Genomic DNA, 288,358 nt, shown 5'->3' with positions numbered 1-288,358 from the left:
GAAACGAGCCCCCGCCCGCAGTGACACCGGGCCTTTGTCTTCTTTCCTGAAGCCCCCATGACTGCTGACCGCGCTGAGATAAAGGCCCGGTCAGAGCCCTGTGGAATCCCCAGGGAGGAGGCAGCGGGGGCTGTCGCTTCCAACTGGCCGATCTTGCCCTAACGGGGCCACAAGGCCAGGGGCTGCTCCCCACCCCCAGGCCCAACTGAGGCACAGATCTGTGTTTCCTGACTTTCCCTGAGTCTTCTGTCACTAAATTTCCTGGACCCAGTGCCCACCAGCATTACCATTTTCCTATTTAATGGCTCCTGGAAGGGTGAGGGGCCATGGCCCACAACAGACATCGGCTGACTTGGTCCTCCAGAATGGAATCGTGAACAACTGTCTCTAGCGTTCGGTTCGCGGCTGCTGGGCTCGTTGGCCAACAGGATCCGAACCCGTGCAGAGTCTGTCGCCGCTGCGCTTTGTGCCTTCTCGCGGCCCGGACACTCCTTAAACTCTTGGCCTCAAATTCTCTGCCTAACGCCCGTTGGTCACTGTCGGTAGAACGGATCTGCGGAGGGGGAGGGAGAAGGTTTGTGCCCCTATCCTACCGCTTTATGTGAATTAGAAATGCGGGTCTCCACGGAGCTCACGCCTCCGCGGTGCTGCCTTTGCACTGCTGAGGCCTTGGGGTTTCCAGGATACTCGCGGAATCGGTTTCTCCACAGAGACACGCAGGTGATGCGAATGAATACAGCTCAGAATTCTTCCGAAGGAAGAAAAGGACGACGAACCCGGCGACCTGCAGTGCGGAGATGGAGAGATCCGGCAGCCACCGTTGCGCACTTCCCAGACATACCAGGTTGTGCCCTGGGGCCCCCCGGTCAGCGCTGCAGGGCACATTTCCCCAACCAGAGGGAGCCGGGAGAATCCTCGGTTCTCCTCCCTTCCTGACGGCTTGTGAGGCCCCGGGCCCCTTCCCTGAGCCTAATGGAAGTTCAGGATCCCTCTTTTATTTTCAGGGGGGAGGAAAAGGAAAGGCGACGGACCTGGAATTAAGGCTCTGCAGCCTCACGTGCCAGGAGCATTCTCCATCTCTTCCTTCTCTCACCCCTTGTCTCCACTGAAACTGGAGCTGCCCACAGGCTGTCAGATGAGAGATAAAGGAGCCTGGCGGCACCCAGGCGCTGACCGGATCTGGGCTTTCCCAAACTGTGGAGCAGCACCTGAGACCCTACTTCCCCAGGTAGCACTGACCCAGTTCGAGAGAAACGGGTCGAGTGAACAGTATGCATATTCTCCCTCCGGGAAAAACAGCCGCGTCTGTATGTGGAGTGTGCATAGATACATCCTGTACCCGTGTGTCTGTACACACATACGTGTGCATTTGTCATGCATCTAGAAGACAGGCAGACACATTTACGCACGTGAGATATACCTGTGCACTATCAGACCACTGTTCTTGTGTCTGTCCTGTTTGTCTGCTGCGCAGACACTGATGGGGCTGGCTGCTCATGAGTAGTAATTATGCCTCAGTTACACAGACCTTTATAGTTTTTAATCACTATTTTTTACAACTACCCTGGGAAATGCTGTCCTTGGCGAATTTTAAATGGGGAAAGAAGAAGTCTTTTGCACACAGACTGTGGGAGACCGGGGCCAAAGACCTCGCCCGCTGTTGAATGTAGATGTTTGCTAGACGCGCTCCGAGGTTGGCCTATTCAGCGCCACAAGCGACCCCCAGTAACAGCGGGCCTTGGCCCTTCGCCAGGCTTCTCGAGAAACCCACCGCGCCGGTGTCTGGCCTCAATTCGTTCGCTGATAAGTGCGTTCTACCGGAGCTCGATGACCAGGGTTACTAGGGCGGAGGAGCTCGGGGCTTGCGGGAGTGCGGCGAAAGATCGCCTGAAGATTCCAGGGCCGTGGCCGCCCACGCGCAGCTCATTCCCGAAGCTCAGCGGGCCTGTGTCCCCAAGGCAGCGACAACAGGCAAATGCGAGCCATTCTTTTACCCCAGCCGCAAGCCCGGTTGCCCTGTAGGAGCAGCGACGAACGAATTCTGCACTCGCGAATCTCTAATGACCCCACAAGACCTGGAGCCCACCAAGCCCATTTTTACCTAGGTGATTAGTCGGAAGCTAGAGAGGTACAGTAAGTTCTGCCAAATTTAACAGCCGGGAAGTGGCCAGAATCGGGGTTGCAATTCCCAGTTAGCTGTGTCTGGATCTTTAGACTGCATTCCTCTGCCCCTAGCCAGGATTGCCAGGTCCCTGCTTGTGCCATGTCTCCTGCACGCAGCTCGTAGCCACCGTGGCTCTTAGCCTCCGACTTTGCTCGCCAAGGACGCAAATACCATTCTAATTCTCACCAAGGCATCATTTAAAAGATTCTTACACACTTGGAACCTGTGTGTATATCTACACCCTGTGTATATTGGTTTTGCTTCTTGCTTCTTCTGGGGCATTTGGTTCTCCCCAGCCCCCACCCCCACGCCATCCCTGCCCCAAGCCTTCGCCCTCTGAGACTGAGGTTGCCCGAGGGCTGCAGCTTGACCACATCTCGCCAGGTGCCCTTGGGCCTCGGCACCCGGCTTCTGCAGACTGAGGTCGCTGGTCTCCGGGCTTCAAGGCCACCCCCACCCGCAGGGACAGGGCTCTGGAAGGGAAACTGCGGCGTGGCGAAGTCTCCTTGAGGCCTCACAGCCTCGAGGCTGCCATCTGCTGGCACCAAGCGACTTCATCGCCGCCTCCCTCAGCGGCCCAGGAGCTGAGCGAACGAGAGAAGCGCGCTCAAAGCAAGGCGACCGGACAGCGCAGAGCTGGCGACTCCACTCTCGCTGGATCCCAGGAGTGGCCGCCGCACCTTCAACCACAGCAGATATCCTCCTATATTTCTCACTTTCTGGCCCCTGCTCCCACGGGCACCAGAGACTCCACCAGGGAGATGTTCAGGGAGCCCAAGCTCTACTCTTGCAGTCCAGCTGCTCTGGAGCTTTCACCGGGATCCTGAAGCCACCGCCCTGGGGCAGCGAGGTGAGGCCTGGTAAGCCATAACCTGCAGACACCCACCAGGAGCGTCCCCGCAGGCCATTGGTGGACTCTGGGAACCCTGGGGAGAGCTGGGCTCAGGCCACTTTACACTCAGCACCGTGGCATTGATTGGCACCCCTGGGTCAAGCCCTGAAAACTCTGACCTCCCACCTTGAACACTTTCCAACTCCACTTAATAGTTGTCTTGGCCTTGGCGCTTGGCTGCTTCTATTTCTCACAGTGCACTTGTCTCCTCATTCAAATTAAGAAGGCTCAAGTTTGGGAAGAAACCCGGTTCCCAATCCGCACAGCGCATAGCCTCACTCAGAGTGTGCCCAGTGGTGAAAGAACTGGTTCAAGATGCCTCAGATGGTCACTCTTGAAATAAGCCTTAGGCAGTGAGATGGGTAGACACTTCTGCCTGCTGAAATCCACAGTGAGATAAAAATTATTCAGTACTCATACCTGTGCACTTAGAATGCTGTATATTAGGAATGCTGTATATTAGGACTTTGCACGTTTTCACGTTCCCCCCATTTACAAAGATAACTCAAATAGAAGAAAACTGGGAAAATAGAATATTAAGATGCACAAATAAAACAAAAGTTTTCCCACCCCCCTCCACAAGGTAATAGCAGTTAACATTTTGGTGACTTTCTGCTGATCTTTTATTTATATATGTTAACAAGTATAATTTCCATAATTAAAAGAATGTATTATATAGAATTTGCCATTTTGTATTCTACTTCTTTTAATCTTTCACCATGGGGTTTCTCCATATATTCTTTGAAAGACTGACTTTCAATGACTGCTTAATAATCCATCATATAGGTGAGCCATAATTTTTTTATATAACAACACTAATCCGCTTTGTTTCAGGTCTAGGAAAGAGACACTCTTGGTCACTAAATATATACTCAGTAGTCAATCAATAAATCTTGAATCCCTTGCTAGCCCAAAAAAGGAGTGTTGTGGTCCCACTCTTAGGGCACAAATAATCCACCCAGAAATTTGCCTGGAACTGAGAGAGGGCCTTCCAGACCCTGCTGACAGCTCTTTCTCTTTGCTGGAGACCAGTGGAGCTGGGGTGCTGGAGTTAATGTTCTGAAAGAAAGCAGGCCCTAGCAATGTGCCTGAAGAGCTGCCCTGGCTGCCTCTAGGACCAAAGCCCTATATCCATAGTTGGCACTCAAGATGGTATCTGTGTTTCTGTGTCCAGCATCTTATAAAAGGAGTCAAACATGAATTTATTTGGATCCTGGGTCTTCCCTTAGAGGCTGTGTGACCTCAGAAAAGCTGTTCAACCTCTCTGAACGTCATTCTAAAAATTAGAATAATAATGCAACCACACTGAGCTTTTTTAAAGCATGCAAACAAATGATTACATAGCTTAGCCTGGTGCCTTAACAGGCTATCCTCAATACATGGTAGCTACTGCTCCTACTGCCTCTGCAGCTGCTCCTGCTATTGCTTCTGGCATTAGCTTTGGTCTTGGGGATCGCTGCAGTTGCCCTCTCCCTCAACTCCTGACCCTGTTGCTACTGTTAAACACAAGCCTGAATCCTGGCACTAAGCCGGGTCCAGGTTCTCAGGGCTGAAGGAGTCATTTCCAGCACTCTGGTTGGGCTGCTCAGGACCTACTGACAATCAGGCCTGGGCTTGGACTGTTTATACTAGAACCGTTAAAACAGGAAAATATGCAAACCCTTCATTCACAGGGATCCGGCTATTGTTGGGTCAGAAATGATATTTTTGTTTCTAAAATAAAAAGTACATTTGCTGCTTTACTCACACACATAGAGACACATTTGGGGTTGAGGGGGAGTTGTGTCTACAGACAAAGTAAACGATCTGGTTCATTTGACCAGCTCGACAAGACTGAACTTCACCGGGCTCTGTTTTATATGTCCACAGACGGAGCTCTTATCCACCTCCTGAACAAAATGCCTTTAAAATCCATCTCCCAGACATGGGGGGGAGAGAGAGGAATACCACCTCCATCTAGAAAAGAGGCCATGGGGGAATTTCATAAATCACATTAATTCAGCCAGCCTGATCCCCATAGGCTCAACTTCACATCAAAATCTCACAGAGAAAGTTTTATTATTTTTAATTTTTTGCTTTTTAGGGCTGCAGGTACTGCATATGGAAGTTCCCAGGCTAGGGGTTGAATCAGAGCTGCATCTGCCAGCCTATGCCACAGTCACAGCAATGTGAGATCCGAGCCGTGTCTACGACTTACACCACAGCTCAGGGTGACACCAGATCCTTAACCTACTGAGCGAGGCCAGGGATCAAACCCACATCCTCATGGATACTAGTGGGTTCATAACCTTCTGAACCACAACAGGAACGCCCTCACAGAGAAAGTTTTAAAGGAAAGATGACATGATCCTCTTCAAACTGGATAGCTTTTGCTTCTCTGGGGCTGGTGCTTGGCAATCTGTATGTGTCAGTCAATTCCTCCAGGTGATTCTGATGAAACCCATGGAGCCACATTAAGGAACCACTGCTGTTCCCAATTGAATTGAAAGCTGGGGTTTCTCCAAGTGGACTCCGGAAAATACAGATTCCAAAGAATCTTCCATTGGGACCACATGGAGTTACAAAAAGCCTGGTTCAAACACCGGATGTGTGTGAGAGTGTATGTGTGTTTGTGTGTGTGAGTGTATGTGTGTAAGCGTGTGGGGCGAGGGGGTGAGCGCATGTTTGTTTTTGTGTGCTTTTGTTGTACTGTTGCCTGTGCATGTGTCAGGCCTCTTTGGTCACAAGTAACATAAACCGACTAGAGCTGGCTTAAACCAAACAGTAGGAGTGGGGCGGGGTGTGGGGGGGGTTGTTCTAAGGATTTGTAGGTGACCTCTGGAGACCCTGGCAGGGTGGCAGCCAGACTTTCTGAAGGGCTAAGACAAGGACTGTGGTGATGGCAGGAAGCCAGGTAGCTTCTCTCTACAGATCAACTTTTCTTGCTGCTCTGACCAGACCTCTGCTCTGTTCAAGGGAGAAGCCCCGTTCTAGGTAAAATCTGAGTCCCAATTCCATTTTCCTGTGAGAGAGAAACTGTCTCACCTGGGTTGGGTCCTGTCTACTGGAGCTGAAGGGGAGGATCTGATGGGAGTTTCTGCTTGCTGGGGAGAGAGTGGTCATGGCCCTCATGAAAGGCTAAGCAGATACCACCCCCCAGAAAATCTGATTTGCTTCAGTGGGGCCCCTCCAATCACTCAGTTGGTAGCTCAGGGGTTCTTGATGCTAGCCACACTCCAAAAATCTCCTGGGGAGCCTTAAAAAGCATTGTGCCCAGGGGTGTACACGTGGGGTGTACCCAGGGCATCAGCATTTTTCAAAGCAACGCTGGTGATTCCAGCATGCAATAGCAATAACTAAATAGGGAACCTAGAGCCAATTTAGCCATTTCCTAAATATACGGTCTCAAAGTACAACCAATTAGGAGGAAAAATATGAAAACCTAATGGGTTGCACATGGGTTATTTTCATTTAATTGGAGACTGACATCCTAATCCCAAAGTTAAATGCCATGATTATTCACATTTGACATTTTCTAAACCTCTTGGTGTAAATGTTCAGTTACATTCCTAAAGAAACTTGCCTTTTCTGGAGATCCTGAGGTACCAAAAACAAAGGCTGTCTCCCCATGGCTTTGGTTGACCTGCCCCTCCTTTTCCAAGGTCTCCAGCTTGGCTCAGGCAGTCCCAAAGCTCCCAACCCTGAAGCACACTGACCTTGCTGGCTCCCATCCCAGGCCCATGCTTCAGGGTTCCCACCCAGGAGCCTCTGACACAGGAGACCAAAGAGGAGCGACACTGCCTCCTCAGCCAAGCTGGCAAATGCTGATCAAAACCTTGGCCAAGTCCATGGTGGCCTTGAGGAGGGTCTTCATTTTGTTTTATTTCCCCTCCCGGTAAGTTTCCCCAAACAGTTGTTCAGCCTATCAGCATATATCCCATGAATTGCTATAATAGACAAAGCGGGTGGGGGTGAGGGGAGCCTCACTCCCAGGACATCCTGTCGCTGGCAGAAGTGCAACAGCGACCCCTCTAGGCCTAGCTTTTGTATGGATCCTAAGGAGCACATTAAAGGGATCCCTTCCTCAGGTCCTTTCCATCCTGGAGCAGGGCTAGGACTCAAGCACACCTGTAGGGTGAGGGATGGTAAGGAGAAGGAGCTGTCATGCCTGGTTGTGTGCAAGAATGAGGGTGGGGGATGCTGCTGTCCTCATGCCTGAACCATCCTGAAAGCTGTTATCTGCCCCAAGAACTAAATGGCACAGACGGTGAGACCAAATTGCCTCTGAAAGCTGGGAAAGGCGGTCAACACAAAGGTCAGTGACTGATGGGGGATGTATAGAGGGTGGAGGTGGGAACACATACCAGGACCATCTTACGGCCACAGTAAAGGCTTGGAGATGCCAAATAAAGCCTAAGGTAGTGGTTTTCATTTTGTCTTTTTATTTTACTTTTTTTCAGTGGCATCCATGGCATGCAGAAGTGTTGGGACCAGGAATCAAACTCAGATCACAGCAATGACAGCACCTTAACCCGCTGTGGCACCAGGGAACTCCGAGGGTAGTGGGTTTTTAAAGTGTGGAACCTGGATCATCAGCATTATCTGGGACCTTACTGAAATGCAAATTCTCAGATGATTCAAAGCCACTGAACCAGCAACTCCAGGGGTGGGGACAGCAATTCTCATCCTCCAGGTGATTCTTACACACAATCAAGTTGAAGAAACAATGGACTGCTCCAGGGAATGCAGGAAGGGGAGGGGCTCTTTCCAGACACTGTAAGTCTAATAACTCTTCCAGATTCTTTGATCCCTAAATGGATTCCATGACACCAGGCAGGATCTCAGAGATGTCACCCCAGCAATAATTACTGCCCCTGTCCTCCTCAGTACCCACTCACTCACCCCTATACACACACACACACACACACACTGCCAGGAACTTCTGGCCCAGGCAGGGTGACACAGAGCCAGGGGCCTAAGAGGCAGGAAAGCTGGAACAGAAGCTTCACCCGGATTGGACTTCCTAGAGTCTAGAGCTGTTGCCAGTTTTGGCGGGTTTTTTGTTTTGTTTTGTTTTGTTTTCAAAGGCCTTTGGTAGTTGCCCACTTACCAGCACAGGCCAGGCACAGGCGGCTGAGAAATTCCAATCCATGAGCTTTGGAGTGGGAGTTAGCTGGTTCACTTTTGGATGGAGGTGATCCATCAAAAACAGGCACTTCCGCCCCCCCAAAAAACCTGTGAAGCTAGGAACATTCATTAGCCAGTGGGTCCTTTAAGCAGTAACTGGATAGCTGACTCCCTGTAGACCTCTCCAGAACCCAGCAATCTGAATTCCAGGGCAGGGAGGCCAAGCTCCTGCCTCCATATTTGTCAGGTGGTTCTCAAAGTGGTGTCCTGGACCAGCAGCAACAAGCATTACCTAGAAAGTGCAAATTCTCAGACCCCACCCCACCCCACCCACCGAATCTGAAATTCTGGGGCTGGGGTTTAGCAATGTGTGCTTTAACAAGGCCTCCAGAAGATTCTGAGGCTCCCTCGCCCAAGTTTGAGAGCCACTGGCCTGGGAGTGATTTCGGCTCCACCGGGAGCCAGCCCAAAAGCAGGGAACTCCAAAGACTTAAAAGTTTCGGGACCCTCGCCGGCCAGGGGCTCCACCCTCCCCGACGCCGTGTAGTGGGCAAGCAGCCCATCAGTGCACGGTCCCTGCCAAGCTGCGCGGGGTCGGCAGGCCCGGGGCCGCTGGCAGTGGCCTTGCGGGCGGGAATGACGGCCATGAGACTCCACTCTGACTTGTTTTGTTCTATTCCGGGAGGAATAATTTGTTTCGTATTGAAATCAAAGTGCCTCTTGCGGCGCTTCCGTTTTATCTCGGCGGCTCTCGGGCAGGGGCTCGGCGGCTGCTTCCCATTAGGGCGGGCATGGTCTCCATTACGCGCTGAGCCCGTCCCTGCAGCTGACCCGCCTCTGTGCTGCGACACCCAGAAACCCACCCTTCCCCCTGTTACAGATGGCCCAAGGGAGAAGCGGGACCCGTGGCCGGAGCTGGCAGCTGCTTGGCTGCCCCATGCCTGCCATACAGGATTAGGACGCTCCTTGGGATCAGGCACTGCCCCTTGGGATTCACGTATAGGCCCACTCATCTCTTGAGTGGAAGTAAGTTCAAAGGGATCTCCGATTTAGCACCTGGGCCTAAAAAGGAGCCTCTGAGGAGGAAAGCATCACAGGGATTCCCTAGACAGAGAGGAAAATGTCTCCAGTTTACCTGTTTACATAGCACCTGAGCCCAGGTCCTTCACAGCTGCTCAGGGAAACCAGGTCCACCTGGTTTTCGCCTACTTTGGTATCCATTTTACAAACAGTTTAGAACATCAGTGAAGAGAAGATTTTTTTCTCTGTATTTATTTATTACCTAATGAATTTTATTACATTTATAGGGTACAACAATCATCACAACCAAATTTTACAGCATTTCCATCCCAAACCCTCAGTGCATCCCTCCACCCCCCAATCTGTCTCTTTTGGAAACCATAAGTTTTTCAAAGTCTGTGAGTCAGTATCTGTTCTGCAAAGAAGTTCATTGTGTCCTTTTTTTAGATCCCACATGTCAGTGATAGCATTTAATGTTGGTGTCGCATTGTCTGACCGACTAATGAAGAGAAGATTTAAAAAAGAAAAGCCACACTCAGTCCCCCAGCCTTAATATCCATTGCAGCTAAGGGGGATGCTGAAGGCTTACCACCACCTACTGGAGAAAGGATGGTCTCCACACGCCCTGGCCAAATCAAGGAGCTGTGCCTGCCACATCCTGGCTTCCCCAGGGTGCAAAATGTCCCTGCTGGGGACTTGCCAGGGCTTGAGGAAAGAACCAGACAACCATGCAACCACCAGAGCAAAATGCAACAAATAGCCCTAATGTTTCCAACAAACATCATGCTTATTTTCTTTGATTTCATTCATTTTTTAAAAATTGCACAAATAATATTCTATTTTGGGGGGGTGAAGGAGAAAAAGATAGCTTTATTTATTTTAATTTTTTTATTACTCAAATGAATTTATCACATCTGTAGTTGTATAATGATCATAACAATCTGATTTCACAGGATTTCCATCCCACAGCCCAAGCACAAATAATATTCTATTAATCACGACAACTTTAAAATAGGATGGAAAGGAGTTCCTACTGTGGTACAATGGGATGTGTGGCGTCTCTGCAGCACCAGGATACAAGTTTGATTCCCAGCCCCTGGCCTTGGGAGCTCCATATGCCTCGGAAACAGAATGGAAGAAAAAAAAAAAAGCATGGAAAGTCAACAATCATCCAAAGTCTGATCACTAACAAAGCAGGTATTTTCATTTTTCCATTTTGCTACACAGTTCACAACTATTTAAAAAATGCACAATATTCAGCCATGTGGATATAGCCTAATTTATTTAACTCTGCCATTTAGGATGATCTCAAGTTTTTCATCATAACTAAGTGGAAAAATTTGTTGAGGAATGTATGCTATACTATATCTTAATAACCTTTATGGGATTAGGCAATCGATATTCTTTGCAGAGAATTTGAAAAATTCAGAACATTATAAAAGTCAACCTGATTAGAGTTCCCTGGTGGTCTAGCAGGTTAAAGATCTGGCATTGTCACTGCTGTGGCACAGGTTCCATTCCTGGCCTGGAACTTCCACATGCTGCAGGCATGGCAAAAAGTAATAATAATAATTATTTAATCAACTATGATCCCAACTCCTCCTTTTTTGAAAAGGCTGTTCTCACCTCTGAATTCTTACATTCCTACAACTTCACCTCCTGTCAGTTCTTGCTTTGTATTTAATGGCTGTTTGTCTTTTCTATACTCTTTCATTGTAGTATTATTGAAACAAAGACCATACCCTTTTCATCTTGATAATAACCATAAAAGCTACTTTTTATTGGGTGCCTGGTCTGTACTAGGCATAATACAATATTATCTCACTGAATTCCCACAGGCTGTGTTTTATTTCCTTTTACTATATGAGTAAAGTGAGACTAAACTAAAAATAAAAAATAGAGTGAGGGTGAATTAGATTAAATAACTTGCGCAGGGTCACTCAGCTTGTAAATAGCAGACTGGAACAGAAACTGATACACACACACACACACACACACATATATATATGTTCTTTTCCCTTATAGGCTATTATAAAATATTGAGTATATTTCCCTGTGCTATTAAGTATGTCCTTTTTAGTTATCCACTTTATATATAGCAGTGTGTATATGTTAATCCCAAACTCCTAATTTATCCCTCCCCCCCACCCCAGCTTCCCCTTTGGTAACCATAATTTTGTTTTGTTTTCTTTTTTAAAAAAATTTTTATAGCCACACCTGTAGCACATGGAAGTTCCTACGCTAAGGGGTGAATCAGAGCTGTGGTCACCAGCCTATACCACAGCCACAGCAATGCTGGATCCCAACCACATCTGTGACCTACACCGCAGCTTGCAGCCAAATACCAGATACTTAACCCACTGAGCGAGGCCAGGGATCAAACCCACATCTTCATGGATACTAACCAGGTTCATAACCCACTGAGCCACAATGGGAACCCCACCATAAGCTTGTTTTCTATGTCTGTGGGTCTATTTCTGTTTTGTACATAAGTTCATTTATATCATTTTTTTTAACCTTCCACATGTAAATGATACCATATATGTCTTCCACTGTTTGACTTACTTCACTTAGTATAATAATCTCTAGGTGCATCCATCTTGCTGCAAATGGCATTATTTCATTCTTTTTTATGGCTGAGTAGTGTTCCATAGTGTGTATGTGTGTGTGTGTGTGTGTGTGTGTGTGCACGTACACATACATACCACATCTTCTTTACTCCTCTGTTGATGGACATTTAGGTTGCTGCAATGAACATTGAGGTACATGTATCATTTTCAATTATGGTTTTCTCCAAATATATGCCCAAGAGTTAGGATTGCTGAATCATATAATAGCATTATTTTTAGTTTCTTAAGGAACCTCCATGCTGTTCTCCATAGTTGTTGTACCAATTTACATTTCCACCAACAGTCCTTTTTCCCCACACCTTCTCTAACATTTATTATTTGTAGACTTTTTCATGCTGGCCATTCTGATGATATGAGATGATGGATAACTCATTGTAGTTTTGACTTGCGTTTCCCTAATAATTAGTGATGTTGAGCATCTTTTCAGGTGACTTTTGGCCATCTGTATGTCTTCTTTGGAGAAATGTCTATTTAGATCTGCTTTCCTTTTTTTTTTTTTTTCTTCTTAGGGCCATGCCTGTGGCATATGGAAGTTCCCAGGCTAGGGGTTGAATCGGAGATGTAGCTGTGGGCCTGCACCACAGCCACAGCCACACGGGATCCAAGCAGTGTCTTCAACCTATACCACAGCTCATGACAATGCCAGATCCTTAACCCAATAAGTGAGGCCAGAGATCAAACCCGCATCCTCATGGATACTAGTCAGTTTTGTTACTGCTGAGCCATGATGGGAACTCCCCCCATTTTTTAATTGGACTGTTTTGTTTTGTTGTGGGTTTGTTTTTTGTTTTTGTTTTTGTTTTTGCTTTATAGGGCCATGCTCTCCGCATATGGAAGTTCCTAGGCTAGGGGTCGAATTGGAGCTACAGCTGCAGGCCTACACCACAGCCACAGCAATGCCAGATCCAAGCTATGTCTGCGACCTACACCACAGCTCGTGGCAATGCCAGATCCTTAACCTAATGAGAAAGGCCAGGGATCGGACCCCCATCCTTACTAGTGGGGTTCTTAACCTGCTGAGCCACAACAGGAACTCGACTGTTTTTTTGATATTGAGCTGTATGAACTGTTTGTATATTTTGGAAATTAATCCTTTGTCACATTTTTTGCAAATATTTTCACCTGTTCCGTAGGCTGATTTTTGTTTTCTTTATGGTTTCCTTGGCTGTGCAAGAGCTTTTGATTAGTTGCCATTTGTTTATTTTCATTTTTATTTCCATTACTCTAGGAGATGGATCCATAAATATATTACTGTGATTTATGTAAGAGAGTGTTCTGCCTATGTTTTCCTCTAGGAGTTTTATAGTGTCCAGTTTTATGTTTAGGTCTTTAATCCTTTTTGAGTTTATTTTTGTGTATGGTGTTAGAACATGTTCTTATTTTATTCTTTTACATGTAGCTGCCCAATTTTCCCCACACCGCTTATTGAAGAGACTATCCTTTTCTCCATTGTATATTCTTGCCTCTTTTGTCATAGATTAATTGACCATAGGTGTGTGGATTTATTTCTGGACTTTCTATCCTGTTCCATTGATTTATATGTCTGTTTTTGTGCCAGTACCAGTTTTTATGACTATAGCTTTGTAGTATAGTACACATTCATATATTTATTTATTTATTTATTTAGCCTTTTTTTTTTTTTTAGGGCTGCACCCATGGCCTATGGAAGTTCCCAGGCTGGGGTCAAATTGAAGCTACAGCTGCTAACATTCACCACAGCCATAGCAACGTGAGATCTGAGTTGTCTCTGTGACCTATACCATGGCTCACAGTAATGCCAGATCGCTGACCCACTGAGCAAGGCCAGGGATCGAACCCAAATCCTCATGGATTCTAGTTGGATTCATTTCCAGGCACCGTGAAGGGAACTCCCACATTCAGATTTTTGGATGTCCGATAGGAAAAGGAAATATCTCTTTCGGGCTCTTTCTTAGGAAACTGGACCACTTGGACCCCTCTCCAGAAGCTCTTGGCAGACCTCTCCATTCATCTCATGGGCCAGGACCAAGCCATAAGTTTGTCCCTATTTGCTGGCAAAAAAAATGAGACCATCATGGCTGGCTCAGACTAACTGGGGTCTGCCCAGGATTGGGGTCAGGGTCTCTGCAGTATTTGAGTTACTTGCATCGCTGAAGAAAATTAAGGTTCTCTGAAGAAGGAAGGCTGGGGGAAATGGCAGCTAACATGATCATCTTAGAGGGAAAGGTACCCAAAAATTAATGTATGTGAGCTAAAGTGAAAGCAATTTGGAGATCCGCCCCCCCCCCCGCGCCGGACTTGGAATATTATTATTTGTCTTTAAGTCTGTCAATAGTTGGTAAGTAAATCAGTTAAATGTAAACTGTCAAATGTGTTTTAGTTAGACGATGAAGTGACTTTAGGGAAAGAAAAGAGGTTCAAATGTATGGCCTTGAGACTGGGCTGCTGTCAGGAGCAGAGGTTAATTCGCTGTCTGGTCCCTTCTCTCTCTTCAACTTCCTGGTCTCCCTAGGACCTCCCTGCCTCCCTTGCATGTCTCCCTGGTGCTGCTCTATCAACTGCTCCCTCAGGCACTGGCCCCCTCCAGGATTTGGTGGTCACCAGGGCCCCTCCGACCCCTACTCCTGCTGTAAATTAACAACCTCTCTTGGAAATCCCTAATTCCAAGCTCCAAGAGAGGTGACTCTGGGGCCACTAATCCTGTCATGACAGCCATCTCTGAGGTTGCTGGCCTGACCAGCATCTGGAAGAGATGCCCTGGGTTCATGAGCTACCCTGGGTCCAATCAGCTCTGACCAAGGAAGGGAGTAGGGTCATTTGTTACAAAAATTTCCTGTTGAGATCTGGCCCTTGAAGGCTGTGGCAGGGGCAGGGGAGAGGGAGTGAAACTGGGCATGTCCCATTAGAAGGTTTGACGCTTGGAGTTCATGTTGCTTTTCTTTTTTTTCTTTCTTTTTTTCCCTTAATTTATTTTATTGAAGTATAGGTGATTTACAATGTTGTGTTAATTTCTGCTGTACAGCAAAGTGATTTAGTTATACATATATATATATATATATTCTTTTCATATTTGTTTCCATTATGGTTTATCATAGGATATTGAATATAGTTCTCTGTGCTGTATAACAAGGAAGACCTTGTTATTATCCATTTCTACATGTAATAGTTTGCATCTGCTAATCCCAAACTCCCACTCCATCCCTCCCCCACCCCACCCCACTTGGCAACCACAAGTCTGTTCATTTTGCTTTTCTATAGCCAAACTTATACTCCAGGTATGTCAGCTCCTTATCTCATTCAAATATGCAAGCTGGTTGGTCTAATCATCCTCAGGGGCGGTTATCCTCCAGGGTTTATCCAACTTTAATGAGCATGCAAGTCACCTGTGTCTGGTTAAAAATGCAGATGTGGGAGTTCCCTTGTGGCTCAGTGGATTAAGGATCCTGCATTGTCCCTGCTGCAGCTTGGATTGCTGCTATGGCGCTGGTTTGATCCCTGACTGGGGAAATTTGACATGCCACAGACTCAGCCAAAAAAAAAAAAGAAAAAGAAAAAGAAAAAGATGAAGAGCTTGCATCAGAACCTACATTTTAACAGGGCCCCAGTTGATTCACCTGCATATTAAAATTTGAGAATCGGCGTTCCCGTCGTGGCACAGCAGAAACGAATCTGACTAGGAACAATAAGGTTGCAGGTTTGATTCCTGGTCTCGCTCAGTGGGTTAAGGATCTGGCGTTGCTGTGAGCTGTGGTGTACGTTGAAGACACGGCTGTGGCTCTGGTGTAGGCTGGCAGCTACAGCTCTGATTAGACCCCTAGCCTGGGAACCTCCATATGCTACAGGTGAGGCCCTAAAAAGACAAAAGACCAAAAAAAAAAAAAAAATGAGAAGCATTGCTTATGATACAGCTCCAGTGCAGAACATCTCCCCTCTCCCCTGACCTCTCAAAGCCCTTACACTCTGTTCCTCTCATCACATGATCCTCACTCCTCTTCCGTACTATTATTTAATACTAGCTGGGTTCCCAGCTTGAGCCTTACTTGCTCTCCATGCTGGGATGCAGATGGGCCTGGATGTAGAACACACCAGAAATTTTGGTCCTGTGTGGCATCTATTCTCCTTCCTTCTTCTAAGAGAACCTTGATTTTCTTTGGGGGAACTACCTTCTCCCCCTCATTCCAGTAGTTCATATAGAGCCATACACACTCCTACCTCTGCTCTCATGGGAGGGATGTATGTTTCATCCCCATTTTCTGCAGGGATCGCTTCAATGGCAGACAAGTCACTGAAGCCAAGGAGACCAAATTCCAGAATTTTGTGGAGACTGAGGGCAAGGAGAAACTCTCTTTCCACCAAGACTGATAGCTCTAGAGAAGACATAAGCCTGGAACTCTTGAGGGCACCCAAGTGGAGAAATTCTGCCTGAGAGTGAAGTCAGTGCAAAGGAAAGCAGAACAGACAGGAGAGATTGAGTTCCAACCACATTGTTTGAGCTCCTGGTTCCAGCCATACCTGAAGACTTGCCATGGGTTTTCAGTGATATAAACCAACTAATTCCCTTAAATAAAAAAAATTGTGGGAGTTCCTGCTGTGGTACAGTGGGTAAATGATCCAGATTGTCTCTGTGGAGTTTCTGGTTCAATCTCTAGCACAGTGGGTTAAGGATCTGGTTCAGCCAGTCCTAGCTCTGACCCAGGAACTTCTGTATCCCAAAGTGGCGGCCAAAAAAGATATTTATATATCTTAAATTGTGGAGTTCCTGCTGTGATGAAACAGGATCTCTGAAGTGTCAGGACACAGGTTCAATCCCTGGCCTGGCACGTGGATTAAAGGATCTGCCGTTGTCACAGCTTCAGCATAAGTCGCCACTGTGGCTCGGATCTGATCCCTGGCCCGGGAACTCCATATGCCGTGGGGCAGCCAAAAGAGAAAAAAAATGTAAGCAACTCGAGTTGCGTTTCCTTCGCTTGCAAACAGTAGACTCATGACCAATATGTGGGGCCTTTCTGAGGAGTAGGTTTTCAGATGTATGGCAGGGTCCAATGAAGCCATAGGATGACGCAGAAGAGACCTCATCAGGAGGGTCCCAAGAGCCCCAGGAACACAGGTAACTCTACATCCATGCCCAGGTCAACCCTGAACACCTCTGCCGAGGTCACAGCCTAGCTGCAGGGAGAACACAACTGTGTGGCCCCTTGGACCCTCAAAGACTACAGATTTGAGAGGCGGACAGATGTCCCCGCTCCCCCCGACAGAGAAGAGACTCAGCCCTGGGCAGTAATGGCAGTAAAGCATCCCCACCCACAAGTGGCTTCACAAGCAGCCAAATTCCACCAGGGGGCGGGGCAGACCAGAGTAGAGGAAGGTGAGAGGAATGTGTTTGAGGCTCCCCCAAAAAACTTCCCTGGCAACTCTGGAAGCAAGGAAGGTGGCTGGTTTTGCAGCAAGTTGAGGTCTTGCATCCTGCAGATGGAGAACAGAGTCATCCAAGTCGGGCTTAGCCCCCACACCCAGAACATTTTCCCTGGCTCTAAATTTCAATGTTGTTCTGAAGATGCCCTGTGGTGGCAACAGATGCTCAGAGGGTGACCATGGGCTACACTGCAACCTGGTCACCGGGGTTCCCAGCTTTACCAGCATTGCACTGAAACAGTAGAGATGCCCAAAGGGACCGCAAACAACTTGGCAGTAATGTCTGAAGACTGATGTCCCCAGGCCCCTAACATCAGGCAGGATGAGGCATAAGTCAGAATTAGAATCGTTTGACGAGGACCACAGCTAGGCTTTTGTTTGTTTTATTTTGTCTGGCCATGCCCATGGTGTGCAAAGTTCCTGGGCCAGGGCTCAAACCTATGCAGGGACAGTGCCACATCCTTAACCCACTGAGCCGCCAGGGAACACCTGTGCTGTTTCTTTTTCACCAAAGTTTGTGAAACAGCATTCAGTCCTCTGTATGTGGCCTCTGCCCTCTTTGAAGCAAGTTTTCAGGGAAGGGAATGTCTCCAAGGACCTGAGCAGACTTGGAAGAGCATTCCGGCAGCAGAGACCAGTAGGAGCCCAGCTTTCTCAGGTCCCAGGGCCTCCATCCCTAGGAGCCTGGGTGTGAGGTCCGAAGCATCCTTTCCAACCAGGATGGGGCAGCCATGATTCAGCCAGGTGGCCTCTCCCTTGAGCATAAATACAAATGCCCCAACCCGCAACCATTTAGGAAGCAGAAACCAGATGCCAACAAGTAAATAAAGAGCATGAAGTGGATACTGGCCCTTGCCATCTTCCTCTACACATATTCAATCATGAGCCACTGCAACTGCTGACCCTCCTGAAAGGAGCTGAGGGTGGGAATCAGGAGTGAGGTACTCTGTGCTCTGGAAAAACTGGCAGAACAGGTCTTCAGATAGATATTTTCAGGAGAAGATTTTATGAGCCCAATTCTTGCATCTCCTCATACATATCTAGAAAAGCACTAAAATCCTTCCTGGTGACATCTGCTTCTCTCAACTACCAGTAACCTTCATGAAACTAGCAGCAACCTTCTGTAAAAATATGTGCTTGGTTTCATGTGCCCTCCCCCTTCACCAAAATCACATATGCACTGACCTTCCCCTGCTGCCTCTTTGGACCAGTACTTCAGAGCTATCTGAAATGCTGCCTCCGGGGATATAGGCCTCATGTTGCCCAGAATAAAACTTAACTCTCAACTTTTAGGTTGTGCATAGTTTTCCTGTTGACAGCAGACTGGTAGGAAACCTGCTTTGCAAGTGGATGCATCAAAGGAAACTCTAGACCCAGAGGCTCCGGGATGGATACCTCCTCACACATCACCCAGCCCAACCTGCTCAGGAAGACACCAAAGGCAGGGGACGTTCCTAAGGTCACACAATGAGTTGACGGCACAGCTAGGAGCCAAAACCAGGGCTCCCAACCCCAGGTCGGGGGCTCTGTGCCCTATGCTTCATGACACTACTCCCTCCAGGGAATTTCTACATCTCAGAGGAAGAAAGGGGTAAGGACATTCTGGGCCATGTGTTCATCTTGGCATCTGGACTTCACTCTGGAATTTTATAATGGGAGCGCATCGCTATCACTTTCTTGGGATAATGCACTTTGTCCTGCCCCATAAAGCTGCAGCCTTACTTACTGCCCCAAAGCAGCCTCAGGCGGTATTGAGTTAGATGGTAACAACAGTAGCCATCACTGATTGAGCACTGCGCTAGCCAGGCTTCTCCAGGGAAACAGAACCAATAGGGAGAGAGAAGAGGGAGAGAGAGACTGGTTGATCTTAAGAAATTAGGGGCTGGCGAATCTAAAATCCTGAAATCTGCAAGGCACGACAGCAGGCTGGAAATTTCAGCAGAAGTACACGTTGCTGTCTTGAATCCAAAGGGAGTCTAGAACAAAAACAAAAATAGAAACATAAAACAAAAAAGGAGGTGTTCCCTGGTGCTCAGGGGGTTAAGGATCTTGCATGGTCACTGCTGTGGCACAGGTTCCATTTCTGGCCTGAGAACTTCTGCAGGCCACAGGCACAACCACAAAAGAAAAAGAAAAGAGAGAAAGAGAAAGAAAGAAGGAATAAAGGAAGGAAGGGAAGGAGAGAAGAAGGGAGAAAAGAAAAAGAAAGAAAGAGAAAGAAAGAAAGAAAGAAAGAAAGAAAGAAAGAAAGAAAGAAAGAAAGAAAGAAAGAAAGAAAGAAAGGAAAGAAAGGAAAGAAAGAAAGAAAGAAAGAAAGAAAGAAAGAAAGTTCCCGTCGTGGCGCAGTGGTTAACAAATCTGACTAGGAACCATGAGGTTGTGGGTTCGGTCCCTGCCCTTGCTCAGTGGGTTAACGATCCGGCGTTGCCGTGAGCTGTGGTGTAGGTCGCAGACGCGGCTCAGATCCCGCGTTGCTGTGGCTCTGGCGTAGGCCGGTGGCTACAGCTCGGATTAGACCCCTAGCCTGGGAACCTCCATATGCCGCGGGAGCGGCCCAAAGAAATAGCAAAAAGACAAAAAAAAAAAAAAAAAAAAAAAAAGAAAGAAAGAAAGAGGAAAAGAAAGAAAAAGGCAAAAGGCAGTCTAAAGGCAGAATTGAATCCCTTTTCTAGACCTCAGTCTTTTTCCCTAAAGCCTGCAACCATTTCAAGGCCCACTTATACTATAGAAGGTAATTTGCTTTACTCAGAATCTCCTGATTTAAATATTAATCACATCTAGTACGTCTACTGATGATTTTGTAAGTATGTTTTCAGGAAACTAAAACCAACAATAGCATCCATGTCAGGAAAATTGAAGATTAAAGGAAACAATGCCCTAGCAGTCAAATTGGAGAAGCTAACAAATCATATGAATGCCAGGCCATGAGGAAAGAGACAAAAAAATATGTGGACCACTAAGCTCAAAAAGTAAAAGGGCTCGGAGTTCCCATCATGGCTCAGCCAGTTAAGAATCCAGATAGTGGGTTAAGGAATTGCCACCAACTGCAGTCTAGGTGTCAGACTCGGTTTGGATCCTACGTTGCTGTGGCCATGGCATAGGCTGACAGCTGCAGCTCCGATTCGACCCCTAGCCTGGGAACCTCCATATGCCACAGGTACGGCCGTAAAAAGACAAAAAAAAAAAAAAAAAAAGGAAAAGGGCTCAACAGTTAACATTGAATGTTCATTTTCCTTCCTATTATAAGGATATACAGCTTTGTTCTGTAAAAAAAAATTTCTGTAAGATTGGAAATTGTAATTAAAACCAATGGCCAACCAAACATAAGCATCACTAAGTGGAATTCTAAGACTTTTTTTTTTTTTTTGGCCTTTTAGGCCCACAACCACGGCATATGGAGGTTCCCAGGCTAGGGGTTGAATTGGAGTTGCAGCGGCCAGCCGGCCTATACCACAGCCACAGCAACCCCAGATCTGAGCCTCGTCTGCGAACTACACCACAGCTCACAGCAATGCCAGATCCTTAACCCACTGGGCAAGGTCAGGGATTGAACCTGCATCCTCATGGGTCCTAGCCAGGTTCATTAACCACTGAACTACGACAGAAACTCCTAAGACATTCTGATTTTTTATATTTTGTAAGTTTTGCCCTCTAATTGCTGTGTCTCATTCATCATTATCTTTTGGGAAAAGTATTAAGAGCAATTGGAGTCAAGAAGTAATATTAACTCTTTTCAAATCTTCTTCCCATGTAATATGAGGCTACTATGTTTTAAAAGTTTCAATTTGAAATTGGGTTGTGATGATCATTGCACAACTATAAATGTAACAAATTCATTGAGTAATTAAAAATAAAATGAAAATAAAATTTTCAATTTGAGGGTTCTCTTGTGGCACTGCAGGTTAAGTATCTAGCATGGTCACTGCAGCAGTTCAGATTTGATCCATGGCCTGGGGAGCATTTACATGCTGCAGGGGCAGCCAAAAAAATATTTCCAGTTTGGAATTGTATTCTTGTATACTAATGAAATCTTAATGATATTTTAGATTTTTTTTTTTTTTTTTGGCTGGGCCTGTGGCATGTGGAAGTTTCCAGGCCAGGGACTGAACCCACACCGCTGCAGCAACATGAGCTGCTGCAGAGACAATGCCATACCCTTAACTGTGCCAGAGTGAGAACTCCCCAATATTTTAGATTTCTATAGATTTGTTTCAAAGAGGGGTCTATAGTGCATTTTCACAGAACTCACATAATAAACTACTTAATAAATACCATTTGTGAAAATAGGTTAAACAAAAACAGTTTTTCACTTTGTTAACTATATTACCAGGTGTACGTTACCTATAGGAAAATACTATTAATGTAATTAACTAATTATAGTATATACTCTTCTTTTGATTATGTAAAAATATCCTAAAATAAAATAATTTCTCCTCTGGAGTTCCTGTCATGGCACAGTGGTTAATGAATCCGACTAGGAACCATGAGCTTGCGGGTTCAATCCCTGGCCTTGCTCAGCGGGTTAAGGATCTGGTGTTGCCGTGCCTGTGGTGTAGGTTGCAGACGCGGCTCGGATCCTGTGTTGCTGTGGCTCTGGCGTAGGCCAGCGGCTACAGCTCCGATTGGACCCCTAGCCTGGGAACCTCCATATGCTGCAGGAGCGGCCCTAGAAAAGGCAAAAAGACCAAAAATATATATATATATTTTTTCTCCTCAAAGAAATTGAGGTTTTTTTTTGTTTGTTTGTTTGTTTGTTTGTTTTTTAAGGACCACAGGTGCAGCATATGGAAGTTCCCAGGCTAGGGGTTGAATCAGAGATACAGCTGCCAGCCTACATCACAGCCACAGCAACATGTGATCTGAGCCACCTTTGTGACCCATACCACACCTCCTGGCAATGCCAGATCCTTAACTGCCAAAAAACTGTTAATCACATCTTAAAAATAACTTTATATCAGAGCTTCCAATGTGGCCCAATGGGATCAGCAGTGTTTCCACAGTGCCAGGACGCAAGTTCAAGCCCGGCACAGTGGGTTAAAAGATCTAGTACTGCTACAGCTGTGGCACAGGTCACAACTGTGGCTCAGATCTGAGCTCTGGTATGGGAATTCCAATGCTTTGGGAGGCCAAAAAAGAAAAAAAAAAGGAGTTCCCTGGTGGCTCATTGGGTTAAGGATCTAGTGTTGCCACTGCTGCGGTGCAGGTTGGTTCCCTGGCCTGGGAACTTCCACATGCTGTGGTCGTGGCCAAATAAATAAATAAATAAAAATTGAAAAACAAAGATACACCCTACTATATATAAAATAGATAACAACAAGCACCTCCTATAAGCACAGGAAAATATATTCAATGTCTTGTAATAACCTGTAATGGAAAATAATCTGAAAAAGCATACATATGTATATGCATATACATATATATAATTGAGTCACTTTGCTGTACAGCTGAAACATTGTAAATCAACTATACTTCAATAAAAAAGAAAGCAAAAAATAATACGAAAACCACGAGAAAACAATGCTCAGACTCCATCCTCGGAAATTCTGATTCCGTTGGTCTGAGGTGGAGCCCTATGCATCGGTTTTTTTGTTTTTACCATTGTTTGTTTTTTGCTTTTTTAGGACCCCACCTGCAGCATATGGAAGTTCCCAGGCTAGGGGTCAAATTGGACCTACAGCTGCTGGCCTACACCGCAGCCATAGCAACACAGGATCCGAGCCGAGTCTGCGACCTACACCACAGCTCATAGCAACACCAGATCCCGACCCACTGAGCAAGGCCAGAGATTGAACCCGCATCCTCATGGATACTAGTTGGATTTGTTTTCACTGCGCCACAATAGGAACTCCCTGAGCATCAGTATTTCAACCTCCCCCAATTGATTCTAATGTGCAGTGAGGCTGAGAACCCCTGTTCTAGAAGGTGGGGCAGCGAAAGGCATGAGTTCCTCTCTTTTGTGGAGGGTAGGTTGCCCAGTAGAAAATACACAACCTAAAAGGAAATCAAGTAGCTATAAAATAGCCTTGGGAAAAGGTAGCAAATATATTTCCTCTCTCAGCATGAAATTAGCCATTTCCCCTTTCATTTGAAGTAGCTTACAGTGAGTACTTCCTTAATTATTTAATTGGAAATACAAAAGAGTGAAATTGAGTATAATTCATTCAGGCAATAAGCATTCGGTCAGCACCTGCTGAGTGCTGGGCACTGTGCCGGGCAGCCAGCAGCCAGATCTAACGCAGTTCCTGTCTTTAGCCAGCAAGCCATTGAGTGAGGCAGTCAGAACCACGGAACAATGTGTGAAGTGCAATGTCAGACACCTGTCCCGTAGGTCCCAGAGTCCAAAGATGGAGACCTGCCACAGACTTGGCAGGTGAAACACTGGATTTGATACAGTGGAGTCTGTGTTTTCAGAGGCTTACATCCTGAATGGATGTCTGCTATTGGTCCACAAGACCTCAGATGCGCAGGCAGCCAGCCTCCTATAAAGGGACTCGTCCAGGGATCCCAGATGCCCAAAGAGGCCCATTATGCTCTGTTCTGTTCTTTGGTAAAACAAGAATAACTTCATTTTTTGAGTATTCTCAAAACTTTCGGTGTTAAAATATCCCTTCTTTTCTAAACTGATCATAGAATTTGGTTTTACTAATATCCTGATGTGCCAAAGCAACAACAGATAGGTCTATGTTGTTTCTCCAATAACTACCCCCATAATTCACAAGTTTCCAAAACCTGGGAACCACCACACTAGACAATGACCCAGGGTCTCATATGAGAAGGAATCTCTGGAAAACTTGGCTTCTGCACCAGATTTGCCCTACCCTGTCCACCCACAGGCTCCTGGATAAACCACAAGACATACATGAGCAGCCCTTTAAAAGAGGACACCGAGGTTTTGGAGCATTATGTGAGCAGAATTGTGGGGGGTTTTTTTGTTTGTTTTTTTACTATGAGCAGAATTGTTGAACTGGGTATTTGCAGGTATTTATTAGGAAAAAATAAATATAATGTTGTACTATGTGAGGTAGAAATGAGTATAACTTTTCTACTACTGGAACTGGCCTTCTGGTATAGACACCCCTAACTCAGAGTGGGAGAGTGGACCACAAACTTGACCTCTGCCTCTCCATAACTAGGACACTGGCCCATCATGGATGTGGCCCTTTGTGAGCAGCTCAGATCGGCTGAAATGTAGGCTCACCCATGGTGTGAGTGGCTACTTATATACCAAGGTATACCTACCTCGATAAAATAAAATTGTCTTAGCCTATGGAATGGGAGAAAACAGTTGCAAATGATACAACTGACAAGGGCTTAATCTCCAAAATACACAAAAAACTCCCACAACTCAACAACAAAACAACAAACAACCCAATCAAAAAATGGGCAGAAGACCTAAATAGATATTTCTCCAAAGAAGACATATGTTTGGCTAGTAGGCACATGAAAAAAAATGCTCAACATCACTAATTATTAGAGAAATGCAAATCAAAACTATAATGAGGTACCACTTCACCCTAGTCATAATGGCCATCACTAAAAAATTTACAAATAACAAATGCTGGAGAGGGTGTGGAAAAAAGGGAACACTTCTACACTCTTAGTGGGAATGTGAATTGGTGCAACCACTATGGAAAACAATATGGAGGTACCTTAGAAAACTAAATATAGAACTGCCTGGAGTTCCCGTCGTGGCGCAGTGGTTAACGAATCCGACTAGGAACCATGAGGTTGCGAGTTCGGTCCCTGCCCTTGCTCAGTGGGTTAAAGATCCGGCGTTGCCGTGAGCTGTGGTGTAGGTTGCAGACGCGGCTCGGATCCTGCGTTGCTGTGGCTCTGGCGTAGGCCGGTGGCTACAGCTCCGATTAGACCCCTAGCCTGGGAACCTCCATATGCCGCGGAAGCGGCCCAAAGAAATAGCAAAAAAGACAAAAAAAAAAAAAAAAAAAAAAAAAGAACTGCCATATGACCCAGCAATCCCACTTTTGGGTATATATCTGCTCAAAACTTTCAGTGAAAAAGATTTGTGCATCCCTATGTTCACAATAGCCAAGACATGGAAACAACCTAAATGTCCATCAACCGATGAATGGATTAAGAAGATGTGGCACAGGGAGTTCTCTGATGGCCTAGCAGGTTGAGGCTCCTGAGTTCTCACCACTGTGGCTCTGGTTGCTGCTGTGCAGCATAGGTTCAGTGCTTGGCCCAGGAATTCCCACGTACTGCCTGTGTGGCAAAAAAGAAAAAAAAAAAATACAAAAAAAAAAAGACACCCCAAAACACAAGAGAGAATCTGAAATAAACGTTGCAACTCTCATTAAAAGAGAAGATGTGGTACATATACACAATGGAATAATACTCAGCCATAAAAAAGAACAAAATAATACCATTTGCAGCAACATGGATGCAACTAGAGATTCACACAAGTAAGTCAGAAAGACAAATACCTTATGATATCACTTATATGTGGAATCTAAAATACGGCACAAATGAACCTATCTACCAATCAGAAACAGACTCACAGACATGGAGAACAGACTCATGGTTGCCAAGGAGAAGGGGGGGAGGGAGTAGGATGAACAGGGAGTTTGGGGTTAGTAGATGCAAACTATTACATTTAGAATGGATAAGCAATGAGGTCCTACTGTACAGCACAGGGAATTATATCCACTCTCTTGGGATTGACCATGATGGAAGATAACACAGAAAAGGAATGTATCCAAATGTGTATGACTGGGTCATTTGCTGTATAGCCAAAATTGGCACAACACTGTAAATCGATACTTTAATAAAAACAAATGAATTCATTTTTTAAAAAACAAAACAAAAACAAATAAAATTGTCTTTGAGAGAGCAAGAATCTGACAAGGACAGAGTTCCCTTGTGGTGCAGTGGATTAAGGATCAAGCACTGAAGCGGCTTGGGTCACTGCTGTGGCACTGGTTGGATCCCTGGCTGGGGAACTTCTTCATGCCCTGGGTACGGCCAAAAAACCAAAAACTGACAAGAACAACAACAACAGCAAAACTGTAATCATGTTATGCAAAAAGAGAACAATGAGAAAATTTGGGAACTGCCCCTTGCCTCTCCCCTGACTGCACCCCAGACTCCTCCAGCTGCCTCCAGTGTGGTTTCCAGCCCTAGAGGTGGATGGGTGAGCCCTACCAACAGCAGGAAGGGAAGGCTGACCCTAGGTTAACAGTCCTACCAAGAACTAGGAAAGAGAACAAGCAAACCTGCACTTCCAGGGAATACACACCTATGTTCCAGTGAAGGGGAGGACTTCTAACAGAAACCGTGAGGTATTTTCTCCGTGTTTTTTTTTTAAAAACAATAACTATGCATTCCCTTTATAATCATACATGCCTTGTCAAAACTAGAATAAAAAGAACAGTATAGATAAGTGGCGGGGATAGAGTACAGAGGAGGGAGCCCTCCCACTTGGAGCCCTCACACCATCCGTGAAGGCAGGAAACGAAACTTGAGTGCCAACATCAACAGGAACCATCCTGTTTTTGTCATTCCTCAGCAATTCAAACCCCGTCCCACCTTAATGTGCCTATTTCCAACGATCCAGGGCCCCAACCACTAAGTGAAATGGACCCGGGTATTCTAGGTTAAGGGCAGGGCCTGGAGGAGACACCCACACCAGGTTCCCTTGGGCCAAGCAGGCCCTAAAGGCGCGCTTGGGTTGCGGGGTGAGGGCCGCGGCCACCAGGTGGCGCCCTGATATCTGCTCGGGCGGCAGGCGGCTCTTTCCTACCAAAAGGGAGCGGGACAGGGGGTCCATCACATCGTGCCCGAGGGGACGCGCTTGGGGAGCGGGACAGGGGGTCCACCACATCGTGCCCGAGGGGACGCGCTTAGTGCCCGCGGACCGTGGAAGCTCGATCCCAAACCCAGGACAGGGTCGAGGGACGTCAAGTCCCACCGAGGACTGGAGGGCCACCGCCTCTGCCTTCTGACCTCGCAGCCCCTCGCCTTCCGGGAAGGCGAAGGAAGATGAGACCGGAGCTGGGACGAGGTAAAGCCAGGCTGTCCCCAAATAAGGGGACCTGGCACTTGAAAAAAGCAAATCTTGCGGATGACGCCATGGAAGAAGGCACCAGAATCTCGACCTTCCTCCCCCTTCCCCGCCGGCCCCGCCCCGAGCTTCGCCCTTCCCTAGCCCTCCTTCCTCTTCCCGTCCCGGGCAAAAGCAGAAGTGTCTGCAAGTCCGGAGGAAACGAGCCCGGGAGCTCCTGTGGTTTCCAGCGCGCTGGCAGGAGGGAGGCCCCTCTGCAGCCCCGCGCGGCGCCGACTCTGGCTGAGGGTGGCCGCCAGAGGGCGCTGTGGTGCGGAAGGGCCGCGCCCCTGAGATCAGTCGCTGTCCATTTTGGGTGCCAAGTGACCTTGAGCCCAGCGGCAGAGAGTCTCTCTTGGCCCCTAGATCCTGGTAGGATTCCTGTCGAGCCCTGAGGGCAGGCCCTCTGTCCCACTGGCTGCTGCACCTCCTACTCCTGGAACAGAAAAGAATAAGCACCATATTCACCAAGCATTGGTGAATGCTCCCGGGCTCTTGTGAGGTTTATGTTTTGTTGTTGGGGGGGAGGGGGGAACTGGAAGATTGACAGTAAAAAGTAGTAAATAGGAGTTCCTGCTCCGGTGCAGTGGGTTAAAAACCCAACAGCAGCGGCTTGGGTCACCGTAGAGGTGCAGTTTGGATCCCCAGCCCATCGCAGTGGGTTAAAGGATCCAGCGTTGATGCAGCTGTAAGCCTAGGTCTCAGCTGTGGCTTGCATTCAGTTCCTGACCTGGGTACTTCCACAAGCTGTGGGTGCGGCCATTAAAAAAAAAAAAAAAAAAAAAGTAGTAAATAGATGTCAGAAGGAGAGAGATGCTATGGAAAAAAACAAAGGAGAGGAAGAGGGATATGGAGTTGTAGAGTGAGGTGGGAATTCTTATTTTATCCAGGGTGGTCACAGAAAGCCTCTCTTATCAAAGGGAGACACTTGAGCAAATACCTAAAGGAGGGGCTGAGGGCAGCCAAGCAACTCTCTGAGATAAGAACAGAAAAATAAAGAGTTTCCTGGTGGCTCAGCAGGTTAAGGATCCCGTGATGTTACTGCTGTGGCTCTGGTTAGTGCTGTGAGGCCAGTTCCATCCCTGGCACAGGAACTTCTGCCTGACGTCTTGACAAAAAAAATTAAAAAGTAAAAATAACAGAAAAATAAGGAACACTTCACACTTGTGTTAAAAGAATTTTCAAGGCAGGATGCCACACTAGGCAACAGCCCCTCTGATGTGACACCTGTCTGCCCCACTTCAGCCAGCCATGTATCCATCCAACCATTTCTTTAGTCAGCTGTCCAGATCCCAAGTGGCTGTGGCTATGGCGTAGGCTGGCAGCTATGGCTCCAGTTCAACCCTTAGCCTGGGAAGTTCCATATGCTGCAAGTGCAGCCCTAAAAAGCCAAAGGAAAAAAAAAAAAAAAAGAAAGAAAAAGCCCTAACTTGACTTGTTACTTTAATAGTCAGTCAATATCTATCAAAATTTCAAAATGCACATATCTTTTGACCCAGCAATTCTACTTCTAGGAGCTTATCCTAAAGATATACTTGCACATAGACTCATAAGCAAGAAAGTTTGTGCCAGCATTGTCAAAGCTGGAAACAACCTTATTGTCCATCAACCCAGGATTAGTTAAATAAATTATGATGCATCCATCCCGTGAAAGATTGAGCAACCACTAGAATTAATGAAGCAGATCTATATGTGCTGATGTGGAAAAATCTCCAAGATGCATTGTTAAAAATACACAGTGATAACAATAAGATACCACTTCGTGCACATTAAAATGGCTAATATTAGAAAGATTGACAGCACCGAATATTTGTAAAAATGTGCAGCTGGAATCTATACACTCTGCCAGTGTTTGTATAAAATTGTACAACCTAATAGATGAAAACTATTGCCCTTGGAATGGATAAACAATGAGATCCTGCTGTATAACACTGGGAACGATATCTAGTCACTTATGATGGAAAACGATAATGTGAGAAATAAATGTGTACATGTATGTGTGACTGGGTCACCTTGTACAGTAGAAAATTGACTGAACACTGTAAACCAGCTATAATGGAAAAAATAAAAATCATTATAAAAAAATTAAAAAGGAGCATAAAAAATTTGTACAACCATTTTGAAAACAGTTTGACAGGTTGCGTTTGTTTGATTGTTTGTTTTTATTTTTTGTTTTTGTCTTTTTAGGGCCACACTCTTGGCATATGGATGTTCCCAGGCTAGGGGTTCAATCAGAGCTGTAGCTGCTGGTCTACACCACAGCCACAGCAAAGCCAGATCCGAGCTGCGTGTGCAACCTACACCGTAGCTCACAGCAACACCGGATCCTTAACCCACTGAGCGAGGTCAGGTATCGAACTTGCGTCCTCATGGACACTAGTCAGATTCTTTTCCACTGAGCCTTGACGAGAACTCTGCGTTTGTTTGTTTGTTTGTTTGTTTTTGTCTTTTTTGCCATTTCTTGGGCCGCTGCCAAGGCATATGGAGGTTCCCAGGCTAGGGGTCGAATCGGAGCTGTAGCCACCAGCCTATGCCAGAGCCACAGCAACGCAGGATCCGAGTCGAGCCTGCAACCTACACCACAGCTCACGGCAACGCCGGATCGTTAACCCACTGAGCAAGGGCAGGGACCGAACCCGCAACCTCATGGTTCCTAGTTGGATTCGTTAACCACTGAGCCACGACGGGAACTCCTGTGTTTGTTTTTTTTTTTTTTTTTTTTTTTTTGTCTTTTTGCCATTTCTTGGGCCGATCCCGAGGCATATGGAGGTTCCCAGGCTAGGAATCTAATCGGAGCTGTAGCTGCCAGCCTACGCCAGAGCCATAGCAACGTGGGATCCGAGCCATGTCTGCGGCCCACACCACAGCTCATGGCAATGCCGGATCATTAACCCACTGAGCAAGGCCAGGGATCGAACCCGAAACCTCATGGTTCCTAGTCGGATTCGTTAACCACTGCACCATGACAGGAACTCCCTGTGTTTGTTTTTAAACAAAGTTAAGCATACAGGTAGGTGAAGACCTAGCAAATCCACTCCTAGATATTACCTAAGAGAAATAAAAATATATGCCCTCATACATTTTACATAAATGTTGATAGCAACTGTATTTATAATAGCCTGAAACTAGAAACAACTCAAATATGCATTAACAGATAAGTGGATAAATGGATTGTGGTGTAACTATTCAATTACATACATGGTATTCTGCTTCCAGGAATTCACTGCTATGAACTTACATTTTCCAGTCAAAAATAAAAATGAATGAATTGCTCATATGCAACAACACGAATGAATCTCAAAATTATTATTCTGCGTGAAAGAAGCTGACACAAAAACAGTTCTATTTTTTTGAGGTTCTGTAACAGGCAAAATTAAGCCGATATCTGACCGATGGATTGGGGGTCAGGGTGGGGTTAGCTTGAAGGGTCAACCAGGAACTTGAAGAGTCAACAAGATTGAAAGCTTCCATATCTTGATTGGGATTTGGGTTATAAGAATGTATGCATTATCAGAGTTCCCGTTGTGGTTCAGCAGGTTACAAACCTCACTAGTATCCATGAGGATGTGGGTTCAATCCCTGGCCTCCCTCAGTGGGTTAAGGATCTGGCATTGCAGTGAGCTGTGGTGTAGGTCACAGATGTGATTTGGATCTGGCACTGCTGTGGCTGTGGCGTAGGCTAGCAGCTGCAGCTCTGATTTGCCCCCTAGCCTGGGAACTTCCATATGCTACAGGTTCAGCCCTAAAAGGAAAAAAAAAAAAAGAAAAGAAAAGAAAACCTAGGCCCTCACAGTAAGAGTTGTGAAGAATTTGAGAGGGGAGGGGGCTTCCCCAGGGACCCCAGGAAGAGATGCACCCTCCAAGTGGTTAGCTCCTGGGGGCCGAACCCCATCCGATTCTGTGCCAATCTTTGCTCCACCCTTAGTACCCAGGACAGGACAGGGCATGACAAGTATTACTGAGCATCTGAGGGAAGGAGGAGACAATGAGACAGGGCCTGGGTCCTCTGAGGCTCACAAGAAGCAGAAAGGGCAGAATGTGATGGGGGAGCCCTTGGAGGGATGTCAAGTCAGAGCTCAGGAGGGTGCCTTCCCTGGGCCAGCAAACAGCTGGATGTGCAGACCCTGAGGCTTCCATCAGCTGTCCCTGCTGGTGCTCAGCCTGGGCTACAGCAGCTTGTTCTGGGAGATTTGAAACAAACACAAGAGCTTGGAGGTAGCCTCATAAGACGTATTGATCCTCCCCTGGCTGGCCGAGCCAAAGGGCTCCCTGGCTTTCTCACCACACATACCTTCTGAGGCTTCTTATCTTGTTCCTTTAAGTCTCGGCCCCCAGCCTATCTCCTGGCAGGGGGTCATGTTAATCCCAAACACCCAGAAACTCCCACCCTTGATATCCCAAAGTCCATGGACTTTAAATGATGTGAGGCAGGTTTCCAGTCCCAGAGCAGCAATTACTGAATGGCTGACTTCACTCAGCACATCTGCCCCAGTACGGGACGAAAACACAACAAAATTACACAATCTTGAAGGGGAAAAAAAAGCCATTTCTTACTATGACTTAAATCCAAAATTCATAAAATAAAAGACTGATAGATTCAACTAAATTGTTTTTTTTTTTTTTTTTCTTTTTAGGGCCATACCCACAGCATAGGGAAGTTCCCAGGCTAGAGGTTGAATCAGAGCTGCAGCTGCCAGCCTACACCACAGCCACAGCAATGCTGGATCCTTTAACCCACTGAGCAAGGCCAGGGAACAAACCTGCATCCTCATGGACACTAGTTGGGTTTGTTACCACTGAGCCACAATGTGAACTCCTAAACTAAATTTTAAAAAAATAACTATTAATTTTAAAACTTCTGTAAACAAATTCAGAAGACAAATAACAAAATTTTAAATTTACATAACAGAAGAATAGCATAATTTCTCTAATATAAAAAGAGATAATCTTGGATACTGAAGCTGTGGCATAGGTCGAAACCATGGTGTGGGTTTGATCCCTGGCCTGGGAACTTCAACTTGCCATGGGCATGGCCAAAAAAAAAAAAGATTAAAATATTCTCTATCTCACAATGAGAGAAATAAAACCACATAAAATTGCTGACAGTCAACAATTCCTTTTACCTAAAAAACCTCAGCAATTTTATATGGCTAATATTAATACAAATGAAAACAACATTGAGATTCTACTTTTATTCTTTCATATTGGCAAAGATAAAAAAAGTTTGGTTAACACCTTCCATTGGCAGAACTCTGGAGAAACCTGGATACTGAAGGCAGAAGGCTAACTTATACAAGCTCGATGGAAAGTGATTCAGGAATTACCTCTCAAGTAACAAATGTAAATACCCTATGACCTGGATATTCCTCCACTAGGAAATTATTCTACAGATTTACATACCTGAAATGTAGAGTTACCACATTATTTGTAATCTCAAACTGTTAGGAAAAAATGAAATGCCCCATCAATTTGTAGACTGATTAAATTATGGTAACTTAATTTAACGCACACACGCACACACACACACACACCCCCACAGCATCGGTAAAAATAAAATGAGAATTTCTTTAGGTACTGATTTGAAATGACCCTCAAGATACACTGTTAGATTTTGTGTGTGTGTGTGTGTGTGTGTGTGTGTGTGTGTGTGTGTGTGCTTTTTGGGCCGCATCCACAGCATATGGAGGTTCCCAGGCTAGGGGTCGAATTGGAGCTACAGCTGCTGGCCTATGCCACAGCCACAGCCACAGTGACCTGGAATCTGAGCTGCATCTGTGACCTACAGCACAGCTCATGGCAGCACTGGATCCCTGACCCACTGAGTGAGGCAGGGGATAGAACCCAACTCCTCGTGGATACTAGTCAGATTCATTTCCGCTTCACTGCAACGGGAATTCTGCACTGTTAGATTTTTAAAAGCCTTATGCACAAAGTTCGGAGCAATGTGTATAGTATGTTACCATCTGGGTAAATAAATATAAATATGTGTGTTACAGGGTATCTGGAAAAACTGAAGACATCTGTTCTGCTTAGAAAGAGGAACTAGGGTGGCTGAAAAATAGAGGTAGTAGGGAAACATTTCACTGAATACTGTTTTGTGCCTTTTGGATTTTGAACCCTGTAAATAATTACCCATTCAAAATAAACAACGAACAAAACAACCAGCCCTGGCAGAGCTCGCAATATATCCCATCAAATACCTCACTCTAACCAAGGCATTAGCATAACAAGAATAAGGCAGATATGGAGTTCCTGCTGTAGCACAATGGGATTAGCAGTGTCTCTGGAGTGTCAGAAGGCAGGTTTGATCCCCAGCCTGGCACAGTGGGTTAAAGGATACAACTTTGCTGCTGCCGTGGCTCATTTCTGATCCCTGGCCTGGGAACTCCACATGCCTCGGGCTAGCCAAAAAAGAAAAAAATAGTAATAAGGTAGGAGTTCCTATCATGGCTCAGCAGAAACGAATCTGACTAGTATCTATGAGGACGCAAATTCAATCCGTGGCCTCGCTCAGTGGGTTAAGGATCTGGTGTAGCCGTGAAATGTGGTATAAATTGAAGATGAGGCTTGGATCTGGCGTTGTTGTGGCTGTGGTATAGGCTGGCAGCTACAGCTCCAATTGGACCCCAATTGCCTCAGGTGCGGCCCTAAAAAGACAAAAAAGAAAAAGAAAGGAAGGAAGGAAGGAAGGAAGGAAGAAAGAAGGAAAGAAAGAAAGGAAGGAAGGAAGGAAGGAGGAAAGGAAGAAAAGAAAGAAAGAAGGAAAGAAGGAAGAAAGAAGGAAAGAAAGAAAGAAAGAAAGAAAGAAAGAAAGAAAGAAAGAAACTGACAGATAATCCCGGCTATTGGTGGGGAGGGGGTCATTCCTCCAAAAATCTGCTTTATTCTTTTTTTTTCTTTTTTTCTTTTTTTCTGTCTTTTTGTCTTTTCAGGGCCGAACCCACGGCATATGGACATTCCCAGGCTAGGGAGGGGTCCAATCGGAGCTGTTGCTGCCAGCTTATGCCAGAGCCACAGCAACACAGGATCCAAGCCACGTCTGCAGCCTGCATCACAGCTCACAGCAACACTGGATCCTTAACCCACTGAGCAAGGCCAGGGATCGAACCCACAACGTCATGGTTCCTAGTTGGATTCATTTCTGTTGTGCCACGATGGGAACTCCTGCTCTATTCTTGATATGTATATTGTCCCAGGAAATTTTGCCTGGGCAAAGGTCTATGGAGCCATTTGCTAACTCTAGACTTAAGACCTTAGCAGGTGCTAGTCTGAACTTCTTGAGTTCCTGCTGAGCTGGCCCTGGCCCTGAGCAATCAAGAGGCAGGAAGCCAGGGTCCTGGGGGCAGCACCTTAGAGGGATCTGAGCAGTCAGAACTAATCCAAGTGGGAGACCAAGAGACCAGGCAGGAGAGCCGCAAAGGGAGACTGGGGTGCAGGCTGCCAAAGGACAGAGGTCACCTAAGCCAGAGAAGGCCAAAAGGGCCCCCTGGGTCTCGTAATGAAAGGGAGTGGCTCCGTTAACCATCACTCCATGACCCACTTTTGGACTTCTCATGGCTGTGATCCTGGGCTCTACAAGGTTGGAGGTTCTGGTCCCCAAAGGGGACACGACAAGGGTCCCAGTGAATGATAAGCTGCAGCTCCTCTTCAGGTTCCGCTGACAAGAGGATTCACCATACTGGCAAGGCAAATTGACACTGATGGGCAGGAGAAGGTAGAACTGCTTTAATGCAATGGACTGGATGCTGGAAGGGGGGAGGGGGCGGGAGGACATTTTCAGAACCCATGTGAGCCACATAGGGCCCCCTGACACTCCCTGTGAATGGATACTTGTAGCAAACCCAGGCTGAGACAGTTGCGACTCCCAGGAGTCATACCACTGAGTAAGCTACAACCTGCAGAGGTGTGAGTGTGAGGGGAATTTAGAGTGAACAGCAGAGCAGAGAGAGGATAATATCAGTTGCAATCCAGAGGTCGGCTGCCTCAGTGGAGGCTGTAGTTGTCCAATAAGCTCCCTTTACTATTTCCCCTCAGAGCCCCCCGGAAGCCACACAGGAGATGATCACTGGATGTGTGGAAGGTCACATTTGGGAGTTCCCATTGTAGCTCAGTGGTAACAAACCCGACTAGAATCCTCCAGGATGTGGGTTTGATCCCTGGCCTTACTCAATGGGTTAAGGATCTGGCGTTGCCGTGGCTGTGGCATAGGCCAGCAGCTATAGCTCCAATTTGACCTGGGCAAGCCTGGGAACTTCCATATGCCTCAGGTGTGGCCATAAAAAGCAAAGAAAAAGAAAATCACACTTGTGCAGTGCAAGGGGGTGGACTGAAAACAGCCATGAGAACGTGCCTCTCAGATCTCTATCTGGAGGAGTGTGTCTGACCATCACGATTCCCCCACAGGCCACTTACAATCAATGACTGAGCACCGCAGGGACCCCAAAACAGGCCTGTACCCAAGAGACGTGGGATTCCTCTGACACGTGACTTTGGCTTAAGAACTCCTCATGGGAGTTTTTAAATTTATTTTAATTTTATTTATTTATTTATGTATTTGTCTTTTTAGGGCCACATCTATGGCACAGGGAAGTTTCCAGGCTAGGGGCTGAATCAGAGCTACAGTTGCTGGCCTACGCCACAGTCACAGCAACGCCGGAAACCCAGAACTTTTTTAGATGTGCACTGCTCTCTAAAGACTTCACATCTATTTCTTCCTCCCCTTGGCTCTACATGTCCTGATTCTCACCCAACCTCCTCCAGCTTCCTCAGTCCTTTTCCCTGTAAATATCTTGGGATCTAACCCTATCCTGACAGCTACTTCTTGGAAGACCTGAACTAACACACATGCTATTGCTATGGTTTATAAAACAGTTCTGAGCTTCTTGGCAACCAAAGGAAAAAAGATTATTATTGTAAGGTAGTCTTTAGTGCTCTTCATCAAATAATTCTGTTTCCCTCTTTTCAGGACATATTGGCAAGATTGTTTCCTTGAACTAATTTGCTCCAAGCCAATTAAGACTTTGAGAATCTGTTTTATAACTCTAACCTAGCCTCTCCTAATATCACTGATTCCTTTTTATCTATGTCAGTGCTTGCCAATAGCAGCACAATTGCTTTTTTTTTTTTTTTATCAGATCATTCTTTGCAGTGGGAGACAGAACTTTGCATCATAGAATGTTTAGCAGCATCAGTGGCCGCCACCTTCTAGATACCAGTAACCTTCCCACAATTGTGACAACCAAAAATGTCTCCAAACACTGTCAGATGTCACCTAGGGAGCAAAATCACTGTCAATTGAGAATCACTAATGTAACTAACAGCAGCAAACTTTTCTTCAAAGAGAGATAAAGTGTAAAGTGGAACTATATTAAAATGCTCAATAAAAACCAGAGGAGGTAGAAAGGGGGAGAGAGAAAATAAGGAACAGGTACAACAGAGAAAACAGTGACCAGCATGGAGGATATTAATTCAACGATATCAATAATCACACATGTAAACTGTAGCAAGAGAATGAGAAGGCAAGTCACAAACTGGAAGGAAATACTGGAATTCTCTGCTTTCTGCTCAATTTTTGTGATTAGCCTAAAACTACCCTAAAAAATATTTTTAAAATAGTTTAAAAATGTGAATGAGCTAAATATACAGATTAAAAGACAAAGAAACAAAACAAACAAACCCTTCAGCTAACATCAGACTTAACAGAGAGAAGCTGGATGCTTTTCCCTGTCAAATTGGGTACAAAGCAAGGATGTCTTCTCTCAATGTTTTTTTGGGCTTTTTTTGGCCATACTCCTGGCATGTGGAAGTTCCTGGGGCAGGGATTAAACCTGCACCACGGCAGTAACCACCGTCACAGCTGTGACAACACCAGATCCTTAACCTGCTACCACCAGGGAACTCCTTTTAAAAAATTTTTATGTGTTTATTTTTCACCACTCTTAATCAGTATTGTACTCAAAGTCCTAGCTACTACAATAACACAAGAAAAGGATATAGGAGTTCCCATCGTGGCTCAGTGGTTAACAAACCCGACTAGCATCCATGGACGAGAGTTTGATCCCTGGCCTTGCTCAGTGGGTCAAGGATCCGGCATTGCCGTGAGCTGTGGTAAGTTGCAGACGCAGCTCGCTTACTGCATTGCTGTGGCTCTGGCATAGGCTGGCCACAGCTCTGAATGGACCCCCTAGCCTGGGAACCTCCATATGATGTAGGGGTGGCCCTGAAAAAGACAAAAAGACGAAAAAAACAAAGAAAGAAAAAGAAAAGAAAAGGAAATAAAAGGTCTGGAGACAGGAAAGGAATTACAAAGGACATGGTTGTTCATGTAGAAAATCCCAAAAGAACTTTTGAAGCTAATGAACAGGTATAGGAAGGTAGCAGTTCATACTGTTATAAATAAATGATTAAATAAATAAATAAACATGGATGGATCTAGAGATTATCACATTAAGTGAAGTAAGTCAGGGAAAAACAAATATAGTATGATATCATTTATATGTAGAATCTAAAACATGAGGAGTTACCTTGCGGCACAGCAGATTAAGGATCCAGCATTTCCACTGAGGTGGCTTGGATCACTGCAGTGGCATGGGTTTGATCCCTGACCCAGGAAATTCCACATGCTACGGGCATGGCAAAAAAACAAAAAAAACAAAACAATAAAAAACCAAAAAAAAACTATTAAGAAATAAATTAATTAAATAGAAGAAAATATGGTACAAGTGAATTTACAAAACAGAAACATGGAGTTCCCATTGTGGCTCGGTAAGTGATGTCAGTGAGGATGAGGGTTCAATCTCTGGCTTTGCTCAGTGGATCCAGGGTTGTCATGAGCTGTGGTGTAGGTTACAGATGCCGCTCGGATCCTGTGTTGTTGCGGCTGTGGTGTAGGCCTGCAGCTGCAGCTCCAATTCTGTCCCTAGCCTGGGAACTTCTAAATGCCACAGGTACAGACCTAAAAAGAAAAAAAAAAAAGTACAGACAGAAAACAAACTTATGATCATCAAAGGAGAAAGGCTTGGGAGAAGGGATAAATTAGGAGTTTAGGATTAGCTGATACAAACAATTATATATAAAATAGATTAATAACCAAGTCCTGCTGTATAACAGAGAGAACCATATGCAATATCCTATAATACACCAAAATGGAAAAGAATAAAAATAAAAACATATGTAATATAAACACATATATTATATAGATCTTATATATCTGTATATAAAACTGAATTACTTTGCTATACACCTGAAACTAACATGACATTGTAAACCAGCTATACTTCAATAAAAAATTTTTAAAAAGGAGTTCCCGTTGTGGCTCAGTGGGTTAAAAACCTGACTAGTATCCATGAGGATGTGAGTTCAACCCCTAGCCTTGCTCAGTGGGTTAAGGATCCGGCGTTGCCGTGACCTGTGGTGTAGGTTGCAGACGTGGCTGTGGCTGTGACGTAGGCCAGTGGCTACAGGTCTGATTAGACCGCTAGCCTAGGAACTTCCATATACTGTGGGAGCAGCCCTAGAAAAGGCCAAAAAAAAAAAAAAAAAAAAAAAAAGACAAATACATACATATATACATACACACATAGGGAAGAAGAGATAATGCAGAAAAATTCCAGATAATTTATATAGATTTCCTCCTGTTGTTGTGAGTTGAGTTGCGTCCCTCAAAAAGGTATTTTAGTCCTAAACCCCAGGACTTGTGACTGTGATCTTCTTTGAAAACAGTGTTGCAGACAGAATCAAGTTAAGATGGGGTCAGCAGGGTGAGCCCCAATCCAGTATAATTGGTGTTCTTAGAAGAAGAGGAAAAGGACACAGAAACACTGGAGGAGAACACTGTGTGCCAACAGAGGTAGATGCTGGAGTGATGCATCTACAAGTGGAGCAATAGCAGCAGGGGCTGGCGGGAGCACCAGAAGCCAGAATAGAGGCAAGAAACAAATTCTCCCCTAGAACCTTCGGAGAGAGCATGGCCTTGCCAACACCTTGATTTCAGACCTCTAGCCTGTAGCCCCATGGGAGAATAAACTGCTATCATTTTAAACCACCCATCTGTGGTACTTTATTACACAGCCTTAGAAAACCAAGTCATTCTTTAAGAGTGTGTTGAGCATAGTGATTTACTTCTAAGAAGCCCATTGTGGAAAAGGGGAAAAAAAGTAACTTGATAACAGAGAAACCTGACAATGCAACCTCAGCCATGTGATCATGGTCAATATCAACAGTGACAGCTCAGGAGTTCCCGTTGTGGCTCAGCAGATTATGATCCCGATGAGTAGAGTATCCATGAGGATGGGAGTTTGATTCCTGACCTCGTTCAGTGGGTTAAGGATCCGGCATTGCCGTGAGCTTCTGTGTAGGTCACAGACACAGCGGGGATCCCAAGTTGCTATGGCTGTGGTGTAGCTCCAAACTGACCCCTAACCTGGGAACTTCCATATACCCTGAGAGCAGGGATCAAACCCACATCCTCAGGGACACCATGTTGGGTTCTAAACACACTGAGCAATTTTGGGAACTCCTTAAACTTTTTTAAAAAGCCAATGCTGCAAATATGTCAATATCCAAAACTGTAAAAGGTGATAGATTTAAAAAAAAAAAAAGAGAGATTGAATTTACTCCAGCATCACACAAAGAAAATTTGACATTGGCTCTTTATACCAGCACCGGTGTTTGCTGTAATAGGCATTTGTCTTCTACTGAGGTTTTATATTCCTTATGACAGGATTATTCCTGGTGTGGACTGCTTCACTTGATGACTCTAGATAAAAGATGAGGGCCAGAAACCCAATCTGGCCGGTGATCTCTTAGGAATATACAGAAATAATAAACTATCCTGGCTAATACATAGCCCTTACTATGTAAGAATTTTATTATAATGACATTTTTATTCTCACAATGTTTTTATGGAATAAATACCATTAATTCCCCAACTTAAATTATGGAAACTGGGGTACAGAGAGCTTTAATAACTTGCCCAAATCATATAGCAAGTCAATGACCTAGCCTGGATTTGAACCCAAGCCAGCTGGCTCCGAAGTCTGGATTTTGACACTATATGTAGCCTACTCTGGGAAGCCAATTATAATAGAGAGTGTCATGATAACTTATGAAATCAGGAGAAGAGGGAGGCTGGAGAGATTACACAAGTCATAATAAACTATTCTAACCCCGATACTAGTACATTTGTAGAGGAAGAATAACATAGAGATCAAAGATGTAGGCACTGGAACCAGGCTTCCGGAGCCCAGATACCAGCTTTGCTGCTCACTTGCTGTGTGATAAGCAGGGTATTCATCTTTTGTGGTAGGAGGAATAACAGCCCCTCCAAAGATGTCCATATCCTAATCCCCAGAAAACGTGACTGTATTAGGTTACAGAGCAAAAGAGGATTAAAGTTGCAGATGGAGTTTTTTTTTTTTTTTTTTGTATCCTGCATCCTCATGGATGCCAGTCAGATTCATTTCCATTGAGCCACGATGGGAACTCTGCAGATGGAATTTAAGGTGACTGATCATCTGACCTTAAGACAGGGAGGTCATTCTGGGTTATCCTGATAAGCCCAGTGAATTCACAGTGTCCTTCAAAGTGGATGAGGAATGCAGAAGAGAAATTCAGTCAGTCAGAGAAGGGGAATTGACCACAGAAACAAGGTCAGAGTGATGCTATATGAGAAAAGCTTGGAGTTCCCACGAGGCTCAGTGGTTAACGAACCCAACAACTACTATCAATGAAGACGAGGGTTCGATCCCTGGCCTTGCTCATTGGGTTAAGGATCTGGCATTGCCGTGAGCTGTGGTGTAGGTCACAGATGAGGCTCGGATCCTTCATTGCTGTGGCTATGGTGTAGGCTGGCAGCTGCAGCTCCAATTTGACCCCTAGCCTGGGAACTTCCATATGCCACTGGTGCAGCTCTAAAAAGACAAAAAAAAAAAAAAAAAAGGGAGAGAGAGAAGAGCTCAACCCACCATTGCTGGCTTTGAAGCTGGAAGGGGACCGTGAGCCAAGGAATGCAAGCAGCCACGAAAAGCTGGACAAGCCCGGAAACAGATTTTTCCCTAGAGCCTCTGGAAGGAAAATAGCCCTGTCCACACCTCTATTTCTATCCCCTGATACCCATTTCAAACTTCTGACCTGTTGAAATCTAAGATAATAAATACATGTTGTCTTAAGCCACTGAATTTTTGACATTTTGTTACAGTGACAATGGGAAACTAACATACCTCTCTATGCCTCCTTTTCCTCATTTATAAAATGGAGAAAATAAAATTATCTTATAAGGTTATTGTGATGATTAAAGAAAAAAAATACAGATAAAATCCTTAGAAGAGGGCCCGGTACATAGTAAGTTGCTCAATAAATGCCAGAAAAAATACTAAATATAAACTGTTGAGGGAAGAAACCACAATGGATGCTAAAAATATTGGGTGAAATGTTGATCAGAAACAGGATGTCAGAATGGTGACCAAGGGTTACCCCATAGTTTACATACTCATTGCAAAAGGGGGAAGTGTCTTTACAATGGGGAAATCTGCAACCCCCATCTGAACTCAGTCTTCAAACAGAAAAAACATCACCAAAGGAGGACAGCTGGGTGTTGATGGCCCTCCTGATAGGATGCAATATAAAGAACAACATCACCTTTGAAATGCTTCTTCCCAAAGAAAGGTTAACCTGAATTGAATCAAGCTACAGAATTGGCTTTCTGTTGCAGGAAATATAAGGAATAGAGGAGGAAGTTAAATAAACATGAAGAAACATTTAGACAAATCCTGAATGTGGGGACATCCTAGAACTGTTCTGTCTCTTCAGGAATTTTGTGTCATGAGGAGTTCCCTGGTGGCTTAGAGGTTAAGGATTCCAGATTGTCACTGCTGTGGCTTGTGTTCAATTCCTGGCCCAGGAAATTCCCCATGCTGTGGACATGGAAAAAAAAAAATCGTTGGGTCATGAAATAAAAAAGTTGTGAAAGAGTAGTTCTTTACACTGTCATGCAGGGACCCGGGTCTCTCCCATCTCTGGTACTGCCGTGGTTCGGGCTCTCCTAGAAGGAAAGGAAAGGGAGACTACGGGATCTTGTGGGAAGTCTTTTTTTTTTTTTTTTTTTCCACAGCATTCAGAAGTTCCCCAGGCCAGGGATCAAACCTGGGCCACAGCAGTGACAACACCAGATCCCTAACCTGCTGAGCCATGAGAGAATTACATGGGATGGCTTACAATACCATACCTGAAACTGGCCCACTTCAGCTGCCACTTACATTTCTTTGGCCGTAATGTCACTGGGCCCTGACCTAACTGCAAGAGAGCTGGGAGATGGGAGTTCTCTTGTGGTGCAACATGTTAAGGATCCAGCATTGTCACTGAGGTGGCTCTGGTCACTGCTGTGGTTGGGGTTTGATCCTTAGCCTGGGAACTTCCACATGCCATCGGTGCAGCCAAAAAAAGAGAGAGATGGGATATGTGCCTGGAAGCTTGGGAAGGAGAGGAGAGAAGAGTGGTGAGCATCCAATCTAACTCTCCATCCACGTAACACCACCTACCCCTCCCCCCGAGCAGTGCCGGGCACAGCATGGCCTTGGCAGGCACTTCCGAGCCATGCATATCCCCAGGCCCATGTTAGTCCTTGCTCTGAGATGGACCAGCAACCCAGTATCCTCTCTTCTCCCCTCATGCTCCACAACCAGACAATCAACAAACAGCAGTGTCTCCAACTTTCCACATCCCTAAACAGCTTTCACCTCTCCAATTGCAACTGCTAGAGCTTAGTACAACAGCCCAGCTGGCCTCCCTTCATGCAAGTCTCCTGATCTTGGAGGACTATGTTCTTCAAATAGGCTGCAAGTGAGCAAATAAATAAATCAACAAGATAACTTAATGTGCTATGAAGTAACCAGAAACTGAAACAGTAAAGAATGGCTTTGGGGTGAGAAGGAGGAGCTAATTTGTATAAGGGCTGTCAGGGAAGGCTGCTCAGAGGAGGTAGCTATGGCAAACAGACTTATCTAGAATCATCCAGAAAAGCAGTATTTCTATTTCTGTGTGTTGTTGCAAAACCCTGCCACTCCTCCTTCCAGTGGTGGAGTCCATATTTCCTCCACTTGAACTTGGACAGTGGTTTCAACTTGCAAAATTAATAAAGTACAACAGAAGTGATGCTATGTGACTTCTTCTTAGACTGGGTCATAAAAGACAATACACAATACCATATACGCGGAATCTAAAATATGACACAAATGGATTTCCACTGTGGTGTAACAGGTTAAAGATTTTTCTTTTCTTTTTTTCTTTTGCCATACCTGTGGCATATGGAAATTCCCAAGTCAGGAATTGAACCCGCACCACAGCAGCAACCTGAGCCACTGCAGTGACAATGCCGGATCCTTAATACTATGCCACGAGGGAACTCCCAACAGGCCCTGATGATAGATAGAATGAGGAATGAGGGATATGAAAGAGTGAAGTTATATTTCTAGGTTTTTCTCTCAAGTAGTCAGATGAATAACAGTGCAACTTGCCTGAAGGGGAAGGCTTGGAAGGAGCAGGATTGGGATGGGGAAATTTCCCTTTCCCTCAGGATATTCGATTTCATTGTGGTTGTAGAAAGAATTTCAAGCTACTTAAATAACGTTCACCAAGGATAGGCAAGAACAGAGTTTCTGGGTCTCATGGGGTTGGAGATTCCAGTAACTACTTGGCTTTCCGTAAGAATTCCTATTTGTTTAATTTTAAGTTCACGGATTTATGTTATGCCAAAAAAAGTACAGAAACAAAATTGTATTTACACAAGTTAAATAATAAAATATGAAAAAGGCAAGACAAGTGATAGAAGAATGACCATATAGAAATAGCATGTAGGAGTTCCCATTGTGGTGTAGAGGAAAAGAATCTGACTAGGAACCATGAGGTTGCGGGTTCAATCCCTGGCCTTGCTGAGTGGGTTAAGGATCTGGTGTTGCCATGAGCTGTGGTGTAGGTCACAGATGTGGCTGCGATCTGGTGTCTGTGGCTATGGCATAGGGCGGGCAGCTGTAGCTCCGATTAGATCCCTAGCCTGGTAACCTCCATGTGCTGCAGGTACGGCCCTAAAAAGACCCCCCCCCAAAAAAGAAAGAAAGAAAGAAATAGCATATAATTATTAAATGGAGAACGAACCAGATCTAACAAGTCCTTAGCATAGACCATTCTTTAATCAGGCTTCCTCTATCCGAAAATTTTAGTGCACAATACAGCCGACTCACTCATTTCACACATACTCCAGCATAAACTCATCAGAGAAATCCTTCATGTCGAAATCCTCTAATCTATACAGAATTCCTCAGATATAATTACAGTTTCAATGTGTTCCATAAATGCATATCAACGCACAAGGTGGTGCAGATGAAGAGGTTCTATACAAAGCCATTCTCCAGGAAGACTCTATTCCCAGGTTAAGCCAGTTTATGCCAAATGCTGGATTAAAAAATTCTGTAAAGAGAAAAGGAGGAAAATTCCAAAATTAAAGCCCTTAGGCAGATCTGACTTCAGATAACCTAGCACTTAGTGCAAACCAATCTCTGAAAGCAGAGCACCAGCTGTAGTTAAAATGGTATAAAACCACCATGAACTTTATTTTCTGCTTCTAACAGCAGTCTTTTATCTTGCAATCAGAAACCAAAGTTCCAGAAGAAGAGAATATGTTTTTCCCATTTGACTGCCTGTATAGCTTTAAGACCCTCCGTGCAGGTTGCTGTAATTTCTATGGCAAAGATCCCAGTTGGAAGCTAAAGCACACTCGAAGGAGGAAATCGAACTCAACATGGAGGGGCCCAGCCAAGCACTTTCCCCAAATCATAGTCCATTAGCCAGGCTGGAGAAGAGCCACCCAGCGACCAAGAGGAGGGAACAAGGTGCTTCCTGGAAGAATGGCTAAGAAGAGTCAGGGGGAAGAACCATGAACTTCTGGAATGACTCTCAGTAGAGGCAGAAGATCTAGACTGTTGAAAGCAGCTGCTGGATCTCTCACAGGGAGAGAGGGAAGAAGGGGACAAGGAATGGTCCAGGAAGAGAGGAAGGATCCTACACCAGGCCACGACTAGATGCCCTCCTTATCTTTTCCTCTCCTGTCCCAGTTCCAGGAACTTGCCTGATCCTCTCAGTTGTCTCCCTCTACAGGATACATCTCTGAAGCTCAGAAGGAAACTCCCCTTCATCTGGTCTTCAGTGTCATTCACCTGTCCAGGCTTCATGGAGACTACCTCACAAGACTTCGGGTTAGACAGGTCAGCAGTGGAAAGCAGGGTATCCAGCTAGGCTCTCAATACAGGCAAAAGATAGGTAATCCCAGCAGCAGGGACAGGGACACTAGGTGACCTGGCTTGTCTTTGCAGATGCCCACTCGGAGTCCCAAAACTACTGACTCCTCTATCCTGTATTTTTCAGGTTTGCTTCATGTTTTCTCCCTATTGCCTCCTCCCTGGACCCGCAGTACATGCTGCCCAAATACTACTTCTTTCTAATCTTTCTCCAAAATTGGCAAGGGAGAAGTTCCTACTGTGGCTCCATGGATTAAGAATCTGACAAGTATCAATGAGGATGCGGGTTTGATCCCTGCCTTCACTTAGTTGTTTAAGGATCAGGCATTGCCGCAAGCTGCAGTGTAGATCACAGATGTAGCTCAGAGCCTGTGTTGCTGTGCTGTGGCTGTGGCTGTGGCCGGCAGCTGCAGCTCCAATTTGACCACCAGCCTGGGAACTTCCATATGCCACAGGTGTGGCCTTAAAAAGAAAACAAATAAAATTGGCAAAGGATCTCAAAATTAACAATGAACCACCAAACGACTAAAGAAAATCCTTACCTGGGAACTGCATCATTTATTCGTTGTTTATTGAGCTCCTACTATTATGGTTGTTAAGGAGGTTATTGCAGTAATCCAAGTGATTGATGATGGAGACTTGGAGACTTGGACAAATATGGTAGCAGTGGAGGTGGTTGGATTGTGCTTATATTTTGAAAGATAGAGCCAATAGATGGATCAGGTGGACTGTATCACAGCAGAAAGAGAAAGATGCTTCTAAGTTTTTGGCCTAAGCATCTGAAAGGGAGGTGTTGCCATTTTCTGAGAAAGGAAAAATAACAAGATGCCCAAGTAGAAAGAACGAAATCAAAAGCTTGATTTTTGGACATATTAAATTTGAGTTGCTTATTTAGACATCCCAGTGACAATATTCAGTTAGCAGCCTGGAGTTCATGGGAAAATTCTAGGCTAGAGATAAATTTTTTCAAAACTTTATCCTACCTTAAACTTCTCATAAGCAAAAAGAAATGTTGGAATCAGAGGTAACCTGCAAAATTTCAGCCAACAAATGTCAGGAAGCATAAGACCAAGTAAGATATTTAGAAATGTTTTGGTTGGCATTGTCTGACAGGGTTGGGGTGCGACTTCTCGCAGAGAATAAATGAGATCAGATATCTAGAGTTCTAAGCTCCTGTGCAATGGGCACCATCATTTGAAGTGTCTGCAGTGGTCCCCTGCCCCAGAGAGACTGATGCAGGAATAATCTTACCCCCTAAAATAAAAGTGGACCAATGGCTTTTCCAGATTCATTCTCTCCTAAGGCCAATATCACTATTTAAAACCAAACGCTTTTTTCTCCTTCAATAAACTTTCTCCTCCCTTCTTTTACCTTGGCCTATCCCTTCTCCTACTTACCAGATAAAAGCTACCATCCACATTAATGAAGATAGAGTAGGAGGAAGAGAGTGGGTAATAGTGCATCACCATAACTAGCAACAGCAAAACTTCAATCCTTGTTATGTGTATTTTTTAATTTTAATTTTATTTTTTAATACTTTGAAGTACTACCTTCTTTTTCATTGTTTTGTTTTGTTTGTTTGTTTGTTTGCCACACCAGAGACATGTGGAAATTCTCCAGCCAGGGATTGAACGCTTGCCACAGTTATAGCCTGCACCACGGCTGCAGTAACACAGGATCCTTAACCTGCTACTCCACAAGGGAACTTCCTAAATTCTTTTTTAAAATGTTGTTTAAATTGTTGTTTTGTTTTAAGATGTTTGTTAGTGATATAATTATTATGCTTTGTTGTTGTCAGTTATTTGTCTTTTCTTTCTGGATGCTTGGGTGTTTGGGTTTTGTTTTTTTTTTTTTCTATTTTCTTTGTAAATGCTTGGGTTTTTTTCTTTTTTCGCTTTTGGATTTTTTTTTTTTTTTAAATAGCCTTTAGGAGCTCCCTTGTGGCTCAGCAGTTAAGGATCAGGGTTGTCACTGTTGTGGTGCTGGTTACTATCCCTGTACCAGGAATTCTGTATGCCTTAGATGCAGCCATATGCCTTGGGTGTATGTTATACATGCATAATTTCTGTATGCCTTGGGTGCCTTGTGTTTACAAAAACAGTATTATTTGCAGAAAAAAATTTATTTAAAAAAGACGTTACTTTTCAGAGTAGTTTTAGATACACAGCGAAAATTGAATGGAAAGTAAGAGAGTTCCTATTCACCCCCAGTTCTTACACACATACAGACTGTCTCCACTATCAGCATCTCTTACCAGAGTGATATATGTGTTACAATCAATGAACCTTCATTAACACATCATTATCACTCCAAGTTTATAGTTTGCTTCGGGGTTCACTCTTATTATATATTTTATGGATTTGGACAAATGTATAATGCTTATGTATCCATAGTTTTGTGTCTGTAGACTTTTTTTTTTTTCTTTTTTGGTTACCCTGAGGCACATGGAGTTCCTTGGCCAGGGATAAGATCCAAGCCACAGTTGCAACCTAAGCCGCAGCTGCAGCAATGCCAGATCCTTAACCCACTGTGCCGGGCCAGGGATCAAACCTGTGTCTCAAAGCTCCCAAGACACCACTGATCCCATTTTGCCACAGTGGGAACTCCTGTGTCTCTAGACTTTTGGATGATAACCATTCTGACCCACATAAGATGATGCCTCATTGTAGTTTTGATTCATATTTCTCTAATAATTAGTGATGTCGAGCATCTTTTCATGTGCTTTTTAGTCATCTATATGTCTTCTTTGGAGAAATGTCTATTTCTCCATTTTTTTTTTTTATTGGGTTGTTTGTTTAGTGTTTTTGTTGGTGGTGGTGCTTTTTTTTTTTTTTTTTTTGTCTTTTTAGGGCAGCCCCCATGACATGTGGAGGTTCCTGGGCTAGGAGTTGAATTGAAGATGCAGCTGCTGGCCTACACCACAGCCATGGCAACTTAGGATCCGAGCCACCCTCTTTGACCTACACTGCAGCTTGCAGCAATGTTGGATCCTTAACCCACTGATCGGGGCCAGGGATCAAACCCTCATGCTCATGAATACTAGTCAGGTTCTTAATTCTGAGCTGCCACAGACACTTCTCATCCATTTTAAAGCATAACTTCAGTAATATTTATTTACATTGTTGTGCAACCAATCTCTAGAACTTTCTCAGCTTGCAAAACTGAAACTCTATACCCATCAAACAACTCCCTGTTGTCCCCCTCCCCGGAGCAACCACCATTCACCTTTCTGCCTCTATAAATTTGGCTAATTTAGATACTTCATATAGCTGGAATCATATATACAGTATTTGTCTTTTCATGACTGGCTTATTCCACAAAGCATGATGTCCTCAAAATTAATCCATGTTGTAGCATGTAACAGGATTTCTTCCTTTTCTCTTTCTTTTTACCACTACATCTGCAGCATATGGAAGTTCCCAAGCCAGGGGTCAAATCTGAGCTGTAGCTTCCAACCTATGCCACAGCAAGACAGGATCTGAGCCACATCTGAAAACTACACTGCATTTTGTGGCAATGCTGGATACTTAACCCACTGAGAGAGGCCAGGGATCTCACCAACATCCTCAGGAACACTATGTCAGGTTCTTAATCTGCTGAGGCATAATGGGAACTCCAGAATTTCTTCCTTTTTAAGGCTGAATAATATTCATATATATATGTGTGTGTGTGTGCACATATAAATGTATATTTATGTATATACAACTCATTCACCTGCTCTGGACCCAAAGCTGAGACAATGGTTCTCAGAATTCTCTGAATGCTTGTTCTGCTTCAATTGTGCCTTGCTCTTTTATCATTTTTATGAAGCAGTGAAGAATGCACATTCATGAAAAACCTGCCTTGCTGTGTGGTTCTTTCCATCACAGCCAGCCAGGCAAAAATATGACGGTGTGTGATCCTCATTCAGGGAAGTACATAGAAATGAAATGACTGTTGCTATGGTAGTGGGAAGGGGTGGGGAGGGGTAAAAGTGTGAGGGACATAAGTGTTTCTTTTTTAAAAGTTAGCGCAAGATCATTGTTACATTTCTATTTAATGTTAATATTTAAACACAAATTTAATAGTATATAGTAGAGTCATATAAATAAATTAATCCAGTTTATGTAAGAGAGAAAATGTGAAAAACACACCCACCTTTCCTCCATCACTCAATAATTTATTGCCTATCATTGTAAGCTGGATACCCCAGTTTGTGAGGCAAACGTGTGCAGGGGGGTTGTTGAGACGCACTCTCAGAAATATCTGTGAGGGAATGAAAGAGGCGAGATAGATGAGGCTGGAAGAAGTTCGGTTGCTAAGTAGTTGCAGTTGCCAGAGACTGTAGCAATCCTGGGGGAGCTCTGAAGCTGGGAATGCCCTGCAAAACTGTCCCAAACGAAGCAAATGGGATATGCATTTACACTGCATAATAATAACCATTGGATGCAATCTGTCTTGAGGGAGGTGCTTAAATTTGGCAAAGCTGCTCCTTGCAGCTGAAGGCAATGCCTGGAGAGGCATTCTGCATAAGCTGTCAGCCAGTAACATTCCTGACAAGTGGATGACGTGACTCGACTCGGTCCTAAAGAGGGGCATTTGGATAACACCCCATAGTATCCAGGTCAACCCTACCTTCCTATTCTCCTCCCCAGAAACAAAAGCCATGACATTGAAGAGTATATACTTCCAGATCTTTGTTTTTGAATTCATGTATATTTTCATATACAGGCATATATCTACATACATTTTCTTTTTTCAATTCAAGAGACTCACAAGACATGTATTGTTTTATTAATTTCTTCCTTGTGTTGGAGATCTTTCCACTAGGGCACAAATACTCTTTTTCTTTCTGTCTCTCTTTTTAAATAACTGCATAATATTCCATATCGTGAAGGTTTAATTTCATCAAACGCTTTTTTGACATCTATGGGAATAATCACATGGTCATCCTCAAGCTTATCTGAGTCTCAAGATTGTTCAAATTGAAAATTCACAAGCAAGAGTTCCCATTGTGGCGCAGTGGAAATGAATCCACCTAGGCACCATGAGGTTGCGGGTTTGATCCCTGGCCTTGTTCAGTGGGTTAAGAAGCCAGCATTTCCGTGAGCTGTGGTGTAGGTCACAGACGTGACTCGGATCTGGCGTTGCTGTGGCTCTGGCATAGGCTGGCAGCTGTAGCTTCAATTAGACCCCTAGTCTGGGAAACTCTATATGCCCTGGGTGTGGCCCTTAAATGACAAAAGACAAAAAAAAGAAAAGAAAAGAAAATTCACAAGCACAGAAAAGAACATTTTAAAAATGAGGACAACTGCCTTATCAGAGACAAAATCATGGTAAAAGGCAACAGTAATTAACACAATATGGTGTCACAGAAAATCCAAAAGCAGATTCTGTGTGTTACTGAGCAGGACCCCATGGGCAGGGTCAGGCCCTACCCCCATATCCTCTGTTTTAGCTCCTCTCTGAAGTACCTAGATAACAGTATCTGTTGCACATTTCCTGAGTTGTTTTACAGATATGAAAGCCCCCCACCAAAGGGAAGATGTTAACTACTTGATGACCATAAGCTCACAGTCTCCAGGCCTTCTGGAGCCTAAGGACTGATAATGTTAACCATGTGACATGGCTCTGCTCCCTCACCATCAACCAGTCTGAGAATTGTGCTTCAGCTGATCATATACCCTGTGACCCTCTTTCCTCACTTGGCCTTTAAAAATGCTTTGCTGAGGGAATTCCTGACCTGGCTCAGGGGAAACAAATCTGACTAGCAGCCGTAAGGATGCAGGTTTGATCCCTGGCCTTGCTCAGTGGGTTAAAGGATCTGGTGTGGCCATGAGCTGTGGTGTAGGTTGCAGATGCAGCCCAGATCTTCCATTGCTGTGGCTGTGGTGTAGGCCGGTGGCTACAGCTCCTGATTCGACCCTAGCCTGGGAACTTCCATATGCCTTGGGTATGGCCCTAAAAAGACAAAAAAAATTCTTTGCTAAAACTCTTTGGGGAGTTAGGGGGTTTAGGGGCATGAGCCACCTGTTCTCCTTGTATGGCCTGCAGTAAACCTTTCTCTGCTCCACACTCAGATGTTTCCATTTGCTTGGCCTCACTGTGTGTTGGGCATGGGAACTTGCATTCCCTAGCATGTATATATATGAAAATACCTTGGATTTCCTGTTGTGGCTCAAAGGTTTAAGAACTCAACTAGTCCCCATGAGAATGAGGGTTCCATCTCTGAACTTGCTCAGTGGGTTAAGGATCCAGTGTTGCTGCAAGCTGCAGCATAGGTCGCAGATGTGGCTCAGATCCTGCATTGGTGTGGCTGTGGTGTACACCAGCAGTTGCAGCTCCGATTCGACCCTGGGAACTTCTATACGATGCAAGGGCAGCCCAAAAAAAAGGAAAAAAAAGTAATACAATTTGGGAGGAGGAGGGCAAAATTATTAGCAATTTAAACATCCAACTTCCCTGGTGGTTCAGCAAGTTAAATATCTGATATTGTCACTGCTATAGTGCAGGTTTGGTCCCAGGTCTGAGAATTTCTGCATGCCATAGGCATGGAGAAAAAAACCACTAAGCCACTAAAATAAATTTGTATTTTGGAGTTCCTGCTACGGAACAGTGGGCTAAGAATCTAACTTCAACAGAGGTTCGGGTTCAGTCCCCTACTCAGTGCAGTGGGTTAAAGGATCCAGCATTGCCGTAACTGTGGTGTACGTCTCAGCTGTGTCTAGGATTCAATCCCTGGACCAGAAACTTCCGTATACAGTGGGGGCAGCCATTAAAAAAAAAAACAAAAACAAAAATCTAGTAGTATCTAATACTGTCAAGCTATGGAAAAAGGGGTGTTCTGTTTTATTGTTGAACAGAAACTATATTGGTAGTCTTTTGAAAGGGCAGTTTAGGAGGTCCCTATTGGCTCAGGGGGCTGTGGATCTGGTGCTGTCACTACTGTAGCTCTGGTTCAATCCCTGGACTGTGGACTTCCAAATGCTACAGGCATGGCAAAAAAAAAAAAAAAAAAAAAAAAAAAAGGCAGTTTAGCAAGTTCTATCCAGAATTTCAGTGGATAGATATTTAGCTCATAAATTATACTTCTCTAAATTGATTCTAAAGAAATACACAGGTATATAGGTTAGTATAAGCAATAATATTGAATACAGTAAAATTGTACTGCATTTTTAATATTTTCAGCTCCCTTTCTTTGTACAACTAATTTTTTAACCTAGGTGACAGACTGAAAGATATTCAAATTTTGTTTATCCTTTTTTCTTTAACTTTCCCTAGAAGTTATCTCTTGTCCTGAATTCTCCCCCTTCCTTTGAAGTCTCTATTTTCATTTGGCCTCTGCCTTGCTCTTGAAGAACTCTCCCCTGCTGACACCTTGAAACTCCAGACTTTAGCCCCAGGGCACAGAAATGGCCCAACAGGAGCCACTATTACCTGGTGCCTTGAGCTTCAGACTACTCTGGGACACGTGGGAAGTAAAGGCATTCCAAGGTGCAGACCTGACTGGGCTTGGGGACCAGAATAGGGGACCAAAGACACCCTGGCTGAGGGTGACCTTGATTACTGAAAAGAACTACTCCAGGAGTTCCCGTCGTGGCGCAGTGGTTAACGAATCCGACTAGGAACCATGAGGTTGTGGGTTCAGTCCCTGCCCTTGCTCAGTGGGTTAAGGATCCAGCGTTGCTGTGAGCTGTGGTGTAGGTTGCAGACGCGGCTCGGATCCTGCGTTGCTGTGGCTCTGGCGTAGGCCAGTGGCTACAGCTCCGATTAGACCCCTATCCTGGGAACCTCCATATGCCGTGGGAGCGGCCCAAAGAAATGACCAAAAAAAAAAAAAAAAAGAATTAATTTAAAAAAAAAAAAAAAAAAAGAACTACTCCAAAAATAAGTTAGTGAAAGAAGTATCCCCAGGTGAGACTGCACACAGCTTTGGCAGAATCAGAACCCCACACAGGCTGAACTTTGCTCCCTTTTTTTGGGTTGCCAGGCAGTGTGAACCAGAAAAAAGAGAGTTATTGCACCATGTGACCTGGCAGTCAGGGACTCAACACTTGAGCCTAATTCAGTGGGGAAAGTGTTTACTTAGACAACAAGAGCAAATCTACACTTCTGGCTGAGAAGTGTAGATTTGGAAATGTTCCTTTAGACCTAACTACAGGAAGGGCAGGCCAAGCTTGGGTGTGGGTCTTAGCCAGAGAAATACCCCCAGCATCCTCCAGGGTCCTACCTGCAGAAATGCATCAGCCAGCAGTGAGAAGACCCAGCACCAGGGTGTGCCAGGGAAGGACCCACCAGCTTTATTCAAGTCTGAACTCTGATTGTGATCTTGTATAGTAAGGGATAAAAATCTATGGATAAATTTATAAACAGAGGAAATAAATATTGAGTATACGAGTTAATAAGAAGATGGAAATCAATTACAGAACCCAAAATAAAAATTACAGAGATTGTTTCAAATTCCCTTTCCATTAATCACTGTGCAATATATACATATCTCAAATCATGTATACCTCAAACTAATACAACATTATGTCAATTACAGCTCAGTAAAACTGGGTAAAAATAAAATCCCTTGCTCCTTTGCTCTCTCAGCCTAGACCCTAGAAGATTTTAGAAGTTCTTTTAGCAAACATACTTGCTGATTTATAAATGAACACTAGTGCAGTAATCTCATCTTTGGAATGGCCAAGTTTTCATGATTAAGGTCTGGACCTGCCCACCTTATTACATCCCCTACTCTCTACCATAGTGAGAAGCTTCATAAATGTTTTCGGTTGACGATAAAGCTATTGAGTTTCAGTAGTCAAATCTGATTATGCCTTCAAAGGAATAGAGAAAAGGCACAAATAACTGACTCCAAGAATATATTTGATTTTTGGAGTTCCTGTCATGGTTCAGTGGTTAACGAACCCAACTAGCATCCATGAGGACACGGGTTCGATCCCTGGCCTCGCTCAGTGGGTTAAGGATCCAGTGTTGCCCTGAGCTGTGGTGTAGGTCGCAGACATGGCTTGGATCCCAAGTTGCTGTGGCTCTGGTGTAGGTCGGCAGCTACAGCTCCGATTTGACCCCTAGCCTGGGAACCTCCATATGCTGCGGGTGCGGCCCTAGAAAGACACCAAAAAAAAAAGAGAATATATTTGATTTTGAAGTACATTATGATAAATTTACGGTAAATTTGCCTTCATATTTACTTTATTGTAGTTCCTGATCATGAATTAATTCGTTAATCCAGGAAGTTGCCCACTCACTAAGGAAGCTTCAGGTGTTCCTGGAAAATCCTTCCAATAGGAAGCTCCTCACACTTGCCTCTTGGGGCCTGTGACAGAAGCTCTGCCAATCAAATGCTCTCTCCGGGGCTTTGATATTTGAACAAACAGGAGAGGAGGAGTATGACCTTTACTCTCAGTAGACTAAGAATAGGGTAGAGCTCTAAAGACCAAAAGGTATTTATTGTCCATAGAGTAAACTCAAAAAGGGACACTAGGATTCAGTTCCCTTACTTTTTTTTCCATGCCTGCGGCATGAGGAAGTTCCAGAGCCGGGGATCCAATCCATGTCACAGGACCCTGACCAAATTTCTTGAAAGTTTTTTTTTGTGGGTTTTTTCAGTCACACCTAGGGCATTTAATGAGGGAATTGATGGAGTTCCTTTGTCACTACAGCGGCTCCAGTTTTGCATCTGTGGTACAGAAGATTTGATCCCTGACCCAGGAACTTCCATATGCCCCTGGGCATGCCAAAAAAAAAAAAAAAAAAGAAAGAAAGAAATTTGCTCAAAGTCAAACAGCCAGGCATTCAGGACCCTGAGTCCTTAATCTAGTTATCATTCCACAGTTCACTCTAAGACTTGCTCACATCCAGTTTTTAGGAGTAAAATGAAAGAAAAAAAAAAACTTCTTTATAAACAGATGATGTTGGCTTAAAAAGTAGAATTAACTTTATTTCAGAGTTCCCTCATGGCTCAGCAGGTTAGGATCCGGTGTTGTTACTGCTGTGGCTCTGGTTACTGCTGCAGCTTGGGTTTGATTCCTGGCCCAGGAACTTCTACATGCTGCAAGAGCAGCAACCACCCCCACCCCCCCAAAAAAAAGAATTAATTTTATTTCAATAAGTGTGTATTAAAACTTACAGTCCCTGAGAACATATTGCTGGTATGGACAGAGACTGGAAGGAAGATTTCTCAGGAGAGAATGGGTGGGGTCTTATGCACACACACAACAGACACAAAACAGGATTCTCCAGGGACAAACATCAAACCACCCATAAAAAGCTGATGGTTGAGGTGATTGGAATGCATAGGTAAAGCCTCTGGGCTTCCAGTGAAAGAAACCCAACTCTACTGGCTTAGGCGACCACAGAAAGAGCCTCAAGGGCAAAGGCAGCTAAAACTGGCTCTCTCTCTTTCTCCCCTTCCTTATCTCGTCTGTGCATTTCTCTGAATGTCAACCACTGTCTCCTGGGCAAGTTCCTACAAGCACATGGAAGAATAGCTCTGCAGTTTTCAGACTACACCTCCCAACTACCCCACCCAAGGAGAACTTTACTCCTTCCTCTGGTGCCAATTCAAACATCCTGCTGTAGGACCTGGGGGGCTAGCAGGGGGGAGGAGGCACCCAGTGTTGATGATTATCCAGAAAAAATGGGGAGATATGATCCTGTGATGAAAACATTCAATGTCCTCCACATGGAGTTATAATTTCAATTGTTCTCTCTTCTTGCTGGTTAAAATTACATCGTCTCCAAAAATTTTGAAACCGAAGGTTAGCAAACTCATCTGTATCCCTCATCCACATTAACGGCATCATTATTTTCATTTATGGATATGTTCTGTTGATCTGTTGATTAGCTCTTATGCCTATTAGCTTTTTTTTTTTTTTTTTAAGGGCTGCATATGCGGCATATGGAGGTTCTCAGGCTAGGGGTCCCGTCAGAGCTACAGCTACTGGCCTATGCCACAGCCTCAGCAACATCAGATCCAAGCTGGGTCTGTGACCTACACCACAGCTCATGGGGCAACATCGGATCCTTTACCCACTGAGCAAGGCCAGGGATTGAACCTGCAACCTCATGGTTCCTAGTCAGATTTGTTTTTGCTGCGCCATAAAGGAAACTCCATATCCCTATTAGTTTTGTTTTTTTTTTTTTGTTTTTTTTTTTTTGTCTTTTGCTTTTTAGGGCTGCACCCATGACATATGGAGGTTCCCAGGCTAGGGGTCAGATCAGAGCTGTAGCTGCCAGCCTACGCCACAGCCAGAGAAACTCCAGATCCAAGACGCATCTGCGACCTATACCACAGCTCACGACAACACCGGATCCTTAACCCACTGAGAAAAAGCCAGGGATCTAACCTGCAACCTCATGGTTCCCAGTCGGATTCGTTTCTGCCGCCCCATGTTGGGAACTCCCCTATTAGCTTTTATTATTATTTTATTTTATTTTATTTTATTTTTTGTTGTTGTTGTTGTTGTTGTTGCTATTTCTTGGGCCGCTCCCGCGGCATATGGAGGTTCCCAGGCTAGGGGTTGAATCGGAGCTGTAGCCACCGGCCTACGCCAGAGCCACAGCAACGCGGCATCCGAGCCGCGTCTGCAACCTACACCACAGCTCACGGCAACGCCGGATCGTTAACCCACTGAGCAAGGGCAGGGACCGAACCCGCAACCTCATGGTTCCTAGTCGGATTCGTTAACCACTGTGCCATGACAGGAACTCCCCCCTATTAGCTTTTGATAGACTGTAACATATGGAAATTTGAGTGTGCCGATCATCTCTGAAAACCACCCTGGATTTTTCAGTAGATTTTCTTTCTGTAATGACTCTTCTCTTCTATTTGTGTATGTGGCCCATTAACAAGAATAATTCCAGAGTTCCTTTGAGTCACCAGTTAAGGATCCAGCATTGTTATTGCTCTGGCTGTAGTTATTGCTGTGGCACAGGTTTGATCCTTGGACCAGGAATTTCTGCATGCTACAGGCATGGCCAAAAAAAAAAAAGAAGAAGAAGGACTCCAAGGACTTAAATATAACATTTCAGAATATATTAAACATTGTGTACCCCAGTAGATAGATTCAAACCCATGTTTGCTTGCAAAATAATTCATTACAGTGGCATGTGTGGGCTGGACTGACTCTCTGCCTTTTTTTTAATTGCCTTTTTTCCCCTTTTTACAGCCATACCTGCTGCATATGGAATTTCCCAGGCTCACAGTGGAATCAGACCTGCAGCTGCAGGCCTGTGCCACAGCTGCAGCAACACTGGATCTGAGCCTCATCTGTGACCTAACATTAACCTTGTGGCAATGCAGGATCCTTAACCCACTGAGAAAGGTCAGAGATTGAATTCATATCAGGTTCTTAACCTGCAGAGCCACAATATGAACCCCAATTCCCTGCCTTTTCATGCTGAAATGGTTAATGTTACCTACTCAGGGATATTGGGAAGAGTGGAGATACCAGATAGCTAATACAGAGTATGGGAGGCTTAATAAATGGTGCTTACTGATTTTGACCAAAGCCATTTTCCTACAATGCTCTGAGAGTTTTATCCCAGGCTGGGAAGACTCAGCAGTGCTCTACTGCACACTCACTTAGCTCCCCAAGGTACACAGAGAACCATCAATCACCAGTTGACCTGGATCTTCCCTCTCTGAGCCCAAACTGCCCTGCGTGGCTCATAGTCCATTTGATCTTCCTATGGCACTGCTGCAGGATGTGTCATGCATTGTTAACTGAGACTATTAACTCCCACATTGTTCGATGTTTCAGCATCAGTTGCCAAACTGACCTCATTTCCTGCCAAGTTAACCTCATTTCCGTTTTCTGATAGGGTTACTAAACTGAATGGATTCCGAGAATACTGCAGACACAGTATATCTGTGTTCTGCAAGGAGGATGATAAGGTCCTGTGGTGTCTTTGTGGCCAGGGTGGCCAGAAAAAGGGGGAGACAGTGTAGACAGCCCTGAGTTATAACTGGACAATTCCTACAGAAGCCCTTTGATCAGACCGAGAAGCTTGGTTGTGGGAAGATGGTAAATGCAGAGAAGTTAACCTGAAGAAAAAATAATGTAGTCAGGAAAAATATCCTCCAAGATCTAGAGTAGGAAGCCCATTTATTCATTCACATAGCAAATATTTCCTGAATGCCTGTGCAGGCACTGTATTAGGCCCTGGGGTTAGAAGAGAACAAAATAGACATGATTTTTGCTTTTTGTTTGTTTGTCTGTTTTTTGCTTTTTAGGGCCCCAGCTTCGGCATATGGAGGTTCCCAGGCTAGGGGTTGAATCGGAGCTGCAGCTGCTGGCCTACATCACAGCCACAGCAACCTGGGATCTGAGCCTCGTCTGTGACCTACACCACAGCTCAAGGTAACACTGGATCCTTAACCCACTGAGTGAGGCCAGGGATAGAACCTGCAACCTCATGGATAATAATTGGGTTTGTTTCCACTGAGCCACAACAGAAACTTCCAACTTCTGCCTTTTGAAGCTTACATTCTAGTGGTGGAAAGAGAGAGATAATAAACACTCAATTATCAGAGTTCCCTTGTGGCTCAGTGGGTTAAGAACCTAACTAGTATCCATGAGGAGGTAGGTTAGATCCCTGGTGGGTTAAGGATCCAGAGTTGCCACAGCTGCGGCATAGTTTACAACTGTGGCTGTGGCTCGGATCTGATCCCTAGCCTAGAAACACCATATGCTGTGGGGCAGCCAAAAAAGAAAAAAATAAGAAAGAAAATAAGTAGCCAGCTGTGTGAATTTTGGAGCCATAGCAGACTAGTCACTAGGAAGAGCAAATGCAAAGGCCTTAAAAAGAGAATGTGGAGTTCCCATTGTGGTGCAGCGGAAACAAATTCTACTAGGAACCATGAGGTTCAATCCTTGGCCTCACTCAGTGGGTCAGGAGGATCTGGCGTAGCTGTGAGCTGTAGTGTAGGTCACAGACAGGGCTAGGATCCTGCATTGCTGTGGCTGTGGCTAGGGCTGCAGCCATAGCTCCGATTGGACCCCTCGCCTGGGAACCTCCATATGCCTCGGTTTCGGCCCTACAAAGCAAAATAATATAAATAAATTAAATTAAAAATCATTGCAATTCTCACTTAAAAAGAGAGAGAGAGAATGTGCTTGGTATATTAAGGTCTAGAAAGAAAAGCAAGTCTGGGAGCAGAAATAAGGTGGAGAGGGTTAAGGGATTGATCTTCTAGCGAAGAGCCTCTCAGGTGTTATGCCGCAGGGTTTCCCATGGACCAGCTGTAGCCTGTAGCTCCCTGAGCCCCCCAAGTCAGCAGAAGTAGGGCCTGGAGCAGCCTGATTCCCTCTCTACCACTGCCATTACCTTAGACTGCACAAATTTCATCTACTTACCCCAGTGTTCTGTGCACATATTATAATTTCCTCAGTGTTCCATAATATGAAATGTTGGGAAGGGCTGATGTAGCTTTTTGTAAATTGTGTTTAACGCTTTAAATGTTAACTCCTGAATAGTTTCAAAGGATAAAATTAAAGTATTGTCTAGAAAACAGAGAGGGGGACTTCGCCTCCCGCCTGGGGTCTGCTTTCGTCTCCAGCTTCCATGACTCACCCCCGAATACCGGCCTCATTCTGTGGCTGGACCAGCCATCTCTCCATCTAGGTGAGGGCCAGGCATACATGTTGAGAGAACTCAGCAAGGATTCTGAGTTGAAGAAATTTCAGTAAAGTCATGGATTACATATAAATCATCTATCCTATCAATGATATTTCTTCTAGACCATGGGTTGATAAACTATGGCTCACAGGTCACATCTGGTTCACCATCTGTAGAGTTAAGAATTAAATTGTTTAAATTCAAAAAATGTCACTGTTGGAATGGGATTAAGATGGCGGAATAGAAGGACTGGAGCTCAACTTCTCTCCTAAAAACAGCAAAATTCACAACTAAAGGCTGAGCGCTCTTCACCCAAATGGACCGGAAACCTTAAAAAAGATACCCTACTCCAGAAGAAAAAGAGGAGGACACATCAAGAGGTAGGAGGGGCGATTGTGCAATATAAACAACCCCATACCTCCTGGGTGGGAAGCTCCACAGGCTGGAAACTAACTGGTTCCCAGAGACTCACCTACAGGAGTGAGAGTTCTGAGCCACACATCAAACCCTCATGTGTAGGGATCCGGCACTGGGAGAAGGAGCCCCCGGAGCATCTGGCATTGAAGGCCAGTGGAGCTTGTGTGCAGGAGCTCCACGGGACTGGGGGAAACAGAGACCCCATTCTTAAAAGGCGCACACAGACTTTCACATGCACTGGGTCCCAGGGCAAAGCAAAGTCTCCCTAGGACTCTGGGTCAAACCTGACTGCAGTTCTTGGAGGACATCCTGGGAAAACAGGGGTGAAGGTGACTTGTTGTGAGGGAAGGACATTGAAAGCAAAGCTCATGGGAATATTCAGAGGCCATGCCTTGCTCTGGAGGTGGCCATTTTGGGAAAACCTGGCCCCACCCGTCAGTCAGCTGCTGAGAAGCCCCAGGGCAAACAATAATCCAGGTGGGATCAGAGCCCCACCCCTCAGTAAACAGGCTACCTAAAGACCCCTCAGGCACACAGCTGCCTCTAATCCCATCCAGAGACTAGAAAACAGAGAGAAACAGATGTACTTCAAAACCAGGGGAACTTTATAAACTATCAGAATCACCCAGTGAGGAATGGGTTGCCTCAAAAAATAGTCTTAGGACTATTAGGAGGAAAACTCAATATTATAAATATGTCAATTCACAATAAATTAAGCTACACATTTAATATAACCAAGATGAAGACATCGCGCGTGCGTGCGTGCATGCGTGTGTGTGTCTGTGTGTTTTCTGACTAGGCCCTCGTTCGGCATGTGGAAGTTCCCAGGTCAAGGATTGAATCTGTGCCACAGCAGGGACCCCAGCTGCTGGAGTGACAATGCCAAATCCTTAACCTGCTGTGCTACAGAACTCCTGAAGTTTTGTTTTGTTTTTAACTACACAATTTTAAATTTTATATTCCATGACTATCTGGAGAAATTATGAAAAATAATCCTGGGGGTGGGGGGAGACTTCCTCTTCTAAGTATTAAATATGTTAAACAGAGAATAATAAAAACAGCACAGTAAGGGACGTGACTAGTGTTAAAAGGAAAACCACAGTATCAAAATGGCATCACTTATGTTAAAAGTCCATGATACCAGACCTCAATTAAACACCTGATCTAATTGCAGTTTTAAACCTTCCCAGAAATGTAATCTTAACCAGCCAGTCAGTAATTTCTGAGTCAAGCACCAGTAAGATAGCCTGCCACTTGGGCCCTCTCCATTTCTACCTGCCACCCCCATTCCCAAAAAAAAGAGTTGATCTGCATGATCTCTTGTTCATTTCCTCCTAAGAAAGAAGCCCTGGGAGTTCTCCTATGGTGCAGCAGTTAAGGATCCAGCATTATCACTGTAGCTGCTCAGGGCACTGCTGTGGCTCAGATTTGATCCCTGGCCCAGGAACTTACTCATGTCAAACTCCCCAATTTTGTTTTTTAACACGAGGCAGATAGATCAATGAAGCAAAATTAAAAGCCCAGGAGTTCCAGTCATGGCTCATTGGTGACGAGTCGGACTAGTATCCATGAGGACTCTAGTTTGATCCCTGGACTCACTCAGTGGGTTAAGGATGTGGTATTGCTATGGCATGGTGTAGGCCAGCAACTGCAGCTCCAATTCAGCCCCTAGCCTGGGAACTTCCATATGCCTTGGATGTGGCCCTAAAAAGACAATAAATAAATAAATAAAAGCCCAGAAATGTATACATGTAAAATTCTAAATATAATTTATGTATGTATTAGTTTATTATAAAAATGGTATTCTAAATCAGATTGGGGAAAATGGGTGATTCAATAAAAGGTGTTAGGAAACCGAAGAGCAATCTGAGAAACAATTAAATCGAAACACTGGAGTTCCCGTCGTGGTGCAGTGGTTAACAAATCCGACTAGGAACCATGAGGTTGCGGGTTCGGTCCCTGCCCTTGCTCAGTGGGTTAACGATCCGGCGTTGCCGTGAGCTGTGGTGTAGGTTGCAGACGCGGCTCGGATCCCGCGTTGCTGTGGCTCTGGCATAGGCTGGTGGCTACAGCTCCAATTAGACCCCTAGCCTGGGAACCACCATATGCCGTGGGAGCGGCCCAAAGAAATAGCAAAAAACAAAAAAAAAATCGAAACACTACTTTATAGTTTAGAGCAAAATAAATTCCAGATGGAGGAAAGTTTGGAATGTGATAAGTCAAGGAACAAAAGTGGAGTGACCGTTGTAGCTTAATAGCTTATGAACCTGACTAGTAACCATGAGGATGTGGGTTTGATCCCTGGCCTCCATCAGTGGGTTAAATGATCTGGTGCAGGTTGTAGATGCAGCTTGGATCCCGCATTGCTATGACTGTGGCATAGGCTAGCAGTTGTAGCTCCGATTTGAGCCCTAGCCTGGGAACTTTCACATGCTGAAGGTGCAGCACTAAAAAGCTTACTAAAAGGCTTAAAAAAAAAAAAAAAATGGACAAAATACTAGAGGAGAGAACATGGTAGAATTTTTTTTTTTTTTTGGCCTTGTCTAAGGTATGTGGAAGTTCCTAAGCCAGGGATCTAAACTGAGCTGTAGCAATGACCTGAGCCACAGCAGTGACAATGTTGTATCCTTAACTGTTAGGTCAACAGGGAGCTCTAATATTTGTCTTTCTTTGTCTGGCTTACTTTATTTAAATTCACTGAATTCAGCACGTAAAAAACTTTTTTTTTTTTTAATGTCTTTTTGCCTTTTCTAGGGCCGCACCTGTGGCATATGGAGGTTCCCAGGCTAGGGGTCGAATCAGAGCTGTAGCCACCGGCCTACGCCAGAGCCACAGCAACGCGGGATCCGAGCCGCGTCTGCAACCTACACCACAGCTCACGGCAACGCCGGATCCTTAACCCACTGAGCAAGGCCAGGGATCAAACCCGAAACCTCATGGTTCCTAGTCAGATTCGCTAACCACCGAGCCACAACAGGAACTCCCAAAAAGTAAAAAACTTTTAAGTTCCTGCATAACAAACTGGAAATATTTTCAATTTAATTGTTCTAATTAAAAAATGTGTATATTAGAGTTTCCGTCTAGGCTCAGTGGAAACAAATCTAACATCCATGAGGATGCAGGTTCTATCCCTGGCCTCACTCAGTGGGTTAAGGATCTGGCATCGCCATGAATTCTGATGTCAGTCTCAGACACAGCTCCGATCTGGCATTGCTGTGGCTGTGGTGTAGGCCGTAGGCCGGCAGCTACAGCTCTGATTTGACCCCTAGCCTGAGAACCTCCATATGCCCCAGGCTCGGCCCTAAAAAGACAAAAAAAAGAAAAAAGAAAAAGTGTATATACAACATTGTAGGTCAACTATAGTCCAATAAAATTTAAAATACATATGTACATATGAAGTCTAGATAGTGACAAGAAAAGTAACAAAGAGACCCAGCAATCCCACTCTTGGGCATATATTCGGACAAAAGTTTCCTTAAAAAAGACAAATGCACCCACATGTTCATTGCAGCACCATTCACAATAGCCAAGACATGGAAGCAACCCAAATGTCCATCGACAGATGATTGGATTAGGAAGATGTGATATATATACACAACGGAATACCACTCAGCCATAAGAAAGAACGGCATAATGCCATTCACAGCAACATGGTTGGAACTAGAGACTCTCATACTAAGTCAGATAGAGAAACACAAATACCATATGATATCACTTATAACTGGAATGTAATATACAGCAAAATGAACATTCCACAGAAAAGAAAATCACGGACTTGGAGAATAGACTTGTAGCTGCCTGGGGGGAGAGGGAGGGAGTAGGAAGGATCGGGAGCATAGGGTTATCGGATGCAAACTATTGCTCTTGGAATGGATTTACAATGAGATCCTGCTATGTAGCATTGAAAACTATGTCTAGATACTTATAGCGCAACAGAACAATGGGAGGAAAAAAAATGTATACATGCAAGTGTAACTTGGTCCCCACACTATACAGCAGAAAAAATAAAGAAAAGAAAAGTAACAAAGAGAAGAATAGAAAAACAAGTAATGGATATGAACAGACTGACTGCACACAGAAAATAAACACAATGATTCTCATAGCTACAAAAGGATGCTCAACTTCATTCATAAGAAAAGTGCAAATGAAAATAGCTACAGGAACTATTTACGACCTACCAAATTGGCAAAAGTTAAAGTCATTAATATTCTGGTAAGAGCATGGGGAAAAAGTACTCTCCTAACTGATTAATATAAGACAAATTGATACAACACCTACTGAGAACAACTGACAAAATCTATCAAAACAACAAATATTATCTGCCCTTTGGTCCAGCAATTCTGCTTTTAGATATTTGTTCTACAAGTGTGTGTGCACATGAAAAATTTGTAGTATTCATTCAGTATTCAGTATTCTGAGTTATTCATTGCAACCTGGTTGCAATAACAAAATGGCAGGAATACCAAAATATTCATAAATAGATTGATTTAATAAATTATAATGTATGTGCACAGTGAAATGCCATGTAACCATTAAAAGAAATAAAGCAGCTCACTCTAAGTAATGGTATGGAATAACTTCTAAGATGTTATTAGGGGAAAATATTGCATTTAATCTGCTAACACTAGTGTTTCAAAAAAAAGAATAATAGCATACGCTTATAAAATGCACAGACTATCTCTGGAAGAAGAAAAGAAGAAAGAGTTTCTTTTCATTGTATATTCTATTACTTTTTTTCCCCTTTTTTTAGGGCCATACCTGCAGCACATGGAGATTCCCAGGACAGGGGTTGAATTGGTGCTGCAGCCACAGGCCTACACAACTGCCACAGCAAAGCCAGATCTGAGCCACATCTGCGAACTACACCATAGCTCACCACAACCCTGGATTGCTAACCCACTGAGCAAGGCGAGGGATTGAACTAGCATCCATAGTATATGGAAGTTCTCAAGCTAGGGGTCCAGTGCAGCTGCAGGCCTAAGCCACATCCACAGTAGCACCAGATCCAAGCTGCGTCTTCAAACTACAGCACAGCTCATGGCAACGCTGCATTCTTAACCAACTGAGTAGGGCCAGAAATTGAACCCATGTCCCTCTGGATACTAGTTGGGTTCAATACTGCTGAGCCACAACAGGAACTCCTAGCTTTTCTTTCTTTGAAATTTATTTTATTGAAGTATAGTTAACTTACCATGTATTCATTTCTACTCTACAGCAAAGTGATTTATTTATACATACATACATCCTTTTTTATGTTATTTTCCTTTATAGTTTAACACAGGATATTGAATATAGTTCCCTGTACTGTATATTTGGACCTTGTTGTTTATCTATTCTAGCATATATTGCTTTTCTAATTAAAAAAAAATTAACAGTAGGAAGTTGCCTGGTGGCCTAGTGGTTAAGGATCTGGCCTTGTCACTGCTCTGGCCCAGGTTCAATCCCTGGCTGGGGAACTTCTCTGCATGCCATGGGCACAACCAAAAGAAAAAAAAAATTAATTGTCATTTCTTCATCAGAGAAGTATTGGCACAAAACTGAAAAAAAGCTATTTGCAGAATATTTTATAGTTCTACCTTGGTAGGGAATTTCAGATCAGATGGTCTTTAAGCAGCTTTTTTTTTTTTTTAATGTTTTATTTAATGATTTTTATTTTTTTCCATTATAGCTGGTTTATAAAGTTCCATCAATTTTCTACTGTACAGCAAGGTGACCCAGTCACACATACACATATACATTCCCTTTTCTCACATTATTATGCTCCATCATAAGTGACTAGATATAGTTCCCTGTGCTATACAGCAGGATCTCATTTCTTTTTTTTTTTGTCTTTTTGTCTTTTGTCTTTTTTTGTTGTTGTTGTTGCTATTTCTTGGGCCGCTCCCGCGGCATATGGAGGTTCCCAGGCTAGGGGTCGAATCGGAGCTGCAGCCACCGGCCTACGCCAGAGCCACAGCAACGCGGGATCCGAGCCGCGTCTGCAACCTACACCACAGCTCACGGCAACGCCGGATCGTTAACCCACTGAGCAAGGGCAGGGACCGAACTGCAACCTCATGGTTCCTAGTCGGATTCGTTAACCACTGTGCCACGATGGGAACTCCCAGGATCTCATTTCTTATCCACTCCAAAGGCAATAGTTTGCATCCATTAACCCCAAATGCCCAGTCAAACCCACTCCCCCACCCCTTGGCAACCACAAGTCTGTTCTCCATGTCCATGATTTTCTTTTCTGTGGAAGGGTTCCTTTGTGCCCTATATTAGATTCCAGTTATAAGTTATATCATATGGTATATGTCTTTCTCTTTCTGACTTACTTCACTTAGTATGAGAGTCTCTAGTTCCATCCATGTTGCTGTGAATGGCATTATTTCGTTCTTTTTTATGGCTGAGTAGTATTCCATTGTGTACATATACAATATCTTCTTAATCCAGTCATTTGTCGATGGACATTTGGGTTGTTTCCATGTCTTGGCTATTGTGTATAGTGCTCAAATGAACATATGGGTGCATGTGTATCTTTCAAGGAAACTTTTGTCCAGATATATGCCCAAGAGTGGGATTGCTGGGTCATATGGTAGTTCTATATATAGTTTTCTAAGGTACCTTCATACTGTTCTCCAAAGTGGCTGAACCAGCTTACATTCCCACCAACAGTGCAGGAGGGTTCCCTTTTCTCCACAACCCCTCCAGCACTTGTTATTTGTGGGCTTATTAGTGATGGCCCTTCTGACTGGTGTGAAGTGGTATCTCATGGTAGTTTTGATTTGCATTTCTCTAATAATCAGGGATGTTGAGCATTTTTTCATGTGCTTGTTGGCCATCTGTATATCTTCCTTGGACAAATGTCTATTCAGGTCTTTCGCCCATTTTTCCATTGATTGATTGGCTTTTTTGCCATTGAGTTGTATAAGTTGCTTGTATACCCTAGAGATTAAGCCCTTGTCCGTTGCATCTTTTGAAACTATTTTCTCCCATTCTGTAAGTTGTCTTTTTGTTTTACTTTGCTGTGCAAAATCTTGTCAGTTTGATTACGTCCCATTGGTTTATTTTTGCTCTTGTTTCTGTTGCCTTGGGAGAATGACCTGAGAAAATATTCATGAGGTTGATGTCAGAGAATGTTTTGCCTATGTTCTCTTCTAGGAGTTTGATGGTCTCTTGTCTTATATTTAAGTCTTTCAGCCATTTTGAGTTTATTTTCATGCATGGTATGAGGGTGTGTTCTAGTTTCATTGATTTGCATGTAGCTGTCCAGTTTTCCCAGCAATTCTTGCTGAATAGTCTTTCTTTTTCCCATTTTATGCTCTTGTTTAAGCAGCTTTCAACATAAAACATTCAGTTCTATAATTTATAACTCTAGGTGGACTGGCCTTCTTCTTCTTCTTCTTTTTTTTTTTTTTTTTTTGTCTTTTTGCCTTTTCTGGGGCCGCTTCTGTGGCATATGGAGATTCCCAGGCTAGGGGTCTAATCGGAGCTGTAGCCACCAGCCTACACCAGAGCCACAGCAACGCTGGATCCGAGCCGCGTCTGCAACCTATACCACAGCTCACGGCAACGCCAGATCTTTAACCCACTGAGCAGGCCAGGGATGGAACCCACAACCTCATGGTTCCTTGTCGGATTCGTTAACCACTGCACCACGACGGGAACTCCCGGCCTTCTTTTTTTTTTTTCGTTTTTCTTTTTTGGCCACCCCTTGGCATATGGGATTCCCTGGCCAGGGATCAGATCCAAGCTGCAGTTGCTACCTACACCACAGCAACACTGGATGCTTTAACCCACTGTGCCAGGCTGGGGATCGAACCTGTGTCCTGGCATTGCAGAGACACCATTGATCATATTGTGCCACAGCGGGAACTTCTGGACTGGCTTTCTTTCTCTAACTGGGTTATAAACTCCTTAAGTGCCGGTAATCTCAATTTTCTTTTTCTTTCTTTCTTTCTTTCTTTCTTTCTTTCTTTCTTTCTTTCTTTCTTTCTTTCTTTCTTTCTTTCTTTCTGTCTTGTTAGGGCCACACCCTCAGCATATGGAGGTTCCCAGGCTAGGGGTTGAATTGGAGCTGTAGCTGCAGGCCTATACCACAGCCACAGCAATGCAGGATCTGAGCCACATCTTTGACCTACACCACAGCTCATGGCAATGCTAGATCCTTAACCCACTGAGCAAAGCCAGGGATTGAACCTGCGTCCTCATGGATACTAGTCAGATTCATTTCTGCTGAACCATGACAGGTACTCCTCAATTTTCTTTAAAATAAAATGTTCTTCACCCTTTAGCACAAAGGTACATAAACTTACCAAGTAAAGCCTGTTACTTGATTGCAGGGACATCTGTTTTTTCACAGCTGACATAGTGCAGATTCAGTGCCCAGAGCTCTTAGGGTCACATATTGTTTTTCTACACTCTGCTATCACAAAGAGAAATGTAACACAATTTTCCTGGTAAAGAAAGCTTAGTCAGCACATTTTGCTTTGGGTCTGGTAAAACAAGAATTTATTTGTTCAAGTCAGTGGAGCAAAAAGAGTTGGACAGCACATTTCCACGATCTTAATTTATTTTTCACTTTATTTTTTTAATTGAAGTATAGTTGATTTACAATGTTCTGTCAATTTCTGCTGTACAGCAAAGTGACACAGTCATACATAACACATATATGCATATATATTCTTTTTCTCATATGATCTTCCATCTTGTTTTATCACAAGTGATTGGATATAGTGCTCTGTGTTGCACAGTAGGACCTCATTGTTTATCCATTCTAAATGTAATAGTTTGTATCTAATAACCCCAAACTCCCAGTCCATCCCATTCTCTCCCCCTCCCTGCCATAATCTCAACTTATACAATACCAATAACAGGGCTATAGGTCTAAAGCCTGGGACCACTCCTTAGGCACTCACTTGAGTCTCTAATTATCATCAATCCCCCTGGCATAAATCTTGGACTTAACGTGCACTAAATGAATGACTGCACTAATGTGCAAATATGTGTCCAAATGAATAGATAGATAAATTATTGGAGGAAGAAATGCATATACACATAGTTGCGTTAATTAATGAACGAAACACTTCCTCACAGGGCAGACAGATATACTATGTACAGGTCATGGACATTGAGACTGCTGGTACTAATGGACCTAGAAAGTAGAAATAGACACAAAGAGCCCAAGACTGGGGCCTTCCTCTTAGGACAAAAGTGACCCTTCTTCTAGGTCAGTGCCCAAGAGTACGCCCAGCCAAGCAGAGCACATAGCACAGGGTTAAAGCAATACATGCCCAGATGGGCCATGACCAAGGAATATTTTGTCCCTCCCAAGGACCAAGATTCAGCTGCTACTTCAAGAAATAACCTACCTAGGAGTTTGTCTTGAATTTCAGTGGTAACGAACCCGACTAGTATCTGTGAATATGCAGGTTCAATACCTGACCTTGTTCAGTAGATTAAAGATGCAGTGTTGGCTTTCCCGCCATGGCACAGTGGAAACGAATCTAACTAGAAACCATGAGGTTGTGGGTTCAATCCCTGGCCTCGATCAGTGGGTTAAGGATCCAGCGTTGCTGTGAGTTGTGGTGTAGGTCAAAAACACAGCTTGGATCTGGCATTACTGTAGCTGTGGTGTAGGCTGGCAGCTGTAGCTCTGATTAGACCCCTAGACCGGGAACCTCCATGTGCCATGGGTGTGGCCCTAAAAAGACAAAAAAAAAAAAAAAAAAAAAAAGAAAGAAAGAAAAAAGAAAGAAAAAGAAAAAAAGATAGATTCAGTGTTACTGTGGCTGTGGTGTAGGCCGGCCAGCCGGCAGCTACAGCTCCAATTCCAGCCCTAGCCTGGGAACTTCCATATGCCAAAGGTTCATCCCTAAAAAGCAAAAAAATAAAAATAAATAAATGAAGGAAAGAAAGAAAAGAAATACTTACCTAAAGCCTCTGATTAAAAATACTTGGTTTTGGAGTTCCCGTCATGGCTCAGTAGTTAACGAATCCAACTAGGAACCATGAGGCTGTGGGTTTGATCTCTGGCCTTGCTCAGTGGGTTAAGGATCAGGCGTTGCCGCGAACTGTGGTGTAGTTTGTAGACGCGGCTCCGATTCTGAGTTGCTGTGGCTGTGGCTGTGGCCGGCAGCTAGAGCTCCGATTAGACCCCTAACCTGGGATAGACCCCTAGTCTGGGAACCTCCATATGCTGTGGGTGCAGCCCTAGAAAAGACAAAAAAAAAGCAAAACAAAACTTGGTTTCAGGGAGTTCCTGTTGTGGCCCAGCAGAAACTAATTCAGCTAGTATCTGTGAGGATATGAGTTCAATCCCTGGCCCCACTCAGTGGGTTAAGGATCCAGCTTTGCTGTGAGCTGTAGTGTAGGTTGCAGACGAGGCTTGGATTTGGTGCTGTTGTGTCTGTGGCGTAGGCCAGAAGCTACAGCTCGGATTCAGCCCCTAGCCTGGGAACTTCCATATGCAGCACTGGCCATAAAAACAAACAAACCCCTTGGTTTCAGGAGTTCCTGTTGTGCAACAGGATAGGCATCGTCTCTGCAGTGCCAGGACACAGCATCTCTATCCCAGGCCTGGCGTATCGGGTTAAGAATCCAGTGTTGCTACAGCTAAGGTTCTGATTCAGTCCCTAGCCCAGGAACTTCCATATGCTGCTACTCCAGCCAAAAAAGACCAAACTAAAAGTGGGGCGGGGGGGTAGTTTCCGTCATGGTGAAGCAGAAACAAACCCCACTATCATCCATGAGGACATGGGTTCGATTCTGGCCTCATGAATTAAAGGATCTGCGTTGCATTGAGCTGTGGTATAGGTCACAGACATGGCTTGGATCCCACATTCCTGTGGCTGTGGCTATGGCTGTGGTGTAGGCCGGCAGCTACAGCTCCAATTAGACCCCTAGCCTGGGAACTTCTATATGCCGAGAGTGCGGCCCTAACAACAACAACAAAAATGGTTCGGTGTGTTTCCTACCCACTCCTCACAAAAAATCTACATAAGCTCTGTACCTAGCACCCTTAAATAACTGCTTACATATAGTGTCATAAACATTTGTTTAATTATCAAATTATTAATAGTGAAAATTAAAACATGCAAAAAACAGTGATTAAGTAAATTTTGGTACAGTTCTTTGATTGGCTGTTGTGTAGTCATTACAAATGACAAATCTATCAACTTGGAAAATAGATGTATTATTAAGGAGGAAATCAAAATGCAAAATAGTTTGGAGACGTGGTAGATTGTTACAGTAATGACCCTAATAAACCATGTCTGCCTGTATCTAGACTTTTATTAAGTCCTCTCTCACACTGGCTCTGGGCTTCACCATGTGACTTGTTTTGGATAATGGAACAGTAGCAGAGACAATTCCAGGGGTAGCTTGAAAACTGTCTGCACGGTGGAACTTGACCTTTTTCTTGCTGCTTTTTGGCACCTAGCTGCCCACGTAGCAGGCTGGAAATATACCACCCAGCCCATAGCCAGCGTCAGAAATGGAATGTCTCATTCATAGCATGAGGCCATATTAGACAGCATCTAGCTCCAGTTGAGCCTCCAGAAATCTGCAGTGGCTTGAATAACTCTGGTTGATAATAGAAGAAATACTCTGTTGGGCTCAGCTCAAACTGATGACTCAGAGTTGAGAGCAAGTGAAAGGGTGGTAGTTTTAAGTTTGGGGTTGTTTAATGTATCTACTTTGTTGAAAGAGGTGTGCATATGTAGAAAAAAGTAGCAGTGCTGCTTACACAGAAAGAACTCACTGTGATGAAAGAAACTCAGGTGAAGAGACCTCTTGACTAGGTGTGACTTACCAAGGGCCCACTTGCCAGCACAAAGACCAAAATAGGGAGTTCCCATTGTGGCTCAGCGGTAACGAATCTGACTAGTATCCATGAGGACATGGGTTCGATCCCAGGCCTCCAGCAGTGAGTTAAGGATCTGGCATTGCTGTGAGCAACGGTTTAGGTTGCAGACATGGCTCGGATCTGGTGTTGCTGTAGCTGTGGCATAGGCCGGTGGCTATATCTCTGATTTGACCCCTACCCTGGGAACTTCCATATGCCATAGGTGTGGCCCTAAAAAGACCAAAAACCAAAAAAAAAAAAAAAAAAACTAAACCTGACCAAAATATTCTAGGGAAAAAAACAGCAAAAACAAGCACACAAATGAGTAGAAGGGTTTTGTTTAGAGTGATGAAAAAGTTTTGGAGCTGGGTAGTGGTGATAGTTGCATAGCATTATGATGTAATTCATGTTATTAAACTGTGTAATTTTAAAATGGTTAGTTAGGGAGTTTCCTGGTGTTGAAGTGGGTTAGGATCCAGCCCTGTCTCTATTGTGGCTTCGTTTGAGGTTGTGGTAAGGTTTCTATCCCTGGCCTGGGAACTTCCAAATGTGGTGGGCATGGCCAAAATAAATAAATAAAATGGCACATTTATCTATCTATCTCTCCACAATTAAAAAACAAACACAAAACCATATAAGCAAAGTCACCTGTCACAAACTTCCTCCTTGATGACAATCTTTCCCTAACATGTAACATAATCCAGTCCTCAGCCACTATGAGTGGCTGGCATAGTGAGGCAATAACTCTCAGGGTCGCTTTCTTTTTTTTTTTATATATATATTTTTTTTTTTTTTTTTTTTGTCTTTTATTTTTTTTTTTTTTTGTTGTTGTTGTTGCTATTTCTTGGGCCGCTCCCGCGGCATATGGAGGTTCCCAGGCTAGGGGTTGAATCGGAGCTGTAGCTGCCAGCCTACGCCAGAGCCACAGCAACGCGGGATCCGAGCCGCGTCTGCAACCTACACCACAGCTCACGGCAACGCCGGATCGTTAACCCACTGAGCAAGGGCAGGGACCGAACCCGCAACCTCATGGTTCCTAGTCGGATTCGTTAACCACTGCGCCACGACGGGAACTCCCCCAGGGTCGCTTTCTATTTTTCAGTCCAGACTTAAGGTGAATGATTCAATCTGGTCTAGTGATCCTTTTTCTTCTTTTCTTTCTTTTTTTTTTATTATTTTTATTTTTTTTTAAATGGCCACACCCATGACATAGGAGAGTTCCTTGGCAAGCCAGGGACAGAATCTGAACCACAGCTGTGGCAACATCAGATCCTTAATCCACTGCACCACAGCAGGTACTACTCCTGCCATCCTTTCAACAGCACTGAATGCCAGGATGGGGTGGTGGAATTTACCTTCCTCAAAGGAACCAGCTGCCAGTTGGCCAGATCCCCACACTTTTCCTCACTCTCTCTCATGAGGTACCCAGGGCACACTGTGCACTTACAGCCACACGCCCAGGACCAAGAATGTTCTTTAGTTTCAGAGCATCCTTCCCTGCTTCCTTCAGCAAGATGTAATATTCACAACCATCATTTGGCAGGCACCCCCTTCGCCTTCTGTGCTATGCCAGCCCTGGCTTTAGACAGCTCTGTGAAAACCAAGGGGTGGCAGGTCTGGCTGAAATCTCTCATAGAGGAAGGGAGGGAGATTAACAGGGCACCTCGTTCTCAATCTCCGTGAAGCTGAGCTCTTCCGCAGGGTCCAGGGCCCCCCAGTTTCTTGGATCCAGCCAGGATTCTTCATTGGCATGATCAGCAAACCCTCTCACAGGAAAGGTGTTTGCCCAGTGCCTTCCCAGCGTCTTTTAACCTAAACTTGGATCTGCTAGCCCTGACTCATCCCTCCCTTGCGGCACCGATACTCCATATTAGAACAAGGCAGCCGCCTCGAAATCCCTGCCTGGCTGGTAGGTTTCTCTCCTCTCCTGATCCTGCCTGGCTCAGTCCTTGCTGCCTACTCCAGCTTGCCCCAGTGTTCACGCAATTCAGCGCTGAGGTTTTTACATTTTGCTGCCTCTCCCAAGTGAATATTAGTTACTAATTTCCCCACCCTTCATCTTTTGGTGCTGTCTTTAGCATGTCTTTCTGGGAGCTACATTACCACTTCAAGGTCCCTGTAATTACACTTCTAATTCAATTAGATGACCTTATTCTTTCCCACTTCCTCTTTCCTACCATTGTTATGGAGAGGGAGGGGAGGTGGCCAAACGTGCACAGAATTGGATTAGGTAGAGTGGGTAACCCAGCCACCCTCTTCCGGATTCTGCATTTGCCTTTGAGGTGTCGCTTCCAACAAGCCCCAAGCGGGCTCCACACTGTCTTCCCCCTTGCAAACCCGGGAGTGTGAGAGAAATCAATAAGGGGCCCTTTGCCAAGGCAATGAAGGGAGGGGAAAAGTTTCCTCTTCAGGCCCCTGGCTGGGTCTGAAAATCAAACTGACAAAGACAGATTAACAGGAGAAAAGCCTACAACCTTTATTAAATTTTTACATGTACAGGGGAGCCTTCGTAAGAGAATGAAGACCTTAAGAAGTGACCAGAGCAGGAGGCTTTTGTATCTTTTTGACATGTAATAAATGTGGGAAGGATGGCAAGACGAAGGGGTTTGGGCAAGGAATAGTAAATTGTGAAGAAGTAACTAGGAAAGGAGTTGGCGAAGTGGTGCAGCGGAAACGAATCCGACTAGGAACCATGAGGTTGCAGGTTCGATCCTTGGCCTTGCTCATTGGGTTAAGGATCTGGCGTTGCTGTGGCTATGGTACAGGCTGGCAGCAACAGCTCCCATTAGAACCCTAGCTTGAGAATCTCCATATGCTGTAGGTGCGGCCGTAAAAGGACAAAAAAAGATTAAAAAAAAAAAAAAAAAAAAGAAGTAACTAGGAAGATAAGGTTTAGGTAACAGTTTATATAGCCTCGGCCCCAAATTCCCTGTCCTAGTGACAAGAAAGTCCTCCTTCCTCCTAGTATAGGGAGGGTACTTTTCATGAGGGATTTTATGACCTGTTTTAGGGAAGAAGGACAGGGAAGTCAGAGTGACCCTCCTGCTTCTGCCACTTTTTAAAAATCCTTTAACTTAAAATATTTAGGGAGTTTCCTGGTGGTCTGGCAGTTGGAGATCTGGGGTTGTAATTGCGGTGGCATGGGTTCAATTCCTGGTCTGCAGGAACTTCCACGTGCCCATGGGTGTGGCCAAAAATTTTTTAATATGCCAAGCTTCCGTATTTGGGGAGATAGCATGTCCTGAACCCCATCTGTATCTTATAACCATTTCCTCAGATGAGCAGGAGATCCTGACATTACAAAATAACAAACTCCAAGACAGAGTTCCTGTTGTGGCTCAGCAGGTTAAGAACCCAGCTAGTATCCATGAGGATGCAGGTTCTATCCCTGGTCTTGCTCAGTGGATTAAGGATCCGGCATTGCTGTGAGCTGTGGCATAGGCTGGTAGCTGCTGCTCTGATTTTTCTCCTAGCCTGGGACCTTCCATATGCTGAAGGTGTGGCCCTAAAAAGACAAGAAAAAAAAAACCACCCCACGAACTCCAAGAGATTATATACTTGAAGAAAACAGTAGTATTGGGAAGAAAAAGTAATTTGGTTCAGGGAAATTAATGTGGAGAAAATTTACATACAATTTCCATCCTGGACTATGTTCTCAAGTGATTAATCTTATCCTTTCACAGGGACAGACAACCCTTTAAAAATCTGATGAATGATATAAACCCATATCCCCAGGAAAATACATATAAACACAGAAACCAAACCTTGGGGGGCTCACTGCCTCCTTGAATCCTGGAAGCACAAACATGCCAGAGTAAGTGGAAATCAGGCCTTTCCGTTTTTTGAAAATCCCATCTAGAGTTCAGTGTAGTTCTGAGAAAGCATTCATTTGTTCATTCATTCAGCAAGCAACTCTTTGAGAAACTTCCAAGTGTCAGGCCCCATGCTGGGTCACATTGTGAGACAGAAAGAGGTAAATCGGACACAGTGCCTGCTCCTGGGACGCTCACGGTCTGGTGGGGGAGACCTACAGAGGGCAGACAATGAGGGTACAGTGATGGAAAAGGCAGCCCAGCGAACGGTGGGAGCCTGGAGGGAGGAGGCAGAACTGCTTCCCACACTTCCCGCTTCCCACTGCAGTCGGTTCCTACACCTCTGACTACAAAGCAAGTGGCTTGAGAAAGCCCAAGTGTTCCCTGAGGGGCTAGCTGAGCTGATTGGGTCTACCCTACCCCAGCCCACCCCCACCCCAGCCGGCATTCACACCTCTCTCCTCACAGGCTCCCTGGGTACTATCAATTCACAGCCACCCCCGCCCCCACCTACCCCATCTGGGGCTGTCCTTGGCTCCTCAGTCCAGCTTTAAGTAAGTAGGCAACCCCCCATTGCACTTCCTCCTTTCTTAGCTTAAACCCTATTCATTCGACTAGTTGAACTGCAGGAAACAAGGAATAACAAAAATAACTAACTTTAAGGAAGTTACAGATTTACAAGAAAACTGGGGAGTCCTGGTATGAGCTGGTCTTTATTCACTGGATGGAATCCTGGGCTGGGCAGGGTAGGACCTGGCCCCGGCTTCCTCTCATCTCTTCTCTGAATTCACTCTTCCTGGGAGCTTAAGGAAAAAGCCATTAGAGTTCCCATTGTGGCTCAGTGGCTAACGAATCCGACTAGGAACCATGAGGTTGTGGGTTCAATCCCAGCAAGGTTGCGGCCTTGCTCAGTGGGTTGAGGATCCGGCATTGCCGTGAACCGTGGTGTAGGTAGAAGATGCGGCTCGGATCCCGCATTGCTGTGGCTCTGGTGAGGGCCGGTGGCTACAGCTGCCATTAGACCCCTAGCCTGGGAACCTCCATATGCCGCCATGAGGCCCTAGGAAAGACAAAAAAAAAAAAAAAAAATAAGGAAACAGCCACTGCTCCAAGTCAAGGTGTCAGCAATGCTGACTGTCTGGGTTGAATGCTAGGCCAATCCCCTTATTCAAGTTCCTTCCTTATCACACTTCTGGCTACTGCCCCCTGAGCATCCTTTGGAAGGTTCTGACTGCTTGCCTTCCTGGTTTCAGCTCTTGACTCCTGAGGGAGAAAGTCCCTTTCCTTCTCTGGTTTTTGAAGAGCCCTCCCCAGTGCTTCAGATCCTCTCAGCCTGAGTTTTCATCACTCCCAGAAGCTTCTCTGACTTAGAGACCTGGAAGTCTGACCTTACTGTGCGTTTGCTTCATAGACTATTTGAGTCTATTTTATAAAATGGTTAAGTTTATAGTTTGTTAGATGAAGGTAAAACCTTTTATAATTTTGTGAAGGAAAGATAGTAAGTGTAAGATGTGTATGTTTAAATGTAGAAAGGATGGAGGGACCAAAAGACAGCTAATATTTTGGAGGTGCTAAATATACATGAGGCACTGGAACTCTAAATATTCATGATATCCTAAATATACATAAGACATTAATATTCATGTGTGAAGTCTTTTTTTTTTTTTTTCAGCCACTCCCTCGGCATATGGATGTTCCCTGGTCAGAGACTGAATCTGAGCTGGAGCTTCAACCCAAGCTGCAGCTGTGGCAGGGGATCCAACCTGCCTCTCCGCAGCAACCTAAGCCACTGCAGTCAGATTCTCTGTTTTTTTTTTTTTCTTTTTAGGGCTGGCACCAAATCATACGGCATTTCCCGGGCTAGGGGGTTGAATCTGAGCTACAGTTGCCGGCCATAGCCACAGCCACAGCAACGCAGAATCTGAGCCTTGTCTGCAACCTACACCAGCAACGGCTCACAGCAACACCGGATCCCTGACCCACTGAGCGAGGCCAGTGATCGAACCCACATACTCATGGATACTAGTCGGATTTGTTTCCGTTGCCCTACTATAGGAACTGCCTGTGTCTGATTCTGAACCTGCTGCTCCTTATTGTTCCTTGTTTGTTTCTTTTCTGAATGTTAAAAGCTCCTCTGCTTCAAACACCTAGAAGGCAGGTACTGCCTTCATCTCCGCCGTCCTAGCTCCTACCATAGGCTTTAAGAATTTTCAGCTTTTCTATGCCTATCAAACTCAACATGTGTTGATTTATCCAGTTAATTCATTCATCTTAACAATTCAGTCCTTTATATGTTACCCAAGACCAAGTCCTAGCAGCTGTACCAACACTGTACTTGTTTTTGTTTGTTTGTTTGTTTTTTTTTTTTTTTTTTTTTTTTTTTTTTTTTTGCTTTTTAGAGACACACCTGTGGCACACGGAAGTTCCCAGGCTAGGGGTCGAATTGGAGCTACTGGCCCCACACCACAGCCACAGCCACAGCCACGTAAGATCCCAGCTGCATCTGTGAGCTACACCGCAATTCACATTAACGCCAGATCCTTAATCCACTGAGCGAGGCCAGGGATGGAGCCCACACCCTCATGGATACTAGTAGAATTCGTTTCCGCTAAGCCACAAAGGGAATTCCACCAAAATTGTTCTTAAATTTGCTTCTCTTGATCTCTATTGCCACCAATTGTCTAAGCCAATCTGGCCAGATATTTTTCTAGATGGAAAAGACCCTAGCTTATTGACTTTCTCTAGAAACTTCCCTAACCTTTCTCCACAAAGCTGGTACAGTAACCTAAGAGAGAGAGAGGGAAGAGAGGATGGAGGCAGGGAGGGAGAGAGGGAGGGAGGAAGGAAGGAAGGAAAGAAGGAAGGAACAGAGGGAGAGAGAATGGAAATGACCAATAAGTCTGGAATTCTTGAAACCTGGTGTATTACAGGTAAATTTCCCATTCATGGAAGAGATGTGACTGTGACCCCCCCCAAAGTATTTCAGTTCTTTGACTTTTTTTTTTTTTTTTTTTTTCTTTTTAGGCCACACCTGTGGCATATGGAAGTTTCCAGGCTAAGGGTTGAATTGGGGCTGCAGCTGTGGGCCTATACCACAGCCACAGCAACTTGAGATCCCAGGCACATCTGTGACCTACACCGAGGCTTTCACTCAGCTTGCTGCAATGACGAATCCTTAACCCTCTGAGCGAGGCCAGGGATTGAACCTGCATCCTCATGGACATTATGTCGGATTCTTAACCAGCTGGGCCACAACAGGAACTCCCTGTTCTTCTTTTAAAAAAGGAACTGATTTTCCATCCTTCCTCTTACAAGTATATTCAGTTGCACTTAACAGAGAACCAACTAAAAAACAGAGCTAGGGAAGAGTGGCCTTATTAGCTCAAGCAACTGTAAAGTGTTACTGATCCTCTGGCTACAGGCCTGCCTGGACTTAGAGTTTCAATTGATGATCTTTCTCCCTCTATTCCTTCTGCTTTAGCACTCTTTTCCTCTGTATTTTGGTTTCATTTTCTAACCTGCCTCCTTTGCATGGTGGAAGCATGCTCTGGGTTTACTTGATCTTACGTCTATAGGCCCACAGAAAAAGAGACCCTTTCCAGGAGTTCCCATTGTGGTTCAGCGGAAAGAATCTGACAAGTATTTATGGGAATGCAGGTTCAATCCCTGGCTTTGCTCAATGGGTTAAGGATCTGGCGTTGCCATGAGCTGTGGTGCAGATTGCAGAGGTGTTTCAGATCTGGTGTTGCTTTGGCTGTGGTGTAGGCCAGTGGCTATAGCTCCCATTCGATCCCTGGCCTGAGAACATCCATGTGCCTCTGGTGAGGCTCTAAAAAGACAAAAAAAAAAAAAAAAAAAAGAAAGAAAGAAAAAAGAAAAAGAGAACCTTTTCATATACCAATTATAAAGATGACCTCTGCTGGTCCAGTTGAGGTCACCTATTCTTCCCTGAATCGATCATGCTTATCTCTGTGTGTGATGGAGAGAGATGGAGAGCTCTGATTGGCTGGGCCTCAACTCATCCTGTTGGATAGGAGCAAATTTCCCATATAAGCAGTCCTACCAGGGGATTGGGGATTCCAAAGGAAAAGTGGGGACAGAAACGAGAGCAGACCAGGCCCCTCTTTTCAGAGTGGGTGTCTGGAGGGATTAACACATGCCCAACTCTTTCTTGCCTCTGTTCATTGACATGGTTGCTCTTTCCTCTGCTCTGATGCCCCCACCCCCCTTCCCCGCTTTGCCACTCAAATCCTAGGTGCCTAACTTCTATTTGGACTTTAGGTCTCAGCTTAAAAGTCACTACAAGTTATACCACCCTGATCCCACACATTGTTACATATCTGATATTCTCATATCAATTTTTAAGTTAAAAAATTGTTTTTAATTTAATTTCATGTTGGTTGATAGTCTTTCTCCCTCAGTAGGCTGTAAGCTCCACCAGGACAAGAATCCCCTCATTTTTGGCTCTTAGTTTTGGTCATGGTTGAATTCCTACCTCCTAGTTCAGTGATAGATATTCACTTTCTCATTTATTCAGGAAAAAAGAAGAATAAAAGGGGGATGATAGGAGTTCTCTTGTGGCACAGTGGGTTAAGGATCCAGTGCTGTCACTCAGTGGCTTGGGTCACTACTGTGGCATAGGTTTGATCTCTGGCCCAGGGTACTTCCTTGTGCCATAGGCATGGCCAAAAAAAACAAAAAAACAAAAAAAAAAAAACGAGGGGGGCAATAGATGCTAAAGATTCAGATAAAGGAGTTCCCATCATGACTAGGATCCATGAGGACACAGGTTTGATCCCTGGCCTCAGTCAGTGGGTTAAGGATCCGGCGTTGCCGTGAGCTGTGGTGTAGGTTGCAGACGCGGCTCGGATCCCGCGTTGCTGTGGCTCTGGCGTAGGCTGGCGGCTACAGCTCCAATTGGACCCCTAGCCTGGGAACTTCCATATGCCGCAGGAGCGGCCCAAGAAATAGCAAAAAGACAAAAAAAAAAAAAAAAGAATCTATGGAGTTCCCATCGTGGCGCAGTGGTTAACGAATCCGACTAGGAACCATGAGGTTGCGGGTTCGGTCCCTGCCCTTGCTCAGTGAGTTAACGATCCGGCGTTGCCGTGAGCTGTGGTGTAGGTTGCAGACGCGGCTCGGATCCCGTGTTGCTGTGGCTCTGGCGTAGGCCGGTGGCTACAGCTCCGATTAGACCCCTAGCCTGGGAACCTCCATATGCCATGGGAGCGGCCCAAGAAATGGCAAAAAGACCAAAAAAAAAAAAAAAAAAAAAGATCTGGTAGTGTCATTGCGGTGGCTTAGTTACTGCTGTGGTACAGGTTCATCCCTGGCCCAGAAACTTCCACGTATTCTAGGTGTAGCAGTAAACAAATAAATTAATTAATTTAAAAAAATGAAATATTATAATCTAGAAAATGGATAATGGCCTAGAAAATATCAGAGTGCGTCACACATGATAAAGTTGTTATTCCATTACTTTTTTTTTTTTTAACCCTGGCCTGTAGAAGCTCCTGGGCTAGGGATGGAACCCATGCAACAGCAGTGACCTGAGACACAGTAATGACAATGTTGGATCCTTAACCACTAGGCTACCAGGGAACCCCTCCATCATATTTTTATTTCAGAATATAATATTATAAATATGTACTTATGTATGTAATGTTATGAATATGTATGTATAATAGTATAAATACGTACTTACGTATAAATAAGTATGTATGTAATATTATAAATATGTACTTATGTATATAGCCTTATTAACTTACTGGGTTGCAGTAAGTTAATGCATTTTTATTGGGGGTTGGATCAAAAAGTTTCAGAAACCCTGCATTAAGCTGCTTGGACTGAAGTGTGTTAAGATAATATCGTTCCAGGAGTTCCCGTCGTGGCGCAGTGGTTAACGAATCTGACTAGGAACCATGAGGTTGCGGGTTCGATCCCTGCCCTTGCTCAGTGGGTTAAGGATCCGGCGTTGCCGTGAGCTGTGGTGTAGGTTGCAGACACGGCTGGGATCCCGAGTTGCTATGGCTCTGGTGTGGGCCGGTGGCTACAGCTCCAATTAGACCCCTAGCTTGGGAACCTCCATATGCCGCAGGAGCGGCCCAAGAAATAGCAAAAAGACAAAAAAAAAAAAAAAAAAAAAAGATAATATCTTTCCAGTGCAGAGCAACCCAGAGCTCCAGATATTAAGTTATGTTATCACTGGGAAATAACACCTGGGAAGCTCATTCTCATTCAGCGAACCAGAGTGGAAGTAGAGACACAATTTCAGGATGCTGTTGCAGGGTGAACTCTGGGTTTCTGTGCTTTGGTTGGCTTGTGTTACATCCTCAAGGCCATTTAATCATATGCACATTTAGGTGTGTTTTCTCTATTTTTCTTTTCCTCAAAAAACAGATGACTTAATGGTTTTTAAAGTTGAATACAACATTTTTTTTAAAACTTGTTTTTTTTTTTGCTGCCATGTATGATAGGGCCATAAACTGCGTATTCCTAGAAAACACTGAATTAACAAGATCCTGGGGAGTAGAACTTAGGGAGGCTGGGGGACAGCAGTTAGTATGGTGTGAAGGAATGGGGCTATTGTTCTGAAGAGATGGGGTTTGAATCCCTGTTTCAGTACTTGCTGTGTGGATTCAGGGGAAGGGTCCTAACACACATTTGCTGGAGCCTCAGAACAAGACGCTGTAGGAAGCATAGAAATAAACACTACAATCATGCCTTGCCTTTAAGGAATTTCAAATCTGGTAGGAGATACAACTGAGCCTCAGTTTTCTCATCTGGAAAATGCATATAATGATAGACATTCAGAGAGTTCCCTGGTGGTCCAGTGGTTAGGATTCAGCACTTTCGCCACCACAGCTGAGGTTCAATCCCTGGTCTGGGTGGGAACTGAGATCCCACATCAAGCAGCTGCATGGTGCAGCTAAAAAAAAAAAAAAAAAGAGGAAGATACTTATTAGGCCTATTGGGAAGGTTAAATGAATGAATGAATACAGATACTTCGCTTGGTGCTAAAATAGAAAGTAGAGAGGCACTTGATCACATGATAAATGTTTTCAACTTCATAAAACAAACAAACGAAAAAAACCAAACCCAACTCTTCAGTGTTTAAAAACTTCAGAGAGGAAATCAGATGCTTCAAATTGATGCTGTTTTGTTCCCTGCCCCAGGCATGTGGAAGTTCCCAGCCCAGGGATCAAACCTGGTCCATAGCTATAATCAGAGCCACTGCAATGAAAATGCTGGATCCTTAACCCAATGAGCTGGGAACTCCCAGAAGCAGTTTTGAAAAGCTAGATATTGAAACTCATGACTGAATAAAGGTCCGTGCATGCAGATGAGATACAGATATAGTTGTAGATGAAAGGAAGTCTGTGTAAATTCTGAATTAGTTTAGTGTTTTTTCCTTTGGGTTATGCATTTCTTCTTCTGTGGAGTTTCCCAAATTTTGGTCTGTATCAGTAAGATAGACTAGGTTTGTTGCAATTATAAACAACTCCTAAATCTCGAGGTTAAACACTGGCAAAGGTTTATTTCATGCCCAGTTGGCCCCAGCTCCTGCCAACTCTCCAGGGTCGTCCTTCATGTGTTAGCTCCAAGATCCACAGCGCTGATCCTTTCTTTTCTTTTCTTTCTTTTTTTTTTTAGGGCCGCACCCTTGGCACTTGGAAGTTCCCAGACTAGGGGTTGAATCGGAGCTGCAGCTGCCAGCCTACACCAGAGCCACAGCAACTCACGATCCAAGCCGAATCTGTGACATACACTGAAGCTCATGCAACACTGGATCCTTAATCCACTAAAGGAGGCCAGGGATCAAGCCTGAATCCTCATCTCATGGATACTAGTCTGTTCTTAACCCACTGAGCGGCAATGGGAATTCTTTTTTTTTTTTTTTAAATCCTTTCTTGCGCTTGCACATCAGCATGTGGGAAAGAGGATCAGGAGAAAACACACTCTATCTCTTAAATGCTTTCACTTAGAGGTGACAGACACAATTTCTGCATGCATTTCATTGACTAAAGGAAGCCTTATGGCTTTACTCCACTATAAGGATTCCATCTAATTTAAGGGAGCAGGGAAGTACAGTCCTGCCAAGGGCTCAGCAGGGGAAGATAACTGAAATTATGAGTAGTGGCTACCCAGGGTCTCATAGATGCTTCCTGTACTCCAGCTTCTGGTTTTTCAAATGGCCGTGCTCTCTCCTGCCACAGGACCCTTGCCTTGGCTGTTTTTTTCTGAATGCGACATTTCTAGCTCCCAATCTTTGTCTGGTCTAAACTTCAGACTGAGGTGAGAGTTTCCCTTCTTAGATAAATTTTGCTTTCCCCTCTCAATTCCTCCATTATTATTTACTTTCAGAGTATCAGGTGCTCCCACCTTACAGCACTTAACTGTAATTTGCAGTTGATCATGAGATGATTTCATTTATGGCTGTTTCTTCCTCTGCAGCAGATTCTGTGGGAATCATGTTGTTTTGTTCACCCTCATATCTCCACTATTTATCCAGAGCCTGGAACTGTGGCTGGATAAATGAAGAACTGAATATTTTCAAGAGTCTGGGACTTTTTTTTTTTCCTTTTAACCCTCCAAAGAATCTGGGAATTATTGGAATTTGAGAAACACTTTCTTGTATGAATTTCTCTTGGTAGCTATTAAGGGGACACTTGGCAGATACTTGCCGATTTCATTCTGGAAATTTTCTCTGGGTGGAACATCCCAAAACCCTCTGAATGTGTATGTCTTGATCTCCTAAGAGGAATAGGATTTATCTGTCCCTTGACCAATCTAGGGGATTGAGGGCTAGAGGAGTCATTTCACATTTTTCTCTGGTCCCCACCCTTTCAGATTGAGCAATCTAGGTTTCTGTTTTTCAGACCCATCCTGTACCTGCTAGCTTCCCCATTCATTTGCACAGGTATTTCAAGACTGCTCCAGACCCTGTGAGCTTGGTTGGGTTGAAGTATTAAAAGTTGCTACAAAAAGTTGAACTGTCTCCTCTACCTACATTTTGAAATAAAGACTTGATTAAGAAGCAGAAGTAAACTCTTTGGTTGGGTGTTTGCTTAAAGAAAAAAAAAAAGGCTCTGATGAAGTTCCTTTTTTAGCTAAAGGAATTCCCTTTGAAATTCAGGCTTTATTTTACAAATATAAGGCCCCCTGAGCTGCCAAAGAAACTGAATATTAGCTTTCTAATAAAAATTCAGTAATGGATGAATCAGGGTGAACCTGCAAACAGACTGGCCTTTTGAGATATCTCTGCCTCTGACACTTTAATGGGCCAGAAAATTTTGGATTCCTGCTGTTCAAGGCAGCAGATTACTTAAAATGTAAATTTAACTATGTTACATTGTCCTTATTTATAAAAATGGGTTAAATTGGAGTTTCAGGTGGCTTGTCCACAACAACAAACAGGGCAGAGCCTTTGTTGATAAATAGCTCACATTCCACAAGGCAGAGTCACACCCAAACCCCTTGGGAACCAGGGCTACAATCTTTGATCTAGTTAACTCCACATACCAGAGCTAATTGGTTTTAAAAGTGCCAGATTCATTGTTTTTCTACATTCAACTTATATTTCTTGAGTGAATGACATGAGAGTTGCAAGCTAATAGGGTGGAAGACAAATTGTTCTTGAAATACAACGTGATCCACCTTTTAGATTTGCAAGGCTAGTCCAGGAGCCTACTTCCTGTCCTTCTAGTGCCCCCATTGCCTCACTGGCTCCTTTATTAGGCACCACACCTTCCTTTCTTGTTTTTTGCCTCTCCTTCCTCAATAATGGTGCTATCTCTGGCTAAATTACAGAGCTTTATAGGCTTTCTCTCTCTCTCTCTATATATATATAAATACAAATTATATATATATAAAATACAAGTTATATAAATATACAAAATAGATATATAAAGTATACCTACTTTACATATCTATTGTTATATAATAGGTAGTATGTGAGCATGATAAAAAATTTCAAATAGCATAAAAGACAATAGCCATAAAAATTAATTCCCCCTTCCACTCTTGTTTCCCAACCTCTACTTCTCCTTTTTCCAGGTAACCACTGTTAGTTTCTTGTGGCTTTCTGATAATAATTTACGCATATACAAATGGTAGCAGAACATATTGTTCTGCCTCTTGCCTATTTCATTAAATAATATTTCGGAGTTATTCCAGATTAATTCATATAGAAATGGCTCATTCATTTTTTTTCCCCCAGCTGCATCCACATCATAAAGAAGTTCTGAGCCAGAGATTGAACTGCCACCAGTTCAAAGAGACTTTGTTGGACAATGCTGGATCCTTAACCCACTGAGCCACCAGGGAATTCCTGCCACATTCTTTTTGTAGTTGTACAATATCACATAATTCAGTTATGATGTGTGTGTATGTATGTGTGTACTCACAAGTGTGTGTAACAGTCTCACTGAATTTTCCTTCAAAACCTTACATGTCTCTTACTTTGCTTTACAGGAGAATACGCTGTCTGGTTCCCTGAGTCCCCTCTGTCCTCCCCTACCTTTCAGTTTCCACCCCCTTCTTCCTTTGGTTGGTGGCTCTGGGGTGTGTGTGTGTGTGTGTGTGTGTGTGTGTGTGTGTGTGTGTGTGTATGTGTGTGTGGCTGGGCCTTTTTGAACTGGTCTTTGAAGGCTGTTGGGGAAGATGAGGGGAGAGGCAGCATGCCAATAGCATGTCCTGTGGGCAGGACAGGATGGTTGAGGCTTTTTCTTTGATATGTGAGACTAGCATCCAGGCCTCTTCCTTCAGAATTTGGTGATAAGTAACTTGTTTCAGGGCTTTGTGCAAGTCTTTTCAGTTTTGAGAGCTTGGAATTCTCCCTGGGAAGATGAATGGGTGGTACAATGTAATTTCTAAGTCTCCAAACTCTTATTTTAGCTCTCAAATATTCTGCTGGTGGGAGCATAAAGAAAGGGTATACTCTCAGAGAGGGTAATTTGGCAACATCCTTTTCAATGACAAATAACTATACCTGTTGCAATAATTCAACTTCTAGGAATTTATTCTCTAGTTATACTTGCAAATGCACAAGATGATATAAATTCAAAGTGGTTCATTGTAGCATTGTTTGTATATCAAAAGATTGGAAATAGTCTAAAAATATCTGCCAATAAGGGACAGATAATTGTAGTATATCCTTACAATGGAACATTATACAACCAGAAGATAGGATGCAGATACAATGAAATAACTGTATCACAATGAGAATGAACAAAATACAGTTACATACAATATTGTATGAATATCAAAACAATGTACAGGAAATGTAGAGCAAAAGAAGCCAAACTCAAAAAAGTACACACTGTATGAATCTATTTAATTAAAGTTCAAAAACAGGAAAAATGGATCTCTAATGGTAGACGTTGGGATAGTGATTATCTCTGGGGGTAGGGCAGTGACTGAAAGGGGTCACAGGTGGTTTCTGAGATATTTGTCATGTTCTCTGTTGATTTGGGAACTGGTTACACAGGTGTGTTCTTTGTGAAAATGTATGATGTGGGCAGTTTTTTGAATGTATTCTATATAGCAGTAAAAGTATAAAAGAATAAAAGTACAGAATTCCCATTGTGGTTCAGCAGGTTAAGAACCTGACATAGTGTCCATAAGTACTCAAGTTCGATTCAATGGGTTAAGGATCTGGTGTTGCTACAAGCTGTGGCATAGGCTGCAGATGTGGTTCAGATCCCTGGGAACTTCCATTTGCCGCAGGTGCAGGCCCCCCACCAAAAGAAAGGATATAGTGGTAAAAATGGGATTTCCCCACTGTGGCTCAGCAGGTTACTAACCTGACATAATGTCCATGAGGATGCAGGTTCAATATCTGGCCTTGCTCAGTGGGTTAAGTATTCTGAGTTGCCACAAGCTGCCAAGTGGGTCACAGATGTGGCTTAGATCCATTGTTGCTGTGGCTGTAGCTGTGGTGTAGACCAGCAGCTGCAGCTCCTATTCACCCCCTAACCACAGGCGTTGCCTTAAAAAATAAATAAATAAAAATAAAAAATTAGGAGTTCCCATTGTGGCTCAGTGGAAACAAAATATGACTAGTACCCATGAGTAAACAGGGTCAATCCCTGGCCTCACTCAATGAGTTAAGAATTTGGTGTTGCCATGAGCTGTGTATAGGTTGCAGATGCAGCTTGGATCTGGTGGCGTAGAGCTATGGAGTAGGGCTGTGGCGTAGGCTGGCAGCTACAGCTCCAATTCCACCCCTGGTCTGGGAACCTCCATATGCTATGGGTGGTGCAACCCTAAAAAGACCAAAAAAAAAAAAAAAAAAAAATTAAAGCATACATAAACTCTATAAGCACTAATATATAAAATAACCTGATAGATACTATGCGAAAAAAGGAAGCATGCTGCCATACGTGTTAAAAATGGGGAAATATACCTATACTTGCTCATATATACAGACAATACTTCTGGAAGAATGCTCATAAAAACTGGACACCTTTGATTGTCTGAGACTTTTATTGCATGTTGGGTTGTGCATTTTGGATTCCAGATCATGTGAATTTATTACTAATACAATGAAAAGGAAGCACTTACAAATTCTAAAAATAAAAATAAAAATTTTGTGAACCTAGAAATACTCAGAAGTAAGAAGAAGGAAAATAGGGGGAAAACATAAAAAAAACAACCAACCAACCAAAGGATTATATATATTGAACATTTAAGTCAGAACCCAATAGTAGCAGAGTGGGGGCAATGGAGAACATTTGAATCTTCTAAAATTGGACAAATAGAACATTTTCCTGTGTTCACAACTTTAGTCATGATTTAAAAACTAGTCACAACTGCTTTTTTTCCTTTAAAGCTGTATTTACTAAAGGCATAAGATAATACATACACTGGTTTTAACAGTAAGATATCAAAAAATTTATAAAGAAAAATACAACTCCCTCCCACCTAACACCTCCGCCTTTTGCCCTCTGAGCTATCCAGTGTAATCAGTCTAGTGTAAATTCTTCCACCCCTTTCACTATGCCCACATGAATATATATATCTGAATGGTCAGCAACATACCAACAAGATCATATCACTATTAATTATTCTGTAATTTGCATTTTCCACTTAGCATTATATCATGAACATCCCTCTGGGTCAACACAAACAGGTTTAATTCATTTTTATTATTGTATAACATTGTGTAGTATGGAGGCAGTACAGTTGATTCTTGGATTCCATTACCTATGGACAATCCAGTTGTTCCCAGTTTGTTGTTTGTGTTTGTTTTGCACTACAAATAATACAGTATGAATCTATGTTAGTTTCCTGGGGGAGCTTTAACAATTGCCACAAACTGGGTGGCTTAAAACAACAGAAATTTCTGCTCTCCCATTTCTGGAGTTCCAAAATCTGAAATCAAAGCATTGGCAAGCTCTGAGACTCTGTGTCTCTCTCCTAGTTTCTGGTAGCTGCTAGCAATCTTTGGCATTCTTTGGCTTGTTGATACCTCACTCCCAACTCTGCCTCATTCTTCACATTACCTTTATCTCTATGTCTCTATTTCAAATCTTTCTCTGCCTTTCTCTTAAAAGGATGCTGGTCATTGGATTTAGGGCCCACCCCAAATCTGGGATGATCTCATTTCAAGGTCCTTAACTAACTACATCTGTAAAGATGCTTTTTCCAAATAAGGCTATGTTCATCTATCTTTTGGAAGGCTACCATCCAACCACTACAGCATCCTTGTATATATCCTTACAAATAGTATTTTCTTTAGTTTTTCCGTAGGGCAGAGTTAATGTATTTTTGGTCAATGTGTAGGAATTTTAAACTTTAATACTATTCCCAGATTATACCTAGAAAGTTTGTAGCAATTTACAGTCCCATCAGAGATGTACCAGGGCTTGTTTCCCTATGTATCATTGATTGGTCCTGCTAATGTTTGCCAATCTAATGAGTGAAAAATGGATTAGTGTTTTAATTTGCTTTTCCATGACTATTAGTGAAATAAGTGTTTTTTAATGAACGATTTGGATTTTCTCTTCCATCCATTATCTGCTTGTATACTTTGCCCATTTTTAAAAAACACTGGGCTATTTGGCTTTTTTAAAAGTCCATTTATAGAGACTCCTTTATGTTAAAGATACAGTGTGTCTGTCATATGTTTTGTGCAGTTTTATTCTTTTTTTTTTTTTTTTTTTTTTTTTGTCTTGTTAGCGTGTGATATCATGTAAAATATTTAGGTAGAATTTTTTTTTTCCTCTTTGATGATTCTGGGCTTTCTGTCTTGCTTTAAGTTTCCCCTCACTAATATTATATTACCACTCTTTAAAAATTTTACTTGAAGTCTTTGTCTTGTCTATTTTTATGTCTTTAACTCTTCTGGAACATATTTTTGAATATGGTATCATTCTATATTTGAATTATTACGAATAACCAATTACAGCAGGATCATTGATCATATAAACTATTCTTTTGTCACCAACTTTTTTGCTACCTTTGCTTTATATTAGGTGCACTTGAGATTCCATCCCAGACTATTAAACTAATTTGCCTGAGCTATTACAGTAGCAGTAAGTTACAACAATTTTACCATAAGTTAAAATTCTTATTTTACCGTATTTTATTTTTTTAGGTTTTTATTTTTTCTGTCATATGTGATTTACATTGTTCTGTCAATTTCTGCTGTACAGCAAAAATTTTTGTTTTCAATAATGAAATTCAAGTGTGCCAACAAAAGAGGACTGTGAAACTTCCCCGGTTGAGGTCAAAGATAACAGGAGATAAGATATGCGAACAAGGCTCGGGTAAACTGTAAGACTGCATCCAAATGTTGTTATCGCAAAAATGAACACACAGAAAAATAATCTTGGGCTTGGAAGTCTGGATTTTTGCTTTTATGACCAGTGCAGGGATTGAAGGTCCAGTTGTGGGGCATCCCACCTAACGACCCCACCCACAGAACAGAAGTGACGAAAAGGAGGAGGGAAAAGCAAAGTACAGTGCCCAAGAACCGAAAGAACGGTCCAGTCGCAGAACTGGGGAAAGTGACTGGGAAGAGAAGGCCAGCAAGGAAATCTAGGAAGAGAAGGGTCTCTCGGAGGCGGCTACGAAGGCCCAGGGCAGGTGGTAGCTCTCTCTTTAAAGGCAACTTGCTGGGGATTCCCGATCCCGAGTCCTCCGGGAGCCGCAAGCAGGAGCGGAACTGCTGCACAGCAGCGCCGATGCTGGGAGGTAGCTGGAGAGGGCTGAGCGGCGGTTCCGCCCATCTACCCGCTCTACTGGCCCGGCCCGGCACGACCTAGCCCGGCCCAGCCCGGCCCGCAGATCGGGGATTGGCCAGAGCGGCGCGCGGGGCGGGGCGGGGGCTGCCGGTAGGCGGGCCTGGGAGGCGGGCCTGGGAGGCGGGCGCGGGCGCGCGGGCGCGGGCGCAGCACGGCGGCGGCGCGCGCGTGCTCCGTGAATCGGTGGTTCAGCGGCGGCGAAGGCGGCGGAGCGGGCCATGGCAGTGGGCGGCGGGCTAGTGTAGCGCTGCGCGAGTCAGGCGGGCGGGGACTGAGACGGGGATGGGGGTGCTGCAGCTGGACGGTCGCGGTGGCCTGGGCTGCTGACCGCGCACCCGGAGCCGGGAACCGGCGGCGGCGGCGGAGCCCCGGGCAGGTGAGTGCGACGACGCGGGACCCGGATGCGGCGGGGCTGAGGGGCGGCGCGGTCGAGGCGGGCCGCCGAGGTGCCCCCGCGCGGCCCGGCGGCGCGCTCTTGCCCGCCGCAGCCTGCGGCGCCCGTGACTCTGGTGCCAGCGCCGCGCTTCCTGTCCGCGCGGAGGACACCGGCCCTCCAGCCCGCTGGGGCGCCTCGCTCGCCTGCGGCCCTCCCGGGGTTCTCCGAGGTGCGGCGCTTCCCGGCCTCCGGGCGGCATAGACGCGGCCGGGTGTCCCGGGCTGCCGGCACTTTGGGTCCGGTTTCTGAGGGACTTCTCGGGGAGAGGCGGCGTCCTCGCCCCCTGCGTCCGTGCGGACACCCGCGAGCTCCCGACCCTCAGGTGCCTTTTTGCGTTGAGTGTATTTTAGGGGCGGGCATCCTGGAATGCTGGGGGTATAGTCGTATTTTCAAATCCCAGCGCCGCCACTGACCAGCCCTGGGGCCTTGGACTAAAGTATCCGGGTTTGTATATGGGAATAATTATGCGTACTTCACAGGGTTGTTGTGAAGCTAGGACAGGATGATGTGCATGACCAAACAGCAAGTGCTTGGTCAGTGGTAGGCTGTTAGGAGAAACTCTGCTGCAGCATCTTCCTTGGTTGGCTATTGCTGATTCCTGGCTGCGGGTGCGGGTGTACCTTTGGGGGCACATTTATTTCCGACGTGCCTTGATGTTGCAGTAACCTCCACTGAAGTTACTTTAATTGGAGCCTGTTATCTTAGAGCTAAAACAGAATCCTACAGTCTCATCCTGGAGTCTCTTTTCTTGCTAAGGCTGCCTTGGAATACCTGTCTCAGGTACTGAGTGGAAATTACTGTTGAAATAAAACCCAACGATTTTAGGATTCGCTTCGATGAAAGATGGTGGGTCACATTCAACTTGAAGTACTTTGTTTAAATAATCTTAAGTGACACTTAAGCTCTGTCACTTGTTACAGAGTATAAACAGAATATGGAAACAGACTCCTTTTTCTGCATTGCTACATCTGAAGGGAGTGACAAGTGCTTTTGTAAACATGATTGTGGGCAGTATTACTGTCTGGTGAAGTCATCATAATTAAATTAGATGAGTACTTATTTTGAAGCACTGAATGGATGTTTGGAAATATGATTCCTAATAAAATCATCTCTAACGAGTCAGAATTCTCAGCAGTTCATTAATCATTTGGGGATTTTTGGCTACGCTGTAAGAGTTTTATGGTAAAAGCAGAACTGTTTAAGTCATGATAATGCGGCATAGGAGAGGGTGGTCATGATAAAGATCTTAACCTAGTTTCAGAAGGCAAGTGTGGAATAAAGTAAAACTCTTAATTTTTTATTTATTTATTTTTTTGTCCTTTGGGGCCACACCTGAGGCATATGGAGGTTCCCAGGCTAGGGGTCTAATCAGAGCTGTAGCTTCAAGCCTACACCACAGCCACAGCAACTCCGAGCTGTGTCTGCGACTTACACCACAGTTCACGACAATGCCAGATCCTCAACCCACTGAGCGAGGCCAGGGATCGAACCTACAACCTCATGGTTCCTAGCCGGATTTGTTAACCACTGAGCCACGACAGGAAAAAATCTTAATTTTTAGTCACTAAGGCAAGAATGACTGAAACCAAAAACTTTGTCATACAACCTTAGATTCACATCCTAATAAGGGTCTTGTACCTTCAGTGTGTTTTTTAGAAGTGGAGAAAATTGAGTTGGGTTTTGATTGATTGCTGTTTTGCACCTCTTGTTTGTGTTTTCTGCTTTGCTGAGAGACTCATTCATAAAGGCTTTTGATCCAGCTTGCTTCGTGAAATGTAAACAAAATACGTAGAAAAATTAAAAATTAACCTTGTAATCTAAATTATGTTCTTCCTTGTAGTCTAATTGTGTTCTTCCTAAGTTATGATCTTCCTTGATAGCTCACTGGTGAATCCAACAGTAGAAGCACTGCTAACCACTCTGCAGAGGCTAGGGGTCAGAAGGCATATCTTGCTTCATAGGCCTGATCCTGGGTCCCAAATAACTGGGACTTTGGGGACATCAACCAGTTTTATTCATAGAAACTTGAGAGTGTGTGTGGCCAGTAGATTGGGAGGGTGGTGGAGGATTAGAGAATCACATTGTATAAAGGAAACTTCCAGGGTAGCACACTTTTATGTTTTTCTTTCTCTTGTTCTCTTACTGTCTTTTGTTGACTTTTTCTTCTCTTCCTGAATTCAAAACATCCTAATGCCTCAGGGCTTCCCAGCCTGTCCCTCTGCTTTCTTCTACCTGTTCTCTCTCTGGTTGATCTCATCATGTCCTGTGGTTGAGATACTATCATTGTGCTGTTGACTCTCACATTTTTATCTCTAGTCCTGAACTTCAAATTTCTACCTGCCTACATATCTTCACTTCTTACATGCCCCCCCCCCCCTTTTTCTGGCTGTGGCATGCAACTTGAATCTCAGTTTACAGACCAGGGATTGAACCTGGGTCAAAGAGGTGAAATCACAGAGTCCTAACCACTAGGCTACCAGGGAACTCCCTTCATTTGTCTGTCTTAAACTTAACATGTTCAAAATGGAGTTCTTGATTTCCATTCTTCAACTATTCCTACCCCAGCAGTGTCCATTTCATAGAGCACCTCTCTGCCCCTCTCTTCCACCTGCTTAAGTGAAAAATCTGATGGTCATCCTTAATTCCTTGCTTTGCTTCACTGCTCCCCTGCACCCTCAAACAATCAGTTCTTTGGCAAACTCTGTTGATTTTGCCTCTAAAATATATACTGAATATATTTACTGCACTTTATTTTTATTGCTATCACTCCAGTTCTTCCTGAGTAATAGCTTCCTAATTGGTCTCCTTGCCTCTGGTCTTGCTCCCCCACTGTCTGTTTTCAAACAGCAGTCAGGGTGTAAGTTCCAGGGCCTGGGACCTATGCCACAACTGAGGCAACTCTGGATCCTTTAACCCACTGAGCCAGGCTGGGGAATGAACCTGTACCTCCTCAGTGACCTAGCCATTGCAGTCAGATTCTTAACTCATAGCAGGAACTTCTCCAATAGCTTATTACACTAAGTAAATCCAGATTCTCTACCTGCATTATCAGCTAATTATCTTGCCTCTTTTCTTGTTCACTTGTTTATGGTCTTTCCCCTCTAACATACTATAAGCTTTCTGATAGCAGAGACCTGGTTTCTCTTCCCTGGGGTATTCTCAGTAACCAGAACATTGGAACATTAAACAAATGTTGAGTAAATGAGTGACTATGTGAATGAAATAAGTTATAAAATCTTCTGATTCCAAGTATAACATGTATCGAACACAGTTGACCCTTTTTTGGTCCTAGATTCATGCTAATGAAGTAATAACAGGGCCTAGAGTTATTCTATTAGGTATGTCTACTCTGAGTCTTCATTAAAATACTGTACCTTCTGAAAAGGCTAAGGATTTAGACATTTAAGTCATTGATAAACAAAAACATATGTAGATTTTATTCACCATGTATTGGATCATTAGTATCTTATGAATAAGGAACCAAACAAGCTTCCAGCCCTGTGCTTATGTGCATTTATTTTTTTTAATTAAATTAAAAAATGTTTTTTTACTTTAGGGCCGCCCCCGTGGCATATGGAGGTTCCCAGACCAGGGGTCGAATTGGAGCTGTAGCTGCCAGCCTGTGCCACAGCCACAGCAACCCCAGATCTGAGCCGTGTCTGCCACCCACACCACAGCTCACGGCAACGCCAGATCCTTAACCCACTAAGCGAAGCCAGGGATTGAAACTGTGTCCTCCTTATGAGCCACAATGGGAACTCCTATGTGCTTTTATGTGTCTATCCTTTGAATCTTTGACTTAGAGTTATCATCTTACCATATCTTGGAGATAGATCCCTATTACTTGGCTTCTGTTAACTGCTCACTTGCAAGCTTTGTCATTTTGTAGAAAGAGGGAAATAATTTAGGATTTTTCCCCTGCCTGAGAACTAGTCTGTAGCCCTGAAGGCTATCAGGCAGATTTGTGAACAAAGAAGGGTATGGCAAAATCAAAGTGTAGAATTCCATCATCTCAGTAGATAATAGGAAAAAGATACATTGGGAAAGGAAATCCTAGACTAGAAGGATTTAGTAGAAGAGGAGAAGAAATGGAAGATAAGAGAGAATATCACAGATTTTCAGGCTTGTGTGGGACAACTTCTCTGCTCATTCCTTTTACCCTCTCACCCCCACCTCCAAATTTTGACACTTGGATTATTTTTCCCTCTGCCCTCTTTCCATTCCCTGATCTGTATGGGCTGTTTTTCTTCAAAAGCCCTTTCTACTTTTTCATAATCAAGTCTGACTTCCTGGATTTTCCAGTCATTGCGTCTAGCTTTACCCTTTGGAGTGGCTCTAACCTGGTGTACTTCCTTTTTAAGTTGTTGTTCTCGCATATATTCCATGTAGTCTTTATGTTATCATCTCCAGGTTAAATAATTCTGAGTCACAAGCTTCTAGTTGAGAGAGGAAAAATGAAAGGGATTAGATATATGGTTGGGTGTGTGTAGTGTTTTACCTACCAATTGCTCTGATAATGTAGATTGTGTTATCTCTAATTTAGACCTTTCTTTTCCTGAGTCATAGACTCTTTTTTTCCCCCAAAGGTTTTATTTGTTGATTTACAATGTTGTGATAATTTCTGATGTACAACAAAGTGATTCACTTATACACGTACACACATCCATTCTTTTCAGATTCTTTTCCCATATAGATTATCACAGAATATGGGTAGAGTTCCCTGGGTAGACTTTTTTTTTTTTTTTTTTTTTTGTCTTTTTGTCTTTTGTCTTTTGCTGTTGTTGTTGTTGCTATTTCTTGGGCTGCTCCCGAGGCATATGGAGGTTCCCAGGCTAGGGGTTGAACCGGAGCTGTAGCCACCGGCCTACGCCAGAGCAACAGCAACGCGGGATCCGAGCCGTGTCTGCAACCTACACCACAGCTCACGGCAACGCCAGATCATTAACCCACTGAGCAAGGGCAGGGACCGAACCCGCAACCTCATGGTTCGTAGTCAGATTCGCTAACCACTGCGCCACGACGGTAACTCCCGACTTTTTTTTTTTTAGTAAAAAGACACTTCCTAAAAGAGGCGTGACATCGAATTTTTAAAATTTTATGTAAAGAGGAGTCCCCATTGCAGCACAGTAGAAATGAATGCAACTAATATCCATGAGGATGGGGGTTTGATCCCTTGCCTCACTCGGTGGGTTAAGGATCTGGTGTTGCTGTCAACTGTGGTGTAGATCACAGACTTGGCTCGGATCCCACGTTGCTGTGGCTGTGGTGTAGTCCAGCAGCTGTATGTAGCTCCAATTTGACCCCCAGCCTGGGAACTTCGATGTGTTGCAGGTGTGGCCCTAAAAAGCAAAAAAAAAAAAAAAAAAAAAAAATTAAAAGAAATTTCTTTCGTGTACAGTCTTATGAGTTTTAACACATGCCTACATTCTTTTAATTACTACCACTACTAACAGTATGTAGAATAGTTCCAACACCCCCAAAAAATTCTCTTATATTACTCCTTTGCAGTCAACTTTTTTTTCATTTTTAACACTTGGACTTATTTGTTTTTTCATTATTTATTTATTTTGTGCCACAGCTGTGGTGCGCAGAAGTTCTTGGGCCAGGGATCAAACCTGTGCTTCAGCAGTGACCTGAGCCACAGCTGCGACGATGCCATATCCTTAACTGCTGAGCCACAGGGAACTTATTATTATTATTATTATTTTATTATTTTGGCTATATCTGAGGTGTATGGAAGTTCCTGGGCCGGGGATCCAATCCAAGCTGCAGCTGTGACCTCTGCCACAGCTATAGCAATGCCAGATCCTTTGACCCACTGTGCCAGGCCAAGGATGGAATCCACACTGACACAGAGACAACGCTGGATCCTTAACCCGCTGCACCACAGAAGGAACTCCTCATTATTTGATTTTTTAAGGAGAAAATTTCTCATGGATAGAATATGTCAGAACTTGGAATAAGTGGATAATTGGTCAGTGTAATTGTTACAAACATAAATGAAAGGATTTCAGTCTTCAGCATAATAGGGTTACATGCAATAAAGTAATAAAACTTACAGATGGAGGAATATTTAAAAGGCTTTAACTTAAAAAAAAAATCGTGTTACTTCTGGAACCTGTCAAGTGAGGCAAATCCCATGTCAGGTTACAATTGGGACCATCTAACAAAGAAATTTGTGGGGGCTAAGTCTCTGATAAAAATCATAATGAATGGGAGTTCCCGTCTTGGCGCAGCGGAAATGAATCTGACTAGGAATCATAAGGTTGCAGGTTCAATCCCTGGCCTTACTCAGTGGGTTAAGGAGCCGGTGTTGCTGTGAGCTTGGTGTAGGTCGCAGATGCGGCTCGGATCTGGTGTTACTGTAGCTCTGGTGTAGGCTGGCAGCAACAGCTCCAATTAGACCCCTAGCCTGGGAACCTCCATATGCTGCGGGTGCAGCCCTAAAAAAAAGACAAAATAAATAAATAAATAAAAATCATAATGAATGGCATTACATATCTTCTCATCTCTCTTTGATAAGCCCAGAGTTTTCATTCACTGCAGTCGCAGGGTAAGCTAGGATAAACTAGAGATTAATTTTACCAAGAATTATAAAATCTCAGCTTTTCACTCTAGCATTGTCACTTTCTGCTAGCATATCCATTTTATTCCAACACGTAAGTTCCTTTAGGTATTCAGCTTTACTAGGGCTTGAGGGGAGGATGTGCTATCTATGTAGCTAAAGTATGTTGCAAAGGTAACTTTCCAGGAGTTCCTGTTGTGGCTCAGTGGGTTAAGAACCCAACTAGTATCCATGAGAATGTGGGTTTAATCCCTGGTCTTGCTCAGTGGGTTAAGGATCTGACTTTGCCGCAAGTTGGGGTGTAGGTCTAGGTCTTAGATGCAGCTCGGATCTGGTGTTGCTGTGGCTCTGGTGTATGTAGGCCAGCAGCTGCAGCTCCAATTCTACCCCTAGCCTGGGAACTTCCATATGCCGCAGGTGTGGCCCTAAAAAGGAAATAAAAGGTAGCTTTCCATTATTTGATTAACTTGTTTCCAGCCTACAACAGTCAGTAATCTAGAAATTCCCTTGTTTCCTCAAAAAATTTACAAAAACTGGAGTTCCCGCCATGGCGCAGTGGCTAATGAATCTGACTAGGAACCATGAGGTTGTGGGTTCGATCCCTGGCCTCTCTCAGTGGGTTAAGGATCTGGCGTTGCTGTGAGCTGTGGTGTAGGTTGCAGATGCGGCTCGGATCCCGTGTTGCTGTGGCTCTGGCGTAGGCCAGCGGCTACAGCTCCGATTCAACCCCTAGCCTGGGAACCTCCATATGTCACGGGAGCGGCCCAGGAAATGGCAAAAAGAAAAAAAAAAAAAATTGCAAAAATTTTTCTGGGTCCTTGCTCCAGGATCTGTCTTTCCCTCAGCTCTTCACCAAGAATATATATTTCCTTATTTGCTCTAGTGTTTAAAGTGGGTTGCCTGAGGTTCTTATCAGTTGACCCTTCAATTGGGAGTATTTACTACTGAAATAAAGAATGTTAATCTGGCAGTCCCCTGTGTTTGGTATTGTTAGAGCACAGGTCAGCAGCTCACAGTCCCCTGCTGCAAACTTGGGAGAGATTGCCTTCCTGAATCTGAATTCCTGACCCTGTAGCTTCTCTCCTGCTGCTCTGGCTACTTGTGAGATCACCAGGCAAATGCTCATTTGCCTTCAATGGAAATACAATCCTGATTGTCCCTGCCTACATGAGCAGGATTATGGGGATTAAAAGAAATCCGTGGGTAATCCAGAAGCTTTATTTAAACTGCAGTTTAACCACATTCCTGACCATAGTTTTAACTTACATTTCTAATAACTAATTTATAATATTTACCAATTTCATGTCTATCTCCTTCTACCATTTAGAAGTGATGGCAGTTGTAAAGTAAAGAAAATATGGGGGAAGTCAAAGGAGTTAGATGACTATAGGCATTGCCCCACATAACTTGGTGTTGACTGGTTGGTTTAACCACAATGCTTACTAGACCTTGAAGACCTGAATTCCATGAATTCCTTACCTGCTGAGCCACTGGAAGAAATTTGAGGTGACTGTTAACAGGAGTTCAAACTCCATTTTGAAACGTTTGTACTTTAGTAGTTTAAATGATCAAGGTTTTGTCATTTTTTTTTTTTCTTTTTTTGTCTTTTTACCTTTTCTGGGGCCACACCCGCGGCATGTGGAGGTTCCCAAGCTAGGGGTCCAATCGGAACTGTAGCCACCAGTCTACACCAGAGCCACAGCAACGCGGGATCCGAGCCGAGTCTTCGACCTATACCACAGCTCACTGCAACACCGGATCGTTCACCCACTGATCCAGGGATCGAACCCGCAACCTCATGGTTCCTAGTGGGAACTGTGCCACAACGGGAACTCCAAGCTTTTGTGATTTAAATGAGTGTTTCAGATTTGTCAGAATTATGTTTATAAGTTTACAGCAATTTAATATTTATTAGATTATTTAATCTGTTGACCATTTTTATAGGAATTAAACTGAAGACAAGGTGTTTGAAATCCGGGTGCTTGGTTCTTATATCCAGGACACCAGTTACTGCCTCTGACACATTACTTATGTGTAGTTACACAGTAATTCATTTTTATTAAATAGTTGAAATATTGGTCATTTAGAATTGCTTATTCTTGAACTACTGTTTTAGTATGGGTCTTTTATTTATTTATTTATTTATTTTTTCATTTTTTTATTACTCAAATGAATTTATCACATCTGTAGTTGTATAATGATCATAACAATCTGATTTCACAGTATTTCCATCCCACAGCCCAATAGGTCTTATATTTAGATGCTACTAAAACTAGATGTTTTCTCTAACTTTACAAATACTACAAATTGTTATATATGTTATCTGAACAAAAATTACAATTTATGTAAAATTTATCTCTGCGCTTGTATATTTTCGAACGTTAGTTTCCATCTATATTTATCAGCTATAGAGATATCATTCCCTAAATTAAGATTCACTATAGTTAGTTTGGGGGGCATATCCTGGGGAGAACCAACTGGAATTCTCTTAACATGCTTTTTTTTTTTTTTTTTGTCTTTTTTGTCTTTTTTGTTGTTGTTGTTGCTATTTCTTGGGCCGCTCCCGCGGCATATGGAGGTTCCCAGGCTAGGGGTTGAATCGGAGCTGTAGCCACCGGCCTACGCCAGAGCCACAGCAACGCGGGATCTGAGCTGCGTCTGCAACCTACACCACAGCCCACGGCAACGCCGGATCGTTAACCCACTGAGCAAGGGCAGGGACTGAACCCGCAACCTCATGGTTCCTAGTCGGATTCGTTAACCACTGCGCCATGACGGGAACTCCAACATGCTTTTTTTTTTTTTTTGCACTTTGAGGCTAAGGAAATATCCATAGGAGAAGTTGGTTGTTGGTTTTGTTCAATGTTGTGATCAATTGTAATTATTTTATTTTTGTTCTTTTGATGGCTGTCGAAGTTTCATATTTTCATTGGAAGTCATTGGTTGTCTTAACTCTTCATATACTTTACCCACCATTCCATTATTAAATTTTTTCCTAAGTAATTGAGAGGCTTCTGGGTTTTTAGGTTCTCATTCTACCTACAGGGAATGTCGTGTGTGTGTGTGTGTGTGTGTGTGAGAGAGAGAGAGAGAGAGAGAGAGAGAGAGAGAGAGAGAGATACACACACATAACTATATATGCCATACCAACCAGAAACAATATTTTACCTTTAACTTATGAAGAATTCCTATCTTCTCCTTGAGCCCCAGGCAATTATTTTTTAATCAGTGATTTCTTTAATTTTATGTATTCTGTCTATTGTTACCTACTTCCTTTTATATTCTTTTGTCATTTATTTTTATTTTTGGCCAAGCCCATGGCATGTGGAAGTTCCCAGGCCAAAGATGGAACCCGTGCTACAGCAGTGTGCCTGATCCTTAATCTGCTGTGCCACCAGGGAACTCCTGTCATTTATTTTTTTTTAAAACAATTTTATAAGACTTTTATTTTTTTAAACTGGTAAAATGTATCCTTTCTTTTCTTTCTTTCTTTTTTTTTTTTGGCCTTGCCCGAGGCATGCAAAAGTTCCTGGGCCAGGATTGAACCCATGTCACAGCTGTAACCAACAGTGACTTAACCCACTGAGCCACAAGTAAACTCCCTCTAAGACTTATTTTCTCCTTTTTTGGCTGCAGTAGTGGCATATGGAAGTTCCTGGGCCAAGGATCGAATCCAAGCCAGAGCTGCAACCTATGCCACAGCTGCAGCAATGCTAGATCAGATCCTTAACCTACTGCACCGGACTGGGGATTGACCTGGTGCCTCCACAGAGACAAGTTGGATCATTAACCCAGTGCACCACAGCAGGAACTCCTCCATGAGACTTTTAAAAGACTAATTTACTCATTATTATAGTGAGGTGCAAAATGTCATTGGAGAGACTTCTCCACGTATAAGAGAGCAGGATGATTTGGAATTGCCTTCCTACCACCAATAAATAGGAAACTGGACAAAATATAGAAAACAGCTATTTTCAGATATCAGACAACACCCAGCACAGGATTGTGATCCCTGATAAGAGACACAAATGGAGTTTTATGATTTTCTGCCTGGAGGCAATTTCAGCCAACTACAGAGGGAGTGGGAACTCAGAGTCTGGCAGTCTCCTTGAGGTGAAGACATAGATCAGCATTCCAGGAGATCAAGGCAGCTAGAATTTGTGAAACAGAGTAATTGAGAGGAGGGAGCTATCCTGAAAAAATCTCCAGAAACCTACAGAGGTTGAACCATTGACTCTGGCTGCGTATCAGCCTACCTCTTGTCTTTTAAAGCTGTAGCTGTCAATACAGCCTATTCAAAAAACTCCTGTGGGATGGAGTTCTCTTTTGGTTAAGGATCTGGTGTTATCACTGCTGTGGCTGGGATTGTTGCCTTGGCATGGGTTTGATCCTTGGCCTGGGAACTTGCATATGCTGTGGGAGCGGCCAAAAAAAAAAAAAGGAAAGAAAAAAAAAAAGACTCCTGTGGAAGTTCCCCTTGCGGCTCAGCTGGTTATGAACCCGACATAGTATCCATGAGGATGAGGGTTCAATCCCTGGCCTCACTCAGTGGGTTAAGGATCTGGCATTGCCACAAATTTTGTAGGTTGTGGGTGTGGCATAGATCTCAGCTGTAGCTCTGATTTAACTGCTAGCCCAGGAACTTCCATGTGCTGCAGGTACGACTGTACAAAGAAAAAAAATAAAAACAAAACAAAACTCCTGTGGCTTATTATATGGGATTAGGACAGACTATAACTGTAGTTAACATTATTTAATGTTCAGGCATATGTCAGGTTATGCTAAGTACTTTTTCCATGTTATTCCTTTTATATTCATAACAAAGTTGCAGTGAATGTACTAATGATGTCCTCATATAAGAGATGAGGATACTGAAGCTTTGGGAAGTTAACCTGCCATGTGGCACACTGCTTTTAACTGGGAGAGTCAGGTTTCAAGCTTAGGTCTGTCTGACTGTAGAAATTATGCCTTTATTTATTTAAAATTATTTTTTATTGAGGTACAATTGCAGTATTACATAAGTTTCAGGTGTACAACATAGTGATACACAGTTTTTAAAGATTCTGTTCCATTTACAGTTATTATAAAATATTGGCTCTATTACTTGTGTTATACAAGTTATCCTTGTAGCTTATTCATTTTATACATAGTAGTTTGTACCTCTTAATCCCCTATGCCTATCTTGCCCCCCTGCCCCACTGGTAACTGTAAATTTGTTATCTATATCTGTGAGCCTGTTTCTTTTTTGTTATATTCACTAGTTTCAAAAAAAATTTAGGACTTCTGTTGTGGCTCAGCAGGTTAAGAACCCGACTAGTATCCATAAGGATGCGGGTTCAATCCCTGGCCTTGCTTAGTAGGTTATAGGATCTGGCATTGCTGTGCTGTGGCATAGGCTGGTGGCTATGGCTCCAATTTGACCCTTATCCTGGGAACCTCCATATGCTGTGAATGCAGTCCTAAAAAAACAAAATGTTTTTAGGATGTTCCCTTTTGGTGCAGCAGGATTAAGGATCTGACATTTCCGCAGCTATGGCACAGGCTGCAACTGTAGTGTGGTTTGATCCTGGCCTAGGAACTTCTACATACCTTGGATGTAGCAAAAAAAAAATTTTTTTTTTTATTCCATGTATAAGTGATATCATATGGTATTGTCTTTCTCTAAGTTTTTTTTTCACTAAGCATGATATTCTCCAAGTCCATCCATGTTTTTATAAATAGTAAAATTTCTTTAAAAATTAAAAAAAAATTTTTTCTTTTTATGGCTGCTCCTGTGGCATATGGAAGTTCCCAGGCCAGAGGTCGAATTGGAGCTGCAGCTTTGGCCTCTGCCGCAGTCTCAGCAACAATAGATCCAAGCTGCATCTGCTACCAATTTCGCAGCTTATGCTAGATCCTCAACCCATTGAATGTGGCCAGGGTTCAAACCCACATCCCCAGAGAGACCACATTGGGTCCTTAACCTGCTAATCCACAACTGGAACTCCACAAGTGGTAAAATTTCATTCTTTTTTTATGGCTGAGTTAATAGTCCTGTGTGTGTGTGTGTGTGTGTGTGTGTGTGTGTGTGTGTTTGGTTCCCCATAAGCCTAAGCCTCCTCCACCACCTTCTCCCTACAGGAAGTGTTTACATTGTAGAAATAGTTTTGGGCTTAGCATCAAAAACAAAGCAAAACAGAAATGAGTGATCTCAGCTTTACAACTTAACTGTCACTGTGTGATTTTGAGCAAGGAATTTAACTGGATGTGAAGTGTTGAGTGTGTGCTTTGGGTATGACTCTGTTAGGGCTAGTAATAATGATAGCCAAAATTTATGCTTACAGGCACAGCACTAAATCCGTTATGTGCATTTTATCTCTTAATCCTTTCCAAAAGTCTGTGAAGTTGGTGGTATTATCTTCAGCTTAGGTAGGAGTAAACTTGGTTTTGAAAAACTGGATTATTTACCCAAGGTCATAGAATTTATGAGTGGCAGAGCTGGAGTTGAAACTCTGCTTTGCTTGACTCTAAAGCCTCTTGCTTTGCTATATTTAGGCCTTTGTCAGCCTATATTGGTTCTACTTTTGTGTAGCTTTTTCTTTTGTATGTCATATGCTGTCACCTTAATCTACCTTTAACTAACTCAGCCTTCCGTACATTGCTTGGTAATTTGGAGCCCTTGCATGGTAATGTTGATAGTTTGCTGCTCTCCTTCTGGGGGGAAAGGGCACTATCAAGAATATTAATTTGATTGCCTCTAATCATCAGATTATTTGGAGAATTGCTTGGGAGTTCCCGTTGTGGCTCAGCGGTAATGAACCCGACTAGTAACCTTGAGGATGTAAGTTCAGTCCCTGGCCTCGTTCAGTGTGTTAAGTATCTAGCATTGCCATGAGCTCTGGTGTAGTTTGCCAACATGATTCGGATCCTGCATTGCTGTTTCTGTGGCATAGGCTGGCTGCTGCTGCAGCTATGATTCAACTCCTAGCCCGGGAACTTCCATATACCACAGGTGTGTCCCTAAAAAGCAAAAACAAAGAAAAAAGAAAAAAAAAAGGAATGCTCAACTGTCTTTGTACAAGTAACCCAAGATCCTTGAAGTGGAATTATCAAATATACTTCTGTGATCTGAGGGCAGACTTGCAAAGGATTCCCTTTAAGGAAAGGGAGACAGGAAGGGGAGGTATTATACCATAGTCCCAGGAGATCAGTGGGGTATGCTTAAATATGACAGTGGATGTGAGAAGGGGAAATTTGCATTAGATAGTGAACATTTTGGAAGTTACTGGGTTTCTAGGAGGAATAGAAACATCAGGAGGAACATGAAAGCTTCCTTAATTTTGTTTAAAAGGGCTATGTGTATGTACATATTTGTATGTTGCTAATTTACTTTGTTGGGAAAAATACTGCTTTTGTTTTAGAAAAAGATAACACTTGTATCTTCAGGTTTTATTAAAAAAAAAAAAAAAAGGGAGTTCCCACTGTGGCACAGCAGAAATGAATCTGACTAGTATCCCTGAGGATGTGGGTTGGATTCCTGGCCTCTCTCAGTGGGTTAAGGATCTGGCATTGCTGTGAGTTGTGGTGTAGGTTGCAGATGGGGCTCAGATCTTTTGTTGCTGTGGCTGTGGTATCCTAGCAGCCATAGCTTTTATTCAACCTCTAGCCTGGGAACTTGCGCATGCCGCGGGTGCAGCCCTAAAAAGCAACCCCCCCCAAAAAAAAACCCCACAAACCAAAACAAAAATAAATCTAGGTGTTCCCACTGTGGCACAGTGGGTTAAGAATCTAACTACGTCGGCTTGGGTCTCTGTACATTTTCATAGATTTATTATTTATTTATTTTTATGGCTGCAATCATGGCATATGGAAATTCCCGGGCCAAGGATTGAATCTGAGCTGCAGCTGCAACACCAGAGCCTTTCAACCACTGTGCTGGGCTGGGGATTGAACCCACCTCTGCAGTGACCCAAGCCACTCCCTTTGGAATCTTAATCCACTGAACCACAGCAGGAATTCATATAATTTTTTTTCAATGTGATCATTTTACATTTTCTGTAAGTATCTTTTTTTACTTTTTTTGAAATGCTTTTTATTTTTTTCCATTATAGCTGGCCTATAGTGTTTTGTCAGTTTTCTACTGTACAGCAAAGTCTTTTTTACTTTTGATTGAAATTTACCAAGTCAGTTACCACATTTCAGTTTAATACATTTTCCAAACACCTATTATGAGTTCAGGTCAGAGCTACGCAGACATTTTCCTTAAAGAGATACTTTGAAATCTAGTCAAACTGGGGAGAGTCTGTGTGAACAGGGGAGACCTGGAGACACAAATATGGTTGGAGAAATAGAATAATTATCACTTATTTATAGATTCTCAGAATTTAAGAGGAGACTTAGGGACCGCTTAGTTGTTGGACTAAGAAACTGGGTCTCGGAGTTCCCGTCGTGGTGCAGTGGTTAACGAATCCGACTAGGAACCATGAGGTTGCGGGTTCGATCCCTGCCCTTGCTCAGTGGGTTAACGATCCGGCGTTGCTGTGAGCTGTGGTGTAGGTCGCAGACGCGGCTCGGATCCCGCGTTGCTGTGGCTCTGGCGTGGGCTGGCAGCTACAGCTCCGATTGGACCCCTAGCCTGGGAACCTCCATAAGCCACGGCAGCGGCCCAAGAAATGGCAAAAAGACAAAAAAAAAAAAAAAAAAAAAAAGAAACTGGGTCTCTTGGGCCTTGGTTTACCTTTCAGGAGATTATCTCCAGTGCTCTGGTGAGAAGACGGAGATAAGAGAATGGCTGATAGTGCCATCACATGGTTTTAGGCTTTTTTGTTTGTTTTGTTTTGTTTTTTTAGGGCCACACCTGTGGCATATGGAAGTTTCCAGGATAGGGGTCAAATCGGAGCTACAGCTGCCTGCCTATGCAACAGCCACAGTAACACGGGATCCGGGATCCGGGATCCGACCTGTGTCTTGACCTATGTACCACAGCTCAGGGCAACACTGGATCCTAAACCCACTGAGCCTGGCCAGGGATCAAACCTGCATCCTTATCAGGTTGATTAACCACTGCACCACAATGGAACTCCTTAGGCATGTTTCTTAACTAGCTACAAAGTAGTTGCTTCATGGATTTGTGTCAAGCTGGAGGGCCATCAGACTTACTGAGATATTTTTTGGATTTAATTTTTTTTTTTTTTTTTTTTTTTTTTTTTTTTTTTTTTTTTTTTTTTTTTTTTTTTGTCTTTTTGTCTTTTTTTTTGTTGTTGTATTTCTTGGCGCTCTGGGCATATGGAGGTTCCAGCTAGGGCTGATCGAGCTGTAGCCACCGGCCTACGCCAGAGCCACAGCACGCAGATCCGAGCCGCGTCTGCGACCTACACCACAGCTCACGCAACGCCGGATCATTAACCACTGAGCAAGGGCAGGACCGACCGCGACCTCATGTTCCTAGTCGGATTCGTTAACCACTGCCCACGACGGGAACTCCTGGATTTAATTTTTTCGTTGTTGTTGTTACATAGTAGACGCTACATTTAAAATTTGAAAGTGCCTAGGACTTCCTTCCTCCAGCCATGTAGTTCTCTTCCCTATAGTCAAACAAAGCCATCAGTTTCTCATATGTCCTTCAGGGAGATTTTTTGGCTGTTTCCAGTGTATACATGTGTATATATTCTACTTTTCCACACACTATTTATTTTATTTTATTTTTTTGTCTTTTTGCCTTTTCTAGGCCCGCTCCCGCGGCATATGGAGATTCCCAGGCTAGGGGTCTAATCGGAGCTGTAGCCACCTGCCTACGCCGGAGCCACAGCAACTCCGGATCCGAGCCGCCGTCTGCAACCTACACCACAGCTCACGGCAACGCCGGATCCTCAACCCACTGAACAAGGGCAGGGATCGAACCCGCAACATGGTTCCTAGTCGGATTCGTTAACCACTGTGCCACGACGGGAACTCCTAAAGTGTATGTTTTGGTGGTTTTTTTGGTATATTCAGAGCTGTGCAGAGCTGCCAAAATTGATTTTAGAAAAATTTCACTAGCTGTCATTTTCTAATTCCATCTCTGCTCCTAGCCCTGTTGCAATGACTGGTCTACTATATGCCTGTGTAGATTTGCCTACTCTGGAATTGTCAAATATATGGAATCATATAATATGCAGCCTTTATGGATGGCTTCTTTTATTTAGCATGTTTTCAAGGGTCATCCATACTGTGGTATCAGTATTTCCCTTTTTATTGTTGAATAATTCTGTTTCCTTTTCAGTTTCGCTAATAAATGTGTTTTGCTAAGTATTAGGGCTATTAATCAGGAAATTATCTATGTCCTAGGTTTTTCTTCTGTGTATTACCCAGTATTGATAAATTAGCAAAGAGAGAGAAAAGAGCTGTTTGCTAGTATTATTGGCAAAATTTTTATTTTTTTTATTTTTTATTTTTTGTCATATCAGAACTGCACCTGCGGCATTGGAGGTTCCCAGGCCAGGGGCTGAATCGGAGCTATAGCTGCTGGCCTACACCACAGCCACAGCAATGCCAAATCCTTAACCCACTGAGCGAGGCCAGGGATTGAACCCACAACCTCAGGGTTCCTAGTTGGATTCGTTAACCACTGAACCATGACAGGAACTCCAATAGTTTTATTTTAATAGGAGTGTGAAACTTGGGACTTGCTCCTAGATTTAACTTTTCATGTTTTTCCCTCAATCTCTAGTAATAATTTATTTTTTATTTGTTTATTTTCTTGGAAGAAGGATGTATTACTTGGAGCAAGTAAGAACACTGTGAATTTTTCCCAAAGGAGTGTCTCTCCTATTATTTGTTATTTGTTTGAGCTAATAAATGCAGTCTATAATATCTGCACTTGAACTTTAGGGAGGAAAATAGTTGTTGAATTAAAGTGTCAGAAAAGAAACAGTTTCGTATTTGGAGCACACCTGTTCTGAAACCCAGTCCAGATTAGTCTCCCACAAGGAGTTTCACAGAACACCTTTAGTTGCCTTAGTTTAATCTTAAGTATTTTGCAGTGTGTATATTTTAAATGATGATTTCTCTGTGAATCTATCAGATGTCAAAGAGCATTTAACTCTCATGTGTTGTCTTTTATAAAGAGATTGGTTCCTAAAGTGTTTTGTTTGTTCTTTGGCTCTGATGGGCTTTTTCATGAATAGGAGATCACCCCCCATGAGTATTTTAAGATCTTCTTTAAGAACATGAGAAGTATCATTTTAGTCGGATGTTGTGTCTGCGTTGAATTATCAGGAGATGAAATTGATGTGCTGAGAACCCATGACTAGGCTTAGATGTCTTGATTCCTCACTACTTACAAGTGTGATCCAGTGCTGGTTGCCATGCCCACAGTGATGGCTACAGAAATCAAAAGGTAATGATAAGGGAGTTCCCGTCATGGCGCAGTGGTTAACGAATCCGACTAGGAACCATGAGGTTGCGGGTTCGGTCCCTGCCCTTGCTCAGTGGGTTAAGGATCCGGCATTGCCGTGAGCTACGGTGTAGGTTGCAGACGCGGCTCGGATCCCGCGTTGCTGTGGCTCTGGCGTAGGCCTGTGGCTACAGCTCCGATTGGACCCCTAGCCTGGGAACCTCCATATGCCGTGGGAGCGGCCCAAGAAACAGCAAAAAGACCAAAAAAAAAAAAAAAAAAAGTTAATGATAAGAAACTTCTGCTTCCAGTCAAGGTGGGCTTCGTGTCAGTGGGGTGCTGAGGAGTGAAGGGTGCTGCAGACTGATGACTTAAATCCAAGGTCATGGCAAAGCATCCGAAGTTCATTGCCAGGACTGTGATGTTACAGGAAGGGAATATGGAAAGTGCACACAGGACCCTAAACAGAATCCTTACAGTGGATGAGCTCATTGAGGACATAAAGTGACGGCAGTACTCTGGGAAGCCTTGCCGTTGGCAACAGAGGGAAAGCTATGAAACCTGCTGGCAAATCTACAAAATAGAAATGGCTCACAAGATCATTTTCTTTTCTTTTGTCTTTTTAGGGCGTCACCCATGGCATATGTAAGTTCCCAGACTAGGGGTCTAATAGGAGCTATACCAGTCCGCCTATGCCAGAGCCACAGCAATGCTAGATCTGAGCTGCATCTGTGACCTACACTATAGCTCACGGCAAATGCTGGATCCTTAACCCACTGAGCAAGGCCAGGGATCGAACCTGCAAACTCATGGTTCCTAGTCGAATTCATTAACCACTGAGCCACGACAGGAACTCCCTAAAATTTTAATTGAGATAATTGTAGATTTATATGCAGTTTTAAGAAATAATGCAGAGAGATCTTTTGTATACTGGACCAGATTTCCCCCAATGGTGATATTTGTAGAACTGTAATATAGTGTCATAACCAGGATTTTGACATTTGTACAATCTGCTAACATTATTCAGATTCCTCCAGTTTTACTTGTACATGTGTGTGTCTATAATAAGTTCCACACAATTTTATCACCTGTGTAGCTTTTTGTGTGCACTGCCATAGTCAAGATACTGAACAGTTACAACACTGCAGGATCCCTTGTGTTACAAGTTTATAACCACACTCATCTCTAGCACCCACCCTTCCCACTTCTCACTCCCCACTTTGGTCTCTATATAAATGAAATCATTTACTATGTAACCTTTTGAGACTGGCTTTTTTCACTTGGCATAATTCCCTGAAGATCATCCAAATTTTTCATGTATCAGGAATTTGTTTTTTATTGCTGGGTAGAATTCCATGATATGGATGAACCACAGTTTGTTTAACCATTCACCTGTTGAAAGATTTGGATTGTTTCCAGTTTTTGGCTGTTATAAATAAAGCAAGTATGAACATTTGTTTTTTGTGTGAACCTAAGTTTTCATTTCTCTGGGATAAATGCCCAAGAGTGCAGTTGCTGAATTGTATCATAATTGCATGTTTAGCTTTTTAAAAGAAATTGCTGCAGTCTCTTTTATTATACAAGAAGTTAAAAGAGAAGTCTTCTGGAAACAGATGCTATCTGCAGTATGTAAACAAATCCTAGCTGAGCTGCCGTTCTTGTTGAAGTAAGCTTAGAGTTCCACCTGCTTGGTCACAACCCTGGGACTGTGCCAGCCTTGTCCTCTTCACCCAGGCTGGGACTCAGAGCCAGACAGATGAAATAACTTTAAAGAATTAAGAAAAAAGTTGAGGTGATTTTAGGCTTGTTACTGGCAAAACTGGTATTGGAACTCAGGTTTCTTTCTTTCTTTTTTTTTTTTGTCTTTTTAGGGCCACACCCCGAGGCATATGGAGGTTCCCAGGTTAGGGGTCTAATTGCTAGAGCCACAGCAACGCCAGATCCGAGCCGTGTCTGCCACCTACACCAAGCTCATGGCAACGCCGGTTCCTTAACCCACTGAACAAGGCCAGGGATTGAACCTGCAGCCTCATGGTTCTAGTCGGATTTGTTTCCGCTGCGCCGTGATGGGAACTCCGGAACTCAGGTTTCTTGATTCCTAGTTTTTGTTGTCTTTATACATATTACACTTTCATATGTATAAGGGTGTGGTCCTAAACAAACCAAAAAACCCCCCCACAAACATATTGAAGTTCCTGGCCAGGGATTGAATCTGAGTCACAGCTGTCACCTATGTTGCAGCTGAGGCAATGCTAGATCCTTTAACCCACTGTGCCCTGCTGGAGATTGAACCAGCACCTCTGCAGGGACTCGAGCCACTGCAATCAGCTTTTTTAAGGCTGCATCCTTGGAGTATGGTAGTTTCTGGGCTAGGGGTCGAAACTGAACTTACAGCTGCCAGCCTACACCACTGCCACGGCCACAGCCACAGCCAAGTGGGATCCAAGCCGAGTCTGCGACCTACAACCTATACCTCAGCTCAGAACAATGCTGAATCCTTTAACCTACTGAGCAAGGCCAGGGATTGAACCCGCATCCTCATGATTCTTAACCTGCTGAGACATAGCAGGAACTCCTGCAGTTGGATTCTTAACCCACTGCACCATGGAGGGAACTCAAAAGGAGTTGAATTTTAGGTAGTTGGTAGTTTTGAGCAAGAGGATTCCAAGATGGAAGAGATAGCTGAATGGCTGTGTGCAGGCTGGAGGCAGTGGGTAATGGGCATCCACGAAGTCAGGGCCCTCCTGCTTTTATCGTCTGATTAAACGGAATCACTAGATACAAGTTATGATCTTGACTTAACACTCAGTTATTTAATAGTTTTGTGTGATAGTGTGCCTCTCTCCCCTTTTGGATAATATGCCTTCTACTTTTTACTTCCTGTATGTGTTGACTCAAATTTTTTTTTTTTTTTTTTTTTTTTTTTTTTGTCTTTTTGCCTTTTCTTGAGCTGCTCCCGCAGCATATGGAGGTTCCCAGGCTAGGGGTCTAATCAGAGCCGTAGCCACTGGCCTATGCCAGAGCCACAGCAACTCGGGATCCAAGCCGCATCTGTGACAGCTCATGGCAACACCGGATCCTTAACCCACTGAGTGAGGCCAGGGATTGAACCTGCAACCTCATGGTTCCTAGTCAAATTCATTTCTGCTGCGCCACAACGGGAACTCCTATCATATAAAATTTTAAATTAATATAGTAAATGTAAATCTTTCTCCCAGATACCTAATTTTCTCGCTGGAGGTAATCACTCTTAAGTTTTTGTGTGTGTCTTTCCTTAGGTAACCTGTGCATTTATAAATATACTCACATGTGGGAGTTTCTTGGTGGCTCAGTGGGTTAAGGATTTGCAATTGTCACTGCTGTAGTGCAGGTTTGGTCTCTGGCCCAGGAATTTCTCTATACCGCCGGTGTGGCAAAAAAAAAAAAAAAAAAAAAAAAAAATATATATATATATATATATATACCCCCACCCTCATAGATGATAGCATAGCACACTCATTGTTCTGTGTGTCTTTTTTCTTTTTTTGTTTGTTTTTTTGGCTGCCCTATGGCATGAGTTCCTGGGCCAGGGAGTGAACCTGAGCCAAAGTTGTAACCTACCCTGCAGCTGCAGCAACACCAGATCCTTAACCCACTGTGCTAGGCCAGGGATTGATTACACCATTGGCCATTGATCCCCTTGCACCATAGCAGGAACTCCTTTGTGTCTTGTCTTTTCTAGTATGTGTGTCTTTTCTTACTACTTAAGATATTGATATTATTTGTCTGTAATTTCAGAACAGCTTTATTTTCGTGGCTTCTTAGTATTCTATTGTACCAATATAACAGGTTTTTTTTTTTTCTATTTATATATGAATTGAAATTTAAATTGTCTGTAGTCTTTTTTTTTTTTTTTTTTTTTTTTTTTGCTTTTTAGGGCTGCACTCATGGCATATGGAGGTTCCCAGGCTAGGGGTCTAATCGGAGCTGTAGCTGCCGGCCTGCACCACAGCCGTAGCAATGCAGAATTGGAGCTATGTCTGCAACCTACACCACAGCTTACGGAAATGCCAGATCTTTAACCCACTGATCCAGTCTTTTGGTATAGTTTATTTTTATTGCTCTTTAGGGCTACACCTGTGGCATATAGAAGTTCCTAGGCTAGGAGTAGAATTGGAGCTACAGCTGTCAGCCTATGCCACAGGAACACAGGATCCAAGCTGTGTCTGCGACCCACACTACAGCTCATGGCATCGCTGGATCCCCAACCCACTGATCAAGGCCAGGGATTGAACCCGCATCCTCATGGATCCTAGTCAGTTTTGTTAACCACTGAGCCACTAAGGGAACTCTGTCTTTTGGTATAGTTTTGAAGTGGCCAGGTTTGAGATCAACTTTTCAATCAATTTATGTGTGGAGGCAGAAAGAGAGAAAGGCCATTATAATGACTGACTCAAGAGGGGAAGCTGAGCAGGAGAAAAACTAGAGAGCTAAGAGAATGAAGGAAGAGAAAAAGTGAAGGAGGGGAGTTCCTGTCATGGCTTAGCAGAAGCAAATCTGACTAGTATCCATGAGGTTGTAGGTTTGATCCCTGGCCTTACTCAGTGGGTTAAGGATCCGGTGTTGCCACGAGTTGTGGTGTAGGTCGAAGACATGGCTTGGATCTGGCATTGCTGTGGCTGTGGCTAGGCCAAAGGCTATAGCTCTGATTAGACCCCTAGCCTGGGAACCTCCATATGGCTTGGGTGCAGCCCTAAAAGACAAAAAGAAAAAAGAATGCTACGTAAATGGAATCCTTCAGTATGTAACCTTTGAGATTAGCTTTTTTCACTCAGCGTAATTCCCTCAAGATCTATCCAAGTTTCCACACACATTAGTAGACATTCTCTTACATAGCCATAGTTATCAAATTTGGGAAATTTAACATTGATAAAATATTATCTCTAATCAGAGTTCTGTTGTGGCACAGTGGAATAAGGACTTGGCATTGTCATTCCACTTAAGCTGGAAGTTCCCAGGCTAGGGGTTGAATTGGAGCTGCAGCTGCTGGCCTACGCCACAGCAACTCAGGATCTGAGCTTTGTCTGCGACCTCCACCACAGCTCATGGTAATGCTGGAATCTTAATCCACTGAGTGAGGCCAAGGATCTACCCGTATCATGGATACTAGTTGGATTTTACCGCTGAGCCAGAACGGGAACTCAAGTGGTGAGGATTTGATTCCTGGCCCAGGAATTTCCAAGTGCTGAGTGAGACCCCCCCCAATTATTTATAATTCATTTTCCAGTTACATAAATTATATATATATTTTTTTGTTTGACTGCCCCGAGGCATATGGATCCTAGCTGAGGGATCAGATCTGAGCTGCAGTTGGGACCTACACTGCAGCTGTTGTCAGTGCCAGATCCCTTAAGCCATTGTGCTGGGCCGGGGATCAAACCTATGTCCTGATGCTACAGAGACACTGCTAATCCTCTTGCACCACAGTGGGAACTCTTGTATTAATATTCTTTAATATTGCCATTATTGCCCAATTTACATTATGAGTAGGGTTGTTAGGTTTTGTAATTTTCTCTAGTCTGGAGCAAATTTTTTCTTTTTTTTTTTTGGTCTTTAATAAACTGATGTATTTGGAAAGTACAGGTCAGTTTATATTACAGAATGTCCCTCAGTTTGGGTCTGTTGTTCTTCATGATTAGGCCTGTGTTATCATTTTTGGCAGGTGTACCATGGAAATGATGTTGTATATTCCTCAGCATATGTATGGTGGCAGTTCATTCCATTATTGGGTATCTTTTTTTTTTCTTTTTTTTTTTGTCTTTTGTCCTTTTTAGGGCCACACCTGCGGCATATGAAGGTTCCTAGGCTAGGGGTCTAATCAGAGCTGTTGCTGCCGGCCTACGCCAGAGCTACAGCAATGCCAGATCTGAGCTGTGTCTGTGACCTACACCACAGCTCATGGCAATGCCAGATCTAAGCTGTGTCTGTGACCTACACCACAGCTCATGGCAATGCCAGATCCTTAATCCATTGAGCGAGGCCAGGGATCACACCCGCAACCTCATGGTTCCTAGTTAGATTCCTCTCTGCTGCGCCATGATGGAACTCCACTATTATTATTTTGAATTATTATTATCATGGTTGCAAAATGGTGATAAACTTTTAAAGGTCAGCAGAATGGTAAAACTGACATCTACTTCCGTATCCAGCTAACAAGAAGAAAAAAAGTTCGTTCATATACATGTTAATATAAAAGCAAACCTAGAAAAGCAAGGGTTAAATTGTATAGAAAAGGATAATAAATTGAGACCCTTCCCAAGGTATAAGTTTTTTCTTTTGACCGTGCCCATGGCATGTGAAGGTTCCTGGGCAAGTAATCGACCTGTGCCACAACTGTAACCAGGGCCAAAGCAGTGAGAGCACTGGATCGTTAACCCACTGAGCCACAAGGGAACTCTCCCAAAATTTTTAGGAGAAAAATGTTGAGTAAGGGGTAATTCTCAAGAAGTTAAAATCTGATTGTCAGTTACAATATGATAAAAGCATGTTTGAGAATCTGAAGGCAAGGTAGTTTAAAACTTTTTTTAGGGAGTTCCCTTGTGGTGCAGCAGGTTGGGTCACAGCTGTTGTGCAGATTTGATCCCTGACCCAGGAACTTCCTTATGCCTTGGGCTCAGCCAAAAGAAACATTTTTTTAGGGTATTGTTAGTGTTTTTAGAACAGCTAGATCCTCTTAGCTGAGAGATTATCAGACGTTCTTTACTTTTGAGGACCTTAGCAGTTTGAGGAGTACTGATCCAGTATTTTTGAAAAATTTTATTTTATTTATTTTATTTTTTTTTTTGTCTTTTTGTTGTTGTTGTTGCTATTTCTTGGGCCGCTCCCGCGGCATATGGAGGTTCCCAGGCTAGGGGTTGAATCGGAGCTGTAGCCACCGGCCTACGCCAGAGCCACAGCAACGCAGGATCCGAACCGCGTCTGCAACCTACACCACAGCTCAGGGCAACGCCGGATGGTTAACCCACTGAGCAAGGGCAGGGACCGAACCCGCAACCTCATGGTTCCTAGTCGGATTCGTTAACCACTGCGCCACGACGGGAACTCCCTGATCCAGTATTTTTGGACAACGTCCTTCTGTTGGATTTCTCTGATTATTTTTTAAAAAAATGGTGAGACTGTAGTTATGAGTTTTGGGGAGGAAGACTTCAAAGATAAAATGCCATTTTCACTACACATTATCAATGTGACTTATCTTTGTGGATATTGACCATGATCACCTGGCTGAGATAGTTTGTCAGGTTTCTCCATTGTGAAGTTACTGTTTTCCTCTTTTCATGTTATACTCTTCGAATGGAAATCATTGTGTGATGTCTCCACTTAGGGAGAGGGAGCTGTGCTCCATCTCTTCCAGCAGGGAGTATGTGCATAAATTACTTGAACTTCTTCTGTATGGGCTAAATGTTTCCTTCCCCCCTCCACATTTATTTGTTTATTTAGTCATTTATATTAATATGTCCTAGTGGAAATTTATTTTATACTTTAGGTTATAATCCAGTACTAAAGTGTTTAATTTTGTTCAAAATGCTCTAGCTTTTGCCATTGGGAGCTTTTACAGTTGGCTGCTGCATCCTTTTGACATACCTATTGTTGTTCTAGCACTTTCTTACTTTCTCGTACCACTTTCAGGGCTTATCTTGTTTATTTCTTGCCTCAACTACAAAGGAGCCCTGGTTCCTTTTATTGGAGGGTCAGAAACTAAGATCTGGGCATTAAGTGTGCATATTATTACTAGGACGTCATTGCTTCTAGGTCTTCTGGCTGAGAGAGCAGTAAATATGTGAATATGTGAACCTGTGATTATACAATTTCTATAAATATTTCTTTCTTTTATTCTTTTTTCTTTGTCTTTTCTAGGGCCGCACTTGCGGCATATGGAGGTTCCCTGGCTAGGGGTCTAATCGGAGCTGTAGCTGCTGGCCTACACCACAGCCACAGCAACGTGGGATCCCAGCCATGTCTGCGACCTACACCATGGCTCATGGAAATGCCAGATCGTTAACCCACTGAGCAAGGCCAGGGATCGCACCCGCAACCTCATGGTTACTAGTCAGATTCGTTAACCACTGAGCTTCGATGGGAACTCCCTAAATATTTCTATTTTTAACCATTTCTATTTGTGTTAAACTAAACTTGAATTTCTACTGATGTTTCCAACTCTAAACCATTGTAGCCTCTTGTTGTTTAATTTTCCCACTGTAGTGGTCAGAAACTTGGCCCTTGATTTTCTGTATTTTTCATAGAACAGAAGCTTTAAATTTTCTCTCTCTCTCTCTCTTTTTTTTTTTTTTTTTGGCCAGATCCATAGTATGTGAAAGTTCCTGGGCCAGAGATTGAACCTGAGCCACTGCAGTGACTATTCCAGGTTCTTAACCTGCTGAGACACCAAGGGACTCCATTGTCGTTTTTTTTTTTTTTTTTATTATTTATTGTTTTTGAACAGGTAGTACACTCCTATGATTCACCATTCAAAAGAGAGCATACAGTGAAAAATCTTTCTACCTGACTCTTAGCCACCCAGTTTGCGTTCCTTGAAGCAATCAATGATTGCTTTTTCCCCAAGTGCTATATAAGCAACGTATTTATAATCCCCCTTCATTTATTTATTTACTTATTTTGGAAAAAATATTGTATACTCAAACAGTGTTCTGCACATTTTTTTTTTTTAATCTTAAAAAATTTTATGGCTCCACCTATGGCATATAGAAGTTCTTGGGCCAGGGACAGAGTCTGAGCCACAGCTACAACCTATGCCACACCTGTGGCAATGCTGGATCCTTTAACCCACTGTGCCAGGGCAGGGGTTGAATCCTCACCTCTGCAGCAGGTGCAGCTGCTGCAGTCAGATTCTTAACCTACTGTGCCACAGTGGGAACTCCTGTTTTAAATTGCTCCCCGCCCCCCACTTAATTTACTTCCACTTACTGTGTGAACTCAGTCATTCCTAGGATTTCTCTTTCTGTTGAGCATGTACCATGCTCAGTTATCATGTGGCTGAATGAATATAACAGTGATGGTCCTCTCTGAATGTTTCTTTTCTCTTTGGGGGGGGGCGGAGAAGGAGGCTACCATTTATTTATAGAAGGAATTGATGTCAGATGGACTCACGGACTAATTAAGCCCTGTAATTAAGGGGTTTGGATAGTAACGTGAGTGAAGCAGGTCCTGGTCGAGCAGGGCATATACAGAGAGCAAGAGAACACTGTCTTAGAGTCCCCATTGTGGCGTAGCAGAAATGAATCTAACTAGCATCCATGAGGATGCAGGTTCCATTCCCTGGCCTCACTCAGTGGCTTAAGGATCCGGCATCACCTTGAGCTGTGGTGTAGGTTGCAGATACAGCTGAGATCTGACGTTGCTGTGGCTGTGGTGTAGGCCGGTGGCTACAGCTCCCATTTGACCCCTAGCCTGGAAAACTCTATATGCCGGGGGTGTGGCCCTAAAAAGACAAAACAAAAAAAAAAGAGACCACTGTCTCTGGAAAACTGGATAAATCCTATTTAGTAGTGCTGCCTTCCTTCCTTCTTTTCTTCCTCCCTCCCTTCCTTTTTTTTTTCCTCTCAAAGTCTGTGAGTCGGTATCTGTTCTGCAAAGACGTTTATTGTGTCCTTTTTTTAGATTTCACATGTAAGAGACAGCATACGATGTTGGCGTCTCACTGTCTGACTGACTTCACTTAGCATGATCCATCCTTATTGCGGCAAATGCCATTATTTATTTCCTTTTAATGGCTGAGTAATATTCCATTGTGTATATATGTACCACATCTTCTTGATCCACTCCTTTGTCAATGGACATTTAGGTTGTTTCCATGTCTTGGTTATTGTATAGAGTGCTGCAATGAACATTGGAGTACATGTATCTTTTTGCGTCATGGTTTTCTCTGGATAAATGCCTAGGAGTGGGATTGCTGGATCAAATGGTAATGCTATTTTTAGTTTTTTTTTTTTTTAAAGAGTTTTACAGATTTTATTTTATTTTATTTCTTTCTTTATTTTTTTTGTCTTTTTGCTATTTCTTGGGCTGCTCCCACGGCATATGGAGGTTCCCAGGCTAGGGGTCTAATCGAAGCTGTAGCCACCAGCCTACACCAGAGCCACAGCAACGCTGGATCCGAGCCGCATCTGCAACCTACACCACAGCTCACGGCAACGCCGGATCGTTAACCCACTGAGCAAGGGCAGGGACCGAACCCGCAACCTCATGGTTCCTAGTCGGATTCATTAACCACTGTGCCATGACGGGAACTCCTATTTTTAGTTTTTTGAGGAATCTCCATACTGTTTTCCACAGCGGTTGCACCAATTTACATTCCCACTAACAGTGTAATAGGGTTCCCTTTTCTCCACACCCTCTCCAGTACTTACTGTTTATAGACTTTTTGATGACAGCCATTCTGGCCAGTGTAAGGTGGTACCTCATAGTGGTTTTGATTTGCATTTCTCTAATAATGAGTGATGTTGAACAACTTTTTATGTGTTTTTTTGGTCATCTGTATGTCTTCTTTGGTGAGTTGTTCTTTTAGATCTGCCCATTTTTTGATGGAGTTTGTTTTTTTGGTATTGAGCTGCAGGAGGTGTTTATAAATTTTGGAGATTAATCCATGTCAGTCACTTCATTTGCAGATAGTTTCTCCCATTCTATGGGTTGTCTTTTTGTTTTGTTTCTTTTCAAGCCTGAAAAATCACTGAAGATTTTATGAAGAAACCACTGATGTGTTTATATTGTGTGTTAACATACCTATTTCTTATCTGTATAGTAACTGTAGCTCTGCTGATCTAATTAAGGAAATCCTGATTCTTTTTGTAAGGGGAAGAATCCTTTTGAAATGGGAAGTGGACTTCCTTTTTTTTGGTCTTTTTAGGGCTGTCCTCGAGGCAGATAGAGGTTCCCAGGGTAGGGCTTGAACAACAACGGAGCTGTAGCTGCTGGCCTGGGCTCCAGCTATAGCATTGCCAGATCTGAGCCACGTCTGCGACCTACCCCGCAGCTCACAGGAACACTGGATCCTTAACCCACTGAGTGATGCCAGGGATCAAACCTGAATCCTCGTGGATACTAGTCAGATTTGTTTCCGCTGATCCACCATGGGAACTCCCCTTACTGAGTTTTCTAAAGGCTGATGCTCAAATGCTAAGAAAGAAATTGCAGAAATTAAGAATTTTTAAGGAATAGTGAGTTTTGTATTTAATGACCAGATTTTAGCTTATTTTATGGAAATGTCAAATGAGAACAATAACATTATTGTATCCACTCAGTTTAAAGGCCATATAAGGCTTTTTTTTTTTTTTTTTTTTTTTTTTTGCTGTTTAGGCCGCACTCACAGCATATGGAAGTTCCTAGGCTAGGGGTTGAATCAGAGCTGCAGCTTCCAGCCTATACCACAGCCACAGTGACACCAGATTGGAGCCAAGTCTGTGACCTGCACCACAACTCACAGCAATGCCAGATCCTTAACCCACTGAGCGAGGCCAGGGATCAAACCCACATCCTCAGGGAAACTAGTCAAATTTGCTGAGCCACAATGGAACCCCATATGTAAGGCTTTTTGAATAGGTAACATAAAAAAATAAGTATATGGAGTTCCCATCATGGTGCAGCAGAAATGAATCTGATTGGGTACCATGAGGTTTCAGGTTTGATCCCTAGCCTTGCTCACTGGGTTAAGGATCCAGCGATGCTGTGAACTGGGGTGTAGGTTGCAGACTTGGCTCGGATCTGGCGTTGCTGTGGCTCTGGCATAGGCCGGCAGCTACAGCTCCAATTAGACCCCTAGCCTGGGAGCCTCCATATGATGCCAGTGCGGCCCTAAAAAGACATAAATATATAAATAAAAGAAAATAGTGATATCTTAGTGAACATAATGGATAATAGTTTTTCTTTACGTCAGAAGGAAAGCCTATTTTCTAAATGTTGCCATTATTATAATTCTGTGAACTTTGTTCTAAGGATATGCCAAAGTGAATGTCTTTGTGTGGTGCTGTATTGATTGTGGTACCAATGAAAAATATGTTGTGATTTTAACTATTAAAAGTTTAAGGGGGAGTTCCCGTCGTGGCGCAGTGGTTAACGAATCCGACTAGGAACCATGAGGTTGCGGGTTCGGTCCCTGCCCTTGCTCAGTGGGTTAACGATCCGGCGTTGCTGTGAGCTGTGGTGTAGGTTGCAGACGTGGCTCGGATCCTGTGTTGCTGTGGCTCTGGTGTAGGCCAGTGGCTACAGCTCTGATTCGACCCCTAGCCTGGGAACCTCCATATGCCGCAGGAGCGGCCCAAAGAAATAGCAAAAAGACAAAAAAAAAAGTTTAAGGGATCTACTTTTATAAAATATAATAGGATTTGGAAGATTATTTTAATGACTATTTTCTGAAATAGACCCTTTAAGAGGTCAAGTAATTTCTTAGGGTACTTCTGTTACTATTTCTTTATCTAGAAAATGTGGTAGTATTATTAACCTTTTCATTGTAAAAGATCTAACAGTAATTGAATGCTTTGCCAATAAGATGTGGAATATCAGTGAGCTGACTGGTCAAAATTCATACCTTTGGAATGTCATATTTGTTCTTCCAAGAGGTTGGGGCTTTCCTAGGCATGTAAGGTCCAGACTTCTTCATAAATGTGGCAGAGGATCTTGGCATTTTAGAGCTTTATTTTACAGTTGAGAGTAGAGACCTAGAGAAATAAGCTCTCAGCTCTAGGGTGTGCAGGCTGCAGTGGCTTCCCTATGGCCAAAGGCTCCTTTAGCTCTGCATTGAATTTACCCTTCCCGCCTGAGAATTGTTCCAAGAGCTTTTCTCCTGGTGTCCTTAGTGTGATATCCCTGCCTAATCCCATCCTAGGCCTTATTTCAAAAAGATTCCTTTTTTCTAGGCCACAAGTACTTCTTCAGATTTCTTTTCTTTTCTTTTCCTTTCTTTTCCTTCCTTCCTTCCTTCCTTCCTTCCTTCCTTCCTTCCTTCCTTTCTTTCTTTCTTTCTTTCTTTCTTTCTTCCTTCCTTCCTTCCTTCCTTCCTTCCTTTCTTTCTTTCTTTTCTTTCTTTTCTTTCTTTCTCTTTTGTCCTCCACAGGCACCTGCAGCATATGGAAGTTCCCAGGCTGGGGTTGAATCGGAGCCACAGCTGCTGATCTATATCACACCACAGCAACACAGGATCCGAGCTGTGTATGAGACCTACACCACAGCTCACGGCAAAGCTGGATCCTCAACCCACTGAGTGAGGCCAGGGATCGAACCCATATCCTCATAGATACTAGTCAGGCTCTTTACCACTGAGCCACAGTGGGAACTTCCAGACATCCAACTAAACCTTAGGGATAGTGGTGGAACATCAAGGTAATGGGCTAGGTGTGAGTGAGAGAGACAAATGTTTCTGATCTTCAGTAAGGTTCTGATATTGCTTAATTGGATTGGGAGGGCGAGGTTCATTCATAGAATTATAAGGAAGCATTGATTTGAAAAACAATGCAAATAAAGACAGGAAAATATATTTTTTTGTATTCTAATTTGGTTGACAAAATTTCAAGAAATTCATAAGCTGAGAATACCTGTTTCATCCTTAGTCATCTGTTATTGGCATTCTCCCTACCTTGAAACCAGCCCTGCCCTCTTCCACTTTTTTTTTTTAAACAGTGGTTTAATTGTCTTGTTGCAGAAGTGACACTTGTATTTAGTCAGAAGACTGAACCAGTGGGTGTTTGTTTACTGTCTAAGATGCTTTTTAGGATGTTCTTTCCTTGTTCCCTCGGGGCTGAACTTTGAAAAAGTTCTAGTCTAGTATGGTAATGCCAGGTCTGAATGTATCCTTTATACTACTTCTGGCATTGCTATTAATTTATAATAAAATTTTTCTTTTATACATTTCTGTTAGCTAAGGAGTTGGCCATGGGAAAATCTGCTTCATTCACATATATTTTTATATATTAGAGTGTGTGAAAATTTTCCTATATTTACCATTTATTCATGGAATGCTTATTGAGAGGATATATGCTCCATGCTATATGAGGCACTGGGATGCAAAGTCGAAGATGGCTCATGGTTTGAAGGAACTTTATGAGAGACAAGTGAGCAGATAATTTTGATACTATGTGGTAAGTGTAAATGATAGAACCTATTCAGAGTATTAAGAAAGGCACAGAATGGAGCACTGGTTCTCAAAGTACAGTCTGGGGGCTTCTAGAGGTCCCTGAGCTCATTCTCAAGAAATCTGTAATGTCAAAACTATTCTCATAACTTAAGATGTTTTTTCCTTTTTCCTTTTTTTTTCCTTGCTTCGCTTATGAGTTACAGTAGTTTTCCAGAGGCAATATAACTTGTGCTATCACAATAGATTGCATTCAAAGTAGAGGTGAATATCTAGCTGTCTTTTATTTAAGGCAAATATTAAGGAGATTTACAGAAATGTAAAATTGTGTCACTCTTCTCACTAAAAGTTTTGAAAAATATGTTTTTTATTTTTTAAATTTAATTTTTTTTTAATTTTTAAAAATTTGGGCTGTGCCCGTGGCATGTGGAAGTTCTTTAATAGGTTTACTTCTTTTTACATGAATACATTTTTTAAATTCTCAGTTTTAATTTCAAATTCAGCAAAGTTGATAGATGTAACCTTCACAGACAAGAGCTTTTGACCCCTCAGTAATTTTTTTTTTTTTTTTTTTTTGAGTCTGCAGTAATTTTTAAGAGTGTTAGGGGAAGCTGAAACCAAAATGTCTGAGATCCGCTGGAATCAAATTTTCTTAACTGGTCCTCAGAGGAGAGGTAGGCAGGTAATGTTCCTGTGAGAGATGATAGCAGGGCTTAGTCTCAAGTGTTTAAAAAAATTACCAAGAGTTCCCGTTGTGGCACAGAGGAAACGAATCAGACTAGGAACCATGAGGTTGCAGGTTCGATCCCTGGCCTCACTCAGTGGGTTAAGAATCTGGCGTTGCTGTGAGCTGTGGTGTAGGTCGCAGACACAGCTTGGATCTGGCATTGCTGTGGCTCTGGCGTAGGCTGGCAGCAACAACTCCGATTGGACTCCTAGCCTGGGAACCTCCATATGCCACAGGTGCGGCCCTATAAAGACAAATAAATAAATAAATAATTACCAGCCAGGAGTTCCCGGCATGGCGCAGTGGAAATGAACCTGACTAGGAACCGTGAGATTTCGGGTTCCATCCTTGACCTTGCTCAGTGGGTTGAGGATCCAGTGTTGCCATGAGCTGTGGTGTAGGTCGCAGAGACGACTTGGATCTGGCGTTGCTATAGCTGTAGCGTAGGCTGGCAGCTACAGCTCCGATTAGACCCCTAGACTGGGAACTTCCATATGCCACGGGTGCGGCCCTAAAAAGCAAAAAAAAAAAAAAAGCCAACTACTAGTTGTAATGTAAAGTGGGAAGGCACTTCAGAAGATAGATAGGAAGAGGTAGATCGCCAGCCTTGTATGCCAGCCTGAGAAGTTTGTTCCTATTCCTATAGTCAGAAATAATAGTTTCTAAAATGTGTTAATTTCTTTTTTCTTTTTTTTTTGGCTGCTCCCGCGGCATATGGAGGTTCCCAGGCTAGGGGTCGAATCAGAGCTGTAGCCACTGGCCTACGCCAGAGCCACAGCAACGCAGGATCCGAGCGTCTGCAACCTACACCACAGCTCACGGCAACACCGGATCGTTAACCCACTGAGCAAGGGCAGGGACCGAACCCGCAACCTCATGGTTCCTAGTCGGATTCGTTAACCACTGCGCCACAACGGGAACTCCCCTAAAATGTGTTAATTTCTAACCTCACATATGAAGTACTTTTGGAAACTATTTTACTATATGTATTTTTTTTTTACTTTTTATTTTATTTTGGCTCTGCCCACAACGTATGGAAATTCCTGGGCCAGGGATTGAACTCAAGCCACAGCAGTGACGCAAGCTGCTGCAGTGACTATGTCAGATCCGTAACCCATTGAGCTTTAAGGGAACTACTGTATTTTTAAATATAGGGAGGTTAGAAGATTGTGTTTTTGATCTTGTGTGATTTGCTAAATTGGCTATCAGCATTTTGTATATCAAAAGTGTTCTTTGCTTACACTTTTATTTAGCACTGACACATATCAATAATCTGTGACTTCAAATCCTCATACTACCTTAAAAAAGTTATTGTATTTCCTGTAAAATGTAGGTTTCAAGTAACCATTTGTCACTGGTACCAAAATCTTGTAAATTGTTAGGGGTTTTTTGTTTTTGTTTTTTCCTTTTAGGTCCACACCTGTGGCATAGTGAGTTTCCCAGGCTAGGCATCAAATTGGAGTTGTAGCTGTCAGCTTATGCCACAGCCACAGCAGATCCAAACCGTGTCTGCAACTTAACACTGCAGCTCACAGCAAGGCTGGTTTCTTAACCCACTGAGCCATGCCAGAGATTGAACCCGATTCTTCATGGATACTAGTTGGGTTCTTAACACCCTGAGCCGCAATGGGAATGCCTCTTGTAAATTGTTTTTAATATGCCACTTATGATTATAAGCTAATACTGACAGACCATCTGAATTCAAAGCCTAACATTCAAAAAAAAAAGGCTAGTAAGAAAATATTAGCAAAGCATATAGCTGATTAGTAATATGTATAATATATATAATGTATAATATATAATAATATAAAGAACATTTACAGCTCAATAATGAAAATTGGAATAAACCAGTTTAAAAACTGGCAGAGAAATAGTTTGAATAAACATTTTTCCAAGGAAGATGTACAAATGGCTAGTAAGCACATAAACAATTGCTCAACATTATTAGTCATTAGGGAAATGCAAATCAAAACCATAAGGAGATACCACTTCCCATTATTAGTATGGCTGTGATTAAAAGATGGACAGTAACAAATATTGCATGTGGCATTGGCATCCTCATACATTGCTGGTTGGATTGTAAAGTAGTGCAGCCACTTTGCAAAAGCAGTTTGTCAGTTCTTTAGAAAGTTAAACAGGAGTTCCCGTCGTGGCGCAGTGGTTAACGAATCCGACTAGGAACCATGAGGTTGCGGGTTCAGTCCCTGCCCTTGCTCAGTGGGTTAATGATCCGGCGTTGCCCTGAGCTGTGGTGTAGGTTGCAGACTCGGCTCAGATTCCGCGTTGCTGTGGCTCTGGCGTAAGGCCAGTGGCTACAGCTTCGATTCGACCCCCAGCCTGGGAACCTCCATATGCCGCGGGAGCGGCCCAAAGAAATAGCAAAAAGGCAAAAAAAAAAAAAAAAAAAAAAGAAATTTAAACAGAATTATCATATGACACAGCACTTCCATTGCTAGGTTTATACCCAAGAGAATTGAAACACATGTTCATACAAAAACTTGTGCATGAGTGTTCAAAGCAGTATTATTCATTATAGTGCCAAAGTGGAAGTGACCCAAATTTCCACAGCTAATGAATGGATAAACAAAGTGCATTTTATCCGTACAGTGGAATGGTATTTAGTCTTAAAAAAGGAATGCAATTCTTTGACATGCTGCCGCATGGATGTACCTTGAAAACATGCTGAGTGAAAGACGCCAATCACAGAAGGCTGTGTATTGTATGATTTTATTTATATAAAATGTCCAGAACAGGCAGTTTCGTGGAGAAGTATTTGAAACAATTTCAAACCTAATAGAAAAGTTTTAAAATTAATAGAGTTAAAGTTATATGAATTAAATGCTATTCTCAAGACTTTTTGTATTTACCTTTGGAAGAAACAAACATGTAAACAATAAATGAGAATTGCAAGTACTAATAAGTATTATGAGGATAGTAAAGTGGTAGAGAACGAATCAGTTTGCAATCTGAATGGTGATGGTACACAGGAAATCCCCTAGAAGAGGTAACTTTTGAATTGAGCAATGGATGTTAAAAGGTGGCATATGACCTGGGGCAGAACATTCTAAACTGAAAGAATGGTGACTACGTGAGTTCTAAGTTAGGAACAAAATAAGTTTATGAACAGAAAGCAAATCATTATGACTAGGAGGAAGTAGTAAATGAGGAAAAGTGAAAGGTGAGGTAAGAGGTAGACAGATACCAGATCATAAAGGGTCTTTGTAGGTCATGGTTGCAAGTGAAGTAGGGTTATAAGGGTTTTGTTTGTTTTTTTAGGGCCGCACCTGCAGCATATAAAGTTCTCAGGCTAGGGATTGAATTGGAGTTGCAGCTGCTAGCCTATGCCACAGTTATAGCAACATGGAATCCAAGCCGAGTCTGTGACACACACCACAGCTCACAGCAACACTGGATCTTTAACCCACTGAAAGAGGCCAAATATCGAACCCGCATCCCCATGGATCCTGGTTGGGTTCATCAACTGCTGAGCCACGAAGGGAACTCCCTACAGTGGGTTTTAAGCAAGGATTTGGAGTAATCTGATTTATTCTCTTTGAGATATATTCTGGTTGCTCTGACACACATGAACTGTGGGGCAGCCAGAGTGAAGGCAGAGAGACTGGTTAGGAAGGTATTGCAGTAGAACAGCCAAGAAATTCTGATGATGCCTTACACTGAGTCTGTGTCATGGACAGTGGGAATGGTAGATGAGTTTGGTATGTTTTGGGGGTAGAGCCAGGTTTTGTTTTGTTTTTTTTTTTTTTTTTTTTTTTTTTTTTGGTCCGTCTTTGTTTTTGTCTGAGATGTTGTTTAAGGGGGAGCATAACGAGATGATATCAGTATTTACATTGCAGCATTGTAAAAATATTGGAAACTAAATACCCATAAACTGTGGTATATCTGCACAATGGAGTACAGTGCAGATGTAAAAAAAGGATGAGAAAGATCTCCATGAAATGATAGAAAGTAATTTCCAGGACATACTGTTAATAAAAATGCAGAATGCAAAAGAATAACTATAGTATGCTCTTATGTTAACTAGGATGTATTGAAGAAGCATCCTTGGGTTTGCTTTTCTCCTTGTTTCCTAGTTTTTACTTGTATTTGATAAAACTTGAAAACCTATCCTGAATTGGGAACACCTGGGTGTATGTGACTAGTTGATTATTCTGTTCTCTGATTCCTTTTTCTCAGGCCATTTGAGACAGCTCATGTGGGAATGCCTGTATAAGTTAGTGTTTGAGATACTGAGGAATGCTTTGTCCCTAAGACCATGTCTACCTCATTATAAAATGTTATTTTTTTGATAATGTTATATTTATCATTATATCTTGCAATTCCTTTAAAACAAAAAAAATGAACAAAATGTCATAAAAATTTAGCACTCTAACATCAGGTTTTTTTCTTTATTATCTTTTTTTTTTTCTTGTCTTTTCTAGGGCCACACCCATGGCATATGGAAGTTCCCAGGCTAGGGGTCTAATCGAAGCTACAGCTGCCAGCCTATGCCAGAGCCACAGCAACGCCAGATCAAAGCCTCATCTGCGACCTACACCACAGCTCACGGCAGCACGAGATCCTTAACCCACTGAGCGAGGGCAGGGATCAAACCCACAACCTCATGGTTCCTAGTCGGATTTGTTAACCACTGAACCACAACAGGAACTCCTTTATTATCTTTTAAAAGACATACTGGAGTTCCCATCATGGAAAGCTTTACATCTAAGATACTGATATATTATAGTAAGGAAAAGTATTGTTATTGGACTTGTTTCCTTAATAATAGGCACTGAATTAAGTAAAATGCCTGTTGGGTTAAGCAGAATATAAGTGGGATTTTAGCTACATATGTATGTTCTTTAATTCATTCAGTGAATATTTTTGATTACCTGCCATAATCAGAAGCGTTTTGCTGGTACTTGGGTTGTAAGTATGAATATGACTCTCCTTGTTCTGAGGGATCCATAGTCTTTCAGGGGAAACAAGCAAACTAATATTTGTAATGCACTATAGTAAGTGAGATACATACAAGTCATAGCAGGTTCCCAGTGAGTTTTTGGAGATCAGGAGGGGTTCTAGAGAAAATGTTACCTGATCTGGTGCCTGGTGCAGGTGCATAGGAGCTGGTCTGATGGACAGGGTGCTGGAATGAGCAGCATCTGCAAGGCACCAGAGGTTCACACCCCAGACTCTCATACTTAGTCTTCGTATTACCGGAATTTAGTCAAATAATGTTTTGCATTTTAGGTAAATGAGAGATGGATGATATGAGATATGATACAATTCATTATGGAGGACAGTTCAGGATACAGGTTATCTCACCATTTTAGTTTCAGGAGGAGATTTGGGTTGCGAACTCTATTTACCTTTTTTTTTGCTTTTTAGGGTCGCAGGTGCAGCACATGGAAGTTCCCAGGGAGCAACACAGGATCTGAGCCACATCTGCGACTCAGCACCACAGCTCACGGCAATGCCTGATACCCAACCCACCCAGCAGGGCCAGGGATTGAACACCCATCCTCGTGGATACTGTCTGGTTCGTTATTGCTGGGCCATGACAGGAACTCCTATACAGTGTGTGTTTATAATTTTTTTGGTTTTTTTTGCCACACTTGTGGCATATGGAAGTTCCTGAGTCAGAGACCAAATGTGAGCTGCAGCTGCGATTGCCACAGTTTCGGCAACAGCGGATCCTTAACCCATTGTGCCATAGCGGGAACTCCCTTTTTAGCTTTTTTTTTTTTTTCTTTCTTTTTTTTAGGGCTGCACTCGGGCATATGGAGGTTCCCAGGCTAGGGGTCCATTTGGAGCTACAGCTGTCAGCCTACACCAGAGCCACAGTAATGCCAGATCCAAGTTGAGTCTGTGACCTATACCACAGCTCACACCAACACTGGATCCTTAACCCACTGAGTGAGGCCCGGAATTGAACTGCAACCTCATGGTTCCTAGTTGGATTCGTTTCTGCTGTGCCAAGACAGGAACTCCCGTAGCTTATTTTATATGTAGTAGTTTGTACCTCTTGATCCCCTACCCTTATCATTGCTCTCTCCCCCCTCCCACTTACTGGTGACCACAGTTTGTTTTCTATATCTGTGAGTCTGTTTCTTTTTTGTTATATTGGAATTTAGATGGTTTTGCTTGCTTACTTATAGGTAGAGGTTGGGAGATTGAAATCATTGTTACTTAAAGAGAATAGTTTAGCCAATTCATATGTAAATTGCATAATTATAAAGTATAGTTTTTTGTTTTGTTTAGTTTTTGGCCACATCCACGGCATGTGGAAGTTCTCAGGCCAGAGATTGAACCAGCGCCACAGCAGCGACCCAAGCTGCTGCAGTGAAAACGTTGGATCTTTAACTTGATGTACCACAAGAGAACTCCTTGGCATTGTATTTGATTGATTTTGTTTTTGTAGAAGACTACTTTTACTTGAACAGGGACCAGAGACAGAATCTGTGCGGGGGTTTTGGTTTCATCTTGTGCCATTCTCAGTGCTTGGATGATCTTTGGAAATCCCCCCTCCCCTCACATCCATTTAAAGTTTAATGGATATTTATCCAGAACATTTTTCTTCTAGTAAATTCTGTTTTCTTTCTTTTCACAGTGAAATTGTGAGTGGATCTTCATGTCGAAGATTATTAACAACTTTGCTTTTACCTAAAGGTATTACTAAGAACTTTAAGAATAAATTTTATTGAATTCTGTGTTTGAAGAAATCAGAATAATTTTAACTGTTCCAGAAGAGTAAGCAGTATACTTACATTCATTATTAACCTATATTGTGTCAAATTGGTTATTTTTTGTTTTCCTTTTCTCTTTTAAATAGGCATTATTTTTTTTAGAGCAGTTTTAGGTTTACTTCAACAGAAAGCACATAGAATTACCATATACTCCAGCCCGCCACACAAAGCCTACCCCACTATCAACATCCTGCACCAGCAAAATTGATTATTTTTGAGTTGACTAATTCCTTTTGGGAAAGTAAGCAGTTTGATATATTTTAACATCTTTCTAAAATTTGTTTTATAACATCCTTTCACTTTAAATATTTAAATATTTGTTTTTTTAATCCCTTTACTTTAAAAAGCATGTTATTGACCTTATTTCAAAAGCAAAGAAACCAGGAGTTCCCGTCGTGACGTAGTGGTTAACAATCCGACTAGGAACCATGAGGTTGCGGTTCGATCCCTGGCCTTGCTCAGTGAGTTAAGGATCTGGCGTTGCCGTGAGCTGTGGTGTGGATTGCAGATGCGGCTCGGATCCCGTGTGGCTGTGGCTGTGGCGTAGGCCGGTGGTTACAGCTCCAATTCAACCCCTAACCTGGAAACCTCCATATGCCGCAGGAGCGGCCCTAGAAAAGGCAAAAAAAGAAAAGCAAAGAAACCAAGACTGGAATTAAATTACTAATCAAGTTTTATTTATTTTTTAATTAAAAAATTTTATTATAGTCGTTTTACAATGTTCTGTCAGTTTCTGCAAAGTGACCCAGTTATACATATTTATACATTCTTTTTCTTACGTTATCTTCCATCATAAGTGATTAGATATAGTCCCCTGTGCTACACAGCAGGATCTCATTGCTTATCCACTCCAAATGCAATAGTTTGTGTCTGCTAACCCCAGACTCCCAGTGCATCCCACTACCTCCCCCTCACCAACCACAGGTCAGTCAGTTCTCCTGGTCCATGAGTTTGTTTCTGTTCTGTGGATAGGTTCATTTGTGCCATATATTAGGTTCCAGTTATAAGTGATAATATGTTGTATTTGTCTTTCTTTTTCTTTTTTTTTTTTTTTTTTTTTTTTTTTTTTTGTCTTTTTGCTATTTCTTGGGCTGCTCCTGCAGCATATGGAGGTTCCCATGCTAGGGGTCGAATCGGAGCTGTAGCCTCCGGCCTACGCCAGAGGCACAGCAACGCAGGATCCGAGCCGCGTCTGCAACCTACACCACAGCTCACGGCAACGCCGGATCGTTAACCCACTGAGCAAGGGCAGGGACCGAACCCGCAACCTCATGGTTCCTAGTCGGATTCGTTAACCACTGCGCCACGACGGGAACTCCTGTCTTTCTTTTTCTGACTCACTTCACTTGGTATGAGTGTCTCTAGTTCCATCCATATTGCTGCAAATTGCATTATTTTGTTTCTTTTTTTGTCTGAGCAGTATTCCTTTGTGTATATGTACCACATCTTCTTAATCCAATCATCTGTTGATGGACATTTAAGTTGTTTCCATGACTTGGCTGTTGTGAATAGTGTTGCAGTGATAAGGTGCATGTATCTTTTTGAATGAAAGTTTTGTCTGGAAATATGCCCAGGAGTGGGATTGCTGGATCGTATGGTAGTTTTATATTTAGTTTTCTTTCTTTTCTTTCTTTCTTTCTTTTTTTTTTTTTTGCTTTTTTTTCTTTTTTTGCTTTTTAGGGCCGCTCTTGGGACATATGGAGGTTCCCAGGCTAGGGGTCAAATCGGAGCTGTAGCTGTCAACCTACAACACGGCCACAGCAACACCAGATCTGACTTGAGTCTGTGACCTACATCACAGCTCATGGCAATGTCAGATCCTTAACCCACTGAGAAAGGCCAGGAATTGAACCTGTGTCCTCTTGGATACTAGTTTGGTTTGTTACTGCTGAGCCACTACAAAACTCCTTTTTCTCCCTTCTTTTAAGTATAAATTGTTCTAACCAGATGCTTGAAATTTTTTATTAAAACTTCTTACTTGGAATATTAATGACAAATGTAAGTAATTCCATACTTGACATGTGGCACAAGTTCCAATCCAGTTTGAGTGGCCTTGCCCAGAAATGAATTAAGTGATGTTAGCTTGCATGCTACTATCATAAAGCTCATGAAATTTTGTAAAATGTTATTTGTGAAGAATGGGACATAATGGTTGAAAGGAGAAGGATGTGAGCTCACTGACCCTTGGAAAGCACCTGTGAATTAGAGCTCAAATGAAAATGCAGAGCCTTAAAACTTTATGAAGGCCATAGGATTTTATCATTGAGCCAGAAAATTTGACTGTTTTTGACTACATTAAAAACAGTTGAGGAGTTCCCGTCGTGGCGCAGTGGTTAACGAATCCGACTAGGAACCATGAGGTTGCAGGTTTGATCCCTGGCCTTGCTCAGTGGGTTAAGGATCCCAAATTGCTGTGGCTGTGGTGTAGGCTGGTGGCTACAGGTCCTATTAGACCCCTAGCCTGGGAACCTCCATATGCGACAGGTGCGGCCCTAGAAAAGGCAAAAAAAAAAACCCCAAAAAAACAACAACAAAAGAAACAGTTGACTATTTTTGACTACATTAAAATTAACGTTCATCTAAAGTTACCATAAAGACAATGAAAAGGTAAACCATAAATCTGGGGGGAAATTGTAGTGTATGTCATTGAGCATTAGTGTCCTGAATAGGCCTGCCTTCATAGATATACAATCTGTGCAAATCACACAGGCCCTACACTTTAAGGCTAAGCTATCACTGTCTTAAAATTCTTAATTTCTGAATAAGTAGCCCTGCTTTTTTTAATTTTGCACTGAGCACTGCAAATTATGTAGCCAGTCCTGGTTCTGAATGTACAGACATATTAGTAAGAAAAAGATAATTCAGTAAAATTACCTCAAAACTGTTTTTTATTTTTATTTTTTTATTTTTAATTTTTGTCTTTTTGCCATTTCTTGGGCTGCTCCCGCGGCATATGGAGGTTCCCAGGCTAGGGGTCTAATTGGAGCCGTGGCTGCCAGCCTACCTCAGAGCCACAGCAACACGGGATCCGAGCTGCATCTGCGACCTACACCACAGCTCACGGCAACGCCAGATCCTTAACCCACTGAGAAAGGGCAGGGACCAAACCCGCAACCTCATGGTTCCTAGTCGGATTCGTTAACCACTGCGCCACGACGGGAACTCCTCAAAACTGTTAATGAACAGAGGAACAAAGAAAGGAATGTAGATAGTTAATAAATTTATGAAAAGATCTTCAACCTAATCAAGTACAAACTGAAATCATAGTGCCATTTTATATGTTCTGTATTGCCACAAATTAAGAAATCTGACTTTACCAGGTATTGGAGAAGATGTTTTCTATCAATAATCACTAAAGTGATTCAATAGGAAGACAATTTGGCTCACCCTCACTTCCCCCAATTTGGCATTTTTTGTCAACTTCGGAATTTGGATGTCTTATGACCTGCCAGTTTATCCACTTCTAGGTTTGTAGCATACCCTAACGGAATTTTTCTAGAGACTTGTATGATAATGTTGATAAAAGCAAAGAACCATACCACCCAAGCGTTTGTCAACAGAATAGATTAATACTTTGTGTCATATTTATATAAAGAAATGCTGTATAGACCAATGAAAATGTAACACAGATACAGCTTAGGAAAATATTGAGTGAAAAAATTCAAGTCCCTGAAGACTCCATTCAGCCTACCAATTTATCATGTGAAGAAGGGAGCAGGGGACACAGACCTAAACAAAATATTGTTCAGGGACATGTGTGGCAAAGTTCTGCTTTAAAAAGTATTGGAGGCATTCCTGTTGTGGCTCAGTGGGTTATGAACCTGACTGGTATCCATGAGGATACAGGTTCAATCCCTGGCCTGGCTCAGTGGGTTAAGGATCCAGTGTAGGTGCAGATGTGGCTTATATCTGGCATGGCTGTGGCTGTGGCGTAGGCTGGGAGGTGCAGCTCTGACCCCTAGCCTGAGAACTTCCATATGCTGCAGGTACGGCCCTAAAAAGCTAAAAAAAAGTCATGGAATAATAAATATTTAAGATAAAGATTGGGGAATTATCTTGTGGTGCAGCATGTTAAGGACCTAGCATTGTCACTGCAGGGACTCAGGTTGCTGTTTTGGGGCAAGTTTATTTTTTAATCCCTGGTTTGGGAACTTTTCATGCTGTGGGTGTCCCACCCACACCCCCCAAAAAAGAGGGTCAGGATAAAGGTTGGGAGGAGAGGAGCACGTAGATAATGTTATGGGTGTTCACATATGGTATGGCGATTTACAATTTACAGTGTAAATCTTTCTTTTCTTTTTTTTTTTTTTTGTCTTTTTTAGGGCCACACCCATGGCATATGGAGGTTCCCAGGCTAGGGGTTGAATTGCAGCTGCAGCTGCCAGCCTACACCACAGCTACAGCAATACCAGATCTGCTGCATCTGTGACCCACAGCACAGCTCACGACAATGCTGGATCCTCAGCCCACTGAGCGAGGCCAGGTTTCGAACCCACAACCTCATGGTTCCTAGTCAGGTTCGTTTCCACTGCGCCACGATGGGAACTCCATACAGTGTAAATCTTATGCTTGTTTATATGCATTTTTTCCATGTATTTTGTGTGTGCCAAATATTACACTAACGAAAAGGGGAAAAATAAAATAAGCTACTCATGGTTAGGAGCTTGTAATGTAGGTGGAGCAATAGATTGAGAAGTAGAGGATTTCTCGTTGTGCCTCATTGGTTAACGAATCCGACTCGGAACCATGGGGTTGCGGGTTCAATCCCTGCCCTTGCTCAGTGGGTTAAGGATCCGGCGTTGCTGTGAACTGTGGTGTAGGTTGCAGATGAGGCTCGGATCCCGAGTTGCTGTGGCCCTGGTGTGGGCCAGTGGCTACAGCTCTGATTAGACCCCTAGCCTGTGAACCTCCATATGCCGCGAGAGTGGCCCTAGAAATGGCAAAAGAAAAAAAAAAGAAAAAAAAAGAAAAGAAATAGATTGAGAAGTAGAAAACTAGCATATTATAGAAAAGCAATTTCAAGAAAGAGGTGGTAGGAGTAACCATTGTGACTCAGTTGTAAACCCGACTAGTATCCATGAGGATGAGGGTTTGACCCCTGGACTCCCTCAGTGGGTTAAGGTGATTTTAATATCATGGTTCATATGTTTCCCCATATGTAGAAATACAGAGTTATAAGCATTATGTCATATAAGTAATGAAGTTATTTTAAATTTGTTCATTTAGGTGTTAATACTTTTTATCTTCACCCTTTTTTGTAGTGTGTCTTCTAACCTGAAAAAAATCTTCCATGAAACCTTCACTTTTAAAAAATAAGTGATGCCATTTGTTTTCCTAAAAAACTAAAATGGGGGCTTTCATTTCAAGGTAAGTATCCAATTTTGTATCTTTTCTTATGCTAACAGATGTTAAATATTGAAGGAAGATGTGACTATTGTTAGATTCTAAATTTTTTAGTTAATCTGGGCTGGGGATGGGGAGGAAATTCTAGGCCTTATTTTAAGATAGTCTGGATATTTAGGATTATATTTTCCAGATTTAACTCAGCTTCCTGAGGGAGGGAGGAGGAGTCAGTAATGTCTAAAGCTTTTAGAGAGGTTAATTGAAAAGTGAAAGCTTTTTGGATTTGTCAGTGAGGAGGTTATTGCTGGTCCCTGCAGAGGCCATTTCAGGATGATGTTTGTGGCTGAAAACTAAGCTTGTAATGTAGTAAAGAGTGAAGAAAAGGTGATAAAATGAATAGTTTAGCTTTTAAGTAATTTATTTGTTTGTTTGTTTGTTTTGTTTTTTAGGACTGCTCCTGTGGCATATGGAAGTTCCCCAGGCCAGGAACAAATCAGAGCTGCAGCTGTTGGCCTACGCCACAGCCTCAGCAACTCGGGATCCAAGCCGATTCTGCGACCTGCACCACAGCTCACGGAAACGCCAGATCATTCAGCCACTGAGTGAGGGCAGGGATCGAACCTGCCTGCTCGTGGATATTAGTTGGATTTGTTTCTACTGTGCCGCAACGGGAACTCCTTAAGTAATTTATTAAACCAATATATAGTAGTGGATGCAGCAGTCATTTTCCTAAACACTAGAGTTACAGTGTGACACTGTATATCTTGGTTTAATCCTCTTGGAGATCATTTAATACCCAACTTTATTTAAATATGTTTAAATATAATTGTCATATAACATTGTATACTTATTCAACTGTTTTATGCCCTTTTTACTCTTGTCTGCTGGTTTGGGTGATGAATCACATGGTCCACCCTTGTTAACAGTATAACAAGGGTGGACCTTCCCTTCCTGGGGTTATCTTGCCTGTTAGTCTGGGGTGATAGGCAAGTTAGGTGCCTAACGCATTTACTGTGGTAAGTGCTAGTATGTGAAATAATGACTACCTGAATGAGTGCTGGGAGTGGAAGTTGGTGGTCTGAGAGTTAATTTGTCAGGATAGACTTCAAAGGCAGATTTGGCAGGGACTATGGAAAGAAGTTATATATGTGAATTCAAGAGTGGCTAGAAGTGGAGTTCCCGTTGTGGTGCAGCAGAAATGAATCTGGCTTGGAATGGGTTTGATCCCTGGCCTCGCTCAGCGGGTTAAGGATCTGTAGATCCCAGATGTGGCTTGGATCTGGCGTTGCTGTGGCCGTGGTGTAGGCTGGCAGCTGTAGCTCCAATTCGACCTCTAGCCTGGGAACCTTCATATGCCGAGGGTGCGGCCCCAAAAAAGAAGAAAGAAAAAAAAAAGTAATGACCTTTCTGCTTAGAAACTAGAGGAAGGGAGGAGAAGATGAATCAAGGAGTTTTTTACCCTCCTTCACTGTTGCTGGGAATGTAAGTTGGTACAACCACTGTGGAAAACAGTATGGAGGTACCTCAAAAAACTAAATATAGAACTGCCATATGATGCAGCAATCTCACTCCTGGGCATATATCTGGATAAAAGTTTCCTTGAAAAATATACATGCACCCCTATGCTCATCGCAGCACTATTCTCAATAGCTAAGCCATTAAACAACCTAAATGTCCCTTGGCAGACGAATGGATTAAGATGTGATACATATACACAGTGGAATACTGCTCAGCTATTAAATGAAAAACTAATGCCATTTGCAGCAACATGAATGGAATTAGAGATTCCCATACTAAGTGAAGTAAGCCAGAAAGAAAAAGACAAACAGTATATGATATCACTTATATGTAGCATCTAAAATATGGCACAGGGTGTTCCTGTTGTGGCGAAGCAGAAATGAATCCAACTAGTATCCGTGAGGATGCGGGTCAGTCCCTGGCCTCACTCAGCATTGCTGTGGGCTGTGGTGTAGATCGAAGATGTGGCTCAGATCCTGTGTTGGTGGTGGTGTGGTGTAGGCTGGCAGCTGTAGCTCCAATTTGACCCCTAGCCTGGGAAATTCCATATGCCGAGGGTGTGACCCTAAATAAAAGCAAAAAAAAAAAAAAGTCAATGGCACAGATGATCCTATGTACAAAACAGGAGCAGATCACAGCCAAGGAGAGCAGACCTGTGCTCCCCAGAGGGTTGCAGGAGGGAGTGGGATGGACAGGCAGTTCAGGGATTTTGGATGGAAACTCTTATATTTGGAATGGATCGGCAATGGGGCCCTATTATACAGCACAGCAAACTGTGGGTGATTGGGTTATTTTGCTGTACAACAGAAATTGAAGAGACATTGTAAATCAACTGTAATAAAAATTCATTTAAAAAAGGAGTTTTTAAGCAGAGAAAGAAAACTGTAGAGTTTTTTTTATCCTACTTTTCAAAATAAGGTAGAGATTGAGGTTATCTTCTAGGCAAATAATCAGTGGTGAGGTTGGGATCCTAAAAGAAGAAAACATTTAGAAAAAATGTTGTTGAGTAATTACCAAATTCAAAAAATATTCATTAAACACCTGCTTTTTGCCAAACACTTGTATTGACAAGATCATTGTTTTTGTGGAGCCACTAATTGAAAAATACAAGAAAAATGCCAAATTATAATGTGATGTGAGGAGGATAGTTGATAGAGTGACTGGGCTACTTCTGAGGAGGTGACTTAAAGGTGAGATATGAAAGAGAGGGATTCATTCAGTCATTTGAAAATAAAACTAGTGTAAAAATCTCAAGGCGGAAAAGAGCTTGATGTGTTTGAGGAATGGAAAGAAATCCAGTGTTCTGAAACAAAGGGGATGAAGAAAATACTGTCATGATGTGAGGCTGAAGAAGTAGGCAGGGCCAGGCCACGTTGGTCCCTATGGCCATGGTGAAGAGCTCAGACCCAAGGAAGTCATTTAAGGAAGATTTTACACAGAAAAGTGTCATAATATGATACATGTTTTAAAGATTCTTGTGGCTGCTTCATCAAAGATGGATTATAGAAGTAGAGGGGAAACAAGAAGATCAGCTAGGAAACTATTGGAATGACCAGGCCAGAGACCGTGGTAGAGAAACTTAATACTATCACCGGGATAGAATAGAAAGGATTTCTGAGCAATTGTTTTTTTTTTTTTGTCTTTTTGCTATTTCTTTGGGCCACTCCCGTGGCATATGGAGGTTCCCAGGCTAGGGGTCGAATCGGAGCTGTAGCCACTGGCCTACGCCAGCGCCACAGCAACGCAGGATCCGAGCCGCGTCTGCAACCTACACCACAGCTCACGGCAACGCCAGATCTTTAACCCACTGAGCAAGGGCAGGGACTGAACCTGCAACCTCATGGTTCCTAGTCGGATTCGTTAACCACTGCGCCACGATGGGAACTCCCTGAGCAATTGTTAAGGTTCAGTTTAAGATAAACTATCATGCCATGGTAGGCAGCTTCAGTTAAGCAAGCATAACCTTTAAGATGGAAATGAGGAGTTACTGTTGTGGCGCAGCGGAAATGAATCTGACTAGGAACCATGAGGTTGCTGGTTCGATCCCTGGCCTCGCTTAGTGGGTTGAGGATCTGGCGTTGCCATTAGCTGTGGTGTAAGTCGAAGATGCGTCTCGGATCCCGAGTTGCTGTGGCTCTGGTGTAAGCCGGTGGCTACAGCTCCAGTCAGACCCCCTAGCCTGGAAACTTCCATATGCCGCAGCTGTGGCCCTAAAAAGACAAAAGCACCCCTCTCCAAAAAAAGATGGAAATGAGAAATTGACATTGGTGGTTAGAGTAACTGGGTATGTAGGCTTGGTAAAAAGTAATGCACAAGGGACTGGAGGCCATGATTATTTCAATACATTGTTCACTAAATAATACATTCACCTACCATCACCACTGTCTATCTCCACAACTTTTTTATTACCCCGATCCCTTGATAACTACTATTCTACTTTTCTATCTCAGTGAATTTGCCTGATCTGGATAGCTCATGTAAGTGGAATCATAATAGTGTTTGCCCTTTCATGGCTGGTTTATTTCACTTAGCGTGATGTCTTAAGGTTCATCTATGTTGTAGCATGTGTCACAATGTCCTTTTTCAGGCTGAATAATACTTTATTATATGTATATACCACATTTTGTTTATCCTCCCATCTATTGAGGGAAACTTGGGTTGTTTCCACCTTTTGGCTGTTGTTAATAATGCTGCTGTGAACATGGGTGTACAAATATCTGTCTGACTCCCTGCTTTTAATTCTTTTTGGTATATATCCAGAAGTAGAATTGCTGGATCATTTGGTAAATCTGTGTAGTATTTTAGGAACTGCCATACTCTTCCACAAGTGTTGCACCGTTTCACATTCCTACGAGTAATATAGAAGGCTTACAATTTCTCTACATCTTTGCCTGGATTTGGTTTATATTGTATCTTCAGTCTTGAGCAGTAGGATTTTTTTTTTTTTGGCCATGCTGCGACATGAAGTTCCCAGGGACTGAACCCGAGCTACAGCAGTGACCTAATGACTGCAGTGGCAATGCTGGATCTTTAACTCACTACACCACAAGAGAAGTCCTGAGGAGTAGGATGATTTAAGTGTATTCTTTCCTTAAAAGAATGTTTATTGTAGATTGTTTTCTGGTATTTTTTTTCCCCCTTTTGTCTTTTTAGGGCTACACCCTTGGCATATGGAAGTTCCCAGACTAGGTGTGTAATTGGAGCTACAGCTACTGGCCTACACCACAGCCACAGCAACACCAGATCCGAGCCGGGTCTGCGACCTACACCTACACCACAGCTCATGGCAACACCCGATCCTCAACCCACTGAACGAAGCCGGGGATGGAACCCGAAACCTCATGGTTCCTAATCAGATTTGTTTCTGCTGCACCACGACGGGAACTCCTTCTGGTAGTTTTAGAAATAACACAAATTCTCATGCTCTGCTATAAGGTCAGAACTGGTAAAGAATGTTGTCTCCTAGTTAAATTTCAGTGAGAGATCCTCACAACCTTGAAAAGAATGTGTTGCCAAAAATTTATGTCTCTGTAACTTGGCTGTGGATGTCTAATGTACTCAGTACTTCCAGTACTTGGTTTAGGAGAAAGCTGTATGTTTTCATTGCTGTGCATAACTATTATCTCCTGGAGTTGGAGAGGTGATTGAGTTAGACTGCCTTTTTTCCCCAAAAGATACACTTGGAAATTGGAAATTTATAAGGAGTTGGACAGATTGTCATCTTGCTGTTGACTGACGTATTGTCCAAGTAACAGTTAGGTAAAGCCATCCCTTTATCAGATGGATAATAGACCAGTAAAAGTTGTTAAGGGGGAGGATGCTGATGGGATTACAGCTCCTGTAGAAAGGTTTTTGAAGCTTTGTACCTTATTTGCAATTGCCATTAAGATTTGGAAATTTTGAAGTAGATCATATTCATTGGCTTCAATATTATAATTAATATAATTAATATTTATATAATATATAATATTATATTAATATTATAATTAATATTTAATTTTCCTTGCTAAGTCACATGTTTCAATTTGAAAAAGTTTACTTTAGAAGCTTCTTGGAGTTCCTGCTGTGGCACATTGGGTTAAGGATCCAGTGTTGCCACAGGTGTGGCATGGGTTGCTACAGCTAGGATTCAGCCCCTGCGCTGGTAACTTTCATATGCTGTGGGTGCGGCCAAAGAAAAAAAAGAAAAAAAAAAAAAAAGAAGCTTCTTATCGTGTATGAACATTATGAATAAACTGAGTGGCTTAAACTTGTCTTCCAGTTTTCACTGTTCCTCTTTCTCCAGTTTTTTGTCTTCACTTTGGTATTCTTTTCTTTAATAAGCCCTGAATGTTTATGCATTAGAAAAATATTCATAAAGATGATATTGTTGAGTGCCTGCTGTTTCTGGTCCTTTGATAACATGCTTTTTGCTTTTACTCAGAAAATAACTGTGGTTAGATTGTCATATAGACAGTAAGGATATTGTGAAAGAAATCCTGGCTATCTGTGTAGCATGACCTTTCAAAACTGTTTTCTTTGCTGCAAGTGTCTCACTAAGCCTTTTGACTGCCACATGACAGAGGAAGTAGTATATAAAAGGCAGTGTAAATGGCTGCCTTGTTGATTTCAATACAGTTTTCCAATATAAGAGCTTCTAAACAGTTACATATGTTATTAAATATCATGTTTTGTTTATGTGGAGGATGAGCTGGTTTTATGGACTATACATAGTGCAGTTTAAGTGTAATTTTTAAAATAAAACGGTAAAAATTGAAATATAAAATCATTTATGTTACTTCAAAGAAGGATCTAAATTTTTTATTCAGAGTTTTAAGAATTATTAATGAATGGAGATTATCATATTCAGAGTTTTAAGAATTATTAATGAATGGAGATTATTATATACAGCTGATGACTACAGATCTACTGTTTTTGTGGGCAAAGGTTTTTTTTTTTTTTTTGGTCTTTTTGCTATTTCTTGGGCCGCTCCCGCGGCATATGGAGGTTCCCATGCTAGGGGTCGAATCGGAGCTGTAGCCTCTGGCCTACGCCAGAGCCACAGCAACACAGGATCCGAGCCGCATCTGCAACCTACACCACAGCTCACGGCAACACCGGATCGTTAACCCACTGAGCAAGGGCAGGGACTGAACCCGCAACCTCATGGTTCCTAGTTGGATTCATTAACCACTGCGCCACGACGGGAACTCCTGGGCAAAGGTTTTTTTTTTTTTTTTTTTTTTTTTGTCTTTTTGTCTTTTTGTCTTTTTTCTTTTGTTGTTGTTGTTGCTATTTCTTGGGCCGCTCCCGCGGCACATGGAGGTTCCCAGGCTAGGGGTCTAAGCGGAGCTGTAGGCACCAGCCTTCGCCAGAGCCACAGCAACGCGGGATCCGAGCCGTGTCTGCAACCTACACCACAGCTCACGGCAACGCCGGATCGTTAACCCACTGAGCAAGGGCAGGGACCAAACCCGAAACCTCATGGTTCCTAGTCGGATTCGCTAACCACTGCGCCACGACGGGAACTCCTGGGCAAAGGTTTTAAAGCAACTCTGGAATTGTCTTTCTGTTGTTCCTGAGCAGCCAAGAGATTGTCTTTAAAGCTATGAAGGATTGGGACTCAGCAGTTAACAAACTCGACTAGGATCCAGGAGGATACGGATTTGATCCCTGGCCTCAATCAGTGGGTTTAGGATCCAGGTGGCCATGAGCTATGTTGTAGGATGAAGACGTGGCTGGGATTCATGTTGCTGTGGCATAGGCCATAGCTGTAGCTCCAACTTGACCCCTAGCCTGGGAACCTCCATATGCCGCAGGTGTGGCCCTAAAAAGCAAAAAAAAAAAAAAAAAAAAGCAGCTCTGAAGGAGGTCTAGGGAACGTAAGGAAGCACCAGCCTGATTTTAAACTTTAATCTTATTTTCCACTAGTAGCTTAGCTTTGTAATGTAAGAGTTTATTTATTCACTTTATTTCATTCAGTAAATAGTTTCTGAGGTCCTGTAGCAGGCACTGTGCAGGACCTCAACGATGAAAGCCTTTCCCTGTCATTCAGGAACTATCTAGATTTCAGCAAGGCTCGCAGGGATAGAGTTTAGCAGGATCACAACTCCTTGCTCTAGATGCTAATGTCCTTCTCCCCTAGAATCTAGAGGTAAAGACAAAGATTATAAGGAGAAGTGGTAGGGGCGTGAGGATGGACAGGATTCTTAGGTGGAAATCATGTTGGAGGAGAAGCAGCTCTGGGTGATAGGAAAACTCTAGCACTTGGGCTTGATTGTCTCCAACACTTAGGTCACAGGCACAGTAAAGTGGGAATGGGTTCCCTTCAATTGGATTCTCTGTGCCATGTGCTGTGAAGGGGCTTTCTATGTGTTATTGCATTTTAAAAAGTGTGAAATTGAGCATCTGTACGGAAGAGCACCTGAGAACTTAAATTTATAATTTAAAGAATGATAAAAAATGAGCAACTGCACAATAACCAGACTAGTCATGTGTCCCTTCCTCTATTGTGTCTCCCTTCTTCTCTCTGAGCTACACTTTGCTGAATTTTTTGTTATTTTCTTGCTTTTCTTTCTGACTTTACCGTCTATGTTTGTATCTCTGAACAGTATTTGACTTTTTTTTGCCGCACCCCACCTGCGGCATGTGGAAGTTCCTGGGCCAGGGATTGAACCCATGCAGCAGTTGTGACTTGCACCATAGGTATGGCAACACTGAATCCTTAACCCTCTGCACCACATAGGAACTTTCTTGACTTTTTATTGATGTATAAGTAAATGGAATCATATTGTGCATATTCTTTTTTGAATTCTCTTGACATTGTTAGTAAGATTCATTTGTAGTGATATGCGTAGCTCTATTTTCATAGTATTTTGGGTGTTAACCCCTTATTGGATGTATTGTTTCCAAATCTTCCCTCATTCAGTAGGCTGCCTTTTTGTTTTGTTCCTTCTCTGTGCAAAGCCATCTTAGTTTGATGTGGTCTAATTTTTTTTTTTTTTGTCTTTCGTCTTTTTAGGGCCATGCCCACAGCCTATGGAGATTCCCAGGCTAGGGGTCCAATTGGAGCCACCGGCCTACGCCACAGCTACAGCAACAGCGACACCAGATCCAAGCTGTGTCTGTGACCTATGTCACAGCTCATGACAATATCAGGTCCTTAACCCACTGCACGAGGCCAGGGTTTGAACTTGTGTCCTCATGGATGCAGTTAGATTCGTTTCTGCTGAGCCACGCTGGGAACTCCTAGTCTCATTTGTTGTGTTTTGTTTTGTTTTTTCTTTTTTCCTTTTTATGTCTACACCTGAGGCATATGGAAGTTCTTAGGCCAGGGCTCCAATTGGGACTGCAGCTGCCAGCCTATGCCACAGCCATAGCAACACTGGATCTGAGCTGCATCTGTGACCTATGCAGCAGCTTACGGTCACGCTGGGTCCTTAACCCGCTGAGCAAGGCCAGGGATGGAACTCACATCATTATGGATACAGTGTTGAGTTTTTAACCCACTGAGCGACAATGAGAACTCCTTATTTATTTTTGGTTTTGTTCCCCTTGCCTGGGAGACATACCCCCCCATATTTTGCCAAGATCATTGTCAGAGGGCAAACAGCCTATGTTTTCTTGTAGGGGTTTTATGGGTTTCAGACATCTTTTTTTTTTTCAATTTATTTTTTGGCTGCAGTATGTAGCAGCTTGATGTGAAATCTCTGTTCCCAGACCCCTCAGTTCCCAGGAATGAACCTGGGATGCAGTGGTGAAAGCGCTGAATGCTGAACACTAGACCACCAGGGAACTCCCCAGACATTTAAGTCTTAAATCCATTTTGAGTTTATTTTTGTATTTAGTATGAGAAAATAGTTCAGTTTGATTATTTAGCATGTAGCTGTCCAGTTTTCCAAGAAACCATTTATTGATGGGATTGTCTTTATATATCCATGCCTTCTTTGTTATAGGTTAATTGACCATATGAGTTCATTTCTGAGTTCTCTATTCTTTTCCCTTGATCTGTTTTTGTGCTAGTACCATACTGGTTTTTGTTTTGTTTTGGTTTATTTGGCCACGCCTGAGGCATGTGGAAGTTCCTATGACAGGGATCAAACCCATGCAGTGACAATGCCAGATCCTTAACTCACTGCACCATAAGAGAACTTCAGTACCATACTGTTTTGATCACTGTAGCTTTGTAGTATATATAGTTTGAAATCAGAGGGCATGATACTTCCGGCCTTGTTCTTTCTCAAGATTGTTTTCGTGTTTGGGGTCTTTTGTGTTCACATGTAGGTTTTAATCATGGCCTTGCAGCTACCTAAACTACATTTTTGACTAGAAAAATACAAATTGCTCTAACAGACTGAAAATTAATAATGTCTCAAACATAATAGATGTTTATTTCTTATTCATGGAACAGTCTAAAGTGGATTGACCTCTTCCAAGTAGTTTCTTTCATGACTCTTTCATTCTCTGTGATCACTGGAAGAGGAAAGAGAAGGTATAGGTGTCACACTGACTTTCTTAAAAGCCCTCACCTGAAATGGCACAGGTCATTTCCACTCAATAGTCCACTGAAGAGAACTTAGTACATGATCTTTCTTACTGCACAGGAGGTTGGAACATTTAGTGTGCCAAGTGCACAGCCACAGTCTCATAACTGTGGAAAGGGAAAAGCAGTTACCACCACAGTGGCCTTTGCAAAGTCATCTTATATCTTAGTTCTTAAGATGTAAAATAAGAATCTATACTCAGAAGGTATCACACTCTTCCTTCTTCCTTAGTGATTTACTTTAAAAGTCATGAGAAAAGTGTTTCCACTGTGTCTCCATTTACCTTGATCCAGTGCAAGTTTTCAGGAATATGAGATAGTAAAGCTTCTTTTCCTCACTGTTGGTTCCTTGTTTTCACAGTCAGGCTACTTGTAGTGCTATAACTTTATCCATGTCCTGACTACAAACCTTCTCATGGTATTATAGTGAATAGAAACATTATGGGAGAAGAAATAACTCTGAGGTTATGTGTTCATGCCAAGTTGTAGATAAATACATTAAATTAAGAACTTGTATAAATATTCCACATTTTCTTTGGAAGACATTAGAATTTTACTTATAAACAATTAGGGTAGCTTACTGGAGCTTATATCAGTTTATTCATAAATGTGGACTCTACATTTTAGCAGTTATGTTTCAGAGAATTGTCTTGATAGCCAAAAAGCACATAAAAGGTGCTCAACATCACTAATTACTGAAATAAATGCAAGTCAGAACTATAGTGGAGTATCATCTCACACTGTTCAGATTGGCCATCATTAAAAAGTCTACAAACAGTAAATGCTGTACATGATGTGGAGAAAATGGAACTCTCCTATACTCTTGGTGGGAATGTAAATTAGCACAACCACTATGGAGGACAATATGCATGTTCCTTAAAAAACTAAAAATAGAACTACCATATGGTCCTGTAGCCTCACTCCTGGGCATACATCCAGAGAAAAACATAATTTGAAAAGATGCATGCACCCCAGTGTTTGTTGCAGTGCCTTACATATAGTAGCCAAGAAGATGTGGAAGCAAGCTAAATGTCCATCAACAATGGACTGGTTAAAGAAGATGTGGTACATGTATATACAGTGGAATATTACTCAGCCATAAAAAGAACAATGAATTAATGCCATTTGCAGCAATATGGATGGACCTAGAGATTGTTATACGAAGTAAAGTAATTCAGACAAAAACAAATATCATATGATATCACTTATATGTGAAATAAAAAAAAAAAGATACAAATGAACTTATTTGCAGAACAGAAACAACTCACAGACTTCAAAAACAAAATTTTGGTTACCAAAAGGGGAAACGTGAGGGAAGGGATAGACTAGTAGTTAACGATTAAAATATATGCACTGCTATGTAAAAAATAGATAATCAGCAAGGACCAATTGCATAGCATAGGGAATAACCTATTTGGGAAAAGACTCTGAGAAAGAATAGATGTACATATATAGATGTATAGAATAGATGTACATGTATAACCAAATTGCTTTGCTGTATACCCGAAACTAACACAACATTGTAAATCAGCTATACTCCAATATAAAAAAAAAAGTGAATTAAAAAAAAAAAGAGGAGTTCCCGTTGTGGCGCAGTGGTTAACGAATCCGACTAGGAACCATGAGGTTGTGGGTTCAGTCCCTGCCCTTGCTCAGTGGGTTAACGATCCGGTGTTGCCGTGAGCTGTGGTGTAGGCTGCAGACACGGCTTGGATCCCGAGTTGCTGTGGCTCTGGCGTAGGCCGGTGGCTACAGCTCCGATTGGACCCCTAGCCTGGGAACCTCCATATGCCGCGGGAGTGGCCCAAAGAAATAGCAAAAAGACAAAAAAAAAAAAAAAAAATATATATATATATATATAACAAAAAAAAAAAAGAAACAACAAAAAAAGGAGTCCCATCGTGGCACAGAGGAAATGAATCCTATTAGGGACCATGAGGTTGTGGGTTCGATCCCTGGTGTTGCTATGAGCTGTGGTGTAGGTTGCAGATGTGGGTTGGATCCAGCTTTGGTGTGGCTATGGCGTAGGCCGGTAGCTGTAGCTCTACCTAGCCTGGGGACCTCCATATGCCACGGGTATGGCCCTAAATGGCAAAAAAAAAAAAAAAAAAAAAAGGCAAAGAAAATTGTCTTGAAAATTTTTTTTGACTGCACCCATATCATGTAGAAGTTCCCAGGCCCAGGATAGAACCCATGCCACAGCAGTGACCTGAGCCACTGTAGTGATGATACCAGATCCTTAACCTGCTGAGCCACCAGGGAACTCCAATCTCGATAATTTTTGTAACTGAAGTTTGATAGATCAAAGTTGGGTAATGGAAATTTTATTTTTACATATATTTAAAAACTCATTTACCATATACCTCCTTTTTTGAGAGAAATGACGCTAGCATTGAGTATTACCAGTTATCACTGGTAATTTAATTTTAGCTTTTATTTCTCAGTTTCATTTAAATTTCAGTAGGATTTTGGTTTGTGTAATAATAATTTCAGAAGTTAACTTGTTTGATAATATACTGAAGCTATTTCTATGAACACAGAAAATTTTTCTTATGAGAAATGATGTTGAGAAAAAATATATTTAAGGAAATGTATGTATACTTTTTTTAAGTAAACAAATGAATCAGTTCTTGGCTTTAGTATAACTACTCCACCTAATAGAGATCTTGCTCCAGGTGTATCTATTGCTTTAACAAACCATCACAACTGAGTGGTGTAAAACATCCATTTTGTTATGCCTTTGCTCTGTGGTCAGGAACTTGAGGAAGGCGTAGTAGAGTCAGCTTGTTTCTAGTTCATAATGTCTGGCCCTCAGATCTAAAACCTTAAAGTTTGTGGGCTAAAGTTGTGAAGGCCTAGTTACTAAGAAGTTGGGCTTGTGGTGCTGGCAGTCATTTGGGGTTGGACAAAACACCTGCACATGGCTCTTAAAAACGAGCATCTCATAAGCAAGTGTTTTAAGAAATAGCAGCTGTAAGCTGCCAGTTTCTTAAACCCAGGTCTATTAGCACATTGCCTCTGTTTTATTTAATTAGTCAAGCAGTCACCGAATTCAGATTCAAGGGGAGGGATGATAGCCCTGAATTTTCAACAGGAGAAAAGTAAAAGAATTTGGGGACCTGTTTTAAATTCATTCCAGGTCATTAGACAGAACCCTTTATCGTGTAATTTTTAGTTTTTTTGAGCTAGTTTTCCATACTTTGTTAGATAATTTGGGTTCTTTTTTGGGGGGGGTGTACTGGGGCATGTGGAAGTTCCCAGGTCAGGGATCAAGCCCAAGTCACAGCAGTGACAACGCCTTAACTGCCAGGCTACCAGAGAACTTCAGATAATTTGGATTCTTAAAGCTCTCTTTCATTGCTAATGTTTTAGCCAATACATTTTTTCTCCATTTACTTAAATTTTTTTTTTTATTGGAATATAGTTGAATTATAATGTGTTAGTTTCAGGTGTACAGTAGAATGATTCAGTTTTATATATATATATATATATATATATATATATATATGGTCTTTTTTTACATTCTCTTCCATTGTAGGTTATTACAAGATATAGAGCATAGTTCCCTGTGCTATGTAGTACATCCTTAATTGGTTATTTTATATTTAGTAGTATGTATATTTTAATCCCAAACTCCTAATTTATACCTTCTCTCCTTCCCTTTGGTAACCATAAGTTTGATTTCTATGTCTGTAAGTCTGTCTCTGTTTTCTAAAAATGTTCATTTGTATCTTTTTTTTTTTTTTACGATTCCACGTATAAGCGTTATCATATATTTGTCTTTGGCTTACTTCACTTAGTATAATAATCTCTAGGTCCATCCGTATTGCTGCAAATGGCATTATTTCATTCTTTTTTTATGGCAGGGTATATTCCTCTGTGTGTGTGTGTGTGTGTGTGTGTGTGTGTGTGTGTATGTATCCCATCTTTGTTACCCATTCCTCTATCAATGGACATTAGGTTGCGTCCATGTCTTGGCAGTTCTAAATAGTGCAGCAATAAACATTGGGGTACATGTATCTTTTTGAAATAATTATAGTTTTTTCTGGATGTATGCTCAGATGTGGGATTGCTGGATCATGTGGTAGTTCCATTTTTAGTTTTTTATGGAAACTTCATACTGTTCTTTTTTTTTTTTTTTGTCTTTTTTTGCTATTTCTTGGGCCGCTCCCGCGGCATATGGAGGTTCCCAGGCTAGGGGTCTAATCGGAGCTGTAGCCACCGGCCTACGCCAGAGCCACAGCAACACGGGATCCGAGCTGCGTCTGCAACCTACACCACAGCTCACGGCAATGCCGGATCGTTAACCCACTGAGCAAGGGCAGGGACTGAACCCGCAACCTCATGGTTCCTAGTCGGATTTGTTAACCACTGTGCCACGACGGGAACTCCCATACTGTTCTTCATAGCGGCTGTACCAATGTACGTTCCCACCAAAAGTTGAATGGTTCCCTTTCTGTATACCACCACCAATATTGATTAATTTTAGGCTTTTTGATCATGGCCATTCCGATTGATGTGTGATGACAGCTCATTATAGTTTTGATTTTCATTTCTCTAATAATTAGTGATGTTCAGCATCTTTTTATGTGCCTTTTGGCCATGTGTATGTCTTTTTGGAGAAAAGCCTTTTTCTATCTTCTGTCCTTTTTTGATTTTTTTGGGATATTGATTTATATGAGTTATTTATATATTTTAGCAATTAAGCCCTTGTTGGTCACATCATTTGCAAGTATTTTCTCCCCTTCTGTAGGTTGTCTTTTTGTTTTGTTTATTGTTTCCTTTGTTGTGCCTAATTAATTAAACTTAATTAAACCTAATAAAAATTTAAAAGCTTTTAAGTTTAATTAGGTCTCATTTGTTTATTTTTGCTTTTATGTCCATTAGGGATCTATAAAGATATTGCTATGATTTATGTAAATGAGTGTTCTGCCTGTGTTTTTCTCTAGGAATTTTATAGTACCTGGTCTTATATCTAGGTCTTGAATCCATCTTGAGTTTATTTTTGTGTATTGTGTTAAAGAATATTCTTTTTTTTTTTTTTCTTTTTTTCTTTTTCACTGTGCCCATGGCACTCGGAAGCTCCTGGGCCAGGGTCAGACCTGCACCACAGCAGTGACAATGCCAGATTCTTAACCACTAGGCCACCAGGGAACCCCAAAAATAATGCTGTTGTATTGCCAAGAAAACAGACAAGCCCATATACAGCAGTGACAATGCCAGATGCTTAACCCATACAGCCTACCAAGACTGAATGATGAAGAAATAGAAAACTTCAACAGACTGATTACTAGTAAAGAGATTGATCAGTAACAAAAACCTGCAAACAAAAGTTCAGGACTAGATAATTTCAGTGTTGAATTCTACCAAACATTTAAAGAAGAATTACCAGTCTTTCTCAAATTCCCCTAAAAAAAAAATAGACGAGAAGGGAACATTTCCAAACTCATTTATTATGAGGCCAGCATTACCCTGATACCACAATCAGATAAGAACACCACAACCAAAGAAAATTATAGGCTAATATCCCTGATAGGTGTAGATGCAAAAATCCTCAATGAAATTGTAACAAGTCAAATTTAATAGTACATTAAAAGAATCATATGCTGTGGTCAAGAGGTATGTATTCCAGGGATGCATGGATGGCCCACATTTGTAAATCAATCAGTGTGAAACACCATAATGACAAAATGAAGGATGAAAATCATGTGATCATCTCAATTGTTGGAGAAAAAGAAAAATGTTGACAAAATTCAACATTTATTTGATATAAACTTTCAACAAACTGTATTTAAGGAATGAACTCTCAACTTAATTAGGGCCATAGAAGACAAACCCATACCTGACATCACATTCAATGGTGAAAAAGCCAAAAGCTTTTTAAGATCAGTTACCACATAAATATGCCCACATTTGTTGTTTTTTTTCAACATGGTCTGAAGTCCTAACCAGAGTAATTGGGCAAGAAGAAAAATAGGCATCTAAATTGGAAAGGAATGTCTCTCTTTGCAGATAACATACTATTATATATTATACGTAGAAAATTCTGAAGACTCCACCAAAAACGTTAGAACTGATAAATGAATTCAGTAAAATTGACAGATATAAAAACCAATATACAAAAATCTCTTGCATTTCTGTACACTAACAATGAACTGTCAGAGAAAATAATTATGTAGTTCCTGTCGTGGCTCAGTGGAAATGAATCTGACTAGCATCCATGAGGACACAGGTTTGATCCCTGGCCTCACTCAGTGGGTTAAGGACCTGGCTTTGTTGTGGCTGTGGTGTAGGTCAGTGGCTACAGTTCCGATTTGACCCCTAGCCTGGGAACTTCCATATGCTGTGGGTGCAGCCCTAAAAAAAAAGACAAACCCCCAAAAAACCCACAAATAATTATATTTATAACTGCATGAAAAAGGATAAAATACCTACAAGTAAATTTAACCAAGGAGGTAAAAGACTGAGAATGATATGACATTGATGAAAGAAATAATTTAGAAGAATTAATATTGTTAAAATATCTATTTTATCCTAAACAATCTACAGATTCAATATGATACCTATCAAAATTCAAGTGCCATTGTTCACAGAAATAAAACAATCCTAAAATTTCAATGGAACCGTAGAAGACCCCAAATAGCCACAGCAGTTGTGGGAAAAAAAAATAGCTTCCTGATTTCAATTTATATAAAAAGTTATAGATGTTAAAAGAGTATGATATTGGCATAAAACCAGACACATAACACCAATGTAATAGAGGCTAGAGAGCCCAGAAATAAATCCATTTCTGTATGTACAATTGATTTATGACAAGGGAGCCAAGAGTATACAATTGGAAATGGTAGCCTGTTGAATAAAGTTGTTGGGAAAACTGGACAGCCAGGTGCAAAAGAATGTGAATGGACCATTGTTTTATACTATTCGCAAAATAAACTAAAAATGGATTGAAGACTTAGAATGTAAGACCTGAAACCATAAACACCTAGGAAAAAACATAGGCAGTAACCTCCTCATTGATATTGGTCTTGGTGATGATTTCTTGTATTAGGAAACAAAAGCAAAAATAAACAAGTGGGGCTATATCAAATCAAAAAGCCTCTGCATAGAGTTCCCTTGTGTCACTACAGGTTAAGGATCTGGCATTATCACTGCACTGGCTCAGGTTGCTGCTGTGGGGCAGGTTTGATCCCTGTCCCGGGAACTTCCACATGCTACGGGCATGGCCAAACAAAACAAAACAAACAAAAACAAAACAAAACTCTGCACAGCAAAGGAAACTGTCAACAAAATGAAAAGGTAACCTGAAAAATGGGTGATAACCCTAAATGATGAAAGTTAGTAAGTGTTTTGAGTTGTGGAGAAAAGGGAAACCTCTTGCATGTTGGTGGTGATGTAAATTGGTGCAGCCACTATGAAAATATTTTTTGGAGAAGTTCCTGTCATGGCTCAGCAGATACGAATCCAACTAGTATACATGAGGACATAGGTTCGATCCCTGGCCTCGCTCAGTGGGTTAAGGATATGGTGCTGCTCTGAGCTGTGGTTTAGGTTGCAGATGCGGCTCAGATCTGGTGTTGCTGTGGCTGTGGTGTAGGCTAGCAGCTACAGCTCTGATTTGACCCCTAACCTGCGAACCTCCCTATGCTGTGGGTGTGGCCCTAAAAAGACAAAAGGAAAAAAAGAAAGAACATATCTGTTGGAGGTCCCTCAAAAAATTAAAAATAGATATATCATGTGATCCAGCATTTCTGCTTCTGAGTATTTATCTGAAGGAAACAAAAGCACTAAGAGAGATATGTGTCCCTGTGTTTATTGTAGCATTTTATATAATAGCCAAGACCTGGAAACAACCTAAGTGTCTATAATGAATGAATAGATTAAAAAATACACACACACACATGAAAATTATTCAGCCATAAACAAAGGAAATCTTATGGATAAACAAACTATAGCATAGGGGACTATAAATACTGTGATGAGTAGCCTATGATAAACCATGATGGAAAAGAATATGGAAAAGTATATTTATGTGTAACTGAATTACTTTGCTGGACAGCAGAAATTAATACTACATTGTAAATCAACTCTACTTCAATAAAATTTAAAAAAACACTTTATCTGAGGAAAAAAAACAATGAAGGAAATCTTGCCTTTTCTGTCATGGATGACCCTTTAATGCATTATACTCTGTGAAATAATTAAGACAGAAAGAGAAGGACCATTTGCTCTCACTGATAGTGAAATCTGAATTAAACAAGTTACCAAACTCCTGTATTTTCTATTTGAAGGTTAAGAGAATAGATCTTAAGAGTTCTTATCACAAGAAAAAACTGCCATTTTAGAAATAATGCTGTCTGATGTTTTTGAAACAAAATGTGATTTATTAAATATAGTGTAGTATTATAAATATAGGACACTATCCAAAAGTTGAGTTTGGAGCATAAATAGATGAAGATTTCAGATTTCTTTGGAACCTAGACATAGTGATCTGTGATGAATTATTATCCATGAAACTCCTAGTACTTGCTCTATTGTACGCAGGTTGTAGGCTGGGGCAGTGAAGCAATGAGGGGGTTTCATGACAGTGATGCTGTGATGCTACCTCAGTGTTTCAGGTGAGGACTCCTGATCCCCAGATAATCTCACTTTCTCTTCCCCTTTGTGAAGCTAAAGCGGTTACTCCATACTTGCCCCTTTCCATACTCCATCCTTATCTCTTGTGGGTGAGGTTCTGTTTGGGTTGAGGTGGAAAACACTGCAATGAGTCCTGTAAGCCTTCACTGTCTTTATTCCTTCCAGCAGTCTAAGGAGCACCGTCTGAACGAAACAACACATACCTTCACTCACTCTCAGCAGACTTCAAGGCTCTGGCGCAGACTGGGTTGCAAACTGCTGTTTTATTTTTGTGATCCCATCCTCCCTTGATCATGTGTGTGATATAGCATCTTAAAGGGAACAAGTACTTAGTAAATATTTATTAACTTGAATTCCAAATATTTTTGTTCTCTTTCTCTTGATTGAGGCCTAGCACTGAGAGGACACCATTGGCCTGCCTCTCCTGATGTGTTCTCTAAAGAGAATAGGCAGTGAAGGAAAAGTTGGCACCAGCGACAGTTATTTCTTCATTTTTTCCTAGGGGTTTTTTTTTTTTTTTGTGTGTGTGTGGTATTCCTTGTTTAGTGTCAGTAGTGAAGGGACTGTGAAAGCTACGCACAGGAGCATTTGGTCGTTTATGACTGGATAGTTTACAAGAAAATTTGATCTCCAAGGAAAAGTTTTAAAACAGACAAATAAATGCTTGCATAGACCAAACTTAACACCAGTGTGCAGAAGAGTAATTCTGCAATGGCTTGGGAGAAATGTTGACTTTTTAGGGCTCTCATTTAATTTTTTTGTCTCATGACTTATATTTTCAAAATGATGGAAATAAATAAAAGGTTCAGAGCCCGGAATAGTGCTTCTTCTACAGCTGTAAGCCATTTAAAATTCTTCTTGTGTTACTGTTTGCCATTCATATGGCTTTCTGGCACTGGTTCCGTTCCTCGATGTGAGGGCTGTTGGTTAGTTACTCACCAGCATCACTCTATGCTTGTACCATCTGGCTTATGACTCACCGTCATAGCACTTATATGTGGGTATCCTTTGGTATACAGTCATTTCTGATTATTTGATGTCAGTTGTTATAAATAGCTGCCAGAACTGATAGGATATCATTTCTCAGGTGAAGATTTGTTGTCATTAAAAAAATAATAATAAACCACTCTAGTTAGTCTTTTGGGTCCGTTACTACTGAATTGAGAAACAGAGGCAGTTGTCTAGACTATGAAACTTTTGTATAAAATATGTATCCCATGATAGGCACAAAAGTGTATCCAGTAAGCCAGAATTATTTGCTTCACTTTTGTACTGTTACCTAAAATGTGTAAAATGCAAAGAAGTTCTTACCATAGAAGTGGGAGTTGTATTGAGAGGGGGTGGCTGCCTGGAAGGAACATCCAGGGAGTCACTGAGATGCTGATTCTTGAACTGGATTGTGGGTTGCTTTATAGTAATTCATTGGGTACTTTTTTGTTAATGTATTCTTTTGTTTTATTTTTGTCTTTTTTTTAGAGCTGCACCCGCATCGTATGGAGGTTCCCAGGCTAGGGTTCTTATCAGAGCTGTTGCTGCTGGTCTACACCACAGTCACAGCAATGCCAGATCCAAGCCACATCTGTGACCTACGCCACACAGCTCACAGCAATGCTGGATCCTTAACCCACTGAGAGAGACCAGGGATTGAACCCGCAACCTCATGGTTCCTAGTTGGATTTATTTCCATTGCACCAAGACAGGAACTCCAAATATATCATTTTAAAGCAAGAAAAATATTTTAAAATAGGAAGTACTTGCCCATCATACAGAATTCTCTCAGCTGTATCTTCAGTGGCTATAGAAGATCACCATAACTTATACTAGATTTTGGTAGTAAGTCTTTGTCCTATTATTTTGATATATTTAGGAAAATAATCATATTTACCTAAATGGTTTACCAGTGATTGAAATAGTTTTAATAATTAGTTCCCATGCGCCAAATGCTATGCATTTGGAGGTGAAAGAGAAAGAACAGGGTGAAGGGAGAATAAAATATATCTTTCTTTTCTTTTCCTTTTATTTTTTTGTTTGCTTTTTTTGGCTGCACCTGGGGCATGCAAAAGTTCCCAGGCTGGGGGGCCAGGGGGTTGAACCCACACCATAGCAGTGACTTGAGCTAATGCAGTGACAATGCTGGAACCTTAGCCTGCTGAGCCACATGGGAACTCTGATATATATCTTTCTCGGTAATAAATATCCAATTAGAATAATTTCCTATTTCTTGTTGATAAGTATGATTGAACATCTAGAATAGAACAGAAGAAAGCAGACTGAAAACTAGGAACAATGAAATAATTAATTAGCATTACCTGATAAAAAGTTTAAATATTTGAATTAAAACCATTGAATTTTATTTTATCTTTTTTTTTTAGGGCTGCACCCGCTGCATATGGAGGTTCCCAGGCTAGGGGTCCAATCGGAGCTGCAGATGCAGCTTACACCACAGCCACAGCAATGTGGCATCCAAGCCACATCTTCGGCCTGCACCACAGCTCACAGCAACGCTGAATCCTAACCCACTGAGTGAGGCCAGGGATCGAACCCACAACTTCATGGTTCCTAGTCGGATTGTCTCCACTGCGCCATGATGGGAACTCCAAAACCATTTAAATCGAGTATCTATTTTCTTTTTTTTTCTTTTTTTGTTTTTTTGAGGGGATGCCATTGATTTTATTATATTCATAGCGGTACAACCATCATCACAAACTAATTTTAAAGCATTTCCATCCCAAACCCCCAGACCATTACCCCCCCACCCCCAGAAACCTGTCTCCTTTGGTATCAGAAACTGACTGACAGACTTTAAATTGAGTATCTTAAAGAGGCTAGCAGTGTGCAATGTTTTGGAATAATGGAGGTGATGTGACTTTTATTTTTTATAATCTTTGTGGGAAGATTGTTAGCATTCTTTAGACCCGGGAATCTGCTGAATTAAATTTTCATTAGCCTGTTTAATCTGAAGAAATAACACCAATAATGACCTATCCCCACTCCCTATTAGAATACCATTGTTATGGATTATTTATCTAAATTTCTGTTTATACTTTTATCTGACAATAATAACTTTTAAAAAATTGTTGTGAATATGGGAGTTATTTAAAATTCCCTAATACGAGTTCCCGTTGTGGCTCAGTGGTTAACGACTCCAACTAGGAACCATGAGGTTGTGGGTTTGATCCCTGGCCTTGCTCAGTGGGTCAAGGATCCAGCGTTGCCATGAGCTGTGGTGTAGATTGTAGACATGGCTCGGATCCCGCATTGCTGTGGCTCTGGCATAGGCCAGCGGCTACAGCCCCAATTGGACCCCTAGTTTGGGGACCGCCACATGCCTCGGGTTCAGCCCTAGAAGATGCAAAAAGACAAACAAACAAATAAAATTCCCTAATGCCTTTTAAGTCAACAATGCTAATTTATACAGCTTGTTTCAAACCTTATTATCTGTTCAGTGATTGTCAGTGGAAGGAGTTAGAAAAAAAGTAGGGTAAAAAGTATGAGTTGTATGTAGAGCACCTTATGATTTAATGTTCCCTGTGCACTTTGAGAGTCATTGCATTTCTAAACCTACTAAAGCATAGACTGCTGCTGAGATTCTGGTGTTTTGTGTGATCCTCAAGACTATAATTCTCAGACTATGGAGAGACTGTAGGCCTCTCGGATTACCCTCGACTGTTACTGATTTTGTAGAGACCTAAATCCTTACTGCATAAAACTTCTTAATAGAGAAAGATATCATACCAATTAGAAATGAGAAACATTGACACTCCAGAATTGAGAGAGGGTGACAACAGTTGCTTTAATTTAATTAATTAACTACACCAGGCTGGGGATTGAACTGGCTTCACCACAGAGATGAACCAGACTACACCATTAATTTAATTTGCTTTAAAAGCGGAATGTCTTTTATTTGAATACTGCACACATAATGTTAGTACACAGATTGTGCTGAGAATAGAATTTATTTATTTATTTATTTATTTAAAAAAAAATTTTTTTTTTTTTTTGTCTTTTTGCCATTTCGTGGGCCACTCCAGTGGCATATGGAGGTTCCCAGGCCAGGGGTTGAATCCGAGCTGTAGCCGCCGGCCTACGCCAGAGCCACAGAAACGCAAGATCCGAGCCGCGTCTGCAACCTACACCACAGCTCACAGCAACGGCAAGGGCAGGGATCGAACCCACAACCTCACGGTTCCTAGTCGGATTCGTTAACCACTGCACCACTACGGGAACTCCAGAATTTTTTAATGGAAAAACTAATAGCGGCAATACATTAAAATGGGAAAATCATTATTTCTAATAATTTTTAATTTAACAGGCGGCAAATAGATATGTCACCATTCTATGAAGTCACTTAGGACATTGCATTATCTGATAAACTGTTGTTTAATTTAAACTTATTTGGAATTGGAATGTATTTGAGTTTTTTTTATTACTCAATTTATTTTATTACATGTGTAGTTTTACAATGATCATCACAACCAAACTTTATAGCATTTCCATCCCAAACCCCCAGCCCATCCCACTGCCACCCCAACCTGTCTCATTTGGAAATCATAAGTTTTTCAAAGTCTGTGAGTCAGTATCTGTTCTGCAAAGAAGTTCATTGTGTCCTTTTTTTTCTTAGATTCCACATGTAAGTGAAAGCATTGGATGTTGGTGTCTCAGTGTCTTACTGACTTCACTTAGCATGATAATTTCTAGGTCAATCCATGTTGCTGCACATGCTGCTATTTCTTTCCTTTTTTACGGCTGAGTAATATTCCATTGTGTATATGTACCACATCTTTACCCACTCCTCTGTCAGTGGGCATTTAGGTTGTTTCCATGTCTTGGTTATTGTATAGAGTGCTGCAGTGAACATTGGAGTACATGTATCTTTTTGTGTCATGGTTTTCTCTGGATAAATGCCCAGGAGTGGCAGGAGTGGGATTGCTGGATCAAATGGTTAATTCTATTTTTAGTTTTTTGAGGAATCTCCATACTGTTTTCCACAGTAGTTGCACCAGTTTACATTCCCATTTTGATGATGGCCATTCTGGCCAGTGTAATTTGGTACCTTATAGTGGCTTATGGATACTGTGTACACTGTGTACATCTACCAGTGTAGTAGGGATACAAATTGGTAAACCTGACACAGGGATGTTGTACTGGTAACATATTCCATGAGTAGTACATATATCTGCTACTTTTGATTTTGTATCATGGCTCGCAAAATAACTAACAAAATGAGAAATTCTTACTCTTGTTTCATGCTTTTCATTCATAAACAGAACAAAAAGTCACTGAACACTGATAGATACTCCAGGGGTTTTGGCTTTCATAAAGCAAAATTTCTACCAGTATACACACAAAGTAGGAATTGCTCTGTCATGTTGTATGCCATTGATATTATGCAGTGCCCAGTTTGATGTAGGAATTTTTACGGTAGCTCATTCTGCCTTCTTTCTGAGCATTGCCATTAATGTTATCATTGGAACCTTTTTTTGGCAGTTGTAAAAATTGTATTTGTTTTTCTATAAGGAATATAACTTTAAACTTTGCACTTCTAATTTCGATATCTTTGAATTGCTTTTGAGCTGTTGTTTATAAAATAAATGGTGCAACCTAATAGTAATAAATATTTAACAAAAGTAAATTCTATAGCAGAAATTAAGTAAAATATGTTTGCTAAGATTTAGAAGTATTAACTGTTCCCCAAGGAAAATTAAACTACACAGTTCTTCCAACATGGAGTTGTTTTGTGGCATTTCTATTGAAACTGTAATTAATTTTGGGAAACGCATGTGAGCAAACCACCTGTAGCTCACTAGAGACCACTGTTTAAGAAATACTGCTCTTAGAGTTCCCATTGTGGCTCAGGGGTAATGAGCCTGACTGGTATCCATGAGGATGTGGGTTTGATCCCTGGCCTCATTCAGTGGGTTAAGGATCTAGTGTTGCCATGAGCTGTGGTATAGCTCAGCTCTGGCATTTCTATGGCTGTATCATAGGCTGGAAGCTGCAGTTCCAATTCGACCCATAACCTGGAAACTTCCGTAAGCTGCGAATGCTGTCCTAAATTAAAAAAAAAAAAAAAAAAAAAAAGTTATCCAAGAAATTCTGCTCTAATTCCTTTCACATCAAGCAAACCAGGCTGATAATTGAATAGGACAAATGGCTGTTTCTTTTGTTGGAAAGAAATAGATCTTACTATAAATTAATATTAGTCATTAGTTATTGAGTACTTTTTTTTTTTTTTTTTTTTTTTTTGTCTTTTGTCTTTTTGTTTTTGTTGTTGTTGCTATTTCTTGGGCCGCTTCCGCAGCATATGGAGGTTCCCAGGCTAGGGGTTGAATCGGAGCTGTAGCCACCGGCCTACGCCAGAGGCACAGCAACGCAGGATCCGAGCCGCACTGCAACCTACACCACAGCTCACGGCAACGCTGGATCGTTAACCCACTGAGCAAGGGCAGGGACCGAACCCGCAACCTCATGGTTCCTAGTCGGATTCGTTAACCACTGCGCCACGACGGGAACTCCAATTGAGTACTTTTTTTATGTCAAATGCTATGCAATGTGCTTTTCTGTATGTGCTATTTTATTTAATCCTTTAACTTTGCAAGGTGGATATTACTATTATTATTCATAAATTAGGAAGTGAATGTCAGAGAATTTAAGTAAGTTATCCAAGGTTATAAAATCCAAGCTGTGCAGAAAACATCTTGGTGAAATCATATTATAAAACGGACCACTTAGTATTTCAATAATAAAATCTTTGTGACACTCTTCCAATATTGAGGAAACTTCTATTAGATTAAAGAGAATGATAGAATGAAGAGTTCAGTGACTTAACGTTAGACTTTATGTTAAACATTCAAAATAGAAAAAGTAAGATTTGCATAGTAGTTAATTTTTTAAATACTCTTATTTATTTATTTGGCTGCTCCTGTGGCATTTGGAATTTCCCTGGGCTAGGGATTGAACCTATGCCAGAACAGTAGCCAGGGCCACGGCAGTGACAAGGCGGGATCCTAACCTGCTGTGCCACAGGGGCATTCCCACATACTAGATAATTTTTATCTGAGATGATTCCTTTATTGAATTTGAAATTTATACTTTGGAGCTATGTCCTTTAAGACCTTAGGACAGTAATTTTTTTTTTTTTGATGGGAAACTTTATGGTAATAATATACATTTTTTAAAAAATTGATTTTGTTTTAATATTAGATATATGCTGTCCTCTTCAGGATATTTACTATGGTTCCCAGCTGTTTGTGCATTATAGACTGCTTGTTGGGAAAATTTTGAAATGGAGGAATTGCTTAAGCAAGATGAGGGTTAGTTTTATTAGTGTCTAGGTTAGCCATTTTGGTATATTAAGTGTTGTGGTTTTAAACAATTGCTCTGCATTCATGGATAACATTAAGTACTAAGAATGAAAATCTGTAGTTTAGAAGTACTCATGAACACAGACATATTAATAATAGATTGCGTATCTGTAACCTGAGTATTTCCTTTGGATCATTGTAAGTTTACTGAATAATTGAAAAGTTTTTTAAAATTACATAATCTATATAATTATATAATCTAAGATATTTTCTAAAAGCTGTTTAAAGTGCCACCTTCTATTTTAAAAGGACACATTTAAAATGTTATTTCAGTGTAAATGATACGGTATAAGTAATGTCTTGCCAGTTATCCTTTTTTTTTTTTTTTGGTCTTTTCAGGGCTGAAACCGCGGCATATGGAGGTTCCGGCCCATGCGGAGGTTCCCAGGCTAGGGGTCTAATAAGAGCTGCAGCCGCTGGCCTACGCCTCAGCCACAGTGACGCAGGATCCGAGGTGCGTCTGTGACCCACACCACAGCTCACAGCAACGCTGGATCCTTAACACACTGAGCAAGGCCAGGGTTCAAACCCGCAACCTCATGGTTCCTAGTCGAATTCGTTTCTGCTGCACCATGACAGGAACTCCTTGCCAGTTATTCTTTAGTGATTGGTATTTCTTAGATGGAATTACACTGATTCAGATAAAATAACTATCTTTAACAAATTGAATTCTGTACCCTTCAGTTTTTTAGTGCTCAGTATAATGCATACTTCATTGTAAACAAATCAATAAATAAGGCCGAGTTGTTGTTTTCAGTAGTAGGGGTGGGGATGGCTGTGGGAGTGAAGTGCAAATAAATCAAGATCCCTGGCTCAGCAGGTTAAGGATCTGGCGTTGTCACAGCAGTGGCTTGGGTAACTGCTGTGACTCCAGTTCAGTCCCTGGTCCCAGAACTTCTACATGCCTCTGGTGACCCCCTCCTCCGCTCCCAAAATCCTAACTTCTTGTCTGTGATTGAAACCTGAACTTCGAGTTTAAATACTCAGCAAATACTGTTGCATTTAATATTATTTTAAAAATTTCATTTCAATCTCTTAAAATTTTTTGCATGATTTTCCAGTGAAGTTTTGTCTGAACTACTTGTTCATCTCTGTAACAAGTTTATGTTGGTTTCTGCTTAGCACTTGATAAAGAAGTAAAATCATAGTTCTATTGGCACATTGCTAGGGAAGCTGAGAACGTTTAAACCCTTTCCTCTCTTTCTACCAGTGAACAATTGACAGGATATGTGTTTGTAATTACAGTCTAAGGAATTAGTAGAGTTAATTTTCACTGCTGAAGTTCCTGTGCCTTCTGATAGCTTCCTTGAAAAGTTGTTTTCATAGTAGTTTCATGCTTTTCCTCAGCCTTTGATCATTTGCTTAATGCTCAAACAAAAGAGAGATACTAAACTGAGGTAGGGTCTTGTGCTTGCTATGCTAGGGTAACCCTATGAGGAATATTTCCTTTAAAGAAGAAAGAAAAAAAAGGGAAAAGATAAAGTAATTTTTCTTTTTTCTTTTCTTTTTTTGTCTTTTTAGGGCCACACCTGTGGCATATGGAGAGGTTCCCAGGCTAGGGGTCGAATCAGAGCTACTGCGGCTGGCCTACACCACAGCAATGCAGGATCCGAGCTGCATCTGCAACTTACACCAAAGCTCACGGCAATGCTGGATCCTTAACCCACTGAGTGAGGACAGGGATCGAACCCACAACCTCATGGTTCCTAGTCGGATTCATTTCTGCTGCACCACAATGGGAACTCTCAGAATATATTTTATTTTCAATTATGTAGCAGTAATTTAATTTTCTTCAAAATATTTTTTATAAAAGACTTAACCTGCTACCATTTGTTTTGTTACCTTATTTGTTTAGCAAAAGTGTCAGTTTTAGGTCAGATAAAGAATATATAATTTTTGGAGTTCCTGTTGTAGCTCAGCAGAAACGAATCTGACTAGTATCCATGAGGATTCGGGTTCCATCCCTGGCCCTGCTCAGTGGGTTAAAGATCTGGTGTTTCCTCGAGCTATGCTGTAGGTCGAAGATACAGCTCAAATCCCATGTTGCTGTGGCTGTGGCTGGCAGCTGTAGCTCTGATTCAGCTCCTAGCCTGGGAACTTCCATATGCCACACGTGTGCTCCCCCCAAAACAGAATATACAATTTTTAATTACAGCACAGCACATTTTGTAAGTATGCCCCACTCTTAGTATCTACCTTGAAAGTGTTCTTGAAGCTCTGCATGAAGTACTGCAAGTTACCATGTTGTTTTAGTTAGACTACCCCATCATTATGTTTACTAAGAGTCTTGAAATCTATGAGAGCTTGTTAATACTGGTCTTACATTCCTCTAATCAGTTAAGGGCTAAAGTTTCTTAGAGCTTCTTTTACCCTTCAGGAATTAGTCAAGGACAACATAGCCAAATACAAGAAACATTATTGATTGATACGTAGAAGTGTATGGTAAATTATTTTCTTTACTATTTTTTTGTTTGGCCACGCCTGTGGCATGTGGCATGCAAAAATTCCTGGGCCAGAGATTGAATCTACACCACAGCTGTAGCCAGAGCCATAGCAGTGACAACACTGGATCCTTAACCACTGTGACAAAAGAGAACTCCATGTTTCCTAAAATAGTTCATGTACTATTTTAAATACAGACTACAATTAGGTCTAGATAAATTTGGAGGCCCCATTAATACTTTGAGAAATAGTTGGAATTACCCTAGAGTAGTGATTCTGAAATTGGACAGGGCGAAGTCCCTCTTTTTTTTTTTCCTGTTTTTTCTCTTTTGACTTTTGTCTTTTTTAGGGCCGCACCGGCGGTATATAGAGGTTCCCAGGCTAGGGGTTGAATTGGAGCTGTAGCTGCCAGCCTACACCACAGCCACAGCAATGCAGGATCTGAGCTGCATCTGCAACCTACACCACAGCTCATGGCAATGCCAGATTCTTAACCCACTGAGTGGTGCCAGTGATCAAACCTGTGTCCTCCTGGATAGTAGTTGTGTTCGTTAACCACTGCACCACAGGGGGAACTGCCAAGTCCCTCCTATTTTGAAATTTGTGGGGATGATTTTGTTATACCTGTTGTTGATACAGTGGTTTGGGGAGATGCTACTATCATGTAATGGTTAAAAGTCTTACTATTATCTGAGCCTAGATCTGAAGTTTGTAATTATATAGAATTATAAAGTATTTTTACATGATTTTAGTACATTAATTTTGGAGGATAGAGATTTTGAAAATCAGTGGCCCCAGTAGCCATTAGTACAACCACCTAGATCAGTCTGTATTTGCAGTTGTTATATCCATGGTGATTGTATGTATAGATTCAAACTTCTGGCTATATTTTGCAGGATTATGGTTATGTTCAGTATTTGCATAATGAAATATGCATTATTATTTTCTTTTATTTTCACTTTATATTACAATTAGGACATTATATGGTTTTTTAAAAATTGGGTATATATGTATGTAAATTGATTTCATTTCGTATTTTTAAAGTATTTATAAAATACTTGTTTGTTTATTTATTTATTTATTTTTGTCTTTTTGCTGTTTCTTGGGCTGCTCCCGCGGCATATGGAGGTTCCCAGGCTAGGGGTTGAATTGGAGCTGTAGCCACCGGCCTACGCCAGAGCCACAGCAACGCGGGATCCGAAGAGCCGCGTCTGCAACCTACACCACAGCTCACGGCAATGCTGGATCGTTAACCCACTGAGCAAGGGCAGGGACCAAACCCGCAACCTCATGGTTCCTAGTCGGATTCGTTAACCACTGCGCCACGACAGGAACTCCTAAAATACTTGTTTAAAAAGTACTGAATGTGAGAGGACTGAAAGCTATTCTCCTAGGTAATATTTAGCTTAAAGTACTTTGAAAGCCTTGAGAACTGGTCTAATAAATATGCTTTTATTAAAGTGACACTTAAGAACAACCTATATGATAGACTATAATTACATGCTATATGTCTGTAATAGTGTTTTCAAAGTCTGACAGCCATTCTAACTCAGACTATTAATATGGTAATATCAAGGTAGAAGTTTATGTACTTGGATGTGACATTGCAATATTGTTCACTTTCAGTATCTGTGGAGGTTTGGTTCTGGTAACCTCGACGGATACCAAATCTGCCAATACTTAAGTCCCTCATTAAAAGATGTAGTACGATGAATACAGTCAACCCTGTGTATCTGAAATTTTGATCTGTGGTTTGTTGAATTCATGGTTGGTTGAATCTATAGATATGAATCCTGTGGATATGGAGGGCCAACTATATTTCTTTTTATAATTTACTCTTAGTTGAGAAAAACATTTCTAGGTCTCATTCAAACACAGTATTGCTTTTTAAGCATCATCATTATTTTGATGAATCATTATAATCTTTCTGAAGATTTCACCTCAAAAGGTTGACATTTTGAATATGAGAATTTTGTCCTTGAAATTGAAGATAGGGAAATTGATTTTGGAGATTGGTGTGATGTTGTTTTAAGCAAAGAGCATGATTAAATGTAAAGCAAAAGGATTAAACTCTACCATGTATTTTGAGTTGGCAGGAGTAAAATACTTGCTGTTGCAACTTGCTTTGCCAGTTTTTAAGTAATTATTTTCATTTCAATTGCAAAATATAGCCTAGATATATAAAAGCATACAAAGCATGTTGCTTATATCTTATGCAGGTAGACTTAAGTGGTTTCTGAATTAAATCATTTCAAGTTTTTAAACATAAGGAGTTCTAGGAGATTTAGATATATGTGGCATTTTATCTATATATTGGTAAAATATTAGCTTGATGTCCCATAAAGATGTCATCTTTGGAAGCTGTTTATAGTATTTTTTTTAGACAAGGTGCTGAAAGAGTACGTTAAAGGCTACGTATTTTAATTTTTTCCTGTCAAGAATGATTTAAATCACATTTTTGATGATCCAATATAATTGTTCTGCTAACAACTTTCATAGAATTTCATCCATTCATTCAGCCAGAAGTAAACATTTATTGAGCTGGAAATAATAGGAGGTTTGGGTGCTATCACTTAGCAGCAAACTTCAATATAGTATGCTCCTGCTTTGACACAGGTATACCCTGGTGCTTGGGTGCACAGAGGAGCATTAGGGAAAATTCCACAAGTCTAGAAGAGTAAGAGTTGGTCAGGAGATATGTAGCTGAGAACATCCTAGGGAGAGGGAATAATAGGTTTAAAGTAGGAGACAGGAGAAAGTAAGGAATATGCTGGAAGCAGCAGTTCAGCAAGGCTGGATTAAGGGTAGTATGTGTGGGAGTTTTGAATGCCAGATACTTAGAAAGTAGGAAAGGTATGGGCCCATGAATTCACATTTATAATCCATTTTAGATATACCTGCTGCATCAAGAAATTCTTAAGTCTACTATAGTGCTTCTCCCTCCAATACCAGAGAAGGTTATAATTTTGAATCTGGGGAGCTGATGCTGTGAGGTGCAATCAGTCTCTTTGAAAAGATGGCTGAAAGACTATCCCTCTTCACATTGAATTACCTTTGTACCTTTCTTGAATTCAGCTACCCATTCACTTTAAAAAAAAAAAATGGAATAATTTAAAGAAAATGCCAAGCATAACGTCATTTTTTTTTTTTTTTTTTTTTTTTTTTTTTTGTCTTTTAGGGCCATACCCTTGGCATAGGAGGCTCCCAGGCTAGGGGTCCAATCGGAGCTGTAGCTGCTGGCCTATGCCACAGCCACAGCAATGCGGGATCCTTAACCCACTGAGCGGTGCCAGGAATTGAACCTAGGTCCTCATTGATGCTAGTAGGGTTCTTTAACCACTGAGCCACAATGGGAACTCCCCATAATGTCATTTTTACCTCTCTATATACTTCACTGTGCATCTCTGACTTATTTATTTTTTAATTTTTAAAAAACTTTTATTGAATATAGTTAATTTACAAGGTTGTGATAATTTCTGCTTTATAACAAGGCGATTTAGTCATACATATACACACCCATTCTGTTTCAGATTCATTTTCCACATAGATTATTACAGAATACTGGCTAGAGTTCTCTGTGCTATACAGCAGGTCACTGTTGGCCAATCATTCCATATACGACAGTGTGCATATGCCAGCCCCAAACCCGCAGTCCATCCTTGCCACCCCCACATCTAAGTGAACTGATAAAGACTGATTTTTGGAAACATAACAAACATTCCATTATTATACCTCACAAAATGAGTGTTTCCCTAAAAATCATCTAATATTTAATCCATATTTATGTTTCCAAGGTTGTTTCAATCATCTAATATTTAATCCATATTTGTATTTCCAAGGTTGTTTCGAAACAGTCTCCGAAGTAGACCGAAAGGGTTTTTCTCTATCATTATTGGTTCATATTTGTATATATTTGATATGTTTTAATTATACATGTCATTTTTGTTTTTGATGCTCAAAAATGCTTCAAGTTGGTGCCTGTTTCTTTTGACATGACACTTTCGGTTTTTTTTTTTTTTTTTTTTTTGGAGGTTCCTAGGCTAGGGGTAGTTTTGGAGCTGTAACTGCTGGCCTATACCACAGCCATAGCCATGCCAGATCTGGGTTGAGTCTGTGACCTACACCATAGCTCACGGCAACGCCAGATCCTTAATCCACTGAGTGAGGCCAGGGATCGAACTTCCGTCCTCATGGATGCTAGTCAGATTTGTTTCCACTGAGCCATGATGGAACTCCGACACTTTCATTTTTTTGAATAAATGGGATTGAACCTTGTTTTTTTTTGAACTTGAGTGCCCATTCCTTCCAGCATTACTGTTGTGCCTTCTTGAAGGAAGCCTTTAATGAGTAGATGAGACTTAAATGGTCCACTTGAAGAGTTCATTTGTTGGAATAGTGATTTTTGTTAGGGAAGCATCAGCAATATCTGTGAACATAGGTCTAGCAGCAGGAGATAAAAGGCACTTGTGGCACAAGGGTAAGTGCTACAAGTAAGTGGTCAGAGAAGCATAGGACCAGAGTCACAGGGCCTTACAGATGGTTTGAGGGGTTTGATCTTTTTAATACTTTGGTGGTGGGTCATGGGACTAACTTCATGACATTTTGTTTCTCACATGAGATTGATAGAAAATTATTTTTGGAAGAAGGGGCTCTTAATTGCCATTTTCATAGAATTTGCCAAGAAAAACATGGCCGAAGAAGTCAGTCTTAATCATCTAAGTAAAGTCTGGAGAGTGGTTATTAACTGAATTCTTAGGACCCTGTACTCTTTTCATCTTTCACATGTTGTATACACTTACATTGAGTTTGAATTATTGTGGTGTGTATATATAATTTACCTAGTGATAACCAGAAGTATTTTTAAGTAATGGTAGCTTACTCTTGCTTAATTTAATTGGCTTCCTGTTACATTAATTTTTATATTGAAACCCAAGGAGTAATTATGGACTTTCGTAGTTTATCATGTTTTAGTATAAAATTTGGCTAAGTAATTCACTTACTGATTTCTAGGGCCTCATGGTTATGAATGTGCTTCCGCTTCATAATGCCTCCTGCTATGGCAGACATCCTTGACATCTGGGCAGTGGATTCACAGATAGCATCTGATGGCTCCATACCTGTGGATTTCCTTTTACCCACTGGGATTTATATCCAGTTGGAGGTACCTCGGGAAGCTACCATTTCCTATATTAAGCAGGTAATGTTACCATGTAAAATTGCTATTAACATAGCTTATTTACCCAATCACTTAGGAGAAAATGTTCTGTTATAAAATTGATAGGAGTTCCTGGGCGGCTCAGTAGCTTAAGGATCTGGCATTGCCACTGCTGTGGTTTGGGTTGCTGCTGTGGCTTAGATTTGACCCCTGGCCCAGGAACTTTTGCATGCCATAGGTGCAGCCGAAAAAGAAATTTATTAATGTAAATCATATGATAAATTTGAGGGAAGTTTAACCTATAAATCATTACATTTTAAAGATTTTGATCCTTACTTTGTCTTGGATCCTGTTTTTTGGCTGTTATAAAACATACGCACTCTCACACTTTCTTTTAATTTTTTTAAGTCTATGAGTGATACCTAGCTTAACAAACTAGCTTATGTTAACTAGTTGGAAAAGTTTGTTCAGGTTATCAAAAGAAATTTGGCATCGTCAAAGCAAGTTTTATTTTGAGGTTAAGATCTTTGTACTTACTGTCTTTGAGCTTGTCACATGTTTTTTAAAAAAGTGCTTATTAATTAATTAATTTTAATGCCTGCACCTGTGGCATATAGAAAGTTCCCGGGCTAAGGATTGAATCGGTACTTAAGCTGATACCTGTGCCACAGCCGTAGCAACACCAAATCCAAGCTGCATCTGCAACCTATACTGCTGCTTATGGCAGTGCCGAATCCTTAACCCACTAAACTAGGCCAGGGGTCAAACCTACATCTTCATGGAGATAACGTTGGGTCCTTAAGCCACTGAGCCACAGCAGGAACTCCCTATTTATTTTTCATTTAATTATTTTGTCTTTTTGAGGGCCTCTCCCACAGAATATGGAGGTTCCCAGGCTAGGGGTCGAATCAGAGCTATAGCTGACAGCCTATAGCACAGCTATACCATTGAGAGATCCAGGCCGTGTCTTGGACTAACACCATAGCTCGTGGCAACACGGGGTCCCTAACGCCCTGAGCAAAGCCAGGGATCGAACCTGTGTCCTCGTGGATACTAGTCAGATTCATTTCCGCTGAGCCACAATGAGAACTCCCCTATTTATTTTTTAAATGTGACTTTTGGTTAGTTATATTTTCTCTCCTTTTCCTTCCCTTTTTCTTATCCATCTTCCGTCCCCACCCCCACTACTTTTCATGGTCACTCTGGGGGAAGAAAAGGTTTTCTACTGTTCACTAGATTTTTTTCCCAGTAATGAATGGTATGTCCTCCTTTGAAAGCAAATTCTTTTACATAACAAGGCTTCCCTGTTTTGTTGGATTATTTTTTCAAGTGAATTGGTAAGTGCTATTGATTTGTGAGGACTCCAACTTAAAATGACTTTTCTTAACTTTTTCTTTAATGTTTTTCAAATAGCTGACCCAATATAGCAGTCAGAGTTTATGATATTTTAAGAAGTATTTGTGATAATCCTTTTTAAAGCTGTTGACTTTGGACAGCCCTTAACTCTTTTCCAAGCTTCTTCATTCAGAAGTCATGAGAATTCTAAAACGGCATGATCCCTAAAGTGGGGAAAAAAATTTTTGTTTTAGGGACCCTACAAGTGCAGAGAGTGCACTTATTTTTACAGTCACCAGTGACAGGTGACTATAGCAGAAACTGAATTAACTATTGATAATCTGCTCCTGTAAAAATATTTATGTATTTATTTATTTATTTATTTTTGTCTTTTTAGGGCCGCACCTGTGGCATATGGCGGTTCCCAGGCTAGGGGTCGAATTGGAGCTGCAGCTGCTGACCTACACCTCAGCCACAGCAATGCTGGATCCTTAACTCACTGAGCAAGGCTAGGGATCAAACCCACATCCTCATGGATACTGCTGGGTTCATTTCTGCTGAGCCACAATGGGAACTCCTAAAAGAATTTATTATAAAATATGCATCACATACAATTTACCAATAGAGTCTTTTTTAGGCACACAGCTTTGTGGTATTAAGTTTATTCATGATTTGCCCAACCCATCACCACTATCCATTTAAAGGACTTAACACAGACTTTGTACTTATTAAATAATAAACTTCCCCTCCCCTAGTCCCTGGTAATCTCTATTTGAGTTTCTGACTCTTGCCAATTTGTTTAGTCCAGCTATCTCATATAAGTGAATAAGTGGAATCACGCAGTAGTTGACCTTTTGTGCCATTTAGCGTAATATATATATACACACACATATTTTATATATATATATATATATATATATATATATATATTTATTGGCCACACCTTTGGTATATGGAAGTTCCCAGGCAGGGATTGAGCCAGCTACCTGAGCCACTGTGACAATGTCAGATCCTTCACCCACTGTACCACAGGAAAATTCCAAAAAGGTTTTATTTTTGATGAAGTTCAACTTAACTGTTTTTTGTTGCCTAATATTCATTTCTCCTCTTTGTTTATATAACTTAATCTGAGGATTTGCCCCAATTTTTATCCCTCAGCTGTTGACTTTTGCCATGGTTGCAATTAAAAAATACAAGCCATCTTGTGTCTGTATGGTGACCTTCTTTTATATGATCTCATTGAGGAGACTTGTGAGGAGATGGTGAGAGATCAACTGTGCTCATCTTGACAGGGCACTGCTACTCAATAGAGATAACTCTGGTGAATGGAAGAATTTAGGACAAAAATAATATAAATTTTGAATGGAGATGATAGATGATACATACTTGAAGTGTTCTTTTTTTAGATTAGAAATTATGTTCACAAAAATATCAATATGGACATTTTTACTGATTCTTATTCTTTATAGATATTCACTTTTAATGCAATTTTTTCATCATGCCATTTATACTGCTCTACAAAAATGGGTTAATACTATTCATATTTTCTTGCAATTTACTATTTTCATTTATTAATTTTTTGGGCTGTACCTGTGGCAGGGATTGAACCCTTGCCACAGCTATAACCAGAGCTACAGCAGTGATAGTGCCGGATCTTTCAACCCACTGAGCCATGAGGGAACTCCCTCAATTTACTTTTTTTTTCGTCTTTTTGCCATTTTTCGGGCCGCTCCCACAGCATATGGAGATTCCCAGGCTAGGGGTCTAATCAGAGCTGTAGCTGCGATTACCTTTTAAAATTACCTCTTCCTATAAGAACCACAGCAACGCAGGATCCGAGCCACATCTGCAACCTACACCACAGCTCACGGCAACGCCGGATCGTTAACCCACTGAGCAAGGCCAGGGATTGAACCCGCAACCTCATGGTTTCTAGTCGGATTCGTTAACCACTGTGCCACGACGGGAACTCCTTCAATTTACTATTTTTAAAAGAGCCAACCCTAATATGGTATAATTTAGTTTCTGTGTTACCTTGTTTTCCCATTTTATTTTCACAGTTCTTTAATATTCCATAATTCCTATTGCAATCCCTTATTGCTAAACAGTTGAATTGTCCTCAACTTTTTAATTTTACAAAGAGTGCTGCAGTGAGCATACTTGTAGATATCTTCGTACCCTTAAGCAACTAATTACATTTCAGAAAGTGTGTTATTGTTTTTTTTCCTGCAGATGTTATGGAAGCAAGTTCACAATTACCCAATGTTTAACCTCCTTATGGAAATTGACTCCTATATGTTTGCATGTGTGAATCAAACTGCTGTATATGAGGAGCTCGAAGATGAAACAAGAAGACTCTGTGATGTCAGGCCTTTTCTTCCTGTTCTTAAATTAGTAACAAGGAGTTGTGACCCAGGGGAAAAATTAGACTCAAAAATTGGAGTTCTTATAGGAAGAGGTAATTTAAAAAATTCTTAGTGTGAATTTTTGATGTGTTTGTTGCTATATGTATAAAAATGTAGTATCATCTGAGACATTGCTTTGCAAGGTGTTGTCCATGGACCAGTGCTGGTCTGTAAATTGTTGCCAGTCTGAGATAAAGTAAGTACAGAAATCCGGAATAAATGTTTATAAATTTTTGGATGCTCCCTTATGGCGCAGCGGGTTAAGGATCCACCCAGGCCAGGGATCGAACCTGCAATCTCATGGTTACTAGTTGGATTCGTTAACCACTGAGCCATGAAGGGAACTCCAGAAACTTCTCATTTCTTTTCTTTCTTTCTTTCATTCACTCTTTCTTGTCTCTTGCCCTTTTGTTTTGTTTTCTCTTAGGGCCATACTTGCAGCATATGGAAGTTCCCAGGCTAGGGGTCTAATTGGAGCTTACAACTGCCAGCCTACACCACAGCTCATGGCAACGCCAGATCCTTAATACACCGAGCAAGGCCCGGGATTGAGCCTATATCCTCTTGGATACTAGTTGGGTTCTTAACCAACTGAGCCATAACTGGAACTCCGAGATTTACCATCTTTTAAAAACTTAGATCACTGTGCTCTCTTCAGGTCTTGATCTCCAAAGGAAATGGAGTCACTAGCCACCGTCATCTCTACCTATGCTTGTCTGATTTACCAATAAAAATACAGGAGAGGAGTTCCTGTCGTGGCCCAGCGGGAATGAATCTGACTAGGAACCATGAGGTTGCGGGTTCGATCCTTGGCCTTGCTCAGTGGGTTAAGTATCCGGCGTTGCCATGAGCTGTGGTGTAGGTCAGACACAGCTCAGATCTGGTGTTGCTGTGGCTCTGGTGTAGGCTGGCAGCTGTAACTCTGATTGGACCCCTAGCCTGGGAACCTCCATATACCATAGCTGTGGCCCTGAAAAGCACACGCACACACACACACACACACAAAAAAAAAAACAGATCTGTGGGATACACTTAATGCTAAAAGTCATTCACTACCTAAAGTTCAAATAAAATGGGACACAATTCTTTTTATTTGGCACCTCTGACTTTACCTTTTACCAACAGCACCCGGATCTAGTATATATTAGAATTGAATTTCTCTTTCTGTAAGCAGTGCAACATATTTCATTTAGTATCTTGAAGCTTATTGTACAAAATTTTATAAATGAAGTTGCCATGCAATTTGAATGACTAAGAAAATATCAGGAGTGTTTTATTGTGTTGAATTAAACTGTTTATAAACTCTTAAAATTTATAAATTGTACTTTAGATCCTCCGCAGTTTAGGATGGCTGGCATTATATCATATGTGCAATTCAGTTGTTAACATTTAGGAAGTTGAATAAGCCTGTTTTAATATTTTAGAATCAATTTTTACTTTAGACACCTAGCAAGTCAGTTTTTGCAGTTGCTGATTTGTATCTGATGACTACAACCAGGATTTGGTGAGGTCATGCGTCCTGAGAAAACAATAAACAATTATTTCAGTTTAACTTCAGGAACAAGTTTGCTGCCTCCTCCTCCCTAAAGAAAACAATAGAACCTTTACAGACATAACTGCCCTGATGGGTCTAAAAATACCTTTTCCTGGAAGATGATATGCCTGGTCATTTTATTTTCTATGTTTATTCTAAATAATTACTTACAGAGCTGCTGTTGGGGTTCTGATTATTCTCTGTAGTGAAGTACTTGTTACTCCTGTGTTAATTTCTCCAAACACCCAGTAGTAAATCTTGATCAGAGGATTTTGTCAGCATCCTAAAAAAATTATTTGAGCATTACCTTTTTCTTCTAATCTGTTTAAAGCTGTGGCATATCTTCAAATGAAGAAAATATATAGTCTATTGGATTTTAAAATTGTATCTTTAGTATGAAGAAATTGTTCACTCAGTACTTTTTTAATTTCAAAAATTTTTATTAAACTCTAAATTATATAGTAGTCTTATCTTAAAAATTTAAGCTTTGCTGTCAGATTTTCATACCGTAAGGCATATAGGCAATTAACTAGGTTTAAAATTAAATTACTTTGTGTGGAGTTCCCATGTGGTACAGCGGAAACGAATCCTTAAGAGGACGTGGGTTTGATCCCAGGCCTCGTTCAGTGGGTCAGGGATCCAGCATTACTATGAGCTGTGGTGTAGGTCACAGATGTGGCTTGAATCCTGCATGGCTGTGGCTATGATGTAGGCCAGCAGCTGTCGTTCCAATTCACCCTGTAGCCTGGGAACTTCCATATGCTGTGGCTGTGGCCCTAAAAAGCAAAAAAAAAAAAACAAAAACAAAACAAAACAAAAAACCAAATTACTTAGCTTAACTTTTTTTTTTCTTTTTTAAAGAATTAATCATTTGGAGAAGGGATGTTGATCAGCCCTTTTATTTTATTTTATTTTACTTTTGGCTGTGGCATGCAGTGACTTGATGGGGGACCTTAGTTCCCAAACCCGGGATTCAACCCCAGCTGCAGCAGTGAAAGTGCCAAACCCTAACCACTAGATCACCAGGAAACTCCCAGCTTAATTTTTTATTTTTGGCAAAGTTTCTATTTTTTTTTTTGTTGTTGTTGTTTTTGTTTTGTTTTGTTTTTTAGCTATTTCTTGGGCCGCTCCCGCGGCATATGGAGGTTCCCAGGCTAGGGGTCGAATCAGAGCTGTAGCCACCAGCCTACGCCAGAGCCACAGCAACACCAGATCTGAGCTGTGTCTGTGACCTACACCACAGCTCACGGCAACACCGAATCGTTAACCCACTGAGCAAGGGCAGGAACCGAACCCGAAACCTCATGGTTCCTAGTCGGATTCGTTAACCACTGCGCCACGACGGAAACTCCCAAAGTTTCTATTTTTAAGAGCTCTTTGTAGTGGTTCTCAATTTTAGGCTTCATCAGTTTCTTAAAAAATGGATTCCAAGAGATTGGGATTGTGAGTCTTGGATGAATTAAAGGAATCTATACTTTCAGTTGACTCTAATAGTTAACTTAAGAGTACCTTACAGGAGTTCCCATCGTGGCGCAGCAACAGCTCTGTTTTGACCACTAGCCTGGAAAACTCCATATGTTGAGGGTGCGGCCCTAAAAAGACAAAAAGACAAAAAAAAAAAAAAGTCTCTTATTTATAATATATTGAAAAATTTAGTGAAACAGTAGCATTGCAGTTCAGTAGTTTATGTTGAGTGTTTATACTTGGGACCAGAGCAGTGAACTTCAGTGATGTTGGCTTGGAGCTCACCATCCAATGGGAATAATGGATCAGTAAACAGACAGTTAATACAGTGTATAAACTGCTATACGTCAAGGAAGTTCACTTAACTGGATGAGTCTTCGACATCCTCTTAGAGGACATACAGCCAATCTGAGCCTTCAGTGCTTATTAGGAGTTGAGCATGTGAAAGGATTTGGAAATGGAAGTGGCACATGTGAAGGATGACCCAATAAAGGAAAAAAGAAGTTGATACTGTTTTGCTTAAGGGACAGCTAGGATAAGCAGGAAGACCAGAGAGGTAAACAGCTTCAGAGCATGCACAGCCATCTAGGCTGTAGACTCTTTTTTTTTTTTTTTTTTGGTCCCTTTGTCCTTTTAGGGCCCCACCCGAGGCATACGGAGGTTCCCAGGCTAGGGGTCGAATCGGAGCTGTAGCTGCCGGCATACACCACAGCCACAGAAATGCCAGATCCAAGCCGCATCTGTGACTGTACAGCTCAGGGCAATGCTGGATCCTTAGCCCACTGAGCAAGTCCAGGGATCGAACCCACAACCTCATGGTTCCGAGTCGGAATTGTTTCTGCTGAGCCACGACGGGAACTCCCATTTTCTTTCTTTTTTTTAGGATGTAGACTCTTATAAGAGCAGTTGGGAACCTCTTGAATGGATTTAAGTAGGGGCATAACATGATCTCATTTGCATTTTAGAAAAATTGTTGGATGGAGAATGGAAATAGATTAGAGGGATTAATATTGTGAGTAGAAAAAGTAATGAAAAACTAATGTGGTAATTAATCCAAAGGAGGGATGATGATAGCCAGGATTAAGTTAATGGTTACAGGAACTAAGAAAAGTAGTCAGAGCTGAGAGGCATTTAGAAAGTGGATTAGACATGACTTTTAGTTAATAAAGGAAGATAAAGAGTTGATTTTTGTTAGATCTATATACTATTAGGTACTTATTTCCCTTCCCTTATCTGTAATACCAGTGATCTGCTGAGAAAGAAGCTCTAAGATTCTTAAGCTGCTCTGCTTAAATTACTATTCATTTGTAGCCAATTTAGATTATTATATTTTATTTCAGGTTTAAAACTATCCACAAAATCATTTTGAACCCTCCAGATTTTACCTTAGCTGCATTATGCAACTTAAACATTTTAATTTTTCTATATTTAATTAATATCACAAATTGATGCTAATATTTACTCTAGAAATAACTGTTTTTGTGTGTGTGTGCTTTTAAGGATCAGACCCATGGCATATGGAGGTTCCCAGGCTGGAGGTTGAATCAGAGCTTCAGTTGCTGGCCTACACCACAGCCACAGTAAACACTAGATCAGAGCCTCCTCTGCAAGCTATGCCACAGCTCATGGCATCACTGGATCCTTAACCCACTGAGCGAGGCCAGAGATCGAACCTGGGTCCTCATGGATACTAGTTTGTTTCGTTAACCACTGAGCCACAATGGGAACTCTGTGGTTCACAATTAAACACAACAAAGAATAATTTTATATTTTGAGATTCTTTTTTTTTTTTTTTTTTGTCTTTTGTCTTTTGTTGTTGTTGTTGTTGTTGCTATTTCTTGGGACGCTCCCGCGGCATATGGAGGTTCCCAGGCTAGGGGTTGAATCGGAGCTGTAGCCACCGGCCTACGCCAGAGCCACAGCAACGCAGGATCCGAGCCGCATCTGCAACCTACACCACAGCTCACGGCAACTCCAGATCGTTAACCCACTGAGCAAGGGCAGGGACCGAACCCGCAACCTCATGGTTCCTAGTTGGATTCGTTAACCACTGCGCCACGACGGGAACTCCTATTTTGAGATTCTTTACTAATTGATAACCATTCTTGAAACTCACAGTGAACTGAAACTTTATAAATTTAAGTTTACTTAATTTTTGTTTTGGTCATACCCATGGCATTTGGAAGTTCCTAGGCCAGGGATTGAACCCCAGCCACGAACAGTGACTCAAGCCACTGCAGTATCAATGCCAGATCCTTAAGCTGTTGTGCTACAAGAGAACTCCTAAGTGTGCTGAATTTTTTTTTTTTTTATGGTTGCCCCAGCAGCATAAGGAAGTTCCTGGGCTAGGGATCCAATTGGAGCTATAGCTGCTGGCTTAATCTGTAGTCACAGCAACCCCAGATCCATCTGCGACCTATGCTGCAAATTGTGGCAACACCAGATCCTTAACTCAGAGGCCAGGGATTGACCCTGCATCCTTGTGGACACTATGTCGAGTTCTTAACTTGCTGAGCCACAGTGGGAACTCCCTAAGTATTGATTTTTAAGTTAAGTAATAACTTGAGTTGTAGGTTTATTTTGTAAAGTTTTCAGATTCTTAGCCTTTCTTAGCTGTTTTCAATATAATTACTTGATTTGTAAAGAAAAACTGGATCTTTCATATGTGGTTTTAAAATGGTACTGTGATTTCAGTGATCTTTGTAAAATTGGTAACCAACTACATTTCTTTAAGAGGTTTCAAGTTTGTATTCTTTTTTTTTTTTTGTCTTTTTTTGTCTTTTTAGGGCCAAATTCTTGGCATATGGAGGTTCCCAGGATAGGGGCCGAATCAGAGCTGTAGCCTCCGGCCTACGCCACAGCAACACCAGATCCAAACTGCATCTGTGACCTACACCACAGCTCACGGCAACACTGGATCCTTAATCCCACGAGCGAGGCCAGGGATTGAACCCACAACCTCATGGTTCCTAGTTGGATTTGTTTCCACTGTGCCAACACGGGAACTCCAAGTTTGTATTCTTTAGAAATCTAATTGTATATTTGTCTTCTGTATATGAAATTTGTTATTATATCTTGAGTATTCTTTTTATCTTTTGTAATATTTTCCTGCCTAGTTTTGTTTGCCTCATAAAAACCAAACATCCAAGTATGTTTTTGTTAAATATATTTTGTATTCTCTTTATTATTGGCTACTCAAATTGACACCTTTAAAAACTTTTATTTAGGTCTGCATGAATTTGATGCCTTGAAGGATCCTGAAGTGAATGAATTCCGAATAAAAATGCGCAAATTCAGTGAGGAAAAGATTCAGTCACTTGTGGGATTGTCTTGGATGGATTGGCTAAAGCAAACCTATCCACCAGAGCATGAACCATCTATCCTTGAAAATTTAGAAGATAAACTTTATGGAGGAAAGCTCATTGTGGCTGTTCATTTTGAAAATTGTCAGGTAGTATTATATTAAGAAATACTTTGTAACAAATTTGTAAATTTTACCAGAATGCAGCCCCAATCTTAGAGGAGGCTGTTGCTCACCTTGTAAACATTGACAAAGACCATTTAAGATGGAAATACATTTAGGATTATGTGACACATCCTTTGCCCATATATGTTTTTTTGATGCAGTAGTATGTTTGTCTAGATCAGAGCTAGCAAATTGTGGTGATTTTGAATTTTATTTTATTTTCAAATGTAAAAGAGTTAAAAGAATTTTGAAGGTTTATTTAAAAGAAAAGGAAAGAAAGAAGACTATGTAGTATAGAGTCATATGTTGTCAGCAAAGCTTGGTGCTTTAGAGAAAAGTTTTCCAACCCCTGGTCTAGATAATATTGTTTAATGTAGACATAATTTCTTTTCTTCTTTTTTGGTCTTTTTTAGGTTTGCATCCATGGCATATGGAAGTTCCCAGGCTAGGGGTTGTATTGGAACTGCAGCTGCCTGCCCACATCACAGCCACAGCAACACGGGATTGAGCCTACACCACAGCTCATGGCAACGCTGGATCCTTAACCCACTTAGTGGGGCAGGGATCGAACTTGCATTCTCAAGGACTAGTCGGATTTGTTTCCACTGCGCCGCAATGGGAACTCCTCTTTTTTTTTTTTTTTTTTTCCAATTTTTATTTTTATTTATTATTTTTTTAACTTGAATTTTATTACATTTATAGTTATACAGATTGGGTTGTGATGATTGTTGTACAACGGGAACTCCTTTTCCATATTCTTAGATTTGCATTCTGTGAATATGTGAATAAGTGATGATATGAAATTGAGTGTTAAATAGAGAGCATATGCAGTTAATCTGTATCTGAATGTTCACAGCAATTTTACAAGCTTGATTGTCCTACTACTTTTGTATCAAGTATGCTCATTTTATTATTTCGGCTTTGGCCTTAAAATTAGGATAGGTGAACAAGGATATTTTTATTTATTTATTTATTTTTTTTGAACAAGGATATTTTGATTTTTTTCTTCAATTACTATGGAAACAAGAATTTCAAACCTCATATCAGTAGCCATTCTATATGGAGCACTTTGCTATGTCGGAAACTATACCTTTCACAACAATCCTGTAACATGCTGTTAGTTTGTCCCCATTTTATAGTGAAGAAACTGAAAGAGAGAAAAAAATTATTTTTTGTGACCTCATAGCTAGCTGGTCAGTGGTAGAGCCAGGATTTTATCCAGGTGTTTCTTCTTTTATCAAACTTGCACCTCCTTTCCAATAGCATGTTATTAAGTATGTTAGGACAGTTGTAAAAAAGGGATCCTGCATTCTGGCATTTTTACAGAGGAAGTTTGTCTAGGGGAAAAACCTAGTTTGTCACTCTATCCTGACATATGTTAAGACTAAAGTTCAATTTAAGCCAAGGCTTGGATATCATAAAGTGTAAAGATCAAATTTAAAATACTGTTTAGGGAATTCTACATTGTTGAACTAGTTGGGATAGGAAGTTTTACTGTTAAAAGGTGATAAGAAATCAACTTGAACATACTGGCTCCAAGCAGTTTGTCCATCTAGGTCAGTCTGAATTTCATCACATACAGGTCAAATCTGTACTGGATATTTAAGTTTTAATGTGGTCATTGTAACAAATGTGAAAAGAAATGTTTTGAAGTTAGAAGAGAAATATAGACATGTTGAAATCTTTACTGGATTCCAAACAGTGGTAGAACTTAACAGTGAAAGGAATTTAGAGATGAGTTTAGAATTTAGAGCCATCTAGGCATACTCAATGTGATAATTCTTTTCACCGTCCCATATATCCTGTGTCTCTAACCAAACTATCTGGTTGCTATGGAGAGTGCTCTGCCTTCGGAAGCAACATGTTTACACTATGAGTAAGCACACATTTAAATTTTGAATTTAAAAAATTAAAAATATTCAAACCAACATTGTATGATTTCTCCCCATCTGGTTATATTTTCCTATTTGAATAAGTATCCATTCAGTCTCCCTTCATTCTACATGCCACCCATTCAGATAATTGAAATATAGCTATCATATCTTTCCTTAGTCATTTTCTGGCTAAATATTTTCCCAGAGATTAAACAAGAATTTTAATACCTAAAGTATTGGATCATATGGGATAGTAAGTTTTGAAGTTTTAAAATAATTTTGGGAAGTCACATTGTTAATAACATTTTATTTTGGCTATATATATATATATATATATTTTTTTTTTTAGCTCTAAACCCTAATCTTTACCAACACTATTTCATAAGTGAATAAACATTTTTCCATCGAAAAATAGGAGTGACAGAATATCAGAATATTGGGCATTTGTCAACCTACTCTATCATATGTGCATTTTCTCTTTTGCCCTCCCTGCTCTTCTGTAAAATTCTCATTTGGCCATTTCATCATGTAACAAGGAATTCATTTAGATTTAAAAATGATTTTCGGAGTTCCTGTCGTGGTGCAGTGGTTAACGAATCCGACTAGGAACCATGAGGTTGTGGGTTCGATCCCTGGCCTTGCTCAGTGGGTTAATGATCCGGCGTTGCCGTGAGCTGTGGTGTAGGTCGCAGACGCGGCTCGGATCCTGCGTTGCTGTGGCTCTGGTGTAGGCTGGCAGCTACAGCTCCATTAGACCCCTAGCCTGGGAAACTCCATATGCCGCAGGAGCAGCCCAAGAAATGGCAAAAAGACAAAAAAAATAAAATAAAAATGATTTTCCAGGATTGGTAGGGGGAAAGAAAATTTCCTGGAATATTAATTGTATAGGATGTACATTTGTAAGTATTATGTATGGCAGCATACAGTGTATTACAAATAATACTATTAAGTACAAATGTAAGGAGTGATTTTTTCCACATAGCTATAAAATTGCTTCTTTTTTCTACCTCCTTTTTAAGGATGTATTTAGCTTTCAAGTATCTCCTAATATGAATCCTGTCAAAATAAATGAATTGGCAATCCAAAAACGTTTGACTATTCATGGCAAAGAAGATGAAGTTAGCCCCTATGACTATGTGTTGCAAGTCAGTGGGAGAGTAGAATATGTGTTTGGTGATTACCCCCTAATTCAGTTCCAGGTATGTGTTTTAACTATAAATTTACCAGTGTATATATATTTAACAACTTAAATTCCTGAAAAAAAAATGCATTGTCATATTAGAATATTTGGAGCCTACAGAAAAAAATATAGAATTAAATAATAGATATCCATTATCCTATATACCTCTGAGATAACCATTGTTAACATTTGGCATGTTTTCATCATTTTACTTTTAGTTATACTGTATATTTTTGGGATGATGTTTATATATGTTTATAAGTATGTGTCTATTTCTCCATATGTTTTCATTATGCACTCTTAATACAGTTTTTTATAACTGCCTACCCAGTCACTACATAAACAAAATGATTTAGATATGAAATATTCTAGGGAAAGTAAAATATAAAATATTTTGGTTAAATGGTCATTAGTTAAATTGTATAAAAACTTATTTGTTGGAGTTCCCATTGTGGCGCAGTGGTTAACGAATCCGACTAGGAATCATGAGGTTGCGGGTTCAATCCCTGGCTTTGCTCAGTGGGTTAAGGATCCGGCGTTGCTGTGAGCTGTGGTGTAGATTGCAGATGCGGCTCGGATCCCGTGTTGCTGTGGCTCTGGCGTAGGCCGGCGGCTACAGCTCCGATTAGACCCCTAGCCTGGGAACGTCCATATGCTGCAGGAGCAGCCCTAGAAAAGGCAAAAAGACAAAAAAAAAAAACTTATTTGTCATTATAAGTGATATATGTAAAGTAAAATAAATTTTGATTGTGAATTATGTAACTTTGCTTTATCTAATATTTATCTCCCTTCTCCCTTTTTATACTTCCCTATGTAATAGGACTTTTGTTAGCATTAGGTCTGACTATTCTTAATAGCCTTCCTTAACCTTTGAGTTTGATTTTGTGTGTGTGTGTGTGTGTGTGTGTGTGTGTGTGTGTGTGTCTTTTTAGGGCTGCACCCATGGAATTTCCCAGGCTAGGGGTGGAATTGGAGCTACAGTTGTTGGCCTACACCACAGCCACAGCAACACTAGATTCGAGCTGCATCTGTTAACTATACCACAGCTCACGGTAACGCCAGATCCTTAACCCACTGAACAAGAGTGGGGATCTAACCTTCATCCTCATGGATACTAATCAGCTTTGTTACCACTGAGCTGTGATTCGAACTCCTGAGAAATATGTAATTACACTTACTTGTGGTTTTTGTTGTTTGTTTTAAGCAAGAGGGATACAGGCATGCTAATTATTAAATGATGTCTCTTTGAGAAGGACTTGTGATTTATTAGCAGGTAACAGGGGATTTTATTACCCTCCCCCACCCCCCAATTTTTAGTGTAGCCCGCAGCTCTTGGTTTAGGAAGTAGAAAGTCTATAACTGTAGCAATAGTAATCTCTGTGCACAGCAGAGCTTTGGGATCTTTGGCATTTGACTGGACATGCTTGAACTCTGGCGCGTAAGAGGAAGAAGGAGGATGAAAAGTGCTTGGTGGTAACATGGAAGTACTGGCTTCTTCCCTCATATTCTGCTGCCTTTTAAGTACCCTTCTCCTTCTTTAATTCAACACTTTTTTTTTTTTAACTTAACAATGTAAAATATGCATATTGTTTTGTCCAAATTTGTTATTACAAGGAAAACTAAAGGCATGTATGAGTTTTTGTACAATATACTGTGAGAATGAAATTATACAATGTAGGCAATGGAATGTGAAGGAAATGAAATGATGCATCTTTTCATAGTGAAAAGTATTTTAATGAATATATTCATCATAATATCATGTGAACTCCCACTCATATGGGCCATTATGGAAATTTTTTTTTCAATTTCAAAAATGTATTTTTAGTGATTCTGAATTGAATGCAATACACTGAATCACACTTTAAATCTTTTTTTGTTTTTTATAATGATTTTTATTTTTGCCATTATAGCTGATTTAGTGTTCCATCATTTTTCCATTGCACAACAACGTGACCCAGTCACACATACATGTATACATTCTTTTTTCTCACATTATCATGCTCCATCACAAGTAACCAGACATAGTCCCCAGTGCTATACAGCAGGATCTCATTGCTTATCCATTTCAAAGGCAATAGTTCGCATCTTTTAACCCCAAATTCCCAGTCCATCCCACTCTCTCCCCCTCCCTCTTGACAACCAAAGTCTGTTCTCTATGTCCTTTCTGTGGAAAGGTTTATGTGTGCCATATATTAGATTCCAGATCTGATATGTGGCAATCATACGGTATTTGTCTTTTTCTTTCTGACTTACTTCACTTAATATGAGAGTCTCTTGTTCCATCCATGTTGCTGCAAATGGCATTATTTTGTCCTTTTTTATGGCTGAGTAGTATTTCATTGTGTATATATACTACATATTCTTAATCCAGTCATCTGTTGATGGACATTTAGGTTGTTGCCATGTCTTGGCTGTCGTGAATAGTGCTCCAGTGAACATTCAGTGCATGTGTCTTTATCAAGGGAAGTTTTATCTGGATATATGCTCAAGAGTGGGATTGCTGGGCATATGGTAGTCTATATATAGTTTTCTGAGGTACCTCCATACTCTTTTCCATGGTGGTTGTACCAATTTACATTCCCACCGACAGTGCAGGAGGGTTCCCTTCTTTTCTGCACACCCTCTCCAGCATTTGTTATTTGTGGACTTACTAATGATGGCCATTCTTACTGGTGTGAGGTGGTAGGTACCTCATGGTAGTTTAAACCTGTATAGGAAATTTATTCTACTGAGAAATACATTAGATTTCTATTCATATTGTTAGGGATATTTTATAATATGAATAACACCCCTTTTCTAACATGCCTCTGGTGAGTCGTCCTGGTTTTATGGAAATATCAAACTGGAATGACTAGTAGATTTTTGATGGAAGGACAGATATGGTTGCCTAGAGGCCTGTGCTGGAAATGCGCTACCTCAGTGATTGATGTTAAAGTGTAATTTGGTCCCCTCAGGACCAAAAAAAAAAAAAAATCCACATGTGTACTCCATATTCACATTTCCTGACTTAGCAGTGGCATCATAGTGGTGGGCATCATAGTCTGTGATGGTTAAGTCCTGCTCCTGGAAAGATGAGCCAGTTGGTCACACTGTCAGGTATGTGCAAAAAAGAGAAAACAAAACATCTGTACTGTGGTACACATTTCTTCAAGGTTTAGCAAATAGAAAAAGTCAGACAGATGGATTTAAATTCAGGTCTTTAAGATTTTAGGTGTATAACTTAGGCTTTCTGGTTTTTAGTTCTTTATTAAAGGGGGGGAAATCTCTTTTAGCGTTATGAAGATTAGCTATAACATATAAGAAGTATCTAGTTCATTTCTTAGATGCTTAGATATACAATTAATGGTCCCCCCTTTGCCTTAAAATGGCTGCACCTGAAGCATATGGAAGTTTCCAGGGTAATCAGAACTGCAGCTGCCGGCCTATTCCCAGCCACAGCAACTCTGGATCCGAGCCACATCTGTGACTTACGCTGTAGCTTGCTGCAGTGCCAGATCCTTAACCTACTGAGCGAGGCTAGGGATCAAACCCTCATCCTCCTAAATACCATGGTGGTTTCTTAACTCTCTGAGCCACAACGGGAACTCCAATGGTTGCTATTTTATATTGTGATTTTAATTCTCATATTCTTGACATTGAGTTGATACACTTTCATAGTGCATTCGTTCTAGTATTAGTTCAGCTTAATTTTATTCTTCTACTGATGTAAGTTTTGCTTGAAAATCCTTATCTTATTCTTTCTTGATACTATAGTATATCCGGAACTGTGTAATGAACAGGACCTTGCCCCATTTTATACTTGTGGAATGTTGCAAGATTAAGAAGCTATATGAACAAGAAATGATTGCCATAGAGGCTGCCATAAATCGAAATTCATCTAACCTTCCTCTGCCTTTACCACCAAAGAAAACTCGAGTTATCTCTGTAAGTTTCTTGTGTGAACCTTTGGTCACCCCCAAAGACATGTGATTTTGTTAGGCGGTTTTGTGTGTGTGTGTGTGTGTGTGTGTGTGTGTGTGTGTGTGTGTGTGTGTGTCTTTTCTAGGGCTGCACCCGGGGCATATGGAGGTTCCCAGGCTAGGGGTCTAATCGGAGCTGCAATCGCCAACCTATGCCAGAGCCACAGCAACTCGGGATCTGACCTGCATCTGCGACCTACACCACAGCTCACGGCAACACCGGATCCTTAGCCCACTGAGCAAGGCCAGGGATCGAACCTGAAACCTCATGGTTCCTAGTTGGATTCATTAACCACTGAGCCACGACGGGAACTCCTTGTTAGGCTGTATTTTTAAGCCTCACACTTACATTCTTTACTCAGTTCTCCTTCTGTGAAAGCTAAGATCCATCACCATTTATTGGTAATTATCCTTTTTAGCTACTATTCTTTCTGCTTATTCAAGCTACACGTAATTGTAAATAGGGTATGTATGTTTTTGGTTATCTTTGGGTGCTAAAGAAACTTGCAGTCAAATTGGAGATATTGAGATTAGGGGTAAACATAGAACTTCAAAAAGTAAGTTGAAACATTCTAGTAGAAAAGTTAGATGTACAGAGAGTTGATTTTCTGATCTATCTCATTTCTGTCAGTTTATTGTAATAGAGTTTTTGGTGTTAATTTATCTGTTTATTTCTTATTGAATACTTTTAGACTTTAAATGTAACAAAGGTATCATTTCTTTCTAGAATGTAATATATATGTCTAAAGCAAATCTTTTGTTTGTCTTCATTGGAACACTTAATTTTTAAACAGTTCTTCAGTCTTAAAAACTTGCTGGTTTAACTATTTTTTATCTGGGTATTAATTTATGTGGTCAATTCTCTTTTTTTTTTGGTCTTCTTTAGGGCTGCACTCGTAGCATAAGGAAGTTCAACAGTTGGGGGTCGAATCAGCACAGCCACTGTAACATGGAATCTGAGTTGCATCTGCGACCCACACCACAGCTCATGGCAACACCGGATCCTTAACCCACTGAGTGAGGCCAGGGATCGAACCCAAATCTTCGGGGTATTAGTCGGGTTTATTAACTACTGAGCCATAGGAACTCCCAATGTGGTCAGTTCTTAATTTATACAAATGTTTTAATGCTATTTATTTATGGTGTTTAATTTAGTGAATAAATTAGCAGTATTGGAATGCTGCCTGTTTTGCCATGAGAACTAAGTGTTAGTGATTGTGATGCTTATGTGATTTTCATTTGTTCGTTCAGAGGTCTATTTTCATTATTTTGCCAATGGACATGAGAAATGATAAGATGATATCATTGCTAGCATGGAATATTCATTTCTTTCATTAAAATACTCCACTTCTTTGTTTTTTTTTAACAGCATATTTGGGAAAATAACAACCCTTTCCAAATTGTCTTGGTTAAGGGAAATAAACTTAACACAGAAGAAACTGTAAAAGTGAGTACTTGAGATTTGAATTTATCTTCTGTCCCTTTATTTGAATAATGATAGTGAAGTGAATGTCATATTGGAGACTAAATTTTACTGATATTGGTCAATTATAGGAGATAGAATACAGTAATTTATTATAAGACAATAAAGAATTCTTGTTTGAAACTATTTTTTGAGTTGTTGAAGATGCACTGGCTAGACTGACATTTTCCCAGTGTATATTATACAAAAGAAATTTATTTTGATTAGAAATTCAGTAAGTGAAATTTAAGCTGAAACTATAGGTCACATGATTATGTGCAGGCTTACTCCTTTTTAGGCTTTGCTTAGAGCTGTACTCCACCTCTCTCAGCCATTCCCCACCCCCTGTTTTCCTTTTAAACTTGCTGAACACACAGAAAATGTAGTACCATTTCCTGAAATAAAATAGATGACTACATTGTAGACCACAACTCGTTAACACATGGGAATTTATTGCACCACCCATACAATTAAAGACTTTAACAAGGCATTTTGTCTCAAAGTGTAAAGGCTGCATTTTCCTCTATTTTGCTTGGCAGGGAAATTAAGTGAATAGTTTTGTGATCCAAGAAAGCGAGATTCAGTTGGTTTGAGATGTTTCCTGGCATGAGGATATATTCAGTAGCACCTTGCCAAAGATTACCACCAATGGCTTGCTTTTTATAAAGGGACATTAAAAATTCTTGGGTAGCTGTCATTAAAATAAGGGATTTTTTTTTCTCTTATGTTCTCAGCTAGACTTTAATTTTTAATGATTATGCTTAACCAGTTAGCCTTGGTTTACTATTTTAGTGGTAATTTAAGTTTTTAAGCAAATATACTCTTAAGTCATATGGAGTCATATTTAATATATGTATGATTTTGCTCGGTGGTTTGATGTATGTATTCTAAAAATGGCAATTCCTATTTGTTCTTCCCATTTGTTAGGTTATTATTATTAATGATTTCTCTCTCTCTTTTTTTTTTTTTTGGTCTTTTTAGGGCCACACCTGCAGTATATGGAGTTTCCCAGGCTACAGGTCGAATCAGAGCTATGGCCGCTGGCTTGTGCCACTGCCACAGCAGCTCTGGATCTGAGCCATGTCTGTCCTACACCACAGCACACAGCGACGCCAGATCCTTAACCCACTGAGAATTGCAAGGGATCAAACTCATGTCTTCATGGATACTAGTTGGGTTTGCTACCACTGAGCCACAATGGGAATGCCATGATTTCTTTTGTAGTTGTTTCTCTATAGCCTTTTGTTGTTGCTCAGTTTCTTCTGGAAGACTAAAGAAGCATTTATTAATTACATGCTTTATTTTTCTTGAGCGTTATGCTTTCTTTTTTTGTCATTGACAAGTCGTTTGTGAGTGACATTTTATTTCTATAGGTTTACCAACTTTCACTAGCTATTTCATGCTATATTGATTCTACTGTTCATGTTCATATATTCTTGGAGTAACGGGCTTAATGTACTATTTAAAGTACCCCTCCTCCCCTCCATTTAGTTCTCTAATTTCTCCTCCACCACCCTTTTTCTTTTTCCAATGGGGTTACATTGTTTAAGTAAGTTAATGCAATTATGACACGATGCTCTCTGTCTCTCTCTCTCTTTTTTTTTTTTTTTTTTGGTCTTTTTAGGGCCCTGCTGGCGGCATATGGAGGTTCCCAGGCTAGGGGTCAAATTGAAGCTGCAGCTGCCAACCTACACCACAGCCACAGCAACTCGGGATCTGAGCCACATCTGTGACCTAAACCACAGCTCATGGCAATGCTGGATCCTTAACCCACTGAGCAAGGCCAGGGATCAAACCTGCATCCTCATGGATGCTAGTCAGTTTTCGTTTCCACTGAGCCACGTTGGGAACTCCCAGTGATGTGAGGTACACCTCATTGTTGCAAATTGCTACACAATTAAGGAATTCCAGTATAAGGTTGAAGAGAAATCTGAAGAAAAAAAACTGGCAGGGGTGCGGAGGAGTGGGGCGATTTTATTTCTTTGCAAACTTCTTTCTTTTTTTAATGTAGTGGCTAGGACCTTTATATGATATTGAATAGAACTGATGAGAGTAGATACATTAGTCAGGATTCTCCAAAGAGAAAGAACAATAGGGGGTGTGTATGTGTGTGCGCTTGCCCTATGCATGCACGTGTACATTTGCATGCACACACAGATTTTTCTTTTTTTTTTGTCTTTGTAGCGCCACACCTGATGCATATGGAGGTTCCCAGGCTAGGGGTCAAATCCGAGCTGTAGCCAGCAGCCTAAGCCACAGCCACAGCAACATGGGGTCCGAACCACGTCTGTGACCTACACCACAGCTCACAGCAACACCAGATTCTTAATCCACTGAGCGAGGCCAGGGATTGAACCCATGTCCTTATGGATACTAGTTGGGTTGTTACTCTGAGCCATGTGGGGAACTCCTACATACAGATTTATTTAAGGAATTGGTTCACAAAATTATCCCAGAATTTGCAGGTTTAGTTAATTGGCAAACTAGAAATCCAGAAGAGCTGATGTTTAGTTCTGTTCTAAAGGTCCGAGAACTAGGAGATGCCCAGTCTGTAGTTTCTGTTGAAATTCTATATGCTCAAGACCCAGGAAGGGCTGATGTTTCAGTTAGTCAGGAAAGAATTCCTTTTTACTCTAAAGAAGAGTCTTTTTGTTCTATCCAGTTCTTCCACTGATTGGATTAGGGCCACCTACTTAAAGGAGGGCCATCTGGTTTAGTCAGTTTACCATTTAAATGTTAATCTTATCAAAAAAGCTTTCAAAAGAAACACCTAGGATATCTGGACACCCTAAGGCCCAGTCAAATGGACAAACAACATTAACCTTCACAGTTGACATTTTTGGTTTGTTCTTAGTCTTAAAGAAAAGCATTTAGTTTCCCCCCTCCCCCACCCACGGTATATAGAAGTTCCTGGGCCAGGGATCAAACCTGTACCACAAGTAGCAACCCAAGCCACTGCTGTGACAGTACCAAATCCTTAACCTGCTGTGCCACAAGGTTTCTGCAAAAAGCATTTAGTTTTTCAATTTTTTGTTTCCTTTTTTTTGGCCACCAAAGGTATATGGAGTACCCATGCCAGGTTGTAGATCTGAGCCACAGTTGTGACCTACACCACAGCTGCGGCAATGCCAGATCCTTTAATTCTCTGTGCCGGGTCAAGACCAAACCTGTGTCCTAGAGCTGCAGAGATGCCGCAGATCCCATTGTGTGACAGTGGGAACTCCTAGGTTTTCAATTTTAGGTATAGTATTTGCTGTAGGTTTTTTCATAGATGCCTTCTCTATCTACTTGGCTAAGGGTTTTTTATCTTGAAAGTAAAAGAAAAGGTTACGCTTTGTCCAGTACTTTTTCTGTGTTTATTAAGATGATTGTATACTTTTTATGTTTTAGTCTCTTAATTTGATTTTTCCAAAGTTGAAACCAACCTTGAACTTCTGAAATATGCACCACTCATTGAAGATGAGTTGCCAAGCCTTCTCCTCCTCAATTTTATGTAGGATTGGTATTGTTTATGTAGTATTGGTATTATTGCAAGTTTATGTAGGATTGGTAATTTCTTCTCTAAGTATTTGTTAGTATTTACTCCAGGCCACCTGAGCCTGCAGGTTTTTTTTTATGGGATGGTTTCTAATTAGAAATTTAATTTCTTTAATAGATATATAGATAGTTATGTTTTCTGTTTCTTTTGTGTCAGTTTTGATAATTTTGGCCTTTGGAGAATTTGTTTTAAGTTGTTAAATTTATTGGCATTAGTTTCGTGGCATATGGAGGTTCCCAGGCTAGGGGTCTAATTGGAGCTGTAGCCGCCAGCCTACGCCAGAGCCACAGCAATGTGGGATCCGAGTCGCGTCTGCGACCTACACCACAGCTCACAGCAACACCGTATCCTTAACCCACTGAGCAAGGGCAGGGACCGAACCCGCAACCTCATGGTTCCTAGTCGGATTCGTTAACCACTGCGCCACAACGGGAACTCCACCTCTTAGTTTTTTATTGCTGTGTGACAGATCATCACAAATCCAACACTTATAACAATACCTATTTATTAGCTCATATTTCTGTGGTCAGAAGTCTGGGCATGGTATGGCTAGGTTTCCTGTGGTGTTACTAGGTTGAAATCCAGGTGTTAGTTGGCTACGTTCCTTCCTGAAGGCTCTGGGGAAGATTCTGCTTCCAAGATGATTCAAGTTATTGGCCAAATTCAGTTCCTTGCAATAGTAGGACTGAGGTTCTCATTTCCTTGATGGCTTTTGGCTGGGGATTGCTCTTTGTTACTGTTGGAAATTACAATAACTCTGGCTCGGGTTGTCAGTGTTGGAAAGTGAGACACGTGGACAAGGAGAAATCACGACAAGGCTCTTTACTTCTGCAGAAGGGCTCAGGCACTCCAAAAAGTGTGTGCATCAAACAAAGGACCCTCCCCTATTTATCCCTAACACAGGTGATTTACCTGTCCCCTTCCCATTGGTTGGGTCATGGCGCACATTCTTCCCGGTTGGCTAATTTGAAACAAACTGTTACCGGGAAAAGAGGTAAGGAGGAAGGGGGTCGCAGGGTTGATTCAGGGGAAGCTGGAGCCTGAGCAAAATGGAGTAACCAAGATTTCCTTTGATAGAAAAGACATTATGTTTCTTTCCACATTACTAAAACCATCTATCAGGTCCTGGCTATTTTGCACTATTTTCAACCCTAGGGACAGAGACTTTCTCAAGCATCAAATCTTTCTTAAGATTTGAATCTCTTGTCAGAAGAGCCTGGTCCCTTTTAAGGGCTCACGTATAGGTCAGGCTCATGAAGGATAATTTCCCTTCCTTACAGTCACCTATGTCTTATAGTATAATAGGTTCAGGAGTAAAATCATTGTAATAGTAGTCTCAGAGATCTTGCTGGACACAAGATTCCTTGGAGTCTGTAATGACATCCTCGGTGTTCAGTGTGGATTTACTACTCTGCCTCGTTGGCACTTGAATGCCTTTCATTGTGAAAGTGCTTAGAGTTCTGTGGTTTACATTGTCCCGGTCAATCTTTTCCCAGCCTTTCACCATCTCCCTTTTCAGGTGTGCATCTTAATAATCAGCAAAAAACAAACAAACAAACAAACAAAACAGAAGGCGTTCCCTTTGTGGTTTAGTAGTTAACGAACATGACTAGGATCCATGAGGATGCAGGTTTGATCCCTGGTCTTGCTCAGTGGGTTGAGGATCCAGCATTGCCGTGAGCTGTGGTGTAGGTCGCAGATGCGACTCAGACTCTATGTTGTTGTGGTTGTGGTGTAGGCCGGCAGCTGTAGCTCCCATTCATCCCCTAGCCTGGAACTTCCTATGCTGTGGGTGTGGCGCTAAAAAGCAAAAAAAAATCAGCAAAAGCCTGAAATGACTGCTGCTCAAAATCTAGAAGATGGTATTAGTGCAGACAGAAAAAGCTCAGAAAGCCTTCTAGTTACAGCACTAGTCAGAATGGCTTTTTCTAACTCTCAAAGAGAGAATGTGGATCTGCCCATTTTTTTCCTTTTTTTTTTTTCCCTTCATTTTCTTTTCTCTGTTCTCATTTATTTGCTGTTCTTCTCCCAAGAAGTCCTATGGCAGCAGTGGCAGAGGCTGCACTGGCAGCAGCCTTAGCAATGGGGACAGGCCTAAAATGCAGAGTTGGACCTTTGTCTTTGATTAGAGAAGTTGTAGGCCTAAGAAAATGGGGCATATCCTTATTTCCCCCCACCCCCACCCCCACCCCGTGTCCTTCCTTGTCTGGTATGGTTGTAGGAAGTATGGGTGAATAAAGCCTAAATTTTCTGGCCAGGTGAATGAGAAAAGGAGAGCCCTAGGCAACTGAAAAATACTGGGATGATTTCAGAGTGGGAGGAGCTCAGGAAACTTATAGGTTTATTCCTGAGCTCTACACATATGAATCAGAGTGATAACTGCCTATATACTTTGAGCACTGAACTGTAGTATAAACTAGTTACTTTATAGTGCACACATAGGACAGATCGAAATAGCCCTGCAGAAGATTTGAAAACGGAACTGGTATTGGAGCCACAGCTCACAGAAGGCTTGTTGGAACTTGCAGCCTGAAGCTAACCATTGTCTCCTAAAACAAACATGTCAGTATTCTCTATAGAATATAAATAAAACCAAGAGTCTTATAACTTAATTGTTAAAATGTCTAGGATACAATTCAGAATTAACTGTCACATGAAGAATCAGAAAATTCTCAAGTTGTATGGATCATGAGAATCAACAGATATCAATGCTGAGATGAAATAGATGTTGCAAAAAAAAAAAAAGAAATAGATGTTGCATTTATCTCACAAAGATTTTAAAGCAGTTAGTATAAAAATACAACAACTAAGGGCAAACACAGTGGAAAGGAATGGAAAAATAGAAAGTCTTAGCCAAGGTATATAGTTGCCCTTAGGTATCTGCAGGGGTTTAGCTCCAGGCCTCCTAGAGGATACCAAAAGCCTTGGAACAAGTTTCTTATGTAAAATGGCACAGTATTCTAACGCAGCCTATGCACAATCTGTACTTTAAATTATCTCTAGATTATTTATAGTACCTAATAGAATGTAAATACTATTTAAATAGTTACTGGAATGCAGCAAATTCAGGCTTTGCTTTTTATAACTTTTTGGAATTTTTTTTCCAAATATTTTTGGTCATTGGTTTGGTTTAATCTCCAGATGCAGAACCTGTGGATTTGGAGAGCCAATTGTAGAATATACAAGCAGAAACTAAATGAAAGAAAGAAATTAGTAAAATCTCTTACTGAATGGACTCAGGGAAAGTAGTAAGAAAGGGAAGAGTCCGTGAACTTGAAGGTTAATCAATAAAATTTTCCAATTTGAACAACAGCGAGAAAAGTGATTAGAGCTGAAAACCCTCCGGAGCCTCAGACACCTGTGTGGGCAGTATCAAAAGGTCCGACATTTGTGTAATCTGAGTCTCAGAAAGAAAAGAGAGAGTGCAATTCAGAAAAACTGAAGAAACTATCGCTGGGAGCTTACTGGAATTGTCAAAAGACATAAATAGAACAGATTCCAGAAGCCCAATGAATGCCAAGCATGATGAACCCAGAGAATTCCAAGCCCAACACAATCCATGTCACAAATCATAACCTGACTCTTATTAGTCAAAAATCATAACACTTCATAAGCCTAGTTGGTTATAGCTCTCAGCACTTCTAACTTGTAAAAATAAGTTACACCTCAGGAACAAAAAAACTATCTTAGTCTTTTTATCTTCTTATTTCAGTGCCTGGAATACTAGATAAATATTTGTACAAGGAATTAATACATTTTAATATAACTTATCTCTGACATCTTTATATCCTTAGTTAAAGGTAGCACAAGGACTCCTCCCATAAACCAGAACAAGACTTTTTATTAAGTGATATCCTTCATGAAAACAGGGGAATTTCAGCCTATTCATGCTGCTGATTTTTTGGGGAGGTATCCGATATCAGAAGGGAAAATGTAGTGGATTTTGGCCATATTGTCAAAAGAAAAAGGAAAAAGGCGTTGAAGTTTCATATTCTGCCTTTTTCAATTGGTGAGTTCATAAATGTAGCCTCCGTGGCCTTGGCACTTCCTTGTTGTAGCACAGTGGAAAGTCCTTCGCATGATAAAGATTGCCTTCTCTTGATCTCCAAATATTCTGGGGCTTGGGAAAAAGTGTCCCTTAAAAGTTTACTGAAGTCAGACAGAATGCATGTGACTGTAATTAAGAATAATGGTGCTTTAAAATTCTCAACTTTTTAGAGTCTGATTGTGATTCAGACATTCGGAAATGTGACAACTTTGAAAAAATTTCAAATGATATAAGTTTAGAGAATGGTTTTTACTACTGCTTTTTCTGAAAACAAAAATTTTTTTTTTTTTTTTTGCTCTTTTTTTAGGGCTGCATCTTCGGATATGGAGATTCGCAGGCTAGGGGTTGAATTGGAGCTGTAGCCGCTGGCCTCCGCCAGAGCCACAGCAGTGCTAGATCTGAGCCTCATCTGCAACCTACACCACAGCTCATGGCAATGCTGGGTCCTTAACCCACTGAGCAAGGCCAGGGACCGAACCCGCAACCTCATGGTTCCTAGTCGGATTCGTTAACCACTGAGCCACAATGGGAACTCCATCAAAAACTTCTTTTTAATGTTTTCTACTATGGATATTTTAAGCTCAGAAAATGCAAATTTTTTCATTTTATTTTAAATGTAGATAATTTTTTCTACTCTTGTTTGTTTTTAACCATGTGTAAACTTCAATCATTTTAGTGAATTACCAGGATTTCTCAATAAGACATGGTTCTAAAGACTGCCTTAAAATAAATCATACTTTGACTATTAGATAATGATTGATATTTCAGCAGTTTTCTTCATAATGTGCAGGGTCTCCATTTATTATTACCATACTGAAATTAACTTCATTCTTTTTTTTTTTTTTTTTGGCGGCCTCACCTTCGGCATATGGAAGTTCCCAGGCTAGGGGTTAAATTGGAGCTTCAGCTGCTGGCCTATACCACAGCCATAGCAACACCAGATCTGAGCCACATCTGTGACCTACACCACAGCCACAGAAACAAGCCATGTCTGTGACTACACTACAGCTCACCGCAACGCTGGATTCCCCCACCCACTGAGCGAGGCCAGGGATTAAACTTGTATCCTCATGGATACTAGTTGGATTTATTTCTGCTGAGCCATAGTGGGAACTCTAGAGTCATTCTTTATTGTTACTTTTTTCCATGAGATGCCTTTGGTTTTTGCTGTTTACTGCTAGTGTAGGTATCTTCTAGTTCATTATACTTGAGTTTTTTTTTGTTTTGTTTTGTTTTGTTTTGTTTTGCTTTTTAGGGCTGCACTTACAGAATATGGAAGTTCCCAGGTTAGTGGCTGAATCAGAGCTGCACCTGCCAGCCTACACCACAGCCATAGCATCTTGGGATCTGAGCCATGTCTGCAGCTTACACCACACTTCATGGCAATGGCAGATCCTTAACTCACTAAGTGAAGCCAGGGCTTGAACCTCCATCCTCATGGATCCTAGTCGTGTTTGTTATCGCTGAGCCATGATGGGAACTCCTATACTTGAGTTCTTTTTTGAGCTCTGTATTCAACTGATCCACAGTTTTACTTTGTTCTGTATTTCTTTTTGCCAGGAGTTAGTTGATGGAATTAAAATCAGCATTTTTTGTTCTGTTTAAGTATTAACTAACTTTTATTGAGCATTTATTATATAATAGGCTCATTTGTTTTTATTCCTCACAAATTGTCCAAAACCAAGAGATTCAGATGTTTTTAAACTCAGCAGGTTATTTTAAGTAGCTTGTCTTTATCACAAAATATTGAAAATATTCATCTTTAAACATTTTTCTGAAAAACTATATATTTTATATACAAAAGGTGATAAATTCATAACCTTAATGTCACTAAGAATTGAATGTCATTTCCATTCTGAAATACCTGTCTTCCATTCTGCTATACAAAAGATGCAGAATATGTTTTATGTATGTTTAGTTTTATTTATGTTTTACCTGATCTCATTTTACAAATGATTTAAGCTCACTTACATGCCCCCCATGCGTGTACACACACACACACACACACACACACACACACACACACACACAGAGTCTCTTTCATATCTACACAAAAAAATAACAAAATTTTGATGTTTTAAAAAATTATTGAGAGAATTCCCTGGTGGTTCAGTGGGTTAAAGATATAGCATTGTTACTGCTGTGGCTTGAGTTGCTGCTGTGGCATAGGTTTGATCCCTGGCCCTGGAACTTCTGCATACTATAGGGGCAGCCTAAATAAATTGATAAAAAAAAAAAAAGAATTTGAGTTTCCATTGTGCAATGGAAATGAATCTGACTAGTATCCATGAGGAGGCTGGTTCTATCACTGGTCTCACTCAGTGGGTCAGTGATCCAGCATTGCCGAGCAGATGTGGCTTGGATCCCACATTGCCTTGACTGTGGTGTAGGCCAGAAGCTGTAGCTCTGATTCAACCCCTAGCCTGGGAACTGCCATATGTCACAGGTGCAGCCCTAAAAAGCAAAAAAAAAAAAATAAAGGAATTGGAGATTCTTAATAGTTTAAAAAAGCCAGGGGCAAGATTGCTGTAAGTGTGTATATAGTAAGATCCTTTAAAAATTGCTTCATGTGGATCGCAGGTTTTGTTTTTTGTTTGTAGTATAGATAGTGGCCAAAGCAAAGAAAATATAAACAGTTAAAATATTTAGAATCTCAAGATAAAAACGTTGTCGCTATTCATGTAACTGTAGTTCATACTTATATTGGAAATGGAGTTTCGCAGTTCCTTATGAAGATGCAGTGGGTGATAAAGTGGACACTCACACCCCTGCCAGCATCATTACAGTAGGAAAAAAAGTGTCTCACATATCTATCTCTTATAATATCTTTCCCTGAGTAGACTAAATATATAATATTGACAGTGCAATTCAGAAAAAGTCATTCTGTGTGTGAGACCAAAGTAATTCAGTCTAAGTACTATACTCAACCATGTGGTAATTTGTCTTTAAATGAATGGTAATATTTGGACTTTTCAAAGAAATAAATATATTGTGTGACTTTCTGGAGGTTCTTTTTATGTATTTTTACTCAAAACTGGGTTTTGGATGAAGATTAAGCAGCAGAGACTTTTTGTGGCCGTTAAAGGTCATAAATATATGTATACAAATATATATGTATGTATATATATATGAGGTCAAAGCCTGGATTAGAATTATGACAGTCTTTTTTTTTTTTTGTCTTTTGTCATTTTTTAGGGCTGCACCTGCGGCATATGGAAGTTCCCAGGATAGGGGTTAAATTGGAGCTACAGCTGCCGGCCTATACCATAGCCATAGCAACGCAGGATCCGAGCCGTGTCTGCGACCTACACCACAGTTCATGGCAATGCCGGATCCTTAACCCACTGATCAAAGCCAGGGATCGAACCTGAACCTGTAACCTCACGGTTCCTACTTGGATTCATTTCCATTGCACCATGATGGGAACTCCCTTATAGACTTATAGACTTTAAAGTCTTATAGACTTTAAGTTCCTAAGCCAGTATTATGTATGAATAGATGACAACTGCCTTCCCCCCCCACCTATATACCTTTACCTGGAGATTTGTGGAATGTCAGGTGTCTATGAAATAACTTGCATTTTTCAGGGAAAAAAATACTCTTTAAGCCTTCTATTTCTTGCAGCACATACCCTGGCATCAATCACTCCCCAACTCAGACTTCACAGTTTAGTAACAGTGATCTATCTGTAGTTGGCAAGTATTGGATTTTGAGTTTTATATTAGGTACATAATTTGATCTTCCTCATTACTTGTTTTCCATATAAGAGTGGACTAGAATTTTATTCCAACATTTGGATAACTTCTAAATAAAATAGATTAACATATAGGACATGTTTTTAGAGCACATTATCTTCAAGTAATAGACAACCTGACAAAACAAGTAGCTTAAACAAGGCTTTAAACTTTTTTTTTTTTTTTGTATTTTCTAGGGCTGCTCCCATGGCATATGGAGTTTCCCAGGCTAGGGGTCTAACCGGAGCTGTAGCCTCCGGCCTGTGCCACAGCCACAGCAACATGGAATCCGAGCTGCCATCTACAACCTACACCACAGCTCAGGGCAATGCCAGATGCTTAACCCACTGAGCAAGGCCAGGGATTGAACCCCAACCTCATGATTCCTAGTTGGATTTGTTAACCACTGAGCCATGACGGGAACTCCCAAGGCTTTAAATTTTTTTCATAGTTGTACTTAATATGAGGCAGGCTTATCTCATAGAAGAGTAATTGTCTATGGAAGTTATCAGCAGTGAAGGAAAGGTAAGAAATAGTTCTTGCAGTGATTAAAGAATATTTTTTTATATTTGGCATTGGACAGTCATGGTGCTGGTCTGCCCAAAAGTATTTGGCATGGAAGAGAGGCAGGTAATTTGGTTTATCCAGGATATGGACTTCAGATGGTGTGAGGAAGGGACGGGTAGTCACTGGCAGAGAGTTTTGGTGAGAATGAGGCAAACAAAGCTAACAGAGAAATGGGCAGCCATTGATTATTGAAATGGAGGCCTTAATGAGTGCAAGGAAGTGTTACCGTGGGAGTATTGGAGTGAGTTGGAAGGTCAGATAGTTGGAGATGAGGAATTTATGATTTGGAGGTGCCAGGTGTGGTAAAGTCAAGTTTAGGGTGTGATCCTAGGAGTGTGTGGCAGAAGGAAGTGAGAGGAAGTACTCTGGTGATTTTGAGGTCAAGGACCTTGAAGTCAGATGGATTCTTTGCTTCAGGCATGTGGGCCCTGCCCCAGCACCTCTTAGTGATTTTCCTCTCATTCAGGATTCTTCAGATCTCGGAAAACAATTACTGATGTCGTCTTTGTAAGAAAATTGAAATAACTGTACTACCTTTGCTTATGATTCTCAAGGCTTTGCCTCTAACCCCAATATCTCTTCAGTTCTAGTCTATTTTCAAGTGCTACATAACACATTTCTAAGGCCGACTTTTGCTTAATGTCTCCACCTCATTCTCTTCCCTCATAGACTGACTTTCCTCTTATATTTGGTAAGACAGCTAGATTGCACTTCTCCCTTACCTACCATATCTAATCAAGTGATCATACTTTGTTGATCCTACCTCATTAATATTCTTTACTATTTCTTCCTCTTTGTCTTCCAGGCCCTTTCATAGTTCAAGCCTTTACTGTCTCTCCTTGAGTTACAGCAGCCTTCTCACTGCTTTCCTTGCTCCCATTTTTATACCTTTCCTTATACCCAAGCATTTCTCCCCTCTGAAGACAAATAATAGTTTAACTGTTAAAGTTATATTCTGTTTGGTGGTCTTAAGTGGAGCTGACTTTGCTCCCAGCTTCTCCAGCTCATGTACGTCTAGTTGTGCTAGACCGGTTTTGGTTTTTCAGTCATGCTAGAGGAGTTTGTCTTTCTGCAGGTAGTAGGTTTTTCTTTTCCTTTACTGCTTGTTCAACTCCTTTTGATAAAATGTTTGGTACAACAGTGGTGGAACCTTTCCTAACTGACTGGTAGATTAAACCTCCCATCCACTGCCTACTCTTTCACTGATGATCAGTCTTCCTGAGCTATATTAGGAAGGAAAATAAAACTTAGAAGTCCAGGTTTGGTGTTCTTTTTTCTTACCTTTTGTATCATTTTACCAACACTAAATGCTATTTATTGAGCATTTTCACGATGGGCCATTTCTTAATTGCTTAGGAGAAAGTAGTTGTTTTATAGTTCTTACAGGTAACTAAATTTTCTTCACAGAAAAAATTAATTATGAAAATGAGAAATCGTGTGTCGGTATGCTTTTTCTTATTCCTATTCTGTCTTGGCTGTTAAAAATACTAGCATTGTCAGTTTCTCACAGTTTAAATGTTATATAGAGAGAGTTGCATGAAGGTAGATAGAAAGATTTCCTGAAAGTATTGTTAAATAAATCCTTCTTTGTAGTCATCCATAAGTGTTTTTTAACAAAATAAAAATGAAAGTCCCTAGACTTTTTGCATGATTCAGGGAACACAGGAAAATATGATTTAAAGTATTATACAGCCATGGACTTAAGTGAAGGTTGCTTAAGGCTGTGGCTGTTAAATCTTGAAATGATAAGTTTAAAAACAGAGAAGGAAACCTGAATTTTTGTTTTTTATTTTATTTTTAAAAATTTTTATTTTTTATTATTCAAAGAATTTATCACATCTGTAGTTGTATAATGATCATCACAATCCAGTTTCACAGGATTTCCATCCCACAATCCAAGCACTAAGCATGTTGATGTTTAGGATCTTTAAATTTGAGCATCTAGCTTATGTGATACTTTCTGGAATATAAATCTTCAAATACTTTAACATTATAAAATATAATCCAGATCACTTAAGAGAATGATAAATCATGAATATTCCTGCTATCCTACTATAAACTTCTTTTATTTGGAATCTTTACACTGTCAAAATGTGAATGTTCTTTAATGAATGTATGTAGTATTTATTTCATTTTTTATTTCAGATTATATCATAAATTATTTTACACTCGTATACAGTATAGGCTTCAAGATAGATTGAAATTAAGAGATATACATTGTCTAAGTAGATGTTGGTGCTGTTCTCTTTATGATTAGTTAGGTTCTAGGGAAGATTTTATTTTGAGTTTCATATGGAAGAGACTTGCGTAGGTTTATTGCTAGCTAAAGAGGAAGATTATTTTCCAGTGCAGAGGACCAAAGGAGGAAGGTCTGAGTACTTGGGAAGTTGGAGTAAGATGGAACCAGGAGCCTTGAGTAGAAGGAATACCCCGTTTCCTGCAAAGTTAAAGGGAATCAGCTGTGGTAGCCTGGGAGTTACTGAAAGTCTTTTTAGTATTCCTTTGTAATGCTTATATTTTATTATTTATTTATTTATTTTTGAATTTTATGGCTGCACCTGTGACATATCAAAGTTCCCGGGCCAGGGGTTGAATCCAAGGCACAGTTGTGACCTATGCTATAGCCGTAGTAACTCCAGATCCTTTAACCCACTGCACCGGCTTGGGGATTCATCCCACACCTCCACAGTGATCCAAGCCCCTGGAGTTGGTTTCTTAACCACTGTGCCACAGCAGGAATTTCCTATAATTCCTGTATTTTAATCATTATTGTGTTATAATTATCCATCTCTATTTGGAGTAAATAATAAATTTTCTGCTTTTAGCTTAAAAATGTTTCTGAAGGAAAATTTCAAACATACGCAAAAGTAGAATAGTATAATTAACTTTCATGAAATGATCTTCCAGTTTCAGTGGTTATTCTGATAACTTTAATAATTTTTCTTTTCTTTTTCTGTTGTTGTTGTTGTTGTTGTTGTTGTTGCTATTTCTTGGGCCGCTCTCACGGCATATGGAGGTTCCCAGGCTAGGGGTTGAATCGGAGCTGTAGCCACCAGCCTACGCCAGAGCCACAGCAACGCGGGATCCGAGCCACGTCTGCAACCTACACCACAGCTCACGGCAACGCCGGATCGTTAACCCACTGAGCAAGGGCAGGGACTGAACCCGCAACCTCATGGTTCCTAGTTGGATTCGTTAACCACTGCGCCACGACGGGAACTCCATAATTTTTCTTTTCAATTCGCTTTTTGGTGATTTTAAAATCTTATTCCCTTAATCCATCTATTTATTTAGCAGGTGTCAGATAAATGAGTACTGTTTGTTAAAGTAAGTCATCCTTTCCCTATCACATTACGAAGTATGTACTCTACTAACCTATAATTTTATTTGTCAGTATAGCATCATTTAAATTATTTTATGTTTTATACTCATTTTTTATAAATATTTGTAATTAAAAAATTAATCATATTATCAACATTTAAAATTTTATGTTATATGGGCTGTATTTTAATATCTATATATCTTTTTAAAATTAGGATAGTAACTTTTAATAAGTCAAAATTTTTATTGATAGGCTTTTTTAAAGACAAACCTAAGTAATTATATGTATTTCTTCAGTAAATATTGAATACTGCTGTGTGCTCATGTCACATCTGAATTGTTAAAAAATAGTTTGACTGTAAATTATTTCAATGAGTCAATCCTTGTTTTAGTATTGTTTTCACGTCTACTTTTATCACTCACTTTTTTTATTTTTGTCTTTTTAAGGCAGCACCCATGGCATATAGAAATTCCTGGGCTAGGGGTCAAATCTGAGATGCAGCTGCTGGCCTTCACTACAGGCACAGCAGTGCTGGATCTGAGCTGAGTATGTGAACTACACTGCAGCTCACAGCAACACCAGTTCCTTAAACCCACTGAGCAGGGCCGGGGATCGAACCGCATCCTCATGGATACTAGTTGGGTTCATTAACGCTGAGCCACAATGGGAACTCCATACCACTCACTTTTAAATTGGATATAACCATGTCATGTCTTTTTAAAAAACTATTTAAATAAATGACCGAGTAAAATTTTGTGGAACATGTAACATATGTCCTGCATCACTCTGGACCTGAGTGAAAACACAGTGATGTGTAAGATAATCACAAACATGGATAGGATATCTTTAGGTTGACTGTTATAGTAACCAATTCATAAATTATATGGAAGTTGAAAGAGACTTTGGGGACACTTTATCCACTCCTTTCTTCCCAACTATACAGAGGAATAAGACAAGGCCCCAAGTAAATGACATAAGTGGAAGTAAGCATGTGATAGTTTTTATACTTATGGTCTTAGTTTTTTTTAGAGCTATTTATACTATTGAGACACCTTGTATTTTTTAGCTTATCTACTTAGTAAGTGAAAAATAAGTTAAAATAACAGTTTGTGAATTAAATGCTAATTACACTCTGATGGGTCTGTGGACAAATAGGCTTTCCTAGAATTGTCCTGCTTCTTCTCCCAGTATGTGTTTTTTCATTCTCCAAAATAGAGGTGTTTCAGTGGTACAGTACTCATGAGTCTGAATTTGTTTTTGTCTCCATCATTACAGGTTCATGTCAGGGCTGGCCTTTTTCATGGTACCGAACTCCTGTGTAAAACCATCGTAAGCTCAGAGATATCAGGGAAAAATGATCATATTTGGAATGAACCCCTGGAATTTGATATCAATACTTGCGACCTGCCACGAATGGCTCGATTATGTTTTGCTGTTTATGCAGTGTTAGATAAAGTGAAAACGAAGAAATCAACCAAAACTATTAATCCCTCTAAATATCAGACCATCAGGAAATCTGGAAAAGTGGTAATTATATACTAACTTATGAAAATTTTTATAATGGGATAATAGTAACATAATGCAATAATTTTAAGATATTGAAATAATAGACTAATATAAGTGAAATTATGTCATATAACTTGGTCCCTAAGAACTGATTTTATAAAAACAGCAAGTCCATTTTTATGTCTTATTCGATTATCTTTCAGCCAATTTATTTTACTCAATGTTATACTCTATTCTATTATAAATATAATGCTTTTTAGAAAATATAGTTAAAGAATGAAGAGATTTAAAATATTACAGGAGTTCTCATTGTTGCCCAGTGGTAATGAACCCGACTAGTATCCATGAGGACGCCTGTTCAATCCCTGGCCTTGCTTAGTGGGTTAAGGATCCAGCCTGGCCATGAGCTGTGGTGTAGGTCACAGACGTGGCTCAGATCCCATGTTGCTGTGGCTGTGGCGTAGGCTGGCAACTACAGCTCTGATTTGAGCCCTAGCCTGGGAACTTCCATATGCCATGGGTGCAGCCCTGAAAGACAAAAAAAGATAAAAAAATAAAAAATTAAATTAAATTAAAATAAAATATTATAGGTCCACAGTCCCTTAACTGAAATTTCACTGCCAGATAAGTTTGAGAATTCAAATTTTTAGGCATTTTAGAAAAATCAAAGATCACTCAACATACCTTGTAGGGTCTGGGACACAAACCTGTAGTTAAACACATCAGTTTCTAGCAGTGGAATATATGAGTGTTTACACTAAATCAGACAAATGAAAACTATCAGTTACCTTCATGTTATTTCTGGTCGTGTAATTACTGTCAAATGAGTTATGAACAAAGTTTTAGTTTTTAAAGTTTCTTGGTCTTTGAAATTGTGGATAAAGGATGGTGAACCTTTCTCATGTTTTCATCTTCCATTTCATATTTTTATTCAAGTCTTTTTAAATTTTCTTCTTACTTTTGAAAAGTTTTTGGAAGGATGGAAAGTTTGATTTTACACATTAAAAAAATCTGGTTATTGTATTTATCTATGTAAATATGTATCTTTTTTTTTTTTTTTTTTTTTTGCTTTTTGGTCTGCACTTGCGGCATATGGAAATTCCCTGGCAAGGAGTCAAATCAGAGCTACAGCTGCTGGCCTATGCCACAGCCACAGCAATGCCAAATCCGAGCTGTCCTATTAGCTTGTGCTTCCTTTTAGAAATGTAAATAAGTTCTAAATATCTCGAAACATTGCCTTCTCCTAATTAAAATTTGTATAGGCTGAAACCTCTTAAAACATATAGCCTGACATTATATCATGCATATTTTTTTGAGTCATTAAAAATTCCTTGTCATTTGCAATGACTGAAAAATAAATATTCTATTTTTGGCTACTCTCTTTTATTGTGAGGTAGTAATTGGTTTTTAGGATTTCATTTAACCATTATAAAGATATTGAATATTTTTCTATGTATGTCTTGTTTTTAAATTGGATACTTTTTAAGGAAATCATCTACAATTCTAGAAATTTGTAGAACCAATGTTATTGAAACAAAGGGCATGTATGTGTTCACACCTTAAAATATTCTTAGCATATTTATGCAATGGTATCTTTTTCAACAGCATTATCCTGTGGCATGGGTGAATACGATGGTTTTTGACTTTAAAGGACAGTTGCGATCTGGAGATATAATATTACACAGCTGGTCTTCATTTCCTGGTAAGATTTATATTGTACTCCTTAGCGTTAAAAGAGTAATTTTTGGCATGTGGACTAGTTAATGTTTCTTTATGACTCAGTCATCTTTCATTCCAGTAAAGAAACTATCATTTCATATTTTTATTATTTATTCTAAAACAGATTTCCAAAGATTAGTTTAATATAGTCAAAAAGTGATTTGTTTCTGAATGTATTTATTATGATGATATTTTCTTGCTCTAAATGTTTTTCTTTTGTAGGTTTTTGAGAAATTCTTCTAAGGAGCAATGTCTTCTTTATAACAACTACTGTTGCTCCTAGCTATATTAAATTTCTACTTATGTAGAAACTAGTAGGAACATTAACAGCTAACATGAGAAGGATAGTAAAAACACTTATTCTTTAGTTGGCCTGAAATTTAAGCTAAGAGGAACACCTTCCATGTGCCTCTTTTTTCTCAAATACTACTCAGAGTAGCCCTGTAAGGTAGACAGCTTTATCCCATTATACAGATGAGAAAAGTGAAGCTCAGTGATAATTTAGTCTTTTTTTTTTTTTTTCTTTTTTTCTTTTTAGGGCCGTGCCTGCAGCATATGGAGGTTCCCAGGCTAGGAGTCTAATCGGAGCAGTAGCTGCCAGCCCACACCACAGCAACAACAATGCCGGATCCGAGCTGAGTCTACGACCTACACCACAGCTCACGGCAATGCTGGATCCTTAACCCACTGAATGAGGCCAGGGATCGAACCTACAACCTCATGGTTACTCATTGGATTTTCTTTACACTACACCACGATGGGAACTCTTGATAAATCAGTCTTATATAATTGGTTCAAATCTAGGATTTGAACACAAGACTGCTTGACTCTTTCCATTGTTCTGTACTGCTTTCCCCAAAGTTGGAAGTTTTTAGTGTTATCTTTGCATTATAATTGTATTTTTCTGTCTTCATAGTTGGTTAATGTATTTAGTAAAATTTTGAACTTACTTATATTGAAAAATCATTTGGGGAGTTCCCGTCGTGGCTCAGCAGAAATGAATCTGGCTAGCATCCATGAGGACACAGGTTTGATCCCTGGTCTTGTTCAGTGGGGTAAGTATCCGGCGTTGCTGGGAGCTATGGTGTAGGTTGTAGTTGCATTTTGGATCTGGTGTCACTGTGGCTGTGGCACAGGCCAGCAGCTACAGCTCTGATTTGACCCCTATCTTGGGAACCTTCATACGCTGTGGGTGTGGCTATAAAAAATAAAATCATTTTTTAGGTGACAAACATTTAAAAGTTTGATGAGAAGGGAATAGTTCCAGGGTTTTTTTTGTTGTTCTTTTTTTGTTTTTGGAAGATTGAGACTACTTAGCCAAATTTGAAGAAAAAGGTGAGGTAACTTAATTTTTGTTAACGTTTTCATTTTAAAGGTAAACTCACATTCAAATTTTGTGCCAAGTATTAAGAAAATTAGAGTTTACTGATATAGCTTTCTGCCAAACTTCCTTGTAATTCTCATGGTTGAAATTTATTAAGGTTTTATTTTATTTTATTTTCAAAGACATTTTCCTAAGAATCAGAATTATTTGCATGTTTTAGATGAACTTGAAGAAATGTTGAATCCAATGGGAACTGTTCAAACAAATCCATATACTGAAAATGCAACAGCTTTGCATATCAAATTCCCAGAGAATAAAAAACAACCTTATTACTACCCTCCTTTTGATAAGGTAAGCTAATTATTTAAAGGATCAGTATGTATGCAATAATTGAATTATTGGTTCTCAGCTCTGTACGTTTGTAGTTTAAGCTCTGTAAGTCTATTAATCTTTCTGGACATCATGTACCTTTATAGCTTGGTTCAGTGGAAAGACTACTGAGCCAGAAGCCAACTGTGTAGTAATGGCTTTAGCACTGACTAAGTGAGACATGACATCTCTAGAATTGATTCCTTATTTTAAAAAATGAGGAAATTATAATTGTTCTCTGGGGTCCTTTTCAATTTAAAAGGGCTATAAATGCATTCATATGTAACTCTAAACATGCAAAATGTACAGTGAATGTGCCCATCATATCATGTTGATTCAGATTAAAGACAACTGTGTTAGAGCTGCTATTCAAAGAACAGATATTTTATGTTGAATATTATTAGTAGTAAGACTTTCTAAGGTGCTCTTACTTTTGTAGAATTGATAGCAAGGGCTTCCATTTCTAAACACATTTCCTTAGTGTACAGGCTGCACGTCTTGGGGATAAGGGAGTGTCTGTTAGGGGCTGAAGATTGGGCCATGATAATTTATATGTTAAGAGAGCTGAGCTGTCATATGTTTTGTCTTCAGGTTTGACGTCTTTGTTTTAGGTATGATTAATACTGATTTTTTTTAGGAAATCTTTGTGTAAATTCTCAGATAATGAACAAGAAGTTTTTTATTTACTTAATCTATTTGAGAACCAGTTTCCTTTAAAAGTTGATATTATACTAAAATTTCAGTTAATCTACCCGTGTACTAATTGTATTTTTAATGTTCATCACTACCAGACCTGTATAGAGTAGATTTTAAAAGTAGTGTGTAAATTAAAATTTATCTAACTCAAGTGTTTCTTCCTTTACTTCCATTTTAATTGAATTTTGATCCACCTAATAAGTAATTTTTCATTTCATTTTCTAAAATGATTTTCTGATCAGTATATACCTCCAAATTAAAATATGTGGCTATTTCAGAAGAAGTCTTAAATGTGTCAAGAGCCACACACCTTAGTGTATGCTGAGTAGAAGAAGGCACATTTGGAGGCATCCATTACATTTATGCCATGGTTTTATTCCTTAGAATAGGAATTTATCCATAAGCTGTAGCTCTTTATGATGTACTTAATAGTCCAAGCTTTGACTGTTTCTGTGTTCAGTTATAGTATGTATTCAACAGCCATTTATAGTTTGTTTTGGATCAAATGAGATGCTTTTTGAAGGATGTTTACAAATATAACATTTTGTGCAAATTTAATAATTTTTAATCAATTCCAAGAGAACTTTAAAATGTTCTATTTAGCATTGTTGTCAACAGAGTCAAATATAACTGGTCACTAAACTTTACTTTTGCCTTTCGGATCCCTTGGAGAGTCTGTCTTTGAAGATCTACTTTGGGTGGAGATTTTAGTTTTTAAATATGTATAATATATTTACTGGTTTTCTTTTACTTGTCCATTTTTATATGTGATCATTATTTAAAAAACATAATGTAGATGTAAAAAGTGTAAGTTGCTTATATTTTGTTGTTGTTGTTGCTTTTTAGGGCCATACACCCTTAGCATATGGAGGGTTTCCAGGCTAGGGGTCTAATTGGAGGTACAGCTGCCAGCCTACACCACAGCTCACGGCAACGCCAGATCCTTAATTTACTGAGCAAGGCCAGGGATTGAACTGGCAACCTCATAGTTCCTAGTAGGATTCATTTCCACTGAGCCATGACAGGAACTCCAAGTTGCTTCTATTTTTATTCAGTGTTTTTTTTGCTGTACTTGTATTCATTTTGCTTTTCAAATCACTTTTATGGTTATTGCTTAATTTTAATATCTATAATATCATTTAATCGTTACAACAGCTTTATGAAATGTGATGGAATTACCAGTATGTTTTACACATGAGGATACAGTTAAATTATTTGTGTTAGAATTATTTAACTCATAACTGTATATGGATCTTATGATTTTTTTTTTTAACCTGTTGTTCCTTCCCATTAGATTACCATCTTTTCAAAAAACGGAGTCTCTTTTGAATTTAATGAATTTAAAAAATATTTTTAGATTCTCACTTTTTTTTTTTTTTTTTGGTCTTTTGTCTTTTTAGGGCCGCACTGGTGGCATGTGGAAGTTCTCAGGCTAGGGGTCCAGTTAGAACTTTTGCTGCCAGCCTGTGCCACAGATCCAAGCCCCATCTGTGACCTATACCACAGCTCACTGCATTGCCAGATCCTTAACCCATTGAGCAAGGCCAGGGATCGAACCCACAACCTCATGGTTCCTAGTCAGATTCCTTCCGCTGCGCCACAACGGGAACTCCTAGATTTTCTTTTGACGTAACTTCTACTTTTGATATCTGTTAATTCAGAGGAAAACATAATGACAAATGACAAAATCTTAGTCTATATTTAGTAACTTTTACATACCTTTGCATTTTCTTAACCAGAAAATATTTACCTATGTTTAAAATATTTTTCATGTACATAAGCTACTGCTTATTTTATTGACAGACAATCCTAGTGTACTCTGTAAGTCAGTCCTTTATACTAATACCATTGTTTCTTGGCTCTCGAGTTTGAAAATTAGAAATCACTACATATCATTTTGCATTTAAAATTTATGCTTACATTAAGAAACCATGGAGATGTCAGATCATATGTAGCTCGTTATAGTGCAAGAGTAGTCATACAATTTTCATTTATAATTTTACAAAGGGCCAAATTTTAATTTTTAAAAATTTTTTTAAACAGATTATTGAAAAGGCAGCTGAGATTGCAAGCAGTGATAGTGCTAATGTATCAGTAAGTATCAAGGTTTTAAAATGACCCTTTCTTTTTAAATTTTATTTTATATAATATTGGACTATAGTTGGTTTCTACTATTGTGTTAGTTACAGGTGTACAGCAAAGTGATTCAGTTTTATATATATATATATATATATATATATACATATAACTATTCTTTTTTTCAGATTCTTTTCTCCTATAAGTTATTGCAGAATATTGAGAGTTCCTTATATCATACAGTATGTCCTTGTTGATTATCTATTTTGTATCTATATAGTAGTGTGTATGTATTAAGGCCAAACTCCTGATTTCTCCCTCCCCACACTAAATTGGCTCTTTCTTATTACAAAGTTGTGCCTCTTGATAGTTCCTTTCATCTTGTTTGTGGTAATGAACTTACAGAGGAACATACTCATATGCAGGAACAGTCTTGTGTGAGTATGTACATATGAATGTTTGTTAAATGGCAGCTGTTCTTGGTTGGTCTGTGTTCAGTGGTAAGCCCATTTCTGATACAAGCACAAGTTCTGCAGCTAGTCTGTGAGGGATGCTATGACACTTCCTAGATTAATAGTACCATCTTTGTGACTATTAATCAGCTGAAGGAGGAAGCTGTAATTTTCTTTATCTCCCTGATGTAACAGAGCAGATATGTTCAAGCCAGGTTTTGCAGTGCTGGGGATTCAGGTTTCTTCCATCTTGGCACTCTATTATGTTAACATGTTTCTACCTCATGGTTGTTTTGTTTTGGTTTGGCTGTGCCTGCAGCATGCAGAAGTTCCTAGGCCAGGGATTGAACCTGTGCCACAGCAGCAACCTGAGCCACTGCAGTGACACCACCAGATTCTAAACCTAGTACACCACCAAGGAACTCCCCTTAATATTGATCTTTCAGCTTTCTACATTACTACCTTCCAGCCCACAGAAACAGGAAAAGCAAGAATAGAGGTCATACCCATTGTTTCTGAGGGTATCATTAATATACTTTATTTCTGCTTGCATTTCATTAGCCATAACTTAAGTTACATGGCCATACCTAAACACACATAAGACTGGGAAATGTACTCTTTAGCTGGACAGTTGTGTGTTTGGCTAAGAGTAAGAGACTGTAGTTAATAAAGTAAGAAAAGGAGAATGTAGAGTCAGAGACAAATAATCTCTGCCACAAACACTATTCCCATTGTTTCCAAAGACTATAAAATATTATTACTCTTTTCACTTAGTTTACAATATATATACATTTCTACACACTCTCTCTCTATGTTTTTTTCTCTCTTTTCTCTTTTTAGGGCCATACCCATGGCATATAAATGTTCCCAGGCTAGGGGTCCAATCAGAGCTGCAGGTGCTGGCCTATACCATAGCCACAGCAAGATCCAGGCCACATCTTCAATCTACACCACAGCTCATGGTTACACCAGATCCTTAACCCACTGATTGAGGCCAGGAATTGAACCTGCATTATCATGGATGCTAGTCAGGTTTATTACTGCTGAGCCACAACAGGAATTCCTCATTCTTTTTTATGGCCCAGTAATATTCCAGTGTAGATACATACCACATTCTTTGTCCATTCATCTGTTGATAGACATTTAGATTGCTTCTGTGACTTGGCTATTGTTGTAAATAGTACTGCAGTGAACCCTGGGTTCATGTATCTTTTTGAATTAAAGTGTTCTCCATATAAATCTGGGTGTGAGACTGCTGGATCATATGGTAACTGTAGTTTTTAAAGGAACCTCCTAGGAATTTTCATATGTTGTGGATATGGCAGAAAAAAACCCCAACTTAGAGCTCCACTCACACTGTTGGACAGTTTTCATCTTTTTGCATTTGACCCACTTAATATGTTGATACAGTAGACATAAAAATGATGTGACATTATTTCAACTTGCATTCCCTTTATTACTATTCAGGTTTGGGGTTTGCTGCTTTTATCTTTTCTTCTTTATTTTTATTTTTATTTTTAATAGTTATTTCCCCAATACATTTTTTTTCTACTGTACAGCATGGTGACCCAGTTATACATACATGTACACATTCTACTTTCACACATTATCATGCCCCATCATAAGTGACTAGAAATAGTTCCCCGTGCTACACAGCAGGATCTCATTGCTAATCCATTCCAAAGCCAGTAGTTTGTATCTATTAACCCCAAGCTCCTAGTCCATCCCACTCTCTCCCCTCCCCCTTGGCAACCACAAGTCTATTCTGCAAGTCCATGATTTTCTTTTCTATGGAAAGGTTCATTTGTGTCTTATATTAGATTCCAGATATAGGTGATATCATATTGTATTTGTCTCTCTCTTTCTGACTTAACATCACTCAGTATAAGAGTCTCTATTTCATCCATGTTGCTGCAAATGACATTATTTCGTTCTTTTTTCATGGCTGAGTAGTATTCCATTGTATATATACCACATCGTCCTAATCCAGTTGTCTGTCAATGGACATTTGGGTTGTTTCCATGTCTTGGCTGTTGTGAATAGAGCTGCAATGAACATGCAGGTGTATGTGTCTGTTTTAAAGAAAGTTTTGTCCGGATATATGCCCAATAGTGGGATTGTTGGGTCATATGGTAATGCTTTTTTCTTTTAAAAATTTTATTTATCTTTTATAGATTTCAGTTTAATGCTTTTTCATGGCTATAATGTCATCTTAGTTCTCTCTGACGTATTAAATATATCTTATTTTTAAAGTGGTCTTCTTCTTTTGGCATCTTTCTTCATATGGGTTTTTCTCAATGTCTGGTGACTCTTAGTTTCGCTCTTTTTATACTTGTGACTCCTTGTTTGTTTGCCTATTTACTGTAACCTGTGTTTAGTACCTGCAGGAATTAGGATAGACTGTGCCGACAATGAGGTCTCCTGTATGTGAATATTTCCGTACTTTCTGAGATCAGGTGGCTCCCTGGAGTTCAGTACCATGCTCATCACCTCAGTCTGGGGCTGATCCCTTTGTTATTTCAGCTCAGCCCAAACAGAAGAAGGGTCATGCCTGACCAAAGCAGGTACTCCACCTACAGATCCTTTTATAACCCCTCTGATGATATCCCCTGGCCTCCTCTCTCATTTCTTGTATCCTTTGCTTATGAGCTGAAATGTTGCCTAGAAGTGGGTTTCTCACCACTGCTTAGGTCTTAGTAGATCTCATCCTTGATCCTATCAGCTTTCTCTTATTAACGGATTGCTGTATTAGGCACTTTCTTTTATATCTCAGAACTGTTACTGATGAGTATTTCAAAATACTTAGACATTTCCTGGTCCTTTGAATGAGAGGAATGAAGGAACTGTGTTCTCATTCCAGTCTTTTAATCCAGTCTTCATATATATATGTCAAGAGCGGGTTATATTCCTTGTGAAGGTCATTTAAGTTGACTTGTTGAATTGTACATGTGTTTCCATTTATATGTATATATTAAATGTGTATATGTATAGTATGTACACATATGCAGTTCATTTCGTGGATTTACCAATACCTTACTTAGGACTTAAACATGCTCTTGGAATTAAAAAAATTTTGGAGTTCCCATAGTGGCGCAGCAGTTAACGAATCCGACTAGGAACCATGAGGTTGCGGGTTCGATCCCTGCCCCTGCTCAGTGGGTTAACGATCCGGCGTTGCCGTGAGCTGTGGTGTAGGTTGCAGACACGGCTCGGATCCCGCGTTGCTGTGGCTCTGGCGTAGGCCAGTGGCTACAGCTCCGATTGGACCCCTAGCCTGGGAACCTCCATATGCCACGGGAGTGGCCCCCAAAAACAGCAAAAAGACAAAAAAAAATAAAAATTAAAAAAAATAAAAAATAAAAAAATTTTTTATTGTGATTAAATACACATAAAATTTAGCACCTTAATCATTTTCAGGTATACAGTTCACAAACATTAATTTTATATTCACAATATACTTAAGATATTGTTATGCAGCTGATCTCCAGAACTTTTTAAATCTTTTAAAAAAAAGCTTTTTATTATAGTTGATTTATAGTGTTGTGTCAAATTTTGCTCTATGGCAGAGTCACTCAGTTATACATATATATACATTCTTTTTCTCAGGTAATCTTCCATCATGTTCCATCACAAGTGATTAGATATAGTTCCCTGAGAACTTTTTGCTTTTAATGGCCGCACCTGCGGCACATGAAGGTTCCCAGGCTAGGGGTCAAATTGGAGCTGCAGCTGCTGACCTACACCACAGCCATAGCAATGCTGGATCGTTAACCCACTGAGGGAGGCCAGGGATTGAACCCTCATGGTTACTAGTCAGATCCATTTCCACTGTTCCACAATGGGAACTTCCTTCTGAGAACTTTTTAATCTTGCAAAATTGAAACTCTTAGGTCTATTAAACAACTCCCCATTTTCCCTTTCCCTTATTCCTTGACATCCACTACTGCTTTCTGTCTTTATGAATGTGACCATTTCTGGATACCTCAGATAAATGGAATCATGAAGTATTTTATCTTTTTGTGACTGGCTTGTTTCACTTAGCATAATGTCCTTAAGGTTCATCCCTATTATAGCAAGTGTCAAAAATTCCTTCCTTTTCAAGTTTGAATAATATTCCATCTCATGTATGTGCCACGGTTTATCCATTCATTCATCAGATCCTTCATTCACTTCCACATTTTACTTTATTTTATTTTTGTCTTTTGTCTTTTTAGGGTCACACCTGTGGCATAGGGAGTTTCCCAGGCTAGGGGTCTAATTGGAGCCACAGCTGCCAGCCTATACCACAGCCACAGCAACGCCAAATCCGAGCTGCATCTGTGACCTACACCACAGCTCATGGCAACGCCAGACCTTAACCAACTGAGCGAGGCCAGTAATCGAACCCCCAACCTCATGGTTCCTAGTTGGATTTGTTTACACTGCGCCATGATGGGAACTCCCGCTTCCACATTTTAGCTGCTGTGAGTAATGCTGCTATGAACATGAGTGTATAAATATCTTTTTTTTTTATTATTACTCAAATGAATTTATCACATTTGTAGTTGTATAATGATCATAACAGTTTGATTTCACAGGATTTCCATCCCACAGCCCAAGCACATCCCCTCACCCCCCAAACTGTCTCCTCCGGAGACCATAAGTTTTTCAATGGCTGTGAGTCAGCATCTGTTCCGCAAAGAAGTTCAGTCTGTCCTTTTTTCAGATTCCACATGTCAGTGAAAGCATTGGATGTTGGTGTCTCATTGTACGGCTGACTTCACTTAGCATGATAGTTTCTAGGTCCATCCATGTTGCAAAAAATGCTGGCATTTCATTCTTTCTAATGGCTGAGTGATTTTCCATTGTGTATATGTACCACATCTTCTTGATCCACACCTCTGTCGATGGACATTTAGGTTGGTTCCATGTTTGGCTATTGTAAATAATGCTGCAGTAAATACTGGAGTACATGTGTCTTTGTAAGTAAGTCATGGTTTTCTCTGGGTATATGCCCAGGAGTGGGATTGCTGGATCAAATGGTAGTTCTATTTTGAGTTTTCTGAGGCATCTCCATACTGTTTCCACAGTGGTTGCACCAATTTACAATCCCACCAACAGTGTACTAGGGTTCCTTTTTCTCCACCCCTCTCCAGCGCTTATTGTTTGTAGACTTTTGAATGATGGCCATTCTGGCTGGTGTAAGGTGGTACCTCAGAGTGGTTTTGATTTGCATTTCTTTAATAATGAATGATGTTGAACATCTTTTCATGTGTTTCTTGGCCATCTGAATGTCTTCTTTGGAGAAGTGTCTGTTTAGATCTTCAGCCCATTTTTGGATGGGGTTGTTTGTTTTTTGGGTATGGAGCTGCAGAAGGTGTTTATAAATTTTGGAGCTGAATCCCTTGTCAGTGGATTCACTTGCAAAGATTTTCTCCCATTCTGTGGGTTGTCTTTTTGTGTTGTTTAGGGTTTCCTTTGCTGTGCAGAAACTTTGAAGTTTGATGAGGTCCCATTTGTTTGTTTTTGTTTTTACATATTACTCTAAGAGGTGGATCTGAGAAGATGTTGCTGTGGTTTATGTCAGAGGGTGTTTGGCCTCTGTTTTCCTCTAGGAGTTTGATAGTATCTGGTCTTATATCTAGGTCTTTAATCCATTTGGAGTTTATTTTTGTGTATGGTGTTAGGGAGTGTTCTAATTTCATTCTTTTCCATGTGGCTGTCCAGTTTTCCCAGCACCACTTATTGAACAAGCTGTCCTTTCTCCATTGTATATCCTTGCCTCCTTTGTCATAGATGAGTTGGCTGTAGGTGCCTTCTATCCTGTTCCACTGATCTATATGTCTGTCTTTGTGCCAGCACCATGCAGTTTTGATGACTGTTGCTTTGTAGTATAGTATGAAGTCCGGGAGCCTGATTCCTCCAGCTCCATTTTTCTTTTTCAGGATGTCTTTGGCTATTCTGGTTCTTTTGTGCTTCCAAACAAACTCTAAAATATTTTGTTTGAGTTCTGTGAAAAATGTCCTTGGTAATTTGATAGGAATTGCATTGAATCTGTAGATTGCCTTAGGTAGTATAGTCATTTTGATAATATTAACTCTTCCAATCCATGAGCATGGGATGTCTTTCCATCTTTTTGTGTCATCTTTGATTTCTTTCATCAGTGTCTTATAGTTTTCAGAGTACAGGTCTTTTGTCTCTTTAGGTAGGTTTACTCCTAGGTATTTTATTCTTTTAGATGCGATGGTAAATGGGATTGCTTGAGTGTACAAATATCTTCCTGAGATGCTCCTTTCAGTTCTTTTTGGTATATACCCAGAACTCAAATATCTGGATCACATGGTAATTCTGTTTTTTGTTTTTTGAGGAACTGCCACTGTTTTCTACAATGGCTATACCATGGTACATTCCCACCAACTGTAAAAGGATTCCAGTTGTTCCATATCCTTTCCAGCACTTCTGTTTTTTTGGTAGCATTCAGTCTAATAGGAACTGACAGTTTTTAAAAATATGTATTTGCCAAGAACTATGGGCCTGTAGAATAGAAAAAAAAATGTGATCTTTATGAATTATTACTACAGAAGTGGCAGCTTTTGATCTTCTATTCAGTCATCCTCAACAAGACCCTATTTTATAACCTTCAGTGGGGCATTTGACATTGTCTATAGATTTTCCTGGTTGGGGGAGGTTGTTTCTGGCATGTGTAAGTAGAGTTCAGGGGCTGCTAAACTTTCTACACTTCATAGGACCATCCTACAACATAATAGCATGTGGTGGAGAAATCCTGCTCTGAAACATCTGTATTATAAAGTTTGTCTTACTTCCTTATTGCCCAAGCTCAGGCACAAAAATCTTAATGGCTGGCTTCTGAGAATGCAGATGATGACAGCCTTTAGTTCAGACGTTCTGGGATCTGCCCAAAAATGTTTTCTTAGTAAATGATTTGGAGTCTTTATAGCCTTCAATTTTAGGGAAGGAAAGAGCAAACATTTTTTTAAAAAAATTCAAACTTACTGAAAACTTGGGGAAGGGTATGAAGAATTTCCATGTAATTTTCGTTCAGCTTTAACGTTTTAGTGTTTTGTATGCGTCTATGCATTTCTTTCTGAATCATTTGATTCTAGGTGGCATACATCATGCTTTTTTTTTTTTTTTTTTCTTTTTAGAGCCACATACACAGCATATGGAATTTCCCAGGGTAAGGATCAAATTGGAGCTACAGCTGCCAGCCTATGCCACAGCCACAGCCACAGCAACACTAGATCTGAGCTGAGTCTGTGACCTGCACTGCAGCTCACAGCATTGCTGGATCTTTAACCCACTGAGCAGGGCCAGGGATCACACCTGCCAGCACATGGATTCTAGTCAGGTTCATTACCACCGAGCCACAGTAGGATGTCTCGTCTTTCCTTGTCTTTAACGACTTGTGTTTTAAGATTACAGGCCAATTACTTTGTAGAATGTCTCTCAGTGTTGATTTGCCTAATATTTTCTTGGGATCAGATTCTAGCTGTGCTTTTTTTAGCATGAATACAATGAAATGGTGGTGTTTTTATTGCTTTTTACTCAAAGGGAAACAATGTCATTTTGTCCATTACTGTTCATGTTAATTATTATCACTTGGTTAAATAGTATCTACTAGGTTTTTCTATTATAATGCTAATAAGTATTTTGTGGCCATATTTTGAGACTAAGTAAATATTCTGTTTCACATCACTTTCACCCACTTGCTTTAATATTTATTAATACATCTTGCCTGAATCTATATTATTACAATGGTTTGCCAAGGGCTAATTTTCAAACTTATTTTCCTTTTGGAATTATTAGTTGGCTTATCCCATAGGATAGGGGTTTTTCTTCTCCTCCATTTATGTTCTTAATTAAAAAAATTTATAGTAGTGTGAATTTGTGATTTCGGTTTTATTTATTGACTTAACAGTTAGTCACTGTCATTAATTTTGATGTGAAACAGGATATTTACTTAGTCTCAAAACATGGCCTCAAAATACTTATTAACATTATAATAGAAAATTTGACCTAGATTTAGCCAGTGGCAGCCCATTTAGTTTTTTTCTTGTGTCTCTTTGATATGTCTCTATCATCCTTTGAGTGTTTCCTTCTTTCTAGAGCACAAAGTAATCTAAGCTCTTCTGTAACATTCTGTACCCCAGCTTTGGATTAGTCATTTCTCCAGGAAGTACTGATTAGTTTTATTTGTCAAAAGTATTTAGAATCCACATTCTGGGCACTGGTTATGCTCATCATTCTTGGCATTCAGTTGCATCTAGTCACTTTCATGAAACAGAACTAGATAGTACGAGTTTACATAATATTTTTGCACATATAAGCATAGAGATGTATTTCTTTATCTATTAAAAACCATGGGAGTGCCTGTCGTGGCTCAGTTGTTAATGAAGCTGACTGGTATCCATTAGGTTGCTGGTTCAATCTTGGCCTTGCTCATTGGGTTAAGGATCCAGTGTTGCTGTGAGCTGTAGTGTAGCTTGCAGACTTAGCTTGGATCCAGCATTTGTTGTGGCTATGGTGTAGGCTGGCAGCTGTAGTTCTGATTCAGCCCCTAGCCTGGGAATCTTTATATGCTGCAGGTGCAGCCCTAAAAGACCAAAATGCAAAAACAAAAAAGAAAACCATGAGTTCTCATTAGTGTCTCCAATTTGTTTTTACCACCACAGGATTTATTTTTCTAACCTTTGCCTAACATAATTTTGCTTACCTTTTCTGACATGAGAAATCTGGATTCCAATCATCCTTAGTATATTTACTTATTTGCTCAATTCTCTTATTTGTAATCTGTCTTCCTATCATGTAACCATCTTCATTGGTTTCTATCCTACCAGTCCTGACTACGGGGGCTGTCTCATTCTCAGCTGTGTGTGGTCAAGTCCACATTCTGGCTGACACATAGTTAACTCTATCCTTGGCAAACATACTGCTAACATGTTGTTGTGAGTTTCTAGCCCCTCTGAATATGACTGTTGAGTTTCTCAGCCCCTCTACCCCCCACCCCAGTAGGGAAGGGGAAAGAGCAATAGTCCTTTTTCATGTGCTTAGCACAAGATATGTCTGTTTTATTTTGGTCAGTAGTCACTATTACATCATAATATTTATATAATTTTGAACAATCTAAATGTGAAGAAAAATAGAGAAATTGCCTGTTAATTTTCATTGCTTTCCTCCATTATCTTATTTTAATTCAAGCATTTGGACATGTGTATAACTTCATTAGTTGCACTACAATGTAATTTTTCAATACTGATTGTTTTGAGTTTTATGAAAGAATGTAAGAATCTGTGTCTTTTTGGGCTTCCTGCCATATTTCTTCTGGTAGTTGTTTGTTTTTATCTTGGCATTTTCAGTACTGTGCTTTTCATAGCTCAGTAAACAATCACAGTGCAATTATACAGCTAACCCCCTGCTCTTCCTTCTTAATTTACTCCTAGGTCTTCAGGATATTTACTTACAATAGGTCTTGTAGAATCTAATTTTGATCGATGAAATAGCAGTAGTTTTCCACAGTATTTAACTTGAGCCGTCTGCCTTTTTTCTGGCATGAACAATTTATAATGTGTTGTTTGCAGTAACAGGTTTCACTTTTCTCTGTAAGTGTAAGAGTTTTATTTTCAAACTCTGATGACTTATGATAATTTTTCAAAGAAACTCAGTTAAATTTATAATATAAAGCATACCCTTTGCTTGGTTTTCTTGTTTGTTTCTTTTTAAGCATACCCTTTTAATTTTTATTTACTTATTATTGTCTTTTTAGGGCCACATCCATGACATATGGAAGTTCCCAGGCCAAGCCTAAGTTGCATCCACAACAATGCCAGATCTGAGCCGCATCTGTGACCTATATCATAGCTCAGGGCAACACTGGATCCTTTAACCCACTGAGCGAGGCCAGGGATCGAACCTGTGTCCTCATGGATGCTAGTCAGGTTAGTTACTGCTGAGCCATGATGGAAACTCCCAAGCATACCCTTTTTAGATTGAGGCTTTGACTATAAAACCACTGTAGTCATATTTTGTGTGTGTGTTTAACCTTATTTTTGCTAAGAGCAGTTTTATTTTATTTTATTTTATTTTATTTTTGTCTTTTTGCTATTTCTTTGGGCCGCTCCCGCGGCATATGGATGTTCCCAGGCTAGGGGTCTAATCAGAGACATAGCTGCTGGCCCACACACAGCCACAGCAACGCCAGATCCGAGCTGCGTCTGCGACCTATACCACAGTTCACGGCAACGCCGGATCATTAACCCACTGAGCAAGGCCAGGGATCGAACCCGCAACCTCATGGTTCCTAGTCGGATTCGTTAACCACTGAGCCACAACGGGAACTCCTCTTGTAGTTGAGTTTTAACAGTTCTTTGTGTGTTTTGGATAACCGTCCCTTATCAAATATCAGTCCTTTTTGTGAGTATTTTCTCCCAATCTGTGGCTTGTCTTCTCATTCTCTTGACAGAATCTTTTGCAGAGCAGATAATTTAATTTAATGAAGTCCAGATTATCACTTCTTTCAGTGATGGATCTTGCATTTGGTGTGATGTTAAAATTATTGCCAAACCCAGTGTCATCTGGATCTTCTCCTCTTTTCTTGTAGGAGTTTTATAGTTCTGCATTTCACATTTATCTTAAGTCAGATAGCGTTGGTCCTTTAACCTTGTTCTGTTTCTACTTCAATATTGTGTTGACTATTCTGGGTCTCTTTCCTTTCCATATAAACTTTAGAACCAGTTTGCAGATATCCACAGAACTTAATGGAATTTTATGGAATTTAATGGAATTTTAAGTTAATGGAATTTTAATTGTGTTTGAATAGAATTTGTTGATGTTCAGTTTGGAAGAACTATCATTTTGATGATATTGAGTCTCCTATCCTTGAACATGGAATATATCTCCATTTATTTAATTCTGGGATTACTTTCATCAGAGTCCTTTGGTTTTCCTCATATAGATCTTTATATATTTTGTTAATTTTATTTTTTCCCTTATTTTTTGGTATGTAAGTGTTACTGTTTTTAATTTCAAATTTCCACTTATTTATTCCTGATATATAGGAAAGTGATTTACTTTTGTGATGGTGGTGGGGGGCATGCATGTCTGCACCATGTAGAAGTTCCTGGGCCAGAGAGTCGAACCTGCCCCATGGCAGTGACCAAAGCTACTGCAATGACAATGCTTGATCCTTAGCCTGCTGCACCACAAGATAACCCGTATGGTTTTTCTCTTACATATTGACCTGGTGTCCCACAGTTGTTGTAATTGTATATTGACTCCAGTAGTATTTTTGTTGATTCTTTCAGATTTTCTTTATGGACAATTAATTACATCAGCCTAATTTTTTTACCTATGCATATACCGTTTTGAATCTCACTACTTTAGAAAATTTGTAATATGACTTTTATTTATTTTAATGTTTATATGAAATCCTAGCTAAAATAATCTCAAGTACAAAATAATATACTATACAGTAGAAAAAAATATATTGGGGAAATAACAATTGATTACAATAAAAAGAATAGTGTACTGTACTAATAGACTATAAATCCTTTGAGAGTCTTGATTTATCATTTCAGAGATTTGGTGAGGGGGGAGAATATGTTTTGCCTAAATGGTATATTTAAGTATGGGAAAATGTACCTCTTATCTTTTTTTTTGGGGGGGGGCATGCCCATGGCATGTGGAAATGGGCCAGGGATCAATCCTTTGCTACAACTGTGACCTGAGCCACAGCAGTAATAGTGCTGGATCCTTAACCTCCTAGGCAGGCCACCAGGGAATTCCACTTCTTTCTTTTAATGTTAGTGTAATTAAGAGTCTGGAATTTCCCGTTGTGGCTCAGTGGTTAACAAATCCGACTAGGAACCATGAGGTTGCGGGTTCGATCCCTGGCCTTGCTCAGTGGGTTAAGGATCTGGCATTGCCGTGACCTGTGGTGTAGAGTGCAGATGCAGCTCACATCCCTCATTGCTGTGGCTCTGGTGATTCCACCCCCAGCCTGGGAACCTCCATATGCCACGGGAGTGGCGCAAAATGGCAAAAAGAACAAAAAAAAAAAAAAAAAAAAAGAAAGAGTCTGGATCAAAAAATTAGCATGGACCATCTTATTTGTTTTAATATAATGTTATAAGGATTGGGAAGGAAAGTGGGATAATTGTGTTTTTTTATGTGTGGTTTTGGCCTAGATTCAGTCTTTAATTTATTTATTTATTTATTTATTTTTTTTCTTTTTTTTTTTTTTTTTTTTTTGTTTGTTTTTGTCTTTTTGCTGTTTCTTTGGGCCACTCCTGTGGCATATGGAGATTCCCAGGCTAGGGGTCGAATCGGAGCTGTAGCTGCCAGCCTACGCCAGAGCCACAGCAAGGCGGGATCCGAGCCGCGTCTGCAACCTACACCACAGCTCACAGCAACGCCGGCTCGTTAACCCACTGAGCAAGGGCAGGGACTGAACCCGCAACCTCATGGTTCCTAGTCGGATTCGTTAACCACCGCGCCACGACGGGAACTCCAGTCTTTAATTTAAATGGCTTAATGTCTCCGAGCCAAGAAGGCACCTGTTCCTTTTATTGTAAACTTTATATGTTTGGTTCATCTGTTTTTGTTTGTTTTTCTTTATAGAAATTAAAAATTAGAAAAGAAAGGAGAGAAACTCATTTCAAGTAATGACTTCTTTTTATTCTACATTACAATTCTGCCACCTAGTGTTTATACACGAAATTTTTAAAACAGGTGTTTTTTTGTTTGTTTTTTCCCCTTTTCATTTTATTTATTTATTTTTTGCCCTGCCCAGGGTATGTGGAAGTTCCTGGACCAGGGATTGAACCTGCGCCACAGTAGCAACCTGAGGCACAGCAGTGACAATGCCAGATCCTTAACCTGCTGCTCCACAAGGGAATTCCTCCCCCCCCCCCCCCCGCTTTTTTTTTTTTTTGGTCTTTTTGCCTTTTCTAGGGCTGCTCCCAGGCTAGGGGTCGAATCAGAGCTGTAGCCGCCGGCCTACACCAGAGCCACAACAATGTGGGATCCGAGCCGCGTCTGCAACCTACACCACAGGTCACGGCAACGCCGGATCCTTAACCCACTGAGCAAGGGCAAGGACTGAACCCGCAACCTCATGGTTCCTAGTCGGATTTGTTAACCACTGCACCTTGACGGGAACTCCTTTCTTCCCTTTTCAAAACTGTTTGAGAATAATTTTTTCCTTCATCCTTAGCTTACGAATTTAATAGTCAGCAATAAAAACTTTAAAAGGATATCGAACTTTTTAAGGAATTCAATTGTTAACATCTTACATTTTAAAGCTCGTAAATTGTTTAGAAATTCCTTGCGTAGTTAACCAGAATAACTGAGATTTGAACTGTTTGAATCCACTTTTAAGTGGATTTTTTTCAGTAAACATATAGCACTGTACTACATGATCCATGGTTGGTTGAATCTTTGGATTCAGGGATTTTCTGCTACTTGGGGATCAGCACCACTAACACCTGTGTTCAAGGTTTACCAATGTTTATGCAATTCAGTCTGTAATTTTACTTTCTTAGAGTCGAGGTGGGAAGAAGTTTCTTGCTGTACTGAAAGAAATCTTGGACAGGGATCCATTGTCTCAACTGTGTGAGAATGAAATGGATCTTATTTGGACTTTGCGACAAGACTGCAGAGAGAATTTCCCACAGTCATTGCCAAAATTACTGCTGTCTATCAAGTGGAATAAACTTGAGGATGTTGCTCAGGTAACAGAAGATCATTTCTATAATTCCTTTTGGCAATATGTATTACTTTGTTGATTTCATATAAATTGTTCTTTCTTATTTGTTTTGATAGGTTGAATGATTTTCTGTGGGAAAAATTTTGAAATTTTAAACTCTTACATATACTGAGAAAGTTTTCAGATTTCATAAAAATCCCAGATTCTGAGTAGGTTTTCTTTATCTTTTACTAAAGATAATTAAATCTTAGGTCTTTCCCAGTGCAATCATCTGTAATTACCACCAGCATGTGGTAGGTCCTGGGATACTTCTAACAGTTTCATCAATAAACTCCAAGGTTTTAATCTTAAGACCCTTTACAGTGAGTGTTTTAAATGAATATGTAGTGTTTGAAAATTACCTCTATTTGTAGAAGTTAATGTTGTAGGGCATAAAACATTCAGGTCAATTTTACCACATGTTTAAGTTGGGTGGTGTTGATGAATGTTTGCCTTTAGGCAGAATAGAAAAAAGGAAAAAATTTTTTTCCTGTTTTCTTTTTTAGGGTCATACCCAAGGCGTATGGAAGTTCCCAGGCTAGGGGTCGATTCAGAGCTGCAGCTACCAGCTTACGCCACAGCCACAGCAACCCAGGATCTGAGCCGCGTATGCTTAGTATATCACAGCTTACAGCAACACCAGATCCTTAACCACTGAGTGAGGCCGAGGATTGAACCTGCATTCTCTTGGATACCAGTCAGGTTCTTAACCCATTGAGCCACAACAGGAACTCCAAAAAGGGAAAAAAAATTTTTTTTTTCTTGCTCCAAAATTGGCCAGCAAATTTTAGGTATTTGACTTAATTTTCAAGAGCCTGTGAAAAATACTGACATTATTAAATTCACTTGGTTATCAGTGTTCTACAGAAAGATCCTTGAAATGATTTTTTTTTCTTTTTCTTTTTTTTTCTTTTTGTAGCCACACCTGCAGATATGGAAGTTCCCAGGCTAGGGATTGAATCAGAGCTATAGCTGCCAGCCTATGCCACAGCTCATGTAGGCTGGATCCTTAACCCACTGAACGAGGCCAGGGATCCAACCTGCATCCTCATGGATACTAGTTGGATTCATTATCACTGAGCCATAATGGGAATTCTGAAATGATTTTTTAATGAGAATGAATACATTTGGCATATTAAAATGACCGCATTTATTCACCTTAGTTCAACTAATCTTTTAAAAACTTTTCTTGTTTTATTAAATCTATGACTTTGGTCAAGAAATACATATTTTAATCGTATACATTTTTTAAATCTTTGATTTTATTGTTTTACTTCTCAAATTAAGCTTAGAGGAGTTCCCACCATGGCGCTGTGGAAACAAATCCAACTAGGAATCATGTGGATACGGGATCCATCCCTTGGCCTCGCTCAGTGGGTTAAGGATCTGGTGTTGCCGTAAGCTGTGGTGTAGGCTACAGACGTGGCCCGGATTTGGTGTTGCTGTGGCTGTGGCATAGGCTGGCTTTGTAGCTCCGATTGAACTCCTCCGTATGCTGTTAGTGTGCCCCTAAAAAAAAAAAGCTTAGAAAGGATTTCTTTTGAATTTATTTCTCATGTCTAACAATGTTTTGCAATTATGTTACAAGCTTGTATTATGTGCCTTGTTTAAACTGTTTATACAATTAGAGCACATGAAGATTAGACCACATGAAACTCTGAAAAGGAATTCTTTTTGTTATTTAGATTCATTTTAAATGTTCTGACATAGTCATTGTCTAAACATTTATTTAAATTCAAAGTTACTTTTCTGTGAACTCCCATAATGGTGGAATACAAGATACAAGCATTTCTTAGTTGGCACACTTGCTATCTTCTCATGAATAGCATTCAGTTCTGAGTGTGCATTCAAGAAATGCATCATATTAATTTTGTATTGAATTAAAATAAATTTCTTGCTGTACTCCTAAAAGATATCTGAGAGGGGAGGCTTTATATGTCAACTATCAGAAAATGAAATGAGCCAATTCAGGTTTAATATTTATTTGAACCCCAGGAACAGAAATTTTTACATTTGGGAATTTAGTACACTTGTCTCTTATCTATGAGGGAATGTAGAGCATTGTTTTCAGATATATCAACTTCCTCCATTTTGGTAGAAGAAATTAGGGTAGTGCAATTTAATCCTCAAATAGAAACACCTAAATGTGTATCAGCAAGTGTAGGAAAACATGAATTTCATGATTCTAATCCCCCCTTTTAGTAGTCTAAAAAAGTCAATGAAATAAAACGTGTTTTGGCTTCTGCCACAAGTCTATCCCATTGCCAGTTACAGTGAGCTGGTGCAAGAGAATATGAATTGTGTTTTCAATAAATTGGCTACCTAAGCGAAGTAAGGAGTCAGAGCCTGGTGCAACCTTGTACTCTGATTCTACAGGCATAAGCCACGGTGAAAATTCTATAGAAGAGTAGCCTCCCATTAATCTCTAGGAAAACATGCTATTGGCATTCTGCAGAAGGGGTTTCACTAGTCTTTGCAGCAGACAGGTAATTAATTATTTAGTGCTGCTTTCTTTATTTATATGGCTTAAGTCAGATTTCCCTTCTCTGTTTGCTATTATGGTTTTCCCCAAACTGAAGAGTTGAGGTTTGGTAATTTATCTAATGTTACATTTATATTATGTAATAATTGTAAATTATCTTACCAAAGGTAATTACTTTTTTTTTTTTTTTTTTTTTACTATAGTTGATTTACAGTGTTCTATCAATTTCTGGTGTACAGTAAAGTAACCCAGTTATATATATATACACATTCCTTTTCTCACATTATCCTCTATCACGTTCCATCACATGTGATTAGTTCCCTGTGCTATATAGCAGGATTTCATTCCTTATCCACTCCACATGCTATAGTTTGCATCTATTAACCCCAAACTCCCAGTCCATCCCACTCCTTCCCCCTCCCCTTACTTTTCAATAGTAGGCCTTTTTTTAAACCCATAACACAGTCAATATTGAAGAATATATCTATCCTTACAGCATTGTTTTTGTGGAGCAGTATATTCCATGTGTTAATTGAGGATGCTAGGATGTTTTTTGTTTTGTTTTTGCTTTTTAGGGCCGTACCCACAGCATATGGAGGTTCCCAGGCGAGGGGTCTAATAAGAGCTACAGCTGCCGGCCTACGCCATAGCTACAGCAATGCAGGATCTGAGCTGCGTCTGTGACCTACACGACAGCTCATGGCAGCGCCGGATCCTTAACCCACTGAGTGAGGCCAGGGAGTAAACCCACAACCTCATGGTTGCTCTTCAGATTCGTTTCCACTGTGCCACGACAGGAACTCCTGTAGGAGGTTTTTTTGACTGTTGTTTCAGATCCTTATGAAGTGATCCCCTTTATCTGTAAGGAGGACTGCTTGGGGAAAGTGAGCATGAGGCCCCATCAGTGATAGCAAGTAGGGTGAAGTAGGTGTTTCATGTCTTTAAATCAGTATTCCTCAAACTTTTTTTGTTATTACACTTCCATGGAGCCTTTTTAGGTATTTTCGCACTAATAGCCCCATGCCCACTGGATTTTTGATAACACAAGTAAGTGCTTATGTACTGTATGTGCATATGCACTTTATACTTTAAAAGAGCAAGTATAAAACTTACTCTTTTTATTCAGTACAAGTTTAAGAATAATTAAACCACTTTGTTGTATAGCAGAAATTGACAGAACATTTGAAGTCAACTACGGTAAAAAAATCTTTTGAAAAATAAATCTTTACGGAAAAAAATAAGTCAACTACCTCATATGGTCATGTGTCTTTAATTAGTCACTATGCATTAAAAAAAAGAAGAAGAAGAATTAAACCAGGGAGGCATGGATTGGGAATTTGGGATTGGCATATGCACACTATTGTATGTGGAATGGATGGCCAACAAAGACCTCCTGTTTAACACAGGGAACTCTACTTAATATTATGTGACAATTTAATGTGGGAAAAGAATCTGAAAAAGAATATATCATATTTCATATCCTTGTTAGCAATAAATGTAAATGTATACTAAGAATTGCAGTGCAATGAAATTGATTGATTGATTGATTGATTGTCTGTCTTTTTAGGGCCACTGTTGTGGCATATGGAAGTTCCCAGGCTAGGGGGTCGAATCAGAGCTATAGCCGCAGGCCTATGCCAGAGCCACAGCAACGCCATATCTGAGCTGCGTCTGCAGCCTGCACCACAGCTCACAGCAAAGGCCAGAACCGAGCTGTGTCTGTGACCTACACCATAGTTCATGGTAATGCCGGATCCTTAACCCACTGAGCAAGGCCAGGGATTGAACTTGCGTCCTCATAGATCCTAGTCGGATTTGCTATCCACTGAGCCATGACGGGAACTCCCTAATGAAATTTTTTAATTATTCGAAAGTTATTTTTTCTGCTAATGTAAAACAATTTAAAATCAATTAAAAATTTTTAGTGAACTTAATTTTTAAATTTGCTTCATATGAGAAAATAACTTTTAATTTAGCTGGTAGATAATCATTTAGATATTGGTTTGGGGGCACTTTACATAACTATTGAGAGGTTGAATAACTTACAGAATTAAAATAATAAAATGTAAATTATTTCTTATAAGAGCTCACATGACAAATGGCAAGGCAGTCAGCAGGTACCCGAAGGCCGCCTCTTGTAGCATGACTTTGAGATTGAGGGGGTAATTGAGAGAAACACCTCCAACCATTGCCATCTGTTTTTGTAGCCCTGGTCTTTGTACATTTTGTTTATCTTCCTTGGACTTGATATCAGTGCCACTTATGTGATGAGGCCCAAGAAAACCCAATGACATAAATCACATGTTAAGAAGTAAGATTTTGGAGTTCCCATTGTGGCGCATTGGAAACGAATCTGACTAGGAACCATGAGGTTTTGGGTTCGATCCCTGGCCTTGCTCAGTGGGTTGAGGATCTGGCATTGCCATGAGCTGTGGTGTAGGTCGCAGAAGTGGCTCAGATCTGGCATTGCTGTGGCTCTGATGTAGGCTGGCAGCTACAACTCCAATTAGACCCCTAGCCTGGGAACCTCCATGTGCCGTAGGTGCAGCCCTAAAAAGACAAAAAAAAAAAAAAAAAGGGGAGAGAGAGAAAAGAATTAAGATTTTGTCAGATAGCTTTTTTGAGCTTTGGAAAGCCACAAATCATAATTATCAAAAAAATTTTTACTCTCCTACATAACCACTTTTCTTCCCTATTAGCTACAAAACAGATGGCACATAGTATTTATTTCTTATGGGTTACTTATTATGATTTAAAGGATTTGAACATGATATGGTCAATAAAGTTTTGTTAAGTGACACTTTTTTTTTTTTTTTGGTCTTTCTGTCATTTCTAGGGCTGCACCTGCCTCATATGTCGGTTCCCAGGCCAGGGTCTAATCAGAGCTGTAGCTGCCGGCCTACACCACGGCCACAGCAACTCGGGATCCAAGCCACGTCTGCGACCTACACCACAGCTCACAGCAACTCAGGATCCTCAACCCACTGAGCAAGGCCAGGGATCAAACCAGCAACCCCATGGTTCCTAGTCTAATTCGTTAACCACTGAGCTATGATGGGAACTCCTGTTAAGTGATATTCTTAAAAACGCTAAGAGTTAACATTAAATCCCAAATCAATTATAAAAATGTATTAACATTAAAAAGATAAAAAAAAACTCCCTCAAGATCATCCTATGTTGTTATTAATGAACTTCTTATGTATAAATTGCTTGTGGAGTTCCCACCATGGCGCAGTGGAAATGAATCTGACTAGGAACCATGAGGTTTCAGATTCTATCCCTGGCTAGCTCAGCAGGTCAAGGTCGCAGACACAGATCGCAGCTCGGATCTGGCGTGGCTGTGCCTGTGGTGTAGGCTGGCAGCAACAGCTCTGATTAGACCCCTAGCCTGGGAACCTCCATGTGCCAGGGGTGCGGCCCTAAAAAAAAAAAAAGTGCTTGTAATCAGGTTGAGCCCTGAAGCTAATATTCTTACTTTGAATTTTCCCGTAAGTATTTCTTGATCATTTCTCTCTGCTCTCTCCCTTCCCCCTTCCCCTCACCTTACCCCCCTCCCACCACCTTTCCTTCCTTTAAAAAAATTATTTAATGGGTAATGATTGTGGCATTCATAAATTCCAGGTAAGTAACATAATAGCTTGCTTTTATATACTTGCTTACCTTTTAGAATATTTCAACAGAGACAGTCTTTATTAATCTGTATTAACAAGAATGTATTTTTCAAAGAGTTCTCTTTGTGGCTCAGTAGTAACGAACCCAACTCATATCCTTGAGGATGTGGGTTTGATCCCTGGCCTCGCTCACTGGGTTAAAGGATCTGGCACTGCCGTGTGGTGTAGGCCATAGATTCGGCTCTGATCCCGAGTTGCTGCTGCTGAGGTGTAGGCCAGTGGCTACAGTTCTGATTTAACCCTTAGGTGGGAACTTACATATGCCATGGGTGTGGCCCTTTAAAAAAAAAAAAAAAAATAATAATAATAATAATGGACTTTTGATACCTCAGTAAACTGCAAGTTTGCTTCTCCTTTCTTTTGCTCCATCTCAGCTCCTGTGTACCAAGGAAAAATAGATCACTTTGCTAAATTTCTGAACCAGTTTCATTTTTTTTTTTTAAACAGCTTCAGGCACTACTTCAGATTTGGCCTAAACTGCCCCCGCGGGAGGCCCTGGAGCTTCTGGATTTCAACTATCCAGATCAGTACGTGCGAGAATATGCTGTTGGCTGCCTGCGACAGATGAGGTATCTCTTGCAGGTGGCTTTTTTTGGATCATGGAGTAACTTGTGGGTGGGAGGAGAAGTTGAGGTCTGCTTGAATGTCTCATAAGAAAAGAAAGGGCTTGGAATGATTTAGAGTTCGAAACACTTGTTCCCTTTCTCCCTTCCACTCTTTCATATGCTCAGCCTCTCATATTTACTTCATATTATAAAACAAAAAACAAACAAAAACTGGGTCAGCTGGTCCCCAATGTCACCCTCATGTTCCATGACTCTGAGTCAGGAAGAGTCATAGGACTCAGCATATAGTTACTCTTGGCTAATATTTATTACAACAAATGGATACAGAGCAAAATTGGGAAAGGGAAAAGATTCATGGGGCAAAGTCTGGAGGAAACCAGGCAGAAACCTCTAAAAGTCCTTTTCCTGTAGAGTCACGCTGAATACACTAAATTCCTCTAACAGCAGTTGTGACAACACACCCAAATATTGTCTACCAGGGGAGCTTGCTAGAGATTCGGTGGCCAGGGTTGTTTTTGTTTGTTCATTTGTTTGTTTTAGTGGGGGCGGCTAGTCTTACAAGTACCCTCTGCCTAGCATATCTCCAAATTCTAAACTCCTGGAAGGAAAAATGGGTGTTAAGCATAAACCATACTGTTTGCAAAAAACCAGTCTAGTCCCAGTGAGCCACTCTTATCTGTTAGGGCAGTGAGAAGCCTTCTGAAGTCTATGTTCCCAGATATCAGCCAAGGGCTAACCTTGTAAGCATGCTTTTTCAAAGAATAGCACTCAGGGTTGCTACTATGTTAACTCTTTCCTGTCTGCTACCCAGAATTAAGAAGTGTTAATATTTTGTCTTTTTTTTTAAGTTTGTATTTTTATACAATTAACATTACAGTTAAAATCCTCATAGTGTGCTCACTCAGTCCTGATACTTACACTTCCCAGAGGTAACCATTATAACAAATTTGGTGTGTATCCTTCTATACCAGGTTTTCCTTTTTTTACCACACTTATATGTCTATAAAATATAGATATAATATTGTATATATAAAAATCACATAAATGTGTCTTTCCATAAGTATTTTTTTTTAAATTCAACATTAGGTTTTTGAGATCATTCTCTCCCATTTCATATAAATGTAGTTTATTCCTTTCACTACTGTGTAATATTCTGTTTTGGGGTATACCTTATTTCCTCTATTTCCCTATGGAGAAACATTTTTAATTTTCTCAAAATTTCGTCATAACAAACACTGCTGCAGTGAACGTATTTGTAGAGTCCCTTTTGGGTAGTACATGTATGTGAATCAAGGGGATTTATTTAATGAAATGTCATTATTGAGGCAGTCTCAGACAAATGGCATTTTCAGGTTTATACATTTTCTTTCTAGCCTCAAAATGAGGGATTATACTGTATGATTATTTAAAAAAAACAAAGTTCGCAGAAAATTATGGATACTGTGACTTTTTTCCCTTCTTTTTAAAATAAATCATTTATGTTTTAAATTGTGTGATATCCAAAAGAAATTACACAAACTCTTCAATAGTGATTATTTTGGACGAGTGAAATAGGAAGTTTAAGGAAAGAGGAAGCCTCTTTTCTGTACTTCTGGCTTTACGAGTTTTATAATGGGAATGGATTTTACAATAAGCTTAAGAATGTTGTATAGATAGTTTTAAAAATGAGGATCCTGGTGTTCCCATTGTGGCACAGTGAAAACGAATCTGACTAGTAACCACGAAGTTGCTGGTTCCATTCCAGGCCTTGCTAAGTAGGTTAAGGATCCGGCGTTGCTGTGAGCTGTGGTGTACGTCACAGACATGACTCAGATCCTGCATTGCTACTATGGCTGTGGGGTAGGCTGGTGCCTACAGCTACCTTTGGACCTCTAGCCTGGGAACTTCCATATGCCAAGGATGTGGCCCTAAAAAGCAAAAAAAATGAGGCTCCCAATCTCCCAAAGTTTGCATTGCAGTCCTGAGAGGGAGGGGCTGCCTGCTCCCTTTGGGCTGAGCCAAGTGTTTTTCTTAAATAGATCCATGGGAGGAGACTGCTGTGATTCTCATGTTCCATATAGATAATTCTGATGTGTCTTCCTATGTTAAATTTTCTCATCATGGAGGTTTTTTTCTCTATAAAGTATCCTAGGTTTCAGTCCCAGGTCTGCTTTGGATGACTTTTTAACCATTTATTGGTCAAGAGTATACTCATTAAATAGAGGACTTGGGTTGCATATCATACCTGACTGCTGGAATTGTCTATGATGGAAGTTCTTTACATTTGAATGGTTTGGGGGTAGATACAAGATAAAGAGCCCCAAATTTAATTCACCTCGTTTAATTATAATATTTTATATTAATTCAGTGAATCCATTCCCACTTACAAATATACTCTTTATCATTCAAACGATAAAGTTTTGAAGTTAAGATTTTCATTGTTGGGAGTTCCTGTCATGGCTCAGTTGTAACAAACCCAACTGGTATCCATGAGGACGAGCGGTTTTAATTCCTGGCCTCACTCAGTGGGTTAAGGTTCCAGGGCTGCCGTGAGCTGTGGTGTAGGTTGCAGATGCAGTTTGCATCTGGCATTGCTGTGGCTGTGGTGTAGGCCCACAGCTACAGCTCCCATTCGACCCCTAGCCTGGAATCTTCCATATGCCGTGGGTGCGGCCCTAAAAAGACAAAAAAAAAAAAAAAAGATTTTCATTGTTCATTCATTATCTGGGAGAAGAAATTACTTAACTGTAATGATAGGAAAGGAAAATAAATTGCTGAAGAACTGATGGAATTTGTGTTTTCAAAAGCTGGTTGGTTGACTATGTCAATAACCCTTTCAGCGTGATCAGAAAACTATTACCTAATTTTTTTTTTTTTTTTTTTTTTTTTGTCTTTTTGTCTCTTTAGGGCTGCACCTGCAGCATATGGAGGTTCCCAGGCTAGGCATCTAATCAGAACTACAGCTGCCGGCCTACTCCAGAGCCACAGCAAAGCCAGATCCGAGCCAAGTCTGCGACTACACCACAGCTCACGGCAACACCAGATCCTTAACCCACTGAGCAAGGCCAGGGATTGAACCCACAACCTCATGGTTTCTAGTCAGATTCATTTCTGCTGAGCCAGGACAGGAACTTCATGTTACCTAATTTTATTTTAACCTGGTGTGATTGTAAATACAATCATCAGTTGTGTCAACCTAGATAATAAAAATGCCCCATGTATCTGTTCTTTGTTCCTTTTCACTCCCCCTTCTGATCAGAAATCCTCCACCTTTCTTGTGTTATTATAACAGTGAATCAGTGAATGTATGCATACAAGTTTGCCCCAAAACAACCGCCAAGTTTCAGTAAGTTAGTATTTAATAGTTTGATAGGAAAGGGTTTTTTTCTAGCACTGGTTGATAGATGACTTACTCTGTTTTTGTTTCTTTCAGTGATGAAGAACTCTCTCAATATCTTTTACAATTGGTGCAAGTTTTAAAATATGAGCCTTTTCTTGACTGTGCCCTCTCTAGATTCCTACTAGAAAGAGCACTTGCTAATCGGAGGATAGGACAGTTTCTATTTTGGCATCTTAGGTAAGTCTTTTATATTTCAAATTGAGTCCACCATGTATTATAAATATTAATCAGCATAATACAGGACATTTAGCAAAATAGTCTAGCTGCTTTTGTTGTATCTGAGCCATCTATAAATTTTTGCTTTCTTTGTATCTTCTATTTCTTGATACTGAGACTTTTTTTTTTTTTAGAGTATAGTTGATACACAATGTTGTGCCAAGTTTTAATACTGTTTTTCTTTTCCATCCCGGTCTTTCCTAGGAGACTGGATATAGTTCCCTGTGTTATATAGTAGGACCTCATTGCTTATCCATTCTAAATGTAATAGTTTGCATACTATTATATGTAATAGTATACTATTAAATTAGTATTAGTATATTAGTATATTAAATAGTATATTATTAAATGTAATAGTACATTCCCAAACTCCCAGTCCATCCCACTTCCTCCCCTTTGGCTTTCACAAATCTCTTCTCTCTGTGAGTCTGTTTCTGTTTTGTAGATAGGTTCATTTGCACCATGTTTTAGATCTCACATATAAGTGATGTCATGTGATACCTAGACTCTTAATTTTCATGATTTGGCAAAGTAGCTTAGATAAGTGTCCCTCCGTGCCTCCTAGATTTTTAGCTGAAACTAGTAATTATTTTTAACTGAAACTAGTTGGATGCTTTCCTTCAATTTTATGCTTGTGTCCTCTTCTTTTTAGTTTTTGTGATTGTTTGGTTTTAATTTGTTATTGCCCTGTTTTTTTAAGTAAATTGACCTGTTACTATATCCGCTTGCATTAGCCTGATAGTCATATAGGCTCAAACACATTCTAGGGAAAAAAAAGCCTAGATTTTCTTAATTTCCTTCCCTACATATTATGATCTTGATGGCCTTTTTTACATTGTAATGTTTATCTTTTTGCTGTTCCTTGTGTTTATTGTTGCTTTTACAAATAGGGTTTTTGTTTGTTTGATTTTCCTTTTAGATCTGTATACTGGCTTATTTAAGTGGTTACTTTCCAATTGTAATTTCCTCTGTCCTTTATCTTATTTCTTTCCTATTTAGAAGAGACCTTTCAGTATTTCTTTTAGAATGGGTTTATTATTTCAGTATTCTTTTAGGTTTCGTTTGTTAGAGAAATTCTTTATCCATGTATTTTAAATGATAATATTGCTGGGTAGAGTGTTCTAGGCTGTATGTTTTTCCCTTTTAGAACTTTGAATATATCTTGCCACTCTGGTCTGGCCTGTAGTGCTTTTGTAGAGAAATCAGCTGATAGCCTTATTGGGGTTCCCTTATAACCAACTCTTTGTTTTTCTCTTTCTGCCTTTAGAATCCTATCCTTATTTTTAACTTTTGCCATTTTATTATAATATGTCTTGGTTTGGGCTCAACTTGTTTGGGTCCCTCTGTGCTTCCTGCATCTTGATACCAATTTCCTTTAGATTTGGAAAGCTTTCAGCCATAATTTCTTCAAATACATTTTCAATCCCCCTTTCTTTTTCTTCTCTTTCTGGAATCCCTATTATGTGTAAATTGGCCCACTTTATATTATTCCATAGATCTCTTCTATTGCTTTCATGTTTTTTCATTTGGTTTTCTGTCTGCTGTCCTGATGAGTGATTTCCATTATCCTATCTTCCAAGTCACTGATTCATTCCTCTGCATTATTCATTCTGCTCTTCAATGCCTTTAAGTCAGCTTGCATCTCTGCAAATGAATTTTCTTGGCTCCTCCTTATATTTTTTAGTTCTTTTTTAAAGTACTCTCCAATACTGTTCATATCTGCTCTTAATTCCTTCATATTTGCTCTTGATTCCTTCAGTACTTTCACTATCTCCTTTTTTAACTTGGTGTCTGTTAGACTTCAGAGGTCTGTTTCATTGTTTGCTCCTTCAGGGGAATTCTCCTGGTTTTGTTTTTTTGTTTTTTTGTTTTTTTGTTTTTTTAATGGGAATGGCTCCTGAGCTTCTTCATTTTGCTTATCTTTTCTTATTCTGTGAGATTAGGGAAAATTACTACTGTAGTTTTAGAAGGCAATTTATATGCAAGAGTGCCCATGGGTAAGTTGTTAGGGCTTACTTTTTTTTTTTTTTTTTTTTTTTTTTTTTGAGTGTGATAGCTTCTTTTGGTTTCATTGCTTACTGTTTCTTTCCTCGTTGTGTTCAGGCTGCTATCCCCTTTATTGGGGGGTGGGGGGTGTGCTGGTGTACAGCCTATGCATGCTTCCAGGGAAATGGAGGCAGTGGGCAGTGCCTGTAGCCAGTGCCTGGTTGCTGGGCCCTTGACAGTGGTGGGGAGTTGTGGGGAGGTACCACAGGCTGCTCCTGCTTCAAGCACCCAGAAAGTGGCACTGACCCTCAGAGCATTTGACAATGGCAGCAGCAGGGCATGTGCATTCTCAGGGGAGTGAGGACTACAACAGGTAGTACTCTTGCTCTATTGCAGTGCCCTCCTCTGTGGCGACCCTTGAGGTGGTGCCTATTCATAGACTCCTGGTGGTGGCGGGCTATGCCCACCTCTGCAGTCTGAGATGGCCACCACGGTTTGCCCCTGCTGTTGGAGACATGTGCAAGAGTTGCCTCGCTGCCTGAGAGCTAATGCATTTGCAGAGAAAAATATTCCGATTGTGGTCTAACCCCTCTTTCGCTCACCCTTCCCAACAATGGTGCCTTCCTTCTCCTGTGGGACCAGGCAACCTCCCACACTCCCTCTGTGTGGTGCTCTACCCCCCAGCCCATAGCACACCCAATTTCCAGCCCGTCGGCTGTCTCCACACAGCCAACCCTAGTCTTCTCCCCAGAACTGCTTCTGGAGCCTGAGTCTCAGTGCCTGGGCCCCCTCCCCAACCAAGTGTCTCAGGCTGTGGTGTCCAGGGGCGGTGGTACCAATGATCTATGTGGCTCTCTCTCTGCTTTGCCATCCTCAATCCAGCTGCTATGCTTTTCTCCAAGGCTTTGAGGTCCCTCCATCTTGGCTGATCTTCCCATCAGTTAAGTGGCTTCCCAGGGTGTGGAGTTCTTTTCTCTTTCACAGCTTCCTGTCAGGTGTGCTGGTTCCATCCTGATTCCTTTTTTTCCCTCTTCTCTCTCTCTCTTTCCCTTTTTTTTTTTTCTTTCTTTTTTTCCTCTGCCCAGTTATGTGGAGGGTTTCTTTCCCTTTTTGGAGGTTTAAGGTCTTCTGCCAGTATTCAGTAGATGTTCTGTGTGAATCGTTCTACATGTGGATGTTTTTGTTTGTTGTGCTTGTGGGAGAAGGTGAGTCCTATGTGCTACTCCACCATCATCTTGATTCTCTGCATTCAGTTTCTCATTTCTAACTCTATATCAGACATTTGTGACATTTTTCATCTGGTCTTCCAAGTATTGAAGTTAGTCATTAACAGAAAAACATAACTTTTCTTTCATTTGGTATAACTTCTAAGTTTTTTCTTATTTAAAAAAATTTTTTTTACTATAGTTGGAGAAGAAAGGCTCTTTAATTTGTCTTATTTTCTCATTCATTTCAGTCTTCTTAATTTTAAATCCTTCAAGGAATAACAAAATAAGGTATTTCTTCCTTTTTCTAATGGGTACACCATTCTTTAAGTGAGAAAAAAATCAAATAGAAGTTAATTGAGGGATTAGTCAATTGTGATGAGTCAGACCCATGTTTCATCTTAATTATCTCTAACTGGTAATATTACAATTTCATTCCAAAAAACAAGATAGGAAATGTTTGGATTTCTTAGAATAATTAACTGGTAATAAAACCATGTATTTTTCTGAACTACAGTGTTGAAAGAATTTGATAGTTGAGTATCCCACTAAACTATGCACAAGGTGATGTTTTCTCCTTTTCTTTGCTTAGCTGTTAATTTAATAATAGACTAAAGAAGTCCGTATTTTTATTTGGTGGCCTGAAGTGTTTGGTAAACCATCTTACTGTTAACTTTCTGCAGGTCAGAAGTGCACATTCCTGCTGTCTCAGTACAGTTTGGTGTCATCCTTGAAGCATACTGCCGGGGAAGTGTAGGTCACATGAAGGCACTTTCCAAGCAGGTATCCACTTACTTTCATCTTCGCTTTCACTTTGCCACATGCTGTTTGATAAATTGCATTACATGCTGTTTCTCCCATCACATTATTTCATAGAGGTTTTGATAACTGAACCCAATTAATACGTTTTAAATATTTATTTTATTATTTTATTTTTTTGGCTGTGCACGTGGCATGTTGCAGTTCCCAGGCCAGGGATTGAACCTGTGGCACAGCAGTGACCCAAGCTGCTACAGTCCCAATGATGGATCCTTAACCCACTATGGCACAAGAGCACTCCAGTACACTTTTTAAATTAAAATTTAAGCCAAATAATGAAGTTTCAGCAAATTAAACAGTATTAATTGAATGCTATCTGAAAAAATCAGTCGATTCCTCAGGGTATCTATGTTAATACCATGCCTTAAATTTTAGTAGTAAATACCTATTTAGACATGTTTAACAGTAGATTGGATGGTAGCAAAGGTTGTGAAATCTTTAGATCCTTTTTTTTACCTGTGAATTACTCTTTCCAGTTAGTGTAATGTTTTTTCCAGTTACTGTAATGTTTATGATTCATATCCTCTGCCATTTGTTTTAGACTGAGATAGTTTGACAACTAAGTCTATAGGTGTTATAGCTTCTAGAATTCAGAATCCTCAGGCTACTTTTTAAAACTTTGTATGCATGTCTGAATTTGTGATACTTTCCCACATTCTCTCAATTTCTTCCAAGGCCTTCATTTTCTAATCATTGAAGATGATGAGATATTAATGATATTAATAGATCAGATAGTAAATGCTTGCTTCATGCCAGGAACCATACTAAGTGTTTTAAGTATGCTATTTTACTTTCCTGATACTGCATCACAGTAGTTACCAATACTGCTGTGCAAGGTGAACATCCAGGACTCCAAGAGATTAAGTAACTTGCCTTAAAAACCCACAGCTATTAAATGAAAGTTTCATACTTAGGTCTGTGCAGCTATAAACCTAAAACTCTTACTATACTGGGAGTTTTCAAACCTTTATAGTAGCACCACTCTCTTTATTTATTTTTAGGCCACATCTGTGGCATATGGAAGTCCCTGGACCAGGGATCAAATCCAAGCAGTTGTGACCTATGTCACAGCTGCAGCAACACTGAATTCTCAGACCACTGTACCACAACGGGAACTCTCCAACTCTCTTTTAAAAATCAAATCTTAGGAGTTTCTGCTCTGGCACAGTAGGTTTAGAATCTGATTTGAGCATCTCAGGTCACCCTGAAGGTGCAAGTTTGATCCTCAGTCCTGCACAGTGGGTTAAAGGATCTGATGTTTGTACAGCTACGGCGTAGGTTGCAGCTGCAGCTTGGATTTAGTCTCTGGCCCAGGAAATTCCATATGCCATGGGTACAGCTATTTAAAAAACAAAAACAAAAAACCCTTAAAGGTAGATCCAAGTCTATTTTTAAAATAGACTGCAATGTCATTTTATCAGTATAAATGTACTTTTGAAGCTGAAATAAAACATAAACCATTAAACAGAACCATTAAGCTATTTTATTGAATACAGATTTTCATTGGGGGTTATTGTCAACAGTTGTCTCAGTATCCAGTTATTTACGTTTTTTGTTTGGGGGATAATCCTGACTTATATTGTTAAGGAATTGAAATAGTAATGATTTTTAAATAGCTTCCTTGCAAATGAGAAGCATAACTGTGGCCCAGGCTTGATTTGCTGATGCGTTCTTGGTCCCCCGATGTGTGAGTTGAGAGCATTTCTGCCATCAAGTGAAACAAACTCATATTAGCTTCTTCATGCTTGAATTTTTCATTGATAAATAGCAATGATATGTTCTTGTTCTCCAACAATAATATTTCTTGAATTGAATATTATCTAACCTAACACAAGCAGGTTTTTTGTTTTGTTTTGTTTTGTTTTGTTTTTTGCTATTTCTTGGGCCGCTCCTGAGGCATATGGAGGTTCCCGGGCTAGGGGTCTAATCGGAGCTGTAGCCACTGGCCTACGCCAGAGCCACAGCAACGCAGGATCCAAGCCGCGTCTGCAACCTACACCACAGCTCATGGCAACGCCTGATCGTTAACCCACTGAGCAAGGGCAGGGACCGAACCCGCAACCTCACGGTTCCTAGTCGAATTCGTTAACCACTGCGCCACGACGGGAACTCCCAAGCAGGTTTTTTTTAATGGTTTAATATACATTTACCCAGAACCTATTCTTTGCCAGGATTTGTGTTAGCTGTAGGTGCTGTGAAGTCACATTAGCTATGCTGTGGTCATCAAGTGTTTCATATTCCATAGCGTAGGTATACAGATATACAAATACACACACACATATATATGGGGAGAGAGAAAAAGAGAGAGATTAGGGGGCTGATCGGTGAGATTGTGATTATTATAAAGAATTGGCTCAAGTGATTATGGAGGCCAAGAAGTTCTAAGATGTGCAGTCATGCAAGCTGGAAATCCAGCAGAGCTGATGGTGTAGTTACAGCTTGAGTCTGAAGGCCTGAGAACCAGGAGAGCCAATATTGATGAGTGCCAGTATGAAAGCAGACAGACTTGACACCCAAGAAGAATCATTATTCAGTTCCAAGTCTAAAGGCAGGAAATGAACAATGTACCAGCTCAAGACAGGGAGGTGGAATTTCCTTCCTGCTTATAGGAGGGTCTGCCTTTTTGTTTATTCAGATGTTTGAATGAGGTCCACCCACATTAGTAAAGCTGGGCAATCCACTTTATTCAGTCTACCTATTCAAATGTTTATCTCATCCAAAAACACCCTTTCTGACACACCTATGATAATTGGACCAGGAGTTCCCATTGTAGCTCAGTGGTAAAGAATCCCACTAGTATCCCTGAGAACGCAGGTTCGATCCCTGGCCTTGTTCAGTGGGTTAAGGATCCAGTGTTGCTGTGAGCTGTGGTGTAGGTCAAAGATGCGGCTCGGATCCTGAGTTGCTGTGGCTGTGATGTAGACCAGCAGCTGCAGTTCTGATTCAACCTCTATCCTGGAATCTTCCATATGCCGCACCTATGGCCCTAAAAAGACAATAATGATGATAATGATGATATTGGACCAAATATCTGAATATTCCATGGTCCAGTCTCATTGATACATAAGATTAACAACCATCACAAATCAACTTGGCATCCATAAACCCATACTTAATCTCCAAATAAAAACAATAACAAGGTCATAATTCTACCTAGCATGATATAACTATCCTGAGGACAAGTAATCACACGTTAACCTTTTTCCCAGAAGAGGAAATAATGTCCTTCAGTGGTGTTTGCTATTCTCCTTGATACTCTGTAAATTAAATAATATGATGTAAAATTAGCAGAACTTAAATAGTTTAAGAGTTAATTAATGATACAGAGTTAACATATGTTAAGAGTGGGATGGAAACAGAGACATTTGTGATATATACGTACGTGTGTGTGTGTGTGTGTGTGTGTACGCGTGCATAAACACATGCTCATAACCCAATGAGTTACTCATGATAGTCCTCTTTTCTTTAACGATCATGTGATCATATCTGGTGTTTATCACTACCCTCTTATAACCCATTCTGTATTTCCTTTGCCTTCAGCAGGCACCTCAGTTGGTTGTGTTTTTTACCTGCTGGGATCACCTACACCTTCATTCTTGAAGGATCTGGGCCATTAGTAGTAGTCCTACCTGGATTGACCTGTAATTTTCCATTGATCTTTATTATAAGGACATGGTAATACTAAGAGATCATCTCTGTTCTAGACATATTCTTCCCTAATTTCCCCTTTGTAGTCAGGATCAATCACTCTAGCCAGCACCATAATGCCCTTCTTTGCTTGTTGATGCATAGGCATGAGGAGTGCAAAATAGCTGGGCAGGAATCTGACCTTCCAATTCAGTAGAATCATTGTTTTGTGTCCCAGTGGAATCATTCTTTTCTCTGTAACTAAGACCTCTTTGCCAGCAGAGCATAAGATCTCAGCAAAAGGAATAAAAAATTTTGTTAGTAGGTCAGTAAGGGTAATAGTGGATAGTGCTCCTTCCATTTCCACACCTTGATACCTGGACCTGTGAATCCTGATTATTGGAGAAACAGCATCATATATTGGGTGCTGATTCAGAGCATATATAGTCTCCTACACAACCTTGTCCCAGCCCTGCAGAGTATTACCACCTAGCCAGCACTGTATCTGAATCTTTAAAAGGCCATTCCGCTATTTTATCAAGGAATCTACTTTGAGGTGGTGGGGGAATATCGTAAAGCTAGTGAATTCCACAAGCAGGAGCCCAGTGCTATGAAATGAGTTCTTTGATCAGAAGCAATGCCATGTAGAATGCCATTAGGGTTACAAAGATATTTTGTAAGTTCATGGTAGTTTTGGCAGAAACATTGCATGTAGGAAGATTTATAACCAGAAGGTCTGTTCCAGTAAAGACACTGCCCTTTCCAAAAGAAAGCAGTCCAGTGTAATCAACCTGTCATTCAAATTCACCATGGCCTCATGGGGAGTTCCTTATGATCAGCTGACAAAGGAAGAGAAGACTTAATCATGGTTTACAGAAGACTCTACACAATATGTAGGTACCATACAAAAGTGTACAGCTGTGGTACTACAGCCCCTTTCTGGAACATTCCTGAAGGACAGTGGTCAAGGGAATACTCCCAGGGTGCAGAACTTTGGAAAGTGCACCTGGCTATTCACTTTGCCTGTCTTTCATGAACCAGGTGTTTTCTGACCCACCATGCCACAAAGATGGGTGAGTACAGTAGCACTTGATCATCAAGTCAAAGTGATGTAGAGGAGATGGGTCCAATCAGGCCCCGACAGCACAAATTACATAAAGAACTGGCCTAAACATCTATGGTCTCCCAGTTCTGCCACACTACCTTTTCTCTATTTGCCTGCACCTGTCATTCAGTAGCTGGCTGACCATCCCCAGAAAATGATACCATATTGTGGACTCAGGAAAGAGGCTTGCTTTTATCCATAGAATGGGTCACCCTATTCACTTGATTATAAAAATCTGCTTCCAAGGTTAAACCTTGGCTTGTGTCCAGTGGGACACAAATATCTTTTATTTTTTTGCTCATTCAGAGAGGTCTGTTACATCTCTTCCTTAAATTTCCTTATCACTAGTTTTGCAGCTATGTCGCTTCTAAGTCCCTGACCATGAGCCAAATGTTGGTCACAGCTTGTGAATTGGTGTGTCATCACACATATGGCCATTTCTCCTTCTAGGTAAAGTAACCATGCAACCTGAGCCGTCTGCCATGGTTACTTTTTGGCTAGTGGTTAAATATTCCCTCTTAGACTTTGCTCCTTGGCAGATTGTTTTTTTTCCTCGAGGCAAAGACTCTCCTACTTTTTTGCCTTTTCTGGCTTCTCTATCTCACTTGATGGCTGTTTGTTTTCCCATTTCTAACATTCTGTTCATTCCTGTACCTCTATGGTATTACACCCTATTTTTATATGAGATCTCTGTATTAATTTCCACTTCCACTACACTTTTCTAACTCATTTGCACTGCCAGAGGAACTACCATAGGTTTTCATAGGTGATTTTAGTATTTATGGTTTTCCATTCATGTAAAAACAACTATATCTGATCCTTCCTTTTTGGAAAGCCCTTCAATGGTAATAATAATTGCTAATATTTATTCACGTATTATGGGCTGTTTATTCTTCACAACAAGATGAGATAGATTTATGATTAGTCCCCTTAATTTTATGGTTCTCTTCAATATATCTCATACCAATGTCTCATGTGTCAAAGTTACCATCCTTGTCCAACCCATTGTCCTTTCTTACTTGGATGTTTTTGTTAACCTACTAAATTGTGCCCCTTATTTCCATTCTCCCACACGTGTGCATGCACACACTCCCCTCCATTCTCTACACAGCAAATAAAGTGGTCTTTATAAAATGTAGATGGGGAGTTCCTGTTGTGGCTGAGAGGTTAACGAACCCAGCTAGCATCCATGAGGACGCAGGTTCGATCCCTGGCCTTACTCAGTGGGTTAAGGATCTGGTGTTGCTGCAAGCTGTGGTGTAGGTCACAGACACGGCTCGGATCCTGTGTTGCTGTGGTTCTGGCATAGGCCGGTGGCTACAGCTCCAATTTGATCCCTAGCCTGGGAACCTCCACATGCTGTGGGTACAGGCCTTTAAAAAAAAAAAAAAAACCAAAAAAATGTAGATATATATTTTTTTAAATCCCTATAGTAATTTTCATTGCATGGAGAATAAAATCCTTACTTTAATGTATTTTAGACCCCATTTGATGAGGTCCTTACTTCTTTGGTCTCATTCATATGGTCAGAGCCCACTGGATATTTTCTTCGTTTTCTAGGAACCTCAGTTTGACTTTTATAACAGCAGACATGTGACATATGTTAGATTACATTATTCTACTCTTTTTCTTGACTGATGAAAAGCCAGGGGAAGATTGTACCCTTCACATGGCATTTCTTATTATCACTGTAAACCTAAAGTGTGACAAGGTGTTGAAACACTTAAAGCATTTGACTTATGGCCATGTGGGTATTCAGAACACTGTTCCAGGAAATGGATATCAACATAATTAGTGATAGAGCCTGAAAATTCACAATTGTACAAACATGGAAGAAATTCAAATTTGAAATACTTCAAAAAGTTCCTGTGTGCATAGCCCATTTTTCTCTTAGTTCCCTTTTCACCAGTGTTTGTACAGCTCCAGAAATTGTTGAAAAACGGGATGTCTGTGGTTTTGACAGATGGCTAACTTGGCAAGCTTTAGCCCATCTCGATTTTATCATCAAGCTACATAGAACCTTCCTAGTTTCCTGTGAGCAGGCCCTTAGCCTGTCTGTAGAAACTGCATGCCTGAATTCATCTCTCTACAGTCTTGGTGGTTTCCTTGCACAGAAGCAAATTTCAGAAATGAAAACATAGTATAAAATAAATCTCCTGTGTGGAAATGCAAGCCATGGTATTCACAGTGTTTGTTGTAAACATATTTTATATGCTTGTTAAATCCAATTTACATGTAGATATACATACTCTGTTTTTATCATTTATTTCCAGTATAAGTGACACAATGATAAAATGTTTCTTTTAATGCTTTATGGTTGGTTGAAGATGGGTCTTACAGAATTTGACATAATACTACATAGAAAGACCTTTAGTTATTAAGCAATAAAGTTGACTTTTAATCATGTTTTTTGAGGAGTTCCCTCTGTGGCACAAAGGATTAAGGATCTGTGTTGCCACAGCTGTGGCGTAGGTCACAGCTGCAGCTTGGATTCAGTCTCTTGCTCAGGAACTTTATATGCCACAAGTGTGGAAAAAACCAGCAAAAAACCACAAGTTTTGTATTCAGTTGCCCATTGTTGATTCACATTGTACCACTTGCATAATTTTTGAAATTTGCATAATTTTTGATAGCCAGAGTTACCTCATTATAAAGACAAAATAATTTAGACTTGATCAACAGCTTCTGTTGTCTATTCATATTCATTTTACTGTATAATAATTTACTTTATACTGTTAGTAAAAAGAGGATATACTGAGAAGATGTCATACAAGAGTAATGGCAAAGATATTAAGGTTGAATGTCTGCCCCAGGGTTTCTTCTTTTTTGGGCCACACGCATGGCATATGGAGGTTCCTGGGGTAGGGGTTGAATCGGAGCCATAGCTGCTGGGCTGCCATAGCTGGACACCACAGCTACAGCAACGCCAGATCCTTAACCCACTGAGTGAGGCCAGGGATCAAACCTGTGTCCTCATGGATACTAGTCAGATTCATTTACACTGAGCCACGATGGGAACTCCATGGTACATAGATTTTCCTTTCATACAATAGAGTTGGCCAAATAGAGTGGTTCAGATTGTGTTTCAAATTCTTTTATTCAGTTAGTTCCAGAGTTCTGAGTAAAGTTTCATAATTATCTTTTACCTACAATTTATGTCTCTTTTCTTTACTTTGTAAGATCTTCTTTAAGAAAAGGGTTCAAAAATATTTGAAAAAATGGTGCTTTAAGTAACAAGTGATTCAAGTTAATTAATTATGTTGGATCTAATGTATTTGTCATAAAGCAAGCACTGTTTTTACTTTACTGGTTGTCCTGTGTGTATGTCGGGGGGGAAGGGGAATGGTTACTAATGTAATCACATGGTATTGTTATTAATATAAGTGAATTTTGGTGGTGGGGAAACTTATTTTGCAGGTTGAAGCACTCAATAAATTAAAAACTTTAAATAGTTTAATCAAACTGAATGCAATGAAGCTGAATAGAGCCAAAGGGAAAGAGGCCATGCATACTTGTTTAAAACAGAGTGCTTACCGGGAAGCCCTCTCTGACCTGCAGTCACCTCTGAATCCATGTGTCATCCTCTCAGAACTTTAGTAAGTGACTGTCTGTACTGTGCTTGGTGGATCTCCCATTAAGTAGTAATGCAGAAGGGATTTCTGAGTTACTGCCTTAGGGGATCAGAGGGGCCAGCCTAAGTAAGTGGAATGTAATTAAAGAAGGAAAATCGTAAAGTCTTCAGAAGTTATTCTTGTATTTAATAGGATATATGCCTTCTAGCTAAATGTACCTGTGGGGTTAGTGAAAGTTAATACAAATTAATTTCCTTTCAATTGTATGTAATTAAATTTGTTTTTTATTTTACTAGTTTCTAAGGCTTGAAACACCTATGTAATTAAAATGTTGGCAGCAATCATAGACTGTTTACTAGATAACTTTCCTGTTTCAAAATAAGATTTTGAAAGAATTTGGAAATTCATTTACTAATTTTTTTATTTCCTACACTTAGGAATAACGGGAAAGTGATAATTGTAATCATCAGTTTTCAAAATTGATATCTCTTTAAGAAATCAAGAATGAACTCACAATCCAATGTTACATTCTGGTTTTGTTTTTTTGTTTTTTGGTTTTTGGTTTTTTTTGGGTCTTTTGTCATTTTAGGGCTGTACCTGCGGCATATGGAGATTCCCAAGCTAGGGATCGAATTGGAGCTGCAGCTGCCAGCCTACACCACAGGCACAGCAGCTCGGGATCTGAGCCAATTCTGTAACCTACACCATAGCTCACAGCAATGCCGGATCCTTAGTCTACTGATCAAGGACAGGAATTGAACCCTTGCAACCTCATGGTTACTAATTGGGTTCATTAACCACTGAGCCACGATGGGAACTCCACATTCTGATTTTTTATTGTCTCTGTATAAAAACACAAAGTCAAGGAAAAATAAGGAAAGAAAAGGAGGAATTTTAAGTGCAGTTGTGAGAAGGGCAAATCTGGGTTTTCAGTGCAGTTCATCTGGCATCTCTGCATGCCAGCCAAGACTATGGTCCTTGTTGCTTTTCTACCAAGAGAAAATATTGTAGTTCTGACATCTCTAGACCTGAATAAAACAGGTCTTCATGAAGGATTTTTCCTGTTAATTTATCATGGCAACATTACAGTCTTACCATATCTTTAAATTGAAGTGTGCTAATTTTTCCCTTTTTTTTTTTGTTTTTTTTTTTGTTTTCAGTGTTGAAAAGTGTAAATATATGGATTCCAAAATGAAGCCTTTATGGCTTGTGTACAACAACAAGGTGTTTGGTGAGGATTCAATTGGAGTGATTTTTAAAAATGGTGATGGTATGTACTGAAGTTTTTACAGTGCCAAATTCCTTATTATTTTTCATTTGTTGTCTTTTGGTTTTTCTGAAAGGTGATATGTAAATGCATAACAAATAGCAGCCGAGAGGTAGCTGTCAATGGCTATAAAGTTGAATTTGGCATGCCATAAATTCTTTTTTTTTTTTCTCTTGGAAAATGATTTCCATAGTTTACTTAACAAACCTTGTTCTAATAAACCTTCCTTTTTTCCCTACAAAATAGAGTTGTCTACTCCTTTGGTAAAAAGCTCGTGAAATACAAGAGAATATTTTAAATAATATAGTCATATATCCTGTTTCAGTGACAGCAATTTTGATATTGCTGCCATAGTTTTGTATTTTAATTAAAATGTGTTACCATAGTTTATCAAGGAAAGCCTCTGAAGTAGTCACACCATCCAGAAGGCACTCATGACTGCTGTCACTGGTTAGTTGTGTGATTATAGGTAAGTCATGTAAAATTCATTGAGCTTCAGGTTCTTCATGTCCATGAGAATTATAGCATCTCTGTGTTGTGTTTATTAAAAGGAATTAAGTAAGATTACATAAGTAAAATGTTCTTAGAATAGTATCTGCTTACAACTATATCAAAAAGAACTTGGAGTTCCCGTCGTGGTGCAGTGGTTAACGAATCCGACTAGGAACCATGAGGTTGCGGGTTAGGTCCCTGCCCTTGCTCAGTGGGTTAAGGATCCGGCGTTGCCGTGAGCTGTGGTGTAGGTTGCAGACGAGGCTCGGATCCCGCGTTGCTGTGGCTCTGGCGTAGGCCGGTGGCTACAGCTCCGATTCAACCCCTAGCCTGGGAACCTCCATATGCCGCGGGAGCGGCCCAAGAAATAACAACAACAACAACAACAAAAAGACAAAAGACAAAAAAAATTAAAAAAAAAAAAAAACAAAAAAACTTGTATTGTTTTCTTAGATATTTAACCCCACTTGACCATATAAATGTCATTGTGTGAAATTCGGTACTTTCACATCCTCTTACCTGAAAATTATCCTTGGATATGATAATAAATAAAATCAACTATTGCATTTTTGTGAACTCATCATGCAGTTACTCATATGAATTTTTTTTTTTTTTTTTTGGTCTTTTTGCCTTTTCTAGGGCCGATCCTGCGGCATATGGAGGTTCCCAGACTAGGGGTCTAATCGTAGTTGTAGCCACTGGCCTATGCCAGAGCCACAGCAATGCAGGATCCTTCACCACAGCTCACGGCAACTCCGGGTCCTCAACCCACTGAGTAAGGCCAGGAATCAAACCCACAACTTCATGGTTCCTAGTCGGATTCGTTAACTACTGCGCCACAATTGGAATTCCTCATGTGATTCTTAAGAACTGCTTGTGCATCCCTAAAAACAAAACAAGAAGGAAAAAAAATTAGTGTGAATTGTGTGGATGCTATAAAACAGCATTACCATGTCATAGCAGTATTACAGCATGCATATGGTTAGTACAACTAAAGAGATTTTGAAACTCAGTTTCTGAAATAGTTTTGGGGACATGTTAACCAGCAAACCTAATATTTAACATAATAAATATGGTGACTGTTAAAGTTTTGGGAAAAAAATTAACAAAACCATTATTTTCAGTCTTTTTTTTCCAGCCGGTTAATTCTGGCTGAATTAGCTAGTCTGTTGTTAATGTTATAAGGCATAAAGTAGAAAGCACTTACAATAAAGCAGGGTTTTTTCCCCTTAGACTTACGGCAGGATATGTTGACACTCCAAATGCTGCGCTTGATGGATTTACTCTGGAAAGAAGCTGGTCTGGATCTTAGGTAAGATTTCTGGTGAATTTATTTTTGTCTCAAGTTATATTCCTTCCACAGCAAAAATTTAATAATCAACATTAAATTCCTATCGATTCCTTTCTTCCTGCTATTATTATTGATTGTTGTTCATAATAATATTTATATAGCACTTTATAGTTTACAATGTGCTTTCAAATACATTATCTTACTGAAACCTCATTAGATGTAAAACTATACATGTGATAGCAAGAGTCATATTCCCACCAGTGATTTTTGCAGGCGGATGCACTGGTGATCATGTGAGTGATAAACCAGAGAAGGGGTCTGCCCCTCTTCTTTAGCCAAGTAACACTGAACCCTCCACTCTCTTGAAAGGCAAGTGTTCAGATGTGCTCTCAGGGGTGTTTTTGGTAGACAGTAAGCAGAACTGGTTTATGGCAACAAAGAAAAAGGCAACATAATCAATTTTTTAAAGTTTAATTATTATAAAATCTTTTAAGATAAAGAGCAGATAAAGACAATGAAAAACAGAATGTTGTAATTTTTAACTACGTAAAAATGTAAGATTTGAATGTCAACAAACAAAATTAAAAGTTAAGCCTTACACTGGGCATTATTTTCATAATGAACAGGATGGAGGATAATAATTCTAAATATTTAAAGAGCTCGTAGAAATAAATATGGGGGAAAGATGTGAAAAGGTATTCATACAAGTTGTAAAACAAACTAATAATTCTGTGAACACTCTTGGTTCTAGTGAGGTATGAATGATAAGAACAATTAGATACCATTGATTACCTAGCACAATTTTTGTTAAATGAAATGCAGTCTAGAACATTGTTAAGGTAATAAAAACAAATACTGTCTTATACCAGTGTAAATTAATATAAAATTTGCAGTATCAAGCTTATTTATACCCTATATCTAATATTTCCAGAATTTACCCTTTTTTTTTTTTGTCTTTTTGCTATTTCTTTGGGCTGCTCCCACGGCACATGGAGGTTCCCAGGCTAGGGGTCGAATCAGAGCTGCAGCCACTGGCCTATGCCAGAGCCACAGCAACTCGGGATCCGAGCCACGTCTGCAACCTACACCACAGCTCACGGCAACACCGAGTCGTTAACCCACTGAGCAAGGGCAGGGACCGAACCCGCAACCTCATGGTTCCTAGTCGGATTCGTTAACCACTGCGCCACGACGGGAACTCCCAGAATTTACTTTTAAATTAGAAATGTGAACAAAGACATGCACAAAGATATTCATCCTTGCTTTATTTACAGTAAAAACCTTGGGCCACCCTTTTGAACATTTGCTCAATAGGATAATGGTTTATAAAATGATTAGTTTTCCCATATGATCAAATATCTCCAATATTTGAAAGTATTCTTTAGGAGATCTCTTGCTTCGCAGTGGTTTAAGGATCTGGTGTTATCACTGTAGCAGCTTGTGTCACTGCTGTGACGCAGGTTCTATCATGGGCCTGGGAACTTAGACATGTTGTGGGCATGGCCAAAAAAGTATTGTTTATAGAGAATTGCTAATAACAATTTGGAGAAAGTATTTATCTTCAAATGTCAAATGAAATAAGTGAGATGCAAAACAAGTATCTTAATATAATTATTTCAACCACATTAAAAATTCCTGAAAAATGATAACACTAAAATGTTCACAGAAACTGACATTACTTCTGGATGGTAGGATTAAGGGTGATCCAGTTCCCTCATCCCAACCCCTTTTGTGTACCTGTTTCTCTCTTTTTCTTTTTTTGTTGGTGTTTCTCTAGTTTTCTGTGGTGGCTGTGTTCTTGTTTAATGAAGGGAAAAGAATATTATACATGTTTCATGATCTAATACAGGTCCATACATTTATAACTATTCTGGTTGTTGATGAATAACTTCATCTTTTGCCTAATTCTTTGTATTTTATTTTTTAAAATTGTAGAATATTTCAAACATTAAAATAGAAGATAATTGACATTTTTTGTGATCTTACACCCAGATTTAATGAGTGTATATTTAGCATTAAAAGACAGATGTTAACATGTTTCCATATTTACTTTTTTAAAAAAGAATTAAATCTATAGATAAAGTTAATGCATTATTATCCTCTTCTGCTTTTGTACATCTCAGAATTTACCATTATTCTAAACTGTAATATATATATTTTTCTTCTTTATGTATTATGTATCAGTGGAACATTTGGAACTTGCAGTAAATACTATCATTATCACATGTAACTTTAGAGTTTACTTTTCATCACATTTTTTTGTGATTTATCAAGATTAATATGTGAATTTCTAATTTGTTATTTTTGATTCTCTGTTAATACTTTGAATAAATGCAAATATTTATCCATTTCTCTATTAGCTTTTCTTTTTTTTCTTTTTTTTTTGTCTTTTTGCCATTTCTTGGGCTTTTCTTTTGCTGCTGTTTTTGTTGTCAGGTTAAGAATCCATTGCCTAATCCAGGCCCATGAAGATTTATACCTATGCTTCTGAAATTTTTGGTTAGTCTTTATCTAGGAGGTCATCAGTTTCATTTCATTTATTTTGTATTGGATATCCAATTGTCTCAGCACTGTTGTTGAAAAGACTATTCATTAAATTATCTTGGCACTTGTTAAACATGAATTGAATGTAACAATGAGTTCTAAATTCCTTTTCATTGACTTACATGTCTATCTTTATACAGTCTTTTTTTTAAATTTATTTTTTGCTTTTTAGGGCCATCCTTGCGGCATATGGAAGTTCCCAGGCTAGGGGTGGAATTGGAGCTGCAGCTGTCGACCTACACTATAGCCACAGCAACACCAGATCCTAGCCGCATCCATAACCTGTGCTACATATAGCTTGTGGCAATGCTGGATCCTTAATCCACTGAGCGAGGCCAGGGATCGAACCTGTATCCTCACAGACATTATGTTGCATTCTTAACCTACTGAGCCACAACAAGAATGCCTATGTTTATGCAGTTTTGATTATCTTGTAATAAGTTTTGAAATTGGGAATTGTTTGCTTACATTCTCTTATAGGAGTTCAGTGGTTTCAGGTCTTACAATTAGGTCTTTAATTTATTTTGAGTTTATTTATATATGTGGTGTGAGAAAAATTCTGATTTTACTCTTTTATATGTAGCTATCTTTTTTTCCCAGCCTCACTTATTCATCAGATGATCTTTTCTTCATTGTATATTCTTGCATCCTTTGTCTTAGACTATTTACCATATGTGTAGGTTAATTTCTGGGTTCTGTATTTAGTACCATCCATTTATACATGTGTTTTTGTGCCAGTACTATGCTGTTTTGATGACTGTAGCTTTGTGGTATAGTCTGAAGTCTGGGAATGTTATACCTCCAACTTTGTTCTCTTTTTCTCAAGATTGCTTTGGCTGTTCAGGGTCTTTGCAGTTCCATATAAATTTTAGGACTATTTATTCTAGTTCTGTGAAAAATGTTGTGGTATTTGGTTTGTTTAAATGAATTCTATAAATTTATAGTTCTTATTTGGTGATTCATCATTCTCATACTTCTATTTTGATCTCGAACATGGTTCCTTTTAGTTCTTTGAACATCGTTTAAATAGGGGTTTTAAATGTGGCAACTCTGAAAATCAGATTCTTTCCCTTTTTGTGGTTGCTTTTTGCTGTATACTTCATGACTTTTCAACTAAAAAGTTTCTGTTCATTGTCTTGTGTGGTCACTGACTTCTCTGCTTGTTTATTGTATTGGTCTGCTAATGATTGGCCATAGCCTTCCTTAAATGCCTAGAATCTTTAAGTCTTACCATCTTTACTGAGTAGTTCTGTGTACATGTCCGGGCGTGTCTTCAGGAGTCAGCCAGGTAGTTCAAAACTGCACCTTAGCCCTAACTGGTATAAAGCCTCAAAGTTAGCAAGAGATGAAAACTGTGGCCTTCTAAGTTCTTTCCTATCCATTTGCACAGTCCGGGGAATGCAAGCAACTATAGCCATGCACATGGCTTTTAGATTCCTGTGGATGTATTGTAGTCTTTCACTGTTCCTTGTAAACATATCTCATTTCACAGTTTTCCTTTAAGTTTTTTGGTTAACTTATCATTTGCCCCAGCTATTATTTACTTAATATCTGCATATTAATCTGCATATTAATGTTAAACAGTTGATTCAGATTATTTTTGAGAAACACCCCACAACTAAAAGGCAATTGACAATAGATAAGATCTGAGTCAGGTCAAAGAAACAGAATTGTGAATGTGATCTTTGTCTCTAGTAGAAACTGTTAGAGTTCAGAGAATGACAATTACCCAGAAATGGGGCTTTGAAGGAGCTCCATCCCCATTTTTACCCCTTCTAGTGGCTACCACATTGCTTTATCACAGTGATAATGGGCTATTTGTTGCCAAGTCTATTGCAGAATTGGAAAGTAGGTGGGATTGTCTCTTAGTGTCTTTACTATTTCTCCCCTTCTTTATCTTCATGCAGTTTTTAAGGGTAATTTCTTTTATTCTATTTTCTTTCTTGTTCTCTTGCTCTCTTTTTTTTTTTTTTTTGCCTTTTTTTTAGGGCCCCACCCACAGCATATCGAGGTTCTCAGGCTAGGGGTTGAATCAGAGCTACAGTTGCCAGCCTACACACAGCCACAGCAATTCTGGATCTGAACTTCATCTGCAGCCTACACCACAGCTCACAGCAATGCCAGGTTCTTAACCCAAACCCACTGAGCGAGGCCAGGGAGTGAACCTGCAACCTCATGGTCACTCATGTTTCCACTGTGCCACAATGGGAACTGCATCTTTTATTCTATCTCCCAGTCCACTAATTATCTCTTCAATAGTCTTATCTTTTGTATATCAAAGTAGTGTATTTATTTCAAAAACTTTTTATGCAGGAGTTATTTTTGATTTTGTTTTTGTATAGCTTTCTCTCTCTCTCTCTTTTTTTTTTTTTTTTTTTTTTTTTTTTTTTTTTTTTTTTTGCTGCACCCACAGCATGTGGAAGTTCCTGGGTCAGGGATTGAACCCATGTCACAGCAGTGACCCAAGCCACTGCAGTGACAACATTGGTTCCTTAACCCACTATGTCATACGCATGCCTATTCTCTTTTTAATACTATACTTCTTCCCTTATGCTTTCTATTCCTTTTCATACCTTTTATCATTTTAGGATTTCTTTCATATTGTTCCGTTTTATCTCTTAGGGTATCTGTCACCTTTTCATTTATCTGCTTAATCTTACTCATTTCCTTGTGTAGTGAATAGTGTTTAGTTTTGAATTCGTTAGTGGTAGGGATTGTGTTTTCTGTGTGGGTTCTTTGTTCCCTAAGGTTTGAAAGTTGCCCCCCAAAATGAGTTTGCATTTGTGCTTTTGCCCAAGGTCTTTACACACGATCAGTCAGTTTTTTGTTAATTCTTTTCCTTCAGACTCTCATACCTCATAGGTATTTATATTATATTTGAATGTCATAAGGATGTGAGAAGGCTTGGATTTTTGCACTTTTATGAATCCCTCTTTTTTTATTGCCCACCTAGGGCCAAGGTTAGATGACAGACTTTAATGGTATATCCTCTCATCAGGGAACAGACTTTTTCTAGTTCCCTTTATACATTTGACAGTCTTCTTAGAGCCCCAGTTTTGTGTAGGATCTCAAGTCTAGGTCCTACATCTCATGAGTTCAAGACTATGTCTCCTTTATCATGGGTACTAAAATGTCAACCAAGTCAGTAACTTCCTGAGCCACTAATAAGTATAATCTATATTTCTGTGATGTAGAAGTCTCTTTTTCTTTCTTTGTTAACCATAACAAAGTATTTTTAATACTTTTTTGACTTTATCCGTTATAAAAAAACTTAAATATCTTTGTTGGTAACTGTATAAGTAGTAAGTCTTCTCTCTGAGTGTCATCTTAGAGTCTGTCTTTCAAGTACTTTTAACATTTTCTAGTTGCCAAAGGATATGAAATACATGATTGGGTGCTAATTTCCCTGAAATCAGTGATAACCCCCCCCTTTTTTTAAGGGCCACACCCAAGCCATATGGAAGTCCCAGGCTAAGGACCTAATCAGAGCTGTAACTGCCAGCCTATACCACCAGCCATAGCGACGCCAGATCCTCAATCCATTGAGTGAGGCCAGGGATCGAACCCACATCCTCATGGAAACTAGTCAGGTTTATTACTCCTGAGCCACAATGGGAACTCCAGTGATTCCACATTTATCACAGGAATACAAGCCTACTATGTTTGGAAAAGACCACGATAATTTAATTTAGAAAAAGAGAGTTTATGTTGAACAGACAGAAGAATTAGGTTATAGTATGGAGGCTTACACCTCCTGACACACACAAAAAAACCTAACAAAATTTATCACAGTATGTTGTTATAATTAGTTTTGTGAATATAAAATTAAAGCACTTATATTTAAAATCAGTGACTTTAGAAATTCTCTTCTGGCTCAGCAAGTTAACGATCTGGTGTTGTCACTGCTGTGACTTGGATTGCTGCTGTGACACAGGTTTGATCCCTGGCCTAGGAACTTCTGCACACTGTGGGTGTGGCCCCCTCAAAAATCGGTGACTTTAAAAAAATTAAATATTAGTTCTAGGTGTTGTATTAGGTTCTTCACGTGTGTGATGTCATGTAATCTTTACAACTCTGAGGTTTTGTTATTCCTTTTTAGCAGATGAGAAAATTAAAGTTCAAGGGATTTTAAACAATTTGTCAAAGTTTACAAAAATAATAAGTGGTGGTGGAGCTAGATTCAAATTGGGGTCTGTCAGACTCTAAACTTGGTATCAATTGTTCTATTATTTTAGCAGTCTAAATGAGAGAACAATTGTGGTAAGACTTATATAGGAACCCTTTGTTTATCAAAGTATTCTGGTGCCCAAAATATGTACTTATCTATTGTTTTTTTTTTTTTTTTTTAAAGAAAGTGTTTTCTAGTATTAGATCCTTCCAGGATAAACTTTTCCATTGCTGTCGAGGTAGAAAAAATAATTTGCTATGGGTATTGTTTCTTTCATGGGCCTTGTAGGTATGACTGAAGTGAGATTATAGTTCATCTAAAAAGGTCCTTTGAGTACTATAAGTGACAAGAATTTGGTTACAAATTAGCAGAAATCTCTATTATGGCTGTGTAAAAATATAGTTAGTTTTGAATAGGTAGCAGATTTTTTCGTCAATCACTTACTCGTAAGAAATACTTGCTTAGGAATTCCCCTTGTGGCTCAGTGGAAACAAATTTGACTAGTATCCATGAGGCAAAAGGTTCCATCCCTGGCCTTGCTCAGTGGGTTAAGGATCTGGTGTTGCTATGAGCTGTGGTGTAGGTCGCAGACAAAGCTCAGATCTGGCATTGCTGTGACTGTGGCATAGGCCAGAAGCTACAGCTCTGATTCTACCCCAGCCTGGGAACCTCCACATGCCGAAGGTGCAGCCCTAAAAAGACAAAAGACAAAGAAAGAAAGAAAAATACTTGCTTAGGTAAGAGGGAAATGGGTGATTGTGAGAAACTCTTCTTGAGGCAAACATACCAGAGGAGTGTGGCTTTCTTGCTCACTCGTTCTCTCTCTCTTTCTTTCTTTTCTTTTCTTTTCTTTTCTTTCCTTCTTTCCTTCCTTCCTTCCTTCCTTGGGGGGGGTTAATTGGCACATAGCCACAACCCATTTATTTGTATATTATTTGTGGCTGCTTTTATGCTGTAACTGCAACACTGAACTAGTTACCTAGTGTTCTTAGCCCCTAAAATATTTATTATCTGGTTCATTCCACTAAAAATTTATTGATTCTTTTTATAAAGTAAAGCGTAATGAAAATGATTTTGCCGTATATGTCCACAAAAAATGGGAGAAACTTTGCAAGCTTAGGCTGTAACTCCTTGGTTCTTTCCAAGGTTACCACATAGGCTACACAGTGGGCTCCTTTGCTAAGAACAGATTCTGGCCATGTGATGAGTCTTGTTATTTATGAAAGGCTGATCTAAAGACTTTGTCCTTAGTTCATTCAGCCCAATTAAAACCCCCAACCAAGTTCTTTTCTCTTACTTTTTAAATTTTACCCATTATATTTAACTGTAAGGCACATTTAACAGCAGATGAAGTTCATCGTGACCTCAGGCAGAGGGAGGCTGCCATATGTGGGAGAGCTAGAAATAAACCTGGTATCTGTCTGAGGGGAAGCAGTGTGTGTCTAATAAGAAAAAGGAACTTGTCTGTCCAGTGAGAACTTTGCTGACTTTTTGTACTCTGACCCCATGTTTAAAAAATATGCAGGCCTTTAATTCTTTTGAGTTCATTTTCAAACTAATAGCTTTTTTTTCCACCAAACTTTTTTTTTAACTGTTTCTATAAATATACATGTCCTAGTGTTCCTATTGAGTTTGTTTTCCTTTTGGCCAGCTGTTCAGGTTAAACTGGTTCACACAGCACACACTCTTTTTAGTTCAATGTCAAGTCTTTTAAAAAGTTCAATGTCAGGATACCTTCTTTTTTTTTTTTTTTTTTTTTTTTTGTCTTTTTGCTATTTCTTTGGGCCGCTCCCACGGCATATGGAGGTTCCCAGGCTAGGGGTCGAATCGGAGCTGGAGCCACCGGCCTACACCAGAGCCACAGCAACGCGGGATCCGAGCCGCGTCTGCAACCTACACCACAGCTCACGGCAACGCGGGATCCTTAGCCCACTGAGCAAGGACAGGGGCCGAACCCGCAACCTCATGGTTCCTAGTCGGATTCGTTAACCACTGCGCCACGACGGGAACTCCAGCTTTTTCCTTCTAAAAGCTGCTTACACTCTGACCTTTGGTCAACAAATAGGTAATCAGCCTTTTCTGTCAAGTGTATTAGCTTGTCTGCATGTCAGTCTGTCTGGGTTTTGGTAGTTTTGACAATTCCATCCCATTCTGTCCCCCCACCCCACACCCCTTATAGGTGACATTGAATTTTGGAGTTGTCTTCATTATGACTTTATATCTGAATTGCATCTATGGGGTTTACTTCCATTTGAGGAGAGCTGTATAGTAATTCTTTAATGACACTGATACCAGTTAGAGGGATGAACAAAGAAGACGGAAGCTGTAGAAGCCTTAGGTCAAGGAGTTATATTTTCCTCCTTTTGAGGCAAGGGGCTAAGGTACCACTCAGACTTGGATTGATTTGAGTCAAAGCCAGACAAAACTCTCTCCATACCCGTTCAGAGTAGAGTGATGAGGCTGCCATCCCAGTGCTATAGAATTTATTTCATTTTACAATTCTTGCTCTAATGAAAAGATAAATTGTTCCTTGGGTCAGAGAGTCTAAGAAAGGAAGATAAACATTACTAATGGTTGTTGTGGCCTCTATGAGAAGTTCAGTGCAAAGGGGCCCCTGTAAGGTGGTTAGGGCCCTAAGAGTTTGTCCCCAGCTTGACTTCTGTCAAAACTGTCTCTATGACAAGGATGTTTTTTCCTTCCCATTGTGAGCATTTCATCCTCAAGATACTGAATGCTTTCATCATTGTCTGCTTTTGAAGAGGAAGTTGTTGGATTTTTGCCCAGTTTGGCCACAAGTGGGGTGGGAGGAGATGTAGGCAAGTGAGCCAAAGTGTGCTTTAACTGGACAGTGTTTACTTAACATGTGTTGTGTCATGATAAAGACAGGGGTATTGGTAAAAACTTTCATGCTCCATAGCTACCTTTCCTAGTGAAGGGTAAACTTTAAAAAAAGAGAGAGAAATAAATAAATAATGCAGTTGTAAAGCAGTCTGTTGGTGTATCAGGCTGTTAAGATGTAGTTTGACAATTTTGATTCCAACCATACTTTGCTAGAACTAGGAATGTTCTTAAAGAGGCATAAAATTATTGAATTGTTGATTGGAAGGAAATTTAGGAACTGTTTAATGAAACTCTTCTTTTATCTGGTTGTTACATGCACTCACACACTCATGCATTCCCCAACACACACACACACACACACACACTCTCTCTCTCTCTCTCTCTCTCTCTCTTTTGGTAAGATCCTCACGTGGCAGATAGGGCTCTGGATGGTCTTTCCAACACTGACATTTCTCTTCACTTGGCTTTTTGCACCCCTTTGTACTTTCCTCTATCCATGGTGTCCTTCCTCCTCACAGAGATCTTTCTTGACTCTTGACATGTTCTGATGGCACTTCTGATTCATGCAGCAGTCACATGCACATTGTGGATCTATGGTTTGTCTGATTAGTGGGAGGAGGGACTGCCCCTCTTGCTCATTTCTGTGTCACCAGCAGCTAACACAGTACTTTGCACATAGCTGTACCCATATATGTTTGGAATCCATGAATTCTATCCATTCATTATATTTTCTATAGTCACCTGACTTATATTTGAACTTTCAAAAGTATCTTATTCTATTTTGGATTTGCTGTAGTGATAATACAGTTTTTAGAAAACTGAAGAAAATTTTTATAACCAGGATGAGAAAAGGATAATATTAATATGTAAAAGAATTCCCACACATCTCTAAGGAAAATGTTTAACTTTAATAAATAGACAAGGATGTGTGATTAGCTAATTCACAAAGGAAATTCTCAAAATGGCTAAGAGAGACCTGAGAACATTTTTATCTCATTTGTAAAATTGGGAACTTACAGGGATTTTGTTATTAAATTTAGTTCATTCATAAATAATTGTTGAGGAGTTCCTGTCGTGGCTCAGTGATTAACGCATCTGACTAGGAACCATGAGGTTGCGGGTTCAATCCCTGGCCTTGCTCAATGGGTTTAGGATCCGGCGTTGCCGTGAGCTGTGGTGTAGGTTGCAGACGAGGCTCGGATCCCACGTTGCTGTGTCTCTGGTGTAGGCTGGCGGCTACAGCTCCTATTCGACCCCTAGCCTGGGAACCTCCATATGCCGTGGGAGCGGCCCAAGAAATGGCAAAAAGACAAATAATAATTATAATAATTGTTGTTTGCCTCTTTTGTACCTAAGCACATTCTTAATACTGAGGATACACAGTGAACAAATTATCCCTTCCTAATAGAATTTACATCCTAATAGTGGAGAGAAACAATAAACAAACATGTAAATAAAATGTACAGGATGTTGGATAGTGTTGAGGGCTGTAGAGGAAAATAAAGCAGGGAAGAGACGGCAGGTAGTAGGTCACAGTGCTGCTATTTTAAATAGGATGATCCAGGAATTCCTTACTGAGATTGTGACATTTCAGCAAAGATTTCAAAGAGCTAAGGGAATCAACCAAGTAGTTGTCTTGGAGAAGAATGTTCCAGGCAGAGAAATAGCACAGATAAAGGAATGAGGGGGTGTTATAGCTGATAATGTTTGAAGAATAGCAAGGGAGCCAGTGTACTAAGAACAGAGTGAGCAAGGGAAAGATTCTAGGAGAGATGAAGGGGGACTAGGTGAAGGCCTTTTGATCTGCAAGTATGTTGGCTTTTATTCAGGTGGGAAACCATTGTAGAAAATTCAGTCAGGGGAATGACATGAGTATTTGTCATATAATGTAATGACATACATATATATTTGCTTTTTAGGGCCACACCTGTGGTATATGGAAGTTCCCAGGCTATGGGTCGAATCAGAGCTACAGATGCCAGCTACTGCCACAGCCACAGCAATGCTGGATCTGAGCCATGTCTGCGACCTATACACAGCTCATGGCAATGCCGGATCCTTAACCCACTGAGCAAGGCCAGGTATTGAACCACATCTCATGGATACTAGTAGGGCTCATTACTGCTGAGCCACAACAGGAACTTCCAACTTGAGTATATTTTAAATGGATTATGGTGCTGTTCCATTTAGAACATTCTATTCTGTGGAATCAGAGAGGCTAATTAGGAAACCCGAATAATTGAATAAGAGTTGATGGTAACCTAGACTGGGGTGGTAGCAGAATGAAGGATGGAGACAGAGGAGTACTTAGACTGTATGCATTTTCATGATAGATAAATATTGGGCATGAGAGGAAGAGTCAAAGATTACTTTGAGGTTTTAGGCTTGAACAACTGGAAGGTGTTAACCAAGGTATAAGTGCTTAGCCCGCTGTGTGGCATACCTGGTGCTCTGTGAAGGATGGTTCCCTTCCCCAGAATTTAGGATAAAAATGAAAGACTTTATCGATCTGCTTCTGTCCACCTTCACAAACAAATAGAATGTTTCTCCAGAATAATTAGATAACAGATTCTACATTTAGCTGGCACATTGGAGTTCTAATAAGTTACTCTGTCTGTTGACCATGATATTTACTCTCTAACAGAAGGTGAAACTATTGTTTTTCCATATGACTGATACAATAGTGGCAAAGATGTCAATAGTAGTAAAACTTCTAAAAAAATCAAAGAAAAAACTTACTCTGTCAGTGTTTCATTTTATGGATAACATGCACTTTATGCCCATTTTTTCTTTTCAGGATGCTGCCTTATGGCTGTTTAGCAACAGGAGACCGCTCTGGCCTCATTGAAGTTGTGAGCACCTCTGAAACAATTGCTGACATTCAGCTGAACAGTAGCAATGTGGCTGCAGCAGCAGCCTTCAACAAAGATGCCCTTCTGAACTGGCTTAAAGAATACAATTCTGGGTTAGTGTATTTTGTTTGATTTTCATTCTTCTGAACAAACAGCCAAATAAATAATTGTTAGAATCCTCAGTGTCCCAAAGGAAATACTAGTGTTATTTATTGCTTCACTTCATGTTAGATCAAAATGACAAATAGGCCTTCCTAAAGTCTTACAGACAATTAATTCTACTTCATCTAGATCAAATTTCAGAGCTGAGCCGTATTTTAAAAGCTAAGAATTTAAGTATTTAACAAATAACATATAACTTTTTAAGTGCATGAACTTCTGTAATTATGTGAATGTATGAACTAGGTAAGTTTTCAGTAGATATTTATAATAGAAGTTAGTGACTTTATAGACTGATCTTGCCAAACTAAAAAATACAATACTAGGAATTGTGTTACTGTGTTGGAAAAGTGCTAATACATAGGAAATGAAGGAATTTTACAGGAAGGGGAAAACACCTCAAGTATTTTTGGCTTAAGACTCTGAAGTCAGACTGAAATTTTATCATGGTCAAAATCCAAGAACTTGTATGTGAGAATTAGTTTTCAAATTTTGTTTTTAGCGCCTTGTCCCTAAAGGGTCTATATTAGTCAGTTTTGATTTAAGTCAGTGACTTAAATGGTTGGAACTGCAATACCGAAGTCTTCAGTATGAAATTCTAGTCTTTGGTCAAAACTGCAAAAATGTTCTGAAGCCCGGTGTCATCCAGCAAAACCGATGGTGTCCTTTCATTACTATGCATATGAACCTACCACTATCGCCACTGAAACATGAGCCCCAGGACACAGCATTTTGAATGGCTGAGGTCCAGTTATCAGATGTCTTTGAGCCAGCCTGCTGACTCCTCTCTGCCCTGCTCCTCTGATGATCATCCACATTTTCTTGGCTGATCCAGCATCTTCAACTCATATGGTTTTGGCAGCTCTGTATTGCAGTTCTCCTCACATTAAAGAGGAAACAGAAGTGTGGATTGGGTCCGTCCCATACATTGAAGGCTGAAAACCTTTCTTGCTGCTATTTTTTCCCCTTGTTCAGGGATGACCTGGACCGAGCCATTGAGGAGTTTACCCTGTCCTGTGCCGGCTACTGTGTAGCTTCTTATGTCCTTGGGATTGGTGACAGACATAGTGATAACATCATGGTCAAAAAAACTGGCCAGGTAAGCTGCTTTCCAGAGTCTGCCACGGGCCTCAGTGATGCTCTTACATATGAGCAGCACAGTTTCTTGGGAAACTCAGTCAGATTTCTTATGATTCTCAGAGTTATGTCTTTGTCTTTCCTTTTATTTCCCACCCCTTGTTTCATATACCATCTCCTTCATATATTGGTTTGTTTGCTTAACGTTAGGTGATAAGCATTTATTGAAATGTTAAAAAAATTTATTGCAGTTATTTACAAGTGACCTATTCCTTCAGTATAAAAAATTGTGCTGGCGGAGTTCCTGTCATGGCGCAGCGGAAATGAATCCAACTAGGAACCATGAAGTTGTGGGTTCGATCCCTGGCCTTTCTCAGTAGGTTAAAGATCTGGTGTTGCCGTGAGCTGTGGTGTAGGTCGAAGAGGCGGCTCAGATCTGGCATAGCGCCCAGCTATAGCTCAGATTAGGCCCCTAGCCTGGGAACCTCCATATGCCACAGATGTGGCCCTAAAAAAAAAGACAAAAGACAAAAAAAAAAAAAAGAAAAAAGAAATTGTACTGGGGACAATTTGTACCTAAGAGTAGAATGAACAAATAATGCACAGGATGTATTAACTTTAAAGAAGACAACCAATGCTTAAAAAAACACCAAAAATAATTGAGGTGAATCCCACTTGAGCCATTTTTTTTCATTTAGAATATCAAGTCTAATCATACCTGGAAGTAAGGAGAAATAGAGTAGAGTGATATCACTTGGGGGTAGCCGGGGAACTAGACCAGGTTATTTATTTTTACTTATTTGTTTATTTATTTTTTAAATGGACACACCTGAGGCATATGGAAGTTTCAGGGCTCAGGGTCAAATTAGAGCTGCAGCTGCTGGCTTATGTCACAGCCACAGCAACTCCAGATCCAAGCCTCATCTGTAACCACTTTGGATCCTTAACCCACTGATCGAGGCCAGGAATCGAACCCACATCCTCATGAACACTATGTCAGGTTCTTAACCTACTAGGCCACAGTGGGAACTCCAAGACCAGGTTACTTACTTATTTATTTATTTATTTATTATTTATTTATTTGTCTTTTTGCCTTTTCTAGGGCCACTCCCTCCGCATATGGAGGTTCCCAGGCTAGGGGTCTAATCGGAGCTGTAGCCACTGGCCTACGCCAGAGCCACAGCAACGCGGGATCCGAGCCACGTCTGCGACCTATACCACAGCTCATGGCAACACCAGATCCTTAACCCACTGAGCAAGGGCAGGGATCGAACCTGCAACCTCATGGTTCCTAGTCCACTGTGCCATGACAGGAACTCCAAACCAGGTTATTTAATATAAAGAAGCTCTTAATTTTGAAATGAAAAATGTCTCATTCTTCAGAATGACTTTTGTTTGTAAAATTCTTTTACATTAAGCAAAGTCAAATAAAATAATGAGATGTTTTTCGGTTTGGCCACCCTTGGAATTCTCTGACACTAAAGGCATTCCAGAATAAAAATCTCTGAATCACTATATCTGGCTCTAGGTGGGACCCAGAGTTTTACAATTCCTTGGAGATCTGGTGTGGGCTTTGAGAATTGAACCTTGTGTTCACACCTAAAAAGATTCCCTTGGACTTCTGGTTAATTAGATCAAAACAGATTTTTCTCCATTGTTTCCTCAGGCCCTTCTAATATGATATTGAGAAATAAGAAATATGTAAACCCAGAAAGTCAAAGATAACAGGCAAAGAGGCACAGTGTGCGAAAGACATCAACAGATTTGGGGATGAGAGAAAGCAAAATGGAAAAGTGGCAATGACTTAGCATAGCTGAGAGAATGTCTACTTGTGGAAGGGTGTGTGAGTCTAAGAAAAGGCCTGGAATCAGAGGCACTAGATGCTGCTGAAGGAGTTCCCATTGTGGCTTAGCAGGTTGAAGACCCAACATCTCTTTGAGGATGTGGATTCAATCCCTGGCCCCGCTCAGTGGTTAAGGATCTGGCATTGCCACAAGTCTGCAGCATGTGTCACAGATGCAGCACATATCCAGTGTTGCCATGGCTGCGGTGTAGGCCTCAGCTGCAGCTCCAGTTTGACCCCTAGCCCGGGAACATCCATATGCTGCAGGTGTGGCTATAAAAAGAAAAGAAAGGAATAGATGCTGCTGAAGGTGGGCAAAGGGGAAGAGGCTGAAAATAGGATTGACTGGCAGTTTATAAATGGAGCAATTAGGTGCTCATGTCTCCTTTCCAACTCCAAGAAGGGTTAGAAGATTTATTTCCTGAAGAAACCAATTCTTCTGACTCAAGGACAACCAAGTTCTATAGAAGTTAAGAGTAAGGGGCCATATTAAAAATGAGGATGTGAGGACTATGTCTAGATACTCATATTGCAACAGAACAAAGGGTGGGGGAAAAAATGTATACATGTAAGGATAACTTGATCCCCTTGCTAGACAGTGGGAAAAAAAAATAAATTAATAAAAAGCTTTTAAAAAAATGAGGATGAAGTGTAAGCTGGCATGCTAAATAATATGGTTCCCACACACTCCTGCTTGCTTTGCTACGAGAACACTAGCAACCAGGTATGTATTTGCACCCTCACAAGAGACTAGATAGTTCTTCTCAAGAGAATTGGATTGGTTCCAGTGAAAGGGCTTTTAGACCTGACAGTGGAGGTCTCTCCCCAGTTACTTAACAAGGAAACCCACTGATCAACAATCCTACTATGTCCATAGATTTTTCATTCATCTTTTTGGAGACTCATTATTAAATGTGAATGTTCATTCAGGGATTGTAAGACATTTGAGGCAGAGCTCCACTGTGAAAGATAGGGACTAAAGCAAGCAAAATGGGGGGTGGGAAGGACTGGGAAAACAGAGTTAACTGCCGTAAATAGAGGATGATTAAAAAAATAAAAACAAAAAAGACATTGTGTCTATGAAGTAATAATATTCTGTTTTTAAAAATCAGAAAATAGGAGTTCCCGTCGTGGCGCAGTGGTTAACGAATCCGACTAGGAACCATGAGGTTGCGGGTTCGGTCCCTGCCCTTGCTCAGTGGGTTAAGGATCCGGCGTTGCCGTGAGCTGTGGTGTAGGTTGCAGACGCGGCTTGGATCCCGCGTTGCTGTGGCTCTGGTGTAGGCTGGTGGCTACAGCTCCGATTCGACCCCTAGCCTGGGAACCTCCATATGCCGCGGGAGCGGCCCAAGAAATAGCAACAACAACAACAAAAAAGACAAAAGACAAAAAAAAAAAAAAAATCAGAAAATAGAATCCTTGGAAACTAAAAAGAGGAACAAATAGGAGTTTCCGCCATGGCACAGTGGGTTAAGGATGTTGTCTCCCTGGTGGCAGATTCAATCCCTGTCCTGGAACAGTGAGTTAAGGATGATCCAGTGTTGCCACAGCTGCTACTCAGATTTGATCCCTGGCCTAGGAACTTTCACATGCCATGGGTGTGACAAAAAAAAAAAAAAAAAAAAAAAAAAGAGAGAGGAACAATAAAATTAAAATAGTGGTTTAAATTCAAGATCAACTAACTTTTCTTTCTTTCTTTCTTCCTTCCTTTCTTTCCTTCCTTCCTTCCTTCCTTCCTTCCTTCCTTCCTTCCTTCCTTCCTTTCTTTCTTCCTTTCTTCCTTCCTTCCCTCCCTCCCTCCCTCCCTCCTTCCTTCCTTCTTTCCTTCCTTCCTTCCTTTCTTTCTTTCGGCTGTGCTCTTGGCATGTGAAAGTTCCCAGGTCAGGGATTGAACCCACACCACAGCAGTGACCCAAGCCACTGTAGTGACACCAGATCCTTAACTGTGCCTCAAAGGAACTTCTCAACTGACATTTCTTGAACTCTTGTGGGAAGCACAGTTCCATAAGTTCTTTATGTATGTCAATTCCTTTAATCTTTATGACAACCTTAGAGAGCAAGTGTTGGTATTACCCTCTTTACAGGTGAGAAAATTGACACAACATAAAGTGGACATACCAGGACTTAAATCCAGGCAGTTCGGCCCAGATTCTGTTTTTTAGGCACCATGTTATATATTGTCCTTCAACATCCCCAAAAGGACCAAAGTATCTGATAAGTAGAAGAAAGAGGATCCAGAAATGATAGAGAATCAGTTCAGGGAGGTTCACCATCTAGCCTAATGAAAATTACAGAAGGAAGAGCACACAAGGGAAGGGAAGCGAAGGAACTTACCATGCAAATAATACAAAGATTTCCTCAGAGCTGATATTCATGAATATCCAATCAAAAGGTCACAAAATTTTCTTTCCAGTGGGTGAAAAGACCCTCACTAATAACGCCCATCCCCATAACATTTCAGTGCATTAAGCATAAAGGAAAGGTCTTAAAACTTTCCCAAAAAAACACACATAGCAGGCCACATACCAGAGTTTAGGAGTCAGGAATCTAGCAGTGTCGGAAAGTATATAGACAGTGGAAATTAATCTTCATGCTTTTGAGAGAAAATTATTTTAAACTCAGAATTCTATACCAAACTTTCAGTCAAGTATGAAGGTAAAATAAAGTCATTTTCAAATATAACAAGGTCTCAAAAGCTGTACCTCCTCTTCATCTTTTTTTTAGAAGAATGCTAGAATAAGGGCATCTATCAAAACAAGGGACTGAGAGTTCCCTGGTGACTCAGCAGGTTAAGGACCTGGTTTGGTCACTGCTGTGGTGCAGGTTCGATCCCTGGCCCCGGAACTTGCTCATGCCATAGGCACAGTGGAAAAAAACCACAAACAAACAAACAACTAAAAAACCAACAAGGGTCTAAACTAGTGGTTCTCTGCTGGGGTGCTTTTGCACTCAGGGCATATTTGTCAATGCCTAAAGACATTTCTGGGTGTCACGACTGGGAGGGGGGATGCCTACTGGCATCTATGGGTAGAGGCTAGGGAGGCTGCTGAAAACCGTCTAGTGTCTAAGATAGAACCTCACAACAAAGAATTATAGGGTCCAAAATGTCAGTAGTGCCAATATTGAGAAAGCCTGGTCTACACCAAAAGAGAAAGTGATATGGGATTGGGAAACAGGAATGGACTCCAAATGGGAAGAGGGTGAAGGCTGAACCCAGGGTGATGGTTCTGTGGCAGGTCTGGAGAGCAGTCCACCCAGACAGCAGCTAACAGATTACCTGACCATGTGGGAAACTATTTTGAAATGATTTTTAGATTTTTAAGATTTTTTGAAGAATTAGTGATCAGATCACTGAACACTAAGACCAAAAAAAAAAAAAAAAAAGTTTTGTCAAGGAAAAAGATTAACAAAAAAGGAAATGTTGTTGTAGTGTATGTACCATTACCACATGGCTTAGCTTTGAAATGTGTTTCCATATTTGAGCAATATAAACACTGAATGTTGATTTAACCAGAAGTTTTGATATAGTGTGCTCCATTGTGAGGTGTTACATCAGCACAAGAGTACTAAATCTGTACCATCCATAATGGTTGAAAATTAGGGAGTAAAAAATAAGTACAAACATGCTATTTAGAGAAATGGGGGCAGCTATCAGGAAAAACACGTGAAAGAATGGGGAGAAGTTCCCTCTAAGTAGAGACACTTAAGGTGGTGAGGGAACTGGTGGGACAAAGAGGTCTTCTCTTTTTGGTTTGCTTCTTTGTGTAAAACTATTTGACTTTTAAAAATCAATGTTTATTATTTGGATGTATTTTCCCTTTTAAAGATTCGTCTTTCCCACTGGTTATATGCAGTTTAATATCAGGGTTATTATTGAGTATAAATGATCTATGGGAGTTCCCGTTGTGGCGCAGTGGTTAGCGAATCCGACTAGGAACCATGAGGTTGCGGGTTCGGTCCCTGCCCTTGCTCAGTGGGTTAACGATCCGGCGTTGCCGTGAGCTGTGGTGTAGGTTGCAGACGCGGCTCGGATCCCGCGTTGCTGTGGCTCTGGCGTAGGCCGGTGGCTACAGCTCCGATTCAACCCCTAGCCTGGGAACCTCCATATGCCGCGGGAGCGGCCCAAGAAATAGCAACAACAACAACAAAAAAAAAAAAAAAAAAAAAAAAAAAAAAAAAAAAAAAATGATCTATGAACATCAGAAGCACACTTTTCCCAAGTGATCCAGAAGGCTGTGAAAAGAGAGAAGAGCTCCTATGATGTTGGATGTAGTGCTTGGGGATCTAGGACTGCTGAGGTCTTGCCTTTTTATTTGGAACCCACCAGAACAAAAGGGGAAATTAAATCCCATTTGTTTTCCAGCTCTTCCACATTGACTTTGGACATATTCTTGGAAATTTCAAGTCTAAATTTGGCATTAAAAGGGAGCGAGTGCCTTTTATTCTTACCTATGATTTCATTCATGTGATCCAACAAGGAAAAACAGGAAACACGGAAAAGTTTGGCCGGTAAGCATTGTCCTTGTGCCAAGGGTAAACACATCTAATATATTGTTATCTGATCAGCTGAGAGGTATATTTAGATTGGGGAGATAGTCTGCTAACAGGAGGCTTTGGGGGAATTTACCTATCGGATCCATGTTCTGATTCAGAGAAGATAAACAGGAATTCCCATTGTGGCTCAGCAGATTACAAACCGGACTAGTATCCACTAGGATGTGGGTTTGATCCCTGGCTTCACTCATTGGATTAAGGATCCGGCATTGCCATGAGCTATGGTGTAGGTCACAGACTTGACTCAGATCCCACATTGCCCTGGCCATGGTGCAGCTGCAGCTCTGATTCAGCCCCTAGCCTGGGAACTTTCCTATGCCGTAGGTGTGGTTCTAAAAAGACGACAAAAAAAAAAGAGAGAGAGAAAAAAAGAAAACAAACAAAATGCTAGAAATCTGAAATAAATTACTGTGTTTTATTCCAGTAGTATGCCATCTTTTACCTGTATAAGAAAAAACTGTTATGACATTTGTTAGATGTTGAGTGGGACTGGCATTTTGCTGTCATTCTATGTGAAGTACAGTAGGAGAGTCAGGGTCTAGGAGTTCCCGCTGTGGCACAGCAGGTTAAGGATCCAGTTTTGCCACAGCTGTGGCATAGATTGCAGCTGCTGCTCAGATTTGATCCCTGGCCCAGGAACTTCCAAATGCTGCAGATACAGCCAAAAAAAAAAGGTGTGTGTGTCAAGATTCAGGAACAGACTTTGTAATCTCTTATCTATCCCTTGCTATTTGAACGTTTCCCTGCACATTACTTGTCTTCTTGTCATTGTTAACTTCATTTTAAATGGGACAAAAATAATTATATTTCAGGGCTGTTTTAATAATGACATGTTATATGATGTGACCAGCTCATACCATATGCTTACCAGATGATTGCTATTATTATTTTTAGTTCTGCCTGAGTTTCTGTAGAATATACTTCTGGATCCATTTTTCTCTTTGGCAAAATTAGTGAGATAGGATTGAATTATCCTATTGAATGACCACCTTGAAGAGGAGAGAGGGAAGGCAAGATGATAGGAAGGTGAAGTGCAAAAGCACTGATGCTGATTTGGGGGGCATCAAAGAAATTAAGTCTCTGGAGTCAGACCACAAATCTAGAATCTAGAAGTATGGTTAAAAATCCTTAGGGGTTATAATTACCACTTGTTTTATAATTAATTTTGTGTCTCATAGGATTAAAAAGCCTAGATTAAGTGTTACATGATCTTTAATCATAGAATTTCTATTTAGTTTTATTTTTTAAAGATATGTATTGTTTTAGAGAGTTTGATTTATTTATGCAAATTTTTGTCCTGGGACAGTTTTCTAAGAAGTGGAACTCAGAAGCAAATGTTTGGTTCAATAGAAATTTTCCAGCTCTTAGGAAAGTCTAGCTGTATCTCTCTTATTTTGCTCTATGAAATTTGCTATCTCACTTCTAACATCATACTCTCATGATTTGCTCTGTAAACGAAAGGTTCCGCCAATGTTGTGAGGATGCATATCTGATTTTACGACGGCATGGGAATCTCTTCATCACTCTCTTTGCACTGATGTTGACTGCAGGGCTTCCTGAGCTCACATCAGTCAAGGATATACAATATCTTAAGGTACACACCTCTTTTCTTTGTATATTGGATTTTGTGGGCAAAGAGCTCAGCTCTACCTATTTCCCTCAAACATTCGATGGGAGTGGAACAAGGTCATTTGCTGTGAGATGATTCTTATCCAGGAGTGGTAGTAGCAAGCTCCTGAATAGTTGTCTTGCAGAAATCATAAATTCATTTCATCTTCAAAATCCTTTGGCAAATGTCTTGTTATCACCATACTTTGGTGTTCATTCTCCCTCCTGCACATGGCATTTAAATAAAAACATGGGGTACATTGCTTGATGGTGACTGGGAGGCATGACCTAGCTAGTCCCCTGCAGACTTTGAAATTTGCACATCACTACAGAGGTGTGAAATCAGATTTTTTTTCCCTCTTTATTTTCAGGACTCTCTTGCATTAGGGAAGAGTGAAGAAGAAGCACTCAAGCAATTTAAGCAAAAATTTGATGAGGCACTCAGGGAAAGCTGGACTACTAAAGTGAACTGGATGGCCCATACAGTGCGAAAAGACTACAGATCTTAGTGATCAGCCTTTGCTCCTAATGTATTTGTTGGTTTTGTTTAGTTTTCATTTTGCACTTGCACTAAACTGAACGTGACCCTGCCAGAGATGTTATAAAGGGAATGAAATCTGGAGCCCAGAGTTAAATTAAGAACAAGGCATCCCACAGAACCTAATATGAACAATCCCTGATTACTACCCTCTGCTTTTTGAATGCTTCCAAGATTCATCATGAAAACTGTCAACATTATGGATAATCATTTCCTGCTGACTTTGCACGCCAAGGAATGCTCCTAGAGATTGTTTTTCGTCTTTTTTTTTTTTTTTTTTTAATGTATTTGGTACTTTTCTGGAAAGGTGTAAACACTTCTTTTTCATATTGTGACCAAGTATTATCACTCAGCCAACTTATCCATACTTTGGGACTAGTAGCTGTTCTTACTTTCCAAATGAGGCTTAAAAGAAAGCTATCTTTCTTCCCTTTTTAAATTGTGTAAACTACAAATTATAATATAATTTGAAGTTATGATTATTTTTCAAAAGAAATCTTTTAAACCTATGGAAACATTAATTCTTTTGTTTATATTTATCTACCATGATAGCATCATTCCAGCCAGACTTGCTGCAAATCTACTGGTGAGGCAAATATAATTTAATTTATGCTGCATATATATTTATAAAATTTCTAGTGGGAGTTCTATATAAAAGGATGTTATTTTGGTTTTCTTCAGCCTGTGTTTTAAAGTTTTACAAAAGCAGAGCTTTTTCCTAAGTTACTTTTTAGTTAACTATATGATCCAGTTCTTCCAGCTGCTTCTATAATGAGGCACATATTAATACAGTTTTTACATGGTTCTATGAAAGAGTTCACTTCATAGAGTATAATACTTGAGCAAATTTATCCAAGACAGAAAGCAAATGAAAAGGAAACTATTTATGGAATAAACTCCAGACCTAAAATTTAGTATTTTAGTAAAATGCCAGCTGTTCTTACTGTATTTATTAAAACTTGTAATAATGTGATTTTTCAAGGATATTAGCTCAAATTGAAATGTTTCATGCCACATGGAATTCTTTAATTTATTTGTTGAGGTACCATATATTTAGGGTGCTAGATGGCAGATAATGTTCATATGTGCAATAGGAACTACTGGTTTGAATGTGTAAATTGAGGCTTTTTCTGAGTACTGGCAACATCCAGCAAAACTTACTGCTTATTCTCCAAAGACTATTGGGAACTCTCAATCCTCAATGACATGGGAAAGAGAACTGAGTATTTGCCCTGTGACTGAGTTTTCTATAGGAATTTTATTAAAGATGGTTTAATTTTGTTGTCCTCTTTAATGTTCTCAGTCAAATAAATGGGTGAGCTGGTTTTGGCTGCTCTTGGGATGTGTGGGCCTCTTCTTTATGGGCAGCACAGGCCTTTGGACCTTGGCACTGGGACTCTAAGAAATGGCCAAGTCAGTTGACAAACCAACCTCAGGAGTAGGCTGAGGTTCATGGTCTCTTCCATGACATCTCTCCTTGCTCCCCAACCCCACCAGGCTGTATGCCAGGCTTAGTTGGGAGCCTGAGGCAAGAGGGTGCCCTCACTGAGTTTACATACCTTTGGGAAGCACCCTGAGGTCTGGAAGAGTGTCCCTTCAGTTAGTCATATCAGTACCCAAGGCCAGACTAGCCACTTTGTAGCTCTCTTCTATTAGGCAGATGCTCAGAGCACAGTTACTTGGAAATAACTCAGATGATGATGGAGGCTGAGCTCTGAACTGACTATTCCCAGGGCTGCTTTAGACTAGGGAGAGTTCCAGGGATAGGACTACAAAAGGACAGGCTTGTGAGCGGTCTTTGGTAGCAGTCCACCATTACATGCACCAGGTCATAGGTCATGGGTTGCAGAGTGGTGAGCATTGCCAGGCAGAAGTGGATACACTGTTTCCAGAGGGGTCTCCTCAGCCCACAGATTCCCTGGTAAATACATTTCAATCAGGGACTGAATATCTTCAAGAGTAAGAAAGGGAAATGAGCCTCCCCAGACAGTGCTGGACCTAAGGCCAGCATGGGTCTTGACCATCCTGCCCTCTGCAGTAGGCCCCCCATAGATAGGCAGGACCCTGTGGCATGGAAGCTTTTAGGAGCTGCCAAGCACTTCTGGGAGGTGCTCCCTGCACACTTGCTGAACCACATGTCTCTGCTTCTCAGAGGCTCGGGCTGAGCCAGAGATGGAAGTGAAGGCAGAGGATGCCAACCTCCAGGGTGGGTGGGCTGCAGGAACAGCTTCTAGGGGCTGGTTACCTAATAATTTGGCCCCTTGTTTTTTGGTTCTTCCCCAAGTTTTCTCCAAAATAAGATTTTGGGAGTTCCCGTTGTGGCGCAGTGGTTAACGAATCCGACTAGGAACCATGAGGTTGCGGGTTCAATCCCTGCCCTTGCTCAGTGGGTTAAGGATCCGGCGTGAGCTGTGGTGTAGGTCGCAAATGCGGCTTGGATCCTTCGTTGCTGTGGCTCTGGCGCAGGTCAGTGGCTACAGCTCCAATTAGACCCCTGGCCTGGGAACCTCCATATGCCATGGCAGCGGCCCTAGAAAAGGCAAAAAAAAAAAAAAAAAAAAAAAAAAAAAGACAAAATAAAATTTTGGAAACTTGGTACATTGCTTATTTGAGGATAGCATCTGTGTCTACCCTGGTCTGGGAAGACAGAGGATGATGTTGAACAAGTAATTCCTATGTGGTCTCATGACTCTAGGTGACCCTGGGCTGCAGAAAGAGGCCAGTATTTGCAATCTCTGCCTGTCTGATCTTGGAGTAAGACATTTATTTTGTTTCTCAGGGTCTGAGCTTCCTAGTTTGTAAAGTGGGATTGGTAAAAACTGCTCTACTCACTTCTGTGATTTGGGGAGTGTCTAGTTTAAGACTGTGAATGGGAACATGTGCTGAGTCCCAATTCAGAGGCAATCTTATTTCCCTGCTTCAGCCTCCTAAAAGCCACTGCACATGGGAACCTCAAGGAAGGTTCCAGAGCTCCGTCCCTGTTTCTGTGAATTCTCAGTGCTACCTTATCCAGCCCATAGCCCTGACTGTCAACACCAGATCTTGGCCAGGCAGCCTGTAATGCAGGTGTCACTTGTCTGCAGAAGGTGTAAGATTGGTCCGTGAGGTAGAGAGCAGAGAGGTACTGTGTGCCAAGTAAGCCTGACTATCGGGGACAAGGAGGGAGTGAATAGAGGCCACGGTTTGCTGAGTCTTCAAGGATAGATAGGAGCTACGTGAAGGGATAATGGGAAGAGTGTGTTAGGCAGGAAGGTACAGCATATATAAAGCATGATTCATGGGCCTTAACGGGATCAGTAATTGTTCATTAGCACCTGCCTCTTTCCCCTTCCTCCACTCAAGGATGCTGCTGCACCTCTTCTCCAGGATCCAGGTAGGACAACAAGCATGTCATCTTGGAGCCTCCTCTTCTTTCAGTGGCAATGGGAGTTTGGTCCCCTTTCCAATGATGTAAAGTCTGAAATCACCTTCTGGGTTATTCATACACAAAAATGTACAACTGATGGATTTTTGGAACTCCTGATTCGTTTCCACTTTAAACAAAGACCAGGTTTAATGCTTAGAAGTCTGGCCTTACGGATCTTCCCCACCTTCTTCTTTTCTACCATTTTTTATTGTGGAAAAAGGCACATAGAGAAAAGTATATGAAACAATAACATATATAAATGATATTAGCATATCATAGAGCAGATATCTAGGTAATCACCACACAGGTCAAGAAAGAAAATTGCCAGCATCTCAGAAAGCCTATACTTTCCCCTTCCTGGTGAAGACTCCCTTGCTGCCTAGGTAATCACCACCTCTTTTATGTCAGTCCTCAGGCTCTTTCCCTCAACATTGCATTTTTACGATTCAGCCGTGCAGTTGCACGTAACTTGGGTTATTCTTTATCATTACTGTATAGTATTCCATGGCATGGATACCCTGTAACTTATATATCCTCTCTACTGTTGGGACACGTACGGGTTGTTTCTATTTTGAGGCTATTACATGTGATCCTGATGTGATAATTATAATTTACCTCCTGTTTCACATATGTACATATTTCTTTGTATGTGTATTCTTAAGATTAAAATTGATGGGTCAGTTCCCATTGTGGAAACAAGTGGAAACAAGCCCAACTAGTATCCATAAGGTTGCAGGTTCGATTCCTGGCCCTGCTCAGGGAGTTGGGGATCTGGTGTTGCCATGGGCTATGCTATGGGTTGCAGACGTGGCTCAGATCCTGCATTGCTATGGCTGTGGTATAGGCTGGCAGCTGCAGCTCTGATTTGACTGCTAGCCTGGGAACTTCCATATGCTGCAGTTGTGGCCCTGAAAAATAAAAAAAAAATAAAAAACAAAATTGAGAGTTTATAGTTATGCATATCTTTATTTGACCAAGTAATGCTAAAATAATTGGTTGTACCAATTTATTTTTCCCCAATACCTTATTGCTCCACATTCTCACCAATACCCAGTTAACCAACATTTAAGATTTTTAGCTATTTCGGTGTATATAGTGAATTTATGTTTCCTTAATTAATAATGAGATTAAATTGCTTTTTCATATTTGTTTTTGGCCATATGGATTTTCTCCTTTGTGAAATGCCTGATTAAGTCCTTTATCCATTTATTTCTTTGGTTATCTGTCATTTTGGTTTTTTGTTTTGAGGAAGAGTTTTTTAATTTTGCTTTTTGGCTTTTGTTATGTGAAATTCTGTATATATTTAGTATATAAGCCTTATATTTCTTCTAATAATACAAGATCTTAATTTTAACATCAAATTTATCATTATTTTCCTTTCTGGTTAATATCCCTTGTACCCTTGTATAGTATTTAAGATATTTCCCTATCCTAAAGTCATGAAGATATTCTCCTGGATTATCATCTAAAAGCTTTATTTTTTTCCTAATCCATTTAGATCAATAATCTACCTGGAAATGCTTTTTATATGTAATGCGAAGTGTTTTTTCCTCATATCTTTTATTTGGAAAGATAATCCTTCTTTCCTCACTTTTCTATATCTCCCTTGGTCATAAGCCATCTGTCCATATATGCGTGAGTCTGCTTCTGGATTCTAGAAGATATCCGGTGGATTTGATCTTCCTCTTTTTGTTTTATTTTACCTATTTATTAAATTCATACATAATACCTATTATGTGCTAGGCATGCATCTAAACTATGTATTTAATCCTTTTAACAGTCTTAGGTGTGAGATACAGTGAGATTTCCCACTTTACAAATGAGAAAATGGAGGCTCAGAGTTTAAGTAATATGTTAATCTCAGGGAGTCTGTCTTAAGTGTCTATGTTCTTTAATCACAATTATTAATGATGGCCTCAATATAATTTTCATAATCTGCTTGTTTAGATGCACACTATGGCAATTTTAAGTGGAATTGCATTAAATTATAGATTAGGTTGAGGCAAATTGACATCGTTAGAATATTGACTCTTACAATTCATGACAATGGAGTATCCTTCATTTAGATCCTCTTTAATTTATACCCACAGTGATTTATAGGTTTGCTTTGTTTTGGCTGTGCCTGTGGCATGAAGAAGTTCTCCAGGCCAGGGATTGAACCTGTACCACAGCAGCCACCTGAGCTACAGCATTGATGATACCTGGAATTGCTTAACCTGCTAAGCCACCAGATTCATACAGTTTTATATGAAGAGCTTGTCTATCTTTTGCTAGATTTCCAGGTAAGTAATTTTAAGTTTCCCTGTTGATCCTTAGCAATTGTTCTCAAAGTGTAGTTCCCCCTAGGAGTATTGGTATCACCTGGGAACTCATTAGAATACAAATTCTGTTTTGTTTTGTTTTGTTTTGTTTTGTCTTTTTTTTTTCCTTTTCTAGGGCCGCTCCCTAGGCATATGGAGGTTCCCAGGCTAGGGGTCTAATCAGAGCTGTAGCCACCGGCCTACACCAAAGCCACAGCAACGCGGGATCTGAGCCACGTCTACGACCTACACCACAGCTCACTGCAACGCTGGATCCTTAACCCACTGAGCAGGGCCAGGGATCAAACCCGCAACTTCATGGTTCCTAGTCGGATTCTTTAACCACTGAGCCACAACAGGTACTCCAGGATACAAATTCTTGAGACCCACCCCAGACCTACTGAATCAGAAACTGGAGAGATGGAATCAAGCAACCCAGGTTTTAAAATTTTTAACTAAAATTTTAGAGCAATCAATTGACAAATTGACATTTGTATTTAGCAGACATACCAAACATTCCTATTAATCCTAACTATCTATAGAAATTATTTTGATTTTGCATATATCATCTACAAATGATTTATTTCTTTATTTCTTCCTTTCCATTCCCTTCAACATTTTCTTTCTTTTTCATGCCTTCGGCACTGGTTAGGAATTCTAATAAAAGTTGAGTAGAAGCAATGTTCAGCTTTTTGCTGATCTCATTGAGAAAGTCCTCAATATTAGGTATGATGTTTGCTCAGGCATCTGGATCTTTTCCCAGGTTAAGGAAGCATGTTTCAATTCCCAAGGGATTTTTTTTCAAAAATCATGAAAGGATGCTGCATTTTATCATTTTTGTTTCTGTTTTGCATTTTACTAAGATGATCATATGGTTTTTATCATTTGGTGAGTCATATTGATTGTTATTTAGATATTAAACCAAGTTTACATTCCTAGAATGAGGCCAGCTTGATTGTGATGTATTATCTTTTTAATGTATTGTTGGATTTTACTTACCAATATTTCATTTTGGATTTTTGCATCTATTTTCATCAGTGGGATTGGCCCATAAATTTGTTTTAAGGTCTGTTTCAGGTTTTGTTATCAAGGTTTTGGTGACCTCACAAGACAAGTAAGATTGGCGTTATTTCTTACTTAAAAAGTTTAATAGAATTTATCAGTGACCTTATTCTGATGTTTCTTTGAGGTATAGAGTTAATTTCTTTAATAGCTAGAAGAATATTCAGATTTTTTTATCTTACTATGTTTGTTTTAAAGAGTTGTGATATTCTAGGTATACATATATTTCATCTACCTTTTCAGATTTATTTTAATAAAGTAATCCATGTGTTGAGTTTATTAATCTTGAAGGATTAATAATGGTGTCCTCTTTTCAGTCTTGGTTTTGGTTACTACCTTCTCTGTTTTCTTAATTAGTCTCACTAGATGTTTTTTCAATTTTATTAGTCTTCAAAAGTCAGTTTTTGGCTTTTTTGATCCTCTGCTGTGTTTGTTTTCGTTTGTTTGTTTGCTTTTTAGGGCCACACCACGGCATATGGAGGTTCCCAGGCCAGGGGTCCAATCAGAGCTGTAGCTGCTGGCCTACACCACAGCCACAGCAATGCCAGATCTGAGCCGCGTATGTGACCTACACCACAGCTCAGGGCAATACTGGATCCTAACCCACTGAGGGAGGCCAGGGATTGAACCTGCATCCTCATGGATGCTAGTCAGATTCGTTTATGCTGAGCTACGACAGGAACTCCACTGTTATATTTTTGTTTTCTACTCTCCTTATATCCTTATTATTTCCCTCCTTCTACTTCATTTGGATTTATTTTGCTGTTATTCTTCTTCTACAGCTTTGATACGATGGTTGCTTAGCTGATCAATTTTAGCCTTTATGATCATAATCTTTGACTTCTTAGGTTTGGATATAAATTATTTTCATCAGCATTCAATACGAAATAGTTTCTGGTTTCCATTTTGGTTTCTTTGTGACCCACTGGTTACTTAGAAGTATATTTATAAACTTCCAAATACACATGGATTTTCTCATCTTCTTGTTATTGGTTTCTAGATTGGATGGCATTCACAGAACACATCTGTATGAGTTCAGTTCTTTCAAATTTGTGGGAATTTTTTATGGCTCACAATATGATCATGTTTTTATAAATGTTTGGTGTGCATGTGAAAAACTCCCTATTTTGCAATTATTAGGTCAACTGTTTTACATATGTTCATTATATAAATTCTCCTGTGTTGTTTAAATTTATATATCTTTATTGAGTTTTTGCCCAGCATTTATGACAGATAAGTTAAAAATTTCTACTATGATTTGGATTCGCCTATTTTAGTTATGTCAATTTTTATTTTATAGAGTTTGAAGCAATATCATTAGGTGCATCCAAGTTTAGAGGTGATTTATGCCCCTGGTGGATTGAACCATTCAAAAAAATTGTTTTAAAGTGTTCTCTGTGTTTCTAATAATACATTTTGCCTTAATAGCTGCTTAATTGACAGCAATAGAGTGATGTATAGGTCAGTGTTTCGTGGTATGTTTTTTTCTTGCAACCTTTTGGAATCCTATAAATGTTTCTAATATAAATAGCATGCAGTGTTGTTTTAATCCACTCTGACAGTATTTACCTGTAATTGAAGCATTTAGTTAATTTACATTTAATGTAATTGTGAAATATATTTGCAGTTAAGTGAACCATCTTATTATAAAATTTTATTTTTCCTAGATTTTCTTTCTTTCTTTTTTTTCTGACTGTACCTACGACATGTGGAAGTTCCTGGGCCAGAGATCGAACCTGTGCCACAACAGTGACCCAAGCTGCTGCAGTGACAATGCTGGATCCTTAAGCCACTGCACTACAAGGGAACACCATAGATTTTCTTTGTTTATGTTCTTTTTTTTCCCATTATTTTCTTTCTGATTTTAATGGAATAGTGAAGTAACTTTTCCCATTAGGAGTTCCCTGGTGGCTCAGCAGGTTAAGGATTCTTAAATTGTGTTTAAGAACTCATTCACTTACGGTTGTCATTGCTGTGTCATGGGTTCAGTTCCTGGCCTGGGAACTTCTGCATGCTGAAGACATGGCCAAAAAAAAACTTTCCCCATTAATTTGGAAGTGTATACTCTTTTACCATTCTTTTATTGAATACACTAGATGACAACTTGCATAGTAAAGTTGTGCAGGTCTACTATGCATTGGTACTTTTATCATCTTCCCAGACAATGCAAGAATGTTTTGGACTCATTTTAAATCTGTCTACTTCTCTCCCAACCTATGTGCTAGTTGTTGGATTTTCATTATGTATCAATGTTAAATCTCACAGGAAAGTACTGTTTTACACAGCCACTGTTCATTTAAATATACAGTTAACCCTGTAGAACAACATGGGGATTAGGGGAGCCAACACCTCCACACTCAAAAATCTGGTTATAATTTTACAATCACTCTTCCCTATATGTGGTTCCATATTCATAGATTTAGTCAAAAGTGGATCATTTAGTACTGTAGTACATATTTATTGTAAACAAAAAGTTTATTATAAGTGGGCCTGCACAGTTCTAAACCATGTTTTCAAGGGTCAACTGTATAAACGTTTTTACCATTATCATTGCTTTTTGTCTTTTTTTCCTGCATTTTCAAGTTCTCATCTGGGATCATTTTTTTCTTAGACTAAAGAATATCCTTTCATACTTCTTTAAATTGTTCTACCCTTAATTACTTCAACTTTTGTTTGCCTGATTGAAAAATGGTAGTTTTGCTGGGTATGGAAATTTAGGTTGGTAGTTACTTATTTCAGCTCTTTGAAGGTGTTTTTCCATACCTCTTGTTTCTATCATTTCTGTTAAAAGGCCTTATTTTAATGTGTATTTTTTCTACTCACCATTTTTAAAGATTTTATATTTGTCTTTGGTTTTTAGCCATTTTACTATGCTGTGTCAAGGGCTGGTCTTCTTTCTCTATTCTTCCTGCTTGATGTGTGCAGAGCTTTTTGATCTATATAGCTTGCTACCTTTCATCATTTGGAAAATTCTCTTCAAATCTGCTTTTGCAAATTCTCTCTCCTCTTGGAACTCCATTTATACATATTTGACCCTTAACTATGTAGTCTGTATTTATTGCTCTCTTCTCTACAATCTCTTTATATTTTTCTCCTAGATATTTTCTTACCTATTTTCTAGTTTATCATTTCTCTGACTTTATTAATTTCATTATTGCATTTTTCAGTTCCTATTTGATTCTTTTTAAATTCTGCTGTGTCTTCTTATATTTCTCTGTTCTCTATTAAATTTTCAGAGTTGTCCTTTTATTACCTTGAACATTTTAAACATATTTATGTTAAGCTTTACATCTAAGGGTTTTTTGTTTTTGTTTTTGTTTGTTTGTTTGTTTGCTTTGGTCTTTTTAGGGCCACACCTGCAGCATATGAAAGTTCCCAGGCTAGGGGTTGAATCAGAGCTTCAGCTGCTAGCCACAGCCACAGCCACACCAGATCTGAGTCACATCTATGACCTACCTCTACAGCTCATAGCAATGCCAGATCCTTAACCCACTGGGTGGGGCCAGGGATCAAACTGTGTCCTATGGATACCAGTTGGGTTCATCACTGCTGAGCCACAACAGGAACTCCTTTTTTTTTAATGAATTCTTAATCTGTAGACACTATATATATAGGTCTCTTTCTGTTGTTGGTTATTTCTGTTGATGCCCATTCATGTTGCTCTGTCTTGTTTGCTCAGTTATTTATTTATGCTGTATACTCACATCTAAGGTAATTCTCATTTTAAGAACAGATCAACTTTCTATTTGTTAAGTTATGGTCTTTGGTGTCCTAGCCCAAAAGGTGGGAGTTTTGTTAGAATCCTCCAAAATTGGCATTTCTGGACCCCAACCAAGTTCATCTCCCTAGCTCTGTGAGGCTGTCCAAAGTGTTGTTCAAACTTTTAACTTCCTGTTGTGGAATCAGTAAACATTCCTATGTGTTTAAATGGTTCTAAATGACCAGATCACTACTCCCGAGTTTCTGCCTCCTGCTACATTTTGACATAGAAATTCATCACTGCTTTTTTATTTTTCTGGTAACTTAAAGGAGATATGTTTTATATTTTGACCAATTTTTCAGTCATCATTACCAAGAGAATTGTCAGCATTAACCTTTTCCACCTTTATGCCTTTTTCTGATAACCCTTCACTCACTTTAATATGGCTTCTGCCTTATTTCATTGAGGCTTTTATTAATTTTGCCACCAACATCCTTGATGTTGCCAAATCTAATGGACCCTTTTCAGTTTTCATGGTTCTCATCTTCTCAGCAGCATTTGACATAATTCTTGTCTTACAGTACTTTCTATATCTTAAGGTTTGCCTTCTGTATCTTAAGATTTTCTACTATCTCAAAGACAGTCTTCAGTTTTACTAACACTTCTCTATCCAATCTGTATTTCCTCTGTGCATTTCTTATAAAAAATTTTACATAAATGTGATCATAATTGCTTCATTTTTACTAACACTTCTCTATCTAATCTGCTAAAACTTTTTTTCCCTTGAATTTGGTTGCCCCCACCCCATTGTCAACCTCATTCTCCACCCCCATTCATGTTAACCTGTTTGTAACCTTGCGTATTTCTCTCCATGCTTGTATAATCATATACAGAGAAAAAATATGTATAAAGACATAATACAGGTTACATAGAGTGTCTTTTTTTGTTTGTTTTTTTGCTTTAGCTTTTTTAAAAACAAAATTGGACTATTATGCCCATTCTTCTGCAACTTGCTTGTTTTCGTTGTTTTTTACTTTAAGTATTTTAATTTAAAAATACTTATGGACATCTATCTCTCCAGTTCATTCTTCTGAATGGTATATCATGGTATATAATAATTTATTCAGTCGTTTCTCTGTAGATGAGCATTCACAATTTCCAGGTTTCCCCCCACCCCACTATGCACAATGCTGCAGTAAACGTCTCTATAAAAATTTCCTTATGCTGATACTGATGGCTTTGTTTTTGTTTGTTTTGTCTTTTTAGGGCCATACCTGCAGCACATGGAGGTTCCCAGCCAGGGGTTGAATCGGAGCTGCAGCTGCCGGCCTATGCCACAGCCACAGCAATGCAGGATCTGAGCGGCATCTATGACCTACACCAGCACTCATGGCAGCACCAGATCCTTAACCTACTGAGCGAGGCCTGGGATCAAACCCACGTCCTCATGGATACTTGTCAGGTTTGGTACTGCTGAGCCATAGTGGAAACTCACCTGATGGCTTTGTTTTTATGGGACAGTTTCCCAGAGAGAAGAGTGTGGCATGGGTGTGGTTGTGTGTATGTGTGTGGGGGGGGTGTTGCTTTTTAAAACTTTAAGTATGCTTTAAAATCTTGAGGAAAGTTAATCAGTCACACAGAATATAACATAAATATGTAAAAATCATATAGATATATAGCTTCATTAATTTTCAACCTCCAAAAGAGCATGCACATCAAATAGAAAGTTTCCAACATGGAAATTTCTCTCATGTTCCTAATTAATAACCCCCTCCAAAATGAACATTATGTGGACTTCTAAGACCACGTATTCGTGTCTGCCTATTTTTGAACTTATATAAATGGGATTTTTGATTTCATCAATGTCAAATGGCTATCCTAAGAACTTACATTACGTATTTTTATCACCGAAGTGTGAAAAGGTACCCTTTCTTCCACATCTCAGACAGTGCTGTCATTGCTCTTTTAAATCTTGTTTATGGTTTTCATTGCTAAGAAAAAAAATACCCTTTAACTATAAACTAATTTGAGCATTTAAAAAGTATATTTGTTGGCTATTTAGATTTCCTTTTCTGTAGGTAGGCTGTTCATATCCTCTTTCATTTTACAATTAGCCTGATTTTTCTTATCAATTTTAGGGTCTCTCTCTCTCTACACACACACACACACACACACACACACACACACGCAATCTCCTTGGTCATCTATATTACAAGTCCTTTCCCCAAATCTATTGTTTGTATATTAGCTTTGCCCATGGTATCTTTTACCATACCACTTTACATTTCTAGATAGTCAAATATGTATGTCGTTTGTTCTATAGCTTTAGGATTTCCTAATTTAATGAAGATCTCCTTTGCTCAAACACTGTAGCCCTCTGGGGTTTAATCTTGGGCTCCCTTCTTCTTTTTTTTTTTTTTTTTTTTTTGTTCTCATCAACCTAGTTGATGTTATTCATTCCCATTGCATTGAATCTCCTCTAAACACTGATGATGCTCACATGTATATCCCATCCCAGACCTCTGCTTGGAGCTGTAGTTATACAAATCTCACCCCTTGCCATCTGTGAGGGCCATGCTAGGTCTTAGGGGATAGAGCAGTATGTGGTCCCTACCCTCAGAGCTGATTAGAGGAAGCAGATGCTATGTGACATGGAAGCAATGACTGGAAGCTTGCTGATGTAGTGCACATTTTGTACTGCTGTCGGGGAAAGACTGCAGCCAAAGAATTACATATCTTTAGAAAATGAAAACATTTCAATGGAAAGATAGGCAAAAGATATGAAAAGGTTATTCTTGGAAAAGGAAACCTGAATAGCCAGTAAACATGTATGACACTCAACTAGTTAATTGGAGAAAATTAAAATGAGATAACCATTTTTAAAAAATGATTGTAATGGCAAAACTCTAAAATCTTAAATATCAAGTTTTAAAGATATGAAGGAAAGAATTCTGCTTGCTGATCAAAGTTTATAGTGGTACAACCACCTCTGAGAGCAATTTGGCAAAAAGGAGATGCACCTCCTTTTTCATTTAGAAGTTCCACTTCTGAGTATACCTAGACAGTGCTTCTCACTCAGTCTTTGATGCACATAAAAATCAGCATGGGGTCTTGTTAAAACTCAGGTTATGATTCTGTAGGTTGGAAAGATCTGAGATTCTTAATTTCTAACAAGCTCCTAGGTGATATCATTGTTGCTGGTCCAGGGACACAGTTTAAATAGAAAGACAAGGCCTAAGAGAAACTGGAGCATATCCTCAGGGGACACACAGAGAGACACAAAGATGTTTATTACAGCTCTGATGGTATTAATGATCATCTGAAAACTACTGAGGTGAGTGGATGGCTAAATTCCTGCAGTTGAATGCAAGAGTTAAAAGGACCTGGAGTTGGGAGTTCCCCTCATGGCTCAGTGGTAACGGACCCAACTAGGATCCACGAGGATGTGGGTTCAATCCCTGACCTTGCTCAGTGGGTTAAGGACCCGGCGTTGTTGTGGTATAGGTCACAGATACAGCTTAAATCTGGCATTGCTGCAGCTGTGGCAGAGGTTGGCAGCTATAGCTCTGATTTGACCCCTAGCCTGGGAACCTTCCATGTGCCATATGGTTCCAAAAAGCAAAAAAAAAAAAAAAAAAAAAAGACCTGGAGTTACATGTATCAACCTGGATAAATCTCAAAACCAATATTGAATGGAAAAATAGCAAGTTGCTAGAAAACTCCATAGAATGCAACTTTTTTTTTCCCCATACCCAGGGCATGTGAAAGTTCCCAGGCCAAGGATCAAACCAGGGCCACTGCAGTTACCCAAGCTGCCGCAGTGACAATGTTGGATCCTTTACCAGCTGTGCCACAGGAGAACTCCTAGAATGTAAC

General features: G+C 40.7%; 1 protein-coding gene and 1 long non-coding RNA gene across 8 annotated transcripts; both read left to right on the top strand.

Annotated features, from left to right (window-relative positions):
• Positions 5,863 to 16,492, top strand: LOC106505699. Its single transcript, XR_002337698.1, has 3 exons — positions 5,863 to 7,811; positions 10,136 to 10,379; positions 16,051 to 16,492. It is a non-coding gene; the product is annotated as an uncharacterized LOC106505699 (long non-coding RNA).
• On the top strand, positions 91,548 to 275,355 carry PIK3CB (phosphatidylinositol-4,5-bisphosphate 3-kinase catalytic subunit beta). Of its 7 annotated transcripts, XM_021069524.1 has the most exons (26): positions 91,736 to 91,837; positions 131,266 to 131,324; positions 131,488 to 131,642; positions 136,663 to 136,768; positions 170,237 to 170,423; positions 173,949 to 174,174; positions 180,347 to 180,570; positions 183,479 to 183,658; positions 187,393 to 187,563; positions 188,968 to 189,045; positions 205,545 to 205,796; positions 207,381 to 207,477; positions 209,039 to 209,169; positions 211,927 to 211,977; positions 225,950 to 226,138; positions 232,753 to 232,874; positions 236,284 to 236,427; positions 240,341 to 240,440; positions 248,626 to 248,804; positions 249,941 to 250,050; positions 251,773 to 251,851; positions 264,181 to 264,348; positions 265,370 to 265,493; positions 271,678 to 271,823; positions 273,330 to 273,462; positions 273,848 to 275,355. In XM_021069524.1, exons 5-26 carry the CDS (start codon positions 170,253 to 170,255, stop codon positions 273,983 to 273,985), a joined length of 3,213 nt encoding a protein of 1,070 aa, XP_020925183.1. In that variant the 5' UTR covers positions 91,736 to 91,837; positions 131,266 to 131,324; positions 131,488 to 131,642; positions 136,663 to 136,768; positions 170,237 to 170,252; the 3' UTR covers positions 273,986 to 275,355. The 7 variants fall into 7 exon arrangements, with proteins under 7 accessions (XP_020925185.1, XP_020925186.1, XP_020925188.1 ...); XM_021069526.1 differs by lacking the exon at positions 131,488 to 131,642 and having other exon boundaries at positions 91,548 to 91,837; XM_021069529.1 differs by lacking the exons at positions 131,488 to 131,642; positions 187,393 to 187,563 and having other exon boundaries at positions 91,621 to 91,837.

The sequence above is a fragment of the Sus scrofa genome, chromosome 13 (assembly GCF_000003025.6).
Source record: "Sus scrofa isolate TJ Tabasco breed Duroc chromosome 13, Sscrofa11.1, whole genome shotgun sequence".
In the NCBI taxonomy this organism is placed as follows: domain Eukaryota; kingdom Metazoa; phylum Chordata; class Mammalia; order Artiodactyla; family Suidae; genus Sus; species Sus scrofa.
This window is presented reverse-complemented; position numbering and strand designations above follow the sequence as displayed.

Excerpts from the sequence above, each read along its gene's own strand:
- PIK3CB (XM_021069526.1), top strand. The coding sequence starts at position 170,253 with ATGTGCTTCCGCTTCATAATGCCTCCTGCTATGGCAGACATCCTTGAC. Across the intron at positions 205,797-207,380 it reads TCAGGAAATCTGGAAAAGTG|CATTATCCTGTGGCATGGGT; the intron begins GTAATTATATAC and ends CTTTTTCAACAG. Across the intron at positions 264,349-265,369 it reads CTTAAAGAATACAATTCTGG|GGATGACCTGGACCGAGCCA; the intron begins GTTAGTGTATTT and ends CCCCTTGTTCAG.